Genomic DNA, 229,079 nt, shown 5'->3' with positions numbered 1-229,079 from the left:
AAACAAAATTTGACAATAAAAAAGTCATAGGTTAGTCCAAATATCGTCCAAAATTTGACCAAAAAGTAAAAAAAAAATGTTTTTGTCCAAAATTTGACGAAAAAGTCATACAATAGCACGACATCCACAATTTGACCAAAAAGTCATAGGTTAGTATGTCATCGTAAACGTCATACTATACTGTCATCCAAAATCAGACAAAAACATCATACAATACTATGTCGTCCAAAATTTGACAAAAACGCCATACTATACTATGTAGTACGTCCTACTATACTATGTCGTCCATAATGTGACCATTTTTTGGAAAAAAATTTGGTCCAAAATTTGACAAAAACGACATACTATATATACTATGTCGTCCAAAATCTGACCATTTTTTTGAAAAACGTTTTTTGGTCCAAAACTTGACCAAAACGTCATACTATACTATGTAGTATGTCCTACTATACTATGTCGTCCATAATGTGACCATTTTTTGAAAAAAACTTTGGTCCAAAATTTGACAAAAACGACATACTATACTATGTCGTCCAAAATCTGACCATTTTTTTGAAAAACGTTTTTTGGTCCAAAACTTATAAAAAAAGTCATACTATACTATGTAGTACGTCCTACTATACTATGTCGTCCATAATGTGACCATTGTTTGAAAAAAAAAAATGGGTCAAAATTTGACAAAAACGACATACTATACTATGTCGTCCAAAATCTGACCATTTTTTTGAAAAACGTTTTTTTTGGTCCAAAACTTGACAAAAACGTCATACTATACTATGTAGTACGTCCTACTATACTATGTCGTCCATAATGTGACCATCTTTTGAAAAAAAATTTGGTCCAAAATTTGACAAAAACGACATACTATACTATGTCGTCCAAAATCTGACCATTTTTTGAAAAACGTTTTTTGGTCCAAAACTTGACCAAAATGTCATACTATACTATGTAGTACGTCCTACTATACTATGTCGTCCATAATGTGACCATTTTTTGAAAAAAATTTGGTCCAAAATTTGACAAAAACGACATACTATACTATGTCGTCCAAAATCTGACCATTTTTTTGAAAAACGTTTTTTTGGTCCAAAACTTGACAAAAACGTCATACTATACTATGTAGTACGTCCTACTATACTATGTCGTCCATAATGTGACCATTTTTTGAAAAAAAATTTGGTCCAAAATTTGACAAAAACGACATACTATACTATGTCGTCCAAAATCTGACCATTTTTTTGAAAAACGTTTTTTGGTCCAAAACTTGACCAAAATGTCATACTATACTATGTAGTACGTCCTACTATACTATGTCGTCCATAATGTGACCATTTTTTGAAAAACGTTTTTTGGTCCAAAACTTATAAAAAAAGTCATACTATACTATGTAGTACGTCCTACTATACTATGTCGTCCAAAATCTGACCATTTTTTTGAAAAACGTTTTTTGGTCCAAACTTGACAAAAACGTCATACTATACTATGTAGTACGTCCTACTATACTATGTCGTCCATAATGTGACCATCTTTTGAAAAAAAATTTGGTCCAAAATTTGACAAAAACGACATACTATACTATGTCGTCTAAAATCTGACCATTTTTTTGAAAAACGTTTTTTGGTCCAAAACTTGACCAAAATGTCATACTATACTATGTAGTACGTCCTACTATACTATGTCGTCCATAATGTGACCATTTTTTGAAAAAAAATTTGGTCCAAAATTTGACAAAAACGACATACTATACTATGTCGTCCAAAATCTGACCATTTTTTTGAAAAACGTTTTTTTGGTCCAAAACTTGACAAAAACGTCATACTATACTATGTAGTACGTCCTACTATACTATGTCGTCCATAATGTGACCATTTTTTGAAAAAAAATTTGGTCCAAAATTTGACAAAAACGTCGTCCAAAATCTGACAATTTTTTTGAAAAACGTTTTTTGGTCCAAAACTTATAAAAAAAGTCATACTATACTATGTAGTACGTCCTACTATACTATGTCGTCCATAATGTGACCATTGTTTGAAAAAAAAAAAATGGGTCAAAATTTGACAAAAACGACATACTATACTATGTCGTCCAAAATCTGACCATTGTTTGAAAAAAAACTTTGGTCCAAAATTTGACAAAAACGACATACTATACTATGTCGTCCAAAATCTGACCATTTTTTGAAAAACGTTTTTTGGTCCAAAACTTATAAAAAAAGTCATACTATACTATGTAGTACGTCCTACTATACTATGTCGTCCATAATGTGACCATTGTTTGAAAAAAAAAAAAAATGGGTCAAAATTTGACAAAAACGACATACTATACTATGTCGTCCAAAATCTGACGATTTTTTTGAAAAACGTTTTTTTTGTCCAAAACTTGACAAAAACGTCATACTATACTATGTAGTACGTCCTACTATACTATGTCGTCCATAATGTGACCATTTTTTTGAAAAACGTTTTTTGGTCCAAAACTTATAAAAAAAGTCATACTATACTATGTAGTACGTCCTACTATACTATCTCGTCTATAATGTGACCATTGTTTGAAAAAAAAAAAATGGGTCAAAATTTGACAAAAACGACATACTATACTATGTCGTCCAAAATCTGACCATTTTTTTGAAAAACGTTTTTTTGGTCCAAAACTTGACAAAAACGTCATACTATACTATGTAGTACGTCCTACTATACTATGTCGTCCATAATGTGACCATCTTTTGAAAAAAAATTTGGTCCAAAATTTGACAAAAACGACATACTATACTATGTCGTCTAAAATCTGACCATTTTTTTGAAAAACGTTTTTTGGTCCAAAACTTGACCAAAATGTCATACTATACTATGTAGTACGTCCTACTATACTATGTCGTCCATAATGTGACCATTTTTTGAAAAAAATTTGGTCCAAAATTTGACAAAAACGACATACTATACTATGTCGTCCAAAATCTGACCATTTTTTTGAAAAACGTTTTTTTGGTCCAAAACTTGACAAAAACGTCATACTATACTATGTAGTACGTCCTACTATACTATGTCGTCCATAATGTGACCATTTTTTGAAAAAAAATTTGGTCCAAAATTTGACAAAAACGTCGTCCAAAATCTGACAATTTTTTTGAAAAACGTTTTTTGGTCCAAAACTTATAAAAAAAGTCATACTATACTATGTAGTACGTCCTACTATACTATGTCGTCCATAATGTGACCATTGTTTGAAAAAAAAAAAATGGGTCAAAATTTGACAAAAACGACATACTATACTATGTCGTCCAAAATCTGACCATTGTTTGAAAAAAAACGTTGGTCCAAAATTTGACAAAAACGACATACTATACTATGTCGTCCAAAATCTGACCATTTTTTTGAAAAACGTTTTTTGGTCCAAAACTTATAAAAAAAGTCATACTATACTATGTAGTACGTCCTACTATACTATGTCGTCCATAATGTGACCATTGTTTGAAAAAAAAAAAAAATGGGTCAAAATTTGACAAAAACGACATACTATACTATGTCGTCCAAAATCTGACGATTTTTTTGAAAAACGTTTTTTTTGTCCAAAACTTGACAAAAACGTCATACTATACTATGTAGTACGTCCTACTATACTATGTCGTCCATAATGTGACCATTGTTTGAAAAAAAAAAATGGGTCAAAATTTGACAAAAACGACATACTATACTATGTCGTCCAAAATCTGACCATTTTTTTGAAAAACGTTTTTTTGGTCCAAAACTTGACAAAAACGTCATACTATACTATGTAGTACGTCCTACTATACTATGTCGTCCATAATGTGACCATCTTTTGAAAAAAAATTTGGTCCAAAATTTGACAAAAACGACATACTATACTATGTCGTCCAAAATCTGACCATTTTTTTGAAAAACGTTTTTTGGTCCAAAACTTGACCAAAATGTCATACTATACTATGTAGTACGTCCTACTATACTATGTCGTCCATAATGTGACCATTTTTTGAAAAAAAATTTGGTCCAAAATTTGACAAAAACGACATACTATACTATGTCGTCCAAAATCTGACCATTTTTTTGAAAAACGTTTTTTTGGTCCAAAACTTGACAAAAACGTCATACTATACTATGTAGTACGTCCTACTATACTATGTCGTCCATAATGTGACCATTTTTTGAAAAAAAATTTGGTCCAAAATTTGACAAAAACGACATACTATACTATGTCGTCCAAAATCTGACCATTTTTTTGAAAAACGTTTTTTGGTCCAAAACTTGACCAAAATGTCATACTATACTATGTAGTACGTCCTACTATACTATGTCGTCCATAATGTGACCATTTTTTTGAAAAACGTTTTTTGGTCCAAAACTTATAAAAAAAGTCATACTATACTATGTAGTACGTCCTACTATACTATGTCGTCCAAAATCTGACCATTTTTTTGAAAAACGTTTTTTTGGTCCAAAACTTGACAAAAACGTCATACTATACTATGTAGTACGTCCTACTATACTATGTCGTCCATAATGTGACCATCTTTTGAAAAAAAATTTGGTCCAAAATTTGACAAAAACGACATACTATACTATGTCGTCTAAAATCTGACCATTTTTTTGAAAAACGTTTTTTGGTCCAAAACTTGACCAAAATGTCATACTATACTATGTAGTACGTCCTACTATACTATGTCGTCCATAATGTGACCATTTTTTGAAAAAAAATTTGGTCCAAAATTTGACAAAAACGACATACTATACTATGTCGTCCAAAATCTGACCATTTTTTTGAAAAACGTTTTTTTGGTCCAAAACTTGACAAAAACGTCATACTATACTATGTAGTACGTCCTACTATACTATGTCGTCCATAATGTGACCATTTTTTGAAAAAAAATTTGGTCCAAAATTTGACAAAAACGTCGTCCAAAATCTGACAATTTTTTTGAAAAACGTTTTTTGGTCCAAAACTTATAAAAAAAGTCATACTATACTATGTAGTACGTCCTACTATACTATGTCGTCCATAATGTGACCATTGTTTGAAAAAAAAAAAATGGGTCAAAATTTGACAAAAACGACATACTATACTATGTCGTCCAAAATCTGACCATTGTTTGAAAAAAAACTTTGGTCCAAAATTTGACAAAAACGACATACTATACTATGTCGTCCAAAATCTGACCATTTTTTTGAAAAACGTTTTTTGGTCCAAAACTTATAAAAAAAGTCATACTATACTATGTAGTACGTCCTACTATACTATGTCGTCCATAATGTGACCATTGTTTGAAAAAAAAAAAAAATGGGTCAAAATTTGACAAAAACGACATACTATACTATGTCGTCCAAAATCTGACGATTTTTTTGAAAAACGTTTTTTTTGTCCAAAACTTGACAAAAACGTCATACTATACTATGTAGTACGTCCTACTATACTATGTCGTCCATAATGTGACCATTGTTTGAAAAAAAAAAAATGGGTCAAAATTTGACAAAAACGACATACTATACTATGTCGTCCAAAATCTGACCATTTTTTTGAAAAACGTTTTTTTGGTCCAAAACTTGACAAAAACGTCATACTATACTATGTAGTACGTCCTACTATACTATGTCGTCCATAATGTGACCATTTTTTGAAAATAAATTTGGTCCAAAATTTGACAAAAACGACATACTATACTATGTCGTCCAAAATCTGACCATTTTTTTGAAAAACGTTTTTTGGTCCAAAACTTGACCAAAATGTCATACTATACTATGTAGTACGTCCTACTATACTATGTCGTCCATAATGTGACCATTTTTTTGAAAAACGTTTTTTGGTCCAAAACTTATAAAAAAAGTCATACTATACTATGTAGTACGTCCTACTATACTATCTCGTCTATAATGTGACCATTGTTTGAAAAAAAAAAAATGGGTCAAAATTTGACAAAAACGACATACTATACTATGTCGTCCAAAATCTGACCATTTTTTTGAAAAACGTTTTTTTGGTCCAAAACTTGACAAAAACGTCATACTATACTATGTAGTACGTCCTACTATACTATGTCGTCCATAATGTGACCATCTTTTGAAAAAAAATTTGGTCCAAAATTTGACAAAAACGACATACTATACTATGTCGTCTAAAATCTGACCATTTTTTTGAAAAACGTTTTTTGGTCCAAAACTTGACCAAAATGTCATACTATACTATGTAGTACGTCCTACTATACTATGTCGTCCATAATGTGACCATTTTTTGAAAAAAAAATTTGGTCCAAAATTTGACAAAAACGACATACTATACTATGTCGTCCAAAATCTGACCATTTTTTTGAAAAACGTTTTTTTGGTCCAAAACTTGACAAAAACGTCATACTATACTATGTAGTACGTCCTACTATACTATGTCGTCCATAATGTGACCATTTTTTGAAAAAAAATTTGGTCCAAAATTTGACAAAAACGTCGTCCAAAATCTGACAATTTTTTTGAAAAACGTTTTTTGGTCCAAAACTTATAAAAAAAGTCATACTATACTATGTAGTACGTCCTACTATACTATGTCGTCCATAATGTGACCATTGTTTGAAAAAAAAAAAATGGGTCAAAATTTGACAAAAACGACATACTATACTATGTCGTCCAAAATCTGACCATTGTTTGAAAAAAAACGTTGGTCCAAAATTTGACAAAAACGACATACTATACTATGTCGTCCAAAATCTGACCATTTTTTTGAAAAACGTTTTTTGGTCCAAAACTTATAAAAAAAGTCATACTATACTATGTAGTACGTCCTACTATACTATGTCGTCCATAATGTGACCATTGTTTGAAAAAAAAAAAAAATGGGTCAAAATTTGACAAAAACGACATACTATACTATGTCGTCCAAAATCTGACGATTTTTTTGAAAAACGTTTTTTTTTGTCCAAAACTTGACAAAAACGTCATACTATACTATGTAGTACGTCCTACTATACTATGTCGTCCATAATGTGACCATTGTTTGAAAAAAAAAAAATGGGTCAAAATTTGACAAAAACGACATACTATACTATGTCGTCCAAAATCTGACCATTTTTTTGAAAAACGTTTTTTTGGTCCAAAACTTGACAAAAACGTCATACTATACTATGTAGTACGTCCTACTATACTATGTCGTCCATAATGTGACCATCTTTTGAAAAAAAATTTGGTCCAAAATTTGACAAAAACGACATACTATACTATGTCGTCCAAAATCTGACCATTTTTTTGAAAAACGTTTTTTGGTCCAAAACTTGACCAAAATGTCATACTATACTATGTAGTACGTCCTACTATACTATGTCGTCCATAATGTGACCATTTTTTGAAAAAAAATTTGGTCCAAAATTTGACAAAAACGACATACTATACTATGTCGTCCAAAATCTGACCATTTTTTTGAAAAACGTTTTTTTGGTCCAAAACTTGACAAAAACGTCATACTATACTATGTAGTACGTCCTACTATACTATGTCGTCCATAATGTGACCATTTTTTGAAAAAAAATTTGGTCCAAAATTTGACAAAAACGACATACTATACTATGTCGTCCAAAATCTGACAATTTTTTTGAAAAACGTTTTTTGGTCCAAAACTTATAAAAAAAGTCATACTATACTATGTAGTACGTCCTACTATACTATGTCGTCCATAATGTGACCATTGTTTGAAAAAAAAAAAATGGGTCAAAATTTGACAAAAACGACATACTATACTATGTCGTCCAAAATCTGACCATTTTTTTGAAAAACGTTTTTTTGGTCCAAAACTTGACAAAAACGTCATACTATACTATGTAGTACGTCCTACTATACTATGTCGTCCATAATGTGACCATTTTTTGAAAAAAAAAAAATGGGTCAAAATTTGACAAAAACGACATACTATACTATGTCGTCCAAAATCTGACCATTTTTTTGAAAAACGTTTTTTTGGTCCAAAACTTGACAAAAACGTCATACTATACTATGTAGTACGTCCTACTATACTATGTCGTCCATAATGTGACCATCTTTTGAAAAAAAATTTGGTCCAAAATTTGACAAAAACGACATACTATACTATGTCGTCCAAAATCTGACCATTTTTTTGAAAAACGTTTTTTGGTCCAAAACTTATAAAAAAAGTCATACTATACTATGTAGTACGTCCTACTATACTATGTCGTCCATAATGTGACCATTGTTTGAAAAAAAAAAAATGGGTCAAAATTTGACAAAAACGACATACTATACTATGTCGTCCAAAATCTGACCATTTTTTTGAAAAACGTTTTTTTGGTCCAAAACTTGACAAAAACGTCATACTATACTATGTAGTACGTCCTACTATACTATGTCGTCCATAATGTGACCATCTTTTGAAAAAAAATTTGGTCCAAAATTTGACAAAAACGACATACTATACTATGTCGTCCAAAATCTGACCATTTTTTTGAAAAACGTTTTTTTGGTCCAAAACTTGACAAAAACGTCATACTATACTATGTAGTACGTCCTACTATACTATGTCATCCATAATGTGACCATTTTTTGAAAAAAAATTTGGTCCAAAAGTTGACAAAAACGACATACTATACTATGTCGTCCAAAATCTGACGATTTTTTTGAAAAACGTTTTTTTTGTCCAAAACTTGACAAAAACGTCATACTATACTATGTAGTACGTCCTACTATACTATGTCGTCCATAATGTGACCATTGTTTGAAAAAAAAAAAATGGGTCAAAATTTGACAAAAACGACATACTATACTATGTCGTCCAAAATCTGACCATTTTTTTGAAAAACGTTTTTTTGGTCCAAAACTTGACCAAAATGTCATACTATACTATGTAGTACGTCCTACTATACTATGTCGTCCATAATGTGACCATTTTTTGAAAAAAAATTTGGTCCAAAATTTGACAAAAACGACATACTATACTATGTCGTCCAAAATCTGACCATTTTTTTGAAAAACGTTTTTTTGGTCCAAAACTTGACAAAAACGTCATACTATACTATGTAGTACGTCCTACTATACTATGTCGTCCATAATGTGACCATTTTTTGAAAAAAAATTTGGTCCAAAATTTGACAAAAACGACATACTATACTATGTCGTCCAAAATCTGACAATTTTTTTGAAAAACGTTTTTTGGTCCAAAACTTATAAAAAAAGTCATACTATACTATGTAGTACGTCCTACTATACTATGTCGTCCATAATGTGACCATTGTTTGAAAAAAAAAAAATGGGTCAAAATTTGACAAAAACGACATACTATACTATGTCGTCCAAAATCGGACCATTATTTTGAAAAACGTTTTTTTGGTCCAAAACTTGACAAAAACGTCAAACTATACTATGTAGTACGTCCTACTATACTATGTCGTCCATAATGTGACCGTTTTTTGAAAAAAAAATTGGTCCAAAAGTTGACAAAAACGACATACTATACTATGTCGTCCAAAATCTGACCATTTTTTTGAAAAACGTTTTTTGGTCCAAAACTTGACAAAAATGTCATACTATACTATGTAGTACGTCCTACTATACTATGTCGTCCATAATGTGACCATTGTTTGAAAAAAAAAAAAATGGGTCAAAATTTGACAAAAACGACATACTATATACTATGTCGTCCAAAATCTGACCATTTTTTTGAAAAACTTTTTTTGGTCCAAAACTTGACAAAAACGTCATACTATACTATGTAGTACGTCCTACTATACTATGTCGTCCATAAAGTGACCATTGTTTGAAAAAAAAAAAATGGGTCAAAATTTGACAAAAACGACATACTATATATACTATGTCGTCCAAAATCTGACCATTTTTTTGAAAAACGTTTTTTTGGTCCAAAACTTGACAAAAACGTCATACTATACTATGTAGTACGTCCTACTATACTATGTCGTCCATAATGTGACCATTGTTTGAAAAAAAAAAATGGGTCAAAATTTGACAAAAACGACATACTATACTATGTCGTCCAAAATCTGACCATTTTTTAGAAAAACGTTTTTTTGGTCCAAAACTTGACAAAAACGTCATACTATACTATGTAGTACGTCCAACTATAGTATGTCGTCCATAATGTGACAATTTCTTGAAAAAAAATTTGGTCCAAAATTTGACAAAAACGACATACTATGTCGTCCAAAATCTGACCATTTCTTTGAAAAACGTTTTTTGGTCCAAAACTTGACCAAAATGTCATACTATACTATGTAGTACGTCCTACTATACTATGTCGTCCATAATGTGACCATTTTTTGAAAAAAAAAAATGGGTCAAAATTTGACAAAAACGACATACTATACTATGTCGTCCAAAATCTGACCATTTTTTAGAAAAACGTTTTTTTGGTCCAAAACTTGACCAAAACGTCATACTATACTATGTAGTACGTCCAACTATAGTATGTCGTCCATAATGTGACAATTTCTTGAAAAAAAATTTGGTCCAAAATTTGACAAAAACGACATACTATGTCGTCCAAAATCTGACCATTTCTTTGAAAAACGTTTTTTGGTCCAAAACTTGACCAAAATGTCATACTATACTATGTAGTACGTCCTACTATACTATGTCGTCCATAATGTGACCATCTTTTGAAAAAAAATTTGGTCCAAAATTTGACAAAAACGACATACTATACTATGTCGTCCAAAATCTGACCATTTTTTTGAAAAACGTTTTTTGGTCCAAAACTTGACCAAAATGTCATACTATACTATGTAGTACGTCCTACTATACTATGTCGTCCATAATGTGACCATTTTTTGAAAAAAAATTTGGTCCAAAATTTGACAAAAACGACATACTATACTATGTCGTCCAAAATCTGACCATTTTTTTGAAAAACGTTTTTTTGGTCCAAAACTTGACAAAAACGTCATACTATACTATGTAGTACGTCCTACTATACTATGTCGTCCATAATGTGACCATTTTTTGAAAAAAAATTTGGTCCAAAATTTGACAAAAACGACATACTATACTATGTCGTCCAAAATCTGACAATTTTTTTGAAAAACGTTTTTTGGTCCAAAACTTATAAAAAAAGTCATACTATACTATGTAGTACGTCCTACTATACTATGTCGTCCATAATGTGACCATTGTTTGAAAAAAAAAAAATGGGTCAAAATTTGACAAAAACGACATACTATACTATGTCGTCCAAAATCTGACCATTTTTTTGAAAAACGTTTTTTTGGTCCAAAACTTGACAAAAACGTCATACTATACTATGTAGTACGTCCTACTATACTATGTCGTCCATAATGTGACCATTTTTTGAAAAAAAAAAAATGGGTCAAAATTTGACAAAAACGACATACTATACTATGTCGTCCAAAATCTGACCATTTTTTTGAAAAACGTTTTTTTGGTCCAAAACTTGACAAAAACGTCATACTATACTATGTAGTACGTCCTACTATACTATGTCGTCCATAATGTGACCATCTTTTGAAAAAAAATTTGGTCCAAAATTTGACAAAAACGACATACTATACTATGTCGTCCAAAATCTGACCATTTTTTTGAAAAACGTTTTTTGGTCCAAAACTTATAAAAAAAGTCATACTATACTATGTAGTACGTCCTACTATACTATGTCGTCCATAATGTGACCATTGTTTGAAAAAAAAAAAATGGGTCAAAATTTGACAAAAACGACATACTATACTATGTCGTCCAAAATCTGACCATTTTTTTGAAAAACGTTTTTTTGGTCCAAAACTTGACAAAAACGTCATACTATACTATGTAGTACGTCCTACTATACTATGTCGTCCATAATGTGACCATCTTTTGAAAAAAAATTTGGTCCAAAATTTGACAAAAACGACATACTATACTATGTCGTCCAAAATCTGACCATTTTTTTGAAAAACGTTTTTTTTGGTCCAAAACTTGACAAAAACGTCATACTATACTATGTAGTACGTCCTACTATACTATGTCATCCATAATGTGACCATTTTTTGAAAAAAAATTTGGTCCAAAAGTTGACAAAAACGACATACTATACTATGTCGTCCAAAATCTGACGATTTTTTTGAAAAACGTTTTTTTTGTCCAAAACTTGACAAAAACGTCATACTATACTATGTAGTACGTCCTACTATACTATGTCGTCCATAATGTGACCATTGTTTGAAAAAAAAAAAATGGGTCAAAATTTGACAAAAACGACATACTATACTATGTCGTCCAAAATCTGACCATTTTTTTGAAAAACGTTTTTTTGGTCCAAAACTTGACCAAAATGTCATACTATACTATGTAGTACGTCCTACTATACTATGTCGTCCATAATGTGACCATTTTTTGAAAAAAAATTTGGTCCAAAATTTGACAAAAACGACATACTATACTATGTCGTCCAAAATCTGACCATTTTTTTGAAAAACGTTTTTTTGGTCCAAAACTTGACAAAAACGTCATACTATACTATGTAGTACGTCCTACTATACTATGTCGTCCATAATGTGACCATTTTTTGAAAAAAAATTTGGTCCAAAATTTGACAAAAACGACATACTATACTATGTCGTCCAAAATCTGACAATTTTTTTGAAAAACGTTTTTTGGTCCAAAACTTATAAAAAAAGTCATACTATACTATGTAGTACGTCCTACTATACTATGTCGTCCATAATGTGACCATTGTTTGAAAAAAAAAAAATGGGTCAAAATTTGACAAAAACGACATACTATACTATGTCGTCCAAAATCGGACCATTATTTTGAAAAACGTTTTTTTGGTCCAAAACTTGACAAAAACGTCAAACTATACTATGTAGTACGTCCTACTATACTATGTCGTCCATAATGTGACCGTTTTTTGAAAAAAAAATTGGTCCAAAAGTTGACAAAAACGACATACTATACTATGTCGTCCAAAATCTGACCATTTTTTTGAAAAACGTTTTTTGGTCCAAAACTTGACAAAAATGTCATACTATACTATGTAGTACGTCCTACTATACTATGTCGTCCATAATGTGACCATTGTTTGAAAAAAAAAAAAATGGGTCAAAATTTGACAAAAACGACATACTATATACTATGTCGTCCAAAATCTGACCATTTTTTTGAAAAACTTTTTTTGGTCCAAAACTTGACAAAAACGTCATACTATACTATGTAGTACGTCCTACTATACTATGTCGTCCATAAAGTGACCATTGTTTGAAAAAAAAAAAATGGGTCAAAATTTGACAAAAACGACATACTATATATACTATGTCGTCCAAAATCTGACCATTTTTTTGAAAAACGTTTTTTTGGTCCAAAACTTGACAAAAACGTCATACTATACTATGTAGTACGTCCTACTATACTATGTCGTCCATAATGTGACCATTGTTTGAAAAAAAAAAATGGGTCAAAATTTGACAAAAACGACATACTATACTATGTCGTCCAAAATCTGACCATTTTTTAGAAAAACGTTTTTTTGGTCCAAAACTTGACAAAAACGTCATACTATACTATGTAGTACGTCCAACTATAGTATGTCGTCCATAATGTGACAATTTCTTGAAAAAAAATTTGGTCCAAAATTTGACAAAAACGACATACTATGTCGTCCAAAATCTGACCATTTCTTTGAAAAACGTTTTTTGGTCCAAAACTTGACCAAAATGTCATACTATACTATGTAGTACGTCCTACTATACTATGTCGTCCATAATGTGACCATTTTTTGAAAAAAAAAAATGGGTCAAAATTTGACAAAAACGACATACTATACTATGTCGTCCAAAATCTGACCATTTTTTAGAAAAACGTTTTTTTGGTCCAAAACTTGACCAAAACGTCATACTATACTATGTAGTACGTCCAACTATAGTATGTCGTCCATAATGTGACAATTTCTTGAAAAAAAATTTGGTCCAAAATTTGACAAAAACGACATACTATGTCGTCCAAAATCTGACCATTTCTTTGAAAAACGTTTTTTGGTCCAAAACTTGACCAAAATGTCATACTATACTATGTAGTACGTCCTACTATACTATGTCGTCCATAATGTGACCATTTTTTGAAAAAACAATTTGGTCCAAAATTTGACAAAAACGACATACTATGTCGTCCAAAATCTGACCATTTCTTTGAAAAACGTTTTTTGGTCCAAAACTTGACAAAAATGTCATACTATACTATGTAGTACGTCCTACTATACTATGTCGTCCATAATGTGACCATTGTTTGAAAAAAAAAAAGAATGGGTCAAAATTTGACAAAAACGACATACTATACTATGTCGTCCAAAATCTGACCATTTTTTAGAAAAACGTTTTTTTGGTCCAAAACTTGACAAAAACGTCATACTATACTATGTAGTACGTCCTACTATACTATGTCGTCCATAATGTGACCATTGTTTGAAAAAAAAAAAATGGGTCAAAATGTGACAAAAACGACATACTATACTATGTCGTCATAAAATCTGACCATTTTTTTCAAAAACGTTTTTTTGGTCCAAAACTTGACAGAAACGTCATACTATACTATATAGTACGTCCTACTATACAATGTTTTCCATAATGTGACCATTTTTTGAAAAAAAGAATTTGGCCCAAAATTTGACAAAAACGACATACTATACTATGTCGTCCAAAATCTGACCATTCTTTTGAAAAACGTTTTTTTGGTCCAAAACTTGACAAAAACGTCATACTATACTATGTAGTACGTCCTACTATACTATGTTGTCCATAATGTAACAAGTTGTTTGAAAAAAAATAATTGCTCAAAAATTTGACAAAAACGACATACTATACTATGTCGTCCAAAATCTGACCATTTTTTTGAAAAACGTTTTTTGGTCCAGAACTTGACAAACTCGTCATACTATACTATGTAGTACGTCCTACTATACTATGTCGTCCATAATGTGACAATTGTTTGAAAAAAAAAAAAATGTGTCAAAATTTGACAAAAACGACATACTATACTATGTCGTCCAAAATCTGACCATTTTTTTGAAAAACGTTTTTTTGGTCCAAAACTTGACAAAAACGTCATACTATACTATGTAGTACGTCCTACTATATAATGGTCACATTATGGACGACATAGTATAGTAGGACGTACTACATAGTATAGTATGACGTTTTTGTCAAGTTTTGGACCAAAAAAACGTTTTTCAAAAAAATGGTCAGATTTTGGACGACATAGTATAGTATGTCGTTTTTGTCAAATTTTGACCCATTTTTTTTTTTTCAAAAATGGTCACATTATGGACGACATAGTATCGTAGGACGTACTACATAGTATAGTATGACGTTTTTGTCAAGTTTTGGACAAAAAAAACGTTTTTCAAAAAAATGGTCAGATTTTGGACGACATAGTATAGTATGTCGTTTTTGTCAAATTTTGGACCAAATATTTTTTTCAAAAAATGGTCACATTATGGACGACATAGTATAGTAGGACGTACTACATAGTATAGTATGACATTTTTGTCAAATTTTGGACCAAAAAACGTTTTTCAAAAAAATGGTCAGATTTTGGACGACATAGTATAGTATGTCGTTTTTGTCAAATTTTGACCCATTTTTTTTTTTCAAACAATGGTCACATTATGGACGACATAGTATAGTACGACGTACTACATAGTATAGTATGACGTTTTGGTCAAGTTTTGGACCAAAAAACGTTTTTCAAAAAAATGGTCAGATTTTGGACGACATAGTATAGTATGTCGTTTTTGTCAAATTTTGACCCATTTCTTTTTTTTCAAACAATGGTCACATTATGGACGACATAGTATAGTACGACGTACTACATACTATAGTATGACGTTTTGGTCAAGTTTTGGACCAAAAAAACGTTTTTCAAAAAAATGGTCAGATTTTGGACGACATAGTATATAGTATGTCGTTTTTGTCAAATTTTGACCCATTTTCTTTTTTTCAAACAATGGTCACATTATGGACGACATAGTATAGTAGGACGTACTACATAGTATAGTATGACCTTTTTGTCAAGTTTTGGACCAAAAAACGTTTTTCAAAAAAATGGTCAGATTTTGGACGACATAGTATAGTATGTCGTTTTTGTCAAATTTTGGACCAAAGTTTTTTTTCAAACAATGGTCACATTATGGACGACATAGTATAGTAGGACGTACTACATAGTATAGTATGACGTTTTTGTCAAGTTTTGGACAAAAAAAACGTTTTTCAAAAAAATCGTCAGATTTTGGACGACATAGTATAGTATGTCGTTTTTGTCAAATTTTGACCCATTTTTTTTTTTTTTCAAACAATGGTCACATTATGGATGACATAGTATAGTAGGACGTACTACATAGTATAGTATGACGTTTTTGTCAAGTTTTGGACCAAAAAAACGTTTTTCAAAAAAAATTTCAGATTTTGGACGACATAGTATAGTATGTTGTTTTTGTCAAATTTTGGACCAAAGTTTTTTTCAAAAAATGGTCACATTATGGACGACATAGTATAGTAGGACGTACTACATAGTATAGTATGACGTTTTTGTCAAGTTTTGGACAAAAAAACGTTTTTCAAAAAAAATTTCAGATTTTGGACGACATAGTATAGTATGTTGTTTTTGTCAAATTTTGGACCAAAGTTTTTTTCAAAAAATGGTCACATTATGGACGACATAGTATAGTAGGACGTACTACATAGTATAGTATGACGTTTTTGTCAAGTTTTGGACAAAAAAAACGTTTTTCAAAAAAATGGTCAGATTTTGGACGACATAGTATATAGTATGTCGTTTTTGTCAAATTTTGGACCAAAATTTTTTTTTCAAAAAATGGTCACATTATGGACGACATAGTATAGTAGGACGTACTACATAGTATAGTATGACGTTTTTGTCAAGTTTTGGACAAAAAAAACGTTTTTCAAAAAAATGGTCACATTATGGACGACATAGTATAGTAGGACGTACTACATAGTATAGTATGACGTTTTTGTCAAGTTTTGGACCAAAAAACGTTTTTCAAAAAAATGGTCAGATTTTGGACGACATAGTATATAGTATGTCTTTTTTTCAAATTTTGGACCAAAATTTTTTTTTCAAAAAATGGTCACATTATGGACGACATAGTATAGTAGGACGTACTACATAGTATAGTATGACGTTTTTGTCAAGTTTTGGACAAAAAAAACGTTTTTCAAAAAAATGGTCACATTATGGACGACATAGTATAGTAGGACGTACTACATAGTATAGTATGACGTTTTTGTCAAGTTTTGGACCAAAAAACGTTTTTTTTAAAAAAAGGTCAGATTTTGGACGACATAGTATAGTATGTCGTTTTTGTCAAATTTTAAACCTTTTTTTTTTTTTCAAAAAATGGTCACATTATGGACGACATAGTATAGTAGGACGTACTACATAGTATAGTATGACGTTTTCGTCAAGTTTTGGACAAAAAAAACGTTTTTCAAAAAAAAATTCAGATTTTGGACGACATAGTATAGTATGTCGTTTTTGTCAAATTTTGACCAATTTTTTTTTTTTTCAAACAATGGTCACATTATGGACGACATAGTATAGTAGGACGTACTACATAGTATAGTATGACGTTTTTGTCAAGTTTTGGACCAAAAAACGTTTTTCAAAATAATGGTCAGATTTTGGACGACACAGTATAGTATGTCGTTTTTGTCAAATTTTGACCCATTTTTTTTTTTTCAAACAATGGTCACATTATGGACGACATAGTATAGTACGACGTACTACAAAGTATAGTATGACGTTTTTGTCAAGTTTTGGACCAAAAAACGTTTTTCAAAAAAATGGTCAGATTTTGGACGACATAGTATTGTTTGTCGTTTTTGTCAAATTTTGGACCAAATTTTTTTTCAAAAAATGGTCACATTATGAACGACATAGTATAGTAGGACGTACTACATAGTATAGTATGACGTTTTTGTCAAGTTTTGGACCAAAAAACGTTTTTCAAAAAAATGGTCAGATTTTGGACGACATAGTATAGTATGTCGTTTTTGTCAAATTTTAAACCTTTTTTTTTTTCAAACAATGGTCACATTATGGACGACATAGTATAGTAGGACGTACTACATAGTATAGTATGACGTTTTTGTCAAGTTTTGGACAAAAATAACGTTTTTCAAAAAAATGGTCAGATTTTGGACGACATAGTATCGTATGTCGTTTTTGTCAAATTTTGGACCAAATTTTTTTTCAAAAAATGGTCCAAAATATGAACATTTTTAGGGAAAACATTTCTTTGTCCAAAATTTGACAAAAATGTCATACTTTAGTATGTCGTCAAAAATTTGACCAAAAAGTCATAGTATAGTATGTCATAAAAATTTGGCTTTACTTCAGTCAGAGCCTCTGACTGACACGACTATTTGAATAAATCTAAATATTGACTAAATGGCATACATATTAACTTCAGTAACATTAACAGTTCTTCCTCTCTCTCTTCCTCTAATTGCAGACATGTCAAAGGTCGTGTGCTGGTTGCCCTCGCTGACGGGACCCTCGCCATTTTCCATAGATCAGAGGGTATTTTCTGTTGTTGTTTTTAGGGAATTTAGGGATTTTCTTATACTTATTTCTTCTTTTTTATATTGTTGTCAGGGACTGTGGTCACTTGTGGGTTTGTGTTACTGTCCACAGATGGACAGTGGGATTTGTCCAACTACCACCTAATGGACCTTGGTCGGCCTCATCACTCCATTCGCTGCATGGCTGTCGTTCACGATAAGGTGTGGTGTGGCTACAAGAACAAGATCCATGTCATCCAACCCAAGAGCATGCAGATTGAGGTGAGATCAGCTTTTTTTTGTTTTAGGGATGAGCTGATTACTTGTTCAGTATTGGTCGATTGGAGCGATCTGAAAACCCGAAATATCATGCATATGCTAATCACTTTGATTATGAACTGCATCTGACTGTTTTTGGTAGATACTAAGGATGGGGTAGTGGACACGAAATGGTGAATTTTGAGGAAATCATCTCTTTTAGGGTGCAGCAAGTTTCGCTCACTAAATTTACTGTGATTTTTGTCACTGTAGAAGTCTTTCGACGCCCACCCCCGCAGGGAGAGCCAGGTGCGACAGCTAGCGTGGATCGGTGACGGCGTCTGGGTGTCGATCCGACTCGACTCGACTCTGCGTCTCTACCATGCTCACACTCACCAGCATCTCCAGGACGTGGACATTGAACCATACGTCAGCAAGATGCTGGGTGAGATGATGAAAAATCTTGTCCTGACAGCAGAATCCTTTTAATTCAGCGTCTATTAGATGTAGGAGTTTTGTTTTTACTTTAACCTAAATAGTTTTGCTCTCACTCTGGTTGTAATTCTCAGGTACTGGCAAGCTGGGCTTCTCTTTTGTGCGAATCACAGCACTTCTAATTGGTGGAAATCGTCTTTGGGTCGGAACTGGAAATGGTGTGATCATCTCCATCCCTCTGACAGAGAGTGAGTTTCATTTCTACATTTTACAACACTTATAACACAAATCTGTCTGTTGCCTTACAGTTGTTAAAGATCTATATTCTGACAGCTGTCACTGACCTGGGGTGATTTGTCTCAAACAGTCTTAAACCGGACATTATAATGTTTAAACTGATTGCAGAGTGAAAAATTACGATAAGTAATATGATACAGGAGATCTGCACTATTACTTATTCAAAACACTGCAGATTATTGCATTCACCCAATATCTATAATAAATCTGTATGTGTTTATTATGGCACAACGTTAGTGATTACACTGTGTAATAGCTACTGAGGATCCTGAACTAAACTCAACACCTGCTCTGATGAAAAGCACCTGTACTGGTGTTTTGCTACCACTGCATCTTTCCAGACCAAAACACAAAATGTGTCTCTTTAACCAAACGGCAGCATCTTTAGACAGATACGTGTTCATCCCCGCGACTGAATTCCAAGAATCAAACAGAGCAACGTGGTTTATTCAGTGAGGTTTGTCTCTACAAGCTCTACATTGGGAAAACCCAACAACCTCAAACACATGGCACAACGCAGAAGAGCCAGCTCATCTGCACAGGACTCAGCTGCTGTCCACCTACATCTATAAAGGCCAAGGGACACTTTTGAAGACATGTGGTCTGAAAGAGGAGCGAAGGAAGGAGTGACATATATGTCAACCTGGAGAAACCATCACTCAGCAGAGGAGGTGGACTAAGACACCAACTATCAGCCACTTATGATGCTGTCCTGAACTCTCTTCCTAAAAGGAACAGTCACACACAGACCAACAATAGTGTCCAGATTCTGTCTCTCAGGTGACCCAAGGGACCCTTTTTCACACCTTGTCTCAAACGACCTGAAACTGGGTCAACTATCAACACCGGTTTCAGCCTCATGCCTGGATTTTTCCACCAGTGAGTCAGAACTGAACAAGCTTCTTAGATGAGAGGTGAAAAATCTTCAAACTTAAAGGTGCATTATGTAATAAATCTAAAGCAACTGAACATAAAATCCTCCTAATATGTCACAGAGACTCAGGAATAATGTTCATATAACAAACTGAACTCACCAACAACAGCAGTACAGACAAGATATTCACATTAAAAATTATATTTTGCAGACTGCAAATCATGTTTATGTTTTCGAAATCATGGTTTGGCATGTGGCGCCACCTACCGCCTTCTACCAATCATTGCAGACAGTAGAGCTTCAACTGCCGAGCAACCACGGGTTGCCAGTTAGGGTTAGCGAAACCTAAAAGACCTCGGTATTTTGAATTTGAATGTAGTAACCGTTTTTGACTTTGACATCAACTAACGACTTGAACAATTAAGATCTAATTATCGTTATCGTCAGAAATCCACAAAAATATTGAGATATAATGTGGTCATTTCACATTTTTACTGTAAACTGAGACGTTGAACAAATTAAACCCTGGCTTTAAAAAAAACAAATAAGAACCTGAATTTTTCTAAAATCTAAGATGTTCTTTCATACACGGTACAAACTAATTTATAACCAAATGATATCTAAGTGAAATAAACACAAACATCTGAAGTGATGAGTCAGAAGTCTATGAAAAACACAGCGTGGCGTTGTCTAACTGTTGTTTTCCTCTTCACTTTATCTTCCGACAAACCCCTGACTTTTTTTTTCCCCTCCGACCTTTTCTTCCCTCATCGGTTTCACCTCCTCCACACGGTCTGTGTTCTAACTATTGCTGTTACTGTCGTCTTTCTCCTCTGCTCACCTCCTCCTCACCTCCTCCTCCTCCTCCTCCTCCTGTAGCGGTGGTCCTTCACCGAGGACAGCTCCTGGGTTTGAGGGGTAAGTTGGAGCAACTCCTGACCTCCTGTCGTTGGGTTCCACACCTCTCCTTACCCGCCTTCACCCGCTGAAACTGTTGAGGACCACCAAGAGAATTCTGTGCACAAACCATAAAATGTTATAGTTATGATTGGTTTGCGTTGCATGCTGTTGACGACTAAAAGATGCTGTTTATACAATATCAGACTCATTGCATGCAAATTGCTGCTTTAGCTGCCTCAAACCTTTTTGAGTTGCTCTCAGTGGGTTTTTTTCATTTATGTTCTGTGGGCAAATTTGGATTTTGTGTGAATGTGTTTAATGTATTACTTATACTTACTATACTTTACTTATAGTAAAAAAAACAAACAAATGGCTGCATTGTCAGTTTCTCACACCTGGACTTTCTCAGCCAATAAGGTATCGCCAACGTCCTCCGGCGGAGTCATCCGCGTGTACGGCGACGACGGCTCCGAGAAGAGCACCGGCAGCTTCATCCCGTACTGCTCCATGGCTCAGGCTCAGCTCTGTTTCCACGGACACCGAGACGCCGTCAAGTTCTTCGTCTCTGTACCTGGTACGTATACAGTCACTAGATACTTTATCTTCACTGCCTTTGCTCTGAATCTTATTACTTTAACTTCAAGTCACACAGTTACTCACGGTTACAGAAGATGAAGATGTCCTTGTTTGCTGTTTTTCATGAGTGAAATGAGATATTTACTGTGTGCTCAGTTTATACTAAGGGGCGCAGCTTGTGAACAGGCAAAGCAGGCAACTGCTTGGGGCCCCGAGCTGATAGGGGGCCCCCGACACTCAGAGCCTGAGGGCTGATTTACTGAAATGTGCAGTGACCAGCCACATCCCAGTCCCCCTTAAAAAAACAATGGACGATTTTCAATGACATCTCAGTAGGAAACCTCCCTAAAGGGGCCCCACCTCACGTTAACCCGTGTAAAGCTATCTTATATTATAACATACTTTTTAATTACAAGGTTTTTCCATGTTATTTCATTAATTTCAAGAAAATTTTTTTATTTTGAATTCATACATTTTTCATTGGTGTCAGATTATTTATAACATAATGGTGATGAACACTGGTTGGAGGGGCCCCCCTGGGAATTTTTGCTTAGGGCCCCTACAGACTCTAGAATCGCCTCTGTTTATACCTGCACCCTGTTAAACACACTGCATGTAACTGTAACCTCTTTTCTTTTCTTGTGTGCGAACAACAGGCAACGTTCTGGCCACCCTTAACGGCAGCGTTCTGGACAGTCCGTCAGAGGGACAGGGCTCCACTGTGCCTGCAGAGACGGAGGCCCAAAGTGTTCACAACGTGCTGGTGCTGAGTGGAGGAGAGGGATACATCGACTTCCGTATAGGTGAGTGATTTTTATATATATATATATATATACAGTATATATTTATGCCCATGAACCTGACTCTTGTGCATAAGGGTTTAACAGCTAACGGTGCAAGTGAGCGTTATTTTGCAGCTTTTCTTTTCAAAAATATATCGTGTAACGTGTCTGAAAGTGTCACGATGACGAGACTAAAGTTCTACATTTTGTTGAGTGGTGATTTTGTTGAGCCAAACATTTCCAACGCTCATAAAAACCAATGGAAATCCATGTGAATCCATTTCTCTTAAAGATAACGGTCTGTTGCATTTTAAGGACATTTTAGGACAAATTAGATCTTGCTATTGAGATTGAGATAACCCCCTCACTACAGTCCATGGCCAAGTGGAAAGGCTTGTAACTGGAGGGTTGTCATTTCGATTCCCCACTAGGTCCGAATGCTAGGAAGGTTTCCCTAAATTAAAAAAAAGAACAAACAACAGAAATGACACACTGAGAGTTTGACTCATTTTAAAATAACAAATAAACAACTCCTCTTGTGTCTATATTGTGCGTTTTCTTCTCCCCAGGTGACGGAGAGGACGATGAGACGGAGGAAGGAGAAAGCAGCGTGGTCGTCGCGCAGATAAAACCCGCTTTGAGCAAAGCCGAGCGGAGTCACATCATTGTCTGGCAGGTGTCTTATGTACCTGAGTGACACCAAGAACTGCATTAAAGCCCCACACCCACCCACCTCCTCTTCCTCCTGGCCCCCCAAAAAAGCTTCCAGCCACCCAAAACTTGTAATTATCCCCGATCAAGTAAAATTCCCCTCTTGGCTCTAAAATAACCCTCTAAGCGGTGTATTGTACCTTGTAACTATTATATTCCCTCCTGCCCCATCACCTTTGTAACTTAAATGCCTTGTAAGTACAAACATCCTCTGACCTTATTAATCTGCCTGCCATCCTGTCCCACCCAGGACATTGTAACCCACTCCGCATAACGACCCCCAACTCCTGTGTATCAATGCCCCTGTAAGCACACTCTGTATTTACCCCAAGTCACCCTGCATCTACTCCAGAGTTAGTTACCCCCCCTCCTCCTTTCTCCATTTTGTCCGTCATCTCTGAAACCTTCACCTCCTCTTAGAGAGGGGGCTAAGAGCAGAAGCCCCAACATGAAACTGTGTCAAGAAAAGAAGTGAAGGGCAATGCTGTCGTGCATTTCCACTGAAAATCTGTCTGGTTTCTCCTACAACAGCCAACCCATCATTATTTATTCATAGCACAATACAGATCCTGGATCCTGGAGTTGGTGGATACAGGTATCAGGTGCTAGGACACACACAGGAATCTTAAGTTTTGGCACCGAGTTTACAGTGATCGTTTCCCCCCCTGTGTCTTTGTGTTTGTTCAAACTTTGGCAATGTGTTTAAAAGAAGTTGGTATAAATCACATAGGGGGGGGGGGGTCAAAATGGATACATGTCAAATTAAGCTTAAACGTCTGGGTTCTTTAGGCTGTGATCTCATCTCATCTCGGTTTAAAAAAAAAGCGTCCTGATAAAAGACTGTGTTTCCTCGTCACAGTGCGGTTATTGAGCCCAAAATGGCTGAAGCAGCTTAACGTGAATGAGCAGGCGACTCACGTCAATGCGGTCCAAACATGTGCACATAACGCTTTGAATTGCACGGGTGACGCCGAGGGTTCGAGTCGACTAATTTCTCTCATCCGACTGGCTGTGGATCGGACGGTTTGGTGTGAAGCGGGTGGGCGTGTCGTCGGAACGTGTACAGGGATTATTGTAAATCTCCAAAAACACACTGAAGCTCATCCTCTCTATGTTCAGTATGATACTTCATGCATTGATCTTTATGTGTGGATTAAATATTAAACATATTTGTGTGCTGAAAATCATTATCCGTGTGTGCGTTTCACTTTACAAACTTTGACAACACAATCCTTTCAACATCAGTACGGGTTTTATAAAAGTATGAATGTGACCAGATGATGGAAAAAGTACACTCTAATAAATACATTTTCTTAGCAAACATTCAGCACAATTAAAGCAGGAAACCGATTACACGTCAAATGTAAAAACCTGGACTCTTCAAGTAGCAGGTGATGGGAAGTTTTTACATCACAGAATTTGAATTTAAACTTGTTTATGTGCAAAAAGGCAATTATGGTATCTGAATTTGTCGAAATCTTAATTTCTCCACTTTAAAAAATTCAAGTGAAAACGGAACAAACTGGTAACTCAGTTTGAGGTTTTGTGCAATTCCACCTGAATACTAGTAATAGTGTTCTGTACCTCAAAGATTACCCTTTATTTGGTCAATTGTGGTGAATCGTGTCGATCGCTATAGCATGGAAACGAAGCTTATTGCTGAAGAACTGTAAACATGAGCTCGTGTTCTACAAAAAACTACAATGAAAACTGTAGCGAGAGACACCGTATAAAGTCAAGTAATTGGTCATGTAGCACAAAATGTTATCATTCTTTTTCTAAAATGTACATCATGTAGTTTAAATGTATGAAACGACACAAGAGGAAGCCAATGCCTCAGCAGCTCTCATGTGGCTACAAGCTATTTTCTAAAGTACGACGTATTGTGGTCCATTTTGTCATAAAAAACAAACAAACAAACGCTGGTTTGCCTGCAGAGACTGTGGACCAATCAGTTGTAGATCCAGTGGCTGTGAGTGTCTTCCCAGCACTGGAGCTCATTCTCATGAAACCACAGAGAGATTTCCCTCTGAGCGCTCTCCACAGAGTCGCTGCCGTGGATCACGTTCCTGCAACACAGAGCCCCCACGTGGACATTAACAGTACAGTAAAAATTGAAGTTATGATAAATCATTGTAAGAACACTGATTTGATACCCATGACATATCTGAAACACCTGACGCTAAGAATTACCCTCATGAATCATCAGTGAATTAGTTGTTTATTACGAAACTGCAGGGACGACCACACACTGACATTGTTTTTTCCCCACTTCCTTTTCAGATAAGACGTCAACACTTGAAGGCAGCATGAATAATTAAGACGCCACTCTTCTTTAACACATGATAACGTGCATACTGCCATTAATTTGACTGTTACAGCAGCTCTTTATACAGGGTATATACAAGGATACTGAAGTTAATTTCAACACCTTTTTAAGACTTTTTCGAGACATAATCGCCACTTCAATCGCCATTGTCCGTCCAGGGAGTGGACCCCTCACCTGTGGTTCTCCCTAAGGTTTCTACCTCTTTCTTTTTCCCTGCTATAAGGGTTTTTTCCCCCTGGTAGTTTTTCCTTACCCTGGTCGAGGGTCTAAGGACAGAGGATGTTACCAAGCCTGTGAAAGCCCCGTGAGACAAACTGTGTTTTGTAATTGTGAGATATATAAATACATTTGATTTGATTTGACTATAGGATCATAGGATAGGATAGATTATCTGTTCAAATCAGCCTTAAATCAGAAAGGTACACACGCTTGTCAGAAGGGCCAGATCGGGGCCTAAATCTGGCCTTTTACTCTTTAGAGTGGGTTAAATCTTCAGAAAGGACAGCGGACTTAGATAAAAGGCTATAATTTTCTTCAGAAGAGAATCAAGTCTGACCTGCCCACTTCCACGCAGTAATCCCCTCGGATGGTTCCTGGCAGCGAGTCTGCGGGGTTGGTCTCTCCCAACATCTTGCGTGCCATCTTAACCACGTCCAAACCCTGCCACACCTGAAGAGGAAAAAGGCAGAAACGTTCATTACTTTTGTGCAAAAACAACGAATGATCTTACAAAGCGGTGGTCACGGCACACAAACTCTACAGATCAGTCACGTGATCCGTGTGTCACATGTCTCTGCCTCATTAGTCCTCACCATGGCAACAACTGGTCCTGAGCTCATGTAGGTTATCAGTCCGCCGAAAAAAGGTTTGCTCCTCAGTTCTGCGTAATGTTCCTTAAGAAGACCCTCAGTTGCCTGACATTCAAACACACAAATGACAAACATATTTTTTTTAAATAAGTAAATCTTTGATAATTGCGTAAACTTGTGTAATTCTCAGGGGAAACTGGGTCTCTGCCCACATCCCACACACCTGCACGAGCTTCATTCCCACCAGCTTGAACCCTTTCTTCTCGAAACGCTGCACGATTTCGCCCACCAGCCTCCGTTGTACGCCATCAGGTTTTATGGCGATGAAGGTGCGTTCATTCACACCGGTCCAACCTAGAAGCAGAGATCACACACAGCAGACACGAATAAAAGGAGGAAAAAGGAACTTGTTTGAACTGCAAAGTGTCACCGCGCCACACACACAAGCTAGAGTAGCTTACATGCAACATAGAGACGGTGCACAGGAGATCTGTCATGTGAATGATTCAGTGGTGGTGAAGTGACGTGAACAGACAGATGACACAGATAAACTCTACCTTTGCATTTGTGAGTATGTGACCCGTGCTGCGCAACAGCCAGTTACATACTGAGTTTATTCTGCTCACAGTCTGCAACTGGAGGGAAAAACTCATCGAGCAGAATGACATGCACCTCCAAAAACTGTGTTTACCATGTGTTAGTACTGAGCCATAAACCTTCTCCCGTCTTTGTAGGCTTTTTCCACAGCAAATAATTTGACTCAGGTGTCACTAATCACAGAAAAGGACTGGATCGGTTTATTGAAGTGTGGTTGTATAAAATATTGAATACTGACAGAGATCATATGACAAGTCCATGGAGAAAAACACAGGACACAGGAGTTGGAGATACATTATGGCCTCTATTAATTGTTATTTTGGCACTCAGAAATCTTTTGTTTGTGATCGGTGTAAGTACATGTAGTGTATGTACTTATCGATGGATATATCGATATCCAAATTTGCACAGATTATCATCAATTCACGTCTTGATGTTGGACTGTTAGACATTGTCTCCTAATACTCTCTGCATTTAAATCTCCTTTCACATCTCCTCTTTTTATTCTACACTCCAATATTTAACATTTTTACTGTGATTGTTACATTGTGTTGTGTTATTTTATGTTATTGGCTGCTGAGGGACTGAAGATGGAAATGAGCTTTAGCTATAACCTTGCATACGAGTACTTATCAGTCCATTAATGTGCACTGTTGCTTTATAAATCTACAAATACGTGCGCGTTGAAACCAACCACCCAACTTGTTCAACTTTATAAAGTTCTCGACGTGACCTCCTGCAGCAGCCAATCAGCGCTCACTCCAGCTAATAATAGGATAATGAATCAAGTGACTATCCAGCAACTCCGCTGCTAGTAGATTAGTAACTAACAGTAGTTATTGTGTGAGCCACTAAGGCCGCATGCTAGAACACAGTCTGTGTGTTATATTAGTCACACTAACTCACACTAACTGCACGGGGTTTGTTTTTTTTCCATTAGTTAATGAAGGTTTCGTGCCTCCATTGCTGCTCCCTCTGCCGGCTCCCGCTCTCACGCGGCGGACACTGTGAGCACATTGTCCAGTTAAACACAGAAAGAAGAGGCACATAATGGCGGATGAGGTAGCGCTGTAAACGCCTGTATCACCAACCTGAGTGGAAGACGTACGCGAACACAGACAGAAACAGACAGATCATTGTCACCGCTGGACGGAGGAGAACTGACAACGTTGTAAGGCGAGGAGGACGTAAATACGTACGTATGTTCAGCCAATCAGCTGCAAGCTTCTTCTTTGTCTCCTCCCCATCTTCACTGATTGGTAACTGCTTGTAAGTCCTCTACCGCCACCTTCCGGATTGGGGTGTGTATCATTGTAGCTGCTTTCCTTTGACTTCTATTAAAGCAATGGAAAGGAATGTGAATTTTAAAAACTTTACATGTCATTTTTGCCAAAAAAAAGTGTCTTAAAAATAGTACAGTATTTATGACTTGTGACAGATATAATTGGATATTTACTTTATACATGTATTTGTTAAATTTGTCCATGTTAATGTGCAATTTCTTTACAGAAAATAGAGATAACACTATGTACCCTGGTGTTTTGCTCAGTTTTCATCATCCATGAGCCCATCATCTTGTAACTTTTAAAATATACTGTCTCTTCAGCTGTCCTTTTAGTGCAGGTTCAAACCCTCCTTTAGTTAATAAGTCTGTATCCAAGGAAACTTCCGCTGACTTCATCAGATGTCCTGCTGCAAACAATCATCCACCCAGATCTTTCCTTCTTAACCACCACATTCTCTGTCTTTTAGAGCCTTGTGTAGTGAGGACTGATAGAAACCTATGGTGTTTGATGGAAAAATGTTGCATTAAAGTAACTTTCTTTTTTCAGATTTATTACTTCACACAAATTCACATTACACACATAGCACAACAGCAGAAAACATCAGAGAATTCATTTGAGTCCAGGACTTTGAGTTGACAGTGTCAAGTGTGGTTGGACAGAAAATGCTGACCACTTCTTTCAACACTGATTTGGTCCAAAATGTTCAAGATTAGAGAACCACATTCTGAAATCACACTGCTGTCCCCTCTTTCCTTTGCCTCTCTTGTTCCTGCTTTTGGAAATATTCTTTGTTGAGCCGGATGTCCCTCTCTAAAGGTAAGATGGGCTCTTCTGTCAGTTCCCTGCCTGTTGCTTTCTTGTGCTGAGCGAGCAGCATGGCGCGCAGCAGTGGTGGGTACGGGACATAGCGCACTGGTGGCTCAGGAAGTGGCTCAAAATCCTTGAACTGTTGTTCCATGTGTTTAGGAATCAAGCGCCAGTCATGATACATGACCTTATCCATCTCTTTGACCTCCGTCTCCTGTTTTCCTGCCAAGCACAAAACACAACCAAGTTCTCACTTTGTTTACAGTATAAATATTACATATTGTTTCTGATGACATGTGTGCAAATACTTTTTTGTAAGAGGGGTGTTAATTGACAGAAATTGAATAATACTACCTATAAGTACTGTATGTTTGTAAAAGCCGATAATCACTTTAAAATAAAAACCTGAAAATATGACATAGACAATGGCCTTGGTTTACGGAGGCTGCCATCTTGTGCCCAAGTAGACAAGTGGAATTCGGTGAATTTTCAAAGATGGAACCTTCAATGGGAATTGACGGGAATAAACTAGAGGTGTTTGAATGTGAAGATTGTGAACTTAAAAATATCTTTGGCTAAAACAATCAGATTTTATGCAAATATAATACATGCAAATACATTAGATGCCACTAAATCTTACACACTGGACCTTAAAATTGTATTAATGTAGTTTAGAACATCCTCGGAAACAGGATGGCACATTTCATGTGATAGATCCAAATTAAAAATTAAACCAAGCTGTAGAAAAATCACACATCTCCTCCTCTCAGTATTTTAATGAATGTTTTTTAAAACGGCCTTAACCACATTACACGGTCAAGTCTTACCTTTGTAAGTGAGGACACCCCAGGCTTTACCGTGATCCATGTTCTACAAACCAAAAGAAATCAGTTGTACTTGATTAGAGTACACATAAATCATTACACTTATCGCGACAATAAAAATCTTCAGACTTCACGTCAGCTGCAATGAAATGGATGTGTGTGACCGACTCTCACCTCAGCTGTGTAGTCCACCTTGACTTTGGTGATTTGCCAGTAGCTGGGCTCAGGGTGGTCCTCCACCCAGGACTTGCGGGTGAAGAGGCGGCCCACTCCGAACAACCTCATGCACGACAGCAGGGAAAAGAGGCGGCTCTCCCTGCGTACATCCTGCCAGGCCAGTACTGGCAGCATCTTCCCTGTGAAAGGCCGCTTCATCGTATCATAGTCCAGGGCATACTTCTGAGATTCCCGAGGCCTGGACTTGAGCTCTCTGTACGCCCGGATCTTCCGAGCCATTTCTGCGATGAGCCGGAGCCGCTTTTTCTTCGCCATGACTGCGTGACTTCACTGAAGCTGCTCAACGACACTGGATTGTTCTGCAGAAATGTAAATGTATGAATGAACACATTATGATCATCATTCTACTGGTTACAGAGGAAATCAGTGAGGATTTTGGTCTTTCCCAATGTGAAAGTGTGCCTGCACTGAATGCACAATGCATGTATGAATACAGTAGTTATTATGATAGAAACATGTGATAATGCCCCATCACATTTTAAATCTATTACAGTATTAAACTGAAATTCACAAATCAAATTAAAGTTTGTGTTGGTGCAGCTCTTGCTGAAAACTCAGTTAAGAGAACATTGGACGTCACAAACATATTGGATACTTCAACAAGATTCTAAGTGGATTATTATATGCCAGCTTAATCTTATTCATGTGTGAGCAGTATAAAATGGAGTGTAGTATTTCATTTGTACATATTTAGCACATTCGCTTGAGCATATAAGTCACAAAACTTATGCTGAATATCATCATCATCACATAAGTCAATCGCGATGATGTGACCTAAGAGAAAAAAAGAGGGGAAAATTTACTTCTGATGCTCCGTAGTTTTAGTAATCATAACAACACTCTTTTTGGCATTATATTTGTTGTCATACTGTATTCCATAATTTGAACTGTAGACCTGCAGTATATGGCGACATAACAATTGAATCATATAATATGAATCGTCATATTAGTAAATATGATTAACTATGTGAGGATTCAAATAAAAAACATTAAGTTCGGGCCATTGACAGTCCTACTGTGACAACGCTAACTCCAGCTAGCCATTAGCTGACGTTTGAGTGTAAAGAAAAGTCACAACATCACACCGTAAACTGAATCACCGGATTGGTTTTGGTAAACATCTGCTAAACTATCTACAACAATTACTATTTACAATTATATGTCTGTTAAATACCTGAATGAACCTGACGTGTGTCCAAGCTTCACTTGACCTCCGCAAGAGGCACGCGTATGGTCCGACCGCAAAAAGTTCCGTGTAAAACGGTGGCGTACTTCAGTTCCGCTTTTACTTGTGCTACTTATTTTTTTTAACACACTGCGATGATTCTCAGTGTCATTTAAATAATATCAGTACACAATCTGTATACATGTTATATCCTTTTGTTTTCTTTATGTCTGAAAACGGTTGCCATATTGTCTCACCAAATAATGGTGTAACATAAAGGGCAGGCCTTTCAGCAAGTTCAATAACAATAAATTCCAGAGGTAAGTATATGCTTCGAATTCTGTGTTATAAGAGGTGTTGAAGTGATTTGATTGGTTATTGTGTCAATCAGTAAATTAATATTTGCACTGTACTGCTCTGTCAGCATGAGGAGTAACTGTATTAATTAAGTCTGCGGAATCCAGTCCACTGTGCATATTTAGCATTCATTTTATTTTCAGCAGAAAATCATGCTGATCGTTTATACAGAAAAAAAAAAGACGACCAGTAAAGGCCTTCACATACAGTATTGTTAATATGACATAGAGCATAGAAACACTTACAATTCTCAAATTTACAGTATATCAGCAAGTCAAAGTGCTCCGATGCATCAATGTGAAGACAGAGAAAGATCTGCTCGACTATATCTAACCATTGTGGTTACATTAATGGATCTACAGAAAGGAGGTTCTGATCATTTACAACACAACAGGACAGAATATGTGTACTTTCACTACTCGTGATCCTCTGGGACCATCGCCTCGATTGTTGTGCCAGTGTGTCTTTTAATGGAACCCAACACACTAGTTCCTCCTGAAAACCATCTTTACAGAAAACTCCTGTATTGCATATGACCTTAAATGGTTAATATCTACCAAAAACCAAGACCTTGAGGAGTGAACATGATCAGACGTGTGATTGATGCAGCAGTTGGCAAACTGTAGATTCAACACTATTATTATGCTTATGCTCATGGTTTGGCAGTCTGAAGAGGTTTAAACAAATACTTATACTGAATATCTAACCCTACTCACTCGTGATTTAAATTGGTGTAAACCACTCCGCTGTGACAGCAAAATTTTTTTATATTTCATTACAAGTTTCACCAGAGATTTCAAAACATCCAGAGAAATGTTGTTGACTACTAGTTGTCATTACCAAAAAGTATTGAAGGAAATTTAAATCATGTTTTTTACCCCACATATTACCATTATATATATTTTCTATAATTATGCTATGTGCTGCGGTGAGTGATTGAGAATTAAGTGCAGCTGTTGAGGAAACTGTCTGACCAAAGCATTGAAAATAAAAAACAGTTGCATAAACATTTCAGAGGAAAAAAATTAACATTAAAACTGTTGAAATCTTTTGTCAATCAAATAAACAAATGTTTCTTTAAAAAAAGACTACAAAGATATAACAGCAATAAAAAGTTACATAAAAGGTGTAGAGGTCTCATCTCAGTTAAAGGACAACATACACTGGTTACATCCTTTAGAAAGAGGAAATCAATCATTTGTATTTAAACAACAAGCATGACTTTGCTAATGCAGACTTTTGAAAAGCTGGTGAAAGCTTGATGTGGCCATTAATGTTAAATAGTATACTCATCTCATAATGTTTATCGTTAATGTGATCGACAATTCGATGTGTTTCAGTTGTTTGGAGATGATTCACCAAAAGCTGTAAAGTGCTTACATGTCCTGTGTTGAGTAATTTCACAGTTCAAGAGCTTGACCTGCAGGTAAGAAAGACATAATACCAACCGATTCTCACTTTGGAAACTGAACATAAAATCAAGAGATGCCAGTTTAACAGGTAACAGATTCCTGTGATAATGCATGGATCACATTGAGGTTGAAAACAATATAGGTTATTTGCATACATAGTAAAACACACAGACTATACCTTTACGGTCTCTCTTTTTTTTGCAAATATGCGATGATGATGATGACCAAATTCTGGCCATACATTAGTTCAGTGTCTCACTGTACAATTTACTCAATAATTCCTGCATAATTAATATAATCGCCACTGATCAATATCGAAAAAGAAACAAAAAGATGTTGCGAACTAAACACCATCTTTTCACTTATTACTGAAGCTGGTGTTTTTGAGTGAATTATGAGCATGAAGACAAGTTAATGGCATTTAAGAGAAGATCACAGTAATAAAATGTGAAGGCCGAATTTCTGCTGTCACAGTTCACCATCTACTCACCACCGTCTCTGCTTCAATGAACCTCGTTACTCATTCCAACACCACAAAACAGTGATGCTGAGGAAAGCTTGAAGCAGATGGAGCAACACTACATTAGAAGCCGTAGGACAGTAACCTCGGCCAGTGTTTCAGAGGAGGTAGGATTCAATCTCGCCAGTCAAGTCCAGCGGCATCTTTTCCTCTGACAGGCTTCAGGGTCAGACGTACAACCCTCTGAATCGCTCTCAGAGGACGACGGTCCAGCCAAGGGCGGGACGGGTGATTCTGAGGGACGTTCAGGCCCATCTGGAGTGTCTTCTGTGGCGCCACAGTTGAGACTGAGCACCCAACCCAGTTTATGGTGGAGTAACTGACGAAGACCGGGCGGCAATGGCAATACATCTAGGGTGTCTATACAGTCTGGCATCAGCTGGCGGAGGCGAGCACAGCAAAGGTAGAGCAGCGAGGTGGGTGCCGAGCAGGATCTGATTACCTTCATGCTGCTTTTCGCTGCAGTGGAGCAGGCCATCGGATAAAACTTCTTATTCTGTAGCTCTGTGGCTGCAACACCTAGATTGAGACAGGAGACAAAATGTCATGTTTACGTGTCATATCCCATTTCAACACTTGTTTGTAAAAAAAATATGATGATATAGCAGAAGGAAGTGACATTTCACAGCTATATTTGCAATAATCATGATACAGTGACATTTTTGCATGCAGTAATCATATCATCAGATTCTCATATCATCCCAAGCCTACCACATAGAATCCTTTCTAAACAATTAATTGCATGTGTGGACACATTCTTCAAACTGATTGGCTGTTGACATCCCACACCCAGTGAGTAATGTTACACCAGTACAAGCACCATAAGTGGTATCAAAGAACTGGAACGTGCATTTACAATATCCAAAAACGGGCAGTCTGATGTGGACAGTGTCAGCTGCTTGTCAATACTAACCTATACACTTTCGATTCTTGAAGAAAGTAAGTGTGCCATGCCACGTGTCTAGATGGACGCCGATAATGGACCCCTGTCCGAACCGAGAGGAGAAGTTCATCTTGTCTCCTTTATGGTGCAACAAACCTGAAACAATATGGTGACCAATGATGCTTTACTCACATGAGAATCATTACAATCAGTCTTTGTTGCGTTACAGTGTTTGTTGTGTTGGTCTTACCAGTGTAAGAGAGACCCCAGCTGTCTGCATCTTTTCCCAGTAGGCTGCAGAACGTGTGTCTGTATTTGTCGAGGTTGACATCAGAAGTACCAATGCCGACCATCTGTTCATAAATAAACAACTTGAGCGTCTACTCAGTAAAGCCCTTGTTTTAGACATAATGTTGTGGTATTTTTTTAGGAAATGCCTAATGAGAGAGTTAAGGAATAGAGGTTCACCATGTCTGTGCCATACACTGGGGATGTCATCTTGATTTCCCAAAAGTGCTGCCCTTCAGCCAGCTCTTTGGATCCACGGATCGCAGCTGTGCCACAGCTGTATTCAGAATGGAAGTTCACTTTGCGATTGTCGCAGCTCAGCAATGTTGCCGTCGATCGGCTGTTGACATCCCAGACCCAGTCAAATTCTACAACATTAAAAATTATTAATTTCAGGTCAATGACATCAGAAATGTAGTTTTAGATTACTTAACCTGATAATAGCCAACAAACAAGCGCAGGAGTGGTTGTGTACCTTGGTCATCCTCTCCACAATGGCAGTCTTTCACTTGGTGGAAACCTCGCAGGCGAGGGTTGTAGCTGGTCTCAGCCTGGGAATCGCAGCCACAGTAGGACTCTCCGGTCACAGGCACCGCACTGGGAACTGGAGGCACCATCACTGCTGAAAAGTCTGCCTCTGAGTCGGAATCACTGTACTTGGGAACAAATTTCAGATCGAAATAGTGAATAGTGAATAGTGAAATAGTGAGTTTAAAAAAGAGGAACTGCTTTTGAATAATAGGCTATTACAAAGAAACTGGTTGTTGTGCACATTCTAACACATTCCCTTCTGTGGAAGAGTTATTTAACTTGATACAAAGCATGTAAACAACTTAACCATAAGCCTCCGGCATCAGATGAGTATGAACAAACTGTGCTAATAATGGCCATTGACAAACTACAGGCTATTGGTAAACAAGAGTCCCTGAGGTGAATCTTGCAGTAGTCAATTGGTATCACATGACACAAACAGAAGCATACATGATGTAACACTTCAAAACTGTTCAGATGCAGCCGCGTGATTACCTCTAGGCGTTCATAGTTCCATTCTTCAGTTTCAGAGGCCAGCACAAGCGCCCGGGCATCAGCATCCCGCCGAATCCCTCCCCAGACGTATCTCCAAGCACGACTGTTCCTGCTTCGTCGAGACATGGTATCAACTCACGGCGTAGAAAGTAACCTGACACAGTCAGTTCAGGTTTAGGCAAAATGTTGAAAGAGGAGCATCAGTCCAGCTGCTGAAAGACAACAAAGGACATGTTTATGAGAGGCACAGACACCACAGACCTTTGTATTATGATGGGATGTTTTGGAATGAGCTCATTCAGTACTGGAAAATTTAATATCGCGTGACGACACAGTTTCGATATTAGGTGATACTAGGGAAATCTGATACCCAGCCATAAAAACACATTTATCATGACATAATCATTTATTCCTTTTCTCCAAGTTAATTTTATTTTATTGTATCTTGCACCTGCTATACTATGTAAGTAATGGTACGAGGGTTGCACATTAATATTGACAAGATATCAGTATTGGCAGATATAGACAAACACACCACAGTGGGGGTTAGGAGGATTAGTTGGTTGCAACATGCAAATGCAAATGAAAGTGCAAATTTCATACCAAAAGGGACTAATTGGCCTCTGCATGTGGGTGCATGGAAAAACTTATATATCGGCAAAAGGTCCAATATCGTGCATCCCTACTCTGTAATGTCTCTTTCATAAAACCATGAGCGCAACAGTGCCTGGATACAGTACATTCACGAACCTGTGCCGGTATCGGAAAATAGTGGCTTAAGAAGAAGTACTACCGAGACAATATTTAGAAAATGTGGATTCTCCAGCGGTCTTCAAATCTTACGCGTCGAAGCTTTTCAGGTTTTCCGTGAAAAAATGTGACAAACGACTAAACTATGAGCCGATACAGCTGGACTGCGGAGACCTACATGTCAGGAAATTCAAATGTAAGTGATGCGCCACTTGGCTGGGGAAAAAAATCGAGAAGTTGCAAGGAAAAAGCAAAAAACCCCACCTGTAGTTTCTACTACACCTGCACTTCATCACTGATTGATCAAAAGCTAGCTAGCTCGTTCTGGCTATGTAGCCTGGCTGACAAGAGCAGCTACCCCGCTGAAGTGCATAGCGGTGGCCGGCTATAACAGGCTAACACGGCAAATAACAAGGTCAGTGGCATCACATTTCAGTTCAGACGACAGGCTGCATGTGTGTATATATAGCCGAGTGCACTGCTACGTGTCGCTGGTTAACATGCGTCCACGGTTCATGCACCAAATCGAATGTGGAAAGACCTGGTCGAAGGTGGAATAACTCACATAGAGTAGCTAGTAAGTTAGCTTTCCTTAGCATGCTACAGCTGCTCGCCTTAGATGAAATGGGAGCATTAACATTACCTGCGCGTTTTTCACAACCAGCTCGCAAAATACAGATTCCCACAAAGATGCTGCTCCTGCTCGAAGACACCTACAGTAGCTTATGTGACAGTGGACAGTTGAATGAGAGACAGGCTAAGTGTCGCCCCTCCATGACCTACTTTACATGAGTCTGAGCGTAAACATTCGCAGTGCGAGCTAACGTCAGCACCAGGGTTGCCAGGTCTGCGCGACAGAAAACAAACAGAAAAAAACAATCACCCATAAAATTACGGAATTTCAAACAGCATTGCTGTAATTGTCAAATGTCTTGTAAAATACACCAAGACATAACAAACTAGCATAAATGTCAGGTTTAAAAGTACTTTACCCAAAATAATTTGGTAATGTTTGGATTAAAAAGTGCAAACATGGGACATTTAATTTGAAATGTCTCTAAAACTGTACAGTAAATATGTCTGGAATATGGAAAATGTTTTTATTACGTCTCAAATGTAATACTTTTTAGATTAAAAAGTGTGAATATGGGACGTTTACCTTGAAATTTATCCAAAACCGCTGGATATCAGTACAAATGCCTGATATCCAGCACAAAAGCAGATATCAATGTGCTGAACATAAAAAGTGGTTGTGAATTAATGTATATCAGCAAAAATAAGGTATTGCACTAATTATTGTAAATGCATAAGACATACTATTTAAACACTACATTCAAATAAAAAACTATTTGTTGTAAATGGGTTGCATGTATCTAATTTTTACAACTATTAAATGAAATACATGTGACTGAGTATGGCAAGTTTTCAGTGACTCCTTCAAACTCTTGCCATTCTCCACCACCACATGTGACTCAGGTTCATTTATGCAAGGGTGCAGAATTATTTATATACTCTAGCCGAGTAAAAGTACATATTCAGCACTGCGAAAATAACTCAAACTTCTGCATTCACAATAAACAATACACACAATAACAGCAATATCAGTATATATCGGTTGATTTTATGCCACTAAAACCATTTTGAATATAAAAATGGTGCTATATGAATCTATAATAAGCAGGTAAAATGTAACATAGTTTGGAATTATAGTTTAAAATTGTGCCACACCTGTTTGAGTTGTAAAAAGTAGTTCACCCTTGGGGCCCCATGCCACTCAGCTGCTTTCATTTCCAAACAGGTCTACCCTCTTAACTGTTTATGAGAGCAACAATGAAGTAAACATGGAAAGCAAAAGAAGTAAACACATAAGTGGAATAAAACCATTTGCAAAGTCCATCCTGCCACATTAACAATCTTATGACCCCTCACTCTTATCTTGTGACTGGATTGTTCTCTGTTGCTTTGCTGCATTACTGAAGCTACAGCTGTGAAAATGGAACACATGCAAAATGCTATATATAGTCTAACAGTTAAATGTAGGATAATTTATACTTTGAAGAGGGAGCTGCTGGGCAGGAGGAAAAGAGGAAGACCAAAGAAAAGGTTCATGGATGTTGAGAAGGAAGACATGAGGGCAGCTGATGTAACAGAGGACATGAGGAGTAGGGTGAGATGGAGGCAGATGATCCGCTGTGGCAACCCCTAAAGGGAGAAGCCGAAATCAGAAGACTGATACTTAAGGTACAATTTTCTGATGATATTTCTCCATATTTTAAAGAAATCCACCACCACTAACAGGCATCCATTAAATTAATAAGGAGACGATTAAGGCCCATGGCCAAGATGAAAGGAATTGAGCTCATAACTGGAAGGTTGCTGGTTCAATCCTGGGACGGACGAGATGGGGGATTGAGTGCCTTGCTACTACTGAAAAAAAAAGGATGGATTAAATGCAGAGGACAAATTCACTATAACTAATAGTTGCATGTGCAGACACAGCAAATTCTTAACTGCAATGTGCTAGAACAGATATATGAGGAACTATTTCATTAAACTTGAATGAATTAGTTAAATAACTTGAGAGGTTCAAGTTACCACTAGTTACCACCTGTAAACGGCATCAGGTAAGCGAGATTGCGTGGATACAGAATACTGTACGTGCTTTAGCCAAAAGTACAGATGCTTTAGCACTGCCGTCAGTGTCCATCGACATAAATATTAGCATCAGTCCTTCTCGCCAGTGATCAACAGTTGGCTCCAGATCCAAATAAGCCGTTCCGGAGGCAGTTCATGTTTTCCAGCTTCCTACTCACTGAAAAAAAAGTGCTGTTGAATCCCATGACCTGAACAATAAAGCTCATAGAATGCATCACCAATCTGGAAAATCAGGTTTTCTACCATCCTTAACGGGATCTTCCTTATGTTTCACAGCATGGAAGCATCTACTGGGACAATGTCTTATTTGTCATCACAGAGGGTTTATGGCATCAACAATAACAAAGGTAAAAAGTCATTTGAGTAACTGCACCTTTGGACCAAAAACAGCTGTTAAACTTTGACATCAGACATAAAAAGGCTGACGATGTTCTGGAGGAGGTTGAGTTTTATTTGGAAATCTGACAGGCATGGCTGAACAGTGACCTTTTAACAAGAAACAAAAAGACAGCAGCACTACAGGTAAACAATACCAGTGATTGAGAATGTCATATTGAACATAAAATTCACTTACACGCATTCTGCACTCGGGTAACTCTCTCACACTCACTCACACACACATACACACAGTCACAGTCAGCTCCAAGTTAACATGTGGACATCCTCCATTAATAATCACACTACATCCAGAGGAATTCCAAGCACTTTTAACAATTACCCACAGTGCAATAATCTAACTATACACAGATAATTTATATGTATTTTTATGTATATAGGATATTTGATATTAACAATATTCCATTTAGACAGATTCATGAAGTCAATATCTTCATATCTTTCCATAAATAGTGACAAATTTATGCCTCGACAGCTCCTGATTCAAACATGGTCCCCAAAAATGAACATGGAAAAAAATAAAATACTAATGTGCACAATTTTCAGCAGTTTCAAAACAGAGAATTACAATCAAAACCACCAACATAAAACAAAAACCAAAAGGAGGGGGGTGGGCAGAGAGGTAAACATTTATACTCACACTCACAGCACAGACTGGTTACTACATTTACAAGGGTGGAGGGACTCTGGATCACTGTACAGATTAAGATCAGACAACAAATCAGGCAGACTGTCCACACATCATCCCACAACAACCAATACATCATCATGCCCATTCTGTACACAAAGGACCTGACACAACTGGATGGCTTTAAACATTATGGATAGATCACATCTACTGAGGAGAGAGCAGTCAAAGTCGACTGCCAACATGTTTTTGTTGCCATCCCATCCTGTCAGACCCACAGGGTGTAATGGAAGTAGGTGAAAATCTCCTATTTGTTCTTGCTGCTTTAATGTGGAATGAATGAGATGTGGTGTTTGATGCAGACACTTATTTTGTGGAGAGAATGAGGGCCACGATAAGGCCGTAAAGCCCCAGCACCTCAGCAAAGATCAGGATCAAGATCATGCCCACGAAAAGCCGGGGCTGCTGGGCAGTGCCTCGAACCCCCGCATCGCCCACAATTCCAATGGCAAACCCGGCTGCCAGACCACTCAGGCCCACACTCAGACCAGCACCAAGATGCAGGAAACTCCTGTTGAAGAGGGAACAAAATACGGTCAGTGTAACATCAAAATATAGTAAAAGCACAGCCAAGCCCACAAGTCAGAGGGAAAGTTGTACAGAAACATAATATTGTATTGTGAGGTAATTAAAGGACATTACCCTGCCTGTAAAACTGCTGTGAAAGTAAAAATCTATAAAAGTACAATTCTCTTTCCCTTGTAAAACACCATCACAGTGTTTTCACTAAGCAACACAAATATTATTTTTACTATTACCTTTGCATTACTGAAATGCAAGACACTGCAACTGGGTTTGGAGCTTGTGCAATTACATTGTTTGCAAACACACAAATATGAAACACGCTGTGCTATTATTAGAGGTTCATCTTACTTGTAGAGGTTGATTCTTTCAGAGATGTTGTTTGCTATCAGCACAGCCACCACTAGCCCGTAGATGGCAATGATACCAGCCATGACCACGGGGATGATGGACTTCATGATGAGCTCTGGCCGCATCACGGACATGGCGGCGATCCCGGTGCCGCTCTTTGCCGTCCCATACGCTGCTCCTAATGCTGAAGGGAGAGAGGCAAGTTTGTGTTTATTCATCTGCTCAGATCGATGTGTCTCAAATCATTACTCAGAATGATTAAACAGTTAAAATGTTTGCCCAACCATTTCTCATTCTCTTAATAAATAATTTACGCTAAAACAGAATTAACACAATTACAGCGAGTTGGGTAATTTTATATACAATATACGATTAAGTGTGAGTGCTGAGTCAGTCAAAGCCCAAGATACTCGGCCAGCGAGGGACACCGTTCTAAAATATCAACGTTTTTAAATTAAAATGTGACATCACAGATGTGACAGGAGCGTAAATCCACCCATCTATTAATTCAAGGAACGTCCATCTGTCAGTCTGCTGATCTCAGAACTGTTCCACGGGTCATTTGACAGGCTTCAAACTTGGCAGGTGACGTTCTAAGGGCAGCAGGGTATGCAGTGTGTGCTATAAATGTGACAGATATATCACTAAATGAGCCACTTCTGCATGCCAATAGAGAGAGGATAAGTGAGGCAATGTGCCACGATGCTGAGTCAGTTGAAGCCAGAGATGTGGGTACTGCAATTGTAGATATGTCTAAAACAATCTACAGTAAGAGTAGCTTTGCAATAATCATTTTTTTGGGTGCGTTACTTTATTGTTGTACTCTATAGTTAGTGGCAGTACTGGCCTTTATAAAATTGCATAGCTTTAACCAACAAATTTCTTATTTTGAAATCATGACCATTTCAGATGCCTATTTTATATTCAGCTCAAATCAGGTGATGTGGGGTCAAACTACATTTCACCAGCAGTGACAAATAGAGAGCACATCCATCAAGTCCTTTCCCTTTGATGGTTCACCAGCATCTTAGCTCAATGTAATGAGAATTATCTGCTGCTAACAGTGTTCAAAGCCAGGATTGTTGCCATGAATTAATCAATCTACATGAACAATAATTACAGGTTACCAAACGAGGCTTTCATGGCGAGAAACTGAACACACAATTGCATACAAGCCCTGCAGGAGAGAATTATTATAATAATCACACAATACAGCTTTCACTGCTTCTCACTGGCTGCTGTGGGTGTGTTGGCACATTCAGGGAGTACTGTGAACACACTCCATGTAAATAAACAGCCCAAAATGGTTTCTAATAATTGAACTGCAGCACAAGACTAATCTGAATATAGACAGTACATTGTGGACATCTAGAGATTGATCACTGCCATTGGAGCACCAGTTGGACATGACACCTACGACCAGAGCATCTTCAGATATGATATGCACGATTGAGTTGCATAAAATGTTCAATAAGGATCATCTTTCCTACCTCCTTCGCTAAATAGTTAATCATGCCTTCCACCTTGTACAACTGAAACCCTCTGAAATCCTAGACCAGCTCCAGTGTGAACAAACAAACAACTGTTTTGACACTACAGCAGCAAGAAGACTTTATTGAAATATTGGCACAAGCTCAAATGACCGTTCTATAAAATAGTTGCCGTGTTCCAATGATGAGAAAATTATGGTTAACAGATAGAGAGCAGTAGTCATTCTTACTAAGAGTAACACAATATTTCGGTACACACTGATTATATAACTTTCCCGCGAGCCTAACGGTTTGTTTGATTTTACTGATATAAGCTCCAATTGTTTGCAAGGGTGATTAAATAAAAGTCTCTGCATCAGAGCGTCGTCTTCGTCACGTGAGGAGAGGTGACCTACAAAGCTGAAGATTTGTCATAGAGCAAAAAATTAAATCTTTAGTTGGCAAAAAGGCAAACCGATAATATTAGAAGGACAATCTACAAACACGGTGTGACTGAGGTGGCAGCATCTGGATTTCTCTCTCGCACACGCACGATGCTAAGTGTACCAGAGTTGTGAGGCTGCCTGCAGCAAAATCAGCCGTGAAAGATCAAACTGCGTGTTCTACCAATGTAAAGCTGACGCATGTCTTTTCTTGTCAAATGTCCTGTTCAGTCAGGGACACTGGTGCTTTTACAGGTTTATACAGAAGCATTTTTTCCTCTCAGTCAAGAGCCTGACCATTTCCAACAGAAGGAAATGACAAGGACATGTTTTTCTATCTCATCTAATTTTTAGGGTTGTACAGACTTTACAATGTTGACAAGAAATGGATACCGCTATATCCAGAGTCATTCATCATCACTAGACTAATTTGATTTATTTTTTAATCATCCAATTCCAGAACAGAAAAAATAGCCGTAAAGGCTTTCAAAATTGTGTAATCTGTGAAGTTAATATTTCTAAGGAATACAGAGAAGAGCCTTTTATTTCCTTATGGTTTTGCCCTTGTAGCCTTAGCATATACATGCATCTCAATAATGTCAGGTTAAAAAGAGGTCAGTCTTTGTACCACAGCATGTTAATATCTGATGTTATACTTGGGAGGAAGCACTGGTATTGGATCACTATTCTGCAGATAGTTACCCTAAACTGAGACCCCAGTCAGTAAGTAACTAGATGGACGACGACACAAAATGCTACCAAATGTCATCATCAAATCAGCAGTGAGCTCCCAATTACAGAGACAGCTGTCCTTTTCTTCCTGCAAAACAGCATCCTAACTGCCAATGTGCTCTGAAATGTAGATAATGATTAAAGATATCTCCCCTTTCCCCCTCATATATACATCATGTCCATTCTTTCTATAGCTGTGTATGATCTTTTTTATTATTTTTTTTTTATTTCACTGTAATGTGTATTTTCTTTCATTTTTGTTTCAATAGTTTTACCTAACACTGTGTGTCTGTATCACAAAAACGTCCCCGTTTTAGGATAAATGCAAACAAACATCTATTTATCTAACTGTCATTACTATGTGATGAAATCAGCGACACAATTGATCGCTAAATGACACTCATCATTCATGGGGGACAAGGCGTTGAAAATGGGTGAAGGGATTCCTATGTCGATACTTGTATGAGCAGATAAATGAATGAATGAAACAGTTGACCCAATATTTGACTCCTAATATTACATAATCGGTAAAAGGAATGACCAGAAAACGTGACTGATTAACCTTGAATAAATAAAAACATGGTCTTGATCAATATCAAGTAAGAATACAGCAGGCCTGTGTGTAACATATGCTGGTGGAGATCCCTGTCAGCCTCTAATGAGTCGGACCTTCTCAGACTTCCTCTGTGACACACACTACAGGGTGTACCCTGCCTCCCTGCTCATGACTGAATGGACGGATTTTCCCTTTAATCCCTCAGACTCGCGTGCAGGCCCTGGCTGTCCTTCGACACGGTTAAAAAAAATCTTACGGGCTGACACGCGCTGGATGAATTCAATATCAGAGCAGAAATAAAACACATATTTAACCGATAAAAATGATCGAATAGCTGCTGCGACGTAAAACAAAAATAAGTCATTGGCGATGATGACAGATGCCACCACAGCACGGGCCTGCGTCACCAAAACCAAGCAGCAGATGCGAGCAAATATCGTCAGAGAAGGGAAGAGAAGGGGGGTCAGACTCGGTGCTGGCGGCGTGAGGGCTGGGTGGTCAGCGGCTTAATGACGGCGGACACCTTGCACTGCCTCGCATCAGTAGCAGGTGCGTGACCGACCTACGTAACGTAGCGGGCGCACAATGACCAGTATTGTATGATACAATACAATATTTCAGCATCCATATAATGTGTCGTTATGTTATCATCAGTGAGACGGTGACAGGCGGAGGAGTGAGGTGTAGTTACCGCTGAAGACCATGGCCGCAGAGGCTCCCATCACAGCGAAGAAAGGCGAGTACTCCGGGCTCTCCTGGCCAGACGACATGTTTCACTTCTCTCTCGGGGGCGATACAGCTGCACGACAGGCGTTGTTCGTTTTTTTTTTTCAGGACTTGCCCGTTTCTCACCGTCGGCTGCGAGGAGGTTAAAGGCGCTCGGAGGTGATGACTGTAGCGTAACCGTCAGCGAGCGAGAGCACCGGGTCTGCAAGAGGAAAATGGCGAAACGGAAAAAGTCACGTGACCGACCGCCTCGGAAGGGTCCATTTGTGGGGACACGGGGGTGCTCGACACACTCGGGCTTAAAATACCAAACCCACTTGTTTATTTCTCCTTCAAATGTATCACACATCGTCATATAGAGTCCTAGGATTTGTCCCAACATCACATTCCGTCTCAGTTTTATTCACCACAAAATATGCCGTGAATGAGTTAGTAGAGCGTGCGTTATTATGGTATGTTCTGGTGCAAGTGCACTGACTGCGGTTGAAACGCTAGTCAGTCGTCGTCACTTCACGCCTTCATAGTACTAATTATTATGTCTAAATAGTCGAATGAGTCTCTTCACATTGTTGTCGTTAACTTGAAACATACAACAAATAAACAGTCCGGCGTAAAAGACGGACAGATAACGTTGTAACGCAGCGTCAACATCCGAGACACGTTAATTTTTAATGCAGCGCGTCACGTTTGTCGACTGTATATTGTATTTTAATGTAACCACGACAGGTGCAGCTTCATTTAAACAAATATTAGTCTCTGTAGTTGTCATTTAAATGAAGAGTGATGCGACTGAGTGAGTCAGAGGCGCCTCCGGGAGATGATTATATCAAGGTGACACTGGAACATGGGAAACGGGTGTTTCTGGTATTAGCTAAAGGGACATTTCACCTCATACTATCATATTAAATATCCTTTCTTTGGTGGATGTTTACTATTTCCATTGCCAAATGTATAGTTCACCCACGGCATCCCTTTGTGAGTAATTGCATCGTGTGTGTGTCATCTGTATTCATTTATTGACTCTTATATACTGAGATCAGTTTGGATTTGTCTGACGTCTCTTACATAAGAACAACAATATCAACACAATCACAACAATAAATGAATGCATGCATTTAAAAAAATTATCACTGTATATATCACTGTTGCCACTTTGCACAGTGAAGAAATAGGTTATGACGTGACATGCCCTTGAGCAAAGCACTACACCCTCAGCTTCTTGTTATCAGCAACATTTCAAATGTGAAGTGTAATTTAAGAATACATAGTAATAGAAATCATTATAAACATGAACAAGAACATGGTTTATGGAAATTTTACACTATTAATATGATACAAAATGTACAGCTTTATTTAAACACATTTCGTGGTTTATCAAATACAGTAGATCTATATTTTGACCACAGTGATTTTGACCACAATAATTTAATAGTACATCAGTTTCAGTCAATGAGTGATGTCGCAAGGGACTGCTCCAAACCTTTATATTCACACTTACACTTGATGGCCTATACCAGACACTCTGCAGTGTAACCCATCTATTGTCTACTTCTTTATCCTCATGACCACATGAGAGTTGCAGGGCTGCTGGTGTCAATCCCAGCTGACGTTGGGTGAAAGGTGGGGTATCAGATCATACCAGGACCAACGCACAGAGACAAACAATTCACTCACAATTGCAGCATAATATTATTTCTGAAAAACAACAGTAATATCTCTCAATACTCCTGAGGTCATGTGTCTCACTGCTTGTCTTCTGTTAAGACATCTATAAAGTACACATAAAATAGATGACTAAATACTAAGAATGAGAAGCTGACACAGAACAGACGACTGGAAAGACCTGCGCACTCATAACTGTCAGCAGTTCCTCCACCACAAAAAAAGGGTTTAGTTCTGGTCAGAGCTTATTCATGTGACCTGTGCCTGCTTCAAGTATAATCACCTCTTCTTTACAATAAGCGACTCATTTTGTCTCATTCATCTTAATCAGTTCAAAGCTGATTCAATTGCTTTGCTTTTTTGCATTTTATTCTTCCCCCACTTGCAACAGCCATGGTGGGAGACAACCAGAGATGATCCATCCTTCAAAGAGGCCTTTTTTCCCCCCGCAGAAAACAATGCAATGAAATAAATTACAGGGTCAATGAATAGACGAGAGCTATTGTCACTGTCATCAGGTACTTTGTGGACATCTCAGGTCACATGCTCCGGACATAAAGATCTTATTCGCTACATCCACGTGGGATGTAGAGAATAAGTTATGTGAAGTTTTATTTCCAGGTCAGACAAGTTTACTGTGACTTTGGAGTTCTTCTTCCAAAAATTAGATGTCGTTTTGTTTTGACATAAATACATGGAATTAAAACTGAAAGTGTGAAGCAAAACGGGGCCACACCCAAGTGAAAAAGAAAGTAAAACATTCTGAGGTGGATGTGGATAGTCCTATATACCTTGAAGAAGTGAAATGTTTTCCTAAACATGTATTTCTCTCAAGGTATTTGAATAAATACAGAAAGGTATGTGTTTTACAGTGACAAAAACACTCAATTACACATGATACAGACACTGTGTGATAAAAGTTTAAAATAGTTCACTTTAATGAATGAAAGAAGCAAACATTTAAAAAAAAAATATCACCATAAATATGCTACACAACATCCTAATCACACTTTATTCTAACATGATTAAGTAATGTGTCAATAAGGGCAGCTCAATATTAAGCACAAACACAGAAGATATATCTTGACAGCATTAGGGAACTGTGTAGATCTGAACCCCAGACTTATGCTTCTCAGCACCATCCAGCTTAAGGCATCTCCGCACACACACACACACGCACATTAAAATATATACCTCCATTTACAAGACACTCATACTCCAGATTAAAGAATTCTTCCAGGAGGGCTGTGGGGTGTGTGGGCTTCACCATCACTAATTTAAAACCCAGATTGCCTTTGGCACAATATAAACACATTACTATAAAAACCAAGTTCACCAATGGGAAAAAAACATGCCTCCACTCCTGCTTGAATTTTTCCCAAACCTTTACATTACTTGTAAATGATCTATGGGTTAAACAGGCCGAAATACTTTAAACAGATAGGGCCAGGAAGTCTATGAGGGAAAGAAATCCATATACCAGCATCTTATTTGCCCTCCACACTTCTACAGAGCAAGACTGTTTTGTGGTGGCACTCATAAAGAGTTTCATCACGAGATTAAAAATCCCAATATGCACACACGGGCCTGTGTGACTGCACCCGCCAGCCTCTCTCACACACACACACACCAACCCTGCACTCATTCAGTTCATGTCCCAGCACAACTAGCAGTTAGGATAGCAATATCAGCAAAGGTGTTGTTGTGGTTCGCTGGAAAAACACAAAGAACAGAAAAAGATAAGGCATCACATGCTACTGTTGGCAAAGCCTTTCGAAGCGATGGCCCCCCCGAATGCGGGATAAGGAAGCTACACTGGAACCCTTTAAGTTGAAAGGATGCAACTTTTTTCTTTTCTTTTTTTTTACAACAGTCACGGTGAAAGATGAAGCCTTCTCTCAGTCCCAGCCATTGTCCTTTATCATGTGAGACAGCTCGATGATGTACTTCCCCTCCTTGTACTTCTGACTCAGTTCAAAGGCTTGTTCCTGCAGGAGGAAGTTGCAAAAGGGTAAATACAAAAAGAACCAGAATGAAGCAAATTAAGACCATAGTTCCCACTGCTCACTCATAAAATGGATACAAAGACACTCTAGTAAAACACAAAAGTTTGAAACAATATAAAATGAATACACCATATTCATTGTAGCCTGGTGCATGGCTACAAAAATGCAATTTAAAACAAAGGCATCAAGTGCAAAAACTGTGACTACTGAATTGCAACTAAAGATAATTGTCATAATCGATTACTCTGTCGAGCATTTTCACAATTAATCGTGTACTTGTTTGGGCCGTAAAATGTCAGAAAATGTTGAATCTTTGTTTAGCAAACCTGGAAATGATGATGTTCTTTCGATGTCTTGTTTTGTGCACAAACCTAAATGATCCAGTTTTAATGATTTCTTTGTTAAAAGAACAAAGAAACCAGAAGACAGTGAAAAAAAACACAAACTCAAACCAAGTAATTGATTCGTCCTACTACAATCACTCTTTTTTTCACCATAGATAAAAGCAGACATGTAATCCAGTCATGTGTGATAAATCAATGTAATGCTACAGTGATGGTATCGGAGGCTAAAAGTGGACGCTGAGCTAGGAATCGCAAACCTACATCATAGATATCGTAATATAAAAATCATGTTAGCTGCTTTCTTCAAGCAAGAATCCAGGTTATTGGTAAACAAGTCAGCGATGGTGTGCAGGTGTGCAGGTGTGCCCACTTACATATTTCCAACCCAGTGTGGTGTGACAGTTTTCACAGTAGATGTCAGCCACTGCGTGAAGTCCCGTGAGCAGCAGCCTTTCCTCTGCAGGACCACAGCCGACGTTCACCCTGAAACCAAACGCAGCTCTTCAGTGACTCTCGTTACCATATACTGAGAAGCAACTGGAGCCAAGTATCATTTATCCACTCTGACGTTAAACTCACATTCTTGAGAATTGTTTGCTTATACAAGTCTTAAGTTTCGTAAAAGAAAACAAACAATTAAGTTCATGAGATAGTCATGGGAAGGGAGGCAGGGAACTGGAACTGATCCGGTTCAAACTTCTCAGATACTGCTGATAAAGATAAATAATTATATTTAGAGCTGGAAGTTAAGTTACAGTTTGATTATGACTACTAATCTACTAACCCACTGACCCAGGAGGAGCTTGGCAACAATGAACTCACCCAACTTCAAAGTCCACTGTGTGGCAAATCAAATTATCCTTCGATAATGTGCAAACATGCTATCGATACTTCAGCAAACATGATACTGATAAATTGTTTTCATGAAGAACTGTACTACTTCTGAAATAATATTCTAGTAACACAAACCATCAAAGAATCACCAACTTCCCCTCAGTAGAGTTAAATACGAATTAGACTGACCTATACATAGGATACGGGAAAGGCCACTATATTATATTTAATACCATGTCGTAATATTTGTAAATAAAATACTTACACAGAATTAAAGAGGTAGGCTCGACCCTGACTGCCTTGGAAAGACTAAAAGACAAACATGACATGAAACATGAATTAAAAACAAGTACAAACACAATTTGATAATAGTAAATGTATTTACTATATGTCATTTTGATGCCTTTTAAGTGCAATTTCAGTACAAGCCAAGTCACATGCTCAGTAACAACAAAGAAGGTGGCAGCACACTGACCTTTGAGATGAGATCATCATGGTTGGCCAGATGGGCACGGCAGTGCACACAACTGTAACGCCGGTGGCAGGAGTCCAGGTAAGCCTGGAATGTCTTGGCTTTTGTCAACTTCACCATGTCTGAGGAGGTGGAAGGCAAGAGGAAGCAGGATCAGCGTTTGTCTCGTACATGGATTAGTAATGTAGGCAAACATGACTCTTAAGGCCAGCTAGTAAGTAATACAGATAAACATAGATCAATCAGGTGCTTTGTTTATTAAACATTTTCCTAACACTGTTAATCAGACAGACATGTTTTTGAATGTGAATGCATCTGAAAACACAGCATCATTATATTTTTCTCATCTGGTAACATTTGATTTTAACTAATTAAGAAAATGAAGTGAAACCCCCCCCCCCCACATTTTTTTTATATTGAAAGCTTGTGGACTTTGGCTTCTTGCATACATACCACAAAGGTCAATGTGTGTTGTTTTTGTTTTACTTTATCTTTCTTAAATCACAATACAACACAATTATACCACTGGACAGAGAAATGCAAAGAGAATTGGACGTTACACACTTCCAATGAGAGACAGAGCAGTTTCCATTTATTTTAAAGTTTTCCCATTTATGTTTTGTTTTACTTCAATATCCCAAGTCAGTCGATATGCCAAGGCAAATAATGATACTTTTATTAACAAATTAAGGCACTCTTAAAAAACAGTAAACAGTCCTTGCTGAAACTTGGGTGGAAGTTACCTGGCTGAAGAAGAGCAAGTTAACAGCTGGATAATGGCATTTATATAATGGCTACTGCCCCATCTATGATCAATACATACTTAATGCACTTTGTTCTCTATAGTGTGAATAAATAGAGCAATCCTGCACTTTTAACTTTTCAGAGACGTTTTGTTTCCTTCAGTAAGACAGGCACTGTATCACAGAATCGTTTTGTGATGTTATTCGCATCGTTGACCATGTATGGTATTGTATTGTGACGTACCCTGTGATTCATGTCCTTCACATGCAGTGTGAAGTGGCATCAGTAATGTTTCACTGCTTCCTTTTCAGTAAGTGGAATCAGTGAAACAGACCGAAAAAATAACACTAGAGTTGTTTATTTATCGCAAGTCACGTCATCGCAACATTCACCCGTGTTATCGCATTTTGCATGTTTTTTCCTGCTCTTCTCACGACACCGCTGGTTTCCTGGTTCACGGCACTTTGTTTCCTCTCTTCCTTAGAAACAATCGGCCATAATGAAATTAAACGCTGTATAACGACAATTGTGCACCGAGCATGTGCTAGCAGCAGGACTGGTTAGCGCTGACCTAGCTTATGTGTTTGTGTATATATATATATATATGTTAGCTAGCATGCTAGCGCCACACAATAACAACAAACCACATCGGCAGCGGGTTAAAGGTGCATTACAGCGTATTCCCCTATGTTTATTGACTTACCTGGTTTAGAAAAAGAGCCCCTTGCGGTTTACACGGCAACGCAGGGAGACTGACAGCTAAAAATCATCCGAATACAGCGATACGTGGTCGGGTTGTGTCCGATAGTCGACCACGCGTGGACCGCTCCGCTCGGACAATAAAGGCAACACAGACAAGCCTTCGCTTGTTGCAGCGTTTACCCGCGTCTCTCTCTCTCTGTCTCTCTATGAACACGAACCAAGTCTCGGTCTCAAAGCTCCGCCAACACGGGACCAGAAGTCCGACAAAACTGGCACACTGACAGACAGACAGACAGACAGACAGAGGCGGACAGAGCAGCCGCGATGACCTGGCGGGAGAGAAAGTGAGGTTTGTTTATGAAAACAGGCTGAGGAGGAAGTCCGAAGACTGCAAAACAAATCCCGCTCGACCAATCAGAGCCGCAGCGTGACGTTTACAATGTGGGTCAACCAATCAGACGAGGCTTCACATGAGGCCCACTGTCCCTGAGTCCCAGTGTGGATATCACAGTGATAGGCCACGTTCACATTATCGCACCAGGCTGGAGTGATTCACATGGTGGTATTATTATTATTGACCCACTTCAGATCTGTTTCAATGCAGATGTGTCAGTTGACCTTCACAGGTACAAGTGTCCTGCATGTGGACACGACTGTCCTATTCAACAGCACGAGCGCAAAAAAGTGCAATGTCAACAACAATAATCACTAACTTTATTAGTGATTATTAGTAACTTTATTAATTCCCATAGGAAAATCTGTCCTCAGAATGTGACCTAGAAACTTAGAACAAGGATCAGTGGGCTGCAACAGCAGCACACGTGCACCCTAACACATGTTTAGGTGATATGAGGAAACTGCAGCACTTGGAGAAAACCATGAGACATTGCACAACAAGCGCAGGTTTTCCAGTGCAAACATTTGCAAAATGTAAACAACCCTGGGACCTTCTTGCTGTGAGGCAACAGTGCCAACCACTGCATCACCGTGTCCTCCCACTACAGTCAACTTTAGTGCAAAGACCTCCCTCCAGGTACATCCACTTTTCTTTTTAAATAAACCATTTAGGAACATTGGTTTGTGTACAAACATTAGATACCGTATATGCATAGACACACACATTCTACACATACAGTATATACATAAGTGTATATATGAGCAACTACAGAAATTACTGATTTACAGATAGTACCTTTAATGATGTTGAATATCATTTCTTTTCTTTTTTTAAAAAGCTAAAGAAGGTTTACTGTTCTTCCACTTATTTTTTATAAATATAATATTAACCAATAATGATAATTATATTCAACTATACAGATCTTTCTAAACTGTTACTGTGATTGAGCAAGAGAAAAAATAAATGTCCAGTAGTTTCAGGCTCTGTCAGACAGAAACTACAAAGATCCAAAGAATCCAAACTGAACCTTGTCCTTAGAGTTTCGGCAGCTGGATAAATATTGTTCAACATTTGAAACTGAATTTCTCTCACTTTGGGTGAAACTGGCCATTTAAGATAACTACGATGCGCAGTTGTTAGCGTCACTCCATCGTCGCTTATCTCAATCTTTATTGATTGATTCAAATCAAGGAAAAACTTCAATTTTAAAACATTTCCAAATGTTTTGTTTTGCAATTCTTCAAACCGGATACATCCAGTGTAGGTCTGGTGGATGATTTCACACACTGGATATAAGCTTCACTTAAAGTCCCTTTCTTACTGATAACATGCTCCCTGACACATTATATCCCTGACCGTATCATCACGAGGACCTCGATTTATCCTTTGCTCTTTGCGTCTCCTGTATTTAAAACTTTAGTCCACACTGATCCACTCACAACACGCTGTATTCCATCAGCTCATTCATCATCACACTGTAAGGCACAGCCAAACACGGCCTTTGTTTCACAGAACAGGCTGCGCTTGATAATCGATGGACTTTGACCACGACCTGGGAAAAACAAGGAAACAAGGACGCGTGTGTGGTTTGCTGCACACGGACACCCTCAGCTTAAGGAGATATTCAGTACATTTAGGTGAACACCCAACCTCCACAACTCTATTGACAGCACTGTACTCAGGCATAGGGACTTATATTCTATATTTTAATGCATGTTATAGACTTATAGAGATTTTTTCTTATGTCTGTCTACTGTCTATGTATGTCAGAATGGTGACGGCAAGACACTTTTCTGTGCAAACAGACAATAAAGTATTATCTTATCTGTAGTACCAGATCTTTATTTTCTGTCCCCATGTTTTTGTTGACTTTAAAACACACCATAGACTACATTATGTTTGTAATCCATGTAAACCCATGATAGATAATCTTACACGTTAATTCAGGTCATGTAGTGAACTCCAGTCTTTTTGGAAATGCATTGTTCAGTGTTTCTCTGAGGCCTTTGGGAAAAGTTTGTCTCTTAACCCTCTGGCATTGAGTTGATTTTGGGAGTATGAGAAAAAAAATGGATTCTGTGTCTTCATATGATTTGTGTTTGGGGGAAATGTCAAACACATTGCAATGCATTGAAATTAAGCGTTTATAACAAAGACAAATAATAATAATAATAATAATAATAATACACTTTTTATGCATATTTTTCCTTTCTTAACTTTTCCTAACTGAGATGTCTGCCTTATTATTTCAATAAAAACATGAACTGCTATTTTAAGCATAGATGTGCTATGTTCTGTGAGTTATGTGTTTGTTTTTTTGCTTCTTTTAAAAAAGCCATAAACATATTTCGAAAATTGAAAGAAAATAACAGCATCGCTCCTTCTTAAGCCTCGCACTTTTAGACAAACCAATCAAATGAAAAAAGAAAAGAAGCCATCAGACAGAGTCAAAACAAAGTCACATTTACTTCTTTTGTCATGAGGAACGCGACGTGTTTGTTGACATGTTTCAGCTGGTTAAATATTCACTCTGATTTGACACTCTTTGGGCACAGGGTGGAGTGTGAACGACAGTGGGTGGAGGACACAGGTATGACCTGATTACTGATCATACCGCAAACAAGTTATTCTAGCAACGAGATTACAGAGATGAACGGCAAGTTCAAAATGTCCTCTGTCTGATCTTGTTCACGGATGTGTCACACTTTTAATTTATGCCTTATTTACACTGTTTTCTTTCTTTCTGTGGTCACTTCTGGTCTGTGTTTCTGCAGAGGTATCTTGACAGAACAGTCGGGTAGTCGCTCATCACCCCGGTAGCTCCCACGTCAAACGCAGCCTTTATGTCGTCATCTTTATTGCACACGAACAAATGCACCTGTAATTACATACGCAGTATATTAAAGGTGCCATATGCAAGAATGTGGCCAAAAACGGTTACTACATTGAAATTCATATTTAGGTCTTTTAGGTTTCGTTTTCTGACGTAACTGGCAACCCGTGGTTGCACGGCAGTTGAGACTCTACTGACTGCAATGATTGGAGCTGGATCACAAAGATAGGGAGTGGCAAGACTTTAAATGCCTTATGAAGGCAAATAAAAGAATCACGGTCACGTCTGCTGGTTCCCTGTGAGTTCTGGACACCATGGGTGTGCACATGAGGTGGGTTTCCATCTCATCCTGGTTATTTTTATGCACATTTTAAATTTTAAAAGTGTGAAACAAACTGAATAGAAACACAAACACTTTTGCATAAAAAATATTGCACACAGTTATTAATGCTTTGAAGGAGGTGGGAATATTGACACGCCTATAAAAACAGAAACTGACATCTGACAAGAACTCAACCACACGAGGAGCGGAGCGGTTTTTCTCAGATGTGGCTGCAAAATCAAAGCAAGCATCAACATGAAAGAAGCAGCTGTTCGACCACAGCATAGACATGTGTACCTGATATAAATAACATGGTGGCAGGAACATGATAAGGTTGAATTATTCATTTATTTCACAGCCATTCATTTGTGATGTTTCTGCCTTATTATTTAAAAGTGTGGGGTCACCTATACAATTTTTTTATGTTTTGTTGTTGTCCGTTAAACCTCACACTTTTATTCATCAAATAACATACTTGCACAAGGGTTTTCTAATCATCCAATAGCCTTCTAACGTGATTAGCAAACACAATGTACCATTAGAACACTGGAGAGATGGTTGTTGGAAATGGGCCTCTATACACCTATGTACATATTCCATTAAAAACCAGACGTTTGCAGCTAGAATAGTCGTTTACCACATTAACAACGTATAGAGTGGATTTATGATTCATTTAATGTTATATTCATTGAAAAAAAAGTGTTTTTCCCTCAAAAATAAGGACATTTCTAAGTGACCCCAAACTTTTGAACTGAAGCGTAGATGACGTTGTTGAAGTATATCTCATCACAGTGTTCTATTCTGTGTCCCCTCTTTTCTCCTGGAGTGTGCAGCTCTGCTTTCATGTGGATGTTTGCGTTTTTTTTACTAATTACTGGCTACTCAAACCATTCAGTGACCCACTTATGGCCTGATGATTGGGTGATGTCATCCCAGCAGAGATGACTCACATCAGGACAGCGGTGACGCATCAGAGATGCTCAGCGTGGCTGTGTGAGTGTGTCAGTTTGTCGATGAATGGACAGATGATCACTTAAATACACAGACCTTATGGTGACGACGATGGCTTCATACCTGAATTCCACGGGCCGCGAGGTGTTTAAAAAGACTCCTCCTCATCGTTACTCTGGAATGACAGAACATACAATCATATACTCTGTTATTAACGTACTCTTATATCTTCTCATACTTTTATTTGCCTCTCGATCTTCTTTACTCACTTTTGTAACAAAGAGACAACCAGCCTGTTTCTCAGCATGCGCTTCTCAGGTATGAACGTCCTTCAGTAGCACAGACGGAGAAAAAAAAGAAGAAACTTTAGGCAAACATGCTGTATGGATTCATCTCACACATGTGAATTGTTCAGATACAAAATGGCACACAAGCAACTGAAAGAAGGCCTCTTTATTAGGTACACCTGTTCAACTGCTTGTTAATGCAAATATCTGATCAGCCAATCACATGATGCTCACAACTTGGTTCAGTACAGGCTGATCTGAGTCAGAAACTGCACAACCATCTCTACTGTTTGCAGAGGATCATCAGAAAAAGGAGAAAATGTCTACTTTTGGAGGTGTCCTGTGTACCTATTAAAGTGGTCGGGGAGTGTACAATGCAAACATTACTATTAATGGGTCTTTTGTACAGCAGATTTCTTACTTTTTTTGACATGTTTCAGCAGAAGAAGCACAGATGTTGTGTAAGTCAGGACATCGTGACACAGCTGATTATTTACGCCTGTGATTTTCCTACTGTGACCTATCAACATGGCTGCTGCTGCTGCTGCTGTGCAAAGAAGGGCCATTGTCTCATTCATCTTCATGGGAAAATGTCTAACTATAGACTTGCGTGCAATCGTGTTTTGCATGAACACACGTTTTTTCGACACGCAAAAGACACACACATATGCAGGTAAGGTATGCGGTCGCACCTGTTGAAGATACGTGGCAAGTAGAACTGCAGTAAACTCTGGCCCAGTGGCACAAAGGGCAGCAGGCCAGTGTAGAAGAGAAGCAGAAGCAGCACACCGTGGCTCATACTGAAACTGTACGGCATTGAGCCATTCTACAAGAGACACACAGAGAGAAAAGGGTGCTGAGTTATGCTGGAACAGGAGAGGCTGATGGTGCATGAAGAAAATCCACATGACTCAACGCTAAAACTATTAAATGTAGCCTGTAGTAATGCACAGTAATACAACTAATCTGTACAAGAGGCTTTGTCTCCCCCAAGTGGTTAATGTACCGTTCTGCGACACTCCTTCATGATGCTGGCGTCCACTGACGCCCAGACAGTCAGCTCCTCTCTGTTGTATTGTTGCACCAGATCAGACACCTACAGAGAACAGACAAGAGGAGATCCACAGCATTGCAGCGTCTTAAATGAAGTGAATATTGTCAAGTTTCTTTGCTCCATATAACAAAGAAATCATTCAAACTGAATCATTTTTTTTAGACCAAACAAGACCTTAGATAAATTGATAATGAAAATAATTGTTAGTTGCAGCTCTAAGGGTGGAATCAAGATAGTTTAAAATTGAATACAGTAAATGTGAGACAAGTCAGTAATGTATAACTTTTATGTATATAAGTTATGTATTCATTCATTCATTAATTTCGGTATATATTGTTTATCCTTTGAAGCGAGAGGCACAGCAGAGGACATATATGCTGGACTAAGAATGTCTTACTGCTTCTTTTTTTGAGCCTTACATATGCAGGCAGTTATTTTACAGACATTTACTCCCCAAATGATGTGTGGCAGAATAAATATACATATACATATATATACATGTATATACATGTATATATATATGTATATTTATATATACATATATATATATAACAAAAGTTGCTCTGCAGTGTTGAAGTATAGCATTCAAAGGTCATTTACTACTTTTATTTGCCAGAGCCTAAGAGCAACATGAAGTCCTACTTGAACTACACAGACTACGGGTGACTGCAGCCTGAAGCCGATCATCATTAATATCCTTGACATTTAATCAGATAGTTGCTAGGCAACGCCAAACTCAGAAGAAAAAAAACACCTCTGTGATCACACCTTCATTAAATACGACCTCACAGAGCTGGATTCATTCAGCGAATGACCGAGTTTAACAAGCTCTAGACTGTCTACTCGTAAAAGTCACAGATTCTGTTATGGTCAAATGAACACACTATGTTCATGTTAAAGTAAAATAGTAGTTTGATGTGACTATATTCTATGTAGTGTAAAGTCATTTTAAGACTCAATATTCAAGCATTCTCTTGGCATTCTTTTGGCTTGTCCCTTTAGGAGTCACCAGAGCGGATCATGTGCCTCCATCTTGTCCTATATTCCTTGTGTCCTCTACTGTTACACCAACTGTCGTCCATCACAACATCCATGAACCTTCTCTGTGGTCTTCCTCTTTTCCTCCTGCCCGTCATCTCCATCTTCATCAACCTTTGTCCACTGTAATCACTGTCCCTCCTCTGCACGTGAGCATCCATCAGGTCCTCAAACTACTCCTTTCACTCTGTTCACTTCTTAATCACTCTAACCTGCTGCACATCCTGTCTCTCTCTCCAGCTCATTGATATGAATCATCAGCTTCTCATACAGCTCAATATAAGGCTCTTTTCCACACGCCTAGACTCCCAGCACTCCTGCTTACCTTTCTCTTCACCTCCCTTGGCATTCTCTTCCATTGGATTATTTCCTGTACTTCCTCATTCCACCGCCATTTACAAAACATTGTTCTACTTAATCCATGTCCGACACGAGCCATTCACACATAAACACAACAGTCTGCTTCAAAAATCACTCCAGGATCCTAATATTAACAAGGATTTTTACAAACAAAGTGCTTCATTTTTATCATCACTATTTCAGGCGATCTGCACCTTTCTTATCAGCTGGCAGTTGTGCTCTTTGATCTCGATGCTCACAGGTACGTGAGGAAACTTCTTGAACACGTCCTCGAGCAGAGCAAACATCCTGTCTGCACCGCTGCTGTAGTGACCTGAAGTACAAGCACACACACAGACACACACCTGCTGAAACACATTTAAAAACATTTTTTTGTTTTTTTGTGGCAAAATTAGAGAAGGAGAGGAAGAACTCACCGGCGTAAAATGTCACCTCCAGTTTCTCCTTATACAAAGGCAGATCCTGCAAGATTTTGGGGGAAAAAGGACACTCACTGTTTCATACACTGTAAAAAGGACATTTCAAGGTAACTTACTGCAATCAATTTTTGAGTTTTACAGCCCAACAAAAGAGCCAACTTTTTAAAAACTTGAGATCTTTTGTTGGGCTGTAAACTCAAAAATTGATTACACTGCAAAAAAGAAAACTCAAAATTTCAAGGCAACTTGCTGCAATCAAATTTTGAGTTTACAGCCCAACAAAAGATCAAAATTTTTTAAAAAGTTCCATCAACTAATATTACTTTGTTAGGCAAACTTGTAAATTAGAGTTGTGCCAACTCAAAATTCTGTTTTCAAATAGTTTGGCTAACTAATCTTGTTCAGATAATATAACATTTATATTAAAAATAAAAATTTTGAATTTTGAGTTGGCACAACTCTAATTTAAAAGTTTGTCTAACAAATTAATATTAGTTGATGGAACTTTTTAAAAAGTTGAGATCTTTTATTGGGCTGTAAATAAAAAAATTGATTGCAGTAAGTTGCCTTGAAATTTCTTTTTTACAGTGTAGATGAGATACTGTTATATATTATGCATGGCTCTAAGACATATCAAGTAAGATTAAAGGGACTATTGTTTGGCACATAACATTGCAGTTAAACTGAAGCATACGTCTGTATGTGAGAAATGTATCCTGTTCTTATCATGATTATTGTTGTTATTATTATTACTATAATAAACCCTGACCTGTAGATTTAGGGAGGATATGTTGACGTCATGTCCGGTCTGCCTCAGCAGATTCTCGTCATGTGACACCACCACATGTCCGTCACGTGTCAAGTGACAGTCCAGCTCCAGCATGTGTGTGCCCTGCTCCACGGCACTGCAGTCAGATGAAGAAGAGACGTTTTTTTTTAAAAAAGAGACAAAGAGAAAGAGAGAAAGTCCACATGTTACAGCTTATTTACTTACTTACTGATGCTACAACATCCATCCATCCATTATCTACCGCTTTATCCTCCACCAGAGGGTCGCAGGGGATGCTGTGCCTATCTCAGCTGCCACTGGACAGTTCACCAGTCCATCACAGGGCCACATATAGAGACAAACTACCATTCACTCACACTCTCACACCTTCGGTGTGACCAATTCACCAAATCCCGCATGTTTTTGGACTGTGGGAGGAAGCCGGAGAACCCGGAGAAGACTCACGAAACTACAGTTAAATATGTACTACATAGGAAATATTTGACCGTACATTCACTGTATGACACTGTCTATTAATTGCATTATATTCACAGTAAATTACTGTGTGCACATAAAGAGTAAAAGTACATTTTATAGTAACTTACTGTACATTGTTTACTGTAATTTCACACTTGTGTCATTTAGTACTGTGACTGTGAGCAACAGTTATACCATATTACTCTGATTAGCTCTATTTGACTGTATAAATACCAGTGTTGTAATGTAAAAAAGAAAAAAAAAGTACAAATACTTATCATTCTCAGGTAAAAGTCAGGTTGAAAAGGTGCAGTTGCTTAAGTTTGTTTTTGAAAATATTAAATTATGATTTAAATGTTGTCGTACAGTACGGCATTGGATATCAGTGTGATTGAAAGCTGGCACTGTTCAACTGGAGCTTGGTTACAGGAAGAGGAAACTTCTGGTTCAATTGCAATTTCGGAGGCTTTTCAAAAACGGGGAGTTCCGATTCTATGGTTACAATAATCATTTACAGATGCAAACACATCCAGACCGAACAACTCATCCCGTGGGACTATGCATTCTTTACCATCCAAGTGTGATTCTTTTATCATAATCTTCTCTGTCTATAGTTTTTCTTTTCCTCTCACTCCATCGTACTCACTGTGTGAACGCCTCCATGGTGCCTTCTATCCTCTCTCCACACCCTCAGAACAAACAGACGAGTCAAGGGTGAAAACCAGAGAAAAACAACAAACACTGCTATTATTTCATTTTCATTTTACTCAATCTCCCTGAACTGATTTCTCTTAATAGTCTTACTTTACTTTAGTGTGTCATTTATATTTTTCTTAGTGTGTAATATATATATATATATTTTTTTTTTTTTTTTATTGTATTTTGGCACCAATTTCACCACCCTGTATTGATTCTAGCATACATAGCAATAAACCTGTTTCTGTTTCTGATTGTGATAACATTGATGGAAGCATGTTGAAGAAAATTGGAATTGTTTGACAATAATTTGTATAGAAACTGTAATCAAAGAGTGTTTTGTCTTGAGTCTTAAACCCAGGGGATTCCCACAGTGTGAATGCAGGTAACATTGTTAAGTTACGTTAGTTCATTTATTTTGCAAATTCACCCAAAAAAATGCCGGTGCGTTTGTGTTGACACATTTTAAACACCTATTCTTATTTAATTAAAGGGGACATATTATGCTAAATCAACTTTTTAATCATTTAAATCCTTATATTTGGGACTCTGGAGGTCCTATCCTGTCTGCCAAGTGTGAAAAAAGATGACTCACTCATGTTTTTGTGGTCCTCCTCAGTCTAAGTACAGGAGAGAAAACATGCAATGTTGACTTCCGCGCTCACTGCGATGTCACAATGCGCCAAATTCCTGGAATTGTTGTCTTGCGCTTTGTCGTAAAACACAAGAGTGCTGGCGAGGGCAACAGTATCTGAAAACCGGAAGTCTGCGAAAAGTTCTATTGTTGGCTCCACAGTGCAGCACAGAGTTCTACACAAACTTCCAGCCTCAGAGGATTTATCTGTCCAGTGGATACATATTATATATGACAGCAATGTGCCTGCTAGAGCCTGCAAATCATCACTTTTCCAAATGCTAACTGCTGTTAGCTCCCAGTAGCCTCTGTGGCTGATGTCATTTCCTGTCCCTTAAGATTTGTTTTACTTTTTTTTTTAAGGTGGACCTTTAAGGTGGACCTAAAGAGATACGACTTAACGGAGCATTCTGAACAGGTTCTGTTTTGGCAGGGTGATTGAACTGCTGTGGTGTGTCATCCTTAAATAGCAGCATTCTACACAAAAGAAATAGACTGAAAGATGTTTGGTACTAGGTACTAGGTACTCACTCACACTATTTCGAGCTGTTCATTAATGTAATAAAATATATATTTCAAGTTAAAGACTGTTCTCTGAGTATGTATTTAACTCATTTCATATCTACTGATGTTTATAAATTCTCCTGTGCTGCAGTCACATTGTGGGACTAATAAAGATGATGATGATCAGATTGTCGGACCAGTCATTCGATTATCGATCCCCTCCCATCTCCCTACCTCCTCTGTGTGAGATGTGTGTGCAGAAAAAGGCCGTGCGTTTCCTCCTGTGCAGAATGTGTGGGTTCTTCAGCAGGTACAGCGAGGTGAGAGTGTATCCTCCCAGCGCGGGGAGGACGAAATAAAAGAAGCTGCTCATTCTTCCATAAATAAATAAATAATAATTTAAAAAAAAAAGTATTGCAAGCTGATACTGTGAGAAACCTCAGCAGTGAACTCCTGTCAGTGAACAGATCCCAAACGCTTCTCACTGAGGACACACAAGTCTCTGTTTCCTTCAGAAGATAAAAAAGAAAAAAAAGAAAAAACTGGACTGACTGGTAAGACTGAGAAAAGAGTCCAATGAATGTTTCTTCATGTAGAGATATTGTGAGTCGCCCCTTGTGCTCACTCTGACACAGAGAGAGAGAGAGAGAGAGAGAGCACCTGAGCATGTAAGAGCTGTAAAAATCAGTTAATGAAGCACCAGCTCACTCAGAGGCAGGGATCGCCTCCCTGTGCTCTCTCTGTGTGTGTGTGTGTCTCACTGGCCTCTCCCCTGCCCGTGGCTGCACTACAGTACATATACCATGCTCTTTAAAGTGTTTTTGTTCAGCAGGAATGACAATGTGTGCGTGTGTGTGTGTGTGTGTGTGTGTGTGTGTGTGAGAGAGAGAAGGCTGCAAGGACACATTTTAATTCAAACCCACCTTTGTGAGGATATTCTGGTCACCAAGGTTATTATAATGACAAAAACTAACGAAATAACGAAGACTAAAATTGAAAGAGCAACTGAAATAACTAAACTAATAACTAAAACACACTAAAATTGTAGTGAAAATGTGCCACGTTTTCTTCTTTATTTCATATATAATATTTTTGGGTTCATATGAAGTGTATTTTTCTCTGCCGGCAATTTTGCAAGGTCGTATTTTCTTTCTTAATAAAATGTTTTCAATTTGTTTTAGTTTACAATTTGGGATATAAGGCTATACAAGTTAAACACAACATTTGTTATGTACTTTATTGGGTTGAGTTGGTTCAGCTCAGTGAATCAAACCTCTAGTCTAGGGGTTTATTGGATATTTTTATTTTGCTCATGTATTATTTATTATTATTTATTTATGTTATGTGTGTCTTTAGTCTGTTGGTTATTTGATTTTTTTTTACCTTTCACACTAATTGCATCCAACCTCAGAGTTGGTTGTTCCTCTGTCCTAGTAAACATTTAAAATGGCATGTTTTGTTGGGTTTTTATGACACAATACTTACCTTTGCCCCTGATAAATACTCCATATTACAAAAAAAAAGAACAGAAAAAACTTTAAAGGGCTTCTTCTACAGGATCAGGGTTAGAATTCCGTTTGCATAAGGGTTCAGGTAAGGATTAGGTATTGAGTTGTCATGGTTAAGGTGAGGGCAAAGGTCAAGGGGAAGAATGCTGCACAAGAATGTGCTCGTCTCATACTCACACAATGCATGTTTGCCAACACTAGGATTTGTTTTATTCTGATTTACTCTCGATTTAGTTAAACTAATTAGTATCATGATAATTTGCAGTGCAGACAAGGAGAAGTTGCAGTTTAATTGTCCTCTTCAGATTTATGCAAAAGCATAAAACAACAGCCGCAGCAGGTTTCATTGCCTGTGGATGTTTGACAAAGGGGACGTGGCAGCAAATGTAAAGTCAAACCCATGCGGTCATGACAACAACACATCTTGCGTACATCCTTTTCATACAGTACAATGACAGCAATGTGTGCCTGTACTGTACTGTTCAATGACAACAGTTCAACAGGTCAAGGTTCACTCACAAATCTGACCAAAACAAGCCTGGATTTCACTAGAAAACGTTTTGTGTTATTCTCTGCAGCACAATGCGACTCTCTGGCTCTTTCCTCACACCTGCGTGAACAGGATGTGCACAGGTTACGTTGTAAAAGTACGCGTCCGCGTTCAGTGTTTGACAACTCTGTCTGTTTTCCCTGACACCGTCAGTCATTCCATTCGTTCAGGAAAAGCCCGTGGGAATGTCGAGGCAGGAGGGCGACGCCGTGCTGAGACATGTTGTGCACTCCCTGCTTTATTCCGGTCTGTGACACACAAGTCTTGGTTTAACATGCACATGACCAACCAATCCACATGAGATATTTTCACATACATTCACCTGAAACTGCTCTACTTTTTTTTTACTCTTATTTTAAATTGTTTTAATGTGCTTTTATTCAGTCTTGTAACGTAACAATGTACACACATTTAACACAACTGTAATTCACTTTATTTATATATATATATTTTTAGCAACTTTTATTTTTACTCCACTACATTTCCTCCAACTGTCTTTGTTACTCGTTACTACCAAATAAAAACAGAAGAAGAAGAGTTGGTCATGGTGGGATTATTGGTAGTAGTAAGCTTTTTTAGGAGAATTACATCAAAAACGTCAAATGAACATATTCATTATATATATAAAAAATATTACAAACAAAAAGCTGCTTTTCCCCATTGTCCCAGGTCCTGTTAGCTTACAATCATTGAGATTAGGTTAGATTAGAATTGATCCCAAACATTCTCTTGTTAAAGTTATAAGAAATAAGAATAAAAGTTTGAAAACACAAATGCATATAGAAAGATATAGTATATGAATATAAAAGTACACAAATATTACTATTATTTAAATATAACAGATTAGAAACACGATAGAAACTAAACTAGAGGCACAGGATTATTGCAGATTATAGTGACAAGAGTCTGGATTAGCTCAAAGGTCACAGGCTCTGTGTATCATATTTTGGAGGGTTTATTGGTAGAAAAGTGACAATTTAGCCTTACAATAGACCATTTCTAAGTCATTTGAATGTCTTATATTTGACTTGGGTGCCTTGCCATGTTCTGAACACTTTGTAAGCAGAGATCCGTGTCATTAGTGGACTGTCAAGGCCACCGTAGTTTCCTCTCATACCTCCAATCTGCAGTCTCACCATTAGATGTCACTAATTTACACAGAAAACCTTTAAGACTTGACAAGAAGCTGCTCTAAAATAGAAGAATAATAACGACTATGCCATTTTTCATCACTTAAATATCATATTGTAGCTGTGAACTTTGGCTGTTGGAGTTCAAAAAGTGAAAAAAACACAAGAAAACAAGTCCACAAAGAGTCATAACAGTATCAGGAAATTTTATTTAATTATATGTATATAATTCTGTTTCTTTGTTAATCGTTTAATTAATAATACCCATAGAATATACAGACTATAACCCTCAATAACTCATAGCTCTTTGACAATCTACTTATATCTTCTTTGAAATCATTTCTTGTAAAGATCTTGGAGGGAAAATTAAACAGCAAAAAAAAAAGAGAAAACGAAACAAAAACTAGGTTTCATCAAAAAAGATCGAGAACACTGCCAATAATAAATCACAACCATATGAGAAATAAAGAAATACAAATAAAAACATTCTAATAAGTAAAAAAAAAAAGAAACAACTTTAACTCCCTTTTTACGTAAAAATAAAAAAAAAACTGAAAAGAAAAATACAACAACTCACCAATAGAACAACAATAGCAGTAAGAAGAACAGCCATTTAAAAACAACGATATCTGGAAACGGGCCTCACGACAGACAGGCCTTTGTAGATAGTGTGTGAATGTATGTGGTGCATTCAAGTGCAACGTCTCACACAGCCACACTGCTCAGTTAGAAAGAGGGCGTGTGAATGAGTGCCAGTGTGTTCTGTGTGCAACCAACGTGGTTCTCTTGGTTCCTTCCTATAGTTCTACCCGGTGAGATGTTTGGTCTGGTGGCAGGTCGTGGAGGGAGGGGGCGGGTTGAGGAAAATAGCATGCATCGCTTGTTTGACTAGTGCTCAAATATACACAAGAAAGACACCCAAAAAATACCTGCGTCGACCGTTTGTGAAAAAGAAACGCAAAAACAGTCGCACAGATTTAAAAGCAAGTACAGGGAGAGAGGGCCCAAGCTGTGAGGACAAAATACACAGTACCAACTCACACCAGACAAAAAAAAAACGAGCCTTGGCTTTATGTTTCTGATGATACATAAACAATTAACACAAACATAAATTACTGCACACACACACACACACACACACAAACTTAAAGCTGGATGAGCAGGATACAAGACGGGGATGGGAGGACCATCCTGAATAACCTTGAAGGAGACAAAAGCGTGGCTAGAAGGACAAAGTGCCAGCGTGCTGATTAAGTCACATGATTGGAGCAAGTTCTCCTGCTTGTAAGAGTGTCCATGACCTATGAGGGGATGGGATGATTTTCTGAAGAAGAAGAAGAGGAGGAGGAGGAGGAGGAGGAGCGCGGCAGCAAATGTCAGCGACACAGGTGTAGGAAGTTATCCCATGGTCGATTAGCCAAAAACAGGTAAGGAGGGAAGCAGCCCTTTTTCTTTCTTTTTTTTTTCTTTTTTAAGTCAAGCATGGTGAGAGTTGGGAGGAACAAAAACAAACAGCGTCACCACATGCACCATAAAAACCTCACAACGATCCCAGAGTCCTGGCTATGGCTTCTGACGGGGAGGGGGGGGGGGGAGAACACCCAATGACGCTGAACAAAAACCAATGAGGAGAAACCAATTTTGGTGCAGGAGGGTGCAACACTGGTCCCAATGCGACAGGTAGGGGGGGGGGGGGGTGTATAGTGCAGACTGAGCTGGTGAAAGAGGTGGATGCATGCCAAGCTGCAAAAAAAAAAACGATAGCGTGGTCACAGAGAGCAGGACGCCAACCACTGATGAGGACAGCGAACATGTGCATGTGTCATTAAGGGCAACCTTTAGCACAGAAATCCTGGATGCTTACAGGTGACACACAGGTAAAAGAAAGAAGGGAGCAGGAGCAGAAAACCAGAATGGGTGGGGGGTGGGTTTTCTCTATACTCAACAAGGACGATGTGAGGATGGTTGCATTCCCGGGTTCCGACTGTGATTGACCGGTAACAGTTCTCGCAGAAGGTGCAGTCGAGGAATACTTCGCTACAGTACATTGACAGAGTCCACAGAGTAAGTACGGTTACATTCAACACTCGTATCGACAGGCCTTTTTTTTTTCCTCCCCTCCGCGGTGGACATTCTGCCGTGTTGTAGCGGTAAACATTAACAAAGAGCGCATTCCTTTCAGACGAGCGAGTTTCCCGGGCCCACTGAGACATTTCGGATGAGTTCTGAGATTCACCTGTGCTTATACGTACGCCGCACTAACCGTCGTCTACAAAAACGCCAGCTGAAAACATGCACGTGGCTGCATTTATAAAAACGGCCCTGCTTTGATTAATGGATAATGAGGCCTTCAGTGACGGTTGGGTCTCAGCCTGCATGCACCTCTCGCTCCATGTGGTTGTCCTGGATCAAACGAGAAATGGGACCATGAAAACAAAAAAATAACAGACCCCAATTTTCCAGAGCAAATTACGCATCGAGGTAAAATGAGGAGTCGGAGGAGCTGAAGGATGAGGGACAGACGGCGTCAGTGGTGTAATGAGACAAGTTCATCAGTCTGTCTTTTGGTGTTTCTTACAGGAATGTAATTTAATACAGGAATGTGATGCAGACACTGGTTGTATTCAACAGTAAAGTGATGTTACAAGGGCGAACACAGCAGTGTCTTACGTCAGCGTTTGGCAGCATTTCTGCATCATGCAGTGACTCAATGACGCCATATTTGGTGTTTTCGAGCCTCATTCTTAGAGCACGAGTCTAATTTTGGAGTCGGGGGATTGACGTAAGAAAACAGCAGCTCATGAACGGTCTGGAAAACGGGGCTTAGGCATCACAGTTTGTAAAAATCAGCTCCCGATACGTCGAGAAACAACAACAACTCAGATCAGTGTCTATGTCCTCGTCAAGAAATGTAGCTCCAGTAAAAACCCGGTGTTCCATCGGTTGCCAAGTTTCTCACATCTCTCTGCCACTTTGGTAAATTTCAGGAATGCATGCATTCATATGAAGATCATACACAGTTTCTCTTTAAAGAGCAAAAACAAACACAACAAAAAAGAGAAAAGAAAAAGAGCGACAACAAACAAATCTATAAACCTGCCAACATGCCGATAAAAACACTGACCGTTTGTCTCAAAAGCAAGCGTTCCAAAACGACTTGCAAATAGAAATCCCCAAAAAAAACATACAAATACGACTTTGAACTGATCCGAAAAACACCCAAACAACGGTATTCAAAGGAAAACTGCGACAAGCACACTTAAAAAGAACTAAAGAAAAAAAACATTTTATATTCTTTTATATACACACACCCAATTAGCATCTCCGTTCTTTTAGCCCTCGATTTTTCCAGGTTGTTAATTTACAAGGAGCCGAGATGAAACGTTACGGTGTTGGTTAATACAGTAGTTTATGATTATATGAGGAGGAGCGACAGAGAGGAAAGACAGATCAGCGACAGGCGCAGAAGAGGTGAACGAGGAGAAGAAGGGAGGGAAAACAACAAAACAAATGTGAGGTGAGAGGAGAGGAGGGAGAGTCCGACATGAGAATCAAAATAAAAAGGGGCTCAAGTACGACAGAGCCCCAACAGCCCACCCAACCACAGTAATTGAAGTTAAACTTAGCTCTCTTTTGCAGTAGAAATGGAAAGATAAGCAGGTAAATGTTCATATTTCATGATTTCTCTTTTTGTTGGTTTTCCTTGAAGATTGGTTTTTCTTTTTTTGTTTTTAGCATGTCTTTTGGAGTCTTCTCGATCTGAGCCTCTGCATGGCTTTGTCACTCTTCAGGGCTGAGAAAAGGGGAAAATAAAACGATGTCAACAACGTCGCAAAGCGGCTTACTGCAAAAATCGCAAAATGCGCGTCGAAATACCATTTTAGATTGAATATTGTCCTGACCTGCAGATCAAATTCTACAGACGGAAGAAAAATCTTTGTTTCACACAGATTTAGTCATTTTAAATGTGTATTTCAATAAAAACGAGTGCAACTCCCTGTAATATCGCAATTTAGATGAAAATGAAATGATTTTCACTTTCTAATACACAGTTAAAATAACGTGTCAGACCGTTGCAGCTCCATTGCACAGACACTGGAACCACGATAACAAAACCCATAAAATCAGTTTTATGAAAGAAGTTTTATAATTAAAATTTGTGACGTGATTTTCCAGGCTGCAACATTTGCATGTGTAAGTTTGTCTGTGTTTGCATTCACATTAAATGGCAGGTGCTCCACTGACATCTAGTGGTTTCAAATGATCAGTCAAATCATAACGGTTCTCTGACTCACATTTTTTTAGAAAAATAAGAGCTGATATTGCATGAGATAAATCTTGTTGACAGTTGATGTTGTAGAGCTGCTCTTCTTTTGAAAAAGAAAAGAACCTGAGATTTGGTTCTGCTCGAATGTGAATGCGTGCATTTGCGTTTCATTAGGATGTACCTGTGTGTCTCAGGAACCCTGGTAGGTTTCCTGGAAACGAGCCGTTTCCTCGTAGATCAGTTCCTTCAGCTTCTCCTTGGGAAGGTCATCGAGCTCCATGGAGAAAGTGAAGGGTTCCTCTGCTACCGGCTATAAACAAAACAAATGCAAAAAATTTTAACATCCGTGTCACAATGTTCTTTACAGTTTTTTAAACTCAACACAGCAGCAGCAGCGATCTGGAGGTGTTGTTATGAGAGCTCAGTCTAAAATACTCTTGATTTAAAAAAAACACACACAAACAAACATTAAAGAGGAAGTACAAAATCTTCAAGAAAAGACAAAATACGTCCCACTCTGTACCGGGATTCAGAGTGTGCTTACATAAATTTGCGATTATGTTATTTAACTAATACTGGCCACATTCCAAACACAGCTAAGAGGCTTCTGAGCACAAAGCGGGAAGGCTCACTATTAAAACTTGGCTCGTGGTTTGAGGAAAAAAAAATTTGGCTGATTTGAGCTCAGCTTCTGTTCCATGTATTGTTCTTCTTCGGGAGAAAAGAACAGTTTCAATACTGATACAGCGAACGATAGGGGTGGGGAGAAACACTGATTCTTAGATGAAATTGTGATTCATACATGGATATATGTCCAAAATCCAGATTATTTAAATGTTAAATAACAAACATGGACGATACGAAAAGGCGGACACTTTATGGGGAGCACATAACAAAGAAGCATAGAACCAAGATACAGATTTATAATCGTAATCGATTCGTGAGACACCTAAAGATTCCCACCGCGACTGATCTTGTGACTTCATACCTCATCTGTAGGATCGTAGTACTGCTCGAGGTAAGGATGAGCCAGAGCCTCCTCAACACTGATGCGCTTGATGGGGTTGAAGGTCAACATACGGCCCAGCAGGTCCAAGGCTGTGTTCGAGTCACAAAGGGGTTTGGTTAGTTCCATCATGAGGATGTGCAGCAACATGAAATATGATGATAACCATTTTACTCATGGAAAACATGCTTGATAAGAATTCTTTTGTTTTATACTCGTCTGTTTTTATACCTGCCTGTCAAGAGCTGCTGGACGATGTGAATCGACAAAGTCTTTATCCATCTATCTATGATAATTTGATTCACTTTACCAGAAACAACAAAGTTCTGACAACAATATGTATCCCAGTATACACTAAAAACCCATTGTAAAATGAAATTAACAATGTTAATTTGATTAAAAGTAACTTTTAAATTATTTTACAGCAGCTGATAAGTCATGTTCAACACAGGGCTAAGTAGCCTCTTAAGACTTATGTGTCAAAATCACAATTTGAAGCAGTGAAATAAAAATATTTAAAAAACGCTTACATGTTGGAAACAGTTCAAATCTTTCACTTCCAACTTATCCTCCAATCAATCAATCATTTTTAAATGTATTGCACAGTGAATACTCAACAGAAGCCACAAATTAAAATGTATATTGCAAATCAATATCAATGTGTCAGAAAAATAGAAAATTATAAATTTTCTCTAAATTGTTCAGCCCTAAAGAAAAAAACCTCCACATTTCTAAAAACTAAGGCCAATGACAACAATTAAATGACATCATCATACCTTTTGGTTCGGCCTTGTAATAGAGCTTTTCCCAGGGGACCTTGGGTTTTTCAGGCAGGGACTGCAGGTAGTTCCTTGCCTTCATATTGATGATGCAGTTCAGATCTTCTTGACATGGAGATCCAAGGACGCCTGCACACAGAGGAAAGTAACAGACGTTAATTTGGCTACCCATGGTTTAATTAACTTAAAGTGATGTTAAATTAAACGGTATCTCACCCAATATGTGGTTCAACTGGTCCAAGTAGTGTTTCCCTGGGAAGATGGGCTTGTTGTTCAACATCTCAGCCAGGATGCAGCCCACTGACCAGATGTCAATGGACTTGGAGTAGCCCTGAAACACAAACACAGTCAACACTGCATCCAGTCAAATTACAGAATCCACATTTTTTTTTCTTTGACAAACCCACCTTTGAGTTGAGCATGATTTCTGGAGCCCTGTACCAACGTGTAGCCACGTACTCTGTCAAGAAACCTGTGTGGTCGTGCTCAGGATCGGCTATCCGTGCCAGGCCAAAGTCACAGATCTGAGGACGAGACAAATGGGGTCAGAGGTCACAGCATTAGATTTGTTTAAAGGTCCCATATTATACCCTATTTCTCCAAGTTAACCTAGTTCCCTGGTGTCCTAATGAACATGTCTGTGACATGCTTTGGTCAAAATACCATAAGGATGAAGCACCACAGCAGTTCAATCACCCTGCCAAAATAGCCCCGTTCAGAACGCTCTGTTTAGTAGTATCTCTTTAGGTCCACCTTTAGCATTTACCTTTAAAAAATTAATAATAAAAAGTCAAATGAAACTTAAGGGACACGAAATGACATCAGCCACAGAGGCTACTGGGATACTGTTGCCCTGACCAGCACTCTTGCGTGTTTTACGAACAAAGCGGAGCTCCACGAAACAACAATTCAAGGAATTTAGCGTCTTGTTACGTCCCAGTGCGCGCGGAAGTCACAAAAACATGAGCGTCATCTTTTTTCACACTTTGCCGACTGGTAGCGCCTCCAGAGTCCCAAACATAAGGCTGTAAATGATTAAAAAAAAGTTGATTTTGCATAATATGGGACCTTTAAGCAATGCTAAAATGACCATACAGAATACAAAAATATCTGCCCCCCACTTCTTTATAGAAGAAGTGTACTGTGTTTGGTCTACTTTGTCATGTTGACACATATCTGCAATGAAAAAGGTCCATTACACCAGGTTTAGTCAAGACATTAATTTGTGGATCGGGTAGGACAGGCAGTGAGTTGTCATGTTTCTTAATTCATTCTAGTTTGTTTTTTTTCACTCTTGGGGGACCCAAGTTGTCTTAAAACACAAATAATCAAATAACTTAATTACAGGAAATCTGGAGACAGGCAGTACAATCCAGTAATGCTGTACAGAATGCACAGAAATGTGGCAAAAAAGTGGCTTAAAGTACTTATCACATACTAAATGGAGACACATTAAGCAAAAGTAATGGCAGGAAGCCAGAGATGTGGCGAGTAGAACTGTAGAAAATTTGTTTTTTTTTCCTTTTTGTTGTAAAGTGGAATGTATCAGAAAGCCACTACAACATACGCTGCCTTTGTTCCTCCCTACTCGCACATGATCAGCTAATTCAGGTTGTCTCTCTGTGCCTGAACAACACGTCGAAGAGCAAAGAGAGCCTTGATGACTAGCCAAGCCAAGATCAATTGCTTTAATTGTACATAATTAATATCTGATGCTTATAACGCACTCTTCAATTGAACACCGTAAACTTCTCAGGAACTTCTCTTTCACTTTGTGGTTTCTAATGTTTCCTACAATGCAGGTGGAGAGCGAATTTTCACAGTGCTACACTGACTGCCAACTGAGAAGGAGGCGGAATCGCGCTACTGAGACATTCACCATCGCGCAGCTGTCCACCAAATCAGTCACAACATTAAAACCGGTTTTGGTTTGACATTGCGGCTGATCAGTGCAGCGTGTCCTCAACGCAACAGGCTTTTACTTTGTAAAGCACTTTGGTCAAACCTGGTTGCTTGCAAATGTGCTCTAGAAATAACTCATTTATCATAACTCATTTTCATTGTTCTAACTGAACAATTAAAATGATTCCTTATTATCTTTAAGTGTATATCACTTAAAGCAGCTTCACGTTCAGCCAGTTAAATGCTAAAACAAAATAAACACAGACAAAGTGGAATCAGGAAAGGAAAGTGTCTGCAGGGCATTTTGCAAACAAGTTTCCACCTCATGTGCTCTCATATACTATAATTAATTACACCAGTGTTTCTATCATCAAGCTTTGCACTTAAAGCCTGAACAAACAAAAATATTAAAGCCGATTCTAGTAAGATTAATTAGGAGAGATGACAGAACACGAAGAGCAGCCAAAGGCTCCCCTGTGTTGTCATGGAACTAAACATTTAAGGTGTGGAAGTTTTCTTTGACAGGGTCAGAACACAAGAGGCCAGAGGGATCAGGGTCAATCCATCACCCGTGTCCACCACTCCCAGGATTCTTCCTTTCTTTCAGTGTTAAATCAACATAAAGTGCAGGAAATATTAGAACTCTCGGTTAAAGCTGCAGTGTGTTAGTTGATAATCGATTAGTCCGTTTGAAACTTTTTCCATCATTAAAACAAGATTTCTGATTGTTTTGGCTTCTTAAATGTGAAAATAATCATTAGTTAACAGCTCTAGTTACTTGTGGTAATTCTTTGTTATTATTCTGCCTTCATTTGGTCTTTGTGGAAAAAAAACAACCCCTGATGTAACATTATTTGTATGCTACGCCCTATTATCTGAAAACACACTCACGCAATGCTAACATGAATGCTAAATACCCATTTTACATGTATAATTCTAAATAAAATATAAAATGTACGTATGGCTTCGTGACATATAAAGTGACCCATTTTCTGAACTGGAAAAATCCTGGAGAAAACAGATGGGACATCCTGTAGACGCAAGTGAGGAGCCGTATGTTTGTGTGCATGCGTTTCGTGAGCTGACCTTGAGGTCGCAGGTGGTATTGATGAGCAGGTTGGAGGGTTTGAGGTCACGGTGCAACACGTTGGCTGAGTGAATGTACTTGAGGCCTCGCAGGATCTGGTAGAGGAAATAGCAGACATGGTCGTTGCTCAGCCTCTGGGACTTGAGCAGCTTGTACAGGTCCGTCTCCATCAGGGTCTGCACAATGTAGCTGGAGAGACGCACGAGTCAAGGAGGACAACGGGCGACAGTCGCCAAAAGGAAAAGCACAAAGGAAGGCCCTTATATGTAGCTTCCTCAGACAGGATCACAAAAAAACACATTTGGAGGTGATTCCAGGACGGATTAGATACTACATCGGGTACAATATCATCACTGATCACCATCATTTATTAGTTAAATCTTATTTTATGTTACAGCAGTGGGAGTAGAGCTTTGATTCACAAGCAATCATGACGTCTATGTGGATTTGAATAAAAGGTGGGGATGCCAGATACTGGACAAGAGGAGACACATTCAAGATGCATTTTAATGCCAAGTGTGAACAGTCCCCATGCCTTTGGATTATTGAAATTAGATGGGAGGGACAAGAGAGTTTCTAAAACTCAGCGACATTGGTGGAGGCGTGTGCACCATGTGTTTTCTCCATTTCAGCGTTGAAATTCTGCATGAATGTGAGCTAAGAAGCCGCTGATGCATACGTCATAATACACTTTGTTTAAACATGTATTCACAAGTCTCGGGTGTTTAGAGACGCGGTGAGGCACATCATCGTCTGCGCTGCACTCGGTAGCTTCGCTCATTAGATCGGCCTCTAGCTCGTGGGGCTGAATGAATCTGTCACGTTTTCTAGACTTCATTGTAGATCAACTCTTCTTTTACATACACGACCGACATCCTGGCCGACCCAGTTCACAAGTAGTGTGGACAGCAAATCTGGTGACTAGGTCCACATCATAAAAAGGCCCACCCAAGGGCTGTGGCTGAGAATTTAGAAATCACTGGTGTATAAACTGTGCAATGTTGTTCTCCAATCAGTGTTTTCCACATCAGAAGCTTTGAAAATGGTGACCACAGAAATTATAGAACCAACCAAAATATGTGGCGTCTTCTCTGAGAGTTTTTGTACCATGAACCAGACTTTTGGAATGATAGGTTGGCAAATTGAGCATTGTAAACAAGAACAGGCTCAGACATTACTTGATCGTCCTTGGCAATATATTTCACGTGAAAGCCACTCAGAAGGCTCAGGCCATCCTGGGAAACCTTTTTTTCCATTCCAATCCAAAACATGCAAAAACAAAAGGTGCTGAGAGCCCAGAGGGCTCTAAAAAATCCATACTTGTGTTTTTGGTCAAATCATGCAACATTGAATTGAATTGAGTGTAGTAACCGTTTCCGGCCACATTCTTACATATGGTGCCTTTAAGTGAATCAACCGCTCAAGATTAAATGAAATATTTTCATACCTACTAAATGAACGGCCTAAGTTTGGTAGAGGCATTGACATCCCTCAATGTTTCATTTGGCACAATTTTTGTTTATGACCAAACACCTGTTAAAATAATAAGATGTGCCTTACTACAGCCTGACAGATCTGTTAGCATCGCTGTGGACATGCAGTCATGCTGATCTAGAACCCACTGGTGTTGATCCCTGCATTCGTTAACATCTGTCCTAATCAGGAGTGATTGCAAGTCAAAAACATTACATCACAATAAAGTGGAGCGACCAGGCAGCTCAGGCAAGAACACCAGACGAAAAAAGAAGAAAAAAAAAAAGAACAAGGACATCACACATTTCTTTGCTGTTTCTCAGAGGACAAAGCAGCTTTTCACAGAGAAACTGTCAAAGCAGCAGTCGGTCATCCAACTCACTGACCGGCCATACACACGGTCTACTGATAGCAGCTGAACGGTCACTGATGACTATCTGAAAGGACTGAGCAACAAAACAACACATCACAGAAGACACTCCCTACCTTTCACTCAACTTTGGTTCCAGTAGCTATTTATAGACTGTAGGCTATTACAACAAACAATAAGCCTGGTGTGCAGAACACACAGATCAAAATAATCAAAGTGTGTAGTAACTCGTTGTTGAATAAATTATTTGGATTGTTCGTTTTGTCTAAACTGCTCGCCACACACAGCCTCGATCAATTTCAGACAGAGCTGCTGAGTTCAGTTGTGTGATTCAGCGTGAAACCAGGGACAACATGCTAACAGCTAATTTATAAAAGGAACATTCGTCAACTGCTGTTAACGCAAATATCTAAGTCAGTTAATCACATGACATCAGCTCAATGCATTTCGAAACGTAGACCCCATTCAGACCTGGTATTAACATCCATCCCGAGTGATCCAATCAAGGCCAGCTCATACCAAGTACAGGTCTGAAGGGTCCTAATGCATCCTGAATGCAACCTCAGATCCAATCACAGAAACCACATTCGGAGGTGGTTTGAGGATGAATGTGGCTGCATGAACACAATCCATCCTCAGGATGGATTAGAGCCTCATCAGCCTCATCAGCTTGCACCATCTGATGTAGTTTCTTGTTTGTTTGTTTTTTTTAGTCTAATGAGTGCTCATATGTTAATTTATTTTCAGCCATCACCACTATATTAAGTCTGATCACTATACGACTTCTTTATCGTCATGGTTAAAATGTTTTTTTCTTCCCCTATCACACGTTCACACCGAGATACATTAGATTTGTTCAATACATGCGACATCTGAACTGGGCTGTATACATGGTCAAAACAATCTAAAGAAGTTAAAACAGTGCATCAGAAATGTGATTTAAGCAACTTTGACCGGGGCATGGGCGTTGGTGCCAGACAGGCTGGTCTGAATATTTCAGATATTATACTGATCTACTGGGATTTTGGGGAGCACAACCATATCTAAAGTTATGTCCAAAAAAGGGAAAATATAAAGTGGAGGCAAGAGGTCAGAGGAGAGAAAGACAACAGTAACTGAAATAACCACTCATTATGTAGAAGACCACATCTGTCAAACTACAGCAGAAGAAGAAAACATAAACAACAGTACTGACTGATAAACAATCGTGTAAAGGATACACATCCCTCATGTTGTCAATGTTCCGTGCCCTGAGAATGTCGTTGATGCCAATGATATTCTCATGGTTGAAACGCAGCAGGATCTTGATTTCCCTCAGTGTGCGTTGGCAGTATGTCTGGTGCTCAAAGGGGCTGATTTTCTTGATGGCAACACGCTGGTTTGTGACGTTGTCCAGGGCAGAGCTGAACAGGGCAGAAAGCACAAAACAAGTCTCATGTTACACTCTGCGCATCATACACAGTGACTGTATCAGAATCAGGGATGGACACGGAGCTCCACTGAAGCCGTTTCCGGCTCAGTGTCTCCTCTGCCAAGATGCATGCTTGACACAAGTCTTTCAGCTGGGATGGGTTGTGAAGTGCTGTAGGTGTAGATCTAAGTGTAGGTGCAATGTCAGTGTAGTGTAGGTGTAGAGTAGATGGAGAACAGGCAGCGCTAAAAGGAGTTGTGAAAGGTATGAAAGGCGTGTTCCTGGCTTTGCTGCATTTACGGCTCATCTCCCTATAGATCAGATAGAAGTACTGACTTCCTTTAGAGATGACATAACAAAAACATTAAAGCCAGCTTTTCATACGGACACACACCCTCAACGCAAATAATCACATCACACCTTGTTGACTATCGGTGAAAGTATTCCGTCTTGTTGCACAACACACTGTATACTGTGGGCAGGCTGACGTTAAATCAGATTACTACGTTCTATTGGGTTTTCTCTCCTCGTACCAACCAGTGAGTGTTGTTTACCAACACAAAATGCTGCAACAGCGGAAACACACAACCACAGTGACACTGACACATATATAGGTTTGTGCAGCTGTTCTTTTTAGGACACTACAGTGACTACTATTCACTTGGACAGCTGTTCCAAAGTCTCATCTCTAATCTCAGCCATAACTAATGCATAAACCTGACCCTAACTAGGAAAGGCTATATAAGAATTTTATGTGTCAATACAAGACCACAACTCAGAGTATCTAACAATACTGAGATCAATTGGATGCCATTTTTTTCTTTTACCTCTTTATAACAACTAATATTTTGTTCCCATAAAGGAAGACATAAATGGATCACGTGACTCAATCAATGCTTCCTTTCCTCTTTTAATTCTTTTTAAATGGATTTCCTATTTTAATCTTAAAATAAGCCCAAACATGACAGACTGGAGGCCTTAACGTGATAGTTAAGGTCCATTGTGGAGTTTTTATTGTCATCATTTTGGATTTACTGCCCATAAGTAGGATAGTAGAAGTGTAAAATTGCTTTAAAATATTTGTTTTGTTTTTATAGCCTTGGGAAATCTTTCTAATTGTGCTTCAGGCGAGGGTCTTGCTTCATGAAGGCCGCCATCTTGTGCTGCAATGTTTCTACAGCAGTCCAAACGGTCAAACAAGTCAGAGAGTGCTGTTCATGTTTGGAAGTAAAAGCACTGTGCAAATGAAGAAGGGCAACAGCCTTAGTGGTATGCAGAGGCCACCATAGTTCTCTAATGTGCTTCGGACAGGGAGGGGTAAGCAGAATAGTCCTGTTCATTAAAATCTGCAGTCTCACTATTAGATGCGACTAATTCAAACACACTGGACATTTAAGGGTTTACAAACATATCACATTTTCCTATTTTTCCATTTTCCACTATCTGATTAAATGATTTTAACCAGTATTGGACTACTCCTACAAGGAGTATTGTATCGGCCCATCCCTAACATTAACCAAAACACAGTTCCCATCTTAGTCCCGAGTCTCCTGCCCATATCCATGGGTTCCCATGAGGACAACTCATCCGGAAAAAAACGGTGTTTATACCAGAAAACACACACACACACACACCCAGAGTGCACCATGCTGTCACACTCCTCCATGGAGATGACAGTGAGCCAAACGGTGTGACCTGCTGAAATGGACGTGTGGCCCCGGCTCTCGTGCCACTGACAAGCAGGACTGTCACATCTCATGAGTGTTCACACCTCAGCCTCAGTGATTGGGCTTTGATAGTTCGTGCAACAGGGCTGCAGTTTACATGTATGACAAGGCCGCAAACACTTGCATCCTGTGCAGCGGTTTTGCAGCAGACTGACGGTGGAAGAACTGAAGTATAAATGATGAAATGTGAGTGGGAGACCGATACCGGAAGAGGGGAAAAAATGGCTGCGGCGATAATTAACTTAAATGTGCGGTCAAATGCAGCCTGCAGAAAGGTTTCTGATCAGATATCAGGCACAGCGTCCTGCGCAATCACTCCCAATCTTGTTTCCTGTAAAGCTCATAGCCACGCCTGTAGCCAGACAGCTAACATGTTATCCACAGGAGACACGGACTTCTTCCTCAGCTTCACCACTGTCTAAACGGCAAAAACGGCCGTTGAAAACACGCAAACATCGTGACCGCTCTCTTTCTCTGTACGGCGCTTGTTGCACACAGCAGCTAAACTTAGCTGGCTAACTGTATTTACCAACAAACAGCCCGTGTTAGCTAGCACTTTTGATTCATGATTGTACGGTGGCCCAACAGAGAAGACGAGCACTACTCACCACACCATTCCGTACGCCCCCTCCCCGATGTAAGACAGGTTCGTGTAGCGGGGTCCCACATCAAACATCTGGCCCTTCACGGACTCGGACCCAGTCTTGGTACCCGCAGCTCCGGGCGCTCCATCCGCAATAGCAGCAGCGACAGGGCAGTTGGAGTCCGCGGCCCCCACTGCTGCGGTGCAGCTCGAATCCGCCATTCTTCCTCTCCAAAGAGCCGCTACTCTGTCAGTGTGTGTCGCCGAGAGACCACCACCAGTTCTCTGCACGGTTCAACGTCTGTCCGAGGCTTTAACCGTGCGGATTGTTTGGACTGACGGAGCACAGTACCGACCACCAGGCCCTCTACCAACTGACTGTAAACGGATTTCGTGCGCGAGCGCGGATTTGGCCTCAGCACTGAGCGTAAATGCGCGTGCCAAATCGCGGCAGTGCGGGAGCGTTAGATATCGTTTCTGCGATGACTTGTTTGGGCGGAGTTACGCCAGTTGGTTACAGTTCCAGATGGAGGCACCGCCAGTGCAGTTACTGCATAACAGGCAAAATCTGCGAAACAAACAGGCAGCAGCCACGAGTGGGCGTGCCCATATATGTTGTTGCATGCTAGTTGTACTGTAATGTCAAAAACAATATTTTATTATCACATTTTAGTTTATATATTTATTTTATGTTATGATATTTCACCTCTGATAAGTTATTTGTAATTTTTGCAATCATAATGTTATATTAAAAGCATATAAAAAGTGTTAAAGTATTGTTCCTATGATACAGTTTTCATGTTTTTTTGGTCCTATAAAGTGTATATAAAGTATAAAGTGGGATTGCAAAATTCAATTAATTGTGAGTGAGAATTCATGTATCTCTAATAGCTGTATCTCATCTTCAACAAACACTTTTGGTCACTAGCAAATTTATTTTATCTAAAAAGCAATTGTAATGCATACATATACAAACAATATATTTTAACACATAGAAATGACTGAGTTAAAAGAATAATCTGTTTAAAGAGCTATCTGACTTAGTCTCAACCTAATCATTATTTTATTTAGGTAATGATTAGAAAACATTTGCAAGTGCATTTTTAAGGTGCAACACTGTGAAAAATGAAATGACTAGAAGTGACTCATTTTGTGAAATGCCTTCTTTGCATACAGTCTTAATGAGGTGCAGTGTTAGAAAAGGAAGCATGTGCGGTATTTTATCAGGCTCCACAATCTAATGACTTCAACCTAAATCTCAAATAACTGTTTTTGCACATACTACATGAACAAAACATCCTGTGCATCACTCATTTTTTAAAGTTAATTTCTTTACCTAATGTATCTTGCTTGCTGTAATTTGAATGTTCCCTATGCTAAATTAATAAAAGCACATCTTATGAAGACTTACGTGTAACACTGTGTGCATTTTCATCTGCTTTGTCCCTGTACAACACAAGTAACAGCTGAATTTTCATCTTTTAACATGATGAAAATTCGTGTATAGTATTCAAAAAAACAACAGCAACAACAACAAAATTGTGTGTTCATGTTATTTTGTTTGTGAGAGGGACACATAGACCAGTAAACCCCTTAGTGTGGTCGCCATGGAAACGAGTGCGACTGCTCGCTGGAACCACTCCCCCTTGGTGACGTCACGGCGCAGGGCGGCGTACTTCCTGGTTACTGTCAGCACGCCGCATGTTTTGGTTTTGCGTAAAAAAGAATGGTTCATTTCCTTCTGCGACCCAACTGGATTCGCCAGATTCGCGTCGCGCTCACTCTCTTCGGACTTCCTTACGCTGTTTGCTCCGCCGGAGTTTGGTAATGAACTCGTTTATCTCGCTGCTTGTCAAGTTGTACATTTATAGCAAGCTAATAATGCATTTTTCTCGACAATTTTGTGCTGGAGATTAAAGTTTGAATTACAACAGTCAGTCATATCCATGCTGACGCGTGATATTTATTTTGAAAATCACACAAGTGTAAAATGTCATAAACCAATTACATAAAATCGGTGGTGTAGTGGGTTGCCAAACCAGCAGCACAAAAACCTACAAAAAGAGTATGCACATGATGAATTTTATTATATTTAGTGTTTTTACGACAGTCTCTCTTCTGTCTTGTTTGCAGAAACATATTACATGAGTATAATTTCTGTCAAAAACCATAGTTGATACGCATGAATGTCCATTTTTAAGTGGTTATACTGAAATCCTGGCCTTTTGTAGTCGATATACGCCGTAAACTTGTGTATCACTGCATAAAGTAACAATCCAAGGCTTACTTAAGTTGACAGATGTGTGCATTGTAGTGTAAAGCCGCTCTGATCCTGTTATCGTGATGTTATCAATATTCTAGTGATTTGCAGTGAGAGTTTGGTTTCCTCTGAAGTATATGCATCCTCAGTTTCTGACAGAAAATGTATACTGTGGAAGAAATTGGATACAATTTTCTGCGAAGCCACAAGGTCAAGGAGTGGACATGGGCTGCTGCTGCTGCTGCTGCTGCTGCTGCTGGGAAGACGGACAGATCATCATTTTGTCTCGTGTTTCTTTCCCCGCAGGTCTGCTATTTCCTGCTCATCTTCTCACCCCTTCAGAACCAGTCACACGATCAGGCCAATTTCTTCCAGCTGTTGTTACCGCTACACGACCAGTGTCTGCACAATGCCACCCTCAACAGTGCCTCATAAGAACTCCAGATGCCCTCAGTACCCAGGATCCAAAATCAAACGCTTCCCAGTGCCCGATGCCAATGTGGACTGGAGTCAGAACTGGCCACAGTATAATCCAGTCAGTCACAGTGACCCTGTACTAGCAAAGAAACCAGCATGGGCTGACCCTGATATTGGGTGAGCAACATACAAGTGTACTTTGGTAAAAATAGCACTAGATGTTGACATTAATGTGTTTGTTTTACAGTTCTTTCAGTCCAAAATTCAACACTGTGGACGGTGCCGTGGACAGGACAAGCTTTGAGGGCAAGTACAAGGTGGAAAAGGAAAAGCCACTGTAAGTTGTGAAGCACCAAGAGACATGGTTTTGCATTTTACAATTTCCGCGTTACAAAGCAGCTGTGGACACATTTTGTTGGTGCCCTTGCAGCATCTAGAGATCATGATTTACTCAAAATCTGACCTGGAGCATTTTCTTTCCGCAGAATTTGCCTCATATCTTTTAGTATTGTCACATCAAGTCGGTGTTGAAAAATTTGGCTCTCACAGAAAAGAACACTGTGGGGGTTTCTTTCTCCAAATTGTTCTCCAGTTCTCCTCTATTATTTTAACAGAAATTCTGTATTTTTACTTATGTCATTTCCAGGTTATTTCAGATAAAGTTGTGTTTTTTTTTTTTGTAAAAGACTACCAAAAATTATGTCCATGAAAGTCTGTATATGAAAGTTGCTGTATTATTTAGCTTGTTCTGAGGGGCTAATGTGCCAAACACTTTCCTAAAGCTCGTTTGAATCCTGCAGTAGCTGCAAAGAGCTGCTCTCTGGATGTCAACCTTTTAGTAGGATCTTTAGTAATGGCACCCCTTTCACATCCCTGAACTATTTCATTAAATTGTAATTCCAATGGCATCACTTAATTAAGCTTTAATGTTAAAGACCACAGTACTACAGGGATTTACTCTATTCATATTGTCATTTATAAAAATATACTGATAAAAGACACTGTCTTCCCCACATTCAGGAATCCTCGTGGACGTACAGGGTTGACTGGTAGAGGTCTGCTGGGGAGATGGGGACCCAATCACGCAGCTGATCCAATCGTCAGCAGGTAATCTTTTCTTTACCGTACACATTGGTCAATATCAGGATGTCGAATAATCACAACTCTTTAGAACAGGAAACTCTGTGCACTTTGCAGTTTTTCTTAATTACTTAATTACTTTTGTATGTCACTGTCTGGAAGGTGGAAAGTAGATGCCAAAGGAGCCAAGATAAATCACCCAGTCTCCAAAAAGCCTGTCCTGCAGTTTGTGTCCATCAAGAGGAAGGACTGTGGAGAGTGGGCCATTCCCGGGGTTAGTGGCTGTCATGTTTTAATCTTATTATTATGATCTGATATGATTGTTTTGATTGTGTTTTGATTGTGTTATGATTGCGTCCTCCTACCTTTACTCTTTACTGTGCCAACCCCGATATGCTCACTGCTAATCAAAGATTAACAGAACATTTTGCCATTCACATATGAAGAACACAGTTTGAAAAGACGTGACGCTCTGGACTTTTTGGAATGAAATAAAAAAATTCATAGCTTCTCATGCTCCTGACGCTTGCTCATTTACGTGTGTGCATGTGCTTCTGTTGTAGGGGATGGTGGATGCAGGGGAGCAGGTTTCGCTCACGCTGCAACGGGAATTCTCGGAAGAAGCTTTGAACTCCCTTTCAGTGTCGCCCTCGGAGAGAGCGAAAATCCAAGAGCGTATTAATAAACTCTTTAAATCGCCAGGGTTTCAGGTTTGAGTTACTCTTTCACTGTCACGTTTTTTGGTCAACGGGTACTTAATCGTTAGAAAAACTAACATTTGTTATTTTCTCCTTCAGGTCTATAAAGGGTATGTGGATGATCCTAGAAACACGGACAATGCTTGGATGGAGACGGTCGCAGTCAACTTTCATGATGAATCGGGTATTAATAATCATTTTTTTCTTCCTTTTTTAAATAACCCCATTGCTTGTTGATAGGCTAGAGCTGGGTCAGTCTGCCACTTTGCATTTTTGCATATGCCCACGTTTCCATTCATACTAAAAGGAGGGTCCGCGTCAGAATAGCGTTCCATGCATGCATGCTCACATTCCATTCCAGTGGTGGTGATTTCTAGCCAGGACTTCACCCTTGTTGGTACAGTGTGTCCTTGTATTCTTTGTGCAGTGTGTTGTGAATGTGTGGGTGTGACCTCAAGCAAGCTTCCATGGTTACGGTCTCCTTTTGTTGTCTCTTTTGACCAAAATGCGCCACCATCTGGACTGAAAAGTGTCGTGCTACAGGGAGCATGTGCAGTTGACATGTACACTCTTAGAAGAAATAAAAGTGCTAAGTAGAACAATATAAGGTTCTTTGGCTTGTCCCCATATGAGAACCCTTTTTGGCTCGAGGTAGAACCCTTTTATTTGACCAGGTATTCCGTGCAGACCACCACAAATATCGGCAGATTAGAATATTTACGTGGCCTACAGGCCTTTTAAATTGTGTAATTACTGCTACAATAGCCCCATAAGTGCATAGATAATTAACATAGCTGATTATAGTTACTTCAACATTTTCTTTCCGGGACAACAAACTACATTTTCATTGAACACTGATATCTGTGTTGTCACTGCAGGCAACAGCGTGAGCGAGCTGCCGCTGCAAGCTGGTGACGACGCAGGACAAGTCCAATGGGTTGACGTTGACTCGTCTTTGGCCCTCTACGCGAATCACTCACATTTTCTGGAGCTGGTTGCCAAAGAGAGGAAAGCCCACTGGTAAACAAAGCAACAAGACTCTAAACCTAAAGAGCATTATTTCTCTCTCTCTCTGTGTTGAGAGCACTTGTGTAATTATTAATATGCATGATGCACAGAATTATGTACCGCACTAATTTAAATATTATTAACACACTTGTAATAGTGAAAGCCTAAGACGCATCTTATTACTGTGAACAATGTGGCTATGCAGATCTACTACTAATGTAACAGAACTTATTAAATAAATGTAACTCGATGAAGGCCTGGCTGCACTTTGCTCAGAAATACATGAAATGAAATCAGTGTGTTTGAGCTGAGCAGAGCAGAAAAGAGGAGGAAATGTTAAAAAAACAAAAGACTGAAACAAGGAGACTTAAAAAAAAAGAAAGAAAAAGGAAGCCAGATGCATATTATGTTAATTAATTCAGTGTTAACAAGGATTTAATCAACCCAGTGAGTTCTTGAAGTACAAACACAATGGGCTGTTGATAGTAACACATACTACATGAATGTTAGTGTGGAAAGGGAGACAAAAGTATAGACTGACATTTTTTTTATTTACATGTGAATCAAATATGAAAAAGCAGTGCAATGAAGTTGAGCTGAAGCTACAGGACAAATTGAGTGGCAATAGTGAGCGAAAGCAAACGGCCATTTCACATTTTAACAGCTCCGCCTTTCCAAATGTTCACATAAATATGTGTCATTTCTCTGGTGAGCATAATTTGCGATGAGAATTTCGCATTATGTGCCTTGCATCTGTTAGGATTACTAATCCAACACTTCTGTCAGCAAATGGCTGTCAGCAACAGATAACCAAACTTAAATTTGTTTTAATAATATCCACATGGGGCTCTGTGATGGACTGGCAACCTGTCCAGGGTGTGCATTACCCGCCTTTCATCCTATGCAAACTGGGATTGGCACTGCAGGCCCGTGACCCTATGGAGGATAAAGCGGTAGACAATGAATGAATGAATCTCTACTTGAGCTAATGTATCTCATGTTTCAACAAACTGAACAAATTGATTTCACGCATACACACATTAAAAAACACAAATTCTATTACTTCTTATTTACTCTAATCAGACCAGAACATTTGTATAACATAATATTCAGCTGTTTTCCGGTTTGATACCAGAAGCACTGAGTGGGGAGTTTCTACCACTGAAGTGACACTATGTAGTATAATCTCTTATCTCTCTACTCGACTCCCTGTGCACCCAAGCCACTTACTCTACACACTAAAGTGGACCATTTACAGTGTAGGAGCACTTATTAGAGTGTTTGTGTTTTTGCGAAAATCATCTAATCACCGGCTTTAATGTCCTGAACACTTTAATTTTCACTTGTGGCTACAGTTGCTCCATCAATAATCAAAATATCACACTGAGAATAGAAAACAAAGGTATACATTTACCAAAAATCAGCAAAAAGTTTAAATAGAAGCATGGAATGTAAACATGACAAAAATACTGCAAGTCCCTTGCCCTGTAACATGAATAATGTGTAAAGGCATGTAGAATGAAGACATGAGAAACCTGTCACTGAGATGCTCCTGTGTTTTTTTTTATTATTATGAAGTGTTTAGAGGATTTGGACATTTTCCCCTCACAAATGTATTTCACTTTGTACTGTATTTTCACTTTGTATTGATCCTACAGCGTGAGTAACGGCTAATGGCTCGTGTTGTTGTAATAGATTAAGAAATCACATGTACATCTTAAAGCCCTTATAATAGACCATGAAGTGCTCCACAACTAATAAAATGCAGTCATTTCATTTCTGTATGTGTCTTTTGTATATATTGTTATTTGTAGTAGGACTTCACAATATACCATACAAACATTTATCCATTGTGTTCATCTTATTAGGGGGTGTTTTGTGTACGGTGACTGATTTTCTCATCAGCATAATGATTTTTTTGGCTGTTGAATGAATGAGCTCATCTTCTGGTAATTTACCAAATTGAATGTATTGTTGCCTCAAACCAGACAGACTCTTCTCTCAGACTGCAGCAAGATATACTGCACTGTGTATATTTTTTGCAAACAGCTCAGGAATGCACTCAGGAAGTTAAATTGACCACTTTTTTCCCCCACAATTTTAAAAATATATATTACACTATTCTTTGACTTTCCTAACTTAAATGGCTGTTATGTGTGCAAAAGGATTATGTCGCATGGCCATGTGAGGACTCGTGCCATTCCCCCACATGTTTCCTCCCGTGTTTCTGTGAGACCTGCAGCATTTAAATCCACCGATGAACTACATTACCCACAAGCCCGTGCGACTAAAGCCGTTGCCTGCTGGAGCTGACGACGTGGCCGTGGTGCGTCTCGACCCCGTGTTCCAACGTACCGGGGCGATTCAAATAAAGCTAACCGGCTTTGTTCAGGGAGTCCTCACCGCTGCTACGTGGTCGAACGAGTCTCTCTGAAACTCTAGTATCACCGTAGTTTCTAACAATGTCTGGGAAAATCAAGGGTCGAAGTGCCGCGAACGCAGACGCACTATCTGGCGGCGTGTCCTGCGATGAACGCATCTTGCGGGATTGTCATCAACTGTACGCGGATCCTGACAGCGGTGAGTTTAGTTAGCATACCTTACGAGGCGCAAACCCTCACTGAAGCTCAACATTAACTCGCGTTTTAGGGAAAATAATAGGCAAAGCCGCTTGTTAACAGACTATTAGCTAGCTAAGTAAAGTGAGTGACGTGGAAGTAGCTTGGAGGTAACCCGTTAGCTAGCTGAGGGGCACATATTTGTCTGACGTCGCAAACTATAACACAGCTAGTTAACTTAAGTCGGTGTTAAATGATCTAACGCCTGTTGGATTTAGAGTTAGAAGTACTTACTTCGTGTCAGTTTAGCTCAGCGGCGCTAGAAGAATGTGACCTAACAAAATGAATGAATGATTGGAAATACCATCATTGCTCTAATTGAATCGGAGTGTGAACAATCGACTAATCGAGAAAAGAGATAACACTCGGGCCCTCTCTGTTTGCTACGACACATTCAACGGCATCATATAAATAAATCAGAAGTGAATTCAATTCATTTATAAAAGGGGACGATTTTGACAATTTAATTATTCATCATTAAATGTTACAATAAATAAGTCAAGTTTAGGGCAGAGAAGACAGGCCGTACGTGTTGATCGATTAATATTTATTAATGTTGTGCCTTTATGTCGTTGGAAAAAAAAACATTGGCAAACAAAACATTCTAAAAACAACCTGTGTCATTGGCTGCTTGCTAAAGATTGGTAGGAGCCATTGAAAACCTACATAGATTGACCTCTATATTTAATATTACAGATCTCGATTGTGACAAAACTACACAGTGACATTACACATACATGTCAAATTCCTGCCTGTTTTTAAAGAAACCATGAGTCTGTATCGAGTCATTTATTCATAGCACCACAACCTATATCAGCAATGCTGCTCAGATGTGCAGCTGAAAACATGACCTCAATGGGCAGAGGTAACAATTGTTAAAGGAAAAAAAGGTGTGTCGGTTGTTCTCCACCCTAATGACACTCTCTCTATTGTATTCAGGGTTGATGACAGTGGCTGAAACTGTTGGCGTCAAGTTGCTGCCACCAAGGAAAAAGATCACAGTGATGCTGATGGGAAACCACTCTGCTGGGAAAAGCTCCTTCATTAACTGGTTAATGTTTTTAAGAGTATATCTGTAGCAAACAGCCTGCTGCAATTATTGTATTCAATCCATGGTCCATGTGCGTCGGCAGCATCATGATGTTCTCATCATCCATGCATCAGTGCACTAGGGCTGCAAAAACTAATGGATTAAATCATTAGTGTAAATTATTAAATTATACAAATAGAATGCAGCAGCATGTTACTGTGAATGCATCTTCCAAAAATAGTGTTCATTTAGCTAAATGTATGCATCTGTGGTTGATACAAGCTCCCTGATATTTTACATTGTTTTGGTCAGGTATGTGGAGGAGCACATCCAGCGCACTGGAGTGGCCATTGAGACCCAGGGCTTCAGCTTTGTTACAAGTGGGCGCAAGAGAGAATCTCTCACAGTGAGTGGAACACACGCTTGTGACGCAGATGCACTTTTGGTCCAGCGAACTTTAAGATTTTCAAAATATATTTCTCACTCCTAAGATCAGCTGTTTTTTTATTATAGGTTATATTGTTAATTTGAATTCACTTCTCATTGGGTTTCATTTAAACTTGGAATGTCAGTACTTCTTAAGGTCCTGACACTTGGTTTGCAAAGTTTCTGAGTGATCTTGCTGTTTTTTTTTTTTTTCTTCTTCAGGGAAATGCCACTCTTCATCTGTATCCACACTTCAAACCTCTGCAAGAGTTCAAAGGTGAGCTTTATTGTAAGGGGCTGTATATACTATATATTTTTAAGCCTGCACATAGCCATTGGATGATGCAACAGAAAGTCTATGAAAACACTGCTACAACACACTGAAGCAGTGTGGTTGGTTAACAGTCCTATGGAAGTTACAGAGGGATGGTTGATGTGTCACTCATAGAAGCACTAAGGATATTTTGGTGCACATTTGTGTAAAAGCATGACACATGAACTGCGTATGTGCTACTCACTGACATGTTTTTCTATTCTCTTTTGATATGTAGGTGTTTCAGAGTACCTCAGCACAGAGATCTGCACGTCACGACAGAAACGGTTCAGCTTGGTGACATTTGTGGATTCGCCAGGCTTGGTGGACGGTGACATGAAGTATCCCTTTGATGTAGATGACGTTCTCATGTGGCTGGGTGCGTTGTTACTTGAATCACCCTAAGGCTTTGTGATGACTGGTTATTTTGATTTGCAATTCAAGTAGAACTAGATGCTAGACACGTGTTATATGCAGGAGTCGTGTATCGTTTTTGTTTGTGAGATTTTCCCCCAACCACTAGAGGGTTGTATTTCATTTCTTGTTCTGCCGGGCTAGGGTCATGCTGGGTTATTTAATGTCACCTGTCATTTTACGCAGGTGTTGCATATTGAAACAGGCAAACGGTTTTCTACATGTTCTCGTGTTTAAGTGTTTTTTTTCTTATCTTTTTTTTTTCTGGAATTAGGACATTAGAATAAAAATACATCGCTGATATAATTTCAGACACTAAGGAAGAATCTGTTGTGATTTATACCCGAGTGCACATAAAAACAATACCTACCAGCAAAGCTGGCCCGTATCGCCACAGTAGAGGACTTACTATACACTATGTGTAAAATAAAATTCACCTTTAAGGTTTAAGTAATTTTTTACACTACTATTTCATACAAGTCAACCTGACAACCAAAAATATATTTATAATGGGAATGTCTACTCTCTCTCTCTCACTCTCAGGTGACCTCTGTGACCTCATTCTGGTCTTCTTTGACCCCATGGGTCAGGCTCTGTGCAAGCGCACCCTCAACATTGTGGAGAATCTGAATGAGAAACATGGGGACCGGCTACATTTTTACCTGAGCAAAGCTGACGAGGCTGGAGGAGAGTCGGACAGACAAGTATGCACAACAACAACTCTGATCAAAAAAATAATGCGTTAATGTCGGTCTGTATTTTCAAAGCATTCCTGTGCATTTAGGAATAGATGACATGAACTGCCTCCTCTTCATGTTAAAATGTGTGGGGGTATGAAAGTGTGGATCTTTTCTAGTACATGTGTTTGTGAAGTATGTGGCATTACAACAGTTTCAGGCAGATGCACACTCACTTATATACAACATAATTCCAAGATTGTTCACTATTATTGCTTCACTAATGAAGATGACATCCATTTTATGAACTTTGTCTTCTCAGAGAGTCATGATGCAGATTGTCCAGGAGCTCTGCAAGCGACCAGGACTCAACAAATGTGGATTTGACATGCCAACCATCTATATTCCCAATCCAAACAAGGTGAGATTTTAAATTCCATTGACTTGTAAAGTACTTGTCAGCTGACAAAGCTCCTTACGTGTACTGTTGTTCCAACTGGCATACATAAACATCTTTTTTTTTTTTTTTTTTTCCTTGACAGCCAAGTCGCTGTGTCAACCAGGTTGAAGAAGTGTGTCGGACCATTGAGAAAACTATTAACCAAACGGTTCAGAACACGCTCAACTCTCTGGAGAAGGACTGTGAGCTCATTAGTGAGGCCATCACTGATACACTCAATAATGACAGGTAACATACAGAGATGCTTGTTAGGCTTTGGTCATACTTACCACAGGGTACACGTTAGTCGATCATTCAACTCATTTGTTCTTGATCTCATTTTTACCAGGATCTTGGACTTATTAGTATTTCCTGTATTCTTTGAGTACTGGTTGACTTCATTATAAAACCTCAAGCAAATGACTATAGTTGGTTCCTTCTTCATGAATGGAACATGAAAGTGACACACACAGAACGATCAGTCAGTGATGTCCACAGAGCTCAACCTTTACCCTCTGCTCTCACAGACAGACCACTGTAGAGAATCGACGAGCGCGCTGCAAGAGCTGCTTCCTGACTCTGCTGGGCTTCAGTGTCCCCATGGCTCTGATGGCTTTACTGTTGCTGGGCACTATGTCCAAAGAGCTGCTGGACTTAGCTCTGGGGCCCGATGGCACACATGCACTCTCCTTCTACCTGGTAAGTTTCTAAGAAAGAACAACAAAAGAGTCTTTTAGTGCCATTAAGTCTAATTCTCGTTGATCTTATCATCTACAGACTCCCATCGTGAAAATATTTGACTCCCTGACCATGGAGCAGCAGCTTTACAGTGGTGGTGGTCTGGTTCTTTTCTCCTTCCTCCTGCTCATCATCGCTCGCTTCTCTTTCAAGTAAGAGAGTCTGATCTCCACACAATCACAGCTTTTTGTTTGAATTATTGTTGCTCTGTAAAAGGGGAATTCTGGTATTTTTTGACCTGGGCCCTATGATAATAAATGCGGGTGTGTGTATAGTACTTGAATTGGAAAATAATTGGTCCAGTGTGTACAGGTGTGTGTTTATGGCTCTCTTTGATTTTTTGGGGGGGATTTTTTAAGATAAAACAAAAGCTTACAGTTTTCCAGCCTTGGTGTCCTCTGTATATTTGTTAGTAAAATATTGTATTTAAATTCCCTTTTGTTTCCTTTGACTTCTTTGCAGAACCCGTCCAACTTTTTCAGGCAAACAGAAAAGGCAGCTGCAGGAGAAGCTGGAGTATGTTCAAGAGGTGGTCAAGACCAAAAAGGTAAAATGAAAGTGGCTGATTCTGTAGTGTGACTGCTCGTAAATGGACTGTATTAATTAAAGTATGTTCAATTGTCTATTTCTCCCCTCAAGAAAAAGCTCTATGAAGAATACCTTCGCCAGAGTGTCAGTGATCAGGACATGGATTTATAAAGAAGGACCGGATGCAAACAAATGATTCAGCCTCCTCACAGTGACCTAAATCTGAAATTCACACCAGCTGTGGTGTCATTTTGACCACTCAGTGCTGTATCTTTTCAAGTGTGCAGATGAAAAGTACAGTTAAAAGGACTTACAATACAACAGAACCCAAATAACAAAGTGTTGGATAATGTCCTCACTGATAATGTTACCTCTTTACAAACTGTTGCCCCATATTTCTGCTGCACACTACTCAAGTGTTCATCTTAATGACAGATTAACCTTTTGTTATTATTTTTTGTGAACATTTCTATTTTCTAAATATGTCCTCTGTAACTGTACACCCAAGGTACCACTTAAAAATATTTAAATAATTCCAGCTATTTATATTATTACTTTATCAGAGAAACAGTATTTTGCTGAAATGACCTATAGCACTGGTTTATGCAAGACACTTTGTGTTACTTCATGGTGTTACTGCTTTGGAAGATATTCACCAGCATTTTATAAAGTAGTTTGTCTGCGTTGTATACTGGATGTTCTATAAATGCACTAGTTTGTGCCGTGAACTTCTATGGTATAATTACAGTATGTAGAATTTTTAATTATCCACACAACTCCTGCCATTATAGTTAGTGAAGGTTGTAAGCCAGCAATCAAACACAACAGTGACCAAGTCAACTTTTTGTACTTTGTACTTCTGTTCTACATTGTAAGTGTTTTAAAGACGACTCAATAAAACATTAAAGGATATAGGTTTTTTTTACTTGTCTCGGGGGAAGGATTAAAGATGCAGTACTTTGAAATCCTGAATTTCCTGAAATTCTGCATTTTTAGGTGCTTTTGTTTTGACATATTGTAATTTGTAGACTAGGTTGAAACTTGTGTGGTTGAGACATGCTCTTGAGTGTATGTGAAAATTAAAGTATTTAGACTCGTGTAGTTCTAGGATCTCACCGATTTAGGTGGCTGTCAATATTATATATATTGTATTTCGAGCAGTCCTTTTCGGTTCAATCTAATGATTATTATTATTTTTAACATTGAATATAAAAACAGGAAACGCTAAACCCTGGAAGGTCACATCTTTGTGCAAAGGAAACAGATGTAGATGGCGAATCTGCTGCTAATAAAACAATCAGTTTTAAACTATAAAATTCACTTCAAAACTAGTTAAAACTGACATTTTCACACATACAATCAAGGGCAAACTTTGTTAAAGTGCATGATCATTAATTTAGGCTAAAAGATTACACAAATTCATTTTGGATGATCATGATAGAGATGTTTGTGTTGGACAGGCTGGAATGTGGTTCAAATTTTAGGTCAGCGGCCTCCAGGGGTCACTCGCCGCTCCATGGGACTGAGTAGTCGTGCGGGCGTTGGGTGGAGGAAATGGGTGTGTCGGATAATAATACTGTACATTGAAAATAAATCATGTAACTTATTTTCTTGATTGTTTAACGCCAAAGGAAGGTGGCTCGATTAGAAAAACTTGCAGCTGATTCAGACTGAAGAAGACCGGCAGGGAGGAATGTTATTTGAGAACAGGAAGGAGGTTGACGTGATTTCCGCAGGTTTAGACCGGGGAAAGTTGTTTCCTGAAGTTGTCACCGACTGAGCGGATCATTTCCACGCGAAAGTCCCAGCTGCTTGAACGAAGGAAATAAAACGAAGGAAACAAACACCAAAATGGCGTGTACAGGTCTTTCTTTCCGCTGCTAATAAGCTCTTTTATTATTTCTCGTCTGCCGGTTTAGCTGTTCGCGTGACAGGAAGATGAGCTCCGAGACTGAAGACGCAACAGGTAATAAAATATGACAGCGTTAAACTTTAATCTGCTTCTCACCTGATAAACTCGACTGTGAGGAGACTTTGAGGGTTTAATGACGTGAGTTTGAGTAAATATTAACCCGAGGCTTGTCTTCATTAAGGCCTGTTGATGTTGGACTGAAAAACGACGTGCTAGCTTCATTAGCCGTAGAAATGTACAGGCTTAGCCACCAGCTAAATCCTCTGCTAAAACAAGTCACGTTGTACAAAGTACGTGTAAACAACATATATTTGCAGTCTCAACAGAAATACTGCACTGAAACAATACTTAATTATTTAAAGTAAAACTACTGCACTAAAACACTACTTCATTGTTAAAAGTAAAACTACTGCAATGAAAAAATACAGCAGTAAAACTACAGCACTTGAACGCACCATATGTACTGTATTTAGTCAGAATTCTGACAGCTGCTGTCATTGTGTACAAGTAAATGTTTGTGGAAATGCATAAAACTACAGTGTTTTGCTTTCTGTGTTTAAATGTCATCTCTCTGTATTCTATTAACTTAGTGTGCACAAAGTAGTACCATTAACAGTAAGATGAAGAAAATTGACATCAGTGTTAAATCTAAAAATAAGTGAATTATTATTATTTAGGACTGCAATGATTCATCCATTATTAACTGATTACTGAATTAATCATCAACTATTTTGATAATTGTTTAATTGGGTTTGAGTGTCAGTAAAAAACAAGGTTTCTCCATTTTTTTATGCATCTTAAATGTGAATATTTTTCTAGTTTTCTTTGCTCCAATTTCCGTGTTTATTATTAACTGGGAAAATAATTAACATATTATGGAAATAATTGTTCGTTTCAGCCCTATTATTATTATTATTATTATTATTATTATTATTACAACAGATACAATATCTGCACTACAATCATGTCGGTGTGGAGCAAAGTTGTATAGTGTGCGCATTATAATCTATATTCAATAAAATGCTTTTGTTACGCATGGATGGAAACATGTATTATTTGACTGTTTTCTGTACTTTTTCAAAGTATATAATATCAGACAAAGAGAGATAGAGATAGAGATACAGTGACATCAAATTAGATTTAATCTCTCTTTTTTTTCTGTTCAGTATTTCCCAGTCATGTCATACTTTTAGAAACTCCTTCTAATCTTGTGACTTTACTGTTTTAACTATATTTGTGTGACTCCATCTCTCATGATGCAAACAACCTTAAAACATCCCAATGTCATTTTTCTAGAGGCGAACTTACAGGCCCAGCTAGCCGAGTATCGAGCTCAGGCTGAACACTGGCAGGGAGTGGCGACGATCTGTGAGCTGAGCAAACAGGAGGAACTGGCAGAGCTGCAAAAACAATGTGATCAAGAGATCCAGTCGCTGCAGGAGGCTCTCAGAGGTCAGTGTGTGTGTGTGTGTGGGGGGGGGGGGGGGGGGGGGTGGGGGGGTGGGGGGGCTGGCTTTTTGTACGCCCAAAGACATTTTTGGCAAGAAAAGAAAGAATTGAGAGCAAAAATAGTGATAATCCATACTTATTATATCCAGTGTTTTGCACCACTGTCCCGAAAAACATCCCGAATAAAATGCTCAGAGTACATAAGTAAATGGTATATTTACAGGCAATTTTTTCACAAAGTGTTTTCTTATGCAGATCTCAGCCCATTTCACAGACCTCCAACAACAGAGTTGTCTGTCTGTTTTGGTGCCATTTTTTTTTTACTTTGGCCTTGGGTCTTATCAGAAAGCATGGAGCTCCCAGAGATCCTGAGCTTCTCTATGGGATTATAGTAACACTTTTATTCACACATACTGAGTGACTCTGCATTTCTCTCAAACTATAATCAAACTCTTATTTTGTTAAATATGCCAAATCTGCAGAAACTGTTCCACTACATATTCTTGTGCGCAAACCACATGAAAACAAAGGTGTTACATTTGGTTTGGCTGGAACAACAATTACAGCCAGTCAGTGGTATTATGGACATGTTGAGTGTTAAATTGGTGTGCCACTAGTTATCAAGTGACGCTGTAAATTAAGATTCAAAAGACAAAAAAACCCCCCAATGATCTAAGATGATTAATTAACGCCATGTTGCTCAATAATATAAATTACTGTTTCTTTTTCTGTAATCTAAACTGTTAGAAGTTTATCGTTTAACATTAGGTGGATATTTGATCCAAAGCTCAATGATTTCATGTTCGTTTTATCGTCCTGTTGTTTTTACAGAGACAGCAGAGCAGTATGAGGCCAGGATAGCTGTTCTCCAGTCTCAGTCTCTGGAGTTGAGAAGAGCTGGGGGACAAAACCTGGTGAGTGTTGAACGCTTTGTCACTTTGAAAACATTTTTTTTGTGTTTAGCTGGTCTAACGACCACCATTTGTTTTTCTCCACCTGTTAGATGCGTGTAAGAAAAGGCAAGGCGGACTCTGAAGTCTCCAGTCACGAATCCTCGACACTGAACAACAGCAACAGTCTGACGGAGGCCGAGGTGGCGGCTTCGACTAACAGGAGACACAGTCATTCAGCAGAGCATGAAGCTGTGGCAGAGGGAGAAGGAGCTGCGCAAACAACAGAGGGATATTTTTCACTGCGTCACTGCGACTCTGCCTCGTTATCCTCCTTCTCCTTAGACACACCCTCCCTGCCGAGAAAACGCCACTCTCAGGAAGACACAGACTCCCTGGTGTCAACAGGAACTTTGGTTCCTGAAGCCATTTACCTGCCGCCGGCTGGACACCGGCTGGTCACACACAATGACTGGGATGCTCTTAATGCTCAGGTAATATCTTGTCTTGTCTCAAAAGACTTTTACAAAGTCACAAAATCCACATGCAGAAATGTAGGAAAATCATGCCTTTTATTACTGATGAATATTATTACTTTCAGGTGTCGGAGCTGCGAGGCGAGGTGAGCCGGTTGCAGGATGAGAAGGAGGAGCTGGAGAGAGAACTGGACACACAGACCAACCACACACACAGACAGGTGTGTGAGCCTGTTCCTGCACACTGCATCCTCAGACAACAAACATCACAGGGCGGAGAATTACATTTACAGTCTTAATACACATGTCAATGTGTGCGGGTGTGTTTGTTCAGGTAACAATGCTCCAGGGTCAGGTGCAGAGCTCAGAGGCCCTCCTCCAGGATCTGCAGAAATCGTTTAGCCAATCACAGAATTCCGTCCAGAGTTACCTGGTGAGTGAAGGCATGTTAATCTTACCTAGTGTACCTACTGTCCTACTGTGTGTCTGTTTCAGGCATCATAGTTTCTCTAAAAGACAATAATATTATATGTGGGATATACAAACTTTATTCCACATTATGGATTATACATTTAGAATAATGTGGAAGTGCTGGTACCTTTATAATTTCCTATGGTCATTACTACGTTTCTACTTTCCTCTTTATACCCCCTTGCGCACTGTTCAATAAAGGCATTTTGTTCTTCTTTTTATGTTGCCTTTCTTCTTAATCAAAAACCTTGGCCAAAACCTGAAAGACAAACAGAAATTTTGGAGCAGAATTATTTGTATTTAACAAAAACACCTTACTGAGTGGGAGCTGATGATCACTTTTTTTTTTTGTGCCCAGGCAGAGTTGTCTTTTTCTCAGAGGAAGATGTGCAATGAGCTGTCCAGACTGAAAGGAGAGGAGGTTGGTGACGACGTACCAGACTCCAGTGCTGCATTCACAGCAACTCTGCAGGTACCATGGTTATTTCACTGGGTTTTACATTTACACAATATCTTATTATGTCATTGGTGCTGGAGTGAGGAAGCTTCATTTCAAATCCATTTTTATCTTAAGACTTTTGCAAACATGGACTGAACAACAATTGGTATAGTGTCACATTGGCAACACATCAAGTACACTGACGACTATACTTCTACAAAATTAGAAACCTGTTCATGTTCGTGTGTGACTTTTTGGTAAATACTGTATAATAAGTACAGAAGTCGACTGATAAGGTTTTTTTTCTATGGCTTGTGCAATAGATGTTTTATAATTGGCTAATACCGATTTAAAAAAAAAAATGGTCTCCTGCTTGTGTTGTCAATGTGTGTTCACTGTCAGACTCACCTGCAGGGGCCGCACTGTGAGGAGCGCCTTCGCATTGAGATCGTGAACCTGAGGGAGCAGCTGGACAATCGCGCAGAGGAGAGCGGTGAGTGGATCACATCATTATTTAGGTAGCATCGCTTTACTCTGCGTTCTGACTGTGACACTTTTCTTTCACATTTTCTTCCTTTTCTCGCGTCCTCGCTGCTCCACTGGCATCTTCTGTCATCAGAGGTTTTAGAAGGTGAGTGAACAGCTCATTATTGACAAATGTATTTTGTACTCTCATTTAAGACAACAATATTATGACATTTAATAATGTGGAGTTTTCTTTTTATTCAGCATAACATTGAAAAGAGTTTAAAAACAAAACCATGATGGTGTAGTTGATTTCTTAGTATGCACTTATTGCATCCTTGTGTGTGTGATTGTGTGTCCGTGCAGTGCAGCTGTCCAGTCTGAAGACGGAGACAGAGAGGGTCCAGGCTCAGAAGGACCAAATGCAGGCTGAACTGGCAGCCTGTCGCGCAGAACTGGACGCTCTACGGGTGGCGCTCTCTCATGTACACAGCACTAACAAGGCTCTCAGCAAAGATAAAGTAAATCCCTTTCCCTTAGGCTCTTGCCTGAAGTATATATGATGTGTGTGTATATATTAACACACCTTTTACCAAACACTCTGATCTTAACCATGATTGGCTCTCTCTGGCAGGCGGCGCTGCATCAACAGTGTTTGGAGCTGCGGAGTCAAGTGATCAGCATGCGTTCTCAGGTCGACACCAGTCAGACAGTGCAGAGGGACTTTGTGCAGCTCTCCCAGTCGCTGCAGGTAGGCACCAATCTACACGAGTATAAAACTGGAACGGTAGGAATGGTTAAAAGTTAAAATGTGTTACTCATATGGATGATCTCACTTACTCCAACGTGACTCGTAAACAACACCTCAGGTGAAGCTGGAGCTGATTCGGCAGACCGAGACTCTGGAACAAGTGAAGGAAATCCTGGAGGAGGGAATCACTGATGCTGGTTCTTCACCTGCGGACGACTTGTAAGTTTTAAAAAGTCACACTGGAACCAAAGAATCGTGGACCAAGATGAAATATCCTCCAAAGTGACCAATAATGACTGACTGACCACACGTCACGTTTATTAAAAAAAAAAGAAGACAGTTTTGAAGAGTGAGAACCGGATTCACCACAGAGTATTATGACACTGGAGATGCTGCACAAACAGAGAAGTGATGATTTTTGTTTATTTGTTGAAACTGAAACTGTTGCTTCTCGACCAAACATCCAGAAACACATGTAAATATATTCTGTTTATAACAAGACATGACTTCAGAAAAACACTCAACAGTTTAACACTTATATGTACGGTAATATGTAAACTACTTTATTGAGATGATCGCGTTAAGCACTGGATCGTCGTCTGAACATTCCCTACATCGGCTGCATTTCAGATGTAATAATGTCTCTTGTATTTATTAGTTTTTCCCCTTTCAAGCTTAGTTTTGTCAAATACTGTATTTCTGTTTCTCCATAATTTCATAGATTCTAACAAATTAATAATTGTGCATCAGGAAATTTAAAGAAAATGTGAATTTGTTTCGCCGTGCCAATTTTTATTGAATACATTCTGAAAACTAAACGTGGGTTTTCATGTCTTTGAATTCTCAATCAAACAATTAGTATGATTACATTTCTGTGACTATGGAGAATATCTAAGACTAATATTCATATTTGTTACATGCATAGACCGTGTATGAAAATGGACAGAGTTTTCCAGTCGCTAAATGAATAAATAAATGTGAAGCCTCGAGATTCACAATTTAACCGGGCACCATGTCAGTTTTTGAAACTGGAGATTTTCCAAAATTGGACAAGCTGTCAATCAAACGTATCCACTGAAATACTTTTCTTTTTTTGTCTATTTTCCTCTAAATGGGAGCATCATTTTCTATTAAATAAGATTTGGAACGAGGAATTGAGATCATTACCAACTCGGGAAGATGTTAACTGTTGTGATATATCAAATGAAAAGTCGGCCCCTTTTCCCAAAGGCTTCCATTAAGTCGCCCTCTGGTGGCTACTTTGGTCCTACTTTCTGGGCTTCAGACTGGCAACAAACTTTTGTTAACAATGTGGAATACAAATAGGTTTTATTTAATTTAGAGCAGGGTTTCTCACTCCTGGTCCTGCATGTTTTAGGTGTTTCTCTGCTCCAACACACCTGATTCAAATAAATGGGTCATTATCAGGCTTCAGCAGAGCTTACCAACTAGCTGACCATTTGAATCAGGTGTGTTTGATTAGCACCTTGCACCTTGATGCAACTAGAGTTTAAAACAGGTGCTTAAATCCAAATGAAAAATATTGGAGAGCATAAACAGAATGGACGGATTGATGAGGAACTTTAACTTCTGAAATAGTAAGTCATAAATAAACTGTCTGTACCTTTATTTTTAGAGAAACTAGTATTTCGTCGTCTTTGTTGACACATCACAGCCATTTTATCACTTAATACAATACATTTGTGACATCCAGCACCTTTAACAAATTAGTCACATTATAATACCTTCAATAAATTACACACACACACCCACAGAGAACAGGAAACTAAACGCAGCGTCTGACATTTAATACATAGCTTTATTCTTTAAGAATAGAATCAACACAGAATGGTTTTAATAACTTTAACCTATATATTATATTAATTTCAGTACATACACAGAAAAAATATTTTGCAGCTTTATTTGGTGTATTACTTTCAGATGGCTTGCGTGTTTTTTTTTTCTGTTGTATTCAGGCCACTTGATGTTTTTCATCACATTATGTGACTGTAGGCAGACTCCCGGTCCGTGGGAGTGCTCCGCCTTTCCTCTCCATCCCTCAAGCCTCTGTGCTCTCTCTGCTTCACACCCTCTGTTGCACTTTGCCTCTACACTTTACCTGTGGGAGAAAACAGAGGCTTATCAGTTGTAAGTTAATGGCAGCAGGCTGACGTGATGTGTCAAGGCTGTATTTGTTTTAGGGGAATTACATTTTAGAAGAACTACATTAATTTTTTTACGGAGTTGAGTGAATGCAAGGACTGAAGCTGCTGTGAACCCGGTTAGTGTGTTAAAAAGAATACCATCTCTACCTATAAGCATCATAGGTAGATAGTTTAATCTTTTTTAACGTTACACAACCTAATCATGAAAAGTAAAATGTGTTGTTTTTAATGGTGGTTTATGTGCAGGACAATTTCCTGCATGGGACCGCTAATTTTCAGTCTTTGCTGGTTGCCTGGCAACTGCTGTGAGCCAAGGCGTCACTGGTGTATTAAGAAGAGGAACCAATAGATAGATATTAGCCACTTCACTAATTCTGCAGCTGCATCTGTGGTGTGAGTAGTTTTCCTTAGTTATCTTTTACTAATTATGGTTAAATGTCTTCCGTTAACATCAGATTATGTTTTTGCTTTGGGCACATTTCTGGCTAAACATTTCCCCAACTTTCAATCTTTATGGTAAACTGAGATAACTGGAAACGATAAGAGAGGGGTTTCAAGGAAGCACATTTTCAGAAATGTTAGATTATGATATATATATATATATACATATATATATATGTATGTGTATATGTGTATATATATATATGTATGTGTATATATGTTTATGTATATATGCACATTTGCTTTATAACATTGTTATGTTACAAAGTGACTGTGATGTTAGCTTGAATTAGCATGAACAGTGTCTAATGTTTTACTGTGTTCACAAAATGCATACTATTAGGGCAGCGAAAGCATGTTCGAAGCAGAACGCACACATGGACTTACCAGTTTGTTTGTTTTTTCTTTAAATATATTCATTCAGTTCTGCAGACTACTTGCAGCAAAAAGCTAAAGTAGCTTTTTAAGGCGGCAACTGTGTAGCTAGCCGTTTAGCCAATAAGCTCGTCGATATGATGCTGATGCTGAGAACTATTGTTGTATCACAGCTACATTCACAGCTCAAAAAGACAATAAAACATTTTCAATAAAGTGACTTAAAGATGGAAAATAAATACCCATGAATGAAACCTTTAGCACGTGCACATGCAGAGTTCATAAACCTTTTTGCTGGAGTCAGGGGAATACCTTGTTTGTTACGGGGGTTTGACAGAGGGGAACAGGTTTAGGCTGAGTTGTCAAAGAAGGGAAAAGTGAAAAAGTGCATCCAAGGAGTCAGAAGGTGCAAAGATAAGTCAAAAAGACATTAAAACACATTCTACTGCAAGGTTCTGGTTCTCAAACTGATGGATAAAACCATGTATATTTAAAATGTGGACAAAAGCAGAGCAAAACTTTTGTCAGTTACTGTGGCTACTGGTCAGACGTGGTTGTTACATTATCATAAAAGTAATTTCAAGTAAAGTGACTGAAGGCTCATCATCACCACCAGAAAAACAGGTTTGAATTCTTCCTGAGAGAGTCACCAACTCCATCTGTAGCTGACGCTGATTAAATTAAAACAAGTGATAGGTTAATTTAGCTTACCATCCAGATATGTGCGAGCCACAAACTTGAGAAGCTCATCAATGAGGATGACCGGCACGGAGAGCTTCAGCACCATCAACCACTGCTCCACGTTCAAGTGAGTGAGCTTGAAGATCATCTGTGAAGGAAGGAGAACACAGTGGTGTGTTTATAACTGCCGCATGAACAATACCGCTCACATTTATTCCAATGTAAATGTCAGATTATGTGTGCATGAAAAGTGAATTCTACTGGTTAAAAAAAAAAAACAGTTTAGCAGTTTGCAATGCTCCCGCAATCAGGTCTGATAGTATTTCTTGACAGAAGTTATTTTGACATGAAAGACGCAGCATAGAAATAATGTTATGTAATGTTTCTGTTCTCCTTGATCAAACAGAGGCAGAAATAGTTATCCTGATTTTACTGGTTAATGTGTGTTTGTGTGTAACTTGATAACGACTGTGACCTGATAACTGTGGGGAAATAAAACAAGCAGAGGAGAGGCAGTGTGCGTTAGGGACAAAGAGATGGATGTGGTGCACGATGTGGTGCCAAGACTCACGGGCAGGGGGTCGATGTAGATGATCATGAAGTGAAGGGACATGGAGAGGGTCATGGCAGCCATCAGCCAGCAGTTGCTCCAGGGGGGCATGCGCACCAGGGACTGGTTCTCAGACAAGCTGGGAGATGAGGAGGAGGAGGAAGATGGGGTTGGATGGGGAGGTGGAGTGGTACGTTAATGCATGAGGAAAAAATAATGATCTAAAGATATGGCAAATGCTCAATTGGTGTGTCATTGACTAGTTTCTGTTTGCTTATAAACCAGCGTCAGAGTTGAGCTTTTGTTTCTTGAAAATATATACGTTTTTATTTTTATTCTTTCATGCGTAAAAAGTAAAAGTAACATTACATTTAAAGCTACTCAAGAAAAGTCCATCATGAAAAGTACAAAAATGGGTTGAGTGTGTTTTATTTACCATTATACATTATAGTATTTCTGCTTGGTGCATGCAGTAGGTATTTTTTAAATTACCAGGTGTATATTAAAAAAAAAGTAAAAAGCACAGTAAGTATGAAGTAGAATTAAATAGAAGTACTTAAGTATGAGTAGTTGGATGTACATGGCCACTTCACATCACTAGGAGGATTATCTTTTTTTTTCTTCTTTCTCCTAATAACAGTGTTGAGGTTAGTGGTTGAAAACCTCCGAGTTCACACAGTGTGGTCAAACCTGTTCAAAGCGTTGCACATCTCAATGGTGACCAGCACAGACAGAGCCATGGTCATTGGAGGAGCAGCCTCAAACACATCGCAGTGGATCCCGTCAAAGTCTGGGTTATCGTCGCTGCACTGCATGAAGTGTGACTGATGACAGAAACACAAAATTGCTTCAGTTTGGTGCTGCTCTACAGATACACTACACTAACAACAATGTTGAATACTGACCAGTTGGTAGAAAGTAACCATTGGGCCCTCATCGCAGTACAGGAACCACCAGGCAGCTGCTGCAACAGTTGCGGCACCAACGTACCCTGGAGAACATTTATACACCAAGAATTAGATCCAAAAACAAAGCTTAATGATTTTAACCAGGTGATTTTTGTCCCTAAAACTAACTTCATACACATTCACAGCCAGCAACACACCTATCACACTGATACACACATCTGTGGATATGACAGATTCCTGAAATGCTCAACAGCAATATATAATCCTGGCAACTGGGTGAGAAATAAACTAATCAAAGACTGAAAATCCCCCATTTCTATTCAGTTAAAGACGTATTCACATATCTAACTTCAGGTGCTTGATTGTATTAAAGAGATTATCTGAATATCTGTGTTTTACCTCCAATCGCCAGATATCTGAAGAAGAGCCAGCCAGAGATGAGGGGCTCCTTGGGGGAGCGGGGAGCTTTGCCCATGATGTCCAGGTCAGGAGGGTTGAATCCCAGTGCGGTGGCAGGCAGACCGTCAGTCACAAGGTTGACCCACAGCAGCTGGACAGGGATCAGAGCCTCAGGCAGACCCAGAGCAGCTGTCAGGAAGATACTGAAGTAGAAGCACAATTTGTGTTTTTAGGTTTCACACAGTAGAAAAGTAGTGTAATATTGCCCTAAAAGGAGGTTCATATCATTAAGACCAGCAAAGTGTAATAATTTTAACACAAGCCTTTTATACAGTATGTACTATGGGCAAGGGCGTGGCTTTACGGAGGACACATCAATGCATAAGTGGAAATTTGTGAAAGAGAGTTTACAAAATCTATGGTATGCTAATTACGCTGTAGTTCCCTGACGTTGCAAACTGTGGAATTTTTTATTTTACAAGCATTCACTCCCGGGTCCAAAGACTCAATAATGCACACAGGTTTTTGGCTACTGCTCCGATCAGTGGGAATGTAAGAACCTGGCGTGAATATGCTACATTTTTCTCTTTGTCTGCTCTATTATTGCTATGACTATCACATATCAGAGCAGAACTCCTGAACTCACCAGACGACCTCGCCGACATTGGAGGAGATGAGGTAGCGGATGAACTGTTTCATGTTGTTGTAGATGGCTCTGCCCTCCTCAACAGCAGACACAATGGAAGAGAAGTTGTCATCGGCCAGGACCATCTCAGAGGCTGACTTGGCAACGGCAGTGCCAGAGCCCATGGCGATGCCAATCTCCGCCTTCTTCAAGGCGGGGGCATCGTTCACTCCATCACCGGTCTGAATGATGGGTAGAGAAGAAGCGTAGATTCAGAGGACATGACTGAGATTAAATCACTGTGTTTAACTTGAACACAAAGGCAGCTCTGTCACCTCACCATGGCTGTGATCTCATCAAAACCTTGCAGGAACTCCACGATCTTAGACTTGTGGGACGGTTCTACTCTCGCAAAGCAGCAAGCCTTTCGGACGGCAATCTTCTGATCATACGGAGCGAGGTCATCAAACTCACGACCAGTAAAGGCCTTGTTAGTGACGTCCTCATCCTCTGAGAAGATGCCAATACGGCGACAGATGGCTACAGCTGTGCCCTTGTTATCACCTATCAGTGGGGGAAAAGACATTAATATTGAGCTTTTTCTTCAGGCTTGTTTATTTCTGAGTTGTAACCTCTTAAACTGACCAGTAATCATGATGACACGAATGCCAGCAGCCCTGCACAGCTCGATGGAGCTCATAACTTCCTTGCGAGGAGGGTCAAGCATGCCGACACAGCCCACAAAGGTCAAATCAGTCTGGATGTAATGAGACAAAAAAAGGTTTACGGTTAAGAAAACAAATGTAAACTTTTCTTGACTTTTAGATCTCTTACTTTCTTGCCCTCCCATCACTCACCTCATAGTCTACAAACTTGGTTGCGTCCTCCAGGTTCATCTCCTCCTTCCTCAGAGGATTGTCGCTGGTTGCCAGAGCCAAGCAGCGGAGGGTGTCGCGACCCGTGCCCCACTCTTTGATGACTGACAGGATGTCGTCTTTAACGGGACCTGTCAGAGGTACGCGGGTGGTGCCCACGCGGATGTAGGCACAGCGGTCAATGACACCCTCTGGAGCACCCTGACATCACAAAAAGAAAAAGAAAAAAGACGTGATTTATTTTTATTTTATTGAGTCCCATGTCTTTGGTGATGTCCTAGTGTCACACACTCACCTTAACAAACATCTTGTTTCCCACAGGGGCTTTGGCGGATTTAGCAGGAGAGCAGTAGGCTGACATGGACTTCCTGTCTCTGGAGAACTCCAGGGTGAAGTCCTTCCTCATCAGCTGCTTGATCACCTGAAAGAAAGTGAAGCAAAAGCAGGTGAACTATTGAAATGTATATATATATATATATATGTGTGTATAAATCATATTAAGCTTCAGAACATTAAGCTTCTAACCCTAACCCTCACCCCATCCCGCTGCCGATTGGTCCGACGACATGATGTCACTATCTGTGATGGAGCTTCACCTTTGCTAATTGGCTGAGAGAAGTCACATCATTGTCCAACCTTACTGGACTGCGAAAGTGACCATTTATAGTCACTTGTCCGATAAAAGGTTACGCTCCAAGTTCTTTGAGCATGTGTACTGTCACTGCAAGTATAATCTTTCACATGCAACCAGACATTTGACCAATCATTCATGTTAAAGGTGCCATATTTGCATGAATGTGGCCAAAAACGGTTACTACATTCACATTCAAAATACAGAGGTCTTTTAGGTTTCGTTTTCTGACGTAACTGGCAACCCGTGGTCAGCAGCTGAGATTCTACTGACTGCAATGACTGGGAGACGGCGGTAGGTGGCGCCACATGCCAAAACATGATTTCAAAACATTTTTTATAATGCGAATATTTTGGCTCTACTGTTGTTGGTGAGTTCAGTTTGTTATGTGAATATTATTCCTGAGTCTCTGTAACAAATTAGGAGGATTTTATGGCCAGTTGCTTTAGATTTATTACATAATGCACCTTTAAGTAATTGATAATAGTCAATTCATTCATTGTCTACTGTTTTATCCTCCACATGAGGGTCGTGGCGAGCTGGAGCTAATCCCACATGACATACTGTAGAGTGAAAGGCCCTGCACTGATCGCCACTGATCGCCAGTCCATTATAGAACTTGAATAGATTTAGTTACTAAACCTAAAGACAGACGGACTTTTCCTCCTTGTCCAATATTATGCGGTGTGAGATCATGTGAAGACTTACAGAGCAGCACGTATTGGCCCTCTCCACCTTGGACAGGCCACGGACGTCCGTGTTGAACACGTTCATCTTCTCGACCAAACAGCACAGCGCCGTTTCAGTGGCTTCACCCACTTTCTCGTAAATACCCTTGGACTGAGAGAAAGAATAAACGTGAGGACGTTTTCAGCCTGATTTGAGCACAAACTATGCTTCTGTGCTGCAGACCTCATTGTAGTCCAGAGAAGAGTCGTTGCAGAGAGCACAGATGGTGGCCAGCTCAACCAGGCCGTCATACTGTCCACACTTCACAAGCGTATTATTCTTTGTTCTAAAATGCAAGACAAATATGTGTCGTCAAGATAACGTTCCTCAATATCGGGTCATTGTTTCATGCGTTTCCATTTGTCTGACACTTACACTTCTCCCTCAGGAGTGTACTTTGAGCCTGAGATGTCAAAGCGACTGAGGGAAACACTGTCACCATCCACTTTGTCAACGACGAACATCTGCATGGAAACAAAAAACACAAAGCTCTGTGTTGGATTGTTTCTGTTTTTTTAGTTTAGTTTGACACCAATGAGTGTGAACCCACCTTAGTGACACACATCTGGTTGGTGGTGAGTGTACCAGTCTTGTCCGAGCAGATGACTGAGGTGCAGCCCAGGGTCTCCACGGAGGGCAGGCTTCTGACAATGGCGTTCTTCTTTGCCATGCGGCGTGTTCCCAGAGCCAGGCAGGTGGTGATGACAGCAGGGAGGCCTGATGGACGCGTGAATTGAGCGCAGGGCATAAAAGAAGAACATGGAGAAGTTGATGTGAGGTGGGAAATATTTAAAAACAATTAGAAAGCTAAAACAAAGGTTTACGGATGAGGAAATATCAAGTTTGCGCTCTTAACAAAAGAAAATGATCCGCCACGTCTGCTCAAAAGCACCTGGACATGAGAGTCTGTGCCATTTGGCCGACTGACAACAGTGGTAGTCCCAATGCGGTTCTTAACACATCGGTTGGAGCACAACCAAAACTATTTTGTTCTCTAGGGGTATTTGTGTGAGGGGGGACCTGCGGGCCAGTCAGTCCTTTTGCACCCAGAGTCAGGTCTGTGTTCAGATTCTTGGCAAAAGTTAACTCTGACTGTGGTGCGGAGAAGGTCTGGAGAGCGTCCAGCTCAGTGACATTATGGTGGCATCAGTGTTTGCAGATGACGTTCTTCACGTATTAGGTATTGTCGGCACATTTTGCAGCTGACTGCAGTGTGAGGGTTTCTTACTTTCTCAGCTGTTTTTAGTCATTACATATTATGATTTAATTGATTGTCTTTTTGCCACTGAATCTCCTGTTTCTGTCTTTACTCAACTCTTTTGGGCTTCAAAACAAAACCCAACCAATACATGACCAAGAACAACAAACTGGAAACCACCATGCCAAAGTGTAATATATCCAAAAATGTTATTTAACTGTGCAAGATTGTTAAAACACTCTCTTAAGCCTACGACTCTCATCGGAATTTTCATACAGTGGGAGCTGCAGCATCATTTAGACCAGCGACACAGCCTGAATCTTAGATAATATAAACCCCTTGTGCGACCCAATGGAAGTAGCTCCCAGTGGTTTACCTTCAGGAATAGCAGCCACAGCCAGAGCCACAGCAATCTTGAAATAGTAGATAGCTCCACGGAACCAGGAACCTCCATGGACGGGGTCATTGAAATGGCCGATGTTGATTATCCAGACTGCCACGCAAATCAGGGAGATGACCTGGAGGATAGGATGTCGGAGGCATGTGTGAGATATTAGTTACATTACATCATTTCCATCCAGAATTTCAGTGTTCATCTCACTCACCTTGGAGAGCTGCTCTCCAAACTCGTCCAGTTTCTGCTGCAGTGGCGTCTTCTCCTGCTCGGTGGCGGCCATCTGGTCACGGATCTTACCAATCTCAGTGGAGACGCCGGTCGCCACGGCGATACCGATGGCTTTTCCAGCAGCAATGTTAGTGCCCTGAATGCAGTTTTGAGAGAGGAAGACGCTTGTCAGAACAATGGTTCAGCTAGCCTTTGTGCAACGATTAAGATTGGATGGATTGTCATGAGCTTTGGTTCACGTCCATGATAAACTGTAATCACTTCGCTGACCCTGTGACCTTAGTTTTGAGCAGTAGTATCCACATAAAACAGGCACCTTTAATGTCACACCTGTGCTTTTCCTCGTCTGATTATTTTTCTTCATCTATGTAAAGAAGAGTCAACTTTGAAGACATGACACAGAAGGAGCAGGATGCAGTAAAACTCACTCACAGAGAACAGCATGTTCTTCTTGTCCTGGTTGACAGCGCGAGGGTCTGGCACGGCATCAGTGTGCTTGATCACACTGACGGACTCACCTATAGGAAACACCAGTGTCGGTTGATCAAGGGTGAACGCAGATCATATCAAATATAAAGTCACTTTTGCGCTTTGTAACACCTACCAGTAAGAATGGACTGGTCTACACGCAGGGTTGTAGATTTGATGGAGATGATCCTGATGTCGGCCGGCACTTTGTCACCAACTAGGCACACAAACACACAAACACACACGTAAATGGTTTGTATTTATATAGCTTGATGAGCACTACAGCTTTACACATACACAACATACACAAGAATGTTACTTCATCAAAATCCAAATTTGATTTGGTCTCCGTCCATGTGGCTGCTTTTGGACAGGGTTATATAGTAGAGAGTGATATATAGTATATGAATCTGACTGCAGCATTACAGAGGGATGGAGGTATGGAGGGAGGTGGGGGGGGGGGGGTGCAGGGTTGATTGACTGGTTTTAGCACTCTGGATGGATAGTGGTGTTGTTGAAAACTGATACCACAGTCAGTCAGTCAGAGGGAGCGGGAGACCTTGGGGAGATCATGAAATGAAAGGAACAGGTGTACAACAAACAGAGGGAGAGGGTGAGACAGAAGAGGGAGTCAATATTAAATGTATTTATACTCAAGCTTGTTATTTTTTTTCTCTCTCTCCCACAGGTTTCTTCAGTTCCCCTCCACCCCTTTTTCTCCGTGACTGCCTTAAAAGGGTCCACGTTCAATCCCAAGGACATTAGTAGACAATGCATCTCTATATGAATAAATGTGAGTTGAGCAAACACACATGAGCGGACACTGATCCAGTAAATATGTGATGCTGAGCAGCTCCATATCTGGCAGTTTTCCATTTCACATTAGTAATCAGACATTATAATTGTAAAACAAACAAACTTTAACTTCATTATAAGTTTGTTTGTTCTGTGTCAATGTAGCTTTCCTGTGCTAAAGACCTTTTTACTGATTAATCATTGTTTCTTACAGTCTGGAAACTGAATGCACACAGACATCATTTACCAGTGTTTGCAAAATTGTGCAATACGAAGGATATTTTAATACTATCCCATATTTTATATACACAACATCCAGTTCATGCCACTCAGACATTTCATACTCATATTTGTTCCTATAAGTTTGCTTGAAAAGTTAGATTTCCTATGCATTACCTTTATTTTAACTTGTACTGGGGCTAATAGTATACTATTAATGTATTGTATACTGCTCCAAAAATGTAAAGGAACACCGAAATCACATGTGCATATTGTATGTATTGTCTGATTGGTTTGCAGCAGACACAGGAAGTCTGTGCCATGGATGGGAATCTTACCGGAAATCTCCACCACATCACCAGGAACCATCTCCCTGGCCTTGATTCTCTGCACGCTCTTCCTGTCCGCCCGGTAAACTTTCCCCATCTCAGGCTCGTACTCCTTCAGAGCCTCAATGGCACTTTCTGCATTGCGCTCCTGAGGTAAAGCACACACAAAACACATGTTTTATAGTCTATACCAGTGCTTTTTATATGGAGAGCCACTTTTTAATATTAGATATACACATAAATGTTAAGTAAAACAAAATAGCACATCTTCTTGTGTCTATAGAAATGACTGGTCCAAGAGCTGTTGAGAACAAAATGTTCAATTACAAAGTATTTGCGGTGTCTTTATCGTGAACACCAGGTGTGTGTCCGTGTGCATGACGGGATGTCCATCTGTCAGGGCAGTGTAATGCCGAACAGCAGGCTGGTCACAGAGTATTGTTCGGATCCGTCTTTGATTTCTTCGGAGGCTGCCCTCCAACGCCTCAAAGTGTAAAGCCCGACTTATGCCAGCCGCTCTGCCTATCTCTGTTCTCCCCATGCCCCCATGTGTGAATCCTTGTGCATAGTTTCCAAATGACTACTGCAGTGTTAATATGAACCCCTCACACTCACACACACACTCACTCACAAATTTGCACAGCTATTCTTCTTTAAACACCACAATGACTTCCATTTATTTGGACAGCCTAAATAAAGTTTTACCTAACCTTCAACCAGTTAACGTCTAACCCTAATCTGAACCTTAACCCCTAAAATTAACGAGTTCATTAGGACCAGGTATTGGTCTCTATGAGGACGACTGGTCCTGACGAGGTTAGCGTTTACGCCAGAAGAGCACACACACACACACATACGAGGCCTGTGGTAACCGGATCATCACACTGTATTCTTACTGTGGAGGACTGGGTCCCTTCATTTGCCCTGTTGGCTTAACCTTTCACCTTTTCACCTCTTGCTGATGTCATGCCACTCATTCTGGCTTCCCTTGAACTTCTCTGGAAGGAGCGTGTGTGCTCAAAGGGAAGGACATGCACATGCGACCAGAACGGACTGCACACACACATACACACACACGCACACACACACACACACACACACACACACACACACACACACACACACACACACACACACACACACACACACACACACACACACACACACACACACACACACACACACACACACACACACACACACTGTTGACTGTGACTGTTGCTAAGTTGAGAGTCTATTTAGGTGTGTGTGTAAAAGACAGTATTCAGGGACAGGTATGTGTCCTTGCGTGATGCAGCTGTACTTGTGTCTCTCTCTGTGTGTGTGTGTGTGTGTGTGTGTGTGTGTGTGTGTGTGTTGTCTAAAGTGAAAGTTATTGCTATAGCTCTTGCCCTGACTAATGTTTGTCCTAGTAGCCAGAGCTCTTTCTATAGATCTGTAATGGTACTAAAGTGTGAGGCATTAAAAGAAAATTAAGTCACTTTTTAATATGCATTATTCATTTAAAAGATTTATCATTTAAAGTTATTCACAATTGTGAGGGCTTGTGGTCTGTTTGTTGTCATTAAACAACATTGTAGACCATTATATTCAATATTCTGGCATGATATTAAACACATGCTGTACCTGTAGACATATTTTATATTCATCATATTTTATATGATAACAGCAATATTTTTTTTTGTATCAAACTAAAACAGATACCTAATGTGTCTTTTCATATTTCACTCTTATGCATGTATTATCGTTCATATTCGACAATTTCCACTCACTCACAAGGGAGTCAATTAAGTTTTTTTTTAAGTATTTATGATGATGACCATCAATCATAAGGATACCGAGACTGAGAAACATTGTTCTTCTGCAAATATGTGTCATATTTGTGACAAAAAATGTGTTGGTGGTGTTTAGGTGTATTTACAAAACTAGTCAGATTACCTTAAAATCACTTAACTTGCTATACTTAAAGTAATCTGGACAAGATACAGCAACAAATTTTTCAACAAACTTTTGTGTGGAAACTATATGTGACATCAAGTAGTTTCTGGTGAAAACATGTGCGTTATACCAACCTGCCACACTCCAACAACAGCGTTTGCGATGAGGATGAGGAGGATGACGAAGGGCTCGACAAAGGCAGTGACAGACTCCTCTCCTTCCTCAAACCAAGCAAGTACCTAAAACAGACAGGCAGGCATTAGAATGCAATTTTGGCAAAAACATGCAAATATTTGCCTAACTATTAACCAATTATTAGAATGTTTGCTGGTTACATTTTCTAATGAAGCACTAAAATATGTCATGTTTTTTTCTCTTATTAAGATTTAAGTACACTTTTGCTGAATGATGTTTACCCTTTACCTGTTAAAATGCATTAATCATTTAAATGTCCCTTTAATTTATGCTGCACAGATGTGAGGACTTGCAGTAAGTTAAGCTGTAGCCATATGTTGACACTATTTCACTCTTATACATGTATTATCGTTCATATTCTAGTGTTTGAACAATGGGATATTTTATTTTTGATATCAGTAAGACACTCAGGTTCCCCTCTTATTGTCAAATCTGTTGTGCACTTGTTGCCAAGGGTTACAGGGTCATCGTTTACTGCTGTTAGCTCCATCGCAGAGCTATTTTTGTGTTATGAAACATTACTAGATCGAATTACATTTTTACTGTCACCGCTGAATCTCATGTGTGAAGCCTTTCCCCTCCATGTGACTCGTCTCCAAACCTATAGTCTGACACGTGTGTGTGTGTGTGTGCAGGAGTTCCGTGTGTTTCCATCACAGATGTGTTTTGGGGAACCTTTCGTGTTGACACTGACACAGATTAGGTGCAGGCCAGTGGAGCGCAAAGCAGATCGGAGGGTTCACATCCTCCACCAGTTGCATTTTGCTTTGCATCACAGTCTTCTGTGTTTTTCTCTTATCTGCTTTTTTAAATCTCACATCTTTTCTCACCCTTATCTATAAAATAGGCTCCACTGCTCAGTCTCTCTCTCTCTCCGGTCTGTCTTCACCCTGCCTCTCTTCAAAGACACAATCGATCCCCACAATGAGTGTCAGAGCCTGTCAGCGTGTTGCAGTGCGAGGACATTCCTGTGTTTATGAATAGGATGGCCATGTATTTGCAGTATTTAGTGTTCTCCCTTTTAGAAACCATATACGCCTCTGAATCTATTGCTCTCGTTTGTCATTGTAGCAAACAATGCCATTGTGCAACCCAATCCCTGACTCCCCCCCGCCTCCCCCTCTCTGTCTCTCACTCTCTCCTACTGCCGCAAGCCGTCCCTCGTTCCGTCCATCCCTGACCTTTGTCCAAGGATACAGTTTCTCGTCCTGGCTTGAGACTTTCTTAAAATAAAGCTCCTACACACACACACGCGTGCACACAGTTGCGCAGTGGAGAAGTCGGGCCTTCTAAGGCCATTGTGACAGCTGTGCAGGGAGGCCAGAGGGCAGAGAATGAGGATAAAGACAATGTGTCCAGCCTTCTCTTCTCCCCAAAACAGTTTGGAGGGGGCACAGGACACAGAGGGATTCCTTGTGTTTGTTGCGTACACGAGTCCAAGTGTGATTTAATAGCTCAGTGATGTATGTGCGGAGAAGTTTGTCAGCTCGAATGTAACAGTGTCGTAATTCACAAAGAAAACATGCGAGGGGTTAAAGTAGACACAACTCATCACTGGGGGGGGACCGGCAAAGTCACCATTAGCTTATTTACTTAACACTTACATTTGTATTTGTCAGTGATGTTCCTGCTCTTTTATCAGATGTGTTTTAGTTCTGCTCTGAGGTACTTTGTGTTTGAAATGTATGACCTCTTTGCAACGACTTAGAGCAGCTAACGTTCAGCTCTGATGGTCCCTAAATTCAGTCTGACATAAATATCCAATTGGTGCTGCTTATTGTAAATGGCTTGGGCTCAATGGTGTAAAAAACACGTTATTTCACCTTCTCAGTGGTGAGCTTCAATATGATAGATTTGGTCATAATGGAACAAATAATCCTCTGTCCTCCAGCTTCTCAAAAATCTAGTGATCAATCAAAAGGGAAGAAACGATTTTTATATGCTATAGAAAAGCAAACACGACTCACGAAAGAGATGCAGGCGGCCAGCAGTAAGATTCTGACCAACAGGTCCTCAAACTGTTCCACCACCAACTCCCAAATACTCTTTCCTGATGAAAAGAAAATGACAATTTTCAATGATGTGAGAATATGTTCTTATATCTAAATGTGGAAATTTGTTGGCAATGAAAACAAATCTGTATATTTTAGGGGCATTTACATTAACATGGTATAAAATCTCATGCCACACATTTGTACTGAAGCTGTGTGTAGTGTAAACACATTATTTGCGCTACTATGACCATCTCCAGGCCAATGACAGGTGTTGACTGGGTGACAGGAAGTCGGGGGGGGGGGTGTGGGTACATGTCCCAAAGTTAAAAAAGCTGCACTCTGATCAACAGGATATGCAATTGATACATGAATAGAGAGCAGGTGTTTAAAGTGGACTCACCTTCCTCTGCTGGAAGCTCTGTGGGTTAAGAGAGACATATTAATAAAGCACAGCAGCATTCTACATTTACTGCTTTAATCGTGGCATTAAATGCAAATAATAAAGCCAACTTTTTTTTTATTTTTGTAACCATTCCATTAAAAAAAACAGAACACAGAGTATCTATAATTACACTGCACACATTCCCAGGCCTGCACATTGTTCAGGCCTTCGTGTCCCACTGTGTGACGTCACAAACTGACCTCTGCTGTGACCATTAAGTCTCTCTTTCTCTTATTATAGTTTGCTGTTACTGTGTCCACTGAGATTCTCCACACATGCTCACTGACAGTGTGACACTACAAACTAAGACATATGTGCTTAATTCCCTGACATTCAAATGTTTCAAATCTCAAAGTCAACTTTCAACCTTTATGAGAGTTTTTGTTGTTGGTTTCACCGCCTTCATCTCGCAGGATTGTCTTTAATCTGAGCTGAAAAGCAGTTAGTGGTGATTGTCAGAAACCTGAAACGGTGATGCACCTGCTCCACGAAAACCCCCCTCCCCCTCTTTCATCTTTGAGATAGTTTCCTTTAATTAGACTATCATCACATCATCTATCAGTCCTCAGTAGTCTTCTCACTTCCTCTCCTCCTCCACCACCTTCTTCCCTCTGTGCCTGTTTCTACCATTTCGTCTTGCTAGAAACCTCTCACAGTCATCCCAGCTACATCCAGCGACCTCCTTCCTTCTGCAGCTCCTCAATCACTACCCACTCTTTCTGTCCACTCTCCATAGCTCCATCCAACTGTCCCCCCCCCCCCCCTCACCGTTGAAGCCATATCTTTCCAGGTTCTTCTTGACCTGATCTGGAGACAGGCCTGTGTCCTCAAAGACGCCAAAGTGGGACAGAACGTCCGCCGACTCTTTCATGTGTGCGTTCTCCATCCTCGCTGAACTGGAGCGGCTTCAGGACAAAGGAGAAAAAAAAAAAAAAACACAGAAACACATCAGTCTGAGTGGCTCAGCTGGCCTCAAAATGAAACTTAAAACAACTAGAGAAATGATCACCCACCACTTTCTTAAAGTGTGGGATTGGGATTATACACTGGCAACCCCCTTTGTTTACACTCTCTCTTCCCCCCTCTCGCTCACTCTCTCTCTGGGCTGTTGCTCACCTCTCGGAGCCCTGGACTGACAGAAAGTGCAACCCGGCAAACTGTCCTGAAAAGTTTTATACACATGAAAAAGTGGCCTCATTGGTGCTTGCTCAGCGTGAACTCAGCCCTCATTGGCCGAGAACATCACATATAAGTGGGCAGGGCACTGATGGTGCTGGCCCGTGGTAAAGAATAGGCGGGAGGGTGCGAGGGGCAACAACTGCAGGGGGGTCGAGCACCCGTCACGCTGGAAATAAGATGTACATTTGAGAGCATGCATGGTCAGAAACAAGGAGGGGCGATGTAATGGCTTTCTGAATGAGAGGTAGGGGACATTGATGGGAACATGACAGACCACTACTGTGTGTGTTAAGTGGGTGGTTGTGGTAGGATCAGTGGTGGAGTGGGTCATCTTCCAACTGGGAGGTTGGGGGTTGGATCCCTGGCTCCATTAGCCCACATCCTGGGCAATAATACACTTAACCCCAAGTTGCTCTTGACGTCTACCTCGGTATCTGGTGAATGAGGAGGATAGAAAATAAGCTCTGCATATAAAACACACTATAAAGAACTACTGTGTTTGATAACAACTACAAACCACTTAAACTGTGACATCATTCACACCAAGAAAAAAGAATTTGCCTCTAAACTCAACAAATTATTTAATTTACGTTTTTTTAAGTTCAGTGTTTATTAGCTGGAACTAAAACACACTATCCATAAGTATGTTTGTATAAGTGTATAATCGCTTTAAAATAAAAATGATCGGGTTTTTGCAGCCTTAGAATAAGCCTTTTGTATGTTAAGGCCAAAAGAACGAAATCCTCTCTGGTACATGAAGGCCGCGGTAGATCCTTGACTGTGCTTGTGAATCCGCAGTCTCACCATTAGGTGTCACTATCATTTAAAATCAAGACAATGCAAGTATGTGTAACTCTTTCTCACTCTATGGGAGGAGAGGAGGTTGGATTTGATGCATCACTGTTAACAAATTGACTGCCGTCAAACGACAGAACAATGTATATTTTGCTGATAAGAACAATAAACGGCGTCAGTTTTCCTTCCATATTTGACAAATATCCATCTATTAAGATGATAATGAGGCAGTGTTTGGACAGAAGGGGGAGGACCAGGTGTGATGTTGTCTCTCTAGTGCATGGAAGACTAAACAAATCATACACAGAAGAAGACAACAATAGTCTAATTTCAATTACATGCAGATAGATGTGTGGGTAGGTTCCCATTTGTCCACATCATGGTTATCCAAAACACTTTGAGTCTTCATTGGAATTGTAGCATAAAGACGCCTCTTAGATGAGTCCACTTGCTACTGACAGTATAATTATTAATGATAATTATTGGTTTGGAAACAAGTTCAGAAAAGCTGCTTTGTGTAAGATGCTCTTTGCACAAAATCAATATACTTTGACTAGTTTACACTACAGTGTACTAATGATTTGTCCAACTGACAGGAGTGCTTTTATTGATGATCGATTGACATGATTGAAATGGATTCTCATCAGCTGCCACTGCGGTAGTAGCAACTCTTCCTAATATACCAGGATAGGATTTAGCAACATCTATTCCTGAGGATGCATGTTGCATCGGAATATCTCCTGATTATCAAGTGTTTGGGGTAACCTATGTAGCCTTTGTTATCATCAAAACTCAAAAGAGTTTTTATTTGTCCATTGAAAACATGGCGTAAATATAAAGGGCAACACCGATATATTTAGGTGATTGTACACTCAAAAAGAAATCCCCCAAAAATAATGATTATATCACCTAAATCTTATACATAATCAACTATTACAATATGAAAATAGTTGATTGCTACGATCCTTGAGAGTTGTGTCCTTATTTTGAGAGAAAGAAGGTCAAAGACATTTAACAGATACAGATCTGATGGATGGATGATGGATGGATGGATGGATGAGTGCATGAATGCAGCAGGAGATTTGAAGACAATGAATAAGGAGATAACAATCTGAGAGGTTGAATTACTTGAGGTATTTTCTTTTGACAATTTGCACCTGTTCCGTTGTTAACAGGCCACAGTAGAGCCGTCACTTGTCAACATCAGAGCGTCGTCTTTCATCGCCTCGCTTCTTCCCGTATCTCTCCGTTTCTCTATTTTTATTTCTCGCTCTTCTTTTTCCTCTTTGCTCGTGTCTTGTGTTTCCCTCCCGGCGGACTGTTTGTTGTGAAGCGGCTGCGTGGCTGTGTCTCGCACTCTGACCCCTCGCCGCTGCTGTTGTGAGCCTTCTGCAGCAGTGTGCAGGGCTCAAGGTGGTTCTCTGACATTTAGCTCAATCTGCCTTTTGGGATCGGGTTACTGTGTCTCATTCTAGGCACTGGGCTCTAATAAAACACAGTGGCGATAATGCTGCACCACCTGTGCACACACACACACACACACACACACACACACACACACACACACATGAACATACACAGAGTGCTCTCACACAGTTCTTGAAACATTTGTTTGGTATCATTACTTAGAAAGAAGAATTAGGAGTGTGTGCATGCAAGTAATTTGAGCTCTTTGTCGTGAGACTTTCAGTCCATTAGATGCGTTGCCTCGGCAACAGTTATTGGTCGCCATTTTGTTGAAATGAAAAGTAAATGTCTCTGAAACAAACTTCAGCCTCCAGACTAAACTGCACAGTCCCTCTTTGTTTTCACTAACGCGCGCAGACACATTTTGTTAACTTGAGGACATTCAGGACATTGTCCTGTGACTAACTATGGACAAGTCAAAGGACACAAATGCTTCTAAACAGGACGTCCTCTACTGTCCTCTAAGTCTTACGATGGCCTAAGAGCTGTCAGCACTGTGGAATCTGTTTGTAAAGTAGCTCAAGAGATCTCTTATGAGAAGTGCCTTTATGTTCTCTTTTGCCATCGTGATGTGTGTTTGACTTTATATTTGACATCATATGGAACAGCCTCCCTCTCAGTGTGAGATCTTACACATTATAGCACTTTTCCCCCATACCAAATTATGGTATTTTTGTGTCACCTTTTACAATTTTCTATCATAATTGTATGATTGTATGACTAATTTACGTATATAATTCACCTGGGGTTTTATATTATATTATATTATGTTATATTATAATATATTTATTCAGCATTTTATCTGTTAAATAATATCTGTTTTCATTTGGGCTCAGTGCTGTTTGACATCCAGGGGGATGAGGTTCCTGATCTTTTTTTTATGATTTTATCCATTCAATAACTACACCACTTATCCTTAGGTTCATGGTGAAAGCTGGTCATATTAATTAAGACCTCCGAATGAAAAATATGCACAAAGAATACATAGAATTTAAATGTAAAGAAAGTCTTTCGCAAATGTATCTGGATAAGCGGGATGTCCTCGTACGTACAAAGGTGTAAATACTCAAAACCTCCGGCAGTTAAATATTTTAATTTGGGTATCATGCAGTTATGTTTCACATTCTCATTTCCCCTCTCAAATGATTATGTGCATAACGATTTGGAGCTGGGACGGGGACAGACTCAGTTGTGATGTAACAGGCATGTGTGTGTGTGTGTGAGAGAGCTTGTTGGCAGGCAGCTCGGCGTGGGAGGTGGGAACATCAGGACGGTGCTGCCTGTCTGTGGCTGTGCATCAGTGAAAGATGTGATGGATACAGGAAGCACTTGGAGGGAGGAGGATGATGAGGGCCAAAAGTAGCAGCAGAGCAAGCAGTATTGTGTGTGTGTGTGCGTGTAGGTGTTGTGTGTATAGTGCCCTGTATTCTTAGCTGAAGCAGGGCAGCTGGGGTTTGAAGTGCCTCACTGTAACTGTACCTATAGCAGCAGTTGTGCTCCTCCGGTATAAATAGTGCAGTGGGCATGTGTGTGGGCAGCTATGACACAATGGCAGAACACTGATGTTCTTTCAGGGAGGTTTAAGAATGTGACACCCTGCAGACCGGGACCCCCCTAGATGCTGCACTGAGGCTTAAAGGTTGTATCAAGGTGAAGTTGATTGTGCAGCAGCACTGATCTGTGTAGCAACCAGACTGTGCACACTGCACTGACCGCTGGAGAAAGTGTCGCCTCAATCTCAGGAGTGGAACTGAGAACGATTTCTTAATGGCCTGACACCAAAACCCTGAAATGTACTTGTTAATCTACACAAGACTCACCACATGCCACCACATGCAGTGTATTAATATTTTGATTTGCAGACTTTGTCCCCATTTGGAGTCAAGTACTGATATAACTAGTGTAATGGTAAAATTCAATTTCTCTGTCTCAGAGCTACATTCGCCCAACACTGATACCCAGCCAGTACAGAATACCAGGTCCTTTGTGTATAGTGTATTGTATGTTGTGTATTGTGTCAAGCCTGCACCTTCCTGCCACACCAGCAGGGAGCCAGCTCCCCGATGTCTACAGTAGACAAAGAGGTGTGAAAGCACCGTCTGAATGTAGAGTCTTTGTCTATTGGAGGAATGCGAAGGGAGTGCTGCTCAGACACAAATGTGGAGGGTTCACTTTGCTCTGGGTCTTTCTCCAGCAAGGATCACTCCTGTGAAGAATGACCTTTTCCTTGCAATGAAAATAAAACCTCTATGTCATTCTTCACCAGCAGCAGAGACATTTCCACAACACTAGGTTCCTTAAATGATTATTAATATTCATCACAATCAGTTAAATGTCAGCGTTAGTGCAGTCTATTATCAACACAGTTTCCATGTCTACTTGCACTGGTTTACAAGGCCTAGATAGCAGATGTGCTGATTTTTATCGTTTCAACAAGAAAACACAGTCTATGCGACATCTAACGGCCCTTTTCCACGATGGTCCCGGCACGGTTTAGGTTATGTGGGCGGAGTCATCACTGCATGGCTGCATGAAAATGCTCTGACTTCGTTTTTACACGAGAGACACACTAGTGACTTGTAAAGCAGTTGTTCTCAGTGTAACTGAATCAGTTCATTAAAACTATTTGTTCAGTATTTGTTCAGTACTTCCTCCATGACCGGAGCACAGACTCCGGGACCAGACTCCTTTGTTAAATATTGAGATTTGAGACATGGTAGTTGGCAGTTGGTAGTAAAGTGTTTATGTCTATATTTGTGACCACACAATCAACCTTGAGTGGCGTTTAGTGCTGTGTTTGATCTCCATCGTCTTCTGTGAAGAGTATCTGGCTCTTTAGCAGCTACATTCTCCACTATATTTTTATTTTACGTGAACTTATCTGGTTCTGCCAGGGATTTCTGCCTTTTAAAGCTGTGTGAATAATTCAGTTTCTCTTTCTCGCTTTCTCTATAATGCTATAAAGTCTTATACTTAAGTAATGAGTTGAGCAATAACTATGTTGTGATTTGGGAAAGAGAATAGTGATTGTTTTGCCGTCTTTGCGACTGTTAAGTTTTAATGCAGGCACACATGCTCTGCATGTAAACAACTTGTGTAACTATATCTCAATAGTTGCTTAAAACATGGCCTGGTTTCAGCAGCACATGATTTATGTCCTCTCCTCCGCTGCCATCATCTCAGCCACGTGCCTTGAAAAAACTGTGCCTGAGAGTGAATGAAGGTCAGGTGCATGTCTTAAGTGCGTGTGTCCCTGACAACATGAAGTGAGGACGAACTCTTGGCTCCAAAGTCGCTCTGTTATGTTATTGAATCTCAGTCGGAGTAAACCCCGACACTCAACACCCCTCCTTCTCTGGTCCAAGGAAAGACTGGACACTTCCTCCTCAGAAGATCTGTTTGTGTTTTGCAGTGAGGAGCAGCCAATACTCTATTCCTAGTCTTTTATAAAACATACTACACTGGGCATGGTGGGAAACTAAGAAAACCATGTCTTATAAGTGTTTAATTGTTCTGTTTTATTTGAATTAAAATGTCAAAAATAACTTACATTAGGTCGGGCAGGTGGTGTAGACCTCAGCACTACGTGATAACTGTTACACAGACTCTGACATCAACACCACTAAATGGCACTTCCTGTATCCTGGATTGTTCGGATTTCACTATTGGACAGTAGGAGGAAAGGGTGACGAGTCATCCACGTTTATTAACAGTCAGTGAGGATAATGGTAATGTCTAAGGTTTATTTTGAGGTTTTAGCAATACAGCACAAATCCGTCACGTATTCAAAATATACATGCGCTGAAGTAGACACAAAGCCACTAAATGGAGGACAGTTGGTGAATGTGTACGTCCCGAGTAAGAGCTGGAGCAGAGTGAGGGAGATCGGATGAAGAAGAGCAAGGGAACAAAAAAAACCCCTGAGATTTCACCTATAGTGAAAAACTTAAAAACAATGGTCTTAACATGGATAATTTACTCACTTATAGATAAAAAATAAAATAAACCAGAAACATTAGGACCTCATGCAGTTGGTCATCTGCATTGTAGAGTCAACAATGGAAAACTCGGTGTGCAATTGTCATAAAACAAAGAATAATAGACAGTAATGCAGTATACAAACAAGTTTTATCAGAACTCAGGAGGAGAAAAACCCTCGATAGGGATCAGCTCCTCCCTTGGGAAAATATAATTCTTTAAAATGTGGACCCTTTGTGTGTATTTTGCACTTTTTTTTACATTGTTGTTTGCACTTTATACACTGTTTTGTTTACTGTTTTTTTTGGTAGTTTTTTTTGCGTCTCCGCTCGTTTGTATTCGTGTGACATATATATTGTGTCATGTGGTTCTTGTTGTTTGAACTTCATTTAAAGTGTTTAGAAAGAAAAAAAGAAGAGCAAGGGAATTCGGTTTCCTGCTATGGTCATACTTTACTATGAACCTAGACAGCTCTATCGCTAGCACCTGGCGAGTAATAACTGGGTTTGCTTGAGTTAACACAGTCGATCACGGGTCACATGAGTTCAGTGTGAAAGCACCATCCATCCATCCATCCATCCATCCATCGTCTACCGCTTTATCCTCCACATGAGTGACGCGTCGCTCTGCTTGTGCCAACCCCAGCTGACATAGGGCAAAAGGGCGGGGCACACCCTGGACAGATCAACCATCAGACCACTGGGTCCCACAAGGGTTTGAGTCTGCTAACCCTAAATGCACCATACACTATGAAATATACAGTATAATTGTTGGGAATATTTCAAACAGTGTGAAACCTTTGTTTCATGAATGCAAGTCATAGCTCTGACGTCAAGTCACAACAATCAGAAAATGCTTATGCTAATGAGACAATGACATGTGCCCATTGTGAGCCCCTGTGCCCTGCAGTGTGCTTCCATCTCTCTCTCTCTCTTGCTGTCAGTCAGTCAGTCAGGTTAGATGGAGGAGTTTGGCATTCTTGGAGCTTCAGAGTATATTTAACCCTGTGGCTCCCCTGTCGGATAGTGCCGCCATATACGGGCCTGAGCGTGGATAGGCTGGGAATGATCTGGGGTACACAAGGCTGGAGGAACAGCAACGATGACATGATGATGGATGAGTGATGAGCAAGATGGAAGCGACTTCACAACGCAGTTCGACGAGACCTGCGAACGCTGCCAAGGACAGAATCACCCGCTAACTTGGTTTTTATTGACAAGCGGAGACAGAGTCCTTGTTTGGGCGGTGCCATTTATTTCAGCTGTTTGTATGAAGTGACAAGGAGAAAGATGTAGGTACAGTGGACGTACAGTACTTAAATCAGAAAGAAGCTCTTAAAGCTTCTGGCAGCTTCCGACGGAGGCTGCAGTCCCCAAAAACAAGTGTAGCCCACGTGTGAGAGGATATAGAAATGTGACCTTGCAGACACAAGTGTCAACGTTTCTGAGTATGTCACAGTATGTTCAAGTGAGGGTGTGAGACAGAAAGACAGACTGTGAGACAGACACAGTATATGGCATGCACCAGACAGGTGTGTGTGTGTGTGTGTGTATAACAGGTGTTTAGCTGGAATGGTGCTAAGCTTTAAGTGCTGTCCCAACCCAAGCCCTATTCCTGGGTTACAAAACACACACACACACACGCATGCATGCATTCACACGCACACACACACACACTTATTTTTATATCTCAGTGAGGACACATCATTGACATAATGCATTCTCCAGCTTTCCCTTTCTCAACCATCACAACTAAGTGCCTTCCCTTAACCCTTAACCCTAACCCTAACCTAAACCCAATGCGAACCCTAAAACTGAAACCAGGTCTTGACCCTGAAAAAGCACTTTTAACGTTCAGACTAAATGTCCCCACAAAGATAGGTTTGTACGTTTTTGGACTTCACAAAGATAGATATAGAAGTACACACACACACTTACACACTCAGAGAGAGACAGAGAGAGCAGGTGTGACCGATGCTTATTTCATATAATTAACATATTTCAAGCTTTCTACCAGGTGTTGAAGTGGGTTGTGAGACTATACGGGGGGTGTTTGTTTTTGTTGTTTCCCCCACGAAAACAAAACAGCAGCTTGTCACAGCCACAGACCATAATATAAAAGGTGGATATAGTATTCTGGTTCAGGCAATATGAATATATTGAACAACAACAACAACAACAAAAACAACTTGATTTATAAAGTCATGAGCATTTCCTGAGGAGTCACTATAGTTCCAGGTCCTCTTGGATAACACTTGTAGCACATGGTCGCTCTGTAGAAGAAAATAGACCATAAATTATGACACATCTGAGTGGAAACTGTAGGGTGTTGACAGCTGGTGTCGTCCAATAGGAGCCCGGTTGCAGGTGACCTCTGTGATTTTTTTATTGTTGCAAAACCTTAACATGGTGCCGGGTTACAACTGCCAAAATAAATAATTTTCTCTAAATCAAATGAAATAGTCTTTTTAGTAATATAATTTGTGAAGATTGCTTTGGAAACATGAGCAATAAAACATGTTTGACCCTTCCAGTCCCTGCATTTAAAGTATTTAAATCCCAGCCATGTTATTTATCATCTAACATAAAAAAAAAAATCCTCCAAAAAACATAAGCAATTTCCACAGAGAGTATGTCCTTCCTAAAAAACCGGTGTGTTGTCACTAATTCTTATCCAAGGTGTTCAGGCTCGAATTGCACTTCATTTACTGTACATGCAGGCAAACTGCAGCAGTTGGGGGGTGGGGGGATCGCGGAAGTCAGGATGGTCGACCTCAGGGCCGATAAATCATGTGCAGTATGCGTGGAGCTCCATTAATGCTCCAGCGCTGCAACCCGAAAGAGCCGGACGCTGAAAGAGGAGTCAAGTAAATATGATATAACGGTCTATCCCTGCTGCTCTGGAACGATGCTCTGTGGCAGTTAGTTCATGGCTGACACTCAGAGTGTGGACTTTAAAGAAATGAAACATGGCAAGAGATTGAGTATGGTTCTGAAACGGCGGTACGTGGACCACCAGTGGTACGCAAGCTTTGACTTGTGGTACTTCGAGGAGAATCAGAAACACAGAGTATACACTACCGTTCAAAAGTTTGGGGTCTCCTGTGCAATTTGTTTGTGTTTTTCCATTAAAACGCACACTTCATTCATCAAAAGAGTTGCTAAATGAATATAAAATATAGTCAAGACATTGACAAGGTTAGAAATAAGGATTTTTATTCAAAATAATAATTTTGCCCTTTCGTCAAAGAACCAGCAAAACTGTTTTCAGCTGTGCTAACATCATTGCACAAGGGTTTTCAAAGGTTTTCTAATCATCCAATAGCCTTCTAACGCAATTAGCAAACACAGTGTATCATTAGAACACTGGAGAGATGGTTGCTGGAAATGGGCCTCTATACACCTATGTACATGTTCCATTAAAAACCAGACGTTTGCAGCTGGAATACCGCATTTTACCGCATTAACAATGTACAGAGTGTATTTCTGATTCAATTAATGTTTTATTCATTGAAAAAAAAGAGCTTTTCCTTAAAAAATAAGGACATTTCTAAGTGACCCCAAACTTTTGAATGGTAGTGTATTTACACCACTGTATTTAAATGTTGGTGATTATGGTGTTACTGCAAGAGCTCAATATTGTCTCAGGTGGTGCTTGGTGAGAAGAAGTTTGAGAACCACTGGCAAGACTGACTTTTTCGTCTTCTTTAAAAATCATTATGTTTATGTTTTTTTTGGGGGTATGTAACATGTTTATATTGTCCGTGATAGTCTGGAAAGTTGACGTGATTGACAGCGTAAAAGGGTCGCGGACACAAAGGGACCGCAAAAATAGTTAGCCGAACAGAAGGTCCCATTTCTCCAGAGCCAGTTGACAACACTTCCTATTAATAGTGAGGATTGTCCTTGGGTATTTTTATAAAAGGAGATGGTGTGTATGAGTGTGTGTGTGTGTGTGTGTGTGTGTGTGTGTGTGTGTGTGTGTGTGTGTGTGTGCATGAGGAAAGTAAGGCAGAAGGGGATGAAGCTTTCTCAGAGAGGACGGACAGAAAGAGGATCATATTACAGCAGCCTTATGTACCACTCAGCTAGTGCTTCACACTTTGCTTTCAGTCACTGATGTGTGTCACTTTTTTACTTTTCCCCTCAAAATCATCTGCTTTTCCATCTCTCTTCACACACTTGTTGTCACTTATTCTATGAAATCTCAGTTTTTGAATCCCTGTGCATATAACAACACACATGCACACACACATATGCTCTTTGTCTATTTTTAGCATACTGCAGAGTTTGAAGGTAGAGTTGTGTCAACCCCTTGTCTCAACCCTGCTCCAGGCCTTACAAGGACCCCCTGGTGGACAGGGTTGCACAGCAACCAGCCGTGTTTTGCACCTAAGCTGTGAAGATCCACAGCACACCCTGCACCTGCCCTTCATCATCTTAATTATCAACGTCACAGTTCCCCCTGTCTTCCTTCGTGGCGTCGTCGCCTTTCTCGCGGTTCAGTGGGCTCATGCAGGGAAAGAGGAGGCAAGTAATGTATTCGTTGTGTCCTCAGTCGGTTCGGTGATGTTTCACGGCCCATGTGTTTAATGTTTGCACAGAAAATGAGCAGAAAACAGGGTTACATCCAAGTCTTTTTGGATTTATATGTAACAAAGAGCTAGAAGGCCTTATTCTATTTGTTGCATTAGAGACTTAGGGCCAACTCCAATTCCTATCTTAACCCTCAAGCTCAACCCTTAATCTTAACTGGCCCTCAAAACCAAATGTTGAGGTTTATTTTGTCACTTAGAAATGGGACACCCCTTAAATGCAGATACGTCTTCAGACTGTAGGGGGCAGAATAACGCCTGAGAGCAAACAAAGGCCGCTCAACGAAGTCCCGACTCTTTTCTGCTCTGGCACCTCAGTGGTGGAACGAACTTCCGACCATCGTCAGGACAGCAGATTCACTCGCCATCTTTCGCAAAAGACTCAAGACTCACTTGTTCAGACTTCACCTCGACCCTACATAGCACTAACCTAAAGTACTAATATGTTCCTACCTTCAGCACTTGTATCATAGGAAAGTTCCTTTCTTGTGACAAATGTACTTATTGTAAGTCGCTTTGGACAAAAGCGTCTGCCAAATGCCCTAAATGTAAATGTAAATGTAAATGTAAATAACGCGAAAGCTGCGTCCAGTCTGTCAACTCCAAAAAAGAAGAAGAAGAACACATTTACGTCACGATTATTTATTACGATCCGTTTGTCAGTCAAGTTATTAGGTTGTCAGTTAGTTATAAGATGATACTCATACAAATACCACAACCACGGACATATTCAGCTGACAGTTACCACACACCACGGCTTATTGAAAAGTAAACCATAGCAAACGATCGCTTGTCCCGCACCCGCCGGCTATTGACAAAAGATCGTAAAATAAAAATAAATGTTACGCAACAATGACGTAAATAATCCATAATATGGGCCTTAACTAAGATAATACAATGGTTTTCATACTTTTTATATCTCTATTAACAAAGAAAATACTTAATTTGTAGCGTACTCGTTTCGCTGCTTTCAGCGCCATCTTTTTTATGTGAAAACACGCATTGCATTCTGGGTCTCGGAAAATCTCAATATTGAGGGCGATACAGACCTTAAACTTGACCCTCAACTTAATTTTTCTGAGAATCGGGACAGCACTTGCACTAGCGGGAGAGCGCATTTTTGAGATTGAGGGTTAAGCAAGGAATTGGAATTAACCCAAACTCTCACGCTCACTCCTAGGATCAATTTAGAGCGCCCAATGAAGCTAAACACCCAAACTGTATGTTTTTGGACTGTGGGAGGAAGCCAGGGTTTACCTGGAGAAAACCTGCACACACACAGTGTTTGAATTGGTGGCCATCCTGTCCTTACATGCACCATCCCAAACAATCAAACTGTTTTTGTGTCTACACAAAGATCAACAGCAACATTAGAACGTCCTTCTCATCATCACCATTACCGTTATCTTTTGCCCCGCTGTCCTCATTTCACTCTGATGTACGTCACTGTCATTAAGTCAGATTAGGATAATTATCCTGCAGAGACGGAGGGCGAGCAGGACAGAGTGTGACAGTGAACGGTGATAATGATGGCAGAGCCAGAAGGAGAGTGGAGGAGCAGAAAGGTTGAGGTCATTAGTGAGAGACAGCTGCTGGAGACAGAGTGACACGTCGGGCACAGAGGACAGGAGCTCACACAAAAAAATAACAGCTCTCCTGCTCGTCTTCCTGCAATGATGAGTCCTGCAAACGCGACATAATCAACAGACTGAGAGATCTGATGAAAGTTCAGAAATTATAGGTCTGTAAAGGTCAGAACGGAGGGTTTACGTTTAATTTACAGAGAGAACGTGGACAAGGGAAAAGCAGGTTTGCGTGCACGATAGTGAACAAACCTCTTAACTCTAAATGATTCCTGCGTCACCTTCTGAAATAAAATACACAAATTGACAAATTTGACCCAAATTTGAAAGAAATCTGTTTCTAATACTACCTTGTGACACGGCTGCTTCTGCACACATGCATCCACTGCCCACAGACACTGAAAATAACTCTGAGAGCAGTGAGAATGAAGCAAAAACGATGAGCTGAAAGATGCTATTGACCTCTATAAAGTGAGGAGGAAGCAGAGTCGAGTGTGTCACTCGATTCATCACAGCCCAGCCATCAGAAAGTGTCATACCATACACTGGTGATATGTAGCTGCTTTAATGCAAACAGGTATCAGTTGAGATTATATTAAATCCACTATAAGACACTATAATACAAGAGAGGGCCACATGGTTAGTTTGTTGCACGTTCTCCCCCGTGTGTGTGTGGGTTTTCCCCAGGTTTCCTTCCAAAGTCCAAAAATATGCAATATGGGGATTGGGTAAAGTTTGCGTCTGTGATCTGTGTCTGTCTTTCACCCTATGTCAGCTGAGTTTGACCCCCCACGACCCTCGTGTGGAGGATAAAGCGGTAGGTGATGGATGGATGGACAAGACCTTAACCACAATAAAAGCACATTAAAATGATTTAAAACAACAGCAAATCATATGTATTTTCACTAATGTTTAGTGTGACCATGTCCTTTTGGTCAACTGCTTGTTTTAATTTTAAGTCTTGTTTTGTTTTGTGCATAAAATTAAGTTGTGATTCATTTATCAAGCAGATAGAAATGCCTTAATATGGTTTACATATTAAGATACTACTACTACTACTAATATTACTGTTACAAAAATAGCAATAGAGGTTGTCACAAGTGTTATGTTATGCACAAAATTGCTCTTGTTGCAATTATTTGTCAAAAAAAGTTTGAGAAAAACTGCTACTGAAGTGGGTTTATTGTCGGCAAACTAATACACCCAAAAATATGTTTGATAAAGTGTGTAATTGCTTTAGAATGAAAAATTATTTGGTGTTGGCCTTGCAGTAAGACTTTTATATGCACTATGCACAAATGTCATGCTTTATAGAGGCCATCTTGCACCACAATGATCCTGCACCAACCCAAACAAACAAATCAATCACTAGCACAAAAAAAAGAATGACATTCTCTTGAGTTTGTGCACTGTAGTTTCCTCTTCTGTTACAGGAAAAGGCGGCGAGCAGAGGTCTCTGTAATCTGCAGTCTCACCATTAGATGGCGCTAATCCTTACACTTACCCTTTCAACGTGTGACTTACTTAAATCTCCATGATGTTAATTTTCAACTGAACACCACAGGATAGTGTTGTTGTGGTTGCAATGACCGATAGAAATCACTTACACAAGCTATATTTTAAAAAAAAACCCTCTTCATGTTGTTCAATCATTTAATTTCACTTTTCTCAAAATTGGACAAATACATAAAATCTAGTGAAGCACAGGCATAGAAATAATAAAAAAAAACCAAGAAAAGAAATCACACCATTTTTCTTTTTTTAAGACATCAATTGAAATGTAAGTGTAAATTCTCTCGCAGGAGCAATAGAAATCTGTGCTAAACACACGTGTACTGAACAGCCATTCAGAGGATGGTATAAGTTACTTAGAATTAACTGGAGTTCACATTTATTCAAAAGATGGTGTTTCACTAAATCATAAAAATCATAGCTCAATAAGAGGAAAACTTCATGGTATGAGATATATACATGCGTTGTAAAATAACCGACTTTAATATACAGTTCTTTCCAGTTTAAAGCCTTCAGTGAATACTTACCCAAATAAATCAAAAACAGAAACACGTTTCATCTTGGGGAATTCGGGTAAAATAACGTTCAGTGTGTTTCCACTCTGAGTCTGATGTTTCAGCTCTAAAGTGATTGTCAGGCTGGTTTGATACAAAATGAACACGGCGCTTTAATAGGTGTCCAGGCTTAGGGTTCTACCTGTAAAGGGGCTAAACTTTAGTTCCAAAGCAACAGTTGTGTGGCTGTAACTGCACTGCAGTATTTCACTCGGGTCACGAAACCAACACTAGTTTCTGATCGGCATCGGTCACTTCCCTGAAGTCTCCATCTTCTTTTTCTTTTCATGCGTTTGTTACGCAAACTACACTTCCTTTTATCCTACTAGCTACTCACTGCTTCGGTAAGCGTCTCCGTAATTCAGCTGCCAGTTTTACCCGAGGCATACTGGAGCCGCACAACATCACATCCTTTAGATTTCCGACCAATCTCCAAATCAGCTACATAGGCCTTTGTAGGGAATGAAGAAGGTTGCGTATGTTTTTTTTTGTTTAAGTCACTATCTGTTTATCTGTTTATTCACTGGCATTAAAACTCATGAATAACGCATGAACAATCTTACGTACAGCAGCTTTAATATAAGGGAGCGACGCTTATTTAAATATGATCAAATGCTCCTCATTTCCACAGGCATTACACAGGGATCAGAGTTTTTTTTGACCTTTTCTGGCATAAAACCTGACCTTGTCAGGACCAGTAGTCCTCATGGAGACCAAGACCTGGTCCTAATGGAGGCTGAATATGTCATTTCTGACATAGTGGTTAAGTTTAGGGGCTAAGACTTGAGTTGTGGTTAGTATAAGGTTAAGGTTAGGCACTAACTGGTTAGGGATAACACTTTGTTTAGGCCGTCCATATGAAATGGAAATCACTGCGTAAACGTGTGTGTGTGTGTGTGTGTGTGTGTAGACATGCCCACATAGTGACAGGGCATAAATAGCTATAATATGCACACATTCATACACATCGTCCACATGGTCCAGTTCACACTCATTGGCATATAAATCTTTCACTGTAGCACATTATATATGTATAATATGTGGATTATGATAACACGAGCCGTCATAAGAAGAATAGAAGAGTATTTTACAAAAAAGGCGTCTTTTTTTTTTTTTTGCTGCCAGTAGTTAAACTGCTATTTTAATGTCATTATAATAAAAATATCTCTTTTGTTTTAAGAATCACTATGATAAAAAAAAAAAAAAAATATCTGTGTATATACTGTATGTGTGTGTATGTGTGGAAGTGCCCTATAGGTTGCTGAAGAGTTCATTTTTCTTGGTCCAGTCCATGGGCGGGGCTCTCTTGTTGGAGCGTTTCTGGTGAGCGAGCTCTTTGACCTGCTGCAGAGACAGGTTCAGAGCTGGGATGGCGTCTGGCATAAAACCCTGGAGAGAGAAAGAGAGAAAGAAAGAAAGAAAGAAAGAAAGAAAGAAAGAAAGAAAGAAAGAAAGACGGAAAAAAACCATGATGCACCTTGTGTGTGTGCGTTTATTGACATTGCAAAAGACAGTCATGCTGCAGACTGTGCTGTCACGTACCTCAGGTGGGGTGTTTGTGGGCGGGGTTGTGAGCGAGGCGTTGGAGGAGGCGCTGGACGGAGAAGGACTGATTGACAGCTTGGAGTCTCTCGCTGCCTCTTTGGCCTGTCGACCGTTCACCTGCAGGGGGGAAAACAAGACATGCATGGACAGATGTTTTAGGCAGCAAAGAGGAAACATTAGAGCAGTGCAGAAACTCTCATGGGCAACACGGTCGGTGTAGTGGTCAAGAAGCAAGAAGGTTTGTGACCCATTTGGAACAAGGGCCTTTATGCAAGGATTTACTCCCATGGTCCAAAAACATGCAATATGGGGACTAGGTAAATTGGACACTCTATTGACTATAAATGTGGAGGATAAAGCGGTAGAAGATGGATGGAAGAAGCTTTCATCCTTTTTTCCAGACTTGATGCAGTACCAGAATCCTCCACAGGGAGGCAACCTTGGATTTGAATTGTTTTTCTCTCTTCAGGAGCCGTATGCAGTCTCAAAGTTAAGCTTTAAAGAAGTTTGTTTTTGACTGTTCAGTTCTGCTATCAGTCCTGTGAGTTTTCTGAAATAACACATTTGGAGAACGGGTCACAAAAACAGCATTGCACAACAAGTGCGTCACGTAAAAGTGATGAGAAACTCGGGTTTTAAGAACCCATCAAATCATAAGGTCACTAGTTCAGATCCTGGTTTGAACAAGGGCTTTTCTGTGAGGAGTTACTAACAATAATTATTTTGCACATACTCTTGGTCAAACCTTTTCTAATAATTCAGAGTTAATGGAGTACTGGCTGGGCGAGGTTTTCAGCCAGCCCAGTGTACAATGAACACTCAAACAATCACAGGAAAGTGTGTTCAGTACACGTCTCATGTGATTAAGAACTCACTCCACCAGCCTCTCACTTCTTTTATGGAGTAAAAAAAAAAAAGAAAAAAGAAGTCAGCATGTTACTTGCTTGACCTTGACCCTGCCGGGGTCACAGTTAGTGTGACACAGGGAGCTGCAGAGCATTCAAAGTGAACTATTATTGTTTCTTCTCTCTCTGCCAGGAAGAGAGCGGCTCCTTCAGTGAAGAGGGAAGTGGTCGCTGCGGGAGACCGACTGCTCTTCACACACTTCAAAGAGCAAATCCCTCTTCTGGATTTTGCAGAAAGCCGATTTCAAATCCAAATCGTAGCACGACAGGCGTTGTTATTCGCCGCTGATGATGATGATGATGATGACTCTTACCTTCTCCTCCATTCCTCCATTAGCGACAGGCTCCGGCAGTGGACCTGTAGACATGGAAATGACACAAGCATCAGTCACACAGTCCACACAACACAACTCTCTACCTGCCTTCCTTTGCACCGTCAGCACTAACGTCTCTCTGGTCTCAACTGTCCTGATACCTACAGTCCTTCAGTGCTGCATCATCAGAGCAGAGAGCTGCTCTCTGGTCTTTCTGCAGCTCACCTTTCATTCCACCAACACAGACTCTATTACATAGCACAGGTATGAGCAGCTCATCTATTATTCACGCGTGGTTCATCTTCTCTGAGATGGTGTTCCCCTTGGTCCTCTCTTCCACTTCCTGAGATGAAGCCACGGGGCCTTCTACCTATCGCATATCTGCAGATTGACCTGCAGATTATTCACCCCACGCTTGACACGAAGCGGTGTTTTTGAGAGTTGGAGAAGCTGCGGACAGACACACGGACATCACGACAGATGTTTGACACCTTCCTTACCTTCCATCGCTGCGATCCTCCTCACCCCCGAAAAGTGTTTATAGCTTTTAATGAGCTGATATAGTAAACAGCAGCTGGTCCTTTAGAGTTAATCTGAGGCTCGACTCCACCTCTTGTCTCCGCAATGTGTGTGTGTGTGTGTGTGTGTGTGTGTGTGTGTGTCTGAGAGGAGCCTCTCCAGGTCCTAACTCAGTTCCAGATCCAACCTGAGAGGCCACTTGGACTCAGTGTCTAGGAAACCAAACAAAGGTGCTGTGTGTGTGTGTGTGTGCACCTGTATGTATATCTTTGTGAAGACCAACATTTTTTTTTATAGAAAGCAAGGACATTTGAGCACATCGTGACAGCTTTTAAGGCTTTACAAGTTTAACCTACGTTTGTGTTAAATATTAGGCATTTATTTGTGGCGGCTAAGGTCAAGAGGCTCGGGAATGCATTATGTCTATGAGTGTTCTCGTGTGTGTTAGTCTTGAAGTCACAGAGTCAGTGTAGGCTGCAGGTGCCCGCTGAGTGGGCAGCATGTGGAGTGCAGGCAGTTTCCCCGGTAACACTTGACTGGAATCTCTCTCTGGTTACTAACACCACAAACTACACTGGTGGAAGTTTCAACTACTCCAATACTGTTCCTAGAAGTGCCATGTAAGACATTTTTAAGATATATTTGTGGATTTAAACTCACCTAAAACCACGTCAATGTAGTTTAACATTTCTTGTTTCATACTATCAAGAACATATGGCAGATATGGACAACTTTCTGTCTTTACCACATGTGGAAGTTTGATTTGGGAGTCCAAAAAAAAGAAAGTGGTGTCAGGGAAAGTGTGACTGCAGTATTTGCGGTCTTGATGCTTTACCTGGAGAGCAGTGATGGAGCAGATATTGTCTATTATGTCTAAACAGCCTTTATAATGGCTGTTTTCAGTCCAGATTTAACTCATAAAACAATAAAATGGAAAGTAATCCAATAATCAGCAGAAGAAAACCTTAATAAAAAGATCAAAAGCTGAAGCTGAAGGGCAAAAATGTACAATTCGTTGAAAGACATAACAATAATAATAAAGCTCAGACGGCTTGTTTTAAGGCACAGTGAATATAAACTGTGTAGATGAAGAAAGTCGGTACTTTTCAACAGATTATACTGTCATAATCGAACCTTAATTAATTAATCACCTTTAAGATTCATTTTTGTGGTGTTCTATTCGAATATTTCCTGGAAACACAGGGTTTCCCCTTGTAAAATGACTGTTGCCGTGCCAACAGCCGGCAGCGCCATGGTTACATGAGTGCACTCCACACTTTTTGCCTGAAGACACACACACACACACACACACACACACACACACACACACACACACACACACACACACACACACACACACACACACACACACACACACACACACACACACACACACACACACACACACACACACACCACCTGCCCAGAGGATTAGATGCTGGGCAATGAACTTATCAATCAGGCTGTATTAGGGCGCCCCCTGGAGGGAGCTGGTGGAAATACCTGGTATATCTTCTGTCTTAGCTTGGCCTTCAGCTGTTGGTGGAGTTATAAACCTGATGTATGACCAATGGAAAAGTTAAACTCAGGTCAACACGTCTGCTGGTGAAGGCCACAGGATACGACTAAAGTTGTTAAGTTGTCCTTGTTTTTGTCGGACTATTGGATTCTGCATGAATCGTGGTTTGCAGGTGTCGTCCCATTGTTAGGCGCTAAACTTTAACGGGGATGAGACAACAACGTGTAATCCGTCTGATCCAATCTATTTATGTCTAAAAGATTAACTTTCTCTGCAGGACATTGACAAGAGGTGGGGGCAGGAAGCTGGCTCTGTCCGTCTGTCTCTCTCTCTGTCTGCCTGTCTGTCTGTCTGTGTGTCTTGGCAGAGAAAGAAAGCAGGATGTAGTGAGAGACAGAAGGAGAGGGGAATAAAGGAGAAGAGACACGCGGAGCCAGTAAACTGGCAATGTGTGGAGACGTGTTTGTGATGAAAATGTGTTTGACTGGCATTGGTGGGAACACGAGACCAAGATGAACACAATAAATTAAGCTAAGCCGTGCATTGGCGACATAAAATTGTTAACTTGTCAGTGAGTTTGAACGCGGGACTGAAGTAAGAGGTGCGCCCAGTTTTAAAAATCCTGGGTCTAACCACTAACTTTAGCGGTGGTGAAACGTTTATGGTCGGTGTGTTTCCTCACCAGTCAGGTGGTCCAGGTTGGGGGCCACTCTGCACTTCTTGAAAAAAGCGTCAGTGTCAGGGTCGACCACCAGCAGCCGAGCCTCACTCCCTCCAGCTTTAATGGCAGCCACCACTTGTGAGTGCGTCTTCCCCTCCAGTGACACGCCGTTCACCTGAGGAGGAGGGAAGAAAAAAAAAAGGCTTTATTAAACCTGTGGCACATGTGGAAATACTTCTATTTTTTGGTCCCACAGAGAAGCGAACAAACGTTTTTTTTCTCTTGTTGTTTTTCAAATTCTTGTCAGGATTTCTTTCTGAATATTATCACTTTGCTGCCCCGAGGCTCTGAGACAGGAAATCCTGTGTGTGTATATATATGCACATACACTCTAACCTACCAAATCAGAAAACGAACCTTCATAGAGTGCTCAGTTTAATTTATACTGTTGATATATTATCCACCCTGTCTATATTTTAGTATTATTTCATTTGTTTTATTACAGGAATCATTTTAACTCACATAAATACTGTATCTGAAAAATAACAGAACAATGGAGAGAAAAGGGTATGAGTAAAGGAGAAACCTATAAAGGTTTATTACTTAAACCACACCCTGAAGTACATACATACATACAAGACATTACACAATCAAATAACTAATAAAACAGTGATATTGTACAGGTAATTGCACCAATAAAGATTCCTGGCCTGTCTTGTAAATAATGATGGACATGAATCTTAACTCTCATATCTTGACATACTAAGAAATACTAATACCTCATGTCAGAAAATAGTCAAGATCCTGCTTTAAAAAAATAAAGGGGCACTGCGGACAAGAGCTAGACAATCTTGATGAAAAAGTTTAATATCAGGTGATATGGATAATTATTGTTGTGTTACACTTAAGTTTTTCAATATATATTGAACCTCTATTGCACTGATATTGAAGAAAAAAACATTGAAATTATTGCCCATCCATCTGTAAACAGTAAGTCACGAGTTTCCTTAAAACTTAAAATGGCTTAAGACTTGATTTCAGGGTTATGGGTAGAATTAGTTACTGGTCAGTGTAAGGAGCTAGGGAATGATTCATATCTGTCGTATGAGTTTGTGTGGGTGAGTGTACATGTGTTTAGGACACAGGGTGGACCATCATATCTAAGCCAGTCTCAAAGAGGAAGCTGGACAATAGCTGCTCGGCCTGTAATAGTAGTAACAATGGTGGTTGGCTCCACACAAAGCTGTGCCTCTCAGTGGGTGGTGTGGCTGTCTGAGGCCCTCTGGGGGAGCTGGAAACCCCTGACAAGTACCACTGATTTGAGGTTCTGCGGTTTAATCCCTCTGCCCTCGTCCCAGTCTGATTTAATGTCTAATCTGCCAGCACAGTCATACACACACACTGGGTGGTAAAATGTCACATTAAACATTTAAAACTACATACATTTAAAGTCATATTGCTGAAAATATTGTGGATGTTGTTCTGTATCGATATTAAGATGTTATTTCTTGTTAAACTGTACTATAGAACTTTTAAGTTTTGATGCACCATGATGACAGAAAAAACGACACATACGACTGAACTACAATAACGTTTACCAGCTGTAGGGGGCCCCCAAGAGCAAATTGTGTTACTTCAGTCGTTCTCAAAACCTTTTACACCAAGTACCATCAGAGAAAATATCAATATAAAAATACAGTGGTGTAAATAGGTCGAGCGAAGTCAGCTAAGGACTTTTCACAGGAGGCAGATTTATTCCCAATAAGATAATTTGTTTTCTCTAACTCTTAATTATTTTTATTTAATGTATTATTATTTATTTTTTACTTGGATTTTTTTTTAGGTGTTTACGTGCACATACTGTATGTTGAATTGTGTTATGCAGCCATACTTAATTTAGATTAGAAAATGTCAGCATGCTGTATATTATTGACCTTATATGTTTTCGCCGGAGTTTGTTTGTTTGTCTGTTAGCAATATAACTGGAAAAGGCACGGACTGATTTGGATGAAATCTTCATCAAATGTCCAAAATAAGACCAGGAACAAGTGATTAAAATTTGGGTGTGATCCGTAGACGCTATCACTATTTTTATCGCTATTTTGTAGGCACTGCGCTTCCTTGGCGGAGGTCTGCGCTCTCTGGGTGCTTTTCTAGTTATTTGATGTTGTACAAATCTCAGAGGATAAACACACACACACATGTCTCTTTAAAGTAGTCTACACAGGAGTAAAAAAAACTTGCAGATCAGTTAAGAGGCTGATTATTCCAGTGTGAGTGTGCTGGCAGTGACGTTCACAATTTGGGTCTTAAGACCTCACACATTCACGGTTCAGTCACATCAGTCTTCAGGCCACACACTGAACCATGGGAAAAAAACAGATGTTCCTCTGATACTTAAAACTTTTTATTTTCAAATCTTCTTCTTCCTTCTGTTTGGGCTTCTCCCTTTAGGAATCACCCCAGCAGATCATTATTCATTCATTCATTCATTCATTCATTCATTCATTCATTTATTTCCAAATGCTTTATCTTCTCGAGGGCTGTTCGGGGTGCTGGAGCCAAAATAAAGTGGATAAATGATATTTAAAATTGCCATTTTCAAATCAAAGCCAACTAAATATGGATGACGCCTTTCACATCCAGCAGGCTTTCTCATACATCGTAATGTCGTTGAAGGCATGGTTACACGTCACACCATTCTTCTCTATTTTTATCCCGGGGAACAATGTGAGCGGAAGTGCGGCAGACTAATCAGGATACACAATACGTACGGACATTTTTGGCTTATTATGATAACTTAAAGGTGCCATATGTAAGAATGTCAAATTCAAAAGGTTTTTAGGTTTCGTTTTTTGACGTAACTGGCAACCCGTGGTTGCTCGGCAGCTGAGACTCTACTGACTGCAATGATTGGTAGACGGCGGTAGGTGGCGCCACATGCCAAAACATGATTTCAAAACATAAACATGATTTGCAGTCTGCAAAAGATTTTTTTTTAATGCAGATATTTTGGCTGCACTGTTGTTGTTGGTGAGTTCAGTTTGTTATATGAACATCATTCCTGAGTCTCTGTGACATATTAGTAGGATTTTATGGCCAGTTGCTTTAGATTTATTACATAATGCACCTTTAATAAATAATGTAATAATTAGGCCCAGCTCACTTCCTTAGTCCTTACACCTGCAAATGATAGGTACAATATGTGATTTCTGCCTCTCAATCAAAACAATAACAAAACTCCAAGTGTGACGATATCAAGAAGCAGCATGGGATCATGGGAATTGTTGTCTTCTTTGGTTCTCCTGACTCTGGGCCTGTGGGAACACTGTCCTGCTCCAGCACACCTGACTCAAATAGTCAGCTGATTAGCGAGCTCTACAACAGCCTGATAACGAGCCGTTCATTTGAATCAGGTGTGTTGGAGCAGGGGAGACCTCTAAAACATCTAGGACAGTGTTCCCACAGGAAACACTTTCCTGAGCTACAGGAAGACAACAAAGAGGATGACGTCACTAAAAGGCATGGATAGAAACACAGATTTCTATGGCTTTAAAGAGTGCTGGAAACAGTTTAATGTAAGTATACTACTACAAAATGTTCTTGTCTTTAGATATTTTAATGAAGAAATCCCATATTATGTGTTTAACAATATGCAATTTAAAATTTCCAGACCAAAAAACAACCAACCTGTAATTGACTTTGTTATATTTCTATAACTTTTACTTTTACACTACATTTCCTCTAACTATGTTTGTTACTCGTTACCAAATAAAATCAGAAGAAGAACAAGAAGAGTTGGTAAGGTTCTGTATTTATATATAGAGCTTTTCTAGTCTTGATGAGCTGCTTTACACTATAGCTTTCACCCAATGGCATGCTGCAACGTGGGGTTAAGTGTCTTGCTCAAGGACACTTGCAGAGCCAGGAATTGAACCCACGCCCTTCCAGATGAAAGACAACTCACCCTACCACTGAGCTACCGCGGCTCCATCCTTGCACTTCTAAAAGTACTAATGGTTCCAGTAAGAACCATTTTGATCAAGAGAACCCTTTTAAAACCCTTTCCTGAATAAAGGGTTTTAAAAGGGACGTATGTAGGGGGGGGGGATGCGTTTATAGGGGGCACGTTCAGCGCATTGGTTGTTGCAGTATTAGCCGCAATGGCAGGGGGCGTACACCCAAAATATTCAACTTGTACTGCCGATAAATGTCCGCTGCCTAGCAACAGTAGTAAACAACAACTTTCCGCATCGCGTACGTTGGTCTCAAAATGACTATCTGTCTCTCGGGTTTTCACGTATTTGGACAAACATCCCATAATCCACTAGAATCACCGGGAGGGCTTTTCCCTCTGGGACACCACTCTTTCTATGGGCTCGGTATAACCCACACTACGGCGAGTATACTGAAGGCTTAAGATACTTGTACTTTTACACTTTTACATACTTTATACAAGACTATTGCCGACTTACAGCCCAGTGTGGAGTCACAACGCTCCAGCACCGACCAGCATTAAAGTACCTGTACTATCCTGTCCTTTGCCAGCAGGCCGGCCCTCTCCGCTGGAGAGTCTTCATCCACGGCTCTGATGTACTGGCCAGGCCGCGCCCGCTCACTGTGCAGGTTGAAGCCGTATCCATTAGAGCCTTTCTGGATGACACAGAGCCTCGGCCGCAGTTCACTGCACGACTCCTGAAAGACAGCACACAAAGAGGAAACGGGTATGTTAGTAACACTGTATGTGACATTCACGTGTTACCAACAACATCACTATTTTAAAAAAACAAACAAAAATACCTCCACCATTGGTGTCTGTTCACGCAGAACAAGAGGCACAAAGATAACCGAGAGCTCCTGTGAGTCGTTAACCATGAATATGAAGCCGAGGTTGAACATGCATGTGGCTGCTGCATGCTGGTGTTGTGTTGTGCCGTGTGTTGTTTAACAATCACAAGTGGAGCTGCTGCTCGACTCCACGTGACTCCCGACTGCTCACCACCAGGAAGGAAGCGAGCCTTTGAGGCATGTGATTGGAGGTCCGCTGGGAAGGTGTGCGAAGAATTTGGGGAAAGGGCCTGTATAGGGTCCTTAAAGGAAAGGACCGGTTTTCCGGTGTGGTCCGAGGCCCTGGTCACTCTAGGCTCCAACGAGGACAATGGAATAGTGGGTGTTGACCTCTGATCACGTCCCCTCGCCCAGTCCTGTCCAGTCTCATTCTGGGATGGCAGGAAGAGTAAGAGCTGTATTGTCATCCAGGAAAAAACTCCAGCGCAATCCCAGAACCTCCCTTCCGCTGTATGGATGAGGTTGTTTCTTAATTTAGCAGAGGGAGCTTCAAAGAAGGTTAAATCACAGCGACATACAGGACAGCACAGGAGTCTCTGCTGGTCACTTTAAACTTTGTCAGTGTGACCAAATCCGACCTGACCCTCCCTCCACGTCACTCCGTACACACCCGCTGTCAAGTGGACACTCAGACAATGAACGATGTCCATAAATAAGTCAGCGTTGAGTCACTTTCTCCATAAAAACACTGGCAGAAGCCCAACTGATTTAAATACGTTTAAACAGTGACATTACAATAATTGAGGCGCCTTGACTCAATATGTTCTCTTATACACAACCTGGCACTAGAAAATGAGTGATTGCGAGTCCATTGTTATAGACTAACACCTCACCCACACGATCCTCCACTGTTCTCTTTCTCTCAGTAGTAGAGACTATTTTCACCTTTGGTGGCTGATATTATCCAGGAGGAGCAGATGGAAAGCATGACCATGACCATTTCCAGTGAAACTGCTTACAAGAGTGGAATTTGAATGAAACGGAATGGGATGAGAATAGGTTAGCACACAAGAAGACCCGGGTTTGGCGACCTGGTCGGAACAAGGACCTTTCTGCATGGAGTTTGCATGATCTGCTCCGTGTGTGTGTGTGTGTTGGTTTTCTCCGGGTTCTCCGGTTTCCTACCACAGTCCAATATATTGGACAATTTAAATTGACCGTAGATGTGAGCGTGAATAGTCTCTATGTAGCCCTGTGATTGACTGGGTGTCACCCCACGTTTGGCACCTGTGGCCACCACACATAACATAATATAGAAACACATCACACACTCAGTGCAATAGACCAAAATCATGGAAAGTATAGAAAAACACACACACACACACACACACACACACACACACACACACACACACACACACACGCACGCACGCACGCACACACACACACTTTTCTCCAGACACAAAACATTAGATATTATTGGCAGTTTAGCTGCCAGCATTGTTTTCTCACAGATTCCATTAAAACTCTGCAAAGCCTCAGGAGTGTGTTCTGAACATTTATCCTGCTGATGAACACACTTTCTCGTGATAAGACCTTTCGGCTTCTTGGTAAATAATTTTTTTCCTCCTGGTAAAAAAGTTTTAGAGCTTTCTGCAAACAACAACTCAGACTAAAAGTAAAAGTCTCAGTTACTGATGTGTCCTCTTCTGAAAGGCTGGAATTAACTGGTTAAGTTTTAGCCGTCTAATGGCAGAATATTACACCAAAACTGTGTTTTTCTGTTCAATTTATCAAGTCACCTTCTGGGTGCTCCGGCCACTGTAGGAACAACAGAGGAGGGTTTGTGTCGAGAGAGGACAGGAGGCCAGAAGAATCCTCCACGCACGTCGGAAATCTGTGGAATCTGCTGAACGCGCACAAGCCCACTGATTAACAAATGTGTGCTTTTGTTGCACGTTGCTCGTTTTACTTGATTAAAACCAACAACACTATGATGATGATCCAGCAGTTTAAGATGGAGCTGCACATTCAGAAAAAAAACATTCACAACAATCAGCTGAGGCCCATGGCTAAACATGAATGATGCACTGAATAGTCTTGAAAAACACAGCAGTGTTCTCTAATTATCACTGAGAAGACAACAACATTTTTGTTTCTGGCAGATTAAGCCTTAGACTAAAGTCAGCGTAACTTAAAAAGCTTAAATTGTCTTTAACTATTTTCCAGACCCTGAAGCCATCTGTGATAATGTGAAAGGTCAATCCAGACTAAATTATTTCCTGTGCAAACACTAGATACTTTTGGTTATGGAACTAGAATGTGATACACCATTCACTAACATTTCAGTTCTGCAACTGATAGTTTTCTAATATCGACTAACCTAGCGATCATTTTCTCAATCCCCTTGTTGTTTGGTCCAGAAAATGGTGGAAAATAGTGAAAAATGTCACTCTTGCAAATATACTATTGTTATTATTATTATAATAGACACATTTAAAAAAGCTGAAATCACAGAACTAGCCATCCATCCATCCATTTTCTACTGCTTTATCCTTGATAAAGCGTGCCAATCTCAGCTGATATAGGGCGACAGGCGGGGTCGCACCATGGACAGTTCGCCAGTCCATCACAGGGACTCTCACTCATGGCCAATTTTGAGTGTCCTTTTCACTTAATCCCCATGTTGCATGTTTTTGGACTGTGCGAGAACCCAGAGAAAACCCATGCACACACAGGGAGAACATGCAAACTCCTTGCAGAAAGGCCCTTGTTCCAACTGGAACAGTGTTGCAGCCCCAGTTTCACATGACTTTATCTACAATTCATGTTAGGGGAGTTCAGTCTCCTTGTTCTCAGCTAGTGATAAAAACCTGATTGGGATTCCTGTGATGGAAAAGTGATATCTCACTCTTTCTGAGTTTATCACGTTTATGTCAAAGTCACATTGTTCACTATTGTGTGAAAAGTTGGTCTGTGTTCAGATGCCCATGCTCTCTCTGTCTCTCTCTCAGTGACATTGACTTTCCCTTTGAGGAGGGAAGTGTTGAACAGGAACTGTTGACACATCTTCCCTCAGTATGTTTCCCTCTGCACTGGTTCAACTTGCTGACATGAAAGAGAAATCCATACATGAAAAAATAAAAAAACAAACAAACACACCGTGAGCACACACACGCATGCTGTCATGGGTGAGCGTGTAGAGTGTTTGTCAAACGTTGATAAAGGAGACATTTTCCCTCATCGTCCAAGAAAGATGAGAATCAGAGTGTTTGACGTTTAACAAACAAAGCCGGGCATCAACAAACCACTCTGATACACAAGCTAACATGACCGCAAGATAAACAGCGTACAGATTAACCCACTTACATAAACATTAACTACGACACGACATCTGCACTCAACCTTAAGATGAAACAAACAAGCTGAAAGGAAGTGCGAAGAAACAATAAATCCCACAGGGGAAAGTTTAGACGAGAATGTGCTCTTCTCTTTGCCGTGAAGAGGAAAAGACGGTGAAGTCAATAAAAATATAATAATATACATATAATAAAGAGAGGTGACAGGATGAAACATGAAAGTATGACTAATTACCTAATAATTATCGTCACCATGAACAAACAGTCCAAAAAAAGCTTTATTATTAATGATATCAAGTCACCAGTAATACTAAAATATTTGCTGGAAGGTTAGGCTTCTATTATATACACACTTCATCCCATCTCTTCCCTTTATAGTGCAATATCAGTGGTTAAATGATTCGTGCTATGCTTACTGCATATGACTGCCTCCCAGTGTGTCATGATGATAAAAACACTATTATTATTACTGCTGATAAAATCCACTGTGATTCACAGTTTCTAGTAAACCTTAAAGTTGATTAACTTGGTATCGAGGGTGGTTACCGCACTGGACAGGTCAAATAAAGAGAAACCTCTTGTAAAAAAATATTACATCATATTTTTTGCACACAGACAAAAGCCTATTGTGTCAACTTCACTTGTTAAGATAAACCTTCTCTAAACCAGTAAATATACGAGATTAGTTTCCACAGCACAGACGCTGTTGGCAACTGGAAATGGAGCAGTTGCTTTGAATACTAATCTTTGAGACATAAAAGCAGGGCCCATTTTAATATTCTCAAAACACACTTCTCACGTCTTTCTCACACACAAAAAACCCCCCTCCCACTGCACCTGCTGCTTCACTCTCTCTGTCTCTTTAGAGATGCAGCGTTCGCAGGTTCTCGCTCCAGGAGCTGATGTAACCTCCTGCTGGAGACATGTTTCTGCTTTTCCTGAGGAAACAGCAACGACCATGAGATAAGATCCAGAGATTGCAGACACAAACCAAACTTCAATCTTCTCTTGCTTAAAGTTGCCATATGTAAGAATGTGGCCAAAAACCGTTATTACATTCAAATTCAAAATACCGAGGTCTTTTAGGGTTCGTTTTTATGACGTAACTGGCAACCCGTGGTTGCTCTGCAGCTGAGACTCTACTGACTGTAATGATTGGTAGGTGACGCCACATGCCAAAACATGATTTCAAAACGTAAATATGTGTTTAAACAATATTTTTTAATGCAAATATTTTAGCTGTACTGTTGTTGTTGGTGAGTTCAGTTTGTTATATGAACATTATTTCTGAGTCTCTGTGACATATTAGGACCAGTTGCTTTAGATTTATTACATAATGCACCTTTAAGAAATTAATTCCTCCGTTAAAACACAAAGAGTAAATATCTGTTTATTTGGAAATGTCATTAGAAGATAAAATAAACTGAGAATTGTTGCTCCTTTAAAGGAAGTTTAAAGGTATTTATCATGTGTATACATGATGTTCAAACCTGTGTCTGTACATCTATTAGAAATCCTTTTTATCTTGGTATATTCTCTTTCTATCTATGCTTTCTGTCATGACCCTTGATTGCTCCCTCCCAACAGATGGAGGCTGATTAGTAGTAACTGCCAGCACATGTGTCAAGTAGGAGTGAGTGAGTATAAAAGAGTGCCAGTGTCACAGTGTCTCTGGTCTTAAAGAAGGCATGAGGGCTAAGGCAGGGGTGGGCAAGGTTTAATGTTGTTTGTCATATGTTTTGTTCAGGAAAATAATGTTTTTTCCACACTGACTTGAAATAACTTGGGAAATGTTATAGTAGCCATGGAGCATATAAAGACATTTAAAAATGTCCTTTTTCAGTTAAATATGATGTGTACCCAGGCAGGAGTTACAGCTCAGTTTCAGAGGTCACCTGCAACCATAATTATACTCCTAAAACTGTGCATCACATGACCATTCAGGCACATGCTGGTGAAAACTGGAAGTTTTCTTTCTCTGCAGCAGAATTGATGAGCAATTTAACTGCACAATAAAACCAAATAATCTAAGAAATATTTAAAGATAACCAGATTTCCTTCAACACACAAAATGAATGAGCAACAAGGATGTCTTTTATCAGACTCACATTGAAGTGAGGTCGAAACTGACACTAAGGCTGGCTTTACACAACGCTCCCGGGTGAAACCGACAAAAATGTTTTTTATCAGATGTGCCTTTCGTTTAGATGGCGATGGCGTTTTGGGGGCTTAAAAACACACGAAAAACGAACTCTTAAAAACACTCCACTGTCGTGTTCCCGTCTAAAGGGTTGAAAACGCAAAAGTGTACTCTGAGCTGCTCAAGCTGGCTATCCTCCTGTACGTGTTGACGTCAGATCCATGTGCAGTACAGCCAAACATGTTGGATTACATCGGTCGGACATTCAAGTTGCCTCATTAGCTGCTCTGATACCTGTCCAGGAGTCATTTCAGCAATTAAGCCAAGTTAATGTTTTGGTTTTCGACTGTGGGCTACTTCGCGGCACTAGAGAGAGACGTAGAACGAGGTTTCAACGCTCCTGGTGTAGTTGTATGGCAGTGCGTCACAGTGCCACCTAGCCACCTGGCATGCATACTACATCAAATTTCACACACTTTAGCGTCACCGTGTGCATGCAGATTTCCACCCAAAGACGCTCGTCTAAACGCGAAATAAAAAGTGGGAATGCAACGCCACATTTGCAGTTTGTGTTCAGAATCGTTGACGTGTAAAGCTAGCCAGCTGATAGTCGAGTCACGGCTGTCATGAGCCAATAACCGCACATTCATATTCCAAATGTCTGTGTTTTTGCCCTTGCCAGACAAAAATGTGATGAGTTTCAAACAAAAACAGCATTAGTGGAGAAAGCATGTGGATCTGGAGGAAAATTCATGCAGTAATAAGCCAGTGCATGACCAAGAACAATAAGATCTAGAAAACAATGAACATGTTTTTCATGGTAATCCGTGTTACGGGGACATTTCTGACTGACACTGCCACCCAGTGCCATGCCGCAAGCAACATGAAGGAACCGAAATACCAGCATTTACATGAATACTTTGACAACAGAGCACTTGCAGACAAGCTTTTAGTGTTTTTACCTCGGAGCAAGCGACGATGTTTGTCAGGCCAGTTTGATTGATTTGCATCCTCTAAAGCTCTCCGGGGGGGTAATAAAGCAACTCTTTACCTCCATGATTATCATCCATCATGTTTATCATTTTCTGCCTCAGCCTCTGGAGATTTGCATTTGCCAGACTGTCCCGCTGAGCGCAGCGCTCCAGTGTAAGGACTAGTGTGTGTGTGTGTGTGTGTGTGTGTGTGTTTATGTGCCAGAGGCTGCAGCTCTGTCACTCAGCCATGCTGCCACTTACTTCACATTTTCCGCCCAAGCTTAGCCAGGCAACCGATGTGTAACTAAAGTCCCTTTAATAATAATAAAAAAGCACACATATGGGACACCTATTACTGCAGGGTCTGTGTCATTCCTGCACAGCCTCTGGTCTTTGACTCTACTACTCTGTTTGTTTTACTCGTACATATTCTCACAAGGCAAAAAAAAAACAGTTTGTGACCTGTGGAAATGTGTTTAACTGGTGTTCACTCCAGTGTTGAAACCACTGCAGTGCAAACACGTTTGAATTGTATTAGTGTGAACTCAGAGACACCAGTTTCTTCAACATCTGTTTAATTTCTAGTAGAGATGCAACTCATTTCTGGCACAACACGATTATTTTCTGGCTGTTAGCATAGCCACTAGCCACGAATGCTTGTGGCAAACCTTACTTTTTCTTAAATCAGGACAATGTTCAGAAGAATTATGTTGAATAATCAATTGAAAGGGGCTGAAGTAGAAGATAATTTTGCTTCAAGCACAATTGTGACATCGCAATTCGCATAATGCTGACAGGGATTTAAAAAAAGGAAGGGAACCAACCATTGGCAATGGAATTGATAGGCATTTTCACAAAATCCCAGGTATACCCATTAACTTTATTGTGAAAGAGGCTATGCTCGGGGAAAAAAAAGAGTAATTTGTTGCTTGAATACGTCTTCTGTCCTAACAGCTGCTTTTAAGCACTCATAATGCCCAGTAAACTCTCAAATGCTGCAAATCATCAATGGAAACCTGTCACGCTCAGCTGAGCTCCACGTGGTCATTTAAATATGTCATTTAAAGCAGTCTCTCTTTCATCTGCTGCTTACTTCATCACCCCCCCTGTCGTTCTAATAAGTTGAGTTCAATGAGTTCAACCTCTTTGATCAGCATAAAGAATAAACGCCAAACTGACAGGAGCCGCGGTTACTCAGTGACGCGGCTCCTGGTCCTTGTGATTGTCATGTGAATTTTGACACAGATTAACAGCCTCAGTGACAGACTTAATAAATAGTTAACGTGAACCTGGTTCCATTTTAACCAGCAACAGCACTAGTGTTGTCTGTGTAATGTATGGAGTGCACCACTCTCTACGGCAGGACAGGGGTGTTGGGTTTCATGCCAGACCAGTGAACCAGCTGTGAGGCAGGCAGAGGAGGGAACAAAGCACGGTACTGTCCACCACCCCTTCCATTTGAGGATGGGACAAACTAGCTCTACAAAAGCCACCAAAATAAAGGTCCTGGTGAAGGGTTTCCCTTTACAATACACTCTTTAGGAGTATTGCCAGTCATCACAGCAGGGGTTCAGACACTGATAAGAACAAATGGAGAGGTCTTGATTACCATCATGGTCTGGCCTTCCCTGAAATATCTTTGAAAGTGAGCTTTTAGGCTGTGCCTCAAGTGTATTTGCTTTTAAAAAATCCTTATTTAATTCAAACGATCCAACACTGACTGACAATGTGGAGTCAAATCTACCTACTGTCCCTTCACCACCTTGCATCAAGCTGTTGTCCTCCAGCAAAAGACAAAGAGGGGAGGCAACGCAGGACATACAAACGTTGTAAAGGACGCACAACCTTTTTACATCAAGTTTGTTTAGGTGCACATGTGTAGGCAAACCCCTCCACAGGAAGGTTTCCAGGTGGATTAGTAAGGATACTATAGTACGATAGTGATACTGGTCAAAATCACTGGATCCGGAGGTCAGAAAAAGGAAAAACTAAAATCCAATATGCTCCACCAACCTCTAAAACCAATAATTGACTTGTAAAGTATTTACAGCTCTCTTTACAAGCTGTAAAGAGAGACATGTCTTGTGACCAGAATGTGAGTACAGGAAAAGCAGCAAGTTTCTGAACCTGATGGTTACATCTTTGTGGTCAATACATCAGCTTAGTGGTGTAAAAATGATATCAGTATCTATAGATACTCAAGCTTGTGATATTGGTATCAGTAATGGTTTCTACAGTAAATTAGCTCCAAGTGTGTTTGTATCCACAGTCATTTGTGTCACTATGTCAGCTCCATATCAGAAGTAATCTGCATCTATAGCAACACACTGGACATGCACCAGGAAGCTAACTCTGCCGTTGTTTGCCCGGTTTCAGAAAGTACGACCAATGAGTAACAACGATGGTGAAAAAATAGGAACAAGGATTTCTGTTATGAGACCACTGACGAGCTGAAAGTGGAACTGAAAGTAAACGATAACGGACCTTTTCGTCCACAGCTGATAGTTGAGGTGTTTTTCATTGAAAAGCGGTGTTTCTGGAATAATGTGAATGCAGAAGTTAAGTATTGCCAATGACCACAGGTTAGTTGAGGGATAAAATAAATTCTAGGGACGCAGTAGAGTTGCTAATGTTTGGCCTGTAGAGTAAAGGCCACATTATACTTCTCCGACTGTATAATGCGTTATCCGACTGCGTAACCTCGGAGACACCTCGAGCCTTCATACTTCTCCGTCCTGGTGACGGATACGCACTGCAATTTCCCGCCCGATCAGTAGGGGTCACTATTCAAGGTTGTTGTGGTTTTGAGCAATGGGGTCAGAAAGAGAAAGACTGTTGTTGTTGAAACGGTGACCGTTTCTCACTTTTCTGTGTCCCGGGAACACAGTTTTAAGATAATTTGAGGCGAGAAATTAGCCATTTAGAGTCTAAACATGTGCTGTGTGTATTAAGATATGACGTATTTATAGTTTGGCAGCGACGTTGTCAGCGGTGATCAGCTCCGTATCTGTGGACGCTCGGTGCGCACTGTGGCCGGCCCGGAGCAGCGTTAGCTCGGCCTGTCCTGAGGACCAATCACAGCCCTTGCCATCTCTGTTGTCCCTTGACGGAGTGACGGACACTTAAAAAAAAATGTGCACGCAGTCAAATATTTTCAACGGATCCTTGTTCAGGGTGATGCCGACTATTATGATGGTAAATTTCAAGTCATTCCGAGATGCTTTTTGTTTTTGAGACTAAAGTCAGCTCACTGTCAAAGTGCATCAGGGCAAATGGATGATTTCCTGAATTTCAAAAATTCATCAAGAGGTTTGCAAATATATTTTAAGCGGATTCTTGTGCAGGGCGCAGCGGCTCTCCGTCGACGCAGAGAGCTCTGTGTAACCTACGTAGAGCACTTTACACAGGAGTATAAATTGGGCTTTAAAGCTAAATGTATGGCTAGTGCCTACTGGTATGCTAGCATAACCATGATGCTTGCATGGTTGCTTGGATACTTGAATTATACTCAACTTCAGCCAGACACAACGTGAAAGCAACATGAATGAGGAGTGTTTCAGTTGATGCCTTCTGTGAGCGGGTGGACGTCGGGGGGTGAGTCTATTTCAGGGCGCACATCGACTCATTTCCAACCCCCACCCCTCCACCATTGACTGGGTGCGGCCCTCCGGCTCATTGTCAGGCCAGGGTGGTGAACCTCGGGAGGGAAATGTAGTGTAGCATTGTGGAGTCTGCATCCAGTAGCTTGTGAGACCGAAACACTAGCAACCCCACCACCCACACACACACACATGCGCACAAACACTCACACACACAGGGTTCAGGTTCCACCCCTGACCTGGGCCGCAGTGGCCGTGGCCGTGCGGACAATAGACAGTAGTGCTGTTGTCTGGAGTGACGTCAGTGAAATATTTTGTGGGTCAATGCTGTGATCTGCAAAAATGACACACAATGATATATTTCTCACTATCAATTAGTACCTTTTTCTTTTCCTTCTGGCAGTTCAGCTGACATTAAACAAACTGAATTAACTTTAAAGGCTAATATGAGGAGGCCTCTGGAGTTTGAGAAGCCGACCCTGTCTCGCAATGTGACCGTGGACGTCTGTTGAATGCCCCCCTACCTCTGCTCTTTCTGTCATTTATCATTAATCTACTGTCTACACAGTAATAAAGGCAAATATGCTCTTTTATAAATCTGTCTTAACTCTATCCCACATTGAGAGTTGCAGGAGGCAACATTGCATGGATTATTTTATTGGTGTCCGTACACGTGATTTGCCTTTGGTGTAATCTAATCTAATCCCACCCATAATACATACAAAAACATGGAACTGTAATGAAAGCCAACAGGAGTGTCTAGAGAGGCAGCTACAGAACACTCACCTGTTGGTATTGTTTGTCTATATATGATTTAATAATAAGGGTTGAGTGATTAGTATCTTTTTAATTTAATCAAATTATTACTACTACTTTCTCATTACCTTAAAAGTGATCACACACAACGTATACAGTCACACACTTCCCACCCTGTCTTGTCATGTGGTTCGTTTCCCACTGAGAAACACGGCCAATCAACGACAAAGGTCACTGAGAGGAGAGGAAGGGTTACTCCCAAACTTTCTTACACTCCTGTTCATGCACACAAACAAGGAACTTAAATGCAACACTTGATAGAATAGTACTGTGCATTCTCACCACTCCGTATTTAAGAGAATAAATATATTTATTTGTTTGTTACATTAAAACTGCACACGTTTCCCCTGATGTCTTCCAATAAAGTGAATATAATCAAACTGTATATGATCACTATAGCAATGCTAAAACAACAAATCTAATGGTGACCTTAAACTTTCTGCACAGCACTCTATCCTGATCCTGTTAGACCAACACAATGTCACACATTCCACACGCCAAACACAATGTGAACAATGCAAAGCTTTTTGAAAATAGCTTTAGTGATAACCGGGGGACGATCAGCTGGTGATGGTGTTTACTTTGAACCCAGCCAGATTCAGACTCTCGTGTTAGAATGACATGCTATTGAGCCAAATGTGTTTTACGCAAAATTTGCAGATACACACAGCGATGATGAGGTGACTCCTCTGCAGCAGCTTTAATAATATTATCCAGTTTATGATTACACACGGAGCTACTAGACCTCTAAGTGCAGAACAGGGAGGGCGGAGGATCAAGACTATGAGGTGGAGGTGGAGGGGGGGTCTTCCACCAACAACAATGACAGGAAATCAGCTCAAATATCCTGGGGTCTGTGCACAGGCCAAGACACCCACAGACACAGAACAGCAGTGGACGGCCAGGAACACACCCCCGACCATCCTGGCTCACATAGCTGATGTAGGTGTGGTCATTTCTGCCTCTAATGCATGACAAACAACCACCGCTGCACACTGCTGTTTCTTCTATTAACAGAAAGTCTTATCTGCAGGCTATTCCTGCAGGGATTACATATATATATATATCAGTGAATGTGGATTTCACAATGGTTGATTGTGGCCGCCAAAAAAAAAAAGATGTGACCGGGAAAAGATGAGAGTGTCACATGGATATGATGAAAGAAGTAGTAGAAACACTTTTTATGTCCGTCAAATGCTGTGACCACTGGCATTTGGAATGAAAAGCTAGTTTAGCTCATACAAGCAGATATTTTACATCATGAAAGAGTAGAGTTCCACTTAAGGGAGTCAGGATTGTGCTATTGTTCAAGTGTTAAGGGTATAGGTCACACAAATGAGTTGTCATTTTAACCTGTAGAAGTGTTCCAGTAAAAGTTATTAAGACATAATTATAATGTATGGTCATTGAAGCATTGCTAAAACAACACATCTAACGGTGGCATATAGCACATATGGTGGATACCAGTGTGACCGACAGTCGTTATTGTCTCATAGGTGCCTGGTTGCAGTTGACATCTATGAATTTGCTGTTGCAAAAATGGTCAAATGCTCTGTTTTGCAACTATGTCCACTTTTATAAATAGGGTCTATGCTGAAGCTGAGAAAAGTTGACCAGCAAATAAGACAAACAATGGCAAACTACCTACTAACTTGTTGGCCTTGGTATTATATTGTTTGTTTTGTTCTACTTGTATCGGGTATCAAATAATCTTCCGCACACACACTGGTTTCCATGACTTCAGAGGACATTGCATTGACTTGCATTCATTTCCTGGAGACTTACTCTGAACCTTAACCATAATTACTACTGACCTTAACCTAACCCTGACCTCAGAACTAACTTTAAAACATGTCTTCACCTTCAAATGTAGTATATTACATTATGGGGGACTGTGTAAACAGATTCAGGTCCCCACAACATAAGCAATACACGCTGACACACACTTGACTGTAAGCGTGAGCCGTGTAAAGCCCATACAACTAATTAAAAGATCACTGTCTCGGCACAAGGCTGAATGCCTTCACACAGCAGCAGATGAAGATGATTTGTTTAGGGATAACACTGCTGTCCCACACAGTTTAAAAAAACCCATGCTCTCTTGTGTGACGCCAGGGGAAGAAACCCAAGCATGTGCGGTGAATGCAGATGAAGCTCTTTAATAACTGGATCAGATTAGAGGAGAGAAAACACGCCCTCACATAAAGTCGCCCTCCTGTCTAATTTCAGGCCTCGGCGAGTGATTCCTACTGTATTCTGCTGTAGAGTCATACTGTGTACACTGCGTTTACAGAGTCACACACACACTCACACCCACTCTGAAAAAAGACTTCCCGAATCTCATCAAGGCCACAGTCGATTTCATCTCTGACACACGCGCTCTTCTTCTCCTGTAATTAGCATTTTCAAGACTGGCTTATGTAAGCAGTCTGCAGTCAGGAGGAAGACTCTTCCTGAGGCTTCACACTCTCACTGAACAAATCACTGAACAAGAAGAAGAAACGGCTCAGGAAAGTGAGATTAAACAGGAGCAGCAACTTCAATTTTATATTTTAGGTTGTGATTTTTGACCCTTAGTGCTGAGTCAAAAAAACAATGTAGTGATAATTGTACAGAATTCACAAAAATTCTTTTTTTATTCCTAAAAACTAACTTTGAACTGTGACATATTTCCACATTTTCAAAAAATCCCTATACACTCTTAGAAATAAAAGTGCTACTGTAAGTGGAACCATAGGTTCTTCGGAGTCCTCATAGGAGAACCCTTTTCGGCTCCAGGTAGAACCTTTTTTTTATAAAGGTTCCACCAAGAACCCTTTTAAAACCCTTTATTCAGGAAATAGGTTTTTAAAGGGTTCTCTGGATCAAAATGGTTCTTACTGGAACCATTAGTGTTACCAAGAACCCTTGAAAAACTCTTTCTTCGGGAAAGGGTTTTTCAGAAGTAAATGGTTCCAGGTAGAACCTCAGCCCGTTTTTGGAACCCTTATTGTGTGTAGGTTAAGCCTCAGTATATACATTTTAACATAGTAAAGCAGCATAAATGCTCTGTGTTCTAAGAGTTAAATGCAAATATACCATTTTGGTTTGACATTCTCCTCCACCGTTTTTACCTGAAAAGCAGTGGATGCTCCCATCTGTGAAGAAAATGATTGTCATAATCAAAACAGTTGCCCAAATTATTTTCTATCGATCAGCTAATCACAGGTTTTACTGCTTCCCCTAATCTTAGAACCATCTCAAATATGCATGTAAACTGAGAGAAACTGCACAAACACTGAGTCTACATTTGTAATATGAGTTAAGTGAGTGTTGCTACTTCACTGCATTCCACGATGGCAGAAAAAATTTTTTTACTACCTGGTAAACTACACAGCGACCTTCGGAACCACTGATGTTGTTTTTGTGCGATTTGTTCCACGTCGATGACATCTCGGATCTTATTTTTCCCTCGCTGCCTGCTTACGCCGTGTTTTTGACCTTCATCGCTGCTCATCCATTTTTCTCGCACCTCCCCTGCACTGTCTCACTTTCGCCTACCTCCATCCTCACACATACACACGTACAGAGCGCTCGGCGGCAACACACAACATCAGCGTCGTCGCCATGGCAACCTTGAGCAGCGGAGCGAGGCTCCTTCGGGTTTCCGGAGAGGGCGTCGCTCTTTCGAACCCTCTTTTGTGTCGCTTCAAAGACGAGGCCAGACGGGCAGTGTGCAGACGTCGGTGTGACTGCGAAACTAAAGACTGTATGTGTTTCTTAAGAGACTGTGTGTGTGTGTGTGTGTCATTGGCCGAGCCACAAGGCCTGGGCAGAGGAATGCCGGACAGGATGTTGGGAGAAAATTCCAGAAAGAGCAGATTCAATGCAAAACACACCCTGAGGTGATTCTGACTGTGCTGCTTCAACACAGAAGACACTAAACTGCATCCCCCCCCCCCCCCCCCCCGAGTCCAATTTACACTCTCACACACACACACACTCTGTCCTCTTCTGTCTTTAAGCAACACTATCAGCAAAATCTGAAACAAGCCTTTATATAATGAAGACATTAGTATATGGTCTGTCTCCTCAGCAAGGTTTAAACTCTCCAATATAAGCTTTATATGTGAAATATAAGTGGTAAACATGAGTGTTGTTGTTTCAATTTGGAACGCCACTTCCCCCCTGGGTTTGCGTGCCAGTGTGAACTGCGCAAGTCCCAGCTCCATTAGGTCGTGTGTAGAGAGCACTGAGGGTAAACACAGGAACAATCACTGTATATTCTGAGGACAAACAATGCAGCGCAGCAGTGTTCAAGTGTGAGGGAAAAGAGAATCTTTTTCTCTCTTTTTTTTTTTTTTGAATACCAGAGGCATAACTCATAGAAGCCATGCTCTGGAAATGTGAACTCTGCCATTACACAGAAATAAGAGGAGGCAGAGAGAAGAGTGGTCACAAAACGACAGACTGTCAAATACTGCGCTCTGTAATGACAGTGTGAGGGGATTACAACATCGCTGCCTTTCTAAAGGCTGAGTCTTTATAGATTTAGCAGTATTGGTGTGAACCTTTTTACATGATGAACAAAACATAAAATCATGTCATGGAGTTAAAAGCACAAGATGATTAGTTAATTTACAGGAAATTAACTTTTTTTTAAATTTCTGTCTGTTTTACAGTCTGTGTAACAAACTGTCAATCAATTCATCAAGTCCTATATACAGATGCCGTGTATGTCATCGTAGCTGACATACATACATTTTAACATTTGTCACTATTTTCCATGTATTTATTCTCTTTTTCTACATCATTTCACAGACCAAAAAAAAACAGTCCACAAGTGCATCATGCTATCTGTCCGTTGATGAAGTTCCAATAGATACAGAACAGGCGTTTTAAAGTAGATGACTACTTCAGGTTTAAGTGGGTGAAGCCTCGATAAGCTTCCACTTAAAGTGTGCAATTCACTTCCTGGTTTGTGTTTTTTGGGGCTGCTGTAGCAACATGGCAGCATAAAGCAACGTCCGTAAAATAACTACATACAAGTGTAAGTCTTAAAATTTAAACGATGCACATTACCCTTATCTCACACACATTTTGCCTTCGTGACAAGCTGCTGATTAAAGACGACGTCCACGTTATTGTTGGCTTAAGGCAGCAAACGTGGGTTTATTGTTCTGACTGAAGACATTTGAAGGCCCCTTCCCCCCCCCCCCCGATGAAGATACGATGTTTTGGTATGATATTTAATCGCTTGCCCTCCAAACCAAACGTGCCAGAAATGTGTCCCAGGTATGAGCGTTGTAGTCTCACTGGACAACACATGGAGGAACGGACGTAAGCGGACCGTAACACACACACAGAGAGACAGAGATCGATAAAGAGAAGAGAGACCGCTGCAGGGTCGTCTCTCTATCTTTTTGTTTGTGCTCCTCTTCCCACCTACAGTAATGTACCGAGGAGAGGAATCAGGCATGGACACACGCTGCCTCAGGGGTAAACATCCAGGATGTTGTGGCAGCGAGGGGGCACAGATGTGAGAGACAGAGACCCTCTTCTACACAAGTGCTTTCTAATGAACCCTGGTGGTGAGTTCACAGCTGCACAGACAGACAGCTTGGCAGGAGATAATAAGGCAAGAACACAGCGACGAAGTGGCCGCTGCGGAGAGTGAGACTGCAGTCGTAATGTTAAACAGAACAAGGATCAAAGGTTGAAAGAAAAGAAAAAGAAATTCATGTCGTGGGCAGATTTAAAAAAAAAGAAAAAATGACACTCAACTATTTCCTGCTGTTTGTTGTGGCGTGTGTGGCAACGTCAGCTATTTAGCTATGGTCTTTTTACACAACACCATGTCATGTAAGTGTTTTCCCTGGGTCACTTTAGCTGACTTATTGTGCTTAAAGGGATAGTTCAAGTGTTTGTTTTTGAAGTAAGGGTGTGTGTGTGTGTGTGTGTGTGTGGTACAGTGACGGGAACACTGAGTGAAAAAGACAAAGTGGAACATCATTTTTGTTTTGATACGAACGGAGACAGCAGAGTGTTCAGAGGTTTACCATGCTGCCAGACAACCCTTTTTTTTTTTTTTTTTTTCATATTGCATCTAAAAGAGGTGGAATAGGTACATGGGTATAAAAGCAATATAAACAGATTCTGTTTCTGTCGCCCATGAGATGAGGAAACCACAACATCCCTCCAATTAGTGCGAAATACAGATATTATAGACGTACAAATGATCTAAAAGTGTTCTCCAATAGATGCAAAGCAGCAATAAAGCATGACCATGTATCAACAGCCACTGGTGCTCTTTACTTATGTCATCACACTTAAATGAGCGGGTATAGACGCTCCAGACGTCACGTGACTCGACTCCGCCATGTTGGCAGCCTAAGATGTGACAAAAATGAACGAGGCGTGTGCTGGATTCAACCTACAAATGGACGCAATCTGGCTTTGTGACAAATATTCAACTCTGCAGTTACCAGCAAGTGTTGCATTAGTATAAAGTTAGTATTAGCCACGGGTGGTAAATAGTTGTTGTGTTAAAGGTGCCATATGTAAGAATGTGGTCAAAAGTGGTTACTACATTCAAATTCAAAATACCGAGGTCTTTTAGCTTTTGTTTCTGAGGTAACTGGCAACCCGTGGTTGCTCGGCAGCTGAGACTCTACTGACTGCAATGATTGGTAGACGGCGGTAGGTGGCGCCACATGCCAAAACATGATTTCAAAACATAAACATGATTTGCAGTTTGCAAAAAAATGTTTTTGATGTAAATATTTTGTCTGTACTGTTGTTGGTGAGTTCAGTTTGTTATATGAACATTATTCCTGAGTCTCTGTGACATATTAGGAGGATTTTATGGCCAGTTGCTTTAGATTTATTACATAATGCACCTTTAACATGCAGACTTGTATGTCTTGTAGTTATCTACTGAGTGTTAACCACAAAATCTGTTGCTCTGTGTTTGTTCCCATCGATACGTCTCTGGCTTCTGATCGCTGAGAGCACGTTTTCACAGCAGCGATATAAACGCAGGGATTAAACTGTTTTTTTTTTTTTCTTGTACCCGGAAGGTCGCTGGTTCAGTCCTAGAATGGGCCAAGGGTTGGGGATGCTCATGAGCAAGGCACCCAATCCTCCATTGCTCTCCAGGCGCAGATCAGGGCTGCCCACTGCTCAATCTTGTGTCTAACCTTAAGGATTGAGGTGTGTGCAAAAATGACTAATTCTAGGTTTGACCACTTCCTTATTTCATTGAGCACTTCTTCTTCCACTTCCTCATACACCTAACTTTTTAAATAAAGTATGGATAAAATATTGGATTTTCAGAATGTGACTTGTGGCCCCTATCTTCCTTTATCTCCTCTATCATGGCCCTCTAAAGAAAACAAATGTTTCCTCATCTGTGTTAAAACCCTGATCTATCTCTTTAACTTCAGACAGCATGGTTGGCATTTGCCTGTGTTTGCTCTTTGGTGCTGAGCGACACTGCAGCTGCACAGGAGAAATTAAAGGTATGTGAGAGTACACTCACAGTGAGGTCGTGGTCTAGTTTGGTTTCATGACCCCGCAGAGTTGCCAGGTTTTTTTTTTTTTTGTCCTCTCGCCCACAGCAAATGTCCAGCCAGCTGACCCTGCGCCCTCGGGCTTGGCAGCATGTGCAGCATGGTTCATGTGGGTGCAGCTCCCAGTGTCAACCCTGACACAGAGCACCTATTCTCTGCAGGAGAACGGGGCTTAATGCATTCAGTGCAGCTCGGGCTCTGGTAATGTGAGAGCCTGCAGCTTATTGAAAGGAACTTATTGTAAAGGACAGCGTGGAGCGGCAGGAAAGGCATGTGGGAATGAGAGGCAGAAACTTTTCTCCTCATCTCTGGATCACACTCACCTTCTCTGAACTGACGCTCAGCTTCTTCTCAGCGTGCTCGTGGATTTCCCCGTTAGTCTTCGTGGACTCCCTGGGTGTCTCCTCCTCCTCCTTCTCCACCACCACCACCACCTCCTGCTGCTGCTGCTCCTGCTTCTCCACCATCACCACCACCACCTCCTCATTTGTCTCTGCCTCGTTTGGCTTGGTGTGACGCGCGTCTTCATCACCAACCTCCTCCACCTCCACCAACACCTCCTCCTCCTCCTCCTCTTCCTCCTCCTCGTCGTCGAAGGGTAACGGGACGCCGTCGCTGACATACTCCCTCAGACACTTCATGTTGTGTTTCTTCAGCAGCTGCTCCGTGTCGGGGTCCACCACGATGAGCTCCAGGGGCCCCGCGGTGGCGCGTATCCGGGACACGACCTGCTGATGGCTCTCGTTCTCCACTTCCTCGCCGTTCACGAACACCAGGCGATCTCCTGCGCGGAGCCCCGAGGTTTCCGCGGGGCTGTCGGACTCCACGAGTCGGATGAACTGTCCGGTCTTACCTTTCTCCCCGTGGAGGTGGAAGCCGTAGCCGTTGTCGCCTTTCTCCAGCGCGCACAGCCGAGGGCGCAGACACTGGCTCTTGCTCGGCATGGTCAGCCTTCACTGCGCTGCTGCTGATGATGATCAACCTGTTGCTGCTTCACTATGAAAATGACTGAGGACCTGCTCAGGATGCTGCTGCTGCCTCCGTTTGTGTGTGAATGAATGTGGGTACCCCCTTAGAAAAAGCACCAGACCCCCGCCCTCTCAGGGAAGATCAGTCCGTCCTGTCCCACTTCCACAGAAAGCGTGTGGGTCGCTGGTCCTCACACCTCGGTCACTGTCTGCTGTCAGACAGTGGAACAGACAAAGAAAGTGTCCTGAAGCTGATCTGAAGCTGCTTTGACTCTGTGTGAACGGCTGCGACAAAAGGAGAAAAACCCACTCAGGAAGAGGGAGGTGCGTTCAGGGACCAGCCCAGCTGGCTGCCTCATGCACAGCGCGAATGGAGGAGTAAACAATAAATACATAATGAAGACTGTGAGTGGATTAAAAATAAACATTTGCCTCAGATTATCGATATTTTTATAGAGAGTTCTCTCTCTATTTATATATAGTGTTGTCGTACTTTTATCCACATTTTGTAAACTTTCTCCTCCATGTACGCAGCATGTGCCCATATTTGTTAACAGTATATTTAAAGGTGCCATATGTAAGAATGTTTACAAAAACTGTTACTACATTCAAATTCAAAATACTGAGGTCTTTGAGGTTTCGTTTTCTGACCTAAATGGCAACCCGTGGTTGCTCGGCAGCTGAGACTCTACAGACTGCAATGATTGGTAGATGGTGGTAGGTGGCGCCACATGCCAAAACATGATTTGCAGTCTGCAAAATATTTTTTTATTGCAAATATTTTGGCTGTACTGTTGTAGTGAATTCAGTTTGTTATATGAACATTATTCCTGAGTCTTTGTGACATATTAGGGGGATTTTATGGCCAGTTGATTTAGATTTATTACATAATGCACCTTTAACATGCAAAATAATCTGTTATATCCACATGTTTAGACTGTTTGCCTCCTGTGAAAAAAGGAAAAATGACATTACACTGTAAAATCTTAGGTTAAAACTTCTTCTAACAACCTAAATGCCTTTGCAACACCTTTGTGTACAAATAAATGACCGCTGTCTCCCACAAAATGCCATTTTTACTCACTTTTTATTGAAGATGACTGCTAGTCTGGTTCATAAAGAATAAAATCTGAAATATAAATGAATAAAAAAAAGGAGGCTGAGGATAAAAGAGCAGGTGCTTTTCTGTAATATATCCATCACTGCACTAAATACAACATCTCCACAACTCCACTGCTCATCCACGACCTTCATAACGATGTTAACTGGTGTTAATGAAGTGGCTCGTCAGTGAATATCCACGACCTGATTTCAACAAGAGTTCATTCTGAACCATTGATAATGAGATGTGAAGCCTATTATGTAGTTATTCTCAATTAACTTTTATAGCATGAATAACTCACAATTAATGTGTCAGCTACAAGAGTAAAAATAAAAAAATCATTTACTGGTGTGGTGTCCGTGTTGTGGCTGATGACCAGAAGCTTTGAGGCAGGATTTGACCCTTTGAGCTGAGAATGTTTCCCGGCCTGATAAGAGGACAGTGACAGGATGCCTCGACACTGTCGACCCTAGAGTTTTAAAGCTACACAGCAGCAGCAGCAGCAGCAGCAGCAGCAGCAGCAGCAGTGTGTCTGACACATTAATACTGAGAAATCCTCCAACTAATCAACAGGTTTTTGTTAATTCTTTTTCTTCAGAGTAAATGATAGAGAACATACAGGCTCCTCGGCGTGAGTGTGACTCATTTAGAAGTGAGTGGGGGAAAGAGGCGTGCTGTGTTCAGGTGTGCAGCCCCGCACAGTGAGTCATGAATGTCCTCCACCAACAAGCACAAGTAACACAACCCCTCTACACCCCTACACACATCATTCTACAGACCTGAAGCACCAAATGGACCCATATAATTTTATCCATTATAACTTCTCTAACTAATACGACAGTTTAAATGGTAAATCGTCTGTATTTGTAGAGCGCTTCTCTCGTCTTGATTTGCACTTGAAGCTCTTTTTTACACCAGTTTTTGCCATTCACTCATTATATTTCTTGTCTTGTCTTGTCTTGCCCAAGGACACATTGGCATGTAAACTAGTAGAGCCAGGAATTGAACCCACACCCTTCCAGTTGACTGAGCCACCGCCGTGGTGACAGTTGACTGGCTTTCATGGTGGTAAATAAACAGGGAAGCTGCTGCCACACAGTGGCTTATTTACCTCAGCACATCCTGTCACTCCCTCGTCTCTTCTTGCCTAGATCAAATTAAGGGAAAATATCTAAATAGCATTACTTTAAAGGTGCCATATGTAAGAATGTGGCCAAAAACGGTTACTACATTCAAATTCAAAATACCGAGGTCTTTTAGGTTTCGTTTTCTGACATAACTGGCAACCCGTGATTGCTCGGCAGCTGAGACTACTGACTGCAATGATTGGTAGACGGCGGTAGGTGGCGCCACATGCCGAAACATGATTTCAAAACACAAACATGATTTGCATGATTTTTTTTAATGCAAATATTTTGTCTGTACTGTTGTTGTTGGTGAGTTCAGTTTGTTATATGAACATTATTCCTGAGTCTCTGTGACATATTAGGAGGATTTTATGACCAGTTGCTTTATATTTATTACATAATGCACCTTTAAAGTTAATGTTCCGGTTCAATATTCACTCTGTAATAGAAGATTCACCATCAAAATCTGAATTATTCTGTAGTCAAACGCAAAGATGAGAACTCTTTCTTACACGTGTGAGTCACATTTTTTTTTATTATTTTCAAAGATAATTATTTAGAATTAAAGCCTAACACCTAATGCTTCATTTACTTCATAGTCATCACCTTTTTTCTTTCACTCACGTTTGGATGCTTTGCACAAATTGCAATTGAATTGTGTAGGAATTATTGTTAAAAACACATTCTGTGTCCACCCCATCTCTATTCTATTTTCATCTACTTTTTTAGGCCCAAGTGATCCTCGATGATAACCTGCAAAGCCAGTCTTTGCACCACCTACTGGCAACAGGAAGTACCCCTCTCAAGGAGCACACAATGGCCATTGTGGTTCCTCCACACCTTGATTCAAATTGGGATTTTAATTCGATACTGATGAATTGTTCAGCCCTACTGCTACCAAACCCCTCCCCACATAGACACACACACACACAGATGAGACTGACTCCAATAAAACAACACCCACGTACATTACAAAATATACCTTTTTATATATGTATACGTATATTTATAGAATGATAACAAAGCACTTTGTCGTGGCACTTTGTGATCACTGTGATGCTTCAGAGGAGCGACAAATGTGACACACGGAGTAACTGTGACAAGCAAACACTCATAATCATGAACAGTGTGCAAAGATACACAATGCCGGCGTGAGAACAAATACAGGTTTCGGCAACAGTTTCGACAAAGGAGACACACAACGACGTTCGGCGAGCGTGTGAACGGTACAAAGGCAAACGTCTCTCTTACACCGAAGAGGACTTTAAAGTACGAGGGTTCACCACATCTTCATTGAATGCACAGACAGACACACAGCGGGCGAGACCCCTCCAAACATTGGCTTTATTCTAACAGCAGTACACGTGATGTGAACACATGGATTTTTCATTTCAGCTACAAACCGATGACCGTGAGACTCAAGTCCACTTCTTTAAACACACTAAGTTATCAAAGGATGATGATGACGACGACGATGATGAAGACTGTAAGGCCAAAGGGGGTTCAGTTCAGTCTGGTAAAACTGGGATTAAACACATTTTAAGAGCTGCATGGCAAAAATGCTATATCCATATCAACAGTCAGTATTTGATTGTTCATATAAAACCACTGTTTATTAAGAACAGAATGATACACTTTTTAGGTTGTTTTTTTTTTGTGTGTCCCTGCAGATGAATATAGCATTTCAGATTGTAACTCCTGACTTTTTGATACAACTGTCACCACAAAAGACCACAAACGTCTCTATACACACGACACAAAAGAGTTTTAAAATTCACATTTCAGATTTAAGGGATGGCGGTAAATCCAGATTCACCCTCTGTTCAACTACACTCTTTGAAATTAAAGCGCCAAGTAGAACCATATGAGGTTCTTCGGCTTGTCCTCATAGGAGAACCCCACCCCCCCTTTTTTTTTTAATAAAGGTTCCACCTGGAACCCTTTTAAAACCCTTTATTCAGGAAAGGGGTTTTAAAGAGTTCTCTGGATCAAAATGGTTCTTACTGGAACCATTAGTGGTACCAAGAACCCTTGAAAAACAAATGGTTCCGGGTAGAACCACAGCCCTTGTAGTAGAACACTTTTGGAACCCTTATTTCTAAGAGTGTACCAGCTCATGTGAAGGAGTCAAAGGTGTCTCAGTTTTGGCGCTGAGGTTGGCTTTTTATAAGAGAGCGGCCTTTTTTTTTACTTTTTCTTTCTCATTTTCACCTAAATCCTTACACCCTCCCATCTTTCTCTTTCTCTCAGTATGTCTCTCTCTCTCTCATAGCGTCGGTTATGCCACGCTACAGCAGCCTGACTTCTGCTTCTGAGACTCGATGTAGTCATGTATCTGGAACTTGGGCTCATTCGGCTGCTGCGTTGCTCTGTGCTTCAGCTCCCTGAGGGAGAGAGGGAGAGAGGGAGAGGAGGAGGAGGAGGAGGAGAGAGAGAAAGAGAGGAAGTTAGATACAGAGGGGGTGGATGTGTGGGATTGAGCACAGACAGGATGAGCAAATAAAGAAAAAAGACAAATAAAACAAGCTTGAAGAGAGAGAGAGAGAAACATCCTTCTCTGCTTGGATTTAATCAAAACGCCTCTGGCTTTAATCACTTCGTCTACCTTGCATATAAAATATCCATCACACAAAGACACCGAATCATCTACAGAGTTTTCCGTCGCCTGCCAGAGGAACACGCCGTGCAAGCGTAACAACCCTGTTCATATTTCCTGCCATTCAATAAGGTGTGTTCACACAAGAAAAGTCACAACAAAAGCATAGAAAGCATCACGCAGCCACCGTTCCTGTGCGAGGTCCACACGGAGCCTCAGACACGAGTCGACGGGGAACATCAACATCAAATTAGCCAAAAACAAAAAAGAACATTAGGGGTCTATTAGTTTCAGGACTCAGAGGGAGGATGGTGAGCATCAGTGATGAAGACACGTATATAAATAGCCAGGCTTTGAGGAGAAGAGCGGGGAGGAAAATCATATTCATGACACGTATTAAAATAACGCAGAATACATTTGTGTCATCGCAGCAAGCGTGAGCCAAAACAAAGTCAGCAGAGATGAAGGTTAAAAAGATAATGGATACGGAAACTGGAGTGGACTTTTTTATGTAAAACAGAAGCTTTAAACACTGATGTTGGAGATTATAATAAGAATATAATGACATATGTGTTATCCTTGGGTTTTTTTTTTGCACTGTTGACAGTGACAGTTGAGGTTTTTTGAAATGTGGTTGACACAGCACTGACACATAGTCAGTGCTGTGTGCGCCCCCTGCTGGCTCCCAGCAGCTCAAGCGCGGCATTGGTGCCGTGAATTATCTTCACTACTGTATGTTCACCAGCTGGAAGCAACATTTTGTAAAATATGTGGCTTCATTCCAGCAGCCATTGCACAACTGACCGATTAATATTGCATTATCCTGCTTTTTTATTTAGCTTTTATTCTAGTTAGTCAGTTCTAATGTTTATTTATCATTATGTAGATGAAATCGGTAGATAATGGATGGATGAAATCATGATAAGTGGAGAACTTTTATCTCACTCTTTTAACTTCTTAGTGCGAAAGTGCCTTCGGGCTCCTGTCATGAAGTGCAAGGAACTTATTGTTTTCCTTCAGATTATTGTCATTATTCCGTCTCTTTGTGGTAATTTTTGAAGGCGTTAACATGCAAAACAAACTCTGGAAACTTTGCAAGGATGCCACTGTCTTAAAACTGGAAAACAAATCCACCTAATTAAAGGGATTTGACTTGACTTAAATTGGATTCCTGTCTCTTAGAGCTGGACAGAAAGTAACACAGAGACCTATTTAGACATTACTTACTTTGCTATTGCGTGAAAGGCCAGCTCCACATTGACTCCTGTCTTTGCGCTGCTCTCCATGAAAGGAACACCGTATTCCTAAGATACGACAGCGTTAAAAAAGCAAGTGGGTAAGGGTGTTCTCTTAAAAATAGAATCACACGGAGCCGTAACACCGTGCGTTACCTTCGCCAGCTTCTCCCCGTCCTCTGTCTTGACGACCCTCTCTGCGGTCATGTCTGACTGTAAGCCGGCGGTGGAAAGAGAAAACAAGTCATCAAGGCAGAGGTGAAAGGTTACAGATACACCACGCCATTAGCTACAGTGATGCACCATCATCACTGTCAGCTCCTCCACGTCTCCTTTATCAGGCTTCTCCTGCTGAGCCACAGCTCCTATGGACTGATGAGATGTCAGAGAGGCCACCTCCAGCAGAAGAGCAGCGATGCCAGCAGTCGAGCTGCTCTCACAGCAAATAATGAGCTGCTGCTGCTGCTGTGAGACATCTACGGCCCACAAGACTGGCAAGTCCTCTCTAAACCACCAGAGGGAGCTTTTAGATGTATTAGCAACGACTGCTGCTCGCAATGAGACATGAAAATGTCTGTCTTCATCACCAGCAGCATTGTGAGGAAAATGGTTTCACGCAAGAGAAGCTTGGAGCGAGTGGAGGAGTGATTTTGTGTGGCTTATTGTTTTTCCAGTCATAATGACCTGATATAAATCTGGGTGACAATTCAACGGGCACTTTCAAGTGCAAGGATCCTGCAAAGGAAGCAACAGCATTTTCACACGAAACACGAGTGACCGTCCACATTCATGCATGTGCTGCACAGCGGGGGCATTTTCTGGCATTTAAGTGTTCTCATGTCTGTCTGAGTGTGATAAGAGTGTGTTAAAAAAATTGTGCTAAGGGACCACTTATCCTTGTGATCCTTTTATGTAACGCAAAAAAAAAGGAAGCTTCGCTCACCTTGTTGCCGAGCAACATGATGACCACATCCTTCTGGGCATATTCGTGTATTTCAGTCAGCCAAGCCTTCAAAAAAGTATGAAAGACGGTGGAGAGGAAATAAATAGATGAGAACAAACACCACATCAACAAAACACAGCTTTACAGTTTACCCTCCCCGCCTGTGTCATGTTCAATTATCACTGCGATCTAATCAATCATGGCAGAACTGTGTCACTTCTATCCTCCAACACTTTTATTGCTTTACATTCTTCTGGGGAAAAAAAAACGTGTAACCAAAGAAAATGATAGCATCATGTTGGAGGCCCTCATCGCACTTTGCATGCAAATAGACAGAGTGAAGCATTAAGCCTGAGAGGGCTTAGAAGCAGGAAGTGGAAATGAAGAGAGAGCAGACACACACAGAGAGAGAGAGAGAGAGAGAGAGAGAAGAAATCTGAGACAGTCTCACCCTGATATTGTCAAATGATGGCTTGCTGGTGATATCATAGAGCAGAAGTAATGCTGTAAAAAAAAAACAGAAGAAGCAGTTTGTCATTATGAAGACACACATCGACACCTACACAGGATTGAACACTAATAAAAACCACAAATCTAACCAGGTTCCCTTAACTACAACTTCAACCTCCCCCACACACAATCCACCCACACACACACACACACACACACACACACACACACACACACACACACACACACACACACACACACACACACACACACACGCACACATTGCAATACAAGGAATTGAAATATAGAAAGTAAAGGTCACCCTGGGCATCTCTGTAGTAGGCGTGCGTTACACTGCGGAATCTCTCTTGCCCTGCTGTGTCCCAGATCTGCAAAACAAAGCAAAAAAATAACAAAAAAAACACACACACACACATCACCTTAGCTCTTTCAAGTTGAAGCTAAAAGTTTAAGCAAGTGAAAATGCAACATTCACACACACACACACAGATTTAGACCCTGACAAGCAGAATCAGACGTGGTTTCCGGGCACATGTTGAGTTTCATTTTGCTATTGAAATAAAATAATGTCCAATAAACCAATTATGTTTTGATGCAGTCAGCTTAATGTCAGATTAGAGACATCTTTTACCTACCTTGCATTACAGAGCCTAGAGCCTATAGATTAATTATAGAATTGAATTTATATCAGAATTATCACTATGTCAGAGCATTTTATCATGTGCCAGATTTGAGCAGAGTAGGGGGACAAAAAAAAAAGCTAAATTCCTTGAGTGGAGGGATTTGAATTGTGACAACCCTCCCACTCAGTGTTCAACAAACAGGTTATGATGACAGACAGGCATGTGCTGTACCTTAAACAGACGCAGTAATCCCTTATGCTAAACCAAGGCTATTCAACTTAAGGCCCGGGGGCCAGATCAGGCCCTTCAAGCAATTTGGACTGGCCCACGGCCCATTAAACCCATAAATAATGAATGTATTATTAAATAGCCAATAAAACCATAACTTTGCCTATTTCTGGCACTTTGTGATACTTTGCGTCCCTTTTTGGCAAATACTAGTACAGCTGTAATTCTAGGCAGCCTATGTATGTACCAGAATATTTTGCACTAAGAGCCAATAGCAGTTGTACCTGAATATTATTGGTACTGTTGCTTATATTTCTGCAAAAATAGTGGCCATTGCACCTTAATGGTGTTTATATTGTATTGTACCTGAATGTTGGTGGTTTTGTTTACCTTTTTAGCACAAAACTAGCAGCCATTTCAATAAATAAGTGCTAAATAATCTATAACATTTTGCATCTATTTGTATCCATTTACTGTACATGCAACACAAAATAGTAGTACAGGGGTTGACCGGCCCCACTGGCTGGACAGCCTTCCCAAACTCTAAACTATACTAGACAGCAGAGGAGGAAAAGTCAAATTGGATCAGCCTCTATTTGCCGATTCGGATTTGTTTTGAACATAATTGACCAGATGATTTCAGGTGAACAGGCGACATGGCGGCCTGAACTCGGAGTAAAGGTGCACGTGCTCTCACCTGCAGTTTGATTTTGAGGTTGTCGACATCCACAACTTTATTCTACAGAAACAAGGAGAGACAGAGAGACAGAGGGAGAGAGAGAGAGAGAGAGAGAGAGAGAGAGAGAGAGAGAGAGAGAGAGAGAGAGAGAGAGAGAGAGAGAGAGAGAGAAAGAGAGAGCCGTGAGAGACTGACAAGTCGCCGTATGCTTCAGAGACTACAGTGATCTGAAAACTGTACACAGATGAATGACAAACACGTCGCCGTACGCTCAGACGCTCGGCGCGAGGCACGATGGAAAAACAAAGCAGCCTAAAAATGGCTTTTGAATGCTGGCAGAGAAAGTAATTTGCGACGCCCACACAACAACAAGGTCCTGAGATTAGACTTAATTACACAACAGTGAGAAAGGCAACTGGCAGCAGAACAATCGACTCCCCCATTTATTTCCTTCAGCCCTGTATGGATGCCCTCTTGTTTCCTGTAAGGGCCTAAAAATAGCGAAGTTAAAAAAACGACTAAATGCGGCGACCTCGTGGAACTACTCGAGGTAATTAAGTGAAGTGGAAATTACGGTTACGCTGACATGCAGTGTCAAATAAAAGGACACAAAAACACTAGATTTCCTCGGGAGGTCAGGGAGAGTTTGAAAGATTGTGGTTTTGTTACACTGACCTTCTACCAACTATCAACTGCATTTCATCCTTTCACAACAAAAAAATGGAGTGAGTGTGACTGACAAGAAGGAAGTGCAACTCGTATAACCAGCACTTCCTGAGTCACTTCATAACTTGAGGTTATCGCAAACAGCCCCAGCCTTTCCTGAGAACACGAAAACATCCACACGCAAAAAAAAAAATGCACACAGTGCAACAGTCAATGATGTGTGCAATGCCATCACTGGCAGCCAGAGCCGCCACCTGCTGAATCCTCTCTGCCTTAGCAGAATGGACATGGTTCAACCCCTGCATTAGTTGCTATGGGTTTCCATTTTTTTCCCCCCAACAATTATGACGTGTGTGAGGAGCCTGCATGCTGAGTAACTGCTATAAGGAAGCGCGCCCAAAATAGACCGGTCATGCAACAACAGTCTTTCTGCGTGCGCCGAGGACAATTGTGTGACTCTTCGTCAATTTCTATGGAGCTTCTGCCCTTGTGCACAAACAAAGTGAGAAAACAAAAGCTAATGCAGCCATTGTGCACAACGACACGTTTAATCCAGCTTGTTTGTGAATGTGAGCCAGTTCCCCCCCCTTTTCAAAGCATTTTCATGAATGGACTGTAAAACCTGTTGCTTTTGCATGAATGGGGGCCAAAATGAAACCTCTCTGCTTCTCAATAGGCGCCCAGTACGTCCACCATTCAAAGCAGACAATGCATCATCGTTTTTCCACTTCAAAAACACTTAGCGTTTATTGTGAGTGTTTTGCCTTGGTGGGAGAGAAATGCTTAGCAGAGAACTGCTTATTATGATGTTGCGCTCCAGCAGAGAGAGGACGAAATATAGAAATGTGGCTCCAAATTCAGCAGCAGCCACTATGTGTGTGTATCTGTGTGTGTGTGTGTGTGATAGGTAAAAGCTGGTCTGTCAGCACTACGACTCCTCCAGGATCGAGATGAGCCAGCAGCCGATCCTTCCAGGAGACAGAGACGTAGGCAGGCATCTGTCGTGATATTTATGAAGCCGTCCACAGACAAACTCGCAGCACACAAGTGGTCTGTGAACTTGACTTGCTTGGCGAGGAGAATTTGTACATTTGGCGCCACCATCGCAGACGAAGTGATGGGATAGGGCGATAAGGCGATAATTGGCCAGATGTCTCTGACAACTCGAAGTGTTTTCTCTCCAAGAATATCAACACAATATCAACACAAACACAACGATGAATGGAATGATTGGTGATTCTTTCTCTCTCACCCTGAAGTCTATCCCAACGGTGGCTATGAAGTTGCCTCCCAAAAACGCACCGTCTTTAAAACGCACCAAGATGCACGTCTTCCCCACGGCAGAGTCTCCGAGCAGCATCACCTGAAGCAAAGGGGTTAACACAGACAGAGGATCCCTCATCTACTAGAGGAGGACAATACAATCTCAGGGTTGTGTTTATTATAATTATTTCATGCAATCATGTGAAATCACAATAAAAAATCTGTACTGACATAACTCTTTGACAATGAAACAATGCGACGTCCCCCAGCCAAACCAAAACCCCAGAGAAAATCTATCACTGTGATGATCAAATGTTGCCTTGTATATTATTTACTTGCTAAAATGTTACTCATTAAAATGTTATGAGGGAGAGAAAAAACTAACACAACACAAAACTGCTGCCACTACATTTACTTCTGTGATCCACTCTCGACTGAGCTGCCACCGGCATGTGACATGCTGCCAATACTGGAGAGGCTGTTCAAGATGTTTGCACAGCCAACTCTCTCTAATTATTGCTCTCAACAATTTTTTTCTTTCTTCCTTCTATCTCTCTCTCTCTCTCTCTCTCTCTCTCTCTCTCTCTCTCTCTCTCTCTCTCTCTCTCTCTCTCTCTCTCTCTCTCAGCAAGCATCCCTCTCCAAAAACTGATCGATATAATTACAACAACAACAACAACAACAACAGAAAGAATGTATGTGCAATTACACAATCCACCCTGGAGGCATGTGGTGATGATGAACACCTGCAGCCTTGTCATGAATCACACACATTTAAACACAACAATTAAAGGTAAAACTTTTTGCCTTTGTGAACTGATTGTCTTGATAAAACAGTGGCAGGTGTGTCCATGCAGCCTCTATAAATACTCCATGGGTGTGTGTGTGTGTGTGTGTGTGTTCTTGTACTTGTGGTATAATGAGGACCAGTGAGGGTTTTTAACCAACAAAGTGAGGTCATTTTTGCGAAGTGAGGACATTTTAGCCTGTCCTCACTTTTTTTTCACTGAAATCACTTCCTTGGGTTGTAAACATGCTATACTCTGTTTTTAACAGAGGTCCTCAATTTGGTACAAAAACCCGTTTTCCAGCCCTGGTGTTTCACACACTCTTTGCTCTGGTGCTCCACCTGCATACATTTTATGGTACTGCACCCAGTAGTTCTTTATAGATGTCATTCATGAAGTAGATATTTGTAATTGTGTTGTTGCAATTTATAAAGTGGAAATGCTGGTCCTCACTTTGTCAGCACTTTTACCCGGTCCTCAGTATGCAGTACAAGAGTGTGTGTGTGCGTGTGTGTGTGTGTGAGGAGCAACAAGTACTGGACACCCTCAGCAAATATTTGCATGAAAAAAAAAACAGGGCGGACAAAGAATCCTTATAAGAGATGAGGAGAATTAAGACATTAAAACACAGTCATGACTGTGTCGTGTGCACAAACACAGCCCGGCTCCGTTTTAATGTATGCAGACTAATCAGCTGATTGTTGCTGCTTTTACATGTTAACTGTGCACAGATCTCCAGATGTGGAGTCTGTACTGTATAATCATAATGCTGCTGCAGCTGCAGTTAGCACCCACTTGTTACTGTGTCAAACACCTGTCACCCCAGCAAAGAATAAGCCAAATAACACACACACACACACATTATATACTGCATAAAAAAAAGACGAGTATACACACCTTGAAGGCAACATCATAATACTCGTTGATGGAAGCGCATCGCTCCAGCACGTATTTGGACGTCCCGTTTTTAGCCTGCTTCTCCGTCAACGATGTCTTTCTCGTGGACATCGCAACCTCAGTTTCCAAAAAAAAAAAAAAAAAAAAAAAATCTCCGGGATGTGTCCAAGAAAAAGACGCGCGAGCCTCAGTCAGTCGCTCAGTCTCCACCAGCCTCCAGCCCCGCTGCTCGCATACTCTGTTCTGCGTGTGGCCGCGAAAAAAATGATCAGCGAGAGAGCGAGCGCTCCCCCTCCAAACACAACAACAACAACAACACCTTCACAATCACACTGTCAACACACAGGGCCGACGATCAAAAGTTAAAGAAACAAACAAGAGGAGACGGCGACAGCGTCTGTGTCTACATGAAGCAGCAGCAGCAGCAGCAGCAGCAGCGGCCAGAGACGCTGTGGTGACAAACAGGCGGAAACATGTCTCTGTCGGTGCATCCTGGCGTGGGCAGATGATTAACTGAGTGTGTGAGGACACGCTGAAGGTTGTCTTTATTTTTATTTTTTTATTTTTTTTATGACAGGGAGAGACAGAGGGAAAAAAGAACACCAAGAACAGCTGAACATGAGGTCACCTGTGTGCCCACATGTATCTGACTTATAGTCCACATGTGGTGCAGGGTCACTGAAGAGGTCACAGAGGTCACTGCTGCAGCCTCAACTGTGAGCTGGTGGATCATAAGACACAACATAACCATTATATATAGTGTTATTTGCCCTTTGTTACTTTAAAGGGGCTATAAGAAAGAAAAGTATGATATTAGTCATAAAATGACCCTTGATGACCTTTGTTTATTTATACTGTAAATATCAAGTCCATACGGTGTATATTCTGCAAACTGTTTATAATATACATTTTCCATTCTATTTTAACAATTTTTTTATATTCAGTGTTAATATTTTTAGATATTGTACATTTTTTGAGTAATGCATAGGGGTCGGGGGAAAAAAATCGCGATTCTAATCATCCACGATTCTGAATCGATTAATAAACTTCAAAAATCAATTCTATTTTGAAAAACCACACAAACCTAACCCTAACCCCTGGAACCATTAGTGTTACCAAGAACATTTGAAATACAAATGGTTCCAGGTAGAACCTCAGCCCTAGTAGAAGAACACTTTTGGAACCCTTATTTGTAAGAATGTGCCGTCAAGAGCCAGACATTTAATATAAAGCGGTTTAAAGCACTTCGACGCACGGGTTGCCAGCAGAATTACTCAAACACAGCGAGTTGCATGTGTGGGTCACACATTTTGTGCATAACCAAGCATAAAAAAAGCCTCACTAACCATCTCAAAAATGTCTTGATCGGTGAAAAAAAAATAACCATAGACCCTGTATAAAGTATGGATGTATGCTGTGTTCCATTTCTTGGGAGTGATGTCACATCCTAGTTGATTGCGCTCCAGAGAGAAGTTAAAAACAGTGTGTACTTATATGTCCGTAGATAGTTAGAAGTTTAACAGTACTATATGTGTATGGTGATTTACTGTAAAATACATAAGACATACGGTAGACAGCCATGTATTGGGGTTGGTGTGGTTGCACCAGTTGGAAAACATTCCTCTGACGTCCAACAACAAATGGAGCACACCACATGTCCCCTGTGTTCTTTCTGCAGCCAAACAGGAAATAAGAATATACTGAACAGCCACTAGGAGGCAACTCTATCCCTTTATCTACCATTTACCTTCCACATGAGGGTCGCAGGGGCGGCGTTGGTGCCATTCCCAGCTGATATAGGGCGAATGGCAGGGTTTACCCTGGACAGGTTGCCAGAGACAAACAACCATTCACTCTGACACCCACGGACGATTTAGAGTGTCCAATTTGCCTAATCCCCGAATCTGTATGTTTTTGGATTGTGGGAGGAAACCGGAGAACCTGGAGAAAACAAACACACACATGGGGGAGAACACGCAAACTCTGCCCGGGTCACAAACCCTGGGTTTTCTTGCTGCAAATGCAAGAGTGCTGCAACTCAAAAAAATCCTCAATTTGAATGAAAAGGAGTCGAATTCTCACTTGAGTTATAACGTCAGTAAACCTTTTCCCGAGTTAATGGTCTCACTCACTCGTTTCAAGTCTTCTTCAATAGAACATAAAGTCAACTTTGTTAAATGATGTTCCCATTTAGAGGGAAAATGCCACATATGAGTGTACAGTTACACCACGTGACTGACAGCTGCCGTTGGAAGTGACGTCTCTGAACTTCCATTTGCAAAATGTCAACAAGGTGCCAGAAAATAATCGTGAGTCTGGAGGCGGGAGTTCAGCTGCTTATGGGCGACGTTGTGAACAGTTGCCACTTGAGAAACACTAAGCTCTGCAGGGGAGATTCATTCAGATATAAGGCAGCTGACAGTGGAGAGAATTGAAAGAAAGGAAATGATCATTTTCATGAATGAATCTATGACACAATCGTGTCAGGAACAGATGATCCGATGCGTTCCTGCCAAACCACTCGTTTAATTAACACGTCAAACCTTTTTCCAAAGGGTTTGAGAGTCACAGTCAAGTCTTAAAATAAATCTTATTTCCTGCAGTGTTTGTCTCCCTCTAGTGTTCAAGCAACTGTGACAGGCCGATACACAGTCGGGGATCCTTTGTGTTAAGCACTTGTGTTCATAAGTGACTACGTGTAATAATGACATGTACAAACATATGACCTTTTGTCGCAGGCGTGGCCGTGATTTATTTTTGTGAGTGCACTGGTTTGATTCTGAGCGGGTCACGCGGTGGAGGCTGTAACATCAGTTCAGCCTGTCAGACGGCATCAACTTGACATTTAGAAACACACAACGTCGTAAGATAGGCTGTGTTGTCGCATCTGTGCGTTTCCTCTCACAAGCTGCACAGGAAGCAGCGGCACAAGGGAGGGCCTTTAAACGTGTCAGAGAAAGCTTTTTAAACTCCAGTTTAGGAGGTTTTATTCACAGAGTTTATAACGGCGTTAAAATAAAACATCAAGTTGGTTTCAAAGCCTTAGAATAAGCCCTTTATATGTACTTTAACCCTTTAACAACCAAGTGTATCGCAGACGACACCATTTGTTTTACCTGTTTTTGGACATTGAGACAAAAACTCAAACAAATGTTACTTTAAATATGTTTTATACTGTTCAAGTACAACTACGGTGTTTGCAGTACATTGTAAATAATTGCCAGATATTGAAAGGTATTCTGGAAAAATGGACAAAATCACTTACTCACAGGACATTTTCTGGCCCTTTTATGGTTAAAAACCAGAGGTGTTAAAGGTGCATTATGTAATAAATCTAAATCAACTGGCCATAAAATCCTCCTAATATGTCACAGAGACTCAGGAATAATGTTCATATAACAAACTGAACTCACCAACAACAACAGTACAGACAAAATATTTGCATCAAAAAAAAATCTTTTGCAGACTGCAAATCATGTTTATGTTTTGAAATCATGTTTTAGCATGTGGCGCCACCTACCGCCGTCTACCAATCATTGCAGTCAGTAGAGTCTTAGCTGCCGAGCAACCACGGGTTGCCAGTTACGTCAGAAAAGGAAACCTAAAAGACCTCAGTATTTTGAATTTGAATGTAGTAACTGTTTTTGGCCACATTCTTACATATGGCACCTTTAAGTAAGGGTCTTGTTTGCCAGAGGTTGCCATGTTTTTGCAGCAGCCCAAATATGAACAGACCAGACAGTGTATCATTTGCAACTTGAATCGACTCAACCACATCATCACTTTCCCATGAAACAGCACACAGCATGCAGCCTCAGCGTGTGTGCATTTAAGGCACTTTCATTTTCAACGTCTGAGCCAAGCGCTGTCAAAATGATGGCAGGAACCCCAAGATTAAAGTGAATTTGCCGTTACTGTCTTTTACACTTGACTTTAAATCCAGCCGCAGTGCATTTTTGTAAAGGGGGTTTTCTTTGAACAAACAAACAAACAAAGTTCTTGCAAAATGACAAAGCTGGTTTACAGGTTTTCTCCTCACAAAGCCTAAGTTGTCAGTGCCACTTCAGACAAAGAATGTACCCAATGTGCCATACATCTTCTTTGCTGTTTGTCTCCTTTTGTCTTTTGCTTGACACAAAGGGTAACACACACACACACACACACACACGCGCGTCATGTAGCAGAACATCACTTACAAACTGCTTTGTTCTCAACATCCAGCAGTAAACAGCCTGCCCGTCATTCAATCATAGCATCATCAAGAATTTAAACAAGTTATTTTTAGTCATCATGAATTTGAACTCTGCATTTAACCCGTCGTTATAACACACTGGTAGTGAAAACAAAAAACATTTGTCTGTGCCCCAAGAACAATGGGGTGGGTTGAGTGCCTTGCTCAGGGGGCACATCAGCCCTTGACCCAGTCTCCATGAGGAGCACTGGTCCTGACAAGGTTTATTTATGCCAGAGAAAATGTCCTAAAGAGCGAACAAACACAAGGACAGACACACACACACACACACACACACACACACACACACACACACACACACACACACACACACACACACACACACACACACACACACACACACACACACACACACACAGTGTCACCATCATAATACATGCAGTGAGAAGAGGCACCAGCCCACACTGATGGAGAACTCCACTGATTCATGCTGCACTTCACTAACTCACTGACGGAATCAAACACTTCAGTACAAAGTGACAGCATGTACTTCTCTCTCTTCATGTGGGTGAAGTCAACAGCAGAGCAGATGGGGCTGGGCGGAGAGAGTGAAAAAAAAAACATGGTTTTGTGGTGGAGGGAGGACGAGAATCGTGGACTCACCGTGAAGCCAACGCCCACCGTGGCAGACAAGGAGCCTGGGATGAACTTGCCCTGGTCGAACTGGACCAGCAGAGAGGTCACTCCACTGTCTCCCACCTGGATCGTCTACAGAGAGAGTCACAGAGAGTCACAAAGAGTCACAGAGAGTCACAGAGAGTCACAGAGAGTCACAAAGAGTCACAGAGTCACAGAGAGTCACAGAGACTCACAGAGAGTCACAGAGAGTCACAGAGACTCACAGAGAGCCACAGAGAGTCACAGTCACAGAGAGTCACAGAGAGTCACAGAGAATCACAGTGAGTCACAGAGAGTCACAAAGAGTCACAGAAAGTCACAGTGAGTCACAGAGAGTCACAGTGAGTCACAGAGAGTCACAGGGTCACAGAGAGTCACAGAGAGTCACAGGGTCACAGAGAGTCACAGTGAGTCACAGAGAGTCACAGAAAGTCACAGTGAGTCACAGAGAGTCACAGTGAGTCACAGAGAGTCACAGAGAGTCACAGAGAATCACAGAGAGTCACAGAGAGTCACAAAGAGTCACAAAGAGTCACAGAGAGTCACAGTGAGTCACAGAGAGTCAGAGAATCACAGAGACACAAAGAGTCACAAAGAGTCACAGAGAGTCACAGTGAGTCACAGTGAGTCACAGTGAGTCACAGAGAAACTTACATGTACACAAGGCACTACTGTTCATCATATCAGTGTATGAGAAGCTCTCTTTCTCCTGTGCACTTTACTAAATATAAACTTTGAATTTTACAGTAAGCTACAGTGTGTCGTTGATGTTTGTCGATATTCTGCCTCAACGTAACAACGTAACATTATTTATATGCTGCATCTGAAAACAGGCTCTGTCAAGCAATACTATCAGACCTGATGGAGGAATTGTGAAGACAGTATAGGGGCAAGAAGCATTTATTAAATTCAGTAGAATTACACTTTGAAGCTTTGTTGATGTTTTGAGTCACACTCCGACTGTCTGCAACCGTCTGACTTTACTAACGCAATGTTGCTGTTGCCTCTGTTTGTTTTGACATGAAACAAATCACTTCCTGTGTGCTGCATGAAAATTGTCGCCAGGCAACACGAGGTCTAAACGCTGCTAGAATGAGATACACAGGGTCGAGTTGTTTAGAGTTGATAAGCTCAATCAGCTTTGTGTGAACTCCACCCTCCACACGAGGGTCACGTCGCTGCTGGTCTGGTGAAGGGTGGGGGTCATGACCTGGACAGGTCATCACAGGACAACACAACAACCATTCACTCTCACATTCACACCTATGATAATTCAGAGTGTCCAATTAACCTCTGCATGTGTTTGCCCTTTGTGTGAACTCTTATATATATCATACAATTATACATTAATTTGACAGCCATACAACAGAGGTTTTCTATTGATCCAAAACATCATAATATCACAGGAGAGAGATGGTAACTGCTTCTGGATTATTGTTCTTTTATTGGGTGTTAATTCCCAAACTTTTCAACTCACATATAAACATACAAACAGTCGGGGCTGGAGTGTTTATCATCAGTTCTCGTGATCCTGCGACATCCTAACGTGGGGTCTGCTGCCCTGACACTACACTGCTGCGTGTGGGCATGGATCGGCCTTGTCGTCATGGTTATCGGCACACAGGGAGCTGCAGAGTCCGGCGTGGAGCTCCCTGACAGCAGACGCTTGCCTCTTTTTATTGAACTGCATCACCTGCCCTCCTCCTCCTCGCTCTCCTCCTCCTCCTCCTCCTCCAGCAAGCCAGCCAGCATCTCTTTATCTGTGATTTCAAAGTGCCCACATATGGTGCAGCACTACAGCATGCAGCGCTCTGCTGCTGCAGCCCACAATGCACTCACTTTAATCACTGGCGTCCACAAGTTCTGCACATTCAGCCTTTGCTCTGCCGTTAAAGACCTGGCTTCACGACTTCAGTTTGAGCAGCTGAACTGGGATGGAAACGACAGAGCAGCGAAATGCTGAGTGAAGCAACACATTTTTATCATGGATAAAATGTCATGGATTACATATGCGTCTAAATAATCTTTACATGGTAGTTGTGCGTGTTTCATTTTTGGATAGAGCACATAACACACTGTGTGATAATGTGTGTTTGGTGGAGGGGGAGCACAAACTGTAGAGACCAGCCGCTGTGCCCGGATGACTCACTGTGTTGAAGAGGAAGTTGTGCAGTGTTTAGCCCGCGTAATCAGCATATTACTATTTCATGCCTCCTTCATCAAATTTTGATGTTGGCATGTAAGCGCTTCTCAGGACTGAAGCTGTCAGAGCAGAGAGCAGCAGCGTCGAGGGAGTCGTTTATATCCAGGAAGCATACAGAGACTATGGTGTGTGTGTGAACGTGTATTTGGGACCTTTTCAGGACTAAGAGTCCTCATGGAAACCAATATCTGGTCCTAATGAGGATCAGATTTATCAGTATCTGGTTAAGTTTAGGACTGAGATTTGAATAGTGGTAGTGGTTAGGCATTAACTGGTTATGGGTATGTGTGTGTATGTGGATTAAGGATTGAGGCAGGGGGGTTTATCGGAGCCCTACAGCGGGCTACAGAGATGCCAAATAAGTCTCCATGACAACATGAGATTTTCTCCATGTTGTTTGGAGAAATCTCATTGTGAACAAGTCCCAGAGATCAGTCATAATGAGATAGTTCCTTTTAAAAAAAAATGTGGAGGAAACCCAGCGCTGTCATTTGCGTCAATCTGAGCTTAGGTCACACGCAGTTATTTATTTTTTTGGTAATAATTGGCATTTGGATTGGAATGATGTGACTAACATTTAAAATGTTGGTATATACTGTGTATATATATTGCAGGATAAATATCAAGCCCTTAATCCCATGTTTCTTGTCCACACAGACACAGATTTCACTGTAATTCGCAATTTAGAAGCCGTCTTACGCTGACAAACCGTTTCACATTAAGCTTCCTCATTAAAGATTAGTCCTGAAAAATGTACCAGAATTAAGCAACAGCAGGTGGCTTATAAAAAAGATTTCTTTTTGTGATTCAGTTTCTCTCGAGTGCTTCTAAATTGTCCCCAGCCACGAGCGGGGGCCACATCCAGTGTTCTCTGTTTGTCCCAAGTCCGGATAAATAGGAGGGTTGTATCAAGCTGAAAGCATAAAAAAAAAACTCTATAGTGCTTAAATATTTAATGTTATTTAAAAAAAAAAAAAGTAAAAGACGCTAAGCTGACTAATTTGAGCCTGCAAAAAAGCTGAAGCCATCTCTGCGGAGACGCCGTTGGCAGGCTGCCTGCAACTTGGCAAAACAATAAATATAACTTCCAGTTTAATTGCTGAGGAAGCAGGAGCCTGTTCTTTGGCTCACGGCACTTATTTTTATAAATACTGAACAAATCTCAAAATGATCAGACGCTCAGAAAAGCTGCAGCGCTGAAGAAATGATCTGATGAAAATCTCCTGAAGAGAACGTTCATTAGCTTTGACAGACATTTGTACAAGAGACAAAAAACAAGCAAGGTCTCATTTTATTGCATTTTTAAAAATACCTTCTTCATCCTAATTTTATAGCTATTATATTGCACTTGTTTTTGTCGCATTTACCTGGGATTTTATGATAAGCTTGCCTGCTTATGTAAAAATTGGATTTTCTATTTGTTTCTTTTTTTACAGTTTACCTGGGTTTAAATGTTTATACTTTGTTTTCATTTATTTTTGAACACTCAATTTCTAACCCTTTATCCAATCCCAGCTGACAGAGGGTGAAGGTCGGGATCACACCCTGGACACACAGAACCACTCACTCTCACATTCACACCTTCAGAGTATAAAGATAATCACCTTATGAGTCAGTTCTTCATTGTAAGGGAAGGTGGTTGAGGGTGTACGTCCGTCCTCCTGCTTCAGCTTCAGCGTCACACTGGTATCATCCATCTCTCCCGGTCAGTGTGAGCAGGTCAACTCCTGCAACTCAAGGCTTCAGCTTCCTCTTCTCCTGTTTTTTTTTAGTGCAGCTGTTTGTCACTCGTCACCTGCATCCTGGTTTATATCCTACACAAAGACACAAACTAACACTGAGCACGCACCGAACCATTAAATATTTACACGAAAAGGGTTCTGGTTAGAGACCAACAAGGGTTTGTAAAGTATTTATAAAGTATAACCATGTTGATTGACATAAACATGTTTTCCATTTTCTTACGAGGGTGAAAGAAAACCTTATAAAACAAGAATTATACAGTTACATTCAATTTCAGATGACAGACAAAAACAACCAAAAATCTTCATATAAGTCTTTTTATTGAGTCATCAGCCACGAGGCCTATTCTATGAGCGTTTCCAGAGGCATACAGTGACAGGCTTAGGTTCTCTACTAAGATAAGAGCCCCAGCACCCAGGATTAAACACCAGCTGCTGGACCTCTGCTGTTTCTCACAGCAGGCATGTACGTAAGGAAACCTCAACATGTCATCCTCCAACTCATCCTCCAAATAATAATAATAATTAAAAAAACCTAAAAGTAAGATAAAACAGAAGGTCTGCTTCAAATGCCACTGAACACATGGACGTTCAAATACAACATAAATACATCAGCAGTTTTTAATGGTTTAGCAGAGAAGTGGAGAATGGACATCACAGACGCTTCCATGTCAAAAATGTGTAGAAAAATAAAATCTGCTGTCCCCACCCCCACCCCCACCCAACACTGCTCTTTTCTCTCGTTTAAACTGGGGCTTCACTGAAGCAGCTGTAGTGTGCAAGGTAAACAAGGTCACTTGAAAACAAACAATGGCCAACTGTCATTTAAGAACATTAAAAAGGTCACATAAAACTATGCAAAAAAAATGCAAACTAAGACACAGACAGTGGTTTTCACTATCCTCTGAAGAGGTATTAATTGCACATCTCTGGAACTGTTCAGCTTTGTGAAGGCAGCCTCGATTCTCTTGATCTCGCCCCTGATAAAAATTGAAAACAGTGTACCGTTTACCATCTCACGTGGTGTTTTTTTTTTTTTTACAAAGTTGAAATGGCATAAGTTGAACTGAAATGAGACACCAAACTGTGAGGTAAACACAAAACACACAAGAGTGACAATACTGCATTTTAAACGGATGCACCGGATTTTTTTAAAAAAAAAAGAAAAGAAATGTTGGACCAGGTTTGTAATAATAATATATCGGCATCAATACTTTCAATATGACCGCTCGGTTATAAAGTTAAACATTACATTTAAAGTCCCATCTGTTTATTTTGCTGGATTAACTTAACTAAAACAGCAACTAAAGATAATCTTATTAGAGTTCATGAAGACATCCTCAAATGTCTGATTTTGTCTTGCAAACATTCTAAAGCCGCCAAACATTAAATTGAGAGTGAAGATCAAAATGATCACGTTAGAGCCTTGAACTAGAGAACATGTTACAAAAGTACTTATTATTAGTTGCCATTGTAGGTCATATTTAGGTTACAAGATATGACCGTTGTCACATTATTGAACTAAACAATCTCAAGTGAAGGTACCACTAACTCAATGTTCTGAAACCTTTGACCAAACTACACAATCTCATTTACCAGCTGACAAAAAAACTGCACTTAACTTTGAGCTGAGCTTGTTTTTTTTCCCCCCACTTTTGTCAGGGGAATTTTGAAAGTGACCACATTCTCGATGAGGCACTTCCACAAGAACAACAAAAAAAAAAAATCAAAGTGGCTTTTCTGGCAACAATGTACATCAAAGACATATTACGAGTTTGAGCAGCCGTGTCAGGAAACCATCACAAAACGAACAAATGAAAAATTACAAGTTTTTATAAAAAAACTATGTCACAGTAAACGGAACTAAAACATTAAAGAAGACTTGAAATCTAAAAACCCCACCTGTCGCTTTCTGTACTTTTCCTAACCCTAAGTTACAGTCGGACCATTTATTGATGTGTCTGTGACGACAGGGAGTCACGGTGCAGGTGCTTGTCTTAGAGCCTACTATAAAATTAAGAGGTGACATGACCTTAATCATGACTTTTGAACTTCTATTCCTCGCCATGACCTCTTGTGTTATGTCATAGTCTTACAGTAAAGTGCACTTTATCTGTCTGCTCCGCATGCTTTCATAGTAATGCTTCAAAATAAGCACGATAATATGAGTCAGAGGAACCGCTCTCCCTTGAAATGAAGATAGACGCACAGAGAGGTGAGGAACCTGTTGTTCCAACCTTTTCTCGTTCTTTTTAAAGCAGAGGATAAGTGAGTCTAAATATGTGCGGAGGGTGCTTTTTAAATTCTGACCCAGACTGACCCTGACTGAAAACCTGTGCTAAAATAATAACAATACATCTGGCATCCATGAAATCATTCAGCAAACAATGACAAGTCTTTGCGCTTGCGGCCTTTTATGTGCAAATATCCAGCGGTTGTATCCTCTCCTTTAAAATCTGTGTAACAACTTCACTCACTTCAGGATGTCCTGACTCATCAGAGCAAGAAGTTGCCTTGTTGTTGTTGTTTATGTGCCCCTGAGCTCTGAGCTGACCTTGAGGACAATATCCAGTTGACAGAGATTCTCCTGGAGCTCAACAGTAGAGGTACACGCTCCCTCGTTCCTCCAGCGTGTTTTAGTGTGTCTTACAGTTTCTCGTCTCTGGGGGGCTACCTGATCCGCCCGTCACTTTTGACAGGACCCAGTTCAGACTTGGGATCTGGGGACAGAGAGCTCCAGGAGGTTTTGGAGCAAGGTCCCAATGCTGGGCAGGAGGAAGTCTGTGTGGTGCACAGGTCGCCTATGACCCAGAATGTCCTCACACTGTTGTCCACCCATTTCTCGAGGGACTGGCCCACGAGCTGGGCGTTATGCTGGGCCTCCTGCAGGGCAGCCTCCTGGGGAGGAAGCTTCAGCATGGAGCTCAGCTGCTGGAAACTCTGCTCCAGGTACAGGTTCCCTGGAGGGCCTGCATGAAGCCAGCCGTCCTCCTCTGCAGGGGGCGATCACATGTGTGGACAAAGAGAAATTAGTTACTAATTACTAAAACTGGTCTGGGTATCCAATGATAAAATTATTTTATCGACCTAAATCCTTGACTCACCTTTGCGTAGCGGCTCCTTATCTTTGAAGATTAGTGGCATGACGAGGAAGCAAACTTCTGCCACACGCTCCCATTGCTTTAAAAGCCGCACCGTCCAGGTGCCGGGCCGCAGGGGGCGCTGTAACGGTGGTTTGTACTGAGTGTACTCTGCATCCACGTCCACTGTAATCTCGTAAGAGGCTGCCACCACCAGTGCCGGGTCAATCCACACGACAGTGGCTGTGAGGTTGGGACCGCGGGCCCATTTCTGTACTGCCAGTGGTTCATCCAGAGGCCCGATCACACCACCAAAGTTACGGAATATTCTTTCCTTTGGATCCCAATCTGTGCCGATCTGTCAGAGAGAAAGAAAGGAAGATTTAGTCTGAAATAATTACGGGTAATGTGGCACAATATAGTGCTATGACTACAGCTGAAAACAATACATCTCTTGATTGATTATGAACCATTTTGGTAATCAATAAGTTAATTGAAAAGTCTCTGTTTAATGGCTAAATTTGAGAATGATGTTCCCTTTATACACTAAAGCATTGCACATATGAGTGCACACCAGTGTGACTGACAGCTAGGATCGTCCATTAGATGACTGGCTGTCAGAAAACTGACATGTCGCCGGTCAAACCACAAATCTCGAGGCTTAACAACAGACTTTGCTTTGCAACCGGAGACGACTATGGACATTTTTATATACAGTCCTTGATCAAACCTTGATAATGCTGCTGCAATCTTTACACATCAATTTGAGGGAACATGAGGTGCCTTGATCTTTTAAATTGCAGGATATAAACTTCAACAATGCAAGGAGAAACGAGCTTTGATCATAAGTCAACCTCTCCAAGTGAAACGATGGTAAAAGTAAGAGTTACTACCTCAGCGGGCACTTCCACTTACTTCCAGATTCTTCAATCTTTCAAACTCTTTAAGGTTCTTCTCGAGCACAAATGATGTTTGAGGCACTGCCCACATCTCCACTGTCTCCCTGACCTTTGACCCCACAGCCTGTACTTCCTGACGCACCAGGTAACCTTGGAAATGATCGTCGTAGAAGTACAAGTGTACCGATAGTGGATAGCCTACTGGTTCAAACCTGGAGTGAGGAAATAAACCATCAGTGATTTATTACACAGTATATTTCTAAATAAACACACATGCTTGACCCTACAAAGAGAAAGACTGTCTACCTGCATGCCTCCACGTTTTTCTGTGTAGTCGTCAGACTCTTAAGACCCAGGCGAAAGAAAGACGTGTAAGCAGTGAGGGCGGCGTCGCTGAGGGAGTTGATGCTGTCCGACTGCTCAAACACACTTTCCCAGTAAGCCTTGATGGCGATGGTGCCTGGAGCGTACTGGCCGTACAAGTGAGTGTCCAGAATTTCTATGGCCTCCTGGTTCACCGTTGACTCAAATTTACGAGCGAAGAATGTTGGACGGGACAATTGCTGTGGATGAGAAAGAGACAATAGCTAAAACTGAGCATTTAGGGGAAACTATGTGAATGAGAAAATGGTTGTGGTTCAGTTCTACTGTATTGATCCATTTGTCATGCATAAAAGTGCTGCTTGGTTTGTTCCCAAGCAGGCAAAAAAAAAAAGGAAAGACGATTTATTCTCCTGCAGTCCTGTGATTTTACATCAACAAATAAATCCACAATACCAGAAATGTCTCATTTACCTGAATCCGGATGAGGTCTTGTGGTTTGAAATCATTGGGAGAGCAACCGCACCAGTCGACAATGTGCTTGTACTGACATTTACATCCCAGTTTACGATTCCAGTTGGTGACACGCAGGTTGTTGTCCACCAGAGAGTCACACATGTGACTGTTTCCCAGCACTGTGTGATAGAAAGACTGGAGAAGAGAAAGCACATCAGTATGTAAAAATATTTCTGCTGTGGGTGAATAAACAGTAAACTGTCAGAGAAGTGCATTAACAGTTTCTAACATAACGACGTTAAATTGCGAAAGGGCACGTCTGTGTTGCACCAAACAAAGGGACATTAAACCACACAGACAGATAAATTCTAACTCCCTCCTCTCGTCTGTGGCAGACTGTGCCCAAAGGTTTAAAGTATTACATTATCTCTGCTGCAAGACTCTTCTGACCCGACAGTGGAGAACAAGCCTCAGACAGGCTTGTACATCAAACTGTCAGCTTCACCTATAACAGAGAAAAAAAAGAACACCCAAGGCTCATTTACCTCAGCGGGGAGCAGAGCATAGGAATAGAACTGCTTCAGCCCTGACACCAGGTCATCCTGGGAGTTGATGACATACTCCACAAAACGGCGGGTGAGCGCAAACCAATCAGAGCCACCTGAGACTTCCAGGCCTTCTGGGATGCTGCGCTCCCCGAGACGCCACATGTGGTTGTCACACTCATGGAACAGGCGGTCGAGACCCTGCTTTTTAATGAATCTTGAACACAGAACATGGTTGAAATTTTGTTAATGGAAGATAAACTGTGCATTATTTCAAGTCACTGATGAAAACAAACTATTTCCCCTCTAAACTGTAAAGCTGTATTTATTAAAGTCAGATGAAAACCCAAGAGCTAAGGTGGTTGTTTATATTAAAGCAAACATCCTCACCTGGCATTCTCTCTCCCGTGTGACTTGAGGAAATTCTTGTTTCTGTGCTGCGACAGGAAAGCCACTAGTTCGTCATTGGTCCTGCAGGAGGGAGATAGGGTTGGCAGTGAAGGGAACACACAGGTGGTTAGGTTTAGAGGATTCTTTGGAAATAAAAGGCTACAAAGGGTGTAGTACTAATGCTGCTATGATGCTGAAGTCACCGTACATCAGTGAGTCTCAGAGCAGCAGTGAAAAATTAATCAATAGAATGTGAACTGAAAATGGAAAAGCTGTGCAAATTCGAGGCAATACATTAAAGCAGCTGTTCTAAAAGGCTGATCCAATACACATTCATCCATTCAACGTATATTAAAGCCTCTCTACACTTTCCATATCTCCTGTCCACTTAGGGTTGTGTCTGCATTCCTCTCACAAGTACAAGCTTGTGGTTTCATTCATACTAAAATGAGATCTGGCGCTCCTTAACTGAATATCTAATCCTGCATTCTGTTTCCAATACTGTTCTCCTCTGAAGTCTACACAGTACATTCTCACAAATAAATGGTATGTGTGGGAATAGATGTGCAGTGTATTGTGCAGTTTATCCTAATCTCTGATTTTGCTGCACAGGCTGACTAACCTGGTGGGAAAGTCTGTGGCGCTGAGATTGATGAAAAAATCCCATTTCCAGTCCGCCATGGAGAGCAGGTCCTGCATGCTGCGAAGGTAGGCCTTCAGTAGGCTGGCACCGCCCCAGATAGTGACCATTCTCCAAGGTGTGGCTCGCACATTTGGGAACTGCTGGGCTATCTGCTGGACTTCTCGATGCATGTAGCCAGATCTCTGGAGGATTTCAAAACAAAAAGGTCAAACAGACGCATACACAAGTTGTGTTTCTACATCACTTATGTATGTAGTAATCCACTTTTGCGTGTATAGCAGCTGTCACTGTGCCAAGACAACCGCACAAAGCTGGCTTACCTTGAAAGACAATTTAGATTTAATTGGAACAAAAGCCACAAGATGCTTTGTCCTGCTAATCATCACGCAGACTGAATGGAAAAAAAACAACTAAAAAAGCTCTCTGATAGTGCTGCCAATGCCACTCAATTGTCCACATTGTCAATTCACTAACCTATTGGATCTTGCTAGATTAACCACCAGTTAAAAAAAAAACCTTAATCAGGATCTGTTTTCAGACCACCATCAAAATAAAAATAATCACTGTTCAGTTGTTTAGTGTGTTACTAGTCTGTCCTGTATTAAATTAAGAGTGGATATTAAGACAGGGACTGCAGATTTAGCATGGATATGTAGATGACCTGATTGTGTTTCCTCTGCAACAGTTACAATAACAGACTATCATAGTCCTCCCGTGTAGACACAGCTGGGGAAAACAGTGATGTAGGCATGGGTGTTGTGGTGCAGTGAGACTTGATTCCAGTACAACATGACCTGCTTTAGAGCCTGAGGTAAGGCTAGTGAAGGGTCTGTGATTCAACTGCCCCACTGACTTCTTATTCATCACTGCCTCCACTGAGCCTCTCCACCGTCACCTGGCAGCAGAACGGGGCGACTCAGTGGGACTCGGTAACCTTTCCAACTGCACAGGTGCACTCACAAAAGACAAAAAGACACCTGTACCTCGTTTATCTGTGCCCTGCACAAGGGATTACTGTTTTTCCCGAATATTTGACATATAAAATCCTGAGAACAGAAGACGATTTTCCCAGGAATCCTGGGAAATAAGCTTTTTTAAAACACATATCAGATAAGCCCAGGTCATTTCAGACAATACTAAATACAACACGGAAACAATATGCATATATCGGCCCCCAATCTGACCTTTATGTGTGTTATTTCTAGCATTATTAGGGCAAACAAATGTATGTCCTTCACACACTCAAAGTTTTACGACCCCGTCTCATCAACAACTCCATTAGTCATTATATTTCCTGGGAATGGGCAAAAGGTTCTGTTTGGACTTCCCAGGAATCCCATTTCCAAGGATTATAACATACCCAACACACCAGATTTCCTTGGTTTTCTTCAACCAGCCAAACATTTGTCTTTTGCCTTATCTGCTACACAAGACAGCAGACATTTAATCCATCCCTAAGAATAACCACACTTCCCCCTATCCAGGCTAATCCCCTTTACCATACTGTGAGACCTGTGAGGATAAATCTAACCTTCATAATGCGAGAAGACCTTACTGGTAAATGCATTTATGAGCTCAGAGTAACCAGCATCAAGCAATCGCTGTTCAAAGTCTGGTTGTAGCATGTTAAAGTTGTTGATGTTGCAGTGGTACACAGCAGAGAATGTACAGCAAGGTAATGTAAGGATGTAGTGTAAGGAATGTAAACTGTCCTTACCTTGTCTACGTGGATGTAATAGAAGTGGTCACGGTGGTATATGGCTTTCATGAGGCGCTTGAGCTGCCGTACGGCTCGGCCGTGGACCATCAGAACAAAGGCCACCCTGACAGGGTTCTTCACACTGGACAGGCTGTTGTCCAGCTCAACAACCTGAACTGGATTTGACAGACCTGACCAAAGACAATAGAGAAATAAATAACTCTTGAAGGTCTAAAAGGTTTGAATGATAATAGCTTCAAGGCTGGCTGTTGGAAAAAATACTGTCTGAGCGAGATTTAAAGAAAGACTTCAAATGTAAAAGTTTCTCTCTAACAAGCTTCCCACACACAAATGCTGCCAAGTGTGTTCTCTGGAATTTACCGCCAAACCAGAGGCATGGACTGAGTGTACTGCCCATGTAGAACCACCAAAAACAATATTACAGTTGTGTATTTAAGCCATACACAAGGTGCCTGAATAAACGTGAGAAGTTAAGATGAGCAATGTGATTGGCTGTGTAAAACTTATCGCATATGGAGACATTTTTATTCTGTCAAATGCTTCTGTTTTAAGTATCTTACTGACAGGAAATCTTACTCACGCATGAATAGTACATACACCTGTTAGCATATCATTCTCTGGCAGATTTAGTTTAGATTTAGTAAAAACAAACCTATGGCATAAGAAAGTGTCAATCACAATATTATAACACTAACGCAGGAAGAAGAAGAAGAAGGACAAGAAGCAGGAACTTTCTGGTCTGCATTGAGATGAGACAAGAGATTAAGAAAGCAAACCAATTAGTGCATTAGACAACAGGACTGAATTAATTTAAAATGAATGGTTTAGGGAGATTAATGAAAATACATTTCTCTTTAACCTCCTCCACCATCCCCTTGAGCTTCCATAATTCATAGTGGCCTGCAGCCCATTTCCCTGGCATTTCCGTGGGGAGTTTAACTAAATGGCAGCAAACAGTGAAGAGTTTGTTCTTTAAAAAAAAAAAAAGGCTCATTCTCCTCAGTAGCATGGATCAGGCAGGTTTGTGTTTGGTTGCTCTTTAACCCAAAGGGGAAATTTGGGTTAAAGTTTGAAATGTTATAGTGAAAATAAATGCAAACTTGCTTTGAATCATTTCTTTGTCATTTGTAGAATGATGCCTCTGTCAGCCCAATGTGCCAATGTCTTGATATCTAGTTTATAATCAAAGGCAATTAGAATATAGCAAACAAGAAAACCAAAGATATTTGACTAAAATATGAACTTCAAACAATTAACTGTCAAACTGTTTACAGCTACATTTTCCCAATGATTAGCTAACTAATTAGTTGCATCTCACACTAATTCTTGCAGCTGCGTGAATACAAAACAAGACACAAAGTGTGTTGGTACTCTCACCAGGCTGGGGGCAGAACTGAGGAAATGTGTTTGGCATGAGCCGACCAGCCTGATGTTGGCACACGAGGTTGGCGATCTCCTGTCGGCACTGATGTGAGCCGGCACGATGGAGGGCAGACAGAGCGTCCTTCCCTAAGATATCACATTTAGGCACAAAGTCACTGCTGGGGGCTTGGTGTGCACCGTCCACGCTGCCCGGCTCCCCTGGTATAGCAGCAGCAGGTAGCTTATGTGCGCCACCTGCGCCCCCTCGCATCTCGCTAAAGTTGCGGCTGCTGGACAGGTCATGGGAAACAACACCGTCCATTCCCGCACCCGTCATGCCCCGCTCCTGAGGAGACTTGAGCCTGATGCCGGGCTTTCCTCCTCGCCGGTTTGTTGCTCTCCTCAGGGCACTTGCTGCTGTGCCTCCTGTCCTCTCCAACCTGGTGCTCCATCTGCCCTTGTTCTTCCCCGACAAAGAGTTCTGTTTTTCCCAAAGTGCGCTGTCTCTCTTGGGGTCCTGGCTGTTGTGGTCCGGTAGTTTAGACCGTCGTGTTTTTCTCTGAGGAAAGAGAGAGCGAGGGAACGGAGAAATTAAAGCAGGACAGAGAGATGGGTAGAGGGAAAGAAAAAGAGAGCATAGAATAAACATAAATTATGTTGCCATTCCATCAGAGCATCTAGGACAAACACTACGGAGAAGAGGTACGGATTCACAATCATGACAGAATGACAGAAGGTAAACAAACACCTGAACAGAGACGGCAGTAGAAAGAACACCCTTGGGAAAAATGTGTTCACTTGGTTTTGTCTTTTCCCCAAATTCTCTCATGTGGGTTATTTTTAGTTGAGCCTCCTCCTTAATGCGCCTAAAGCACAGTTCTGGATACACGCAAAAGCCATGAACACAGTAAATCACTGTAGAAACCTCTGTCTGCACCCTGAGGCAAATATTGCAAAAAAAAAAAAAACAAACATGCAGATCATGTGTTCACAAACCCTTCACACATATAGCGAGACTGCATAAGCATAGCCCTCAGATGTTAAGGGGGCTAAACAGAGACTCATCTGACTTTCTCCCTCTCTATGTGTGAGGGAGGAATATCAGAACAGCAGCATGTTACATGCATATCATATGCATGTAACATGCTGCTGTTCCACATATGATATGTTATAAAAATGTGTGGACCACTGCTGTTTAGTCTGAGTGATAAGGTTCTTAATCACTGCCACAAAGATAGGCTCAATGACATCCACATGTATGGAATTCTGTGTTTGCACAAGGGTAAATGTGTGCAAATATTCAACCATTTATTTTTGCTTTTTCTTCATATGATTCATTATCCTTTATTATTATTATTATTATTATTATTATTATTATTATTATTATTATTATTATTATTATTATTATTATTATCACATGGGTTCATGATGTGCATGTTGCAGGGGCATCTTGATTTAATCCTAAGAGACTTCATAGACATGATGTGCTTATATCTGCTTTGAAGTATTAAAAAACATTTGGCAGTAACATCCCTAAAGGAGAGGATAAGGCTACAGAGTATTTGTCACAGTTGTGGGGAAAAAAAAGAAGAAATAAGGGAAAAAAGGCGTTGCATTGAAGGTTTACCGAACAGTAAAATTATATAAGCATCAGTAAGAGCCGGAAAGTTTTCGACACTTCAAAAATAGATACAAGTCTAATGTTGTTGGTGTACAAATCTGATCCAATACGAATCCAATTAAGGACACGCCACAGCAGTCAAACTAATCTGGTCGACTTCCAAAAATGTTGTTGCAGTGTCAAAAAGTGAACAGTCGCGCACAAATCACACCTCCAAAAATACAGAAGGCAGGCAGTGAAAGAGGAAAAAAAACTGTAGTTTGGCCATATTTCTAGCTGAACACCATCATAGCTTTGGCACAGCGGCAGATTCCTGGATCACACAAAAGGCCTTTCAAAATATGTACTTGGGGAGACGGAATGAAAGAGAAGAGTGAGTGGGCTGACAGCTTTCTACATTTATCACACAGTATAGCTGAATGTAGGCTCGTTTGCCTCAAGTCACAGGTACTTTGACAGCACAGAGACACTGAGAACAGAAGAGGAGTGGAGCTGTGTGATTAAGACAAGAACCAGATAATACACTGCCAGTGAAACAGCTGCCAACCAGTACAGCACAGTCAGCTACTGATTGCCAACTCCTCTCTCAGTAGGAGACATTATGGAGCTTCACATTGGTCAGTGTAGCGGGAGCCTCTTTAAGGGACTTAACTTTCCTGGTTATTGCCAGCATTTTGCAGAAACCCAATGTTCAATTAGATGGGTGAGAGGAAGACAAACTCATTTGTGTAGAACTTCTTAGCCATGAAGTATATAAATGTACAAATGTGAGCTTAACATGACACAGAAAATAATCAAATCAAATACTACACCTGATGAATCATGGTGTACTGAAACATTAGGATTACAAAATCTTTGCAGTGCAAGTAAACTGGTTTTCCAACTTCTGCTAATAATAAGAAACCCCTTTTATGTGCACGTAAACTGCTTTGTTGGAAAAGCAAAGCTAGGGAACAACACTGTGGGTAAAGCAGGTGTTTGTAGCATTGATTAGGTGACTGCATGCTTTTAAGTTTCTTTTCTAACACATATAACAAGCATGCAGCCGGTGCTAATGTTTTCTCTTATCACTACTTTTCACAGCTTTTAATTAACACCATCATGTCAGAAATGTATTGATTCAAAAGAAAGCTAAACACATCCTCCTTACTTTCCAATTAAAAGTTGAGCAAAAAAAAAAAAAAAACTTATCAAAGTTGCCATCAGCAGCAGCAGGCAGTCGGCTCTGTAGAAGAGTGTGAGAAAGCAAAGGATAATATGGGGACGACAGAGCCGTCTTCTGTTGTCTTTTCCTTCACTCTTCTTCACATGGGCTTCATCTTAATGCATGTAGCATACACAGCAAGCCACTGATTAGAGCAGATGTGAGTTTAAACTGCGCACAGAGGAATCCAGCCATGTGCGCTCATGTTGCAAACATTACAGGGAGCCTCCCTGACTGAGTGAACATGATTCAGAAGTGACATGATGATCGGTATTATTTTTTTTACTTTGTATATTTTAGTTGTCAAATATCCACAGACCCCCTGCACTGCCATTTACGTAGATGCTTGCCAGTGCCAACATTCAAGTGAGGGGCAGGAAGCAGCAGTCAGTACATGCACAGTTAAATTCAATTGGACTTCTATCCTTGCCCCTGAATGCAACCGCTAGTGGTATTATTTTTGGTCCAAATCCAGTGCTACTGCCCTCACAACCCACGTGTGAGTCTGAGGCATAGGACAGCAAATGTTTATGTTTAAGGGTTGTACAAACCTACGTAAAGTACAGTTAACCACAACCCTTATAGACATTTGTCTTCAACTTGTCCAAAGCATGTTTAAGCCTGCACCTGATGAAGCAGCAGAGATTATGGAGGTATTATAAAGCAGACGTTTCATGCAGAAGATGGAGTGTAAAATGAACATCTTCTCTATGACATGATAATACAGGTGTCACATGTTTGTTTTGTTGCAATGCAGCATATATGTTGGTGTATTTGCATAGGAGCAGGAGCCCAGGGTCCAGGGAATTAGGCTCTGTCTTTACAGAGTAGCTTACCTGCATTGACCTTGATAGATTTTAATGGTCAAGACTAGGGGGGAACAACAGAATCACAACCCTTAATTTTCCTCTTCAGTGGAGTGTAGACGGTCAAACTTTCCTGACTGTTGCTGCCAACCCACCCTGCCCACCTGTCCATGTAGGAAAATTGTACACACTTGCCACTTCTCTACAGAGAGATAGCACACTTCACTCTTCAGGTTTCAGCTTGCCCTCCAGTGGCTTTATCAGTGTGGGTGCAGCTGAAGAAAAAGTAACTCCTGTACATGCAGTCCACCACAAATCACATCTGTTCACAGCTCTCCTTACCTAACAAGCCAATGCTTCAAGATTCAGGTGTTCAGAAGCAAGGACTCAGCTAAAGTTAAATTAATACTTTCAGTAGTGTGTGAAGGAAGGATGTGACTCTTAACTTCTCTCTGGTGGGTGGGGTGAAGGTCACAGAACAGATGGGACTATGTAAGGGGCCTCCAGTAAACAAGCAGAATACATAATAGAAGTGCTGCTATGTTATTGTCAATTTCATGATATCATGACAACTGAAGTTTCTTGATGCTGCTGCAGACTCGCTCGTTACCTCTGCAGATCTAGAATCTAGATGACCCAAAATGGCAGATGACAGTGTTGGTGACAATGGAGAGAAGAGCATGATTGAAGGCAAGATAGATGAAGATTTTAAAATTGTCAATGTTCAAAGTTACACAGAGCCTAAAGAAATCTCACTCACAGCCATGAAGAGTTACATTACTATCACAACAGATATTGTAATCATAGTATTATTGCACCCTGACTGAGCATTTCTATGTCATTACACACCTATAACACAGAGACAATAACAAAACTGAACAGTTATAACGTTTGGATGGACCAGCTGTGAGCGGTTCAGCTCAGTGTTTGTTTCAATGAATCGTCACTGAGTCCCACACTAAGTTGCATCACTCCACAGAGATCTTCGCCCTGCAATCTGTCAGTGAAGTCAGGGTTCGTGTGTCCATGTTGTTCCCCCCTCAGTGACTTCAGTTGTAATGTACACACAGTCACCAGTGTTACGACCATTCATATGTGGCATTTTTATACCGTTACCAGCGACAGAGAGACAGGACTGGTTCGGCTGTACTGAAGTGTTTCGCAGCAGCTTCCCCCCCCCCCCCCCCCCTTCGCCCCCTCCCAAGCTGCCACCTTAGCCAATTCTACCTAGCATTGACTGAATCATAACACACGGATGAGCTAAGCTAAGCGCTAACGGGCGACCCAGTCACTGTCACACAAGAAATAACCAGAGAGCTCATGTCTTACCTCGCCCTCGCCTTCCTCCAGACTCCTCAGACTCCATACAACCAGCCCTTGGACCAAAAGGATAGTAAGGGCGGCAGCTATGGCTAGTTTGTACCGTCGGAGGAGCTTCTGGACTCGAGCGCTAGCCACCATCTTTTCGACTCCAGTGAAGTCTACGTTGAGCGCGTGCACGGCGCATTCTGAGCTGCGCGTGTACGCGGCGTCGCTCAACATCCTCGTGAAGAGCTCACTAAAGTTAGTGGGCAAAGAGGCGCGTGACAGTTTAAATATTAGGTTTTGACATGTGATTTAGGTAATAAAACTTAGCTTACTTTTGTTGAACATTCTCTATTTTTGGTTTGCATGGCAACTTCTTCCCACGCTGTATCTCAGTAGGTCACGTCTGTTTAAAAACATAGATTTTAAAATAATAAAGTTGCGCTTCTCTTCTGCAACTCCTGCACATTACCATCCCGCATGTACAGCTTAAATTCTATTGTTTCCCTTTGCTTATCCTTACAAATTAGGTTAACTCTATAACTCTATATCTTTATTGAGCCTTTTTTTTAAAACATGTATATTTATTTTCTTGTTAACTGAGTTTGCACTGTACCAAAACACCCACTAAACCAGATTCTGATTCTTATTGGTTGGTTATTAAAGTATTATTAAAGTAGCAGAAAGTATTCTGGGCATATTCAGGGTACTTTAGTATGTTATAATATATAATATATATGTATATATATGTGTGTATGTATATATATATGTATATATATGTATGTGTATATATATATGTATGTGTGTGTATATATATATATTTGTATACATATATATATATATATATATATATATATATATATATATATATATATATATATATGTATATATATATATATATGTGTATATATATATATATGTATATATATATGTGTATATATATATATGTGTGTGTGTGTGTATATACACACATAATTTTACCACACCATTGTCTTACTGTGACCAAGGGCACCAACATTGAAACCATACATATACCAGTTGCTGCAATATTGCATTGCACAATATAATATTATATGTTGCATAAATATAACAGCTAAAATATACTCATTTATTGGCTGCGCACTGGCTGATACTGAAGCTAGACGTGTTTCCCATTCCATGAATACTAATCCTACATTTTCACTCATTGTATAGAAAATATCTCAGGACGGGATCCCCCGAAGTTTCCACGGAAACGGGACTGCAGCTCAGGCATCCAGTGTGTCAACCTACTGGTCTGGGTGCAGTAAATCACACGGCAGTTGTCTACTTTGGACATGGCTTTAATATAATAAGGAATGTTGAAATTACGCACGGATATTAATGGGTTTTTTTGGGGGGGGAGCCTCGGAAATCTTCTCTGCGCACAATATTGTAGTTGGGGAGAAACTTGGTGTAAATCATCCTTTGCGTCCTTTGTTTGTTGGCGTTATAGTGGCACTATACTGAGCGACACACAGACGTGACGCACTCCGGAGAGGACGTCATGTGTCCACGAGCTCACCATCCACTGTGGCATGTTTATCGTCGCGAGGAGTGAGTGGCAGAGCGCATGAGGACTTTCAGAGACAATGACGAGGAGGGACGGAGCCCAGCTCCGTTTTTTACCCTCTGACGTGTAGTCTTTAAAACAACAACAACAACAACAACAACAACAACAACAACAACAACAAAAACATGAGAGTCTTTGTGTTGAGGATGATGAGCTCAAGAGGATTTCTGAAGGCATCATTAACAGGTTACACTGAGGAAATGTCCACAACTGCGAGTCCAACCAGTCCCTCCTCTCTGCTGACATCGGATCAACTCACTGTGGTCGCTGCGTCTTGTAAGTAAAACTCATATCATAACTCATAAAATAACATATATAATTGTATGTAATATGAAGAACAGCAGTTTAATCCAGGGTGGTGTTGGAAATGATAGTTTTTTAAAGCCAGACACATGTTTGTGTTGTACTAAAAACGTTTTTAAAATACTGTGTAAATATTTGGTGATGGGAAAAGTAGTAATTTAATCTATGATTTTGTCATTTATCATGTATAAACTGTGAGTTAAAGTGATGTGTTGTTTTTTGTTATTCATGCTGCAGCTGTGTGATAAGGGTTGCACTTTTCATTTTCCATGTGTGCTGACAGAAGATAGCACCTAAAAAAGCTCTAACCCACAGTTAATGATAGAATTAGTCATTATGTCAGGTCTTTTATGTACCTTCACACTGTAATTGCTCGTCTTGACAGACAGGTATAGAGCAAAGCATTCACATTGTAGAGACAGTCGATCAAAAGTGAGTCACCACCTCTTTCATTTATAGACACAAAAGTTGACTAAAGCTTTCAATTTGGTTTAAAAAAAAAAAAACCTCTGTGTTTTGTTCTTTTGGAAGTTGAACCACAACTTCTAGGAAAAGAAAAAGTGATGCTGCCTCACTAATTGTGATGAATATGTGCTTCTTTCACACAGTCTCTTCTCTAGTGTTCTTTGTGATCGTCGTGGGGCTGCTGTCCATTATTTACCGCAAGGATCCACAGTGCTGCAAAGTCCGCTCCTATCAGCGGCCACACGCCAATATGGTAAGAAGACAACAAAAAGCACAAGGTGCCGTTTTTGTGCCGAGTTTTCTTCTTTTTTTTTAAGTGACCTGCATGTATAGATCTCTTCCTGATCCAGCTCCACAGCCGTGTGCACCCTGTTCACGTTCAATTTGCATAGCAGCCCAAAAATAACTTGAAATGAAAATTGGCAGACAACGACTTTGCTTCACTGGAATTATCTGCTCCATCTCTAATGGACTTGGACAGAATTTGCATGTGTACCACGTAAACTGAAGCTTGTTCAGCACCTGTGAAATGAAACAACTGCAAATCGTATTGAGTTTTTACTGGTATGGCATGTGAAGGAACAAAAACAACCAGATATTTTTCTGTTTTTAAGGGCGTGTGTCGCATTTTTCACCCCACTGTATCTCTCTCTACCTGCCAAAGATAACTGTCTGTGCATCTGTGAAGCTGCAAAGACAGTGGAGGGGCCGAGATGGAAAAGGAAACACAAACACTTTACAGATGTAACTCTTCACTTGTTGCCCATTCTCTCCGCTTCCTCTTCCTCCCATATTTCACGACTGTGAGTCCCCGAGGTCAAGTTTCAGTGTGTTATCTTCGCATTGCAGAAGCACAACTCTTAACCCCCCCCACACACACACGTTACACAGACAGGAAGCTGTGATCTGTTGTGGTTTTAATGGAGAAGGCCTGTTGTCCCAGTTAAGGAACTAAAAGAGCATTTCCCTGGTACAGACTGATCATGGCCCCTTAACTGACAGGTTAAGTGCATTAATCTGCACGTGACTGATTGTAAACTAAGTGCATACTTTTTACAGATTTCCAACCGATAGTTGTCCGATCCTTACATGTAACTGACCGTTTTCGGTATGCATTGTTAGCAGAGACAGAAAGTGAAGGTTCATTTACGAGGGAAATGAACACAGACACTTTCATTGTGTCCCTGTGGGACATTTCATGTCCTCGACTTCATAGTCACATACCTTTCCCTGCTTCAGTTTGCACCATGAATAGTGGACAGACCCCACTGTGGGTGTTGGGGACACAAGAGGGACAATGGAGCTCCTTTAAGTTGCGGCGTTGGAAAAAGGCACACTGTCGCTGGGCTCCTCCCCCGACTTCAACACTGATTTTACACGGTTGTGCTTTTTCACACTGACTGAATCAATGGCAGGAGACAAAAGGACAACTTCTATTCCCCCCCCCCCTCTCGCTTTTTTTTTGGCTTTTTAAAATTACAAACCAGTGAAGAAAAGTGACCTTTGACATCATCTTTTTTGGTGTTGTCTCTCTCTCTGTGAAATGATGGGAGGGTGAAGGCAAAGGGTCGTTAGAGTGCGTCACTCTAAGTGAGAGTGATGTCATTGTTTGAACTGGCCTGGGAAAATGATAGATCTGATTTTTAATACTCCTCGATTTAGTTACTGAAACGCCCACTAAATTTTTGTGTCATCCTCAAAAAAGAAGCAAGTGTTATTTGTCTTACACCTCATGTCCTCATAGTGGATTTAAGTCTCAGTCAGGCAACAAATTGACGTTGTCGTAATGCCCGACCAAATCCCATGCAAGGCCATAATGTGCATTGGAGCGTGCTCGTTAAGAGGTACCTGCTGCAGTTCCGAGGGGATAGAGAGACACTAAAAAGACCACACCGTGTGGTTTGTTGCCTAGGGACCCTCATGACACAGTGGGACATTGCATTGTTCTCCACACAATGCGACTCATTCAGACCCAAGGCAATTACCTAGCTTTCCTGTCAGACTTTTTTTTAGAGGATTCCTGCTCCTCATACAGTGAGACGCTGACATGTCTTGTTTTTAGAGAGGGGGGCGGCACTGGGAGGAGGCAGCGGGTGGTCGTCTTATTGATTAGATAATTTATGGTATTGCTAAAACAGCCAGTGTCTACAGTGATTAAACAGGGCATGAAAATCGGCCAATTGGGCTGAAATTAGTGGATTTTTTTGACTAATTACAGACTGAAGAGCAGGCAGAGGCGCAGCTTGTGAACAGGCAAGGCAGGCTTGGGGCCCCGAGCTGATAGGGGGCCCCCAACACTCTTTTTACTGAAATGTGCAGTGACCAGCCACATCCTAGTCCCCCTTAAAAAACAAGTATTTTTTTGTTCTGTATATTTATATTGTTTTATAATGTGGGTTCTTTACAGTGTAATGTACCTTTTTTTTTACTAAGTTTATATAGTTTTTTTAAAGTTATTTACAATATTTTATTTATATTTTTACATACTTTTTAATTACAAGGTTTTTCCTTCCTTTCCTTTCATTTCGAAAAAAAAATATATTTTGAACTCATACATTTTTCGTTGGTGTCAGATTATTTATAACATAATGGTGAAGGGCCCCCTGGGAATTTTTGCTCAGGGCCCCTACAGACTCTAGAATTACCTCTGAGAGCAGGGACACACACCGTGAACCACTGCACTAAAATATAAATGGATAATTGCTTTTTATCTAAATGTTTTCTAATACTTTTAAACAAGAGTTCAACTAATTGGTGGCCATTATTAACATTTTTGTGGCATGGAGTAAGTGTGCAGGCTCTACCTCCTTTTAGAGCTGTGTATATATCATAAGAATCTGGCTATGTGATACATATCCCAATACAGGGGGCGACATATATATATTACTATAAGCAAGGCAGTATATCTACTTTAAGGAAAGTAAAAATAATGATACAGTATATGCATGAAATGTTATGCACTTTTATTCGTCAAGTGTGAAGAGTGGAAAGAGAGAGTCAAATGCTTCCAACTTACAGTCCGAACAGAAAACCACTGTGAAGAACATTGCCAATATGTGCTTTTATGAGTATATAATTTCGTACACCCCTACCTCCTACCTACCTTCTGTCTCTTCTGCCAGCCTTGTGCGTTCAAGGAAAAAAAAACGGCTGGTGTGGTGTGCGTATAATCTCATTTTACAACAAATTACAGGTTGATTAACGAGCAAAGTTCTGCCATTTCCTTGTGTCACAGGATGCTCCTCCTCAGTATTACAGCAGCAGACAGACACTGGTGGGATCCTCGTATCTAGAGCAGACGCAGATCATGGATGACAGCAGCACTCAGGTGAGAAACTGAATAGACCTCATCTGCTTTTAAAGCTTTGCCGTGTGCGTAATGTCCTTTATGTTCAAACCAGTTCAAACTTTAAGTTGAGGAATTAACCCCCCAAACTCGAGTGAAGGGAAACAAATGTTGAAAGAGAACTTAAGGTTAAGGAATTAACCCCTATTCTCTGAAAACATGAGTGGGGGTGGTGAGATACTGAAACACTTGATGGAAGAGAACAGGGTGTTGGAGTGGTGCTGGAACAACAACAGAGCTTTAGGCTCACTGTTATCATACATTAGAGCTTGTGAACAATATATAGTGCAATTTAACTTTCTTCACCTGTGAAGATTCAACATATGTCCATATAATGCATTGCACAAACACTATTTTAGGTATAACACATGTAATAACTTTAAAGCTCACATAGAGTGGTCCTGTTGCACATATATGTTAGTTATGGAGGTCTACTTACATACATTAACTTGTTTTTATGGTCAAAAAACTCCTAGTTGATGTAAACGAGCCGACGCTGTCCTCGGGCCGCGATATTTCAGACATAAATCTCACCCCCAGAAGACAGAGTGTGTTGTGATTGGCCAGCCAGTGTAGAGCCTTCCCAACTGTCTTGTGATTGGCCAATACCCGGAAGTGACATAATCAGCACACCCGCTCTCAGAAGCACAGCTGCCCCTCTGGAACGGTGGATGCACTGCTACTCGGACGCTATTCTTCTTTTGCGGTTCAATGTACGCAACCGGATGTGCCCGGACTAGTGCCCGGAGCAGGAGGATCTGCTGTTCCGGAGAAATGCTGTTTACGTAAACGGACCGGGTTTTTTCAGAAATGTCGCTGAGCCCTAGATTACAATACAACACAGCGTTCTCAGCAATGGCTGAACTGTTTGTTTTGAAACTTCAGGGCTTCGTAAAACAAGGTAATGACGCAGATACACACTAAAAAACAGCGTTAATCGGAACTTCCGATCTAGATCCGCTTTAAATGTTTTACTCACCTCTTCAGTAACTCACTGCAGCCATTTATCCTTTAAAGAACGTATCAATGATGGGCCATTATCCATAAATCCTCAGCATATTTAATTAAGTGTTGTGTTTCCTGTCCTTCATAAATGTCCTTCTGTTTCTGTGTGTCTCACAGCAGGCAGGTCATCTATTCTTTGTCGGCGTGCCCTCCAGCTACAGTCTGCCAACACTGGAGGCCCCCCTGCCGAGGCTGCCCTCCTACGAGAGTGTGCGAAAGAAGGACCGCCAGAGGCAGATCCACATGATGATCGCGGACCGATTTGGCCTCAATGGACCCATTGTGACTGAGGTGGGGATATATTAGGAATTAGGGATTAGGACTGTGTCACAGCAAATAATACGGTCATTGACAAATGCTTCAAAAATGAGGTCATTCAGGTGCTGCTGCTCAGCTCAAGAATATTCCACTCCTGTTGTTGCTTCAAAGAATGCGAGAGATCATATTATTGTGAAGGCTGCTCATCTGTCGTGTCACATTCAACGAGACAGTAAACAGTAGGCTCTTTCTATTGTTTCTTTCTATTATAGCCACGCTGTTATACAAAAGAGCATGGCCAAAGATTAGACTGCGTTCAGACGAGAGTAAACAGGATGCACTATCGGCGTACCTAATGGCCTCTGCTGCGGCTGCATTTTAAGGTTTTGCCATGTTGACCTTTCGCTGAGGTTTTGAGTCGCACAACGCTTGGGCAAACAAGGTAATGAGAAAAAGGCACATCAAACACAATTAAAAGTCTGCATTCTGAGAGCAAACAGTGCCAGAAAATGCTGCTGCTTTGTGTTCCTGTCTTGTACTGTTTTGTTTCTTCTTCTTTGACCTCCCATTCTTTTTTTTCTGAATTTAACAGTGCATAGCACGACTACCCATCTCTCACCGTCTCACACACACACACACACACACACACATATACAAAGCACATGCAAAGCACATTCACACACTGTCATTTCCAGTCAACCCGTCACTGAAGCCTCCCTTCCCCCCTTTTAAACGCTTGTTAGAAGGGTTTAAATGATGGCCGCTTAATTTCCCGCTGTCCGTTCAGTGGCCTGAGGCAGGATAGTAATAAAACTTTGTGCGGCCTGGTGTGTAGTTGTGTGTACTGGACAGAGGGCAGGGTCGAAGGGTGACTCTGGACGCCCGAGGGTCCTCGAGTAATTAAAAGATAAGAGGACACGGTCAGGGAGTGTGAATCTGCCAGCTGTGATCAGGGAGATAGGTCAATGAGTGGATCTATCTATCTATCTATCTATCTATCTATCTATCTATCTATCTATCTATCTATCTATCTATCTATCTATCTATCTATCTATCTATCTATCTATCTATCTATCTATCTATCTATCTATCTATCTATCTATCTATCTATCTATCTATCTATCTATCTATCTATCTATCTATCTATCTATCTATCATCTGTCTGTCTGTCTGTCTGTATGTCTGTCTGTCTGTCTGTCTGTCTGTCTGTCTGTCTGTCTGTCTGTCTGTCTATCTATCTATCTATCTATCTATCTATCTATCTATCTATCTATCTATCTATCTATCTATCTATCTATCTATCTATCTATCTATCTATCTATCTATCTATCTATCTATCTATCTATCTATCTAATATGTCACGCTGCTTCTGTGTGTCCTATAAGCCACCTCCATCCTACGAAGAGAGTGTCCGTCAGTCTGTGGAGTTGCCGTACGACATCCTCTCATCCAGCCTGGACATCTCACCTCCTCAGAGCATCTACACCAACATGGGAGCTGACATTCAGACCGAAACACCTCACCCGGTCAACACAAACACGAACAGCACTCATCTACCAGTGTGACGAAGCCTCTAAACCTGGTGGCGTTACATATACGGAGGAGGAATGAGGAAGACTGTTTCGTGACTGGAGCGTTCTCACAAGCCGATCCGGATATCTCAAGACTGGTTATGCTGAGAGACAGTTTCACGGGCTGAGGAGTGACCAAAGAAGAGCTGCGACATGTTTGAATGTTTAAAACAATTTGCGACGATTGCTGTTTTGTCTTTACCACGCGAGTTTCCAAAAAGAGAAACAAAGGTGGCTGGTACATCTTGATGAGGACAGATGGAAAGAGATTTGTGGCCCCGCAGGTCACAAATATACCAAAAAAGGGAGTCTTTGTTTGCTCTTCTGATTATACTCTGACAGTCAACATTTGTTTATACTGTTTGCTTTGCTCTTTTTATCTGCCTCATACCTCATTGTCTTGTTGATAATGGGTGAGACCTATTCGATGACTGCTATGAAGCAAATGGCTTCAGCATATGGCTCAGCCTGTGAGGGGGAGAATTTAAAAAGGTGCTAATAAGAGTGCCTCTCATGAAGTTATAATAAGACAGCTTACTGTTCCGTGTTTATTTTTGATCGCATTACCTCGGTTTGATTTTATTTTTCGCCAAAGCTGGCAGGACTCTATGATCTCTCCTTTCTTATCAAACATTTTATTACATAAATATTTTACGTTTTATATACTGATTTACTCAAGTCAATACAGAAACAGTTTGTTTGTTCTATTCTGTGAAACATTTCAACTTCTCAGCAGAGTGAATGTGAAATGAAAACAGTGAAAACAAGAAATACCAAGTTTCTTGTCGTGACCTGTTTTGTTTGTCTTCACCCAGCAGTCAATTTCTGGAACGTAACATGTGCAAAAGCAAACCTTTGTCCTGCACATTGTTTTTATTTAAGAAAAAAAAATGGACTGTTCCTTTTTATTCTGTTAAAACAAATTAAATAAAACATTGTAATGTTTTTGTTTTCATACTCTGATAATCCAGAGTAGCAGCAGCTGATTTAGATTTTTGTGAATACGCAAAGTCAGATTCTTGACAGTGATGGTCAGTGAAGTGTGTGTGTTGCGTTTATTTTAACACTATTAATTTGACCCAAATCACAACAAAAACCATGAAAAGAGAAATTAGTTCATATTAGGTCATGTGTGGCCCCCCGATCAATTTAATGAGACCAGCCACTTACAGTAATATCAAGTTATAATAAGTTATTTCTCTGTGTTTTTATTTATTACTAGATTTGTTTTGCTTATACGTTTATATTGTGAACCTTTTAATTGTTCCATGTCAAAACAAACACTTTTATTTTGAAATGATGTGAAATATCATCATAAATATTGTTATTTCGATAGCTTTTTCTCAAAAAGTTGGACTTTTATTTCATCAACTGGCCCCTACTACACTCAGTGGCCCCCAGGTCATTTGAGGTTGCGACCCCTGCTGTAATGTTTCTGAATTTTACTACAATATTCTGAAACACCCAATATTATTTTGATACATCATATTACAAATTGTATGCATTTGTATTGTAATAAATCTTAATTTTTATATAGTAAACCCCCCCAAAAAAATCATCACTTAAATAATGGCTTACCTATTGTACCCTACCAACATGGCTGCCTGCTTTGTCCACGCGACACTTGCCTGCGTCACGGCCGAATAAAACCGAACGCACCCGAAGAGCCAAGTATGTAAACAAGGTCATCCACTGCAGCAGAGACACAGTCCAAACACTTTGTGTCCCGTTTCTGAGACAACAGTAAACCTGAGACGAGAGGAAAGTGCAACAGCAGACGATAACAAGGTAGGAAAACACTGTGTCGTGTGATTATGTTGTTCTTTTTGCAGCGAGGTGGACGCATCGAGACGCCTTATTAAACGACATTACACATACATTCATCACAAACATGTATGTAAATGTCCCACTGTGTTAGATTCATAGCTGACACGAGAGTCAAAATGCACCACAAAAAAATTGCCGCAAAGTCACACGTCAGGTGTGTGTGTGCGTGTGTTTACATCCTGCGCAGTCATCAGTTTGTCTGGGAAGTGGGTCGCTCTGACTGCAGAAGCTGCAGAAGCTGCATGGTCACGTTTCCCCCCCATAAATTAATCATTGGTGACAGAGCATTTTCTTGCAAAAATATTCTTTCAAATCAGTATTTTGTATTTTGTATTTTGTCAACTAACTGCAGCAGCTCGGTTATTGTTATTATTATGATAATTATTATTTTTGAAGCACAACATATGAACCTCATACTAAAAGAAAACAATAATGAGTACTGCAGCATTGTGGAGCTAGAATGAACAGAAATGGGCAAATTAAATGTACAGATACTGTACTTATTCTAATTAATTCCACCCATCTTCTACTGCATTATCCTCCACATGAGGGTTGCAGGGGGAGCTGGTGCCAAGGCCAGCATACGTAAGGTGAAAGGCGTGGTACACCCTGTACAGAGCACATAGAGACTAACCACCTATTCTAATTCATTCAATCACACAATCCTCTCATGTCTGGTTTGACATTAAAGCCTGTACAGAGTGGTCATAACTGCTTCAGTGACAACCAGTCCCTCACAGAGGGGGAGAGAGCTATACTGAAGAAACAATCTTATTATTCAGACTTTTCATCGTCTGGTGCTGCTCCATTTAATGATCAGATCCAGCTCTGATGTCTCACCAGAGACAACATGACTCGACTGGGTTAGTTGATAATCTTTTATTTATTATTTGGCAGAGGACAGTCAATGTCAACGTTCACCTTAATAAGTTACTGTGATCACACTCTGATATTTGTTATCTAAACAGCCACGTGAACTTTCCATCATGTGCTTAATGATTTACATGCCATGCAAGTATTACTGAAATATTACTGTAGTCATACAAAATTCCACTTTTAAAGGTCCAGTTAAGTGGGCTCTATCAACACAAATTCAATACAATATTTACAATTGTTTGCATTTGTGTGATGACCAAATATTAAGAACTATTCTTTGTTTTGTTACCTTGGAATGAGCCCTTTAAATTACATTTACATGTTTTTATGTCCCCTGAAGGGATCTCATATACACCTGGATGGGGAGCATAAGGCAAACAATATTTAGTTGGTTGTAAAATGTAAGTTCATCCCTAGATGCTACTAAATCCCACACACTGGTCCTTTAAATTGCTACCATAGTCCTTAACCGCTGTGGTAAATATGCAGTCTTAATATGCAGTGTTCTTGTATTTGTTTGTGTTTTTCACTGTTTAGGAATCTCTTCCTGAGTGGCCATCATGATGCAATGTTTTCACTTCATCGCGAAGCCGACCAAAAACCTGGCGGCCAAGATAAAGGTGATTCATTTGGATGCACAATGAAAAAACAAACACAGTGTGTTCAATGTGCAAACCTCATTTGCTCCTGGTATAATGTTTTTTTTCTCTTTGTTGGGGGAGGAGGGCGTTCACCTTGACTCCGAAGTAGACAGTTGACATGAAAACATTCTTACTGTAGTGCATGACTGCACCACATGTATTCTCCCCCTTCTCTAGATCTGGTTATTTAGAATCAGGCAGTGTCTGCAGAGAGCTGACGATGGGATGAAATGAGGCTGAGCGTTTGAAGGGAGGGAGGGGTGTGTTTTTTTGTATCTGCTGATGGGGAAATGTTTTCTATTTCTCTGCAGGAATCACAGAAAAAAGCCAAGGACAAAGGAGAGCTTCTGGATGAGGATCAGCTGTTTGTTTTGGATCTGGCCAGAGAGCTCAGCCGAGTGTGCCAGGTACAACCTCCTCTTCTACATTCTACACACTCCTGTAGAGAACCACCTGTTGCCTTTTCAGTAGTGACGTGTCTGTAATTGTGAGCATATAAATAATATGAATGTAAATGTCAGAAAAGAAAATCATCTTATCTACTCTACTCTCGGCAGAGGTCTTCAGTGCTGGAGCACATCTGGAACGAGGATGACATCTGGCCAACTCCTCTCTGCAGGGTTTTCATCCTACAATGGGCCGCTATGCTGGAGAGCAAGGTGCGTAATCAAACAAAAAACCAAACGATTGATTTCCAGAAGCGAGTACAGAAGATCACGTTGCTTATTCAACATATAGGAGGTCGATTCACTACATACCTTTATGTTCTATTAGCAGAAGAAGCCCATGCAGACTGATGGCTGGCCAGCAATGGAAGATGGGAAACTGCCTGACCTGATTAACGAACAAGATGTTCTGCAGGCCAAAAACATGATCCTCAACTGGATCAAGGACCTGAGAGCTCAGCCTGAGGTGAATCTTAAATAAAAAACATGTGTTTTCTGTTTACCTGACCTGAATTCAGGTCCAGATTTGATCTCAACCATATTCACGATGATCATTTTACAGCAAAGTGTGTGGCCTGGGGAACCTGTGGCAAAAGTTCTGGAGGACCTTCAGTCAGCCTGGCGCTGGGGCCGTGTCCCCAACCTGCTGACTGCTATGGAACTGGTCATGTGGACTTTAATGCTGCAGCAGCCGGACAAGGTAGGGATCCTTGTTATGATAAACATTGTGTGTATTTGCCCTTCCTTACTTTGTTGTTCAGGTGCAATACAAGCTGTCATTGTGTGTGTTTCTGCAGGACAACATCCCACAGCAGTGGCTCTTGTGGAAGCAGAGGACTCAGAATATAGGTATCTACGTTTAAATGGAATTAAGGTGAATTTTCTTGTATATTTGTAAAGTTTCCCACATAATATGAGTCTGTTATTTTCTCATGTCAGGTGCCATATCCTACATCCCTCAACCAGGTAAGTAATCAACATACACATTTAAATCTAATCTCTTTTATATTAACCGATGAAAAGCACTGAACATTTTTTGCAAAATCAAAAGAACCTAGCAGAAGCAATATTACATTTGTAGTAAAGCAGGACTTTTTCTGCAGTGTGGGACTGGATCTCAGATGCGGCAGGTACAGGATACCTTTTATTATTGAATTGTTTGTCAGTATACTCTTTGTTGAAGCTGTCTACTAACTCAAAATCTTCCTCACCCCTGTAGTTGAGGTGACACTGGATCTGGACTCAGCCAACCCCGATCTGCTCATCTGCAGTGACGAGAAAAGGATGCGCTGTGGCTTTGAGAGGAAGGATGTTCCCAACTACCACCAACGCTTTGACGGCTGGTGGTGTGCCGCAGGAGTGCAGGGTTTTGCCTCTGGGCGACACTACTGGGAAGTGGAGGTCGGTGAGCGGGACTGGCGACTGGGCGTGGCTAAAGAGCCATCCCTCAGAAAAGGCTTCAAATCGCTTAACACCAACACAGGGTACCTGACCCTGCGGCTGGAGAGAGGCACTGAGCTGAAGGCACTTACTGTGCCCTTCACGGCTCTGCCACAGGGTCTCATCCCCCGCAAAGTGGGCATCTACCTTGACTACGACCAAGGCCAGCTGTCCTTTTATGACGTGGACAAACACGTACACATTTACACCTACAATGAGAGCTTCACTGACAAGCTGTTCCCACTGTTTGGTACAGTGGAGATCATGAAGGATCTGGTGATCAGGGCCCCACCAGATAAGAGCCAATGTCTCTGGTCCTCATCCTGTCTCTGGGGTTAAGTTTCCTTCTGTCACCTCTTCCTCTAAAATCCAGTAGACATAATATAACAGTGTAAGAAAAATATGACTCAGAAATCCTGATGTAAAAGATCATTAGAAGCTCCACTATGTCACTGTAGGCTATGAGCTGTGCTGTTGCTGCTGCTGCTGCTGCTTCAATGTGATTGTTGCTACCACTCTCTCTATATAGGGTTATCATGTTACCTCTTGCTCACATGCATAATGTATTTTCATATTGTATATTTAAAATAATGCCTATTGTATTAATGTAATATTTTGTGCAGTAAATCCTGCATTGCGAATGCACTATATGAATATTAAATAAACCAACTGTGACTTAAAATCACTTACATTTCTGCTTGTTCTTTTGTGAACTGTTTTGCAACACAAATCTGAATCGCAATGTTATCTGAATCTGTGTAATGTTTCATAATCTCTCTCTTTTACATTCATTTCCAGGAGGATAACTATATTAACCTAACTCTAACCTCATCCTACATCCTATACATTGACAATAAAGCCTTTCATCCTACTCTAGTATATCCCATAATAAAATAACGGACATAAAATATAATTAACAACATTAGAGAGGATGAACATAATGAAAATGGGGGATACAAAACAAAACAAGAACAAACGTTATAAATTAAAACATTTCAAAGAGAAATGTGTAATATGTTTTGCTGGTGAAGAAATAAATGCATAACAAAAAAATCGAATTGGATGTTCTTTGAACTTGACTTTTATTGAAATTAGAAACACAGCCAAAATACATATAAAACAATGTGCATATCAGATATATATGACAGAAAAACAGATATGCACATATATGCTGAATAAAATCTATGAAAATAAATAATGAAATTCAAACAAACTAACAAAAAAAATACATAATAAATCAAAAATAGGCATAATTTCTTAACTAGGGGCTACAGAAAATAGTTCATCAAAATAAAGCAGTGTGCATTCGCTTTTTTTGTTTGACATATGGGTTAAAGTATCTATGTACAAGTTGAATTCAATTATAAAACTGTTAATATTAGGGAAGAATATAGAGAACCGTGCTTTGTGAATGTTAAATTTACCAAAATTTGGTAAATTTAACATGAAAATAACATCCAATGCATTTAATGCATTGGATGTTATTTTCAGCTTCAGACGTGACGTGACGTGATGACGTCATCGGTGAGCGACAAACGCTCTGTTCTTCCTCTGATTGGCTTACATGAGCTCACGCCCCCCTCTCCGTCATCAGTGGTCGTGACCAATCAGTTAGGAAAGTGGGCGGGTCTTCGCGCAGCTCCCGTGTTTGGACAAAGTCGACGAGAGTACGAGACACCGATGACAGAAAGACAATGACAAAAAGTTTAAAAGAGTCTTTAAAAACCCACTTTGGGTTCGACGGCTTCAGGACTAAACAGCAGGAAGATGTCGTCAAAGCGGTCGCCAGAGGTGAGTGAGTCAGCAGTCTGTTCCACTGCTCTTGTCTGTGGCTGTGAGCATAGTTAGCTAACGCTAGCTGGCGAACGACAATAAAGTTAACTGACGTTTGTTTACATGAACGTGAATGAAAGTTGTCTTTCACAAGAAATGTTGTTGTTGCAATGACAACAGTAATGTATATGTGTTGTTTCTTTCTGTGTGCAGGTGACAGGGATGTGTTTGTGTGCATGCCTACTGGAGCAGGGAAGTCCCTGTGTTACCAGTTACCTGCATTGTTGGCTGATGGCATCACTCTGGTTATATCCCCACTCATCGCTCTCATCCAGGTCAGTCTGCGTGTCAGGCCTGGCACCAGGACATGGGCGTGTTTTTCTTTTTAATAACATCAAATTCACCCCTCACTGTATTTTTAAACCTGTAGTGGAATTTTTGGTTATTGGTAAAACCTGTGTTTGTTGTATCTGCTGTTTCTGCCTTTGTGTCTGTCTTAACCCTACCTATTTGTGTAATATTTTCTCTCCTTTCTGTGTGTCTTCCCAGGATCAAGTGCAACACCTGAAGGACCTGAACATCCCTGCCTGCTCCATTAACTCCAAGCTCGCAGCAGGCGAGCGCCGTCTAATCATGACCGACCTGGAGAGCAGCAGCCCCAGGCTGAAGCTCCTCTACATTACCCCAGAGATGGTGGCTTCCCCCTCTTTCCAGCCTTGCCTGACAGGCCTGTGTTCCCGTGGCCTGCTGTCCTACCTGGCAGTGGACGAGGCTCACTGCGTCTCCCAGTGGGGCCACGATTTTAGGCCAGACTACCTCAAACTGGGTGACCTGCGTGCGCGCTTGCCTGGAGTTCCCTGCTTGGCACTGACGGCAACGGCACCCAAGAATGTACAGGAGGACATTGCTCAGTCCCTGAGGCTACGTCTGCCTCTTTCCTTTGTTACACCTGTTTTTCGCAGTAACTTGCACTATGATGTGATCTTCGGGGAGCTGCTGCCGAACCCTTATGCTCATCTACATGCCTTTATTAAGAAGGCACTAGCAGTGAGCAGTGGGTCTAATGGACAGGTCAGTAGATTGGAGACTGTATGGTGTTGGGTTCTTCTTTGTTCTTCTCTTAGACCATAGTGCGCCATCTTTCCCCCCCTTACTCATCTGTATTTTATTTTATATTTATTTATTGAATAATTTTGAAGATACACTTCATAAAATCTTTTAGTAAAAAACAAAACAAAACACATATCCATCAAATGGGAGGGCAATACTTCTTGAGAAGATATACACAGATCAGAACAACTTGTACCAAGGTAGTCCTAGTTTCTAAATGATCTCAAACACATTTTTGGAACTGTGTATTGTTCATTTACAGACAAACATACTGTACTGTACCGCAGATGTGACATTGTGTCTCTGACTGATAGTTGATAGTATTATGCTTTTTTGCATGCATAAGAATAAGAAGAATACAAAGAAATATTAAAAGTGCAGCAAAAAACATTTAAATTTGGATAGAGTATATAATTATACTGTAATCTATCTACATTTATATCTATCTATATCTATATATTTATATCTATCTATAATTATATGTAATGTAAGGTAGCGCCAACATTCTTTTTCAGTGCCAAATCTGAAGAAAACCCTGTTGTGACCTTTTTCAATTGAAAAGCAAATTTAGATAAAGGAATCTGATGTGAAAAGTATGCTTAAAAAAATACAGTATGATTAAGGCTGAGTAATTTACAATTGAAGAATGAAAATACTCAAATGTCACACATCAGCTCAATATCTGCAGTGACACCAAACTATTTAGTAGCAGACATTTCTTGTTTGATACTGAAAATGAAAGTGTAAATCATTTCTCTGAAAGTGCTGGTGTCTGTGAACAGGGCTGTGGGATTGTTTACTGTCGGACTAGGGAAGGCTGTGAGGTGCTGGCCTACCAGCTCACCAAGCTCGGAGTATTGGCCAAGCCGTATCATGCAGGTGAGGGTGTTTATATTCTGAAGTGTATTTAGGGTTAGAATATGGCACAATTCGAGGCTCAAGTGTTCTTCTTCTTCTGCTCTCATAGGTTTGAAAACGGGAGATCGCACAGAAGCCCAGAATGAGTGGATGCAGGGGAAAGTGTTGGTGATCGTAGCCACCATCAGCTTTGGCATGGGAGTAGATAAGGCCAATGTCAGGTGAAGCAATTTCAGAGTTCTTCTGTGCTTTGCTAATGTTGTGCTTCCTACTGCATTTAAAACTGTAATGTGTAACTTTCATCAGTTTTCAAATGAGTTCACACAATCGTGATTACGTCCTTCGGTTTCGTGTATTCAGGATAGGAACATTTCAGATCTTAGATCTTTACATGACTGAAAAGAAATGCCCATGGAAAGTTTCAGAAGTTAAATCTGCTCAAACAATCCAGATGTTCAACAGTTGGACAGGATAAATGCTTCTTTCTGCAAATACACTCAAACACTCCCTTAGTTTCAGATGAACACATTCTTTCTGCTAAAGGAAGACCAAACAGGCAGAATAATATCGACAACACCACCGATCACCAGAAGTTACACACCAGAAGCTTTAGTTTTGTCCACTAAGTGCTGATGTTTTTGCTAATCCTGCAGATTTGTAGCTCATTGGAACCTCGCTAAGTCTTTGGCCAGTTACTACCAAGAGTCTGGGCGAGCAGGGAGAGACGGCCTGCCCTCCTCCTGTCGCATATACTACTCCCGGAAAGACAAGGAGCAAATAAACTTCCTCATTCGTCAGGAGATCGGCCGCAAACAGGTCAGCACAGCAACGGAGCCCTCAAAATGTAAGAAAATAGATTCATGGCAAACTTTGTGAACATTTGTCAACTACCGTTCTGTAGGCGAAACGTGGTTCTGCAAAGGAGTCGGACAAATCAGCCATTACAGACTTTGAAGCCATGGTGTCATACTGTGAGCAAGAAAGGTAGGCAGAGTTAAAGTGTCCCATTATTACATTATCGAATTTCCCTTTGCACAAATGCAACATGCACATTTATAATCTCACATCACATACGTGCTATTACGGGTTATGGACAGCAGAGGGCAGACTCTATCTGTCCTGCTGTATGTTCCCAATCCTCAAACTCTTTATATCTGACTGTGTAACTTGCTGTTGAACAAAACAACTCTGGATAATTGTATGACTCATATTGGACACAATATTTGCCTGCTGCATGAGGAAAGTTGCAGCTGGGCTCGGCTTTCCTGCCTTTTTTTTCCCCACTTCAAAAGAGTTATTGTTGACTTGTAGAGAGCATGGATGCTCCGAAAAAAATGTGGATTGTTCTGCAGAGCTCACAGTGTTAGCAGGTGTGTCTGGCAGCCAGTCAGGATACCGTTCTTAATATTTGGCAGTTGCGTTGTTATTGAAGGGTTGTGCCTCTTCAGTGCAGCCCAACACACCCTGTATGAAGCTTCACAGACATCAATAGGTCTGTAATGTTTGCTGATTAATGACGTGGCTTTGACCATGCAGGATTTACAGTTCTAGCGAGAGCTGTAGAGAAACCCTGCTATTGTGTCTGTGTGTGTTTGTGTGTGTGTGTGTGTATGTGTGTTTTGCGCTTGGGAGTTTAATATCCAGAAATTGTCTCTGCGTAAATGTTTCCCCTCAATGTGGACGCACATTTTCTCAGATGGTAGCGGCCTTTGTCTTGGTCTTCCGACAGCAGGGGCAGCAGGGGCAGCAGGAGCAGCAGGTCAGGCAGGTCAGCACCACCATGAGCACGATCACCACTGTGGGACAGCAGAAGCAACAGGATGACGACGACCTCAGCCTTTAGATACTAAATATTAGAACGTTTTGATACTCACAAATGAAGGTTATCAGGACGAAGAAAGCCCCCAGCTCTATGCCATTCGCTTTGGGCAGATTCTGCAGCTTCATCCATATCCTGCTCAGAAGGGTTAGCGTCTGTTCTCCGGCATCCATCCTATAGACAATGAGGAAATAGGGAGGATGTATTTACACTCTAAAGGTCAAGCTTGAAGTTTTATTTGCCTATGTTTAATGTCATCAGGATGTAACTCCTGTTACTGGACACCCTCAGTGTGGTACGACGACACACCGTTGGGTGTGTTGACATGAGTGTGTGGTTCTCTACTGTTGGTTTAGGGACATGATGAGGTGCTGCTGGACAGTTTTGCTTCCTGTGGTTTTTGTGTTTTAATAAAGACAGTAGGAGGATTACAGTGAGAGCTTAACTGGTTTGGAGCAAGCAGGTGTGGAGTGGTGTGTGGTGTTTACCAAGGTCATGATACAGAGGGAGGTTCTGATTTTGCACTTAAAGTCTGTTAACCTCACAAAAAAGTTTCTTTTAGAGTCCTTATTGTGCATAGACTGTAATGTGTTGACAATAATATGTTGTTTTAATGGCTGCCGTAATTGTTACAGTCAAAAGTTATACTTGATTTACTACTTTGCTCAGTAAATGACATGGGTGTGACTGTTTTGTGGTTCAGCTATTTGCTGGTTTTGGAAGCAGCGGCTTACACTGCATTGCAAAACATGGTTAAATAATACCGAGACTTTTGTTGAATGTTGCACATTGTTTAAAAAATAGTTTAAGGTAATTGGTTTAATTTCCCTCTTGCCAAAGGCTTCCATCAGCACTGCTAACTGGAAACAGTCGGTCTACTAAAAAACAAAACTGTGTCCAACTGATTCCAAACCAACATCTAAAAATGGCATTTTGTTTGTTATCTCATTAAAGTCTGTTGACACACTTTTAGGTAAATCACTTTTCTTGGTATGTGTGTTCATTTTAGACCTTGTTTATATCCAGTTTATTAAATTAAAATCTGTGGGCGTAAGTAAGTTTCTTCCCCGCACATTTCTCTTCTCTGCTGTTATTTAATTCAGACTTTTCTGATTATGTGTTTGATTTAATCATGAACATATACATATTTATATCATATACAAATCTTGTAATTATACTTCTTTTAAGAGTTCAAATAGTTCCCTCTGTGTTTGCCTGTAAATAGCCTTTTTCTTCCCAGACTTCAGTATTTCTCAGGTACTTTGTCCCTCAAACACGCGTAAGCACACGCACACACATTCTCACAGCGAGAGGCATTTACCTGTGGGTGAAATTCCTTGCTGTTTTCACACACTCAGACAAGCCCTGGCTGACTTGCAAAAATTCGAAAATTGAAGTCAGCAGACCGGTTGATGAGCAGGAGACGGCGATGAACGTGGCGGGTGTTACCTGCCGAGAGTGTGAGTGCAGTAAATTATCCAGAGGAGAGCGCAGAGCCTCAGACGCTGCCTGAGATTAGCGCTCGTATGAGATTAGGGCTTTAGGAGAGATAATTCCTCAGATAGAGTTGAGTGTCTGCACGTGAAGTTGATGAAAAGTGAGATCGACACACAAAAACAAATCCCAGTCACTGCTCCTGTTGTCCTCTTCTCTCTGATTGCACCCTTTGCTTCCTTTGAGCCTTTTTAAATCTGCTCTGCTCTCTCGTCAGACGTGTTCTCTTCCTTTTGGTTGTTTTTTTTGGTGTTGACTCGCAGAATAATCATCTGCTGTGGCGTTGAACTGTGAGCTTTACTTTAGTTTGTATGCGTCCAAGGCAGCCCGAGAGTGACTGTTTGCTTCACAGACTCTTTGTTTTCCTCTCTCTGTCTTTCCCCACCTCCTTTGGTATGACTGCTCCTCTCTTTTTCACGACTGTGGAGGCAGTGTTTCCATTTCTAGTAAAGGTAGTTTAGTGTGAAGTTGAAGATGTCGGCTTGTTTAATGAGCTACTTTCTCTCTCTCTGTGTGTCTGTGCGGTTGTTGTGTGACTATTGATTGTTACGTAACACTCAATCTGATATGGGGGTGGGAGGTCTTTAAAAATAGAGAGTAAACAACTATGTGTAAATGAGCTAATTTAATGAACAAAAAAACAATCATGAAGCAGGAAAGAGGTGAGCTGTTCAGTGGCCACAAACGTTTCATGTGAAGGCGCTGAAACGGGACTAAAACCACTTTCTGAATTTTTTTTTTTTTTTTATGACGGTCGATATCTATATAAAAAAAAATTGCTCTATTTATGCTAGTGTTAGTATATATTTTGCATCATGTGACCACGTGACTTATACTTTGCTTGTTTTTTTTGTAATAGAAATATTGATCTTTGTTACACAACATCTAATCGATCAGTCATGCGCTAGAAACCTGTCAAAATGTGTGTGATGGTGAGTCGTGCACACAAAAACATGACCAGTCTTTATCATGTAGCTGACTTCACTGTCTTGCATCTACTTTGTTTATTGTTTATTCAAACGTGCAGCAGCTTTCTAATTTCCAGAGCTGCAACCAACGATTATTTTAGTAATCGATTAATCTGTCGATTATTTTCTCGATTAATTGTTTGGTCCATAAAATGTCAGAAAATGTTGATCAGTGTTTGTCAAACCTGGTAATGACTTGTTTTGTCCGCAAACCAAAATGATTCAGTTTTATTGATTTCTTTGTTATGTGGAGCAAAGAAAGGAAGAAAATATTCACATTTAAGAAGCTAAAACAATGAGAAATCTTGTTTTTATTTATGAAAAAAGCTTCAAACCGATTAATGGATTATCAAAATAGTTGTTGTTTCCGCTCGACTAATTTCTAACGCATAGTGTCTCTCACCGACAGTTGTCGTCATGCCACCATCTCCAAGTTCTTTGGGGACAATGCGCCAAACTGCGCTGGTGCCTGCGACTGCTGCCGTAACCCTAAAATTGTACGAGCCCAGCTGGAGAAGGCGGCCGTCCTTAGTACCAAGACCGGGGCCGCTCAGAGCAACGCGCCTAAAGGACCGTTCGGTTTCCAGAAGGGTGTATACGAAGGTGGAAAGAAGGGATACGGCTTTGAGAGGCAGGACAGCTTCAGTATATTATGTTTCATATAGAGTAGAGCCTGCAGACTAACACTGGTGTCACACCTCTTTGCAGGTTTGATGAAGACGACTCCGGCAGTGGCGAAGAAGATTCCTCGCAAAGGAAAAAGGAGTTTTCCGACCTCTTCAAGAAGCAGATGAAAATAAGAAAGGTGATTAGTTAAAGTCAACACACAAACAGAAGTAAACTTCATACATCTGCTTGCCAGCTGTGGGCAGTAGAATGGGTGGGGAGGGGGTTGTATGTTTTGGGTACGGTGTAAGTGCAGCTTGTGTGTAAATCGCTCCCTCATGTTGTGAAACTGGCACAACACAGAAGGGAAACTGTTCCTCGGCAAGTCCAAATGGAGGTCGGCCAAACAGTTTACGACACCACACCAGTTAAAATGAGGAATGTCAGTAACCAAATGTACTGTAAACAACAAAGAAGGCATTATTGAAATGGAAGTCAAGAGGGGGGGAAAGATTGATGACATCACTAAGAACTACAATTAAATGTTAAAGACACTGAAGAGAGTTGCATGTAATCATTGTGGGTGAAGGGGCGAGGAATATTAAATCTGCTGTGAAAACTGGTCATAATTGTTCAGGTGGCCGAGTGCAATTTATTGATGTTTGATCATTGGAGTTGGCATTAACCAACATATTTATTACTATAGACATACATTTCTTGGAAAATGAAAGTCCTTTTGGGGGTGTTGTTACCTTTTTACTTCTCTCTGGCCCTGCCTCTTCTCTTTCATTTAGTGTGTGGAGTTGACAGTTGGTGTTTTTATTAACCTGTGGACCTTTTGTGGATTATTACTTGTGGTTAGAGACTCATTCATTCCAAACAAAATTTGAATCATTTACCCTTAAACATCGCTGTGTTGTGGACACTGGTTCTGTTTGAAGATGTATCTTCAGAGGTTCTTAGTGTTACTTTTCTTAGTGTTACCCAAATGAGATACAGGTCTACTAAACCTGTGTATGCTATTTGGGGATACAGTTGCATGTTTTATACTATTGTATATCATTGTATATATTGTATTATTTCTTATTGTATTAAGATGTTTAATGATCACTCATTTGTGGCTTTTTTGTTTTGCAGTTTTTATTTCGTTAATGTTTTTTTTTCCAAGAGCTCAATTTTCAAATTCATATTTTATATTTTAAAGAGAGTTTTGTGAATGTCCCTCCTGTAGATTGAGCCGAAGTAGGCGCTACAGAAGATTATAACAAGAATACTTCGCTGCATTATATAAACACTGTTTAATTTGTATTTGTAAAATATCTAAAACTAACTTCTGCCTGTGGTTGTGTTTTTTAGGGATCGGATGGTCGGAGTGAAGATTTTGTTGCTCCAGGTAATTTTGTGGTTGAAAGTCCTACATTAAGTCATATATCGTATATTAATTTGTTTTTAATGTGGAACAAAACATACTAATACTCCTCCATACACTTATGAATGATGCACCACATTTGTGATTTGTGCCAACTGAAAGTAAACAAATCCATTTCTGGAAATTGTAGTTTTAGAGCATCACTGTCCGATGGAGATGAGAGAGAGCTATTTGTCATTAGACAACACTAAAGAATATGACCTTAAATAATCTATATAATAAGGAACGCTCACTGCAATTTAACTTTAACCAAACATGAGAGGATAAGGATGATTATTCAACATCAAACTGTTACTTTTTGTGTCATAAACATTCCCACATAATTCTTTTTTTTATCTTCACAAGTTCGGTGTTGTGTCATAAAGGAGAAAAATCTGAATGAACGTGGCCAGCTGATTTGTTGTGTAATTGACCTACTGCGTCCTTCTGTGCAGACGCTGGTTGCCTACTCAGAGACGCCAGCAGCCAGAAGATCCCAAAGCTCACTGTAAAGGTACAGCAGAGCGCTCGAACGCTGCAAACACATTCCTCATACCCACTGCACTCATTATCACGTCTAAAGGAATTCAGTGACTCGCGTGTCATGTGACGTGAAAGGAGATGTTGGAAGGAGGCTGTCTTTGAATTGAACACCAGTGCTGTGAATAGCTCTGCTTATACAGCACAAAGAAATCAGCATCAAGTAAAAAGGGCCACAGCACATCAAATTAATATACTGCCTATGTGACCCATTATGTATTATGATAATAAACTTTATTTGTATAGCTCCTTTCATACAAGGATTGCAGCTGAAAGTGCTTCAAAATAAAAGGGAAATACAATTTAAGAAGCAAATGGAACAATAAAACACAAACATGGGGTGGAATGAAAAGGAAACAGTCTAAAGTCAAAAAGTAAAAACCCTGTTTTAACTTCTGAAATAAACCAAAGATGCAAATAAAACCATAAAATACAACACAGGGTGGAATAAAATAGGAAAAGGTTTGAGTCAAGAGGTTAAACCCCTGTTTTAAATGAACCACGACACACAGGGTGTTAATACATATGTATTTTAAATTAAGTCTAGTACAAATGATATGTTCAGGTTTCACAGTTAATCATTTTGTACAGTAAAAGGTGTGAATCATTTAAAGTATCTGAAATTATGATATTTTCTATCACTTTCTGGAAAATATAGCCGTTATTTCTCACATTATCACCCACACAAATGTCTTTTGTAATTATATTGTATTTTATTTTATTAGTTAAGAGGAACAGTGCATAGTTTCTTAACTGTTTCTTGGAGTTACACATATGCTAACTTATATCTATAATCCCCTTTTCCCTGTCAAGCATCTGCCATTTTATCCATTATCACATTTTTTTTTTTTTTTACTATTAAACCCTTCACTAGGCCAGAGAACACTGCCTGTACCTCTTGGAAGATGCTTTACATGGCCACCAGGAGGCACAAGACATGTACAGGTAATTGTGTGACACACATACTCATGCATGAATCTCACTTCTTATAGCATAGTACATTTATCACCTTCCTCTTGTCTTGTGTTCACTCCTCTCCTTGTCTTAGCGGTGACGCTATGTGTTTGGCAGTGGACATTGAACACGAGGTCTTCAAGAAAAGCAAGTCCTCCAACTTGTACAAAGCTGCCGTCCTGAAGAAGGTAAGGTCCTTAGATGTTCTGACGTTGATGTGAGGACAAAGTGCGCTTTAAGGTCCCATACGATGCAAAATCAACTTTTTAATCATTTTAATACTTATATTTGGGACTCTGGAGGTCCTATGAGTAGACAAAATGTGAAAAAAGATGACTCAGTCATGTTTTTGTGGTCCGCCTCAGTCTAAGTACAGGAGTTAAAACACGCAATGTTGACTTCTGCACGCAATCTGACGTCACATTGTGCAAAATCCTGGAATCGTTGTCTCATGGAGCTCCGCTTTGTCCCTAAAAAACGCGTGAGTGCAGGCGAGGACAATAGTATCCGGAAGAGCGGAAGTCTGCGAAGTGTTCTATTCTTGGCAGCCAGAGCCGGACTGTAACGGAGTACATTTACTTGAGTATAGTACTTAAGTACAATTTTGATTGATCTGTACTTTACTCAAGTATAATTTTTGGGGAGTACTCATGACTTTACTCAACTACATTTGAGAAGTAAATATTGTACGCTTTACTCCACTACATTTCTATTCATAACCGTGAGTACCCGTGTACAAAAAACAAAACCCAACTCCATGGTCAGATATAGTTGAGAGACGAAACCATGGACGAAACAATGGATGAAGACAGCAGGTCCAACCCGTGGCCCCACCTCGCCAGAATATTTACATTTTCTGAACAAGTTAATGATAGTGTTCACTTCAAGTGTTTGCTGTGTTTACCAAAACAAAACTTCATCAGCGCCAGTGATATTACACATTTATGTAAGCCGAGCATTTGTTTTGATGTTCTTGACTATGCTGTGTGTTGAACACAGTCATGGTCAAATGTGGATGCAAAAAAATCCATTAAAACTCTAGCAGAGGTTTGTCAGAGTGTTGCCATTGTGCTATTTCGCTGTGGGCAAGTGAGAAATGTTAAATAAAGCGACATGGTAAAAAGATTAAAATGACTTGATTTTACTTTTAATTCCTTTTACATTCTTCAAGGTATTAAGATTAACATTTTAACTCCATGTAGGACGTCTCTAAACGTAAATGTAAGCACTGTGGCAGTAGTAATGCAATATTTAGAAAATATACTCTTGATACTGAAGTACTTTTAAAAACAAGTACTTCACTACTTTTACTTAAGTAGACATCTGATTGTAGTACTTCTACTTGTACTTGAGTAAAATTTAGCAAGGGGTATCTGTACTTTTACTCAAGTAATGAAGCTGTGTACTCTGTCCGCCTATGTTGGCTGCACAGTGCAGCACAGAGTTCTACACAAACTTCCGGTGGATACATTTTATATATGACGGCAATGTGCCGGCTAGAGTCGGCAAATGATTGCTTTTCCAAATGCTAACTGCTGTTAGCTGCCGGAGCCTCAGTGACGCTGACGTAGTTTCCTGTGTCTCATTTGCATTTAAAGAGACAGAGCGTACTGAACAGGGCTGTTTTGGCAGGGTGATTGAACTGCTGTGGTGCTTCATCTTTAAGGTATTTTGACCAAAGCATGTCACAGACATGTTCATTAGGACACCAGGGAACTAGTTTAACTTGGAGAAATGTGATATAATATGTCTCCTTTAACCCATATGTTATTCTGAAGGTGGCAGAAATGAAGAAAGAGGCGCCTCCTTCAGCTGGAGGAGGAGAAGGTGGAGGAGGTGACACGAGGAACAGCACCAGGGAAGTTGGAGAGGTTGAGACGACACCAAAAGGGGAGGCATCCACCTCCTCTTCTTCGTCCTTTTCTGAGGAGCTGCAGGGATTCACGTCTGCATCTGAAATATACTCGGTAAGATTACTTTCTTCAGTTAGTCTGTATGCATTTCATTGTGGAATGACTGCAAAACTCTTCAGTTATAAACACTTGTTTTTCTATGACTCCTCCAGCTGAAGCGTAAGAGGGTAGGAGCAGGCTTAAGAGGCTCATCCAACCCCTTCATAACTGCGAAAGAGCTGCTGAAGTCCTCCATGACGGACACTGCTTTGAACAAAGGGTCAGAGAGTGGCGGGGCCTCTCATGACAGCTCTGGAGGCTTCATAGCGTCAAACGCCGATAAACCTTCAGCTGTGACGTTGTCCATCAGAGCCACAGCAAATGCAGCCGCTGCCTCCGTGAAAAGCCCGACTAAAGCGGGCAAAGCCTTGAGCAAGAAGCAGCAGATGCTGGCAGAAGCGGCAAAGAGTTCTCGCAACATTTTCCAGTACTTTGCAAAGAAAGAAGATACAGAAAAGAGCCAGACGAAGCTGCAGGAGCAGGAGGGACTTCAAACTACCGCTGCAATCCAACAAGAGAACACCAGCCAGATGGAAAACTTACACGCGGATGTGGACGATGCTACGAAGAGCAGCCCTGCGGAATCAGAGACTCAGGATGTGATACTAGTAGAACGTAAACGTGAAGTAATCTTCATAGATGATGATGAAGAGGAGCAGTCGCATCATAAGGACACGATGGAGCTGAAGGAGGTTCAGGACACAACTCAAGACGATCTGAGGTCTGGTACTGAGTTGTTGGCAATGTCTTCTTTTGGCTAACTTCCTGTCTGCCATCTCCCCTCCTTCCTCCTTATGTCACCTCATAAACGTGTTTGTTGGCGAGGGTTCGTCCAACCTCACTAACAAAGACAACCACGTTTCAATCTGCTTCCAGATTGGATGAAATGTTCTGGCAACTGGAAAAGTCACAGACACACAGTATTCCATTTAAATTTATTGCAAATTTTAACCAAAAAGATAAAAAGGAAATCCACACTTCAACTGCTGTTAAGTGAATTTTTTTTTTGTAATTTCACCAAGATGAGCAGTAGTCCTTGTCACCTCAGACGTCTGACAAGGCGCAACATGGCGACTTAAAAAAAGACCGCCAGTAGCTGCATTTTGTTACTGATTCCATTAATTACTGTAGTAATATTTGCATGCGTGGAGTTTCCTCATCAGTGCACACATTCTTCCTCTCACCCACATGGAGGTTTCAGTTCCACTTCCTTCAAGCCTAAAAAACTTGAATGTGATGTTTTCAGTCGGTTGTTTTTATGCACAAATTGAAAATGTGCATAAGAGGGATGATGCAAATCCACCTGTTGATAGATGTTGGAACATAGTTTCTAATGCATTTTCACCAAAGTTTTTTTTTTTTCGTGCAGGCAAAACAAACCAGAAGAACAAGCTAAACCAGCTCTTGAACCTGAGGTCTGTGTCTGTCTCATACCCCGTCTTTTAGACATGTTTCCTGCACAATAACTGATGTGATAATTATTGTACTTGCAGGCGACGGACGACACAAGAGGCGACAGGGAGTCGTCTCCTCCGGTGAAGCGCAGCCGCTCTGCTCCTGATGCCAGCAACAGAAAAGTAACCTTCAACCCTCAGGTGCAGGAGAGGGCGATGCAAGCTACGAATGAGCCACCGAAGTCGGTTACACTGAAGGAAGCGGCCGACATTGTGATCCGCTATCTGGACCCTTTTTACACTCAGGGGAAGTTTGCTACCAAGGTGAGCGAGGCCATTATCTGTCATAGTTGCAGAGAATCAAGCAGTTTTAAATGAAAAGGAAAAATTATGTTTCAGTGGTTTTGTTTTGTTTGGTTGTAGGAGCTGTTCAAGTCCTTTGCCCGCTTCCTGTCTCACCATCTTGCAGAAGGAAGCAATCGAGGAAAAGGCCAAGGTAAACAGCAGGGTATAAATAATAATAATAATAATAATAATACTAGAAAATTCTGGTGGAAACATGGAGCAGTTTTTCACTTTCATTACAACGTTCTATCTCTGCAGTCAAAGCCGAAGCCAAAGCTCTCATCAAGAAGTTCTTCAGTCGAGTCCAGCGCTGCGAGCGCGAGGCAGACTGGATGCACCTGAAACGACCGCACGGCAAAAAGGACACATAGAAAAAGATATGATGGGAAGGGAAACGCGGCCAAACCTCTCACTCTTCATTAGTGCCTCTGTCAGTGATCTGACCAGGCGTCTGGTTGATTTGCCTGTTGCTGCTACAGTGGCTTATGTCAATATTCAAGCCATAAAACGTGGACTGTGATGGTCTGAGGGAGCAGAGTCTGCTCTGTGTGCAAACCAAGATCAAGTTTTCTTTACGTTTCTGCCTGAAATAGTGGACACTTTTCACTTCTGAGCTCAAATTTTTCAACCTGCTCCTACAGTGAAGCATATTTCAACTCTATGCACTTACTATTAGCATATATCTTCTGGTTGACCATGAATGATTTAATTTCTTGCCAATCTATCAGTAAGATATTTTAAGTCTGGACAAAGTTGTGGATCGACAAAAGCCACTGACGTATCGAAACCACAGCGCCACGTTAGATGCGGATCTGGATGACAGTAATGTGAAGAATGCATTATTTGGTGTAAAAGAAAACACTGGAACAATGTTTTAATGTGTGACGTAAACCACACACTTCTCTTTTGTATAGATTGTTTACTGCTGCTAGATAATTTTTTTTTTTACGTTTGACTGCCAGGCTGCAGATGAGAAAGCTAAGTAGATGACAGATACTGTACGATATACAGTTGTATTTTTTTTTTTCTTTTTACTTAAAGTTTCCTCTCTCAGTCAAATGTTTTTTTGTTCTTTTTAAGCAACAGTGATCCCAGTGAGGGAACTGTTGGTTATGCTGGAGCCTGTCAGGACTGTGGATGCCACAGTTTGTGTCTTAAGATGGGATGAAGACCCAAAGAGTACCTGAAGCACTGAAGGACAAAGCTGAATATTTTTTGTTGTTGTTGTTGTTTTTTTTACTCCTTGTTGCCATATGTTTACAATAAAGTCTCCACTGAAGAGGAACAGACTAAAACTGTGTCCCTTATTGTGTGTTTATTAATCACTGCTTATGTCTTTAATTAGGACAAATAGGCTTGTTGATGGGGGTGAGGGAGGAGACGCTGGTGCCGGGGACAAAATGGTGACGTCACCTCCAGCAATGCTGCCTTCAGGTGCTTCATGTAACTATCAACTGCTGATCCATACATTCATTCACGCAAAGAAACAGAAGAATGACATAATATTTAATTGATATATGAACCGGGAAAATATTTTGGTGTGAATATAGAATGAATGTACTGGGTTGATGATGCTGTCCATCTATGGTCAAATTCAAACGATAACATGTTTTATTACATCCCTTTCTCCAAGGCAACAACAGATGGCTGATTTCACAAAAATAAATCAAGCTATTTGGATTTAAAGGTGCATTATGTAATAAATCTAAAGCAACTGGTCATAAAATCCTCCTAATATGTCACAGAGACTCAGAAATAATGTTCATATAACAAACTGAACTCACCAACAACAACAGTACAGACAAAATATTTGCATTAAAAAAAATCATCATGCAAATCATGTTTATGTTTTCAACTCACGTTTTGGCATGTGGTGCCACCTGTTGCAGTCAGTAGAGTCTCAGCTGCAGAGCAACCACGGGTTGCCAGTTACGTCAGAAACCTAAAATGAATGTAGTAACCGTTTTTGGCCACATTCTTACATATGCAACTTTAATGTGTATAAAATAAAGAAGGACAACATCTTTTTTATTTGTGTTAAATGTCTATTTGTGGTTGTAATGTGTACATGTGAGAATTTGTATTACTGTGTGGCATTTATTTCACAAAAACCTGCCTAGGGCCAACTGGCACTTTTACATGTCAATGTTTATTAATGTGCACTCTGCCCTTTTACAAACATTTAAAAAAAAAATGTAATTAATCAATTATTTATTTAAATATTGGGCCATTGCACATGAATACACTTTTGTACCAAACCAAATCAATAATGCCAACAAACAAATCAATAAATCACTTTAAATACAGATTAAACACAAGGAGTCGTGAGGGCAACGGCAACATTTCCGACTGCACTTGAACGCGGCACGTTTTTCGGCTTCATCTGCTGCTGAAGCTGCGAAGAAACAGGAGAGAAACAGCTGTGTCA

General features: G+C 40.4%; 17 protein-coding genes across 19 annotated transcripts; 6 read left to right on the top strand and 11 right to left on the bottom strand.

Moving 5' to 3' along the window:
* Nucleotides 1–21,641: 21,641 nt before the first annotated feature.
* On the top strand, nt 21,642–23,336 carry mapk8ip3 (mitogen-activated protein kinase 8 interacting protein 3; the record flags this gene model as incomplete). The annotated part of the gene is made up of 3 exons (XM_083896575.1): nt 21,642–21,855; nt 22,514–22,660; nt 23,209–23,336. The coding sequence occupies exons 1-3, from the start codon at nt 21,651–21,653 to the stop codon at nt 23,334–23,336; spliced, it is 480 nt and encodes a 159-aa protein (XP_083752701.1). The 5' UTR covers nt 21,642–21,650.
* Nucleotides 23,337–25,301: 1,965 nt separating this feature from the next.
* On the bottom strand, nt 25,302–28,222 carry nme3 (NME/NM23 nucleoside diphosphate kinase 3; the record flags this gene model as incomplete). The annotated part of the gene is made up of 5 exons (XM_083896068.1): nt 25,302–25,419; nt 26,236–26,348; nt 26,492–26,593; nt 26,712–26,842; nt 28,177–28,222. The coding sequence occupies 5 exons, from the start codon at nt 28,220–28,222 to the stop codon at nt 25,302–25,304; spliced, it is 510 nt and encodes a 169-aa protein (XP_083752194.1).
* Nucleotides 28,223–28,989: 767 nt separating this feature from the next.
* On the bottom strand, nt 28,990–31,481 carry mrps34 (mitochondrial ribosomal protein S34). The gene is made up of 4 exons (XM_083896065.1): nt 31,414–31,481; nt 30,177–30,538; nt 30,006–30,048; nt 28,990–29,400 (listed from the first exon to the last, which is right to left on the bottom strand). Exons 2-4 carry the CDS (start codon nt 30,492–30,494, stop codon nt 29,102–29,104), a joined length of 660 nt encoding a protein of 219 aa, XP_083752191.1. The 5' UTR covers nt 30,495–30,538; nt 31,414–31,481; the 3' UTR covers nt 28,990–29,101.
* A 396-nt stretch (nt 31,482–31,877) lies between these two features.
* On the bottom strand, nt 31,878–37,422 carry spsb3a (splA/ryanodine receptor domain and SOCS box containing 3a). 2 transcript variants are annotated; one of them, XM_083896058.1, is made up of 7 exons: nt 37,284–37,422; nt 35,891–36,102; nt 35,340–35,520; nt 35,045–35,232; nt 34,827–34,929; nt 34,607–34,732; nt 31,878–34,212 (listed from the first exon to the last, which is right to left on the bottom strand). In XM_083896058.1, the coding sequence occupies exons 2-7, from the start codon at nt 36,014–36,016 to the stop codon at nt 33,821–33,823; spliced, it is 1,116 nt and encodes a 371-aa protein (XP_083752184.1). In that variant the 5' UTR covers nt 36,017–36,102; nt 37,284–37,422; the 3' UTR covers nt 31,878–33,820. The 2 variants fall into 2 exon arrangements, with proteins under 2 accessions (XP_083752184.1, XP_083752185.1); XM_083896059.1 differs by lacking the exon at nt 37,284–37,422 and having other exon boundaries at nt 35,340–35,515; nt 35,891–35,977.
* A 2,344-nt stretch (nt 37,423–39,766) lies between these two features.
* atp6v0ca (ATPase H+ transporting V0 subunit ca) lies at nt 39,767–45,351 on the bottom strand. Its single transcript, XM_083896069.1, has 3 exons — nt 45,144–45,351; nt 41,253–41,436; nt 39,767–40,890 (listed from the first exon to the last, which is right to left on the bottom strand). Exons 1-3 carry the CDS (start codon nt 45,220–45,222, stop codon nt 40,686–40,688), a joined length of 468 nt encoding a protein of 155 aa, XP_083752195.1. The 5' UTR covers nt 45,223–45,351; the 3' UTR covers nt 39,767–40,685.
* Nucleotides 45,352–47,761: 2,410 nt separating this feature from the next.
* On the bottom strand, nt 47,762–52,265 carry ypel3 (yippee-like 3). The gene is made up of 5 exons (XM_083896070.1): nt 51,944–52,265; nt 50,500–50,618; nt 50,290–50,333; nt 49,565–49,673; nt 47,762–48,828 (listed from the first exon to the last, which is right to left on the bottom strand). The coding sequence occupies exons 2-5, from the start codon at nt 50,614–50,616 to the stop codon at nt 48,739–48,741; spliced, it is 360 nt and encodes a 119-aa protein (XP_083752196.1). The 5' UTR covers nt 50,617–50,618; nt 51,944–52,265; the 3' UTR covers nt 47,762–48,738.
* Nucleotides 52,266–55,088: 2,823 nt separating this feature from the next.
* On the bottom strand, nt 55,089–63,056 carry gdpd3a (glycerophosphodiester phosphodiesterase domain containing 3a; the record flags this gene model as incomplete). Its single annotated transcript, XM_083896574.1, has 10 exons — nt 55,089–55,217; nt 56,569–56,620; nt 56,715–56,774; nt 57,425–57,558; nt 57,739–57,828; nt 59,379–59,497; nt 59,601–59,646; nt 60,373–60,508; nt 61,496–61,538; nt 62,918–63,056. The coding sequence occupies 10 exons, from the start codon at nt 63,054–63,056 to the stop codon at nt 55,089–55,091; spliced, it is 948 nt and encodes a 315-aa protein (XP_083752700.1).
* Nucleotides 63,057–69,193: 6,137 nt separating this feature from the next.
* On the bottom strand, nt 69,194–80,880 carry mapk3 (mitogen-activated protein kinase 3). The gene is made up of 9 exons (XM_083896057.1): nt 80,502–80,880; nt 77,976–78,158; nt 74,912–75,101; nt 72,331–72,447; nt 72,140–72,254; nt 71,921–72,052; nt 71,127–71,236; nt 70,320–70,448; nt 69,194–69,664 (listed from the first exon to the last, which is right to left on the bottom strand). Exons 1-8 carry the CDS (start codon nt 80,696–80,698, stop codon nt 70,329–70,331), a joined length of 1,164 nt encoding a protein of 387 aa, XP_083752183.1. The 5' UTR covers nt 80,699–80,880; the 3' UTR covers nt 69,194–69,664; nt 70,320–70,328.
* Nucleotides 80,881–83,105: 2,225 nt separating this feature from the next.
* On the top strand, nt 83,106–87,683 carry nudt9 (nudix (nucleoside diphosphate linked moiety X)-type motif 9). Its single transcript, XM_083896064.1, has 7 exons — nt 83,106–83,330; nt 83,401–83,490; nt 84,174–84,260; nt 84,396–84,507; nt 84,797–84,943; nt 85,031–85,115; nt 85,810–87,683. Exons 1-7 carry the CDS (start codon nt 83,146–83,148, stop codon nt 85,953–85,955), a joined length of 852 nt encoding a protein of 283 aa, XP_083752190.1. The 5' UTR covers nt 83,106–83,145; the 3' UTR covers nt 85,956–87,683.
* A 718-nt stretch (nt 87,684–88,401) lies between these two features.
* On the top strand, nt 88,402–93,293 carry LOC310933152 (uncharacterized protein; the record flags this gene model as incomplete). Its single annotated transcript, XM_083896573.1, has 12 exons — nt 88,402–88,519; nt 89,497–89,608; nt 89,900–89,993; nt 90,236–90,290; nt 90,565–90,705; nt 91,284–91,444; nt 91,740–91,838; nt 91,960–92,105; nt 92,384–92,555; nt 92,634–92,746; nt 93,057–93,141; nt 93,234–93,293. 12 exons carry the CDS (start codon nt 88,402–88,404, stop codon nt 93,291–93,293), a joined length of 1,356 nt encoding a protein of 451 aa, XP_083752699.1.
* A 1,660-nt stretch (nt 93,294–94,953) lies between these two features.
* rabep2 (rabaptin, RAB GTPase binding effector protein 2) lies at nt 94,954–102,088 on the top strand. The gene is made up of 11 exons (XM_083896053.1): nt 94,954–95,088; nt 96,331–96,486; nt 97,315–97,397; nt 97,487–97,867; nt 97,975–98,070; nt 98,184–98,282; nt 98,679–98,792; nt 99,174–99,252; nt 99,591–99,745; nt 99,859–99,975; nt 100,094–102,088. Exons 1-11 carry the CDS (start codon nt 95,061–95,063, stop codon nt 100,196–100,198), a joined length of 1,413 nt encoding a protein of 470 aa, XP_083752179.1. The 5' UTR covers nt 94,954–95,060; the 3' UTR covers nt 100,199–102,088.
* Nucleotides 102,089–103,653: 1,565 nt separating this feature from the next.
* Nucleotides 103,654–117,694, bottom strand: atp2a1 (ATPase sarcoplasmic/endoplasmic reticulum Ca2+ transporting 1; the record flags this gene model as incomplete). The annotated part of the gene is made up of 24 exons (XM_083896052.1): nt 117,571–117,694; nt 117,326–117,462; nt 116,516–116,533; nt 116,089–116,171; nt 114,061–114,165; nt 111,998–112,136; nt 110,782–110,862; nt 110,610–110,695; nt 110,158–110,313; nt 109,929–110,070; nt 108,905–109,071; nt 108,730–108,818; nt 108,538–108,640; nt 108,334–108,465; nt 107,290–107,415; nt 106,977–107,195; nt 106,765–106,876; nt 106,460–106,683; nt 106,141–106,361; nt 105,495–105,697; nt 105,093–105,178; nt 104,878–105,011; nt 104,209–104,326; nt 103,654–103,785 (listed from the first exon to the last, which is right to left on the bottom strand). Exons 2-24 carry the CDS (start codon nt 117,441–117,443, stop codon nt 103,654–103,656), a joined length of 2,994 nt encoding a protein of 997 aa, XP_083752178.1. The 5' UTR covers nt 117,444–117,462; nt 117,571–117,694.
* Nucleotides 117,695–131,834: 14,140 nt separating this feature from the next.
* nherf1b (NHERF family PDZ scaffold protein 1b) lies at nt 131,835–162,113 on the bottom strand. Its single transcript, XM_083896054.1, has 6 exons — nt 161,232–162,113; nt 142,207–142,377; nt 137,704–137,857; nt 134,984–135,027; nt 133,762–133,881; nt 131,835–133,608 (listed from the first exon to the last, which is right to left on the bottom strand). The coding sequence occupies exons 1-6, from the start codon at nt 161,850–161,852 to the stop codon at nt 133,471–133,473; spliced, it is 1,248 nt and encodes a 415-aa protein (XP_083752180.1). The 5' UTR covers nt 161,853–162,113; the 3' UTR covers nt 131,835–133,470.
* Nucleotides 162,114–166,383: 4,270 nt separating this feature from the next.
* LOC310933582 (ras-related protein Rab-37) lies at nt 166,384–174,605 on the bottom strand (the record flags this gene model as incomplete). Its single annotated transcript, XM_083897098.1, has 9 exons — nt 166,384–166,489; nt 167,929–168,005; nt 168,093–168,149; nt 168,880–168,945; nt 169,331–169,383; nt 169,652–169,718; nt 170,899–170,940; nt 172,799–172,909; nt 174,495–174,605. The coding sequence occupies 9 exons, from the start codon at nt 174,603–174,605 to the stop codon at nt 166,384–166,386; spliced, it is 690 nt and encodes a 229-aa protein (XP_083753224.1).
* Nucleotides 174,606–185,979: 11,374 nt separating this feature from the next.
* xylt2 (xylosyltransferase II) lies at nt 185,980–197,826 on the bottom strand (the record flags this gene model as incomplete). Its single annotated transcript, XM_083896910.1, has 11 exons — nt 197,686–197,826; nt 192,741–193,284; nt 191,361–191,533; nt 189,623–189,825; nt 189,001–189,081; nt 188,611–188,827; nt 188,084–188,260; nt 187,595–187,851; nt 187,305–187,500; nt 186,414–186,747; nt 185,980–186,302 (listed from the first exon to the last, which is right to left on the bottom strand). Exons 1-11 carry the CDS (start codon nt 197,815–197,817, stop codon nt 185,980–185,982), a joined length of 2,637 nt encoding a protein of 878 aa, XP_083753036.1. The 5' UTR covers nt 197,818–197,826.
* Nucleotides 197,827–207,888: 10,062 nt separating this feature from the next.
* On the top strand, nt 207,889–212,080 carry LOC310932677 (E3 ubiquitin-protein ligase TRIM69). 2 transcript variants are annotated; one of them, XM_083896006.1, is made up of 10 exons: nt 207,889–207,988; nt 209,441–209,523; nt 209,856–209,951; nt 210,102–210,203; nt 210,322–210,456; nt 210,553–210,690; nt 210,788–210,839; nt 210,930–210,956; nt 211,094–211,120; nt 211,210–212,080. In XM_083896006.1, the coding sequence occupies exons 2-10, from the start codon at nt 209,464–209,466 to the stop codon at nt 211,767–211,769; spliced, it is 1,197 nt and encodes a 398-aa protein (XP_083752132.1). In that variant the 5' UTR covers nt 207,889–207,988; nt 209,441–209,463; the 3' UTR covers nt 211,770–212,080. The 2 variants fall into 2 exon arrangements, with proteins under 2 accessions (XP_083752132.1, XP_083752131.1); XM_083896005.1 differs by having other exon boundaries at nt 210,319–210,456.
* A 1,044-nt stretch (nt 212,081–213,124) lies between these two features.
* On the top strand, nt 213,125–227,022 carry recql5 (RecQ helicase-like 5; the record flags this gene model as incomplete). The annotated part of the gene is made up of 19 exons (XM_083896571.1): nt 213,125–213,221; nt 213,417–213,538; nt 213,753–214,274; nt 215,096–215,192; nt 215,281–215,392; nt 215,825–215,987; nt 216,073–216,155; nt 219,862–220,083; nt 220,161–220,257; nt 221,415–221,451; nt 221,922–221,980; nt 222,881–222,951; nt 223,055–223,148; nt 224,739–224,927; nt 225,026–225,633; nt 226,282–226,327; nt 226,406–226,630; nt 226,730–226,802; nt 226,910–227,022. The coding sequence occupies 19 exons, from the start codon at nt 213,125–213,127 to the stop codon at nt 227,020–227,022; spliced, it is 3,030 nt and encodes a 1,009-aa protein (XP_083752697.1).
* Nucleotides 227,023–229,079: the final 2,057 nt, after the last annotated feature.

The sequence above is a fragment of the Microchirus variegatus genome (genome assembly GCF_963457635.1).
Source record: "Microchirus variegatus genome assembly, chromosome: 10".
Taxonomy (NCBI): domain Eukaryota; kingdom Metazoa; phylum Chordata; class Actinopteri; order Pleuronectiformes; family Soleidae; genus Microchirus; species Microchirus variegatus.
This window is presented reverse-complemented; position numbering and strand designations above follow the sequence as displayed.

Excerpts from the sequence above, each read along its gene's own strand:
- mrps34 (XM_083896065.1), bottom strand. The coding sequence starts at position 30,494 with ATGGCGAAGAAAAAGCGGCTCCGGCTCATCGCAGAAATGGCTCGGAAG. Across the intron at positions 30,049-30,176 it reads AGGTGGACTACACAGCTGAG|AACATGGATCACGGTAAAGC; the intron begins GTGAGAGTCGGT and ends TTTGGTTTGTAG. Across the intron at positions 29,401-30,005 it reads GGGTGTCCTCACTTACAAAG|GAAAACAGGAGACGGAGGTC; the intron begins GTAAGACTTGAC and ends TGTGCTTGGCAG.
- spsb3a (XM_083896058.1), bottom strand. The coding sequence starts at position 36,016 with ATGTCTCGACGAAGCAGGAACAGTCGTGCTTGGAGATACGTCTGGGGA. Across the intron at positions 35,233-35,339 it reads TTGTGGAGAGGATGACCAAG|AATTTGACTGGGTCTGGGAT; the intron begins GTACACAACCAC and ends TTAATGTTGTAG. Across the intron at positions 34,930-35,044 it reads CAGTGTATGGCACAGACATG|ATGGTCGGCATTGGTACTTC; the intron begins GTGAACCTCTAT and ends ATTTATGAACAG.
- atp6v0ca (XM_083896069.1), bottom strand. The coding sequence starts at position 45,222 with ATGTCGTCTGGCCAGGAGAGCCCGGAGTACTCGCCTTTCTTCGCTGTG. Across the intron at positions 41,437-45,143 it reads TGCGGCCATGGTCTTCAGCG|CATTAGGAGCAGCGTATGGG; the intron begins GTAACTACACCT and ends CTCTCCCTTCAG. Across the intron at positions 40,891-41,252 it reads GAAAGAATCAACCTCTACAA|GAGTTTCCTGCATCTTGGTG; the intron begins GTAAGATGAACC and ends CCTCTTCAACAG.
- ypel3 (XM_083896070.1), bottom strand. The coding sequence starts at position 50,616 with ATGGTGAAGTTGACAAAAGCCAAGACATTCCAGGCTTACCTGGACTCC. Across the intron at positions 50,334-50,499 it reads ATGATGATCTCATCTCAAAG|TCTTTCCAAGGCAGTCAGGG; the intron begins GTCAGTGTGCTG and ends TTTGTCTTTTAG. Across the intron at positions 49,674-50,289 it reads GCCTACCTCTTTAATTCTGT|GGTGAACGTCGGCTGTGGTC; the intron begins GTAAGTATTTTA and ends GTTTGGTTTCAG.
- mapk3 (XM_083896057.1), bottom strand. The coding sequence starts at position 80,698 with ATGGCGGATTCGAGCTGCACCGCAGCAGTGGGGGCCGCGGACTCCAAC. Across the intron at positions 75,102-77,975 it reads ATTGACAACATGAGGGATGT|CTACATTGTGCAGACCCTGA; the intron begins GTATCCTTTACA and ends GCGTCTCTCCAG. Across the intron at positions 72,448-74,911 it reads ATACCACCTGCGACCTCAAG|ATCTGTGACTTTGGCCTGGC; the intron begins GTCAGCTCACGA and ends TCTCGTCCTCAG.
- nudt9 (XM_083896064.1), top strand. The coding sequence starts at position 83,146 with ATGCCACCCTCAACAGTGCCTCATAAGAACTCCAGATGCCCTCAGTAC. Across the intron at positions 84,261-84,395 it reads GCTGATCCAATCGTCAGCAG|GTGGAAAGTAGATGCCAAAG; the intron begins GTAATCTTTTCT and ends ACTGTCTGGAAG. Across the intron at positions 85,116-85,809 it reads CAACTTTCATGATGAATCGG|GCAACAGCGTGAGCGAGCTG; the intron begins GTATTAATAATC and ends TTGTCACTGCAG.
- rabep2 (XM_083896053.1), top strand. The coding sequence starts at position 95,061 with ATGAGCTCCGAGACTGAAGACGCAACAG. Across the intron at positions 96,487-97,314 it reads GCTGCAGGAGGCTCTCAGAG|AGACAGCAGAGCAGTATGAG; the intron begins GTCAGTGTGTGT and ends TTGTTTTTACAG. Across the intron at positions 99,253-99,590 it reads CAATCGCGCAGAGGAGAGCG|TGCAGCTGTCCAGTCTGAAG; the intron begins GTGAGTGGATCA and ends GTGTCCGTGCAG.
- nherf1b (XM_083896054.1), bottom strand. The coding sequence starts at position 161,852 with ATGCCGAGCAAGAGCCAGTGTCTGCGCCCTCGGCTGTGCGCGCTGGAG. Across the intron at positions 135,028-137,703 it reads CAACCTGGACCACCTGACTG|GTCCACTGCCGGAGCCTGTC; the intron begins GTGAGGAAACAC and ends CCATGTCTACAG. Across the intron at positions 133,882-134,983 it reads ATGGAGGAATGGAGGAGAAG|GTGAACGGTCGACAGGCCAA; the intron begins GTAAGAGTCATC and ends TCCCCCCTGCAG.
- LOC310932677 (XM_083896005.1), top strand. The coding sequence starts at position 209,464 with ATGATGCAATGTTTTCACTTCATCGCGAAGCCGACCAAAAACCTGGCG. Across the intron at positions 209,524-209,855 it reads ACCTGGCGGCCAAGATAAAG|GAATCACAGAAAAAAGCCAA; the intron begins GTGATTCATTTG and ends ATTTCTCTGCAG. Across the intron at positions 211,121-211,209 it reads CTGGATCTCAGATGCGGCAG|TTGAGGTGACACTGGATCTG; the intron begins GTACAGGATACC and ends TCACCCCTGTAG.